General features: G+C 44.4%; 2 protein-coding genes across 2 annotated transcripts; one reads left to right on the top strand and one right to left on the bottom strand.

The window, feature by feature from the left end:
- The first annotated feature begins 123,004 nt into the window (after window positions 1-123,004).
- On the top strand, window positions 123,005-252,176 carry LOC141089486 (uncharacterized). Its single transcript, XM_073575935.1, has 8 exons — window positions 123,005-123,310; window positions 152,165-152,438; window positions 153,473-153,610; window positions 201,536-201,793; window positions 202,260-202,351; window positions 202,463-202,644; window positions 214,674-214,843; window positions 251,417-252,176. The coding sequence occupies exons 1-8, from the start codon at window positions 123,032-123,034 to the stop codon at window positions 251,590-251,592; spliced, it is 1,569 nt and encodes a 522-aa protein (XP_073432036.1). The 5' UTR covers window positions 123,005-123,031; the 3' UTR covers window positions 251,593-252,176.
- On the bottom strand, window positions 133,535-144,824 carry LOC141089594 (uncharacterized). Its single transcript, XM_073576108.1, has 6 exons — window positions 144,304-144,824; window positions 144,154-144,231; window positions 143,200-143,395; window positions 142,882-143,041; window positions 142,059-142,781; window positions 133,535-133,622 (listed from the first exon to the last, which is right to left on the bottom strand). Exons 1-6 carry the CDS (start codon window positions 144,382-144,384, stop codon window positions 133,535-133,537), a joined length of 1,326 nt encoding a protein of 441 aa, XP_073432209.1. The 5' UTR covers window positions 144,385-144,824.
- Window positions 252,177-288,358: the final 36,182 nt, after the last annotated feature.

The raw sequence follows: 288,358 nt of genomic DNA, 5'->3' as shown, positions 1-288,358 counted from the left end.
TATAAGCCATAATAGAATGATGTGATCTCCTCTTTTGAGGATACTGACCTTCCTGATTTTGTCTGTTGTTTCCCGTTTATTTGGGATTCCCATGTATTGTCATGGATCATTATATATATATAAATGTTCCCCCTTTTTATTGCCCTACGCTAACTCACTCCCCATTGGACTTTGAGCAATCTATAATACCAGTTGATGTATACAATAAAATGATTATATGTATCTGATAAGAAAGACGCATGTGGACGCTTGTTCACATTAGTTAGCGTCAGTTGCGGTTTATTATCATGTGTATTTTTTATTTATTAATGCACGGTGTATATAGAAGACACAGCGGTTAAGCTAGTGAAGAATGCAACTTGGTCATTTAAATTGTATACACATATACACATAATGATGAACTGTGGTATTATTTGTGGCGCATCCGTTTAAGATGGGGGAGTTTAACATTCTCTGTGAATCACATGTGCGTGCGCTGCACGTCAGACCTGGCAGGATGTATCGTCCGCAGCGATTGGAGAGAGATGTGAGACTGCCTATTGGTTCTCTAGAAGTGACACTGCGCACGTCAGACCATGTATTTTGTCTCGGCTCCAGTGATTGGATAGTACCGGGATGCATGAAGAGACCCGATTGGTTGTCTCTGAGCGACGCTGCATGTGGGTCCGAACAGCCAATCGGAACACCTAGGTCGGTCTAGTGTTGTTTGATAATAAAGTAGGGAAACCGCAATAGGCGCTTAGCGCTGTTATGTCACGCGAGTGGGCGGAGCATATGCGGTCTTAGCGGCGGGCTTAAAAGGAGGAACTGTGATGAGTATCGGTTGGCTTCTGCACCGTTATGGGACACAAGACATTGTATTATCGGGCCTCCTGATGAGCCTACTCAGGCGAAACGCGTTGAGGCGTTAACCATTTGATGGCTGGTGGTGATGAACACAGATGAGTATCGCTGTGGCAGCTCTGTGTTTATTTTTCTATTGGGCTATTTTTCTATTGGGATGTCAATTGATTTCATAAGGGGACACTATCCTTATTCTGCGCTACACTGGTCAAAATGCCAGCATCATATATATCTTTTCTCTTTATGCGAAGAGACTGTGCAGTTGTGAGATTGTGGCAATAAGGAGTGCATCTAAAGTGTCCTGTCTATGACTCCCATTAGTGTATATATGATGCCCCATTGCTAATATTGGTGACATCATTATGCAATTGAGTATTTGATCACACCACCTGATGCCATATGTGTTCTTTATTTTTTAACTTCTTCTCTTTGGGACACAGGGCCCTCTTTAGAGCAGATTGGTCTCTGTCTAGCAGTAGAGGTCCCCTTTTATCAATGGGTAGAGGTGACCACTAGTGGCTGTAGGGTATACCAGGGTCCCTAGGGACAGCCATCGTTGAGCGGGGGCGCCACAACGTTCCCCCCTAGGGTGCCAACCTCCGCGGACAGGTAGACTTCAGCTCAGAATTATATCAGGAACCCTTAGGTGTCACTTTAGAGTGGTTTCATGTTTGAACACTTTTCTTTTTCTTTATTTTTGTCACTTCGTTGGTGTTTACCACATTTGTGGTTTTTAATGAATAAAGTATCTTTTTTAAGGGATATATATACATGAGATTACATTTGACCCTTTCTAATATTATATGAGAGACCCAGGTTACGCCCATTGTCACAGACAACCATACCGGGTTGGAGTTGCAGTGCGGAGAGCCACTGATCAGTCTGTTGTTTTAGTCCTTGCCACAGCTCTGCTGCAGTGTGTGGTGTTTCACCTAAGCAGATCAGCTTCAGCAGAGCATGTTGCCGCTTTGCCGATGCGCTGCTGCACAGCTCCCAACTTGGGCGTGATGTAGAGGGTAATTCAGCATAGGATGACAAGGCAGAGGAGGAGGAGGAAGGGACAGTAACTGCTCTTGTTCTTCTGGCTTCTAGACCCGTTTACGTTCCAGACCGGGAAATTTCGCCAGAAACCTAGATGCATCAACCTTCTTCAGTCTCCCACACTCTGTGCCTTGTTGGGCACCAATGACAACCCCACGTCCACGTCCCTGTCCGTTCACAACAGCCTTTTTAGGAATTTTGGATTTTTCTGCCATAGTTGCAGATGTTCAGATGCAGATATTCGGGAACAAGGAGCAGTTAGTGCTTTGTGTTTTACAAATAGCACCACAACAGCACAAAAATATTGCCCTGAGGTTTAAGGTGAGATTATTACGCACCCCAGTAACCACACAAGACAGTGGTGCTGCCACTAAAAAATTGCCCTTCAGGTTTAAGGCGAGATTACGCACCCCAGTAACCACACAAGACAGCGGTGCTGCCACTAAAACATTTCCCAGAGGTTTAAGGTGAGATAACGCACCCCAGTAACCACATAAGACAGCAGTGCTGCCACTAAAAAATTGCCCTGAGGTTTAAGGTGAGATTATGCTCCCCAGTAACCACACAAGAGCGGTGCTGCCACTAAAAAATTGCCCTGAGGTTTAAGGCGAGATTACGCACCCCAGTAACCACACAAGACAGCGGTGCTGCCACTAAAACATTTCCCAGAGGTTTAAGGCGAGATTACGCACCCCAGTAACCACATAAGACAGCAGTGCTGCCACTAAAAAATTGCCCTGAGGTTTAAGGTGAGATTATGCTCCCCAGTAACCACACAAAACAGCGGTGCTGCCACAAAAAAATTGCCCTGAGGTTTAAGGCAAGACTACGCACCCCAGTAACCACACAAGAGCGGTGCTGCCACTAAAAAATTGCCCTGAGGTTTAAGGCGAGATTACGCACCCCAGTAACCACACAAGACAGCGGTGTTAGCTGCGTGTCAGTTGTGCAGTACCCTGCGTCCTATTCACTGTGAACACAGCAGCACCGTAACAGCAGAAAAAAAGTGCCCTGCAGGGGTAAATGAGACCTCAAAAATAGCTGGCCCTGACCTTATACTGTCATCTCTGAAAAGAGCTTTTGGGTTTTACAGAGGATTTCTGGACGATTTGCACAAACAAACACAACTCTCCTTTGTAGCAGCTGCTCACACTCTCCCTACACTATCTGTGTTCTGCATGCAATGTGCAGAAAATGGCGGCGGCAGGGCTTAATAAAGCCAGGCTATGACTCATATGAATGAGTTATAGCCTATGAATCATGTATGACGCTGGGCGGCAAGAAAATCATAGTAATGCCGCCCACAACCAAGAAGGCTGCGGCTTTACTGTGATTGGCAAATGCTGGGCGGGAGATCCGAATAGTGGGAGGCGAGTAGTGAAATACTCGCTATGTTCCAAGTACCGCGCGTACTTCATTACTCGCCGAGTATCGAATACCCACAATTATGCTCGCTCATCCCTAGTGATTGCCTATGCGAGTCGTTCCCTCCATGACTCCAAACGGAATCCAAACAACTACAGCTCGTTCAAACTAGAATTATTGGCACTGGTATGGGCCGTGACAGAAAAGTTTGCGGAATACCTATCTGGGTCTGAGGTACTGGTGCGCACAGATAACAACCCACTGGCCCACTTGGAGAACGCCAAGTTAGGGGCTCTGGAGCAATGCTGGGTCGCTAGAATGGCCAAATACCGGTACAAAATAGCCTACAAACAGGGGGCTGAAAACACCCATGCATGCCAAAAGTAAAGTAAAATGTTTTTAAAAATATATATACAATATACCAACGGCGCTAGTGTGCAGGGTTGATTTAGCAGCGAGTAAGGAACCCCCACACCACCAGGGGTGAAAATAAACAATTTAAACAAAATGATACTCGCGCTATGAATCAATGGAGAATAAAAATATATATATATAGTTACCTGTAGGATCAAGGCAACAAACTCATAAGCATTAGATGTTAGAGGACAATGAGTATTGATGGATCAAACTACAAAAAGACAAAACAAAGCATAAGTTTTAAATCTAAAAATGTAAAGTCATAACAAAAAAAAAAAAAAGTGTGAAGTGTCCGGGTTAGACTCTAGTGAGAGCATGGTCGGTATTGCGTTCTAATAGTTAATTAAAAACACCTACCATAATAACTATACAAAAATAAATAAAAACAGAAACAAACACACTGGGGGAACCATAAAGTGCTATATATGTACCTTGCACATACCCCCACTGTGACTATTACCTCTGAATAGGAGTGCAGTGGGAAACGCCCGGTGGTTCACTAATGTGAACAAACTTTTAAGCAGTAGATTCACCGCTGTGAGCGGACTTTTAAGCAATAGAAGCGAGTGGCATATACTTGCTAATCATTTAGGAAGTCTCTCAATTAGTAGATAAAAACTAATTATGCAGACATAAATAAAAACAGAAACAAACACACTGGGGGAACCATAAAGTGCTATAAATGTACCTTGCACATACCCCCACTGTGACTATTGCCTCTGAATAGGAGTACAGTGGGAAATGCCCGTTGATGATGTCTTTTTCATCTGGGAGGGAGGTGTTTCTTCTCTTCAACAGTTTTTAAATAACATTAATAAAAATGAGTTTAATTTACATTTCACTGCTACTACTAGTAAGGTCGGTGTACATTTTTTGGACCTCAATATTTTTGTTGACTGTGGCAAAATTCAAACTTGCACTTATAATAAACCCACTGATTCAAATAGTTATATCTCAATGACTAGTTGCCATCTCCCATGATGGCTGCTTAATGTTCCACGCAGCCAATTTATGAGAGCACATCGTAATTGCTCCAGCCCCACACAGTATGACCGTGAGGCAAATACTCTTACCAAAAATTTTTTGGACAAAGGGTATGATTACCGCCATTACAAGATACCCAAGTCAAGGTGAAAGAGATTCCTCGGGGTCAACTACTGTGTACTAACCAATTAATAGAGGAAGAGGACCCTAAAAATACCGAGCAGATAACTATACCAATCATTACACAATATAATTCAAATATTCACTTATTCAAAAGAATTGTTAATAAACATTGGGATCTTCTAAAAGAAGATAAGATAATTGGAGAAAAATTATCCCAACATCCGCGATTTGTGTTTAAAAAGGCTAGAAATGTAGCCAATATTATTGCCCCTACAGTGCGGAACTCTATTTTTCCAAGTGTTACTTTGGGTCCTTTTAAGGAATCATTAAAAGGCTTTTTTCCTTGTAAAAAGTGCAAGGTGTGTAAAACACTCAATCCTACTAAACAGCAGAGTGTAATTTCAAATGATAATATACAATTTCCAATGACAGATTTCATTACATGCACTACTCAAGGCGTTATTTATGTTATTGAATGTCCGTGCAGAAAAATGTATGTGGGACGCACTAAGCGGCCACTTATCAAGCGCATAGGGGAACATCTTCGCAATATAAGATCTAAGTCTGACAATCATCCTCTATCTAGACATTTTTCCTCTGTTCACAAGGGGTCTTTGTGGGGTATTAAAATAATGGGTATCAAAATGGTCCATAAACACTGGCGTAATGGGGATTTTATTAAATTAATGTCAAAACAAGAAACCAGGTGGATTTTTGAATTGGACACTTTAAAACCGAGGGGACTTAATAATGAGGTGGAACTGTTTGCTTTTGATTAACATCATCTGTTTCTACTAGCTATTCATTGCTGAGCCAAGGGTATTTAACCCCACTGAGTGCATGATGAGCCATCCCTGAGGAAGGAATCCGTGCTATTCCGAAACTAGTTGGAATTTTGGCTCAAGCAGCACTCTTGTTATCAGACATCACGTGATTGCGCGCCTCTCGTGATCTGGATTATCATCGCAGGTCCTGCCAGATTCACACCACGCTGACCGCGGGTGTCTACAATCTATAATGCGGCTGGTATGCTGACCGCCGTTGGACTGTGTCTACTTTAGTGAGCGATCATTTATGCTCTTTTCCCTGCTCTCACGCCATTCACGCGGGATCTATCACCATTGGAGAATTATCGGACGTTTGCCAGCACCTGGAGCCCGTTACCGGCCGGAACAGAGCTCGGTGTTTTATTTGTTTTTTTTCTACTGATTGAGAGACTTCCTAAACGATTAGCAAGTGTATTGCGCTGGCTTCTACCGCTCAAAAGCAAAAGTCCGCTCACAGCGGTGAATCTACTGTTTAAAAGTCTGTTCACATTAGTGAACCATCGGGCGTTTCCCACTGCACTCCTATTCAGAGGTAATAGTCACAGTGGGGGTATGTGCAAGGTACATTTATACCACTTTATGGTTCCCCCAGTGTGTTTGTTTCTGTTTTTATTTATGTCTGCATAGTTAGCTTTTATCTACTAATTGAGAGACTTCCTAAATGATTAGCAAGTATATGCCACTGGCTTCTATTGCTTAAAAGTCCGCTCACAGCGGTGAATCTACTGCTTAAAAGTTTGTTCACATTAGTGAACCACCGGGCGTTTCCCACTGCACTCCTATTCAGAGGTAATAGTCACAGTGGTGGTATGTGCAAGGTACATTTACAGCACTTTATGGTTCCCCCAGTGTGTTTGTTTCTGTTTTTATTTATGTTTGTATAGTTATATGATAGGTGTTTTTGATTAACTATTAGAACGCAATACCGACCATGCTCTTAGTCACTAGAGTCTAACCCGGACACTTCACACTTTTTTTTTTTTTTTTGGTATGACTTTGCATTTTTAGATTTAAAACTTATGCTTTGTTTTGTTTTTTTGTAGTTTGATCCATCAATACTCAGTGTCCTCTAACATCTAATGCTTATGAGTTTGTTGCCTTGATCCTACAGGTAACTGTATATATATATATTTTTATTCTCCATTGATTCATAGCGCGAGCATCATTTTGTTTAAATTGTTTTTAAAAATATTTAAAAAATTAAAAAATATAAAAGTTTAAATCACCCCCTCTCGCCACATTCAAAATAAAATAAAAAAAAAAACAAACATACACATATTTGGTATTGCTTAGTTCAGAATCGCCCTATCTATCAATAAAAAAAAGAATTAACTTGAACGCTAAACGGTGTAATGGGAAAAAAAGTAAAAATGCCAGAATTACATTTTTTTGGTCACCACAACACTGCAATAAAATGCAATAACGGGCGGTCAAAAGATCGTATCTGTACCGGCATGCAAAAAATAAGCCCTCACACAACACGAGATCACGAAAAACGGAGAGGCTATGGGTCTCGGAAAGTGGTGCAATTTTTTTTTTTTTAACAAACTTTGGATTTTTTTCACCACTTAGATAAAAATGAACGCAGACATGTTTGGTGTCTATGAACTCATAATGAACTGGAGAATCATAGTGGCTGATCAGTTTTAGCATTTGGTGAACATGGTAAAAAAAAAATTCACCACACTTGGATCTTTTTTCGCATTTTTAAGTACATAATATAGTAAAACAAATGGTGTTGTTCAAAAGTACAACTCGTCCCACAAAAAACAAGCCCTCACATGGCCATATTGACAGAAAAGTAAAAAAGTTATGGCTCTGGGAAGAAGGTGAGCAAAAAACAGAAGCGCAAAGACGAAAATGGGCTCTGTCATGGAGTGGTTAAGTAGGCTGTGGTGCTGTATCATTGGCCACAGCAAAGAGATAATTACTCCTCGTGAGCTGCAGGACAATATACATACCCATTTTTCCTGACTGAGTGGCTAATATATCCCAACTACACTATTATAGCTGGCTTGACAGAGCATGCACTGCAAAAAGGTATTGGCCATGACATCTCCTACAAAATCAATGACTATGGTGGCACATGGTAACAGAAGAAGACATTGGGTAAGGCCAGCTAAAGATGTGACAATTTACCACGCAATGATATAATCTTTTTTTCTGTGGCATAAATTGTACTACCGTCAAAAGGATCGCTTTTCCTTCAGTCATCAGGAGCTACAAACAATAAAGATATTGTACAGGATACCTACATACTTAGGTAATGTTCAGCAATGTGGTAATCAGGAAGTATTACCAAGTGAGCTATGTGCTATCACTGCAACAGTGCCATAAATGACCAGCCAGAAAATATTAAAAAAATTACATATAGGACAGTGGCATTCTAGTGCACAGGACTACATTTACAGTAATTTACACATATTAATCAATGCATTATCATAATGTGATCAATTTGATATATTTCAAATTCTATGATTACTATTGGATATTTAGAGTTATCTTACAGTCATTGTAACCAAAGCTCAGCCATACTGAGAGCTGTATACCGTAAAGTTATTTATGGCAGTAATAAAAAAATAATACCAAATTATGCATAAAACAAATCTTAATCCTGTAGCCTTTCCTATGGCCCACAGTGATAAGTGATGTGGCGTTAGAAGACACTCATTCAAATGAATGATCATTCATATAATAAATGGCAATGCTGAGTCTTCAAAAGGTTATTCCCACAAATGCATTATTTCTCACATTGCACAGTAAATGTGTACTTAAAAATACCGTATTTTTTGGACTATAAGACGCCCCGGACCATAAGAAGAACCCAGTGGCGTAACTACAAAGTTATGGGCCCCGGTGCGAACTTTCAAATGGGGCTCCCCCATGCCAAAATACACACACATCTCCACTTCGTACACCTCGTACACACACGGCTCCACTCCGCACACCTCGTACACATGCGGCTCTACTCCCTACACCTCATACACGTGCGGCTCCTCTCCATACATCTCGTACACACGCGGCTCCGCTCCGTACACATCGTACACATGCGGCTCCTCTCCGTACACATTGTACACATGCGGCTCCGCTCCGTACACCTCGTACACACACACGGCTCCGCTCTGTACACCTCGTACACACACAGCTCTGCTCTCGTACACATGGCTCCGCTCCGCACACATCGTACACACGTGGCTCCGCTCCGTACACCTCGTTGTAATGTACTGTAAGATATGTATGTTAAGTAACCTTTGATCTTGTTGGAACCTTCCAGAATCCTCCATTCTATGAGAAATCTCCCATTTCACTCTACTGAGGACATTGTAGTCTGTCACAAGCTTGCAGCATCCTCCCTTCCCCCCTCCTTAACAGCTCTGTGCCTGCATTTGGTAACAGGACACCGTCCATTTCCTGTTGCAAGCATTTGGCCCCTCTCCACAGAAAGGAATGTTGATTAGTTAAGGGAAAGCATTTCTATGTTGAGACATGCGGCTGAAATAAAACAATGAGAGATATTAAAGAAGCTCTAGCGTGCACCTCCCTCGCGGCAGAGATATAATAATTACATTTCTGCGAAGGGCACGAAACCAGCTTTCTAACCCCTAATTTTCATGGCTCTAATCCCTCCAGAAACTGAGATATGTATTGCTCCCAAATGGAGTGTCTTAATTATGGCATGTTTGATGTTGTTTTGTTGGATTCGATACTACAACCAATGAGACCCTAGGCGTGTCTATACGAGCTTCCCTAGTTAAGATATGGTTATTATAAGTTTTTTAGTTAAATGGCAACTTGGAGAAAGGGGGGATGAACTTCTCCAGACTGCCCCTTTCGTGATGTAACCGACCCTAGGCTATAAGATACCCCTCCCTTACAATGCTTCAGTGGAAGCTGCAGATTCCATGCTAGGAAGACCTGAAGATGTCCAGGGACATCTGGCTATGTGGCCCATCCACCTTGCCACATGGCTTGCCTAAAGAACCATAAGCAACTGTAAGTGTAATTTCTGTTTTCATCCCTGTTATGTTGATATTTGTATTGTATATATTTACTGTCTCAACTTTGTAACAACTTTTATCTGTGTAATCACTGCTCACCTTTTTGGGAATAAATGGTAAAATTATCAGTTTGTCTCCATGCTCTAAGAAACGAACTATGCGCTTTTTTTTAAGATAATCGCTACTAATTTGGGGGTTTGTCAAGGACCCTCTTAATTAACTCTTTGATTAAGTGAATCGTGGCTGGTGGCAGCATGGTGTGTTCGGTAGGTTGGGCTAGTTGGCAGTACGGAAGGGTCTTAGATGCTGAATGAGTGGCTGCGGCCAAAGCATCGATAATTCCCTTACTGCAGTAGTCTAATTGCCTGTGCAGAACAAGCAGCCCATCCAGCGACTAATTATCCTAGGTGCAGTTCCCTGACTGACCTGAGGGTAAGGGGGGCGCCGGAGAGCTGCGAGTTCCAAAGTGGAACTGAGAAGGTGGGATATCCATATATCCCCGCAGTTCTTGGAAGGTTGTTAGCAGTGGTGGGGCATCCAAAATAACCCCCCTGAGATAAATTGTTAGAGCAGGATTAGCTTGCAATATATTTGTGTCACATGGTACCAGTGGCGGGATAACTAAGATAAGCCCCCACTGTACCTGTGATAGCCATGTGTCGGCAGTGCGTTGCATCCCTCCGTCCACTGACATACCCGTGTCAGTGGTGGGATCATGACGTATTGGTGGCACAGGGTGTGCTTTCATCATCACAGTTTGGTGGCAGAGTGGTGGGATTATCATAGAGCATTAGTGATTTGGTTTGAGCAATCATTCCTCTCACTAAAGACCTGCATGGCTCCAGTGGGAATCCTGCATCATAGGTTTTGGAGAACAGACTCAGTGGTTATTAGTCCTGAGACATTTTTTGTGTATGTGCGAGTATTCCCTCCCTTTTCTCCATTTTTCTATTCTATCTTTTATTTGGCAACCATGGTGGCAAAAGGAGAACACTGGTATACACAGCAGAAAAAGGAAACTTTTGTTGGAGTATGCACGTACCGAGGCATTGACGCCACAAACAAAACCAGAGACCAATTGATCACGGCTCTTGTGCAGCTGGACAACGCCCAGAGCCCAGCGGGCGCAGAAGCTGGCACAAGTGACAATGGTGCTGCAGCAGAGGCTCCACTCCTGAGCGCTGGGCCTACATACAATCCGGACAGTTTGGACCCCTACCTGCAAGCGGCCTTGGATGAACTCGTGATGGAAAAGGACGGGGACTTGGACACGTTTCTGCGAACCTTTGAGAAAGCCTGCAGACAGTACCAGCTGGATAAGTCCAATGGGCCCGGTACTTGACCCCAGGGCTAAAAGGCAAAGCTCTGGAGGAGTTTGCTTCTCTTCCGTCAGAAGACGATGATGACTATGACACCATAAAGCAGGCTCTGATCCACAAACACCGGCTGACACCTGAGGTGTACCGAAAGAAGTTCCGTAACCTCCAACGTGGCCCACACGATAGCTATAGCGATGTGGTGCAAGGACTCAGGACCCACTTTGACCAGTGGATCCATGGACTGTCCGTTGACTCCTTTGAGCTGCTATGGGACCTGATGATCAAAGACCAGTTCCTGCATCTCTGCCCAGCTGAGGTCCGACAGTTCATCCTGGACCGTAAACCAACGAATGGGGACAAAGTGGCGCAGATCGCCGACAACTATGAGGCCAACTGGAAGCCAGAGATGCGGAGGCCAGTCACCACCAGCTGGAGAGGGGGTAAGCCTGCAACCAACCCCAGTGCCCCACCTAGCCGTCACTCCGGACGCCCAGTCCCTGTTGCCAATGCCAGGCCTACTACTCACAGTCGCAAGTGTTACAACTGCGATCGGACTGGTCACCTCCGTTTCACCTGTCCGGAAAAGCCGAAGAACCCCCAGCCAAGGCCACTGGGCCCAACGCCTCTGTTCTGTTGGTGGGAGGTGTGGTTGGGAGGATTGATGACAACGTTCAACCCGTCCAGGTGGGGGCCTGACTTGCTACAGGCCTCAAGGACACCAGGGCTGAACGAACCCTCATCCATCCTGGACTGGCGGCCCCTGAAGAGTTTGTTGAGGGGAAAACCCTGACTGTCACCGGGATCGGAGGTACCCGCTGTCCCTTGCCAGTGGCCCAGGTATTCCTTTATTGGGGTGCTGGGAGCGGGGTGAGGGAAGTGGGTGTGTCTGAAAACCTGCCCACTGATGTATTATTGGGGACTGACTTGGGGAGGATGGTTGCATACTACGTCCCTGACACCCAACCCCAATCTGATAATAAGGGTAACATTGACCCTGATGATGATGATGGGAAACTGAATGTGTTACCTGCTAATGACTTGATGAGTAATGATGCAACTAACAACCATTCTTTCCCCAGGAATGATGCTGATGGTGATGTAAATGTACCAAAGAAACCTGATAACTAGAGATGAGCGGCTTTGCCTTTTTTCGAGTCGAGTCGAGTTTCATGAAACCCGACTTTTGCAAAAGTCGGGTCAAACGCAATCGGCCGATTATTGTGAAAAGTCGAAGGCCGACTGAAATACGAAACCCAATGCAAGTCAATGGGGAAAAAAAGTCGGCAGTGAGTGGAGGACAGGAAACACACCTACAGTGCCCATTTTAATGCCAAAAACATCAATTCTTATTACTTAAGCTTGTCAACCTTAATTTACTTTATAATAATAGTTAGGCATTGAAAACTGGGGGTTATTTGGCTAAAGTTGGGGGGGTAGGGCTGGCTCCAGATTTTCGTGGGCCCAGGGCCAAAGAGTGTCAATGGGTCCTTCAACAAATGCCACAATTCATGATACTCTGATACGGCAGAGAAATAGCGGTATAGTATAATGAAAAATACTTCACTTCTTATATCTCATGATATAATTTGACCGTGTGGACAAGCTGTCCTGCACCTCTTTTGTTTTTTGTTCCATGTTTTTGGACAGCTACGGGCCTGCCAGATAACCGCTGCTGCGATGTTGATGCCTGCTGTGGATCCTTCTCCTCATCTGAGCTATTGCCAGCGGCACCCTCTTCCCCCAATGGATGCCAATCCGGGTCAACAACTGGGTCATCCATCACCTCCTCTTCAATTTCATCTGCACCTTCCTCTGTGTCACCATGTAAGGTGGTATAGTATGCGGGAAGGGACACCTGAGTTTCATCAGGGTCAGATTCTGACTCAGTAGACTGCGAGGACAATGTAGTGCTGTGGGTCAATGTACCAGCAGAATCATCTAGCAGTGGCTGTACATCAGTGCACTCCATGTCAGATTCATCTTGGACTGGGGAATTCAGGATTTGACTGGATAACCCAGGCATGGTATGTGAAAAGAGCTCCATGGAGTAATCTGAAGTGTGGGCTGCCGCATCCTTCAATTTTGGTGGGGGTGAAGGACACAAGGAAAGGTGTTTTTCCTGACCAGAACCCTGCACTGAGGATTCAGTGCTTGCAGGTTTTGAAAGTTCAGAAGAGGAGGCAATAGACCTGTTTGCTGTTTCGGCAATGTACGCCAAAACCTGTTCCCGATGCTCCGGCTTTAAAAGCGGTTTTCCTACTACCAGAAAAGGGAGCCTTACAGGCTTTCTTGTGCCAGACGATGACGCAGGCTCAACACCTCCTGCCTTAGCTGCTATTGTGCTTTTGGCATAACCAGCAGATGCACCACCACCACCATCAGTACCAGCTGCCCCCCTTGCCCACGTTTGCGGCCTCTTCCACCATACTTCCTCATGTTTGTGAAAATGTAACAAAAATACCAGCAGATATATGGTACTGTATGAGGAGTGTACAGCTGTATAAGGTGTAGGTAAAAATTTAAATCTCCGTATATATTTCCTTTGTCACAGACGCTCTCCCAGTATGTATTTGACCGTAATCCAACCAGCAGATATACGGTACTGTATCAGAAGAGGACAGCTCTATACGGTGTATGTATGGAAAAATGAAAATTTCCGTCAATTTTTTTACGGAGTCACACCCAGATAGCATGTATTTGTCCGTGATACCAGCCGGTAGTCTGTGAGGAGCGTACACCTCTATACGGTGTATGTATGGAAAATTTTAAATCTCCATCTATTTTTTTACGGAGTCACACACACGCTGTCTCTGTATAGATTTGACCGTAAGACAAACGCCAGATATACGATACTGTTTGAGAAGCGGACAGCTCTATACGATGTATGCACAGAAAATTTTAAATCTCTGTCTATTTTTGGGCGGAGTCAACAGCAGATATGTGATACTGTTAGAGAAGCGGACAGCTCTATACGGTGTATGGAAAAATGGAAATGTCCGTCTATGTATTTATGGACTTACACACACACGTGCTGTCTCTGTATAGATTGGACCGTAATCCAAACAGCAGATATACGATACTGTTTGAGAAGCGGACAGCTGTATATGGTGTATGTATGGAAAATTTTAAATCTCCGTCTGATTTTTACTGAGTCAAACAGAGATAGCATTTATTTGTCCGTGATACCAGTCGGTACACAGTAGTGTGTGAGGAGCGTACAGCTCTATACGGTGTATGTATGGAAAAATGAAAATCTACGTCTATTTTTTTCCGTAGTCACACACAGACGCTGTCTCAGTATGGATTTTACCGTAATCTAAACAGCAGATATACGGTACTGTATCAGAAGCGGACAGCTCTATACAGTGCATGTATGGAAAAATGAAAATCTATCTTTTTACGGAGTCACACACAGATAGCATGTATTTTTCCGTGATACTAGCCGGTACACGGTAGTGTGTGAGGAGCGTACAGCTCTATGCGGTGTATTTATGGAAATTTTTAAATCTCTGTCTATTTTTCTACGGAGTCACACAAACGCTGTCTCTGTATAGATTTGAACATAATCAAACAGCAGATATATGATACTGTTTGACAAGCGGACAGCTCTATACGATGTATGCACAGAAAATTTTAAATCTCTGTCTATTTTTGGACAGAGTCACACATGTTGTGAATTCGCATTCTGGCCTATCTCTGATTACTGCTGAAGGTGGTGGAGCTGGTCAGGTTGATGGAGGGGTTGCGAGTAGAGTTGAGCAAAAGGGGTCAAAAAAATTCAAAAGTCGCCGACTTTTGCCAAAGTCGGGTTTCATGAAACGAAACCCGACCTTAGCGTGAGGTCGGCCACGAGGTCGGCGACTTTAGCGCCAAAGTCGCGTTTCAAAAGATGCTTTAGCGCCCTTTTTCAGCCAATCAGGAAGAACGGACACTGTGGGCAACGTGATGACATAGGCAGTGGTCACCACCATCTTGGAGAAGGGCATGCAAATGATTGGCTTGCTTTGTGTGGCGTCACAGGGGGTATAAAAGGGCGGGGACACTGACCGCCATGTTACTCATGCTGATCTCAGAATAGGGAAAGCTGCTGCAGCTGCTGATTCTGCAGGGAGAGCATTAGGAAGGCAAAAAGAAAAAAAAACTGCTGCTGCTAGTGCTTTTCACTGTAGTTACTGTGCAGTGAAAGGTGAAGATTTTTGCTTTTGTGCAGCAGCGCTGGTGGTGATTAGCCTGCCTTTTAAGGCTAGCTGCATTGCTGTGTGCACACTGGTGTTCAAACTGCTTTTTTAAAAGCAATCCAAATTGTATTGTGTTGTCCTGGTGAGGTAGTGAGCGTTCATTTTTTCACACACTGTACAGCGGTGTACGCTCCTCACACAGTACCGTGTAACGGCTGTTATCACGGCCAAATTGAAGCTATCTACGTGTGTGACTGTAAGGAAAAGTCGAGGAGTTTGTCCGTTCTTACAGACCTACACCTGATAGTTTTGTCCGTTTTTCAAACAGTTTAGTATATTTGCTGTTTGATTACATTCAAAACTAGAGAGAGACAGCGTGTGTCAGTCCGTATACAAAAACACGGAGCTTGACAATTTTAAATACACCGTACAGTGGTGTACGTGCACGCTCCTCTCTCAGTACCATGTAACGGCTGTTATCACAGCCAAATTGAAGCTATCTAAGTGTGCGACTCTGTAAGGAAAAGCCGAGGAGTTTTCCATTCTTACAGACCTACACTCTAGGGAGATTCCAATTCTGCCCAATTCTATATACACCTTGTAGTTTGTCATACACTAGGCAATTTCTGCCTGTCACATTGCGGTGTAATATAAACAGGGCCTGACAGAATCCAACTGTGTCCCGAAGTCTAGAGAGATTCCAATTCTCCACAGTCCTCTATACACCTTTCTTACACCATCCAGAATCTGTCTGTCACATTGCGGTGTAATATAAACAGGGCCTGACAGAATCCAACTTTGTCCTGAAGTCTAGAGAGATTCAAATTCTCCACAGTCCTCTATACACCTTTCTTACACCATCCAGAATCTGCCTGTCACATTGCGGTGTAATATAAACAGGGCCTGACAGAATCCAACTGTGTCCTGAAGTCTAGAGATATTCAAATTCTCGACAGTCCTCTATACACCTTTCTTACACCATCCAGAATCTGCCTGTCACATTGCGGTGTAATATAAACAGGGCCTGACAGAATCCAACTGTGTCTTGAAGTCTAGAGATATTCCAATTCTCCCCAGTCCTCTATACACCTTTCTTACACCATCCAGAATCTGCCTGTCACACTGCGGTGTAATATAAACAGGGCCTGACAGAATCCAACTGTGTCCTGAAGTCTAGAGAGATTCAAATTCTCCACAGTCCTCTATACACCTTTCTTACACATCCAGAATCTGCCTGTCACATTGCGGTGTAATATAAACAGGGCCTGACAGAATCCAACTGTGTCCTGAAGTCTAGAGAGATTACAATTCTCCACAGTCCTCTATACACCTTTCTTACACCATCCAGAATCTGCCTGTTACATTGCGGTGTAATATAAACAGGGCCTGACAGAATCCAACTGTGTCCTGAAGTCTAGAGAGATTACAATTCTCCACAGTCATCTATACACCTTTCTTACACCATCCAGAATCTGCCTGTCACATTGCAGTGTAATATAAACAGGGCCTGGCATTGTGTATTGTAATGCTTTCTTGATCATGCTTTAACTCTTGATGCTGTTGATACTGGAGTGTTTCTTACAAGATATATTCTTGCAGTAAACACACCAGTGTCATCAGGATCAACAGTGAATGCATTGTGCATTGTATTGCTTTCTTGATCATGCTTTAGCTCTTGATGCTGTTGCTACTGGTGTGTTTCTTGCAAGATATATTATTGCAGTAAGCACACCAGTGACATCAGGATCATCAGTGACTGCATTGTGTATTGAATTCTTTTGTGATGCTGCATTGAATGTTTGCCAAGTTCACTCAGGTTTGTGTGATGATACAGATGTTGCCATCAGTGCATTGTGCAACATTTTTTCTTTGTTTTTTCTACAGTGAACAAAGTCCGCACACGTTGGCGCTCAATGAAGGACCGCTGCAACACTGATGTTTGTGCTGAGGGACAGGTTCGCAGTGGTTCAGCGGCAAGGACCAGAACAAAGTACCGCTATCATCGCGAGTTGGCATTCCTAAGTCCTTGCCACCAGAGCGTAAGTAATAAATTTTTTTTGTTTTTTTTAATAACCTGTGCTTTTCTATTCCACAGCTGATGCTTCTAGTAAATGCTTGATAGTAATGTTTTACTTTTCTTTCCACAGCACCTGGAGCAGCACCCTGCAACCTGTCCCTGGAGCGGTCCTTCATTGATTGACCTCGGACCCGTCCCAGCCATCCGACAGCCGGGAAGCAACTTGCAGGTCAGCAACACGTACAGCTGGTGACCAGGAAGCTGGTCCATCAGGTGTTCCCCTGTCCCAGGTCTCTGCCACTGGTTATGCGGGCACTACCCGCCAGCGGCAGAGGGCTTCGGACAGACCTGTCTTGCCCGAGTTCATGCACTTGAGCGAGGCCTTTCATGCCAGCCTCAAGTCGCTGTCCGGCAGAGTGGAAAGCGGTTTTTCACTCATGGAACGTGGTTTTATCCACATGGAACACCGCTTCCACTCTGTTGACCAGCGTCTTGACCGGCTGGAGGCCGACCTCAACAGACCAGCGCACCATTTCTTTAGTAAAATTGAACAGGGCATGGCGGAACACCTTAGTCCTGAGCAACAGCTGAATGTGTTACAGGCCTGCAGCACTGCTTTCTTACAGGCTATGCAGCAGAATCAGTACGTGCAGCACTCAGTGGGGTCATTCCCACCTGTGCCAGCACTGACTCGCTTGACCACAGTACCGACTTCTGCTGCATACCACCGCACGGCCACCTGCATTCCTAGCCAAGCCGCACAATACACCACACCAATGCCGAGTGCTGCTGGACACTCCACCCCTGCCACCACCATGGCAAGCACTGCTCCTGTCTGGAGCACCACTACCACCACCGTTCCACCATCTTGGCGCACCGCCACCGCACAACCAGCTTGGGCCACCACCACCTATTCTCCTGGTCGGAGCACCGACACAACATCTCCATCTAGGAGCGCTGCCACCACTCAGCATCAGTATGGGAGCACCGCCACCACTCCTCATCATTCCAGGAGCACCGCTACCACTCCTCATCATAGGAGCACCGCCACCACTTCGCCTCATAGGAGCACCGCCACCACTCATCACAGGAACACCGCCACCACTTTGCCTCCTTGAAGCACAGCCACAAATCCTCATCATCAGAGCACCGCCACCACTTCACCTCCTAGGAGCACCGCCACCACTCCTCATCATAGGAGCACTGCCATCACTTCGCCTCCTAGGAGCACCGTCACAACTTCTCCTACTAGGAGCACCACCACCACTTCTCGTAGGAGCACCGCCACCACTTCTCCAACAAGAAGCACCGAGAATTCTTCTTCTAGGAGCACTGTCACCACATATTCTCCTTCAAGGAGCACCGCCACCACCGAGCAGCAGAGGGGTGACCCCCATTCCCTCTTTTTCTCATCACGGACACGGTCCACCATCTCCAGGCGGTCAAGCAATGTAAGGTGGTCACGCGGTGCTTTTCGGTCCAGGCAGGTGACTCCTGCCCCAAAGACGAACAAGAAACAAAAGACTTTGTCAGTCCCCCCTCTCCTTCTAATGTTTCTCAGCCTGCCTCCATACACACACTGCGCCGTACACTTTGCATTTTTGCCACCATATAGCTCCATTACTGACACATGTTTCCTGTGTCAGTCTTGGAGATATGTGTAGTCAAAAACACAAATCTATATGACTTGTATTTTCCCCACTTGTCTCTTGAGTCAGCTAATATTACACAGACTGAATAGAGGATGTTGTTGAATGCAAGGCATATCTATTGTTACCTTGCCAGGTATCATCAAAAGTTAATTGACTATGGTGTGTTTTTACCATCATCATTTAACTTTTTGTGATACAAGGCCAGGTGATTCTAGATATACCTTGTAATTAACCACATCCTCTATTCAGTGTGTTTTGAGAAACTGAGGAGATGACGGGGAAAATACACACCATATGTACTATGTCCTGCTCTTGTATCATAACTATCACACCTGGGCAGGTGAATACACATGAGTTTTAACCTGCAGCATCGCTTCAGTCTGCATATATTTCTATCAGACTGCAGCGATGCTGAAGTTTACCTCTTATGTGTATTCTCCTGCCCATGTGTGATAACCTTCTGAAGTCTGGATACGTTACTTTTGGCATCCTCACTTCAGCATGACACCAGGCCTGGGTATTGTATTAGTTGTATAAACTTTATTATGTCTACTGTCTGCCTTCAAACTGAAGCCACAGTGATTATACTACAAATAATATTTATAGTCACAGCGTTAGGTGTCATAAAAAATGAGGGATGCAACTGCAGTCCCAAATCACTATTGTTAACATCAGGCCAGGTGACACAAAAATTATTTGTATTATCTCCACCGTCGCAGCAAATTGAACTCAAAGTGTAGAGATGATAAAGATCATACAACTTGTGGTATGTAAAGTCACCTGGTCAGGAGTACTACTAAATTCATAATGCACAAGCATCATGAATTCACTGGTACACTGGGCCAGATGATTATTGTATTGAAGTGTAAGAAGACAGAGTGCACTCGGTACAGGTATCAACACAGGTTTTTTATTACCATACACACAAAAGAAAACTTTGTTACACCATTTGATCTTGCTATTCCACCTATCCCACATCTGAGTTGAAGTAGGCCGCAAATTGTTCCCTCATTTGGCCAACTTCAACGGATGACCTGAGAGAGTGCTGAGTAAATTCAGGCAATGGGTTAGGTGCTGCATCATCGAGTTCAAAGTTCGGGTGCTCTCTAACCATGACAAAATTATGTAGAACCACACAGGCCTTCACCACCTCATCCACTGTTTCCAGTTTCAGATTAATGGCTGTGCTGAGAATGCGCCATCTGGAGACAAGTATACCAAAGGCACACTCAACAGTTCTTCTGGCCCTGGTCAGCCTGTAATTAAAAATTCTTTTGGTGTGGTCCAAGTCGCGGCTGGAGTAGGGCTTGAGCAGGTTTTGGCACATCTGGAATGCCTGATCCCCAACCATTACAAAGGGCTGTGGTGGACCTTCGGTGTTGGGAAGAGGCCATAGCATGGGGAAATTGAACTGGTTGCCATACAACCTCCTGCCCATGTCAGAGTTCTTAAAAGCCTGAGAGTCATTCCCACGGCCAAATGCACCAATGTCAACTGCAACAAACATACAGTCTATATCCGAAATGGCCATGAGTACTGTAGAAAAGTACTTTTTATAGTTATAGTACTCAGAGCCTGTTCTTTTTGGTTTTATAATACGGATGCGTTTCCCATCAACGGCACCCAAACAGTTTGGGAAATTGCAGACTGTCCAGAATCTTTCAGCAATTTCAAACCACTTTTCCATGGTAGGCAGGGGCATAAATTCGGGACAGAGAACGTCCCACAAAGCCCAGCAGGTGTCCACAACTATTCTAGACAAGGTTGATATTCCAATATGGTACTGAAAGTGCAGTGAAGAGAGGCTCTCGCCAGTAGCCAGGAATCTGTGAAACCGAGAAACAACAAAAATTAATATTTGTGTATATGGATTGTTACAACAGCAAAAAATACAATTTAACGCAAGAAAAAAAAATGGTATACAAATATATATGCAGCCTTTTTTTTACTACATGGCATAAAAGAAATACTGCAGCCTTTGGTTAACTACATGGCAGAACAATAATTCTGCCAGCTTTGGAATAGTACATGTGAGAACAAAGAAAATTATGCAGGCATTGTTTTTGCAATACTACGTACCGTAATGTGACCAGGAGCCGTTCCTCAGGAGGAATCGCACGACGGAGCTGTGTGTCCTGTCTCCGGATGGCATCTTAGACACGACCAAGCAAATTACTAAAGCTTTGTTGGGACATCCATGCGTAATCAGTAAATTTATCTGGGTTTGCCTGGAGCTCGCTGTAGAGGGTGTGGTACGCTCCACGGGTCTCCCGGAGTTCAATAATTGGATGTATCCACAAACGCCGCTGCTGCCGTCTTCGCTGTCTCTCTCCCTTTGTTGATGGCAAGCACCTGCATAAGTTTGAGCCATCCTGATGTCCAGATCCAAGTTGAAGTGAAAACTCTTCCAGCGCAGATCCATGTCGTCAAGAGAAAATCTAGGCAAATGTGAAGAATTCAGCTGTAAAAACTGGGTCTATATAAAGAATTTCCATAACACAAGCCCACTGCTGTCCCATTGGTGGAGTCTGTTGCAAGAATTTTTCAAGGATTTTCCTCCTGTGATTGTGACACCATGTGCATAAAAAATGCAAACGCATGGAAAAACGCATGAAAACGCATACAAACGCAGCATTTTTTGTCGTAATGAACACAATGATGCGACAATAAATCGCAGCGTTTACAAGCGTTTTGGATGCGTTTCATGTGCGCTCAAAATGCTGCGCAAAAAGGCGCAAGTGTGAAACTAGCCTTAGAAAACCATTTGGCACCAGTAAGCTGATTATATAGGTCGGGGAGGAGAGGAAGTGGGTAATTCTAACTGTAGTCTTGTTTAGTTCATAGAAATCAAGGCAAGCGCGGAGCCCCCAATCTTTCTTTTTCATAAAGAAGTATCCAGCCTCTACTGGTGAGAAGGAGGGACGGATATGACCCTTCCGTAAACTTTCCTTGACATATTCTTTCATAGAGGACCGTTCCGGTCCTGACAAGTTGTACAGGCAAGCTTTAGGCAATTTGGCTTTAGGAATAAGATCAATAATGCACTCATAATGACAATAGGGAGGGAGTATCTCTGCCTCTTTTTCTGAGAACACATCTCCAAAGTCCTTCAGGTATGCCGGCAGACCCTCCAGACTAGTGAAGCAAATTTGCACAGAATGAAAACACTTTTTATAACAGTTGGGGCCCCACTTAACAATATCATTTTGCCACCAATCAATTACAGGATTATGAATATGCAGCCAAGGAAACCCAACACAAACCCAGCAGATAAATTATCCAAGGCATAACAGGAGATGGACTCAGAGTGGAGTGCTCCCACTTTTATTGTGAATTCTACCGTTACCAGCTGGACAACAATGGCAACAATCTGAATAGGTATTTCCAAACTAACTGTCCCTAATCCTAAATTAAGAACCAGTCCAGAATCAATAAAGTTTGTAGCAGACCCACAGTCAATGAAGGCAAGTGCAGATAACCACAGGTTTTGAAAACATAGTTCCATGTTCAACAGTACTTTATCTGAGGAGTAAAAGGGTACCTGGAAGTCAGGGTGACCTCCTCGAATATTACCCAGACTTAGGCGTTTTCCCGACGGCTTGTTTGATTAAGGGCGAACCGAAAAATCCTTGAGAAAATGTCCAGCGCGACCACAGTAGAAGCAGGATCCCAGATCACACCGACATCTCCTCTCCACTGCCTGAGAGCTGGCAGTTCCAACCTCTATAGGCTCCATCTCAGGTAAGGAAACTGACTCGGGAAGGATGACCGAAACCCCTTGTCGCTCATCACTTCTCCCGAATTCTGCGATCCAGACGAATGACCTGAGTCATGGCCTCCCCCAAAGAACAGGGTGGAAAATGCAAATCCATAGCGTCCTTAAGGGCATCCGTAAGGCCATGGTGAAACTCACACCTGAGAGCAGCATCGTTCCATAGACCCTCAGATGACAATTGCCGGAACTCTGAACTGTAATCTTCAGCGGTGCGGCCCCTTTGTGTCAAAGTTCATGATCTTAGATTCTGCGACCTGGACCCTATCAGGTGTGTCATAAATCATCCCTAAAGCGTCAAAAAAGGCATCAACAGAAGAGCGTTCTGGGCTAGTGAGGAAAAAGAAAATGCCTAAGTCTGAGGACCCCCCCGCAATAGGGACATAATTATACCCACCCGCTGGGACTCATCCCGAGATGACCGGGGTCGTAGCGAAAAGAATAATTTACAGCTCTCCTTAAATACCCTAAATTGATCCTTCCCCCTGAAAATCTGTCAGGAAGTGCCACAACTGGTTTGGGAAAGGTCAAATGTACGTCAGAAAGTCCAGGAGACATAACTACTGACAATAGCAGAGCGCTTTGGGATCCACCCAGAGTACTAAACTGCCTCTGTAGCTGGGACTGGGCTGATTCTAGCCTCTGGTGATCTCTAGCAAGATCCAGAACCAACTGGGCCAGATTCGTCACCTGATCACAGAGTGCATGAACTGGGTCCATTGTTCAGGAAAAAAAAGGTATAAGCCAGACGTAATGTGACACTAGTCACTACTCACGGACAAGCTGTGAGGCAGAAGAGTCAAACGTTTCGGGGTCAATACTGAGAGAGTACATAGATAACCAAGGGAAAAGACAAATGCGTAAGTCAGGTAGAAGACCAGGATCAATAACAAGAGATAGCAGAGCAAAATTTGAAGGACAAGACAAAAGGGTAGTCAGAACACACTCCAAAGGGTCAGGCAGCAGAAGATCAGAACTCAGAACAACAGAATCAGGCTAACACTCACCAGTAAGCACAAACTACGTCTGGCAGGGATCAGGGGCAGACAGCTCAGTTACTGTAAATAGGTATGCGATTACCAGAACACTGAACACCTGCAGAAAGCCCCACACGCCCCAGTCACAGATTGGACAGCAGAGCTGTCAATCAAAGCACCAAAAAGCCCAGCAAGCCCCCCTCAGAATTGGACAACCAAACAGTCAATCAAGACACAGACAGCTCAGCAAGGCAGTTTCCATAGAACAGCATAGCAAACATTCACTGAGCGGAGGAGTCGTGACAGCATCCATACTGAATCTGGTTTCCAACTATACATTAGATCCTTGGCAGAGAGGGTTTTATATCCACTTTCATCTCCAAGTGTGCTTATACAGCATGAAGAACAGAAAGAATATAAGAGAACTGACTGAGGACTTGAGAACTAAAATTGTTGAAAAATAGCAAAGATCTCAAGGTTACTAGTCCATCTCCAGAGATCTTGATGTTCCTTTGTCCTCGGTGCACAACATAATCAAGAAGTTTACAACCCATGGCACTTTAGCTAATCTCCCTGGATGTGGACAGCAGAGAAAAATTGAAGAAATCTTGCCATGTAGAATAGTCTGGATGGTGGATAAGCAGCCCTAATCAAGTTGCAAAGAAATTCAAACTGTAATGCAGACTCAGGGGGCATCTGGGTCAGTGCAAACAACCCTTGGACATTTGAATTAAATAAAATGCTATGGCAGGGGACCCACGAGGACGCCACTGCTGTCAGATGGACATAAAAAAGCTAGACTGCAGTTTGCCAAATGCGTAAGCCAAAATCCTTCTGAGAAAGTGTCTTCTGGACAGATGAGACCAAGAAAGAGCTTTTTGGTAAAGCACACTATTCTGTTTGCCGAAAACAGAATGAGGCCTACAAAGAAAAGAACACAGTACTTACAGTCAAATATGGTGGAGGTTCAAAGATGTTTTGGGGTTGTTTAGCCTCTGGCACTGGGTGTCTTGACTGTATGTAAGGCATCATAAAATCTGAAGATTACCAAAAGATTTTGGGTCACAATATAGTGCCCAGTGTCAGAAAGCTGGGTTTGGGACTAGGTGATAGGTCTTCCAGCAGGACAATGACCCAAAACATACTTCAAGAAGCATACAGAAATGGATGGAAACAAAGTGCTGAAGAGTTCAGAAGTGACCAGCAATGAGTCTGGATCTAAATCCCATTAAAGACCTGTAGAGAGATCTTAAATTACTGTTGGGAGAAAGCAACCTTCAAATATAGAGACCGGCAGCAGTTTGGAAAAGAAGAGTGGTCCAAAATTCCAGTTGAGAGGTGTAAGTAGATTGTTGATGGTTCTAGGAAGCAATTGATTGCAGTTATTTATTCCAAAGGGTGTGCAACCAAATATTAAGTTGAGGGGACCAACAATTTTATCCGACTCATTTTTGTTAGTGTGAAATTATGTCCAATTTGGGTTTCCATTTTTTTGTGTTGTTCTAATACACACAAAGGAAAAAAACATGCGTATAAGAAATAATTTTTGGGGAGAAATAATTCATTTTCTGGAATAAGGGCACCATCACTTTCAGCTAAGACTGTACATTATTTTAAGACCATATTGTGATTTTGGAAATCATCCTTTAACCCCTTCACCCCGAAGCCTGTTTTCACCTTCCTGACCAGGCCAATTTTTACAATTCTGACCACTGTCACTTTATGAGGTCATAACTCTAGACGCTTCAACGGATCCTGTGGATTCTGAGATTGTTTTCTTGTGACATATTTTACTTTATGACAGTGGTAACATTTCTTTGATATGACTTGCGTTTATTTGTTAAAAAAACAGAAGTTTGGCAAAAATTTTGAAAATTTTGCAATTTTCAAATTTTTTAATTTTTATGCCCTTAAATCAGAGAGTCATATCGCACAAAATAGTTAATAACTAACATCTCCCACATGTCTACTTTACCACAGCACAATCTTGGAAGCATAATTTTTTTTTTGTTAGGAGGTTATAAGGGTTAAAAGTTGACCATTGATTTCTCATTTTTACAACAAAATTTGCAAAACTATATTTTTAAGGGGCCGACTCACATTTGAAGTGACTTTGAGGGCCTTTGTGACAGAAAATATCCCCAAATGACACCATTCTAAAAACTGCACCCCTCAAGCTACTCAAAACCACATCCAAGAAGTTTATTAACCCTTCAAGTGCTTCACAGGAATTTTTGGACTGTGGAAGAAAAAAATAGACATTTACTTTTCTTTCACAAAAATGTTCCTTTAGACCTATTTTTTTTCACAAGGGTAACAGGAGAAAATGGACCATACATTTTGTTGTGCAATTTCTCCTGAGCATGCCAATGCCCCACATGTGGGGTAAATCTACTGTTTGGGCTCACGGCATGGGCTTGGAAGGGAAGGAACGCCATTTCACTTTTTGAATGTAAAATTTGCTGGCATAACTAGCAGTCACCATGCTGCGTTTGGAGAGCCCCTGATGTGCCTAAACAGTGTAAACCCCCCTCAAGTGATACCATTTTGGAAACAGGACCCCTTATGGAACTTATCTAGATATGTGGTGAGCACCTTGAACCCCTAGGTGCTTCACAGAAGTTTATAACATTAAACCATTAAACCGTGAAAAAAAAATCAAATTTTTCCCAGATAAATCTTTTTTTTAGCTCTAAATTTTGCATTTTCATAAGGGTAACAAGAGAAATTGCTCCATATAATTTGTTATGCAATTTCTCCTGAGTGCGCAGATACCCAATATGTGGAGGAAAACAACTGTTTGGGCACACGGCAGGGCTTGGAAGGAAAGGAGCGCCATTTGACTTTTGAATGCATAATATGCTGGAATAATTAGTGGTGGCCATGTCGCGTTTGGTGAGCCCCTGATGTGCTTAAACAGGGGAAGCCCCCCACAAGTGACACCATTTTGGAAAATAAACCCCTTAGGGAACCTATGTAGATGTGTATTGAGCACCTTGAACCAACAGGTGCTTCACAGAAGTTTATAACATAGAGCCGTGGAAATAAATAAAATCACATTTTTCCAAAATAAATCTTTTTTTAGCTCCATATTTTGCATTTTCCTAAGGGTAACAAGAGAAATTGCTCCATACTATTTGTTGTGCAATTTCGCCTGAATACACCGATACCTCATATGTGGTGGAATACTAATGTTTGGGCACATGGCACGGCTTGGAAGGGAAGGAGTGTCATTTGTCATTTTGAATGTAAAATTTTCTGGAATAATTAGTGGATGCCATGTAGTGTTTTTTGATAGCCCCTGATGTGCCTAAACAGTGGAAACCTCCCTGAAGTGACCACATTTTCGAAATTATACCCCTTTGGGAATTTATCTACAGATGGAGAGATGATTTTGACTCCATGGGTGTTTTCCAAAAACAGGCAGCAGTGGATGTTGCTGAGTGAAAATTGCAAATTGCCATTGTAGTGCCCAGTACATTATGCCCAGCTCATGCTTCTGGAGACAAGCACCTGTAAATTAGGTGGGCTCTCATCACTACAGAAATGCCAAACTCGTGGGTGCTAAATGTTGTTTAGGCACACTGGGACTCAGAAGGGAGGGGGGCATTAGGATTTAGTAGTGCAGAATTTGCTGAATTTCTTTTGGGAAGCGTGCAGCCATTTAGCTTTTCCAGAGCCTTTGTGCTACCAGTAAGGTGGAAGCCCCCTATATTTCCGTTAACAGATGATGCACCTGAGTGGGGAATTGCTTTTTTTGTTGATTGAGTTGAAGCTTTTATTGGGAACATTTTGCATAACGTTAGGGATCACATTTCTCTATCACTCTACGCTGAGCACTTTGGAGTTTCCATCTAAATTTCTGCGTGACGTGACAGACGATACCCCCGAGGGATCCATTCACTATAATGAGGCAGCAGATTTACTATGGACTCCGTCTGGCCTCTGTTCAGCGGTGTCCTTTTCAGAAGTGCACAAAACTGTGGCCGACGGCACTTTTATGCAATCCTAAAGAGATGGACACCACTGGATCACAGGTCCTAGGGAGCCCACAGTGCCTCCATCTGTCTCAATATAGGATTTCTTCCTCCGGGGTTTCCGTCTGAATCACGTATTTCAGAGATTTACACAGAAACGCTGGAGTAAGCGCTCAGCGCAGAGCACAGGATAGATGTGCGCTGAGTCTTACTGCGATCTTTGGGAGGCAGAATGAAAAAAAATCAACAGCATGTGAAGAATTGGTTTTATTTAATTTTCACACCATTCCTTGTGCGGTATAAGTGATTAGGCGACTTTATTCAGGTCGGTGCAATTACAGCGATACCAGCGAGATCGCTGCTGAGTCACAACTTTTGTGACACAACTGCGATCTCTCCAGCGAGATCGCTGTGTGTGACAGTGATCAGCGACCGCCCCCCCTTCCGGTATCGCTGATCGCTGCAAGAAACCTCTGGACATTTTTTTCGTCGCTGATCTCCCGCTGGCCAGCATGCATCGCTGCGTGTGACAGGCGGGAGACCAGCGATCAGCTGTAAAGTAATAAAAAAAATAAAAAATATTGCTATTCTCACCTTCCGGCGTCCCGCGCAGTCTTCCCACCTCTCTCCATGCTCCTGGTCCCAGTAATCCTTTGCAAGAATGACCGCGAGACTTCGCGATCCCGCGAGAACGGACGTCATCGCGGTAATTCTCGCAAAGGATTACTGGGACCGGAGCATGGAGAGAGGCGGGAATGCTGCGCGGGACGTCGGAAGGTGAGAATAACAATATTTTTTATTTTAATTCTATTTTTGACATGAATATGGCATCAGCGCTAATGAACACAGCGATGCCGCGCGCTCGGCATCGCTGTGCTAATCGCTGGTGAAGCTGTCTGTTTGACAGCTCATCAGCGATCACATAGCGACTTACCAGCGATCCTGACAAGTTGACATCGTTGTCGGGATCGCTGGTAAGTTGCTATGTGTGACTCCAGCTTTATATAGTGTTTTTATGTTTGACAGCTGTCTGTAAGGATTCCAGATGTTCTGTGGCGCCCCTGAGGCTCAGTCGCCAAAGAGGTACTGCACCTTCTCCTAAGGTGTAGTGCCCCACCATCCGGGTAAGGTGGGAACTCCTTTCCACACTCCAACGCTCGCACCCCACACAACATGGTAGTTCTGCATAACCACATTACAGCTCCTTGCTCAGAGGGTAGCAGAGCACCTTTGGTGGTTCCCTGCTTGGAACACTGGACGTGCTGGGAGGTGGGTGGAGTTGATACATAAAAGAGTGGGAAAGTGTAGGAGGACAGGTCAGTCTGACAGAAGGTCAGTCGGGTAGGAAGTCACTCAGACAAGAGTGGGGATCCCTGGAAGAAGGGATGGAGGAAGGAGTGCTGCAGCTACCTCAGTGATCTGAGCCAGCTGGCACGGGAAAGGAAAAGGAGAAAGACGTAGAACTGAAATCTAAGCTTCCATAAGAAAGAAAGACAAGTACGGAACGAAGGAGTAGCGAGAACAGAGGGACGTGGGTTAGAGGAGGAACCCTGCCAATAGGTTCTCAGCGCAAGGCCGGGGCCCAGTCCCCGAGGTTGTATGGACACTTATCCCCCACTCATCTGTGGGGAGCTACACCATCTAGGCTGCAACACACCACCAGCCCCAGAGGATCTGCATGCAGCATTGGCCTAACATCCTACTTGCCGAACACCACAGGTGGCGTCACGAGCTATTCCATTAACTACATTCCCCCATTGATTTTGGCGCCCAGGGCCACGGACCGGGTCACCGCTGCTGTGACACATCCCGCTGACACCGGCCTGGTACCGAGTACCCAACAGCCCTGGGAGGGCGACCCAACTTGGCGTCACGAACAGGATGATGAGACCCGATGCCATTGGGTTCTGTGTGCCTGAGATTTGTTGGACTCTGAACTTTTGAAAATGTGCAGAAGACCCAATTTAATAGACTGTGACATGAATATTAAAAATGGCCGCTGGCGCGGAGAAGGGCGTGAAGAGATGGGAGGTCCTAGGAAAATACCGCGAAGAGTCTTGGGCCTCCCCTGCCTGAATTACTATGTGACAGCAACATGGCCCACCCCGAGGGGTTCGTATACTGGCTTGGTATGGAGGCGCTGGAAGAAGACGCTGCCCCCGGAAGGAGGGCAGAAGCCAGTGGCGGGAAAGGGGCCGAGGCGGGGAGAAGAACGCCAGAATGCCACCTTGGAGAGAGAGGGAAGGAGGCCTGCGGAGCGTGGGGAAGCGGATCTCCCCGGCGCCATGGCTGAAGGCTCCGACCCTGTAGCAGAAATGAACCGTCAGCAGCTGGAGGACGAAATTGCCCAGCTGATGCGCCGCCTGCAACTGCGGCAGGAAACGCTATGGACCTTGAATCTGCAGTTCGCCCAGGAGGGGCCTACGCCTGCGGTACCCACGACACCTGTACCCGTCGCTGCTGCATCAGACCTCTTCCCGGCAGACCCTGTGGAGCCAGGAGCCGCTGCCATGCCACCGGAAGCATACTTTGTTCCCTCCCTGCCGCTACTACCGGAGTAGTATTCATCACAGGGAGCTGAAGCAGAGGAAAAGGAGCTCCCGCCTGGACCTGACGCGGCTGCGCAGGTCCCTACAGAGACCTCTGCGGATTCAGAGCCGCAGGTGGCTCTACCGCCGTCCCCGGTGTTCCACCAAGCAGCGTTCACCGCAGCTATGCCTGCATCAGAGCAGGGACCAGCACTAGTGATTTGCAGTAACTCTCGTGACCCAGGAGGGTTTATTTGCACAGTTGTGCCTTCTTTTGTTCATGTTTTCCCTGTTTGCACTTTTGTTGCCTGGTTTTTGATTGGCAGCGTTTTCTAATTTGAACTTCCGTGATCATGAACTTGGAGTGCATCACAAACTTTATTGTAAATAGTTTGCGCCTCTTTAGGTGCCCTCTCTTGGTTTTACATAAGGACACTTTTCGAAGAAAGAGTCTACCTCAGCGGACACTGCAAGAGATCCCGGCTGGGAGCGGTGTCCAGCACTTACAAGAATTTTTGAAAAGTTTCACTGTGAAATATTTGATAATGTGTCTCATGATAGTCAATGGCTTTTATATTGAAGTTAGAATGTTTTGATACGTAAAGATGAGAAATTTGAATAAAGAATTAAAAATTTTAGGTGACGAACCAGGTATTTACGGTTGTCGTCCAAAGTCTAGAAGAGACAGTGAAAAGAAAGAAATGTATTGATGAAGAATACTGAAGTGATAGTGAGTAACAGATGACATCACTTTGAAATTAAGTAAAGATTTGCACTTTTGACTTAGAATTTTAGATAGGTAATTAGGAATTGTTTGCAACGTTTAAGAAACAGTGCCTCTCATATCGGGAAGTTATAGTATAAGAGATGTTGTTCAGCATTGCAAAATTTTGTGTGTTCCTGTACTGTCAACTTTGTTTATCTTGCAGCCCGCGGACATGCTGTGTTTAACAGGGGGGTATGTGGCGCCCCTGTGGCTCAGTCGCCAGAGCTATACTGCACCTTCTCCTAAGGTGTAGTGCCCCACCATCCGGGTAAGGCGGGAACTCCTTTCCACACTCCAACGCTCGCACCCCACACAACAGGGTAGTTCTGCATAACCACATTACAGCTCCTTGCTCAGAGGGTAGCAGAGCACCTTTGGTGGTTCCCTGCTTGGAACACTGGACATGCTGGGAGGTGGGTGGAGTTAAGATACATAAAAGAGTGGGAAAGTGTAGGAGGACAGGTCAGTCTGACAGAAGGTCAGTCGGGTAGGAAGTCACTCGGACAAGAGTGGGGATTCCTGGAAGAAGGGATGGAGGAAGGAGTGCTGCAACTGCCTCAGTGATCTGAGCCAGCTGGCACGGGAAAGGAAAAGAAGGAGAAAGATGTAGAACTGAAATCTAAGCTTACATAAGAAAGAAAGACAAGTACGGAACAAAGGAGTAGAGAGAACAGGGAGGACGTGGGTTAGAGGAGGAACCCTGCCTATAGGTTCTCAGCGCAAGGCCGGGGTCCAGTCCCCGAGGTTGTATGGACACTTATGGTTCTGCAGCAGACACCGGTGGAGTAGTTGGCTGTAAATGCACTACTCCCATCTAAGACTTGGGGCACAACAGCAATTGGATAGAGAGCCGGGACTCAGGAGAAGGGAGTCCCCGAAGCAGGCTACAGCTGTCTGCCGTACAAGTAGAGTTCTTGGGAACATCTGACAGGAGGAACTCCAGTGTAACTCAATATTAGGAGATCTTCACACTTTAATGTGCTATAGAGGAGTCATTCAGTAAGGTACATGTTGGCAGAGTGTTGGAGGGGAGAATCCTAACTTGCCCGGAGGTTGATTGAGTCTCTGACCCGGAGGACACAGCCCGGAGGCAGGCACCTGTGTGTACAACGGACTGTGAGTAAAGCTTTGGAACTACAAGCCCCGGTGTCCTCCATTCATTTGTGTGCTAACACATTCAGCACCGCTATAGCTGGGTCCCATCCTCCACACCGCCTGCACCTCTCCTCTTCCATTGCATCCACGCTTCACCTGTGGGGAGCTACAGCTTCACCTGTGGGGAGCTACACCATCTAGGCTGCAACACACCACCAGCCCCAGAGAATCTGCATGCAGCGTCGGCCTAACATCCTACTTGCAGAACACCACAGGTGGCATCACGAACTATTCCATTAACTACATTCCCCCATTGATTTTGGCGCCCAGGGCCACGGACCGGGTCACCGCTGCTGTGACACATCCCGCTGACACCGGCCCGGTACCGAGTACCCCACAGCCCTGGGAGGGCGACCCAGTTCCATGGAGCCTGTTTTGCTCTTGTCCAAGATGGAGTCTGGGACTTCGTCCTGCCCTTGAACTTCCTGTCTGTCCTGTTATTTAAGTCCGGGTTGGCAAACACTGCTTGCCTGAGTATTTTGTGTGCTGCTGGCTCCTGAGCTTCCTCCTGGCTTGCTTCTGTAATTCCTACTGCTGGTTGTTACTAGGTGCTCTGCCTCATCACTTCCAGCAACCTTCAGTCATCTGTGACATTCATCCACTCAATGCCGACTTTTATTCCCCATTGACTTGCTTTGGGGTCGGGTTTCGGACGAAACTCCGACTTTTTTTTGCCCTAGTCGGACCAGTTTCATCTGAAACAAATTTTGTTTCATGAAACCCGATCCGACCAAAGTCGCTCAACTCTAGTGAGGAGTTATATTTTTCTGCTGTGTCCGTAAGAACCTTTGACATTATTATCAGTGTACTAATTCTTGAACGGTGTCTGTTCGGGCTGTGGTGCTGGACTCTGCAGGACTTTTTCAGCCCTAAAGTAGTACATTGGAAATCCTCCTCATTGATGAACATCACCTGCATATTTCTGGACTGCCATGAAAGTTGCTGGACATTTTCATTACGTACAAGTGGCGGTCGCACTCTGCTTCATATAACATACGACATAAGGGACATAATTAAATGTTAAGTGGGCACTTAAACATTATTGTTATAGGGGCACTCAGTATTATGACCATCAAAGTTGCACATGGAGAATTATTACTTTCTAGGGACAAAATGTGGAGGGCACATGCACAGGAAATTAATATTTTCTTGGAGGCAATTTTACCATCTAGAGAGCACAAAGGAGGCATTATTACGATGTAAGGGGCACAGTGGTGGCATTACTATATGGGGCAGTAAGAGGTGCTCTGTTTTTGTACCACACAGAAGGTGCAGTAATAGGGACACATATGGCAGCAGCGTCTCAGTTTTGCAGTATTGGAGTATCAGCAGGATGAGGAGTTTGTGCAGTTTGGGAATACATTTGCACATGGAAACACAAGAAGCAATGGGATGAAACCAAAAGGGAGAAGATACAGATTAGATAATAGAAAAAACTTTTGACAGATAGGGTGATCAATGAGTGGAACAGCCTGCCATGAGAGGTGGTGAGTTCTCCTTCAATGGAGGTCTTCAAACAGAGGCTGGACAGACATCTGTCTGGGATGGTTTAGTGAATCCTGCATTGAGCAGTGGGTTGGACACAAGGATTATGATTCTACATGTGAACGGTGCTGGAAATGTGAGAAGACAGATGTGTCTTTGTTGTAGTCTCTGCAGATGAGTCCTGGCTGGAGAAGTCGACATTAGAGTTGATCGAAACGGGTCGAAAAATGTCAAAAGTCGCCGACTTTTGGCAAAGTCGGGTTTCATGAAACGAAACCCGACCCTAGGATGAGGTCGGCCACGAGGTCGGCGACTTACGAGCCAAAGTCGCGTTTCAAAAGTTTGTTTTGCGCTCTTTTTCAGCCAATCAGGATCCACGGACACTGTGGGCAACGTGATGACATAGGCAGGGGTCACCACCATCTTTCAGAAGGGCATGCAAGTGATTGGCTTGCTTTGGTGGGCGTCACAGGGGTTATAAAAGGGCGTGCACGCCGACCGCCATCTTACTTCTGCCGATCTTAGCATAGGGAGAGGTTGCTGATTCTGTAGGGAGAGCGTTAGGCAGGGAAGAAGAAAAAAAAACTGCTTCTGCTGCTAGCGATTTTGCCTGTACAACACACCAGTCACTGTGTGTGTAGTGCAAGGGGAGGCTATATTGTGGTGGATCAGCGGTGTTGGTTGTTAGGCTGCCTTCTAAGGCTTCCTGACAGCTGCATTGCTGTTTACCCACTGCTCTGCAAACTGCTTTTTTAAAAGCAATCCCAATTTTTTTTTTGTCCTGCTGAGGTACTGAGCATGCATTTTTTCACACCATACAGCGGTGTACGCTCCTCACACAGTACCGTGTAACGGCTGTTATCACAGCCACAGTGAAGCTATCTGTGTGTCACTGTGGAAGGATAAGTGGAGGACTTGTTCCGTTCTTACATACCTACACTCTAGGGAGATTCCTATTCTGCCCAATTCTACATACACCTTGTAGTTTGTGATACACTAGCCAATTTCTGCCTGTGACATAGCGCTCTGATATTCAGTGGGCCTCACACAATCCAAAAGTGTCCAGTGTCCACTAGTGTGTGCAGAAATTCAAAATCTCCCTTATCCTGTAGTCACTTTTTTCACACCAGTGCCATCGAGCCTGTGACATAGCGCTCTGATATTCAGTGGGTCTCACACAATCCAAAAGTGTCCAGTGTCCACTAGTGTGTGCAGAAATTCAAAATCTCCCTTATCCTCTAGTGACATTTTTCACACCTGTGCCATGGAGCCTGTGACATAGCGCTCTGATATTCAGTGGGCCTCACACAATCCAAAAGTGTCCAGTGTCCACTAGTGTGTGCAGAAATTCAAAATCTCCGTTATCCTCTAGTGACATTTTTCACACCTGCGACATCGAGCCTGTGACATAGCGCTGTGATATTCAGTGGGCCTCACACAATCCAAAAGTGTCCAGTGTCCACTAGTGTGTGCAGAAATTCAAAATCTCCGTTATCCTCTAATGACATTTTTCACACCTGTGCCATGGAGCCTGTGACATAGCGCTCTGATATTCAGTGGGCCTCACACAATCCAAAAGTGTCCAGTGTCCACTAGTGTGTGCAGAAATTCAAAATCTCCCTTATCCTGTAGTCACTTTTTTCACACCTCTGCCATCGAGCCTGTGACATAGCGCTCTGATATTCAGTGGGCCTCAGACAATCCAAAAGTGTCCAGTGTCCACTAGTGTGTGCAGAAATTCAAAATCTCCGTTATCCTCTAGTGACATTTTTCACACCTGTGCCATCGAGCCTGTGACATAGCGCTCTGATATTCAGTGGGCCTCACACAATCCAAAAATGTCCAGTGTCCACTAGTGTGTGCAGAAATTCAAAATCTCCCTTATCCTCTAGTGACATTTTTCACACCTGTGCCATCGAGCCTGTGACATAGCGCTCTGATATTCAGTGGGCCTCACACAATCCAAAAGTGTCCAGTGTCCACTAGTGTGTGCAGAAATTCAAAATCTCCCTTATCCTGTACTCACTTTTTTCACACCTGTGCCATCGAGCCTGTGACATAGCGCTCTGATATTCAGTGGGCCTCACACAATCCAAAAGTGTCCAGTGTCCACAAGTGTCTGCAGAAATTCAAAATCTCCCCTGTTCTATAGACACCTTGTACCTTGTTTTACATTACTATATAGTTTGTTGGATTTTCTCTACATTTCTACCAAAAATGAGGAAGGCTGGTGGAAGAGGCCGTGGAATTGGGCGGGGGTTGGCAGCTGGTAATGATGGTGTTGTTGGTGGATCTGATGGTAGTGGCAAAAGCAAAATAGGACCGAATGCAGGAGGTGTTGAGCCTGCGTCATCGTCTGGCTCCACAAGGCCTTGAAGGCTTAGTTTTCTAGGAGTTGGCAAACCGCTTTTAAAGCCAGAGCTTCAGGGAAAAGTTTTGTCTTACATTGCTGACTCAGCCTCCAGCTCTATCGCCTCCTCTTCTGAAGTTGTAAAAAATAAAAGCACTGAGTCGTCATTGGAGGCTCATGTTCATGAACCACACCTTTCCTTGTGTCCTTCACCCCAACCAAGATTGAAGGATGACGCAGGCCATACTACTGATTACTCCATGGAGCTGTTTTCACATACCATGCCTGGATTATCAAGTGAAATGGTGAATTACCCAGGCCAAGATGAATCTGACATGGAGTGCACTGATGCACAGCCGCTGATAGATGATTCTGCTGGTACATTCACTCAGAGCACTACATTGTCCTTGCAGTGTACAGAGCCAGATTCTGACCCTGATGAGACTCAGGTGCCCCTTCCCGCACACTATACCACCATACACGGTGACACAGAGGAAGGTGCACATGACATTGAAGAGGAGGTGATGGATGACCCAGTTGTTGACCCAGATTGGCATCCATTGGGGGAAGAGGGTGCTGCTTCCAATAGCTCAGATGAGGAGCATCCACAGCAGACATCGACATTGCAACAGCTGTTATCTGGCAGGCCCGGAGCACTCCAAAGACAGGTTCCAAAAATCAAAAGAGTTGCTGGACAGCTTGTCCAGAGGGTCAAAAGATCACAGCGTGCTAGGCCGCAAAATGTCTGCCAAAGTAGGAAGAGTGCAGTGTGGCACTTTTTTGAACAAAATCCTCATGATCAGGCCAAGGTTATCTGTAAGAAGTGCGCAAAGACCTTTAGCCGAGGGAAAAATCTGAAAAATGTGAATACCAGTTGAATGCTTAGACATTTAACCAGCATGCACTTGCAAGCGTGGACACAACACCAAACCTCAAATGCCACATGTGCAACTGATCACAAAGAAGGTAGTCAGCAACGCTACATTGTTTCCCCCACTGTAAGCCCACCGGTTAGCACAGCAGCAAATGTTGAGGTGTCGTTGCAAGGCCACAGCAGTCAGGGAATCCCACTGTTATATCAACAAAATACTGAATCTAGGCCATCAGAAAGAACACCAACTCCATCACCATCATCAACCCTCTCTCAGTCCGCCCTGTCCAGCGCTACTTCCACCATATGCAGCTCTCAAGTCCAGCTCACCCTCCCAGACACTATGAGTAGGTCAAGAAAGTACTCAGTCTCTCATCCGCTTACACTGGGTTTGAACGCCCACATTGCCAAACTAATCTCGTTTGAGATGATGCCCTATCGGTTGGTGGAAAGCGCAGCTTTCCGCGAACTCATGGCCTATGCAGTACCACGCTATGACCTACCCAGTCGCCACTTCTTCTCTCGCAAAGCCATCCCAGCCCTCCACCATCATGTAAAAGACCGCATTGTCCATGCACTCAAGCAGTCAGTGAGTGGAAAGGTGCACCTCACAACTGATGCATGGTCCAGTCGGCATGGCCAGGGCCGTTACGTGTCCATCACTGCGCACTGGGTTAATGTGGTGGATGCAGGGTCCACAGGGGACAGCGGTGGTGGGACAGTGCTGCCTAGCCCACGGTATAGGAAACAGTTGGCTGTAGGCGTTCGACCCTCCTCCTCCTCCTCCAGAAGCGAAAGCTCGTCCACAGAGCGCAGTCGTACGAGCACTCCATCTGCAGCTGCCACTGTTGCACACGAGGTGTCCCCCTATCGAGCAGCTAGTGGAAAGCGTCAGCAGGCTGTGTTGCAGATGATGTGTTTGGGCGACAGACACACCGCCGAGGTGCTGGCCGAGTACTTGAAGTGACAAACTGAGTCATGGCTGGGCAGTGTACATCTTGAGGCAGGCAAGGTAGTTAGTGATAACGGCCGTAATTTTGTGGCAGCCATAGCCCTTTCAAAACTCAGCCACATACCTTGCTTGGCTCACACCTTGAACCTGGTGGTGCAGTGCTTCCTCAAAAATTATCCGGAGTTAACAGCCCTGCTCCAGAAGGTGCGAAGACTGTGCGCGCACATCCGCCGGTCGCCTGTACACTCCGTTCGTATGCAGAAGCTGCAGCGATTGCTCCACCTTCCCAACCACCGCCTCATTATCGACATTGCAACAAGGTGGAACTCCACCCTGCACATGGTGGAGCGGCTGTGCGAGCAGAGGCAGGCCATAATGCATTTGTGGGAGGATACACGGCCAGGCACTTTGAGAGCAGACATGGAGTTGACAGGTGTGCAGTGGTCGAAGCTGAAAGACCTCTGTAAAGTCCTTCAGTGTTTTGAGGAATGCACACGGCTGGAAAGCACAGACGACGCCATCCTAAGCATGAGCATCCCACTTATGCGTCTGCTCATGCAAACTTTGACGCACCTTAAGGAGCAGGCGTCTGCAGCCAATGTTGATAAGGAGGAAGAGGAGGAGGGAATCCTTGATGACATTCAGCCATTGTCTGCTCAGGGACCTCTCCTGGACGAGGTGGAGGAAGAAGAGGAGGAGGAGGATGATGATGGGGATGATTACTTAGGGGAGGAGGATGCATCTCGTGGGGCAAGTGAAAATGTTGGCGTGGCAAGGTCTGGTACAGGGTTTGTGCGTGACTGGAGGGATGTGGATTTGCCAGAAAGTGCTCCTCCAACCAGCACTCGCAGTGCATCATTGACACTGGGAACATTGGCCCACATGTCAGATTATGCCTTGCAGATCCTAAAAAGGGACCCCCGCATTGCCAAAATGATGAACGATGACAACTACTGGTTGGCCAGCATCCTGGATCCACGCTATAAAGGCAAATTACAAAACATCATGCCACAGGAGAACCTTGACCTAATATTGGCTAATAAACAAGCAACTCTGGTAAATCGGTTGCTTGAGGCATTCCCAGCACACAGCAGCGGTGATGGTTCTCACACGAGCCGTACGGGCCGGGGGCAGCTTGGCAGAGGTGTTCATGGTGCACACAGCAGAAGTGGCGTTGGAGACAGGGGTTTCATGACAATGTTGTGGACTGATTTTTCAAGTACCGCTCACACAACTGGTAATACTGCATCGATGGAAAGTGACAGGAGACAGCAGTTGTCAACTATGGTTACAAACTACTTTTCCTCCCATATCGATGTTCTCCCACACAGGTCATTCCCCTTTGACTATTGGGCCGCTAAACTGGACACCTGGCCTGAATTGGCACAATATGCCTTACAGGAGCTCGCTTGCCCAGCTGCAAGTGTGCTATTGGAAAGAGTCTTCAGTGCAGCTGGATCAATCCTGACAGAAAAAAGGACCCGTCTGTCAACCCAAAATGTGGATGATCTAACTTTCATTAAAATGAACCATGCATGGGTTTCCAAGGATTTTGTCCCACCTTCCCCTGATGACACATAGGGTGACAGAAAAATGGCTTGCTTTGGTCCACCTCTTCCTGGGACTTAACCTATTTCGCCTTTTGCATCAGCTGAATGTCCAACATCAACATATGCCACTTTCTAAAACTCCCTGTGCTGCCTCCCCCCCCCATGGCCGGGGTCACCACCTAGCGCACGACACCGTGCAAGTGCCGTTGCCCTGGACAGGTGGGTAGGCCGACTCTTGGGCGCGGGCACTGGCACAGGGTCCCTCATAGTGCAATCAAGTGTCTCTGACGGTGGTGGTGCACACCCGCCGTCAGACACACCGCCGTACTATGAGGGGCCCAGTGCCAGTACCGACGCCCACGAGTGGGCCCCCCTTGCTTGGGCAGGGCCCCGGCATTTGCAATCTTTACCTCTCCCTGCTCCTCCGCTGTGTAGTCTGGGCCGTCAAATCCATACTGTGCCTGACACCGTCTGAGCCTGCCTCCTGATGTATAGACATATTTTGAATGTGTACGCTATCCATACATGTTATCCGGGGATACGGTACCCTTTCTCACCTTTGTGCAATCACGTGCAAGCCATACTGGGCCTAACACCGTCTGAGCCTGCCTCCTGATGTATAGACATATATTTTGAATGTGTACGCTATCCATACATGTTATCCGGGGATACGGTACCCTTTCTCACCTTTGTGCAATCACGTGCAAGCCATACTGGGCCTAACACCATCTGAGCCTGCCTCCTGATGTATAGACATATATTTTGAATGTGTACGCTATCCATACATGTTATCCGGGGATACGGTACCCTTTCTCACCTTTGTGCAATCACGTGTAATCCATACTGGGCTTGAGAACGGCTGGCGAGCTGTTAAGCAAGCTACAGCACCTGTAGTTTGCACACGTAAGTTTTTCATTTTTTCAGGAATGACGGTTAGGCCTAATTCCGGAACTGCGGTTGACCTGCACTTACTGGGAAATCATCGTTCGCGGGTAATAATTGTAATCAGTGATCCCCATCACTAACGTTGTTCAGCGGGTTATCTGCACCTGTAAGCGACAAACGCTGGCCTTTTCAGTGTAGCGCACATGCAGCCACGGACATGTAAGGGCATGACACACCAGTTATTGGCCAATCTCATGTGCCAGAGCCTCACGTGTCCCTCTAGTAAGCCGGACTCAGACCGCGGGACATGACGGAGTCTCGTTCGTTAACGGAATTAAGCTTGCAATGTGTGCATCTGTTCTGTAGCTGGCATGGTTGAGGTTTCCCAGGTGGAGTCGAATTTAACCGTAGGCTCCACTCCTGGTGGTGCCCTTCTGGACATTCCTTTAAGGTTCAGCTTTGCAACCATACTGCCCACGTAAAACAAACACTTTGCCTTCATGAACGCTGTTTGGAGGGTCATGACTCATGGGAATAACGCTGCCCAATCAGTTAACCTGCTAGAGAGATCCTTTGTTGCTCCCAAGCATGACATCACACTCCCTAGGAGGAAGGTAATGCCACTGTGGCGACCGTACTCCTGGGGGCGACACAAGTGCACTGATGCCCAGCCACTGCTCGATGAATCTGCTGGTACATTGACCCAGACCACTACATTCCCCTCGCACGCTACACGGCCTGAATCTGACCCTGATGAAACTCAGGTTACCCTTCCCATATACAGTTCCATCTTACACGGTGACAAAGAGGAAGCTGCAGATGAAAGTGTAGGTTCGGCACACCCGCCATCAGACACACCACCGTACTATCAGGGGCCCTGTGCCAGTGCCGTCGCCAACGAGTGGGCCCCCCCGCTTGCTCAGGATCACAGCACTTGCAAGGTTGAAATACTGTGCAGTGAGATGGAAGATGGGGACGACGAGGAGTCCAGACTAGTACAGGGATTCCCTAGCGAGGAGACTTATTTGATTGTTTTCAATGCTGGGACAGCAATTTTTGGGGAGCACTATACTCTGGAGAATGATAGATGGGGCCCACCATACACTGGAACATTCCAAAGGTGGACATCAGACACTGGAGCAGCATCTACAGGGCCCATTATACACTAGAGCATTAGAAATTGGGCCCATTAAGTTTGGAGCATTATTTGGGCCCATAAGACAGTGGAGCTTCATCCATGGGGACCAACATATACTGTAGCATTATGTGGAGCTCATCATATACTGTTTCAAACATTATATGGGACCAATGATTTTGTATGGAGAAATAGATGGGCCTCGTCATGAGATGTAAAAAGTTAAGTATTTTTCATTGTACTATACCGCTATTTCTCTGCCGTATCGGAGCATGATGAGTTGTGGTATGTGTTAAAGGGACGCTCTTTCACCCAGGGCACATGAAAACCTGGAGCCAGCCCTACCCCCCCCACAACTTTAGCCAAATAACCCCCATTTTTCAGTGCGTAACTTGTATTATGAAGTTAATTAAGGTTGACAAGCTTAAGTAAGAAGAATTGATGCTTTTGGCATTCAAATGAGCACTGTAGGTGTGTTTGCTGTCCTCTCACTGCCGACTTTTATTCCCCATTGACTTACATTGGGTTTCGTGTTTCGGGACGACCCCGACTTTTCCCTATAATCGGCCGATCTTGCTCGACCCGACTTTTGGAAAAGTCGGGTTTCACGAAACTCGACCCTAAAAAAACAAAAGTTGCTCAACTCTAGTCGACATGTCTGTCTGGGCCAGATGGAAAAGACAGGAAAATTGAATGACTCCACCTGAAAGGACGTTATCTGTAAATCACCATCTAAAACTGTACTGTAATCTCTTATATCTTCTGCAGGACTGGTATCTACCACTATATGTCACCATAAGGCGGAAATATCAGTGCTGGTCTTTGTATGGAGATTTATTTTCAATAACAAGGCGGTCATCTCCTGAGGTTCCCCTTTACCACCATAGCTATAATCATGATTACCTAGTTAGGGGCCACAAGGAGACACAGACAGAAAGGGACCCTGTGCAAGAACAATATATGGGCCCTTTGCAGCCCAAGAGCTTCTAAAAAATGCAAAATTGCACCTTCTTTGGAGGTAGACATGGGCCCCCTTACCTCTTGCACCCATGTGCGGTTGCGCAGGTTGCACCAATGATATCTCCTACTGTTAGGGGCCCACTCAGATGTTTCGCCCCCCCACGAGCTGAACCCCTAGCTACGATTCTAAACCATTCAATTGTAGCTCTCGCAGCATGTTTAAGGTAATTGGTCTGTGTAAAGTGAACTTATACTCCAGTCTTAAGTCTTTTATAGCCTCTAACGGCTTTTCCTCGATGATTGCCCTGTATTTTGATCCATCCATCCTTCCATCAACTCTGACCAGCTTTTCTTTCCCAGCTGAAAAGCATCCCCACCGCATGATGCTGCCTCCACCATGTCACGGTGGGAAATGTATTTTCAGGGTGACATGCAGTGTTAGTTTTACGCCACACATAGCATTTTGCATATGGTCCAAAAAAAACAGTTTTGATCTCAGCTAACCAGGGCAAATTCTTCCACATGCTAGCTGTGTGCCCTACATGGCTATTTGCAAACTGCAAACAAGACTACTTATGGCTTGCTTTCAAAAATGTCTTTCTACTTGACACTCTTCCATAAATAGACCTGGGAGCAGTAGCCACAATAAATGATTCGTGGTGAGAGCATAAAAGGCAAAGGGATTACCAGATTCCCCTGACAAAGCCGTACCTGCTACGGCGATATGCGTGGGGCCACCGTTCGGGTCCACAGGACGGGTCCTGCCGTTCCTTGTGCATGTATGATTTTGATCTGGTAATCCCTTTGCCTTTTATGCTCTCACCATGAATCATTTATTGTGGCTACTGCTCCCAGGTCTATTGTGACCTCTGCTCAGTGGCTATACTTGGTATTTGTTATAATCTATGTGATTATGGTTATGCTGTAATGTCTATTGTCTGTACAAATCCCCTCTGAAATGTAAAGTGCTGCGGAATATGTCAGCGCTATAGAAATAAAATTTATTATTATATTATACTTAGCCCATATGCTATGGTCTGGAATGCATTCATCTCTATATGCTCATTTGTGGGATTGATCATATCTACACTATTATTGTGAACCTTTTTTTATAGCGGTCTTTATTATTATATATATGACTTGCAATCTTCTGGTTCCTATTCCTAAAAAAATAAAAAAAATAAAAAAATTAAAAAAAAAAATAAAAAACAAATCTGAACTGTCCCACAAGGGTTGCCGTGACGTGGCGGGATGGCTTGTGCATTATTTTGATCATAATTATGTTTACTAAATACCCTTATTATTATTATTATTACCTTTATGCATTATTTGCAGTATATTTTTTACTTTTAGTTCAGGATATTTGTGTTTTTTGCTTTCTGTTTTCTCTGGTTAATGGTCATGTGTTAAAATGCACTTACATTGTGCATACACATTAACTTACTTGTCTCAGTTCAGATTTGTTTTTTATTCATTTCATTGTGCATTCAGTGCATATAGGGGTGTGACCGCCCTTTTTCTGAGCTGGGAAAGCCATCCAGTCTGGCCTAAGCTGTTACAAGTGGTTCAGCCGCTCGACCCTTATTCACATTCACGCCACTTGGCAAGTGATAAGGTTTTAAATACTAGAGTAGGGACTGTCCCACAAGGGTTGCCGTGACGTGGCGGGATGGCTTGTACATTATTTTGATCAAAATTATGTTTACTAAATACCCTTATTATTATTATTATTACCTTTATGCATTATTTGCAGTATATTTTTTACTTTTAGTTCAGGATATTTGTGTTTTTTGCTTTCTGTTTTCTCTGGTTAATGGTCATGTGTTAAAATGCACTTACATTGTGCATACACATTAACTTACTTGTCTCAGTTCAGATTTGTTTTTTATTCATTTCATTGTGCATTCAGTGCATATAGGGGTGTGACCGCCCTTTTTCTGAGCTGGGAAAGCCATCCAGTCTGGCCTAAGCTGTTACAAGTGGTTCAGCCGCTCGACCCTTATTCACATTCACGCCACTTGGCAAGTGATAAGGTTTTAAATACTAGAGTAGGGACTGTCCCACAAGGGTTGCCGTGACGTGGCGGGATGGCTTGTACATTATTTTGATCAAAATTATGTTTACTAAATACCCTTATTATTATTATTATTATTACCTTTATGCATTATTTGCAGTATATTTTTTACTTTTAGTTCAGGATATTTGTGTTTTTTGCTTTCTGTTTTCTCTGGTTCCTACTCCTGAAGCAGCCTGGCAGTTCAGCAGTTAGTACCATTATATATTATGTTACTCTGATGGATTTTTCGCATTAGCCTTAGCCTAAGCAAGCATTGTTCTTTGCATTGCATATTTGTTCATTGGGTCTCTAGCATGATTTTTTGTATTGTATTATATTATGCGACATGCAGGGCCGGACTGGGACTAAAATTCAGCCCTGTCATTTGTAGTTACACAAGTCCACTAGTCACATGGAGACTATATATCTTTGTACACTTGTAGTTTACAAGAAGTGAGAGGAGATTAACACGACTATATAGCATGTAGTCACAGCTGTGCCCAGTATTTCAGCTCAGTCCTATTTATTGTTTTTAGGTACAGTACTCCTCCCGCTGTCAGAGGAGGACATGGTGATGGAACTGAAGCATTCCTAGTTCCGTCAAAATCTCCTCATGAAATTACCTAATTTCCAGTCAGCTTCCAGCATATCACTTCCGGTGGAACGTCATGTGTGAGTTTTAAAATGCTCCTCGGGGCTACACCGTGTACTCCTGTGTCCGTGGGAAAAGTCCGCTTTGTATGCTTCGTACACACTTGGCTCCACTCCGTACATCCTGTACACATATGGCTCCACTCCGTACACACATGGCTTTGCTCCGTATACCCCATACAAACGCGGCTCCGCTCCGCACTCCAAGTACACACATGGCTCTGGTCCGTACACCTCGTACACACGCGGCTCCTCTCCGTACACCCCGTACACACACGGCTCCGCACCGTACACCTCGTACACACGGCTCCTCTCCACACACCTCGTACACACGCGGCTCCGCTCCGTACACCTCGTACACGCGCAGCCCCGCTCCGTACACCTCGTACACGCGCGGCTCCTCTCCGTACACCTCGTACACGCGCGGCTCCGCTCCGTACACCTCGCACACGCGCGGCTCCGCTCCGTACACCTCGCACACACGCGACTCCGCTCCGTAGACCTCGTACACGCGCGGCTCCACTCCGTACACCTCGTACACACACGGCTCCGGTCCGTACACGCGCGACTCCTCTCCGCACACCTCGTACACACGCGGCTCCTCTCTGTACACCTCGTACACACGCGGCTCCTCTCTGTACACCTTGTACACGCGCGGCTCCTCTCTGTACACCTTGTACACGCGCGGCTCCGCTCCGTACACCTCTTACACGCGTGGCTCCACTCCGTACACCTCGTACACATGCGGCTCCGCTCCGTAGACCTCGTACACGCGCGGCTCCACTCCGTACACCTCGTACACACACGGCTCAGGTCCGTACACGCGCGGCTCCTCTCCGCACACCCCGTACACACACGGCTCCGCTCTGTACACCTCATACACATGCGGCTCCTCTCTGTACACCTTGTACACGCGCGGCTCTGCTCCGTACACCTCGTACACGCGTGGCTCCACTCCGTACACCTCGTACACATGCGGCTCTGCTCCGTACACCTCGTACACACACGGCTCCGGTCCGTACACGCACGGCTCCTCTCCATACACCCCGTACACACACGGCTCCGCTCCGTACACCTCGTACACACGCGGCTCCGCTCCGTACACCTCGTACACACGCGGCTCCGCTCCGTACACTTCGTACACGCGCGGCTCCTCTCCGTACACCTCGTACACGCGGCTCCGTTCTGTACACCTCATACACACACGGCTCCTCTCCGTACACCTCGTACACATCCAGCTCCACTCCGTACACCTCGTACACACGCGGCTCCACTCTGTACACCTCGTACACACATAGCTCTGCTCCGTACACCTCATACACACACAGCTCTGCTACATCTACCCTGTAAACCCCTCATGACCCCACACATACTTACCTCATCCAGCACCATAACAACCAGCACAGCAGAGTCGGCAGACACCAAGAGGCAGGGCTGTGCGCACAGGACCTGTGATGAGGTCACAGGAGGGGCGGAGACAGGGGTCACATGATCAGTGGTCTGGACAAAGGCTCCTGATCATGTGACCCCGACTCCTCCCCTCCTGTGACCTCATCGATGAGGTCACAGGAGGGGCGGAGTCAGGGGGTCACATGATCAGTGGTCTGGACAAAGGCTCCTGATCATGTGACCCCTGACTCCTCCCCTTCTGTGACCTCATCACAGGTCCTGTGTACAGAGAAGAGAGCAGGCAAGCGACGCTGTGAGTGGGGGGGTCTCAAGCTAGGGCGAGGATGAGATGCGTGGCGGCTTATCTCACTGCAGTGCGCGCAGAGGGCCGGCGGCAGGAACAACAGCCAGGCCAGTGGCCGCATCAGCTGGCAAACGGCCAGATGAGCGGGCGCTGCCGCCCACGGCCCACATGACAGCGGCCCAGCGGGAAAATGCCCGGTTGGACATATTAACAATCCGGGCCTGGCGACATGTCTGCACATTGGCAGGTACCCGGTTCTGGGTCCTTGTTTTTAATTATGTTTTATTATGCGCTTTTCTATTGTGTGTACCAATAAAGCTTTGTTTTCACTACTTTGTTTAATAATTGGTGTAGTGTGCATGTACTGTAGTGCTTTCTTTTCTCTTTTTAGCATTGGCGTTTTGCATGCACAGCGCATTTTCCAGGTGTGCGCACAGACACACGAGACGGTACATGTTGCTTTTTTTGTTAAGCCCAACCTCGTAAAAAAAGCGCATGCGCATGTGTGCACACGTAATGTGCAAAAAAATAACATTACAGTCTATGGGTGCACTGGTGAGCGCATGGCTCAGCGCACGTCAGCACTTATCAGCGCATGGAAAGTTTGAGTAAACAATGTCTAGACACTGGTTCGAACCACCCCCTACACAAGTAACATTGTTTGAGATGAGTCTAGATAAAAGAAGGTGTTTTCTTGCACTGTACCACAACTCAACAGACAGCCTGGAGAGCAGACAGCTTGCAAAACAACAGAGCATTTTGGATTAAAGCTTCAGCAGCAAGAATGTGAGTATTCTTACATCTAAAATGTATGCCTGTCTTGTCAAATGTATTATGTACTAATGCTTTGGGTTTTTTACATGCAGTATGTCTTCTGGATCAAATTATTCACCATCCCGGGAGGAACTGTCCCAAGCAGAGCGTGAGGTGATTATTTTTGTGCCTTTGGGTAAATATAGCTGCTGCATCTACAAATGTCTAATATTTTTTGTTCTTTTTTTCAGAAATCATCATCAGCGGACACGGCTAGTGAGGCCGAACAGGGGGAGCAGCAAAGCCAAGGCCCGGTGGTGAGACGTAATGTAAGTATAAAATGATTTTGAATGTCCCTTTTTTTTTTACCTTCTATCTTTCAAATTTTCTGTTTCTTTTTAAAACTTTTTACTTCACACAACTTTCTAATGAATGTTTTTTTATAGGTTCCACAACGGGATGAAGACGTCTACCTGGATAATGAACACCTTATCCGCCTGGTCCAAGAGAGTGTCCCGTTGTGGGACAGCCGTGACAAACTTCACAAGGACAATGTGGTGTCCCGGCGGCTATGGAATGAGGTGGCCGCAGTGTTGATGGATGGCTGGGACAGCGCCCCTGCAACCTCCAAAAAGGCATTTCGTAAGTATTTCCCTGCTCTGTGATGCTGCAGTGACTATTGTCCTGTTGTGTTTACTGATAGAATATATCTATCAGTAAACAACAGTAATATCAGGATCAACAGTGACTGCTTTGGGTATTGTATTGCTGACTTGTGCTGCCTTTACTGTTTTTCCTGATGACACTGTTGTGTTTACTGATTTATTCTGTCAGTAAACACAACAGTAATATCAGGATCAACAGTGACTGATTTGGGTATTGTATTGCTGAATTGTGCTGCCTTCACTGTTTTTCCTGATGGCACTGTTGTGTTTACTGATAGAATATATCTTGCATCATACACATAAATGTCTTTTCTTTGTTTTTCCAACAGTGAACAAAGTCCGAACACGTTGGCGCTCGATGAAGGACCGCTTCAACACTGATGTTCGTGCTGAGGGACAGGTTCGCAGTGGGTCAGCGGCAAGGACCAGAACCAAATACCGGTACCATCGCAATTTGGAGTTCCTAAGACCAGTCCTTGCCACCAGAGAGTAAGTATTTTATTTATATATTTATTTTATTAAATCTATGCTTTTCTATTCCACAGCTGATGCTTCTTGTAAATGCATGATAGTAATGTTTTTCTTTTCTTTCCACAGCACCTGGAGCAGCACCCTGCAACCTGTCCCGGGAGCGGTCCTTCATCGGACGACCTCGGACCTGTTACAGCCATCCAACAGCCAAGAAGCACTTGCAGGTCAGCAACACAGACAGCTGGTGACCAGGAAGCTGGTCTATCAGGTGTTCCCCTGTCCCAGGTCTCTGGATATGCGGGCACTACCCGCCAGCAGCAGAGGGCCTGTCTTGCCCGAGTTCATGCACTTGAGCGAGGCCTTTCATGCCAGCCTCAAGTCGCTGTCAGACAGAGTGGAAAGCAGTTTTTCACTCATGGAACGAGGTTTTAACCACATGGAACACCGCTTCCAGTCTGTCGAACAGTGTCTTGACTGTCTGGAGGCCGACCTCAACAGACCAGCACACCATTTTTTCAGTAAAATTGAACGGGGCATGGTGGAACACCTTAGTCCTGATCAACAGCTGAGTGTGTTGCAGGCCTGCAACACTGCTTACTTGCAGGCTATGCAGCAGAATCAGTACGTGCAGCAGTCAGTGGTGTCATTTCCAACTGTGCCACCATTGACTCGCCACACCGAACTACCGACTTCTACTGCATATCACTGCATAGCCACCTCTATTCAAAGCCTTGACAGCCAACATTACACCACCACAAGTCGGAGTGCAGCTTGTCACTTCACCGCCACCACCATGGCAAGCACTGCTCCAGTCTGGAACACCACCGCCACCCCCACGCCTGCTTGGAGCACAGCCACCGTGATGTGGAACAGCCCTGCCGCCACCACTCCTACATGTAGTAGCCCTGCCGCCACCACTCCGTAAACATGGACCAGCACTGCCGCCACCAGTCCATGTGCAAGGACGAGAACTGCCATCGCCACCACTGAGCAGCAGCAGCCGCAGCAGCCACAGCATCAGCAGCAAACGGGGGACCTCCAATCCTTATTTGCACCAAGTTCCAGCCGGAGCCAAGAATCATTGGGCACAAGGAGGTCCAGGCAGGACAGTCTCAGGAGAAACAAAAAACGTCGCAAAACTTTAACTGTACCTCCCCCCTCTCCTACTAGTGAGTCTATCTCCATTTCCATCACTGACCTCCCTTTCCCCACAACTTTTGTGGCCCCTTCCCCTAGAACACCTTCATCCACTGTAAGCCGTTCATCGTCACTGCACACCCCAAACTTGCTCTCATCTTCCTCCAAACACGGTATAAAATAAAGTTATTTTTTCTTTTTTTTTTGTAAAAATAAATTTTCATTTCTACTTTACCACAATAAAGTTTGATCAATGTGTTTTTTGCCGCCTACACACACTGCGCCGTACACTTTGTGTATTTGCCAACTCATAACTCCACTACTGTCACGTTTCTTGTGTCTGTCAAGGAGATATGTGTTGTCAAAAACACAAATATATGACTTGTATTTTCACCACCAGTCTATTCAGTTTGCTAAAATTGCACAGACTGAATAGAGGATGGTGTTGAGAGCAAGGCTTATCTATTGTCACCTTGGCAGGTATCATAAAAATTGAATTGAGGATGGTCTGTTTTCTACCATCCTCAATTCAGTTATTGTGAGACCAGCCCGGGGGATTCTAGATATACCTTGTAATTAACGACATCCTCTATTCAGTGAGTGTTGAATAAACTGAGGAAATGATGGGTAAAATACACATCATATGTACAATACCCAGGCCTAGTATCATAACTATATATCAAAACTGGGCTGGTGAATACACATGATTTTTCACCTGCAGCGTCGCTTCAGTCTGAATATATTTCACGCAGACTGTAGCGATGCTGTAGTTTAAGGCCGGGGTCAGACTGGCGAGGAATACGGCCGAGTGAGAGGCGCAAAAAGCACGCATTAGACACGGACAAATGATTCTCTATGGGGTCCCTCGCACCAGCCGTATATTTCTCATCCGTATTCTAGGCTCCGTGCCAATCGCAGCATGCTGCGATTGTTAGCGTACTACGGCCGTAGGTCGCCAATGCAAGTCTATGGGTGCGCATAAAATACGGATTACACACGGACCACACGTGTGACTTGCGAGAAATACGCACCAGGTGTCTTTTAGCTAAGCCGGCAATTCAGTGCCTATACAGTAAACTCACACTGACAGGTTTAATAAAGAAAGAAAGAATAGATATAGACACATAGAATACATATATATATATATATATATATATATATAAATATATATATATGCATTCTATGAGTCTATATCTATTCTTTGCTTTCTGTTATAAAACCTGTCATAGGGCTCCATTATATGTCCATTTTGCAAGGTGACGAGAAAATCTCGCCATACGGATGCTCACATGCGCAAAATACGCGACCACACCTTGATTACGGATGACATACGGAGCACTGTTTAGGGGCCATTCATCCGTATTACGCATGTAAAATACTGACCGTATTTTGCGTCGGTTAGTGTGACCCCGGCCTTACTCATATGTGTATTTACCTGCCCAGGTGTGATAACATTCTGAAGTCAGGATGCGTTATTTTTGGCATCCTCACTTCAGCATGACACTAGGCCTGGGGATTGTAGAGGTTTTATTAACTTTATTATCTCTACAGTATCAGTTCAAACTTAAGCCACAGTGTTGATCCTACAAATAATATTTAGAGTCACATGGTCCGGTGTCATAATGAATGACGGATGCTAGTGCATAACCAACTCACAAATTTTAAATTCAGGTCATGTGGCATAAATATTATTTGTATTATCCACCGTCGCTTTGTATTATCCACCGTCGCTGCAAACTGTAAAGTTGATAAAGGTCATACAAATTGGGTGTATGTATAGTCACCTATTCAGGAGTGCTAGTAAATTCATGATGCACAAAACACAGCATCATGAATTCACAGGTATACCTGGGCAGTTGATTATTATATTGGAGTGTAAAAAGACATAGTGCACTCGGTACGGTATCAAAACAGGTTTTTTTATTAACTTTTTTTTTAACATACACACAAGAAAATATTTTTACACCATTTGATCTTGCCATTCCACCCGTCCTACATCTGAGATGAAGTAGGCCGCAAATTGGTCCCTCATTTGGCCAACTTCAACGGATGACCTGAGAGGGTGCTGAGTGAATTCAGGCAATGGGTTAGGAGCAGCATCATCGAGTTCAAAGGTCAGGTGCTCTTTAGATATTACAAAATTATGTAGAACCACACACACCTTCACCACCTCATCCACTGTTTCCAGTTTAAGATTAATGACTGTGCCGAGCATGCGCCATCTGGAAACAAGAATCCCAAAAGCACACTCTACAGTTCTTCTGGCCCTGGTCAGCCTGTAATTAAAGATTTTTTTGTGTGGTTCAAGTCACGGCTGGAGTAGGGTTTCAGTAGGTTTGCGCACATTTGAAAAGCCTCATCCCCAACCATTACAAAGGGCTGTGGTGGAGCTTCGGTGTGGGGAAGAGGCCGTGGCATAGGGAAATTAAATTGGTTGCCATACAACCTCCGGCCCACGTCTGAGTTTTTAAAAGCCTGGGAGTCATTAGCATGGCCAAATGCTCCAATGTCCACTGCTACAAACATACATCCGGCATCTGCAATGGCCATGAGTACTGTTGAAAAGTACTTTTTGTAGTTATAGTACTCAGATCCAGTTCTTTTGGGTTTGATGATCCGTATGTGTTTACCATCAACAGCTCCAAAACAGTTGCAGAAAGTCCAGAATTTGTCAGCAATTTCCATCCACTTTTCTGCGGTGGGCAGGGGCATAAATTCTGGACACAGAACGTTCCACAAAACCCGCCAGGTGTCCGCAACAATTCCAGACAAGGTGGAGATTCCAATCCGGTATTGGAAGTGTAGTGAAGATAGGGTCTCTCCAGTCGCCAGGAATCTGCGAAACAGAGAAAGAAGTAAAATTAATATTTCTGTATATGGTTTTTTAAAACAATAAAAGAAAAAAACAACTTAGTACATTGCATAAAAATAATTCTGCCATGTTTGGAAAAGTACATGTCACATCAAAGAAAATTATGCAGGCATTGGTTTGTAAATATAACGTACCGTAATGTGACCAGGAGCCGTTTCTCAGGAGGAATCGCACGACGGAGCTGTGTTTCCTGTCTCCGGATGGATTGTTCAACATGAGCAAGTAAATCCCTGAAGCTTTGTTGGGACATCTGTGTGTAATCAGTAAATTTCTCCGGCTTTTCCTGGAGATCGCTGTAGAGGGTGTGGTACGCTCCCCGGCTCTCCCGGAGTTCAACAATTAGATGTATCCACAAACGCCGCTGCTGCCGTCTTCGCTGTCTCTCTCTCTCCCTTTGTTCATGGCAAGCAACTGCATAAGCCTGAGCCATCCTGATGTCGAGATCCAAGTTAAAGTGAAAACTCTTCCAGCGCATATCCATGTTGACACGAGAAAAAGAAAGAAAATGTGCAGAAAGGGTCTATATAAAGAATTAACATAACACACGCCCACTGATGTCCCATTGGTGGTGTCTGTTGCAAGAATTTTTCTAGAATTTTCCTCCTGTGATTGTGACACCATGCACATAAAAAACGCAAACGCATAGAAAACGCATACAAACGCTGCGTTTTTTTGTCGCAATGCACACGATAATGCAGCGAAAAGTCGCAGCACTTACAAGCGTTTGCACACATTTTTTACATGCGTTTGATGTGCGCTTGAAACGCTGTGCTAAAAGGCGCAAGTGTGAAACTAGCCTTATGGAGGGAATTTGTCACTTGGAATTTTATTTAGTTGTATCAGACTATAAGGGGCTGAAAACAAATGCATGTAACATTTTTCATGTACCAATTTTCAGTTTTATATTTTTTTACAATAATTAGAAAACCATGTATCATTTTCTTTACTATTCACAAATACTTATTACTGTTAGGCGTCAGGTTTCTGCTCTGCAGAAATCCAGAGCCTCACATTCTGCGGTCTCCTGCTGTCTTTCTACTGCAGAGATTACTTTGCAGCAGACCGCTCCAGAGACTAAGTCCCTCTGTGCTCCTACTGGGCATGCTCATGAGACGATCTCCCATTGGAGATCGGGAGTCATGTGCCCAGGTCCTGTTCCAGATCTCATTGGTCCATCTCGGGGATCTGGAAGGTCCCGAACGGCTATAAAAAGCGCGCATGGCCGTTCCGCCATGTGCTAGTATAGACTGCAGTCATGGCCAAAAGTTTTGAGAATGACACAAATATTATATTTTCACATGATCTGCTGGCCTCTGGTTTTTATGTGTGTTTGTCAGATGTTTTTATCACATACAGAAATATAATTGCAATCATATTATGAGTAACAAAAGGTTATATTGACAGTTAGAATGAGTTAATGCAGCAAGTCAATATTTGCAGTGTTGACCCTTCTTCTTCAGGACCTCAGCAATTCTCCCTGGCATGCTCTCAATCAACTTCTGGATCAAATCCTGACTGATAGCAGTCCATTCTTGCAAAATCAATGCTTTTATTTTGTCTGAATTTGAAGGTTTTTGTTTGTCCACCCGTCTCTTGATGATTGACCACAAGTTCTCAATGGGATTAAGATCTGGGGAGTTTCCAGGCCATGGTCCCAAAATCTCTATGTTTTGTTCCCTGAGCCATTTAGTTATCACCTTTGCTTTATGGCAAGGTGCTCCATCATGTTGAAAAAGGCATTGTTGATCGCCAAACTGCTCTTGGACGGTTGGGAGAAGTTGCTCTTGGAGGACATTCTGGTACCATTCTTTATTCATGGCTGTGTTTTTAGGCAAGACTGAGAGAGAGCCCATTCCCTTGGCTGAGAAGCAACCCCACACATGAATGGTTTCAGGAAGCCGTTTTCCAGATGTCCCAAACAATCGAAAAGGGGATTCATCAGAGAAAATGACTTTACCCCAGTCCTCAGCAGTCCACTCCCTGTACCTCTTGCAGAATATGTCTGTCCATGATGTTTTTCCTGGAGAAGTGGCTTCTTTGCTGCCCTCCTTGAGACCAGGCCTTGCTCCAAGAGTCTCCACCTCACAGTGCGTGCAGATGCACTCACACCTGCCTGCTGCTATTCCTGAGCAAGCTCTGCACTGCTGGTAGCCCGATCCCGCAGCTGAAACACTTTTAAGAGACGGTCCTGGCGCTTGCTGGTCTTTCTTGGGCGCCCTGGGGCCTTTTTGGCAACAAGGGAACCTCTCTCCTTGAAGTTCTTGATGATGCGATAGATTGTTGACTGAGGTGCAATCTTTCTAGCTGCGATACTCTTCCCTGTTAGGCCATTTTTGTGCAGTGCAATGATGACTGCACGTGTTTCTTTAGAGATAACCATGGTTAACAGAAGAGAAACAATGATGCCAAGCACCAGCCTCCTTTTAAAATGTCCAGTGGTGTCATTCTTACTTAATCATGACAGATTGATCTCCAGCCCTGTCCTCATCAACACCCACACCTGTGTTAATGGAGCAATCACTGAAATGATGTTAGCTGGTCCTTTTAAGGCAGGGCTGCAATGATGTTGAAATGTGTTTTGGGGGATAAAGTTCATTTTCTAGGCAAATATTGACTTTGCAAGTAATTGCTGTTAAGCTGATCACTCTTTATAACATTCTGGAGTATATGCAAATTGCCATTAGAAAAAATGAAGCCGTAGACTTTGTAAAAATTAATATTTGTGTCATTCTCAAAACTTTTGGCCATGACTGTATATGTGTGAATGTTGACGGATGTATGATTCTGGTGACTGACTTATTATGAAACCCCTTCCCTCTGATATTACGCATGTGGATAAGGAATTAGTTCAGCAGTCAGCGCCAGTCTGTGGCAAGCCTTAGGCCACTGTGCACACTGCACCTCTGCGCTAGAGTCCGACATAACGCCTGCTTTGTAGCTGTGTCGTCCAGCGGCAGTGTACTGCGCCGTGCTGAAGTTGCAGCCCTTCTTGGCGTTCGCAGTAGCGACGCCGCACACATGGTAGGTCTAGACGGACGCAGCCCCTCTGTCTTAGTTCCTGCTCCTGTGACCATATACCATGTGTGCATTTACCTGAGGCCTGTGACTCTAACAGGCTCAGCCTTTTTGTATGTTTTTGTTGCGGCGCCTCTGTGTGTGAACAGAGCCCGCTCTGCGCACTTCGGGTGAAGCTGAACCCGTGCGCATTATATCGCCATATTGCTCGTCTGCCATTACTCAGCAGCGGTTGTAACACCTACTGCACGGTGGACCCCGAGCGGCGAACACTTTATTATTTTTATTTAACAATATGAAAAAGAAGCATTCAGGCAACTTAGGGATACAACCTGTTATAAAAAAATGACGTACAATCTGACCTTAACATTTCAAGATGAATTACAGACCATGTTGGATCAGGCGTTCCATGAGGGAACAATTACAAGAGATCTTAAGGACAATTTGATACCTAAGTATCCAAAAACATCATGTGTGTATTTCATTCCCAAAATCCACAAGAATGTCTCTAACCCCCCAGGACGGCCAATAGTTTCGGGCAAAGATAGTTTATGTGAACAAATTTGTAAATATCTTGATTTCTATTTGAAAAAATTGGCTCAAAATCTACCTTCCTATATTAGAGATACAGGTGATGTTTTATCTAAAATAGAGGGTATACCTATGGACAAGGACATGTGGCTGGTCTCATTTGATGTGGAATCATTGTACACGTCCATCAGGCACAATGACGGCATCAAAGCAACCAGAAAATTCCTCAACATGTCGGACCTCAACCCAGAACTTATTGAATTTCTCATTTCCCTTTTACAATTCACGTTGGAACACAATTATTTCTTATTTAAGAATATAGTATATTTGCAACAATGTGGAACTGCAATGGGGCGGCATTTGCCCCCTCATATGCAAATTTGTTTTTAGGTCTCTGGGAGAGAGAATTGTTCTTTTCAAAACCAATTGCATTCATTGAGAAGGTCCTGGTCTGGGCCAGATATATTGATGATATTCTCATGATCTGGCAAGGCACAGAACAGGACCTTCTGTCCTTTCTTGAAATCCTTAATGATAACTCATTGAACATCAAATTGTCATGTAAATAAGATAGAGAGAGGATTGAATTCTTGGATATTCTAATTTTCAGGGGACCTGATGATCTCCTGCAAACTGATGTGTACAGGAAGGACACGGCCGTTAACGCCTTCCTACATGCATCGTTGTCACATCCTCAACCATTGATGAATGGCATCCCGACGAGCCAATTTTTACGGATCAGAAGGATTTGCTCTAATGATTATCTCTTCGAAAAGCAGGCCTATGCATTAACAGAAAGATTTGAGGATAGGGGATACTCAAAAAGAAGTATAAAACGTGGGTACAACAGAGCAGTAGTGGAAAAAAGGAATAATCTCCTACAATCGAGAATGAAGGCACAGGAAGAACCAAAGGTGATTCATTTCCACCTACAGTGAAAAGTGGTCGGATATGAAAAAAGCACTGAATAAATTCTGGCCTATCTTGAAAGCAGATCAGGTTGTCCAAAAGCACATCATGGATATTCTTTCCATTACATACCGAAGATCTCGCAATTTGAAAGATATGCTGGTACATAGTTACCATGCAGGAGAAGAAGTGGATGTCTGTAGGGGATCTAAGGGTCTGAAAAAAGGCTTTTTTCCATGTATGGACTGTATAGCATGTCCAAATATGCAAAGAGCGCTAACATTTAAGACAAGTGATGGGAAAAAATCCTTTAAAATTGATAAACATATAACGTGCAATTCGGTAGGTGTAGTGTACTATGCAATGTGTCCCTGTGAGAAGATCTACATAGGCCTGACATCAAGACCTTTAAAAGTGAGAATTAGAGAACATGTGAGAGACATTCAGAATGCAAAAGAGAATACTGTGGATGTGGAGTTGAAACCCATACCGAGACATTTTAAACAAGTCCATGACAGAAATGCCAAACTCCTTAAGGTGATTGGGATAGATCAGGTTTATATCAATCAAAGGGGTGGGAACTGGAGGAAAAATTTGGCTCAATTAGAAGCCAAATGGATATTCAGGATAGGCTCTGTTCAACCTGACGGGTTAAATGAAATTTTGAGTTTCGCCCCTTTCTTGTAATTGTGTTTTAGGTTGTTTTGTCCTTTTTTCTGTGGTTTTAATTTTTATTTTTCAGGACTCTTGTATTTATCTAACATGGATCAAGTTGTATCAGTCTTGTTTGGAGAAATTAGAGATCTTATCTTAAGGCATCTCAGCCTTATCGGAGGAAAGAATGTGAAGTGGAGACAGGAGAACATGGACTTTCAAATTGTGTACTTGTTTACTTTCTCCATGTTTTATCTTTTTTTGTAAATCTCTGGTTCCCTTTTGGGGACTTCATCTATATGTAAAAAATCTATTACTCTTCATATAGTGTGGTCTAGCTTTTCTCCACAATTTTGTGGATTTATTGTCACTTTATCACGGGGGGGGGGAAATTGTTTTTAGTTTTTTAGCTCCATCCCTTCTGGCCACCTTTGCATGCATGTTATTTTTAGGGGTCAGAGTTCTGTAGATATGTATTGCTATATACACATACAACCAGAGAAATGGGGTTGTTTATTTGTGGGTATTTTCACCTCAGATGTAAAATTCATCTGTGACACGGTTTAAATATTTTAATCCTTTGTGTATCATAACACTAGCACAGAACAAATGAGGATTTCTTTACATACAATCCATTTTTTTCTTTTATCATATTCTTCACTTATATTTCTTTAATATGGTTCGTTCACTTATTATTTCACCATTCACATTTATAGATTCATCTTCACTTATAAGCTGCTGATATTAGAGGCACTTGTGGCATAAAGTGTTCTTAATAACTCCTGTCTTCCTTCTTATATGATCTCTCCCGTTTGGCATTATGCGCTTTGAATTATTGCTGGATGTGATCATGGCAACACACCCCAAACGTGGCTTACCTTTCTCCCTCTCTTTTACATCCTGGCGGTGTGCGCTTGTAATCATCCCCGGTCAGTGCGTCACCATGGTGACGCGTCCCTGGCGTGGCCCTCCCTCCTCCTTGCCCTGACGCGTCGGGCCGGGGAATCATGGGATGATCACGTGGGACGCCGAACCGTCTGACGTCATCTTGCTGGTGATGTGAAGCAAGTGCCATTACAGACCGCCCAGGTAATGAGAGATATGACTATAAATAGATCTTTAGACAACGCTTATACACACTTACCCCCTATTGAAGAAGCTCACGCGAAACGCGCGTCGGGGAACGGTTGCCACCTACAGGTTAGGTATTCACATTGAGCTGCTATGCATATTTAACTATTTCAGCTGTGCATTTGCACTTTTCCACATAGCGATATGTTTTTCCCATGGCAGGAGGCTTTCTGACTTTGTGATTCGTCTTCTATGCATTGCCACCAGGCTATATAATATCTTTATCTTATTGCAGTTTGCACTTAGCACTTTTTTGATGAAGATGGACATACAATTTTCTTACATATTGTCAGCCTTCTTTAGTTTTGCCATGCACTAGCTAGTTTGGGAAGATTTAGCTGGTGGCTTATTATCTGCATATGCTACCTGACAGCTCATCCTTTTATAACTATCTCATATCACATGATAAATTATGTTATTGTGGATTTTGTTCAGTATTTACATATTTAAGAGGGGTGCATTGATGTAACTATACATTATATACTGTCAGTATTGTTTTTCAGATAATCATTCAGTGCACCAAAATAAGATCATATGATAGTAACACTTTCCCTGCACTTTTGTCTATGTGATACCTCTGCTGGTGGTTCCATTGTGCACATTGTATCTTTGTATACCTTTTGTGATCCATACAATGAGTATGTATTTTATATGACTTAATAAACGCTGTTTTTAGCTTACTGCATGTTTTTCTACAGTGTTATTCATACTTCCTCTTTTTCCTGGATTGCAGTATATATTATAGGAAGCTTTATATAGGCCTTGTTATTTGAGAAACTTATTTTTATTTAGCGCGTTCCGCCGTTCCTAACAATTACTTTGTGATGGTATATGTCACGGCAGTGGGAGTTGCCCATTGGCCAGGCTTACCCTCCGCCACTGACCAAACTTATCCTGGTGGGAGTGACTAAGTCACTACCTGGTCTTCACTAGAGTCTCTGATGGTGAGGATAGGGTTGGGCCATTGATTTAGCCAGGTGGAGACTTTCAAGCAACAGGGGAATGTAGCAGAGCTGGGAGTGCTGCAAGAGAGTTCAGCACGATGGCCTGACATTGGGTGGAGCTGAGCGGTTAACGCAATGAGTAGGACAGCACTTAGAAAGCATGTGAGTTACCAGAGTTAGTTTATCACATAAAATCCCAATAAAATTTAGTTTGTGGAAAAAAGGCACTGTATGTTGAATTTACAATATCCCCTGTATCAACAGCACTGTATTTGAGATTAAATATTACTCAAGGTTCATCCTAACTAAACCACACTGTAATTCATGAATAAAGGTCTCAATGACCCTAAGGGCTTTTGCAAATGTCTGTGTGTCACGTATAAGTGCTATCCATGTTTTTCACAGCTAACACTTGTTCCTATTTTAGTTTATGAGTTCTCAGTGGCGTTTTTTCCTTAGTTCGAGTGACAGAATAATAATAGGGAGATATATATTAATATCCATTATTGATCTGAGTGTCAGATCAAACTCACTGATAAATTATGAAAAAATTACCAGAAAATGTAATTGGATAGGTTGAAGATAGTATACCATAATAATTGCATAATGAATCTATCTATATACACTGCTCAAAAAAAAGGGAACACTCAAATAACACATCCTAGATCTGAATGAAATATTCTCATTGAATACTTTGTTCTGTACAAAGTTCAATGTGCTGACAACAAAATCACACAAAAATCATCAATGGAAATCAAATTTATTAACCAATGGAGGCCTGGATTTGGAGTCACACACAAAATTAAAGTGGAATGTAATGTCTTTAAAACAAGTCAAAATGAGATTCAGTATTGTGTGTGGCCTCCACGTTCCTGTATGACCTCCCTAATGTACAACGCCTGGACATGCTCCTGATGAGGCGGCGGATGGTCTCCTGAGGGATCTCCTCCCAGACCTGGACTAAAGCATCCGCCAACTCCTGGACAGTCTGTGGTGCAACGTGACTGTGGATGGAGCAAGACATGATGTCCTAGATGTGCTCAATCGGATTCAGGTCTGGGGAATGGGCGGGCCAGTCCATAGCTTCAATGCCTTCATCTTGCAGGAGCTGCTGACACACTCCAGCCACATGAGGTCTGGCATTGTCCTGCATTAGGAGGAATCCAGGGCCAAACGCACCAGCATATGGTCTCACAAGGGGTTTGAGGATCTCATCTCGGTACCTAATGGCAGTCAGACTACCTCTGGCGAGCACATGGAGGGCTGTGCAGCCCTCCAAAGAAATGCCACCCCACACCATTACTGACCCACCGCCAAATCGGTCATGGTGAAGGATGTTGCAAGCAGCAGATCGCTCTCCACGGCGTCTCCAGACTCTTTCACATCTGTCACATGTGCTCAGTGTGAACCTGCTTTCATCTGTGAAGAGCACAGGGTGCCAGTGACGAATTTGCTTCTCCTGTTCCTCCATGCACAAAGGTGGAGGTAGCGGTCCTGCTGCTGGGTTGTTGTCTTCCTACGGCCCCCTCCACATCTCCTGTTGTACAGGCCTGTCTCCTGGTAGCACCTCCAGCCTCTGGACACTACGCTAACAGACACAGCAAACCTTCTTGCCACAGCTCGCATTGATGTGCCTTCCTGGATGAGCTGCACTACCTCAGCCACTTGTGTGGGTTTTAGAGTCCGTCTCATGCTACCACGAGTGTGAAAGCACAACCAACATTTAAGTGACTGAAACATCAGCCAGAAAATATTGGTACTGAGATGTGGTCAGTGGTATCCACCTGCAGAACCACTCCTTTATTGAGTGTCTTGATAATTGCCAATAATTTCCATCTGTTGTCTATTCCATTTGCACAACAGCATGTGAAATTGATTGTCAATCAGTGTTTGTTCCTAAGTGGACAGTTTGATGTCACAGAAGTTTGATTTACTTGGAGTTATATTCTGTTGTTTAAGTGTTCCCTTTATTTTTTGAGCAGTGTAATATTAATGGATCATGTTAGAAGAAACTGCTGTATAATGATGTTAAATGGAAAATGGAGTGCTGACTTCATACAGTGGGTACGGAAAGTATTTCTTTTTTTTAATAAATTTGCAAAAATTTCAAAATTTCTGTTTTTTTCAGTCAAGATGGGGTGCAGAGTGTACAGTAATGAGAAAAAAATGAACTTTTTTTGAATTTACTAAATGGCTACAATGAAACAAAGAGTGAAAAATTTAAAGAGGTCTGAATACTTTCCATATCCACTGTATGTATAATGAATTAAACATAATTTACTAATCACAAAAAATAATTTACAACAATTATATAGATAAAAATAAAAAAGAGGACATAATGAAGGAATAAGCTTTAGGAAGAGGAAAGGGTGGCACTCTGACTCATGTAAGTATCTTGTATAAGCTTTTATTCTTACAGCACCCTGTTGAGGGCAGAGTAAAGTACTGCAGTGCGCAGGCGCTGGGCCTTTCTGACCTTTCGCAGCACCTGCGCACTGCAGTACTTTAGTCTGCCCTCAACAGGGCAGATAAATACGCCTGCTCAGGAGCGCATCGCGATGAAGCAACAGGAGGGCGGCATCGGGAGATGAGAGGCGCTGGACCCAGACCTGCGACACCCATCGGACCAGGGAGAACCCCAGGGTGAGTATAATACAACTTATTTTTCTTATCTTTCTGGTCGGACCAGGGGCTTATCTACAGCATTATAGAATGCTGTAGATAAGCCGTAAAAGGCGGTGGCTGTATCTTATATCGGCCAAAACTGCTGACAGGTTCACTTTAACATTGTTCCTGTCAGAAGGCGCATGACGTTATCGGCGCATGCGCAGACTGGATACACGACTTATCTCTTTACAAATGGCAATACACTTAGTAGTACACTACGGTGCATACTTGGAAGTTCTTCTTTTGATTGGTCAATACGTGTCATGCATGATAGGTGCTAGTGAACGCCAAATTCGGCGTGGTATTAAACCTTATGATGGTGTGAGACATTAATCTGCATAAGATACATATGTGCACTGAGGAATAACTGCCTTTGATGTACTGTACACATTGTATGCACTTTTAATTGCATTGTATGCATTTTATCTCCAGTAAAAAAATGAAAATAAAAAAACAACAATATTCCTTACCTCTCTAACATTCTGTCAAAATCCATAGCCCCTTACCAGCCTGAGAATACCAGCCCCCCAGTTGTCTGCTTTAGCAAGGCTGGTTGTCAAAAATGGGGGCATAATAGTCCCATCAGCCACCGCCTGCTCTCACGGTTATCACTTCAATACAACTCTGGTGAATACTTTCGCAAGCTACTCGACACATATACTCACTCTTTTCTTCACCATAGAGGACGGGTAAGGAGGGAGTTATGTAACTAGGGTTCAGCAGCCTAAGTGCTGCACTGTCACTGCATACCTCCCCCATCCCAAATGCCCAGACCATTACAGGAGGGAGTAGGCTCCGGTGTGTGAACGGCAGCCACAGAGGGGAAAGTGCAGTTTCTCCTCAGTAATGTGTTACTCCACTCCTTTAGTCATGGCTGACATATTTCTCTCCTCTCACCAGTACTGTTTAACACCTTTCCTCCGTAGTTTTCCCCATCTCCCTGGGTTGCCAACCCTCCAAAAATTCCAGGATAGTCTGTAAAAATAGGGCACTTGTTTGCCTTGTCCCCCCAAAAAAATTAAATTAAGGCATCTGTGATTTTTCAGGCAGAAAAACTTACACAGATTATTTTGAGTGTAATTATCATCAGTTTTCAGTGAATGGAGCCGATGTCTCCATATCAGAATCATGGGCTGTAGAATGTATCAATTACCAGTGTGATTTATTATGGTGTTACAATGTGTCTGCAAAAAATATTATCTGTCCCCGATTTTTTGATAAACTATCCAGGAATAAAAAGTCAAATTGGCAACCTTTACTTCCTCTCCTCAGTGGTTTCTCTCCTCTCCTTAGTGGTTTTGCCCCACTCCTCAGTGGTTTCTCCCCTTTCCTCAGTGGTTTCCCTCCTCTCAGTGTTTTCTCCCCTCTCCTCAGTGGTTTCTCACCTCTCCTAAGTGGTTTCTCCCCTTTCCTCAGTGGTTTTGTAGGGAAGTTGGACAGACGGACAGACTTGCCTGTAGTGAGAGGCAGAGGTGTAGCGCAGTGTAGGTGTGAAACCGCTGAGATAAAGAGAAAGGGTGCAGTATTATAGTTTGACCATTGGAAGACAGTGGAGAGTGTAAGAGTGGGACTGACTAACTGCCATTTGTCAGAGAAACTGTCAGGTGATGGTGGGCAGAGTTGCCAGAACTGGAAGTATAAGGCTGTGTGTATACGATGCAGATTTGCAGCGGTTCCGCAGCGGATTTTACCGCACAGAAACGTTGCATATCCACATTGTGATGTACAGTAGCCTTAAAATCAATGTAAAAAAAAAACCGCTGTGCAGACGCTGCAGATTTTTCCGAACTGTTTTCCCGCGGTGCAAAATCCGCAGCATGTTACTTCTTTTGTGCGGTTTTCCATCTCCCCTGTCACCAAATCCGCAGGGGGAAAACCGCGATGGAAAACCGCACAAAAACCGCATGAAAAATGGAAGAAATCCGCAGGAAAAATGCAGGTCATTTGACCTGCGGATTTCTTCCATTCTGCAAGGAAAAATCCGCAGGGCCAAAAAGTACGTCTGCACTCAGCCTAAAGGGCTGAGGGAAGGTTCAGGAAAGTTCAGTCAGTGAGGGGAGCACAGTAGAGAGAAAGTTCTGCTGAGGAGAAAAAGACAGTAGAAAGGCTCCGTAGGGAACTGACAGTTGAGACGGTCACGGGGGGGTGGCCCAGAGGACAGAAGCCGCAGACGAAGACGGCCTGGGGGTATCAAACGGACGGCGTGCTCAGACTGGTGAAGCGCTGTGGTGGATGGGCCTAGGGCAGCCACAGTGAAAAGAGCCACGAAAGACGCCACGACTACAGTGTCAAAGAAGTGAAGGTACCCGGGCCTGTATATGGAGAAATGTGAAGCTGCTGTGGTGTATTCCTGTGCTTGACAGAAGGGCGGCCAATAAAAACGGACCTGTTGAATACAAATTTTGTCTCTGTCTCATGTCTGTCTGCGGCAAGAAGTGGGTCACCCCGCCAGTCGGTTACCCTACCTACAGTTTCTCTCCTCTCCTCAGTGGTTTCTCCTCTCTCCTCAGCGGTTTCTCCCCTCTCCTCAGCACAGGCTGTCTTTCTCCCCACATACCTGGCCCTGCGCACCTCTTCCCTTTCTCCCTTGTTGACACGGACACTGCAGTTGCTCTGGACATAGACGGAGAACCTCTGCTGTAACTGGCGAACAATAAACAACAAAGATGAGGAGCTACACCGCTAACCACATGCACGTTCCTGAGATTCGGGAGTGAACTTCTGATCTAGGGCCCAGGCCCAAACGTAAGCACCCAGCGACACCCCAGGTAACAAGTCTGACAAAGCACTCAATAAACATTAAAAAGAATGAACATGTGGATCCCATTTGTATAAATGACTTGATGTTGAGTCTATGGATCACCTTTTAAACACTACACATCTGTAAAAATGTAAAGCAGTTGAAATAAGTGACCGGTACATTCTTCAGGCATCTTTCGCTCAAAAGTTGTTACCGTATATAGAAATAAGACAGGGAGCCATGAAAAATGACCACAAAGGCGGCAAAGAAGACACTTTAGGAAAAACAACTTCCAGTAGTAAAACTGAGTATCTAAAAGCCTCATATGTGTCATTGAGGAAGCAAGTTCAGGTGTAGATGACCTGTGGTCTGTCCGGGCATTGTACGGACAGTGAGATACGCTGGTGTGAGCCCCGTGTATCTTGTCTATGACTATGACTTGCTGTGACACTACTTTTGTGCTGAAATTTGGTTGTAAAACATCAGTAAAGGTATGTTTCCATGGTCAGTAAACGCTGCGGGTTGAACGCTGCGTAGAGCAGCAGCGTCCAACCTGCAGCGGCCAGATATTACAGCATAGTGGAGGGGATTTTATGAAAGTCCATCTCCACTATGTGCGCAGGGCCGCCTCTGGCATCCCTGCGTACCCGGACATGCGACGCCTCTTTCCAGACCACAGCATCTCTATTTATCTTGCGGAGACGCTCAGTCTCCGCAAGATACAGTCACCCATACAATGTATAGGACGCGGTGACTCCGCACGGTTCAATGAACACATGCGGACTCACCGGCGTTCAAAAGCTGGCAGCTCTTTGGATGGAGCAGACGTGCTACGTCCAAAGCGTTGCTGTTTTCTGCCCGTGGGAACATACCTTTATGAGGACAAGTCACATGCAAATCAGTGACTCACATGAAGTCTATGGCAAGTGAGTCACATGCGACTGGCAACCAGCAACATAAAAACTAGCACAAAGGGGAAAACCTTGTGACCCTGTGACTGAACGTCAAAATGTGCCACCATAAAAAATCATCAGATGTGACGTCACAATGTGTCACCAATAAGAAATCATCAGATGTGGCGTCACAATGAGTCACCATAAGAAATCATCAGGTGTGACGTCACAATGCGTTACCATAAGAAACCATCAGATGTGACGTCACAATGCAGCACCATAAGAAATCATCAGATGTGACGTCACAATGTTTCACCATAAGAAATCATCAGATGTGACGTCACAATGTCACCAGAAGAAATCATCAGATGTGAGGTCACAATGTGTCACCAACAAGAAATCATCAGATGTGACGTCACAATGTGTCACCAACAAGAAATCATCAGATGTGGCGTCACAATGAGTCACCATAAAAAATCATCAGATGTGACGTCACAGTGTGTCACCAATAAGAAATCATCAGATGTGACATCACAATGTGTCACCATAAGAAATTATCAGATGTGAGGTCACAATGTGTCACCAACAAGAAATCATCAGATGTGACGTCACAATGTTTCACCATAAGAAATCATCAGATGTGACGTCACAATGTCACCAAAAGAAATCATCAGATGTGATGTCACAAAGTGTTGCCATAAGAAATCAGATGTGACGTCACAATGTGTCACCAATAAGAAATCATCAGATGTGACGTCACAATGTGTCACCATAAGAAATCATCAGATGTGACATCACAATGTGTCACCATTATTATTATTATTTACAGTGCCTTGCGAAAGTATTCGGCCAACCTTTTCCCACATATCATGCTTCAAACATAAAGATACCAAATGTAAATTTTTGGTGAAGAATCAACAAGTGGGACACAATTGTGAAGTTGAACGAAATTTATTGGTTATTTTAAATTTTTGTGGAAATTCAAAAACTGAAAAGTGGGACCTGCTATATTATTCAGCCCCTTTAACTTAATACTTTGTTGCGCCACCTTTTGCTGTAATTACAGCTGCAAGTCGCTTGGAGTATGTCTCTATCAGTTTTGTACATCGAGAGACTGAAATTCTTGCCCATTCTTCCTTGACAAACAGCTCGAGCTCAGTGAGGTTTGATGGATTTCGTTTGTGAATAGCGGCTTTCAACTTTTTCCACAGATTCTCGATTGGATTTAGGTCTGGACTTTGACTTGGCCATTCTAACACCTGGATACGTTTATTTGTGAACCATTCCATTGTAGATTTTGCTTAATGTTTGGGATCATTATCTTGTTGGAAGACAAATCTCCGTCCCAGTCTCAGGTCTTTTGCAGACTCCAAAAGGTTTTCTTCAAGAATGGTCCTGTATTTGGCTCCATCCATCTTCCCATCAATTTTAACCATCTTCCCTGTCCCTGCAGAAGCAGGCCCAAACCATGATGCTGCCACCACCATGTTTGACAGTGGGGATGGTGTGTTCAGGGTGATGAGCTGTGTTGCCTTTACACCAAACATATCGTTTGGCATTGTTGCCAAAAAGTTTGATTTTGGTTTCATCTGACCAGAGCACCTTCTTCCGCATGTTTGGTGTGTCTCCCAGGAGACTTGTTGCAAACTTTAAACAACACTTTTTATGGATATCTTTGAGAAAAGGCTTTCTTCTTGCCACTCTTCCATAAAGGCTAGATTTGTGCAGTGTATGACTGATTGTTGTCCTATGTAGAGACTGTCCCACCTCAGCTGTAGATCTCTGCAGTTCATCCAGAGTGATCATGGGCCTCTTGGCTGCATCTCTGATCAGTCTTCTCCTTGTTTGAGATGAAAGTTTAGAGGGACGGCCGGGCCTTGGTAGATTTGCAGTGGTATGATACTCCTTCCATTTCAATATGATCGCTTGCACAGTACTCCTTGGGATGTTTAACGTTTTTGGAAATCATTTTGTATCCAAATCCAGCTTTAAACTTCTCCACAACTGTATCACAGACCTGCCTGTTGTGTTCCTTGGTCTTCATGATGCTCTCTGTGCTTCAAACAGAACCCTGAGACAATCACAGAGCAGGTGCATTTATACGGAGACTTGATTACACACAGGTGGATTATATTTATCATCATTAGTCATTTAGGACAACATTGGATCATTCAGAGATCCACAATGAACTTATGGAGTGAGTTTGCTGCACTGAAAGTAAAGGGGCCGAATAATATTGCACGCCCTACTTTTCAGTTTTTGAATTTCCACAAAAATTTAAAATAACCAATAAATTTCGTTCAGCTTCACAATTGAGTCCCACTTGTTGATTCTTCACCAAAAATGTACATTTGGTATCTTTAGGTTTAAAGCATGATATGTGGGAAAAGGTTGAAAAGTTCCAGGGGGCCGAATACTTTCGCAAGGCACTGTATTTATATAGCACCATTGATTCCATGGTGCTGTACATGAGAAGGGGTTCCATACAAATTACAGATATCACTTACAGTAAACAAACAATCACAAACTGATACAGGGAGGAGATGACCCTGCCGTTGCGGGTTTACATTCTACAGGATGGTGGGGAAGGAGACAGTAGGTTGGGGGGTTGCAGCAGCTCCGGTGTTGGTGAGGCGGTAGCTCTGGTAGTGGTGAGGAGGCAGCCGGGTCATTGCAGGCTGTAAGCTTTCTTGAAGAGGTGAGTTTTCAGGTTCTGTCTGAAGGATCCGAATGTGGTTGATAGTCAGATGTGTTGGGGCAAAGAATTCCAGAGGATGGGGGATATTCGGGAGAAGGCTTGGAGGCGGTTGGGTGAGAAGCGAACAAGTGTGGAGGAGTGAAGGAGGTCTTGGTAGGAGCAGAGATTATGTGAGGGCAGATATATGGAGATTAGTTCAGAGATATATGGAGGAGACAAGATATAGATGGCCTTGTAGTTCAGTATTAGTAATTTGAACTGGATACGCTGAGGGAATGGGAGCAAGTGAAGAGATTTGCAGAGGAGTAGTGAGGAGAGAGATGAGTTAGTTGGGCAGCAGAGTTAAGGATGGACTGGAAAGGTGCGAGGGTGTTAGCAGGGAAGCCACAGAAAAGGATGTTGCAGTAGTCGAGGCGGGAGATGATGAGGGCATGCACAAGCATTTTAGTAGATTGGGGGTTGAGGAAAAGACGGATTCTGGAAATATTTTTGAGCTGGAGGGGACAGGAGGTGGAAAGAGCTTGGATGTGCGGTTTGAAGGACAGGGCAGAGTCAAGGGTTACTCCGAGGCAGTGGACTTCCGGTACGGGGGAAAGTGTGATGTTGTTAATTGTGATAGATAGGTCGTGTAAGGGAGATCTGTGAGATGGAGGAAAGATGATGAGTTCAGATTTTTCCACAATGAGTGAGTTTGAGTAAGCAAGAGGAGAAGGAGAATATGGCTGATAGACACTCCAGGATTCTGGACAGCAAACATCTGGGCCAGAGAGGTAGATCTGAGTATCATCAGCATACAGGTGGTACTGGAATCCATAGGACTTGTCCCAGGCCAAGTGTTTAGATTGAGAAGAGTAGGGGTCCTAGAACAGAGCCTTGGGGGAGTCCAACAGAGAGAGGGTGGGATGAGGAGGTAGTGTGGGAATGGGGAACACTGAATGTGCAATTGGAAAGGTATGAGATCCAGGATAGGGTAAGGTCTGATGCCAAAGGAGGAAAGGATCTGTAGTAGGAGGAAGTGGTGAAATGTATCGAAAGCAGAGGACAGGTCTAGAAGGAGGAGTATAGATTATAGTCCGTTAGCTTTGGCTGTAAGTAGGTCATTAGCAATTTCGGTTAGGGCAGTCTCAGTGTAGTGATGTGGCGGAAACCAGATTGTAGATTGTCAAAGAGCAAGTTAGATGAGAGATGGGAGGAAAGTTCAGCGTTGACGTGCTTCTCCAGCAGTTTGGAAGCGAATGGGAGCAACGATATTGGGCAATTGCTGGACTTAGCGGTTGGGTCGAGGGTTGGCTTTTTAAGGCTAGGTGTGATTGTGGCATGTTTGAAAGCAAAAGGGAAAGTACCAGAAGTTAGTGATAGGTTGAAGAGGTGGGTTAGGGATGGGATAAGAGTGGTGGTGAGGTTGGGGAGGAGGTGGGATGGGGTCGAGTGCACAGGTGGTGAGGTGCGAATTGGAGAGGAGACAACTAAGCTCCCCTTCAGTGATGTTGGAGAGTGAGGTTATGGGACTTGGGCATTGGTCTGGTATACAAAGGGGTTGTGGTGGTTAAAGAATGAAGACTTGCCTTGTTTGGTTGATCTTATTTTTGAAGTGTGTGGAAAAGTCCTCAGCAGAGATGAGGAAGGTTGGAGGAGGCAGTGGTGGGCGGAGGAGGGAGTCAAAAGTTTGGGGTTGTAGGATAGGGAAGATACAAGAGTTGTGAAGCAGGCTTGTTTAGCAGAGGTGAGGACAGATTTGAAAGCAAGTGTTGCCTGTTTGAAAGCAGTGAAGTCGTCTTGCGAATTTGTTATCTTCCAACGCCGCTCTGCAGACCTGGACACTTGCCGGAGCTTTTTAATAGTGTTATTTTGTGCTAGGGTTGTCTGTTGATAGCTGATGTTAGAGTGGCATTGTAGAAAGCAGTGGCACTGTGTCGTGGAGTGAGGATATGGATGCCAGTAGTAGAATAGAATCAGAGAGCGTGTGGGTGTCTAGGTGTTAAAGGTTTCTGCGGGGGTGCGCATGTTGCTGGACATGGGTGACAGGAGAGGAGGACAGGGATGAGAAAGTGAGTAGATAGTGGTTGGATAGAGGGAGTGGGGAGTGGAGACGTTAGATAGAGAGCAGAGATGGGTGAAGACCAGGTCTAATGTATGTCCGTATGTGTAGGTGGCTGAGGAGGACCACTGAGCAAGTTCAAATGAAGTAACAGACAGGAGTTTGGAGGCTGTTCACTGAAGGGTATCAGTGGGGATGTTGAAGTCACCCATGATGATAGTGGGTAAGTCAGTTGAAAGAAAGTGAGGAAGCCAGGTAGAGAATTGATCAATAAAGACAAGGGTTGGGCCCGGAGGTCGGTATATGACGGCCACTTGGAGGTTGAAAGGAGAGTAGATGCGGACAGAGTGGACTTCAAAAGAGGGGAGGAATAGGGAGGGAATAGGTGGGATTGGGTTAAAGGTGCAGTTAGAAGAAAGGAGAAGACCCACTCTCCACAGAGTCTGTTGCTGGGGCGAGGAGTGTGGATGAAATGGAGGCCGCTGTAACACAGTGCAGCAGGGGAGGTGGTGTCAGAAGGTGTCAGCCATCTTTCTGTGAGGCTGAGGAAGACAAGATTGCGAGAGAGAAAGAGGTCATGAATCACAAGAAGCTTATCGCAGATGGAGTGGGCATGCCAGAGTGCTCCAGAGAGAGAGGGAGCAGGGGGGTGGGCATCAAGCTCACGGGTTTTACGTTGGAAAGATTGTGGTAGGGAGCGTTAGGAGGGGGTAGTAATGGGAGGTATGAGCTGTGGGGGTCCAGTATTGGGAGATATGTTGCCAGCAGTAAAGGAAGCAGAGAGAGTGAGAGCAGGTGGGAGAAGAATGGCCAGCTTGTTTTATTAGGAGAGATGTGAGGTTGATGAGGAGGTTGTTAGAGGTCAGGTGGGGAGGAAAGAGGGAAGGGGAGATGATTATTTGGTTAGGAGGTGCTGGGGTTTGGGGATAGCGAAAGAGAGTGGATTATTGGAGTAAACACTGTGAGTGCATATGTAAACATGGTGAAGGAGTAAGATGGGTTAAATGAAAAGCTAGGTCCAAGTAATAAGAAGTACTTATTCAGCAGACATTCCCAACAGAGGCAGGTACATAGTGTGGGGTACTGACTCCTGCCGTAACTAACTGCCGTTGAAATAACTGCAGCTTCTCAATACTTTATCTGCATTGATACTTTGCTGCAGGGACACGTTTGTTAGACTCCACACGCGTGCCCCCTTTAGGTTGATACTAAATTTATAGAACTAAGTAGAGGATCAGGTGAAAGGGATTGTGGGAACTGGTTAGGGATAAATTACCAATTAGCTAACACACCAGGGGAGGTTAGATGATCTAAAGGTACTGTCACACTTAGCAATATCGCTAGCAATATCGCTATAACTTGTGACGTTATAGCGATATTGCTGTGTCTGACCCGCTCCCCCGCTGGTTATCGCTGATCACGCGAGAACGTCCAGGACTGTTTCTCGTCGTCAGCTTCCAGCGGCGCTTCCTGTGGAAAGACGAGCAACGAGCGTGGAGCCGGGCGGGAGGACGTCAGGATCGCCTAGTGTGACAGGTAAGTAGCGACCCCCGACCGCTACGATGTCGCTGGTGAGATCTGCCTGTGTGGCAGCTCACTAGCGACCACTTAAGAGATGTACCAGCGATCCTGACCGCGTCATATCGCCGGTCGGGATCGCTGGTGCATCGCTAAGTGTGACAGTACCTTAAGGCACTGGGCTTGACCACATGCATATGCTGTAACACCTTGCACCACATAACATCTCTAGTGGCCTCAGCATGGATATACAGCGGTGAGTATTGAGTACAATACAACAAATGAATTTAGGAAAGATTCAGCAGGCACAGTTAAATACCATTAAAGGGAATGTTGCAGGATGACAAACAGCAGAGGAGCTTGTACCAGGATCATCAGATGCGACGTCACAATGTGTCACCATAAGAAATCATCAGATGCGACATCACAAAGTGTCACCATAAGAAATCATCAGATGCGACGTCGCAATGTGTCACCATAAGAAATCATCAGATGCGACGTCACATGTGTCACCATAAGAAATCATCAGATGTGACGTCACAAAGTGTCACCATAAGAAATCATCAGATGTGCCGTCACAATGAGTCACCATAAGAAATCATCAGATGCGACATTACAATGTGTCACCATAAGAAATCATCAGATGTGACGTCACAATGTGTCACCATAAGAAATCATCAGATGTGACGTCACAATGTGTCACCATAAGAAATCATCAGATGCGACATTACAATGTGTCACCATAAGAAATCATCAGATGCGACATTACAATGTGTCACCATAAGAAATCATCAGATGCGACGTCACAATGTGTCACCATAAGAAATCATCAGATGCGACATTACAATGTGTCACCATAAGAAATCATCAGATGCGACATTACAATGTGTCACCATAAGAAATCATCAGATGCGACATCACAATGTGTCACCATAAGAAATCATCAGATGCGACATTACAATGTGTCACCATAAGAAATCATCAGATGCGACATCACAATGTGTCACCATAAGAAATCATCAGATGTGACGTCACATGTGTCACCATAAGAAATCATCGGATGTGACGTCACAATGTGTCACCATTAGAAATCATCAGATGTGACGTCACAATGTGTCACCATAAGAAATCATCAGATGCGACATTACAATGTGTCACCATAAGAAATCATCAGATGCAACATCACAATGTGTCACCATAAGAAATCATCAGATGCGACATCACAATGTGTCACCATAAGAAATCATCAGATGCGACATCACAATGTGTCAACATAAGAAATCATCAGATGCGACGTCACAATGTGTCACCATAAGAAATCATCAGATGCGACGTCACAATGTGTCACCATAAGAAATCATCAGATGCGACATCACAATGTGCCACCACAAGAAATCATCAGATGTGACGTCACAATGTGTCACCATAAGAAATCATCAGATGCGACATCACAATGTGTCACCATAAGAAATCATCAGATGCGACATCACAATGTGTCACCATAAGAAATCATCAGATGTGAGGTCACAATGTGTCACCATAAGAAATCATCAGATGTGACGTCGGAATGTGTCACCATAAGAAATCAACAAATGGGATGTCACAATGTGTCACCATAAGAAATCATCAGATGGGACGTCACAATGTGTCACCATAAGAAATCATCAGCTGCGACATCACAATGTGTCACCATAAGAAATCATCAGCTGCGACATCACAATGTGTCACCATAAGAAATCATCAGATGTGACGTCACAATGTGTCACCATAAGAAATTATCAGATGCGACATCACAATGTGTCACCATAAGAAATCATCAGATGTGACGTCAGAATGTGTCACCATAAGATATCATCAGATGTGACGTCACCATAAGAAATCATCAGATGTGACGTCATGTGTCACCATAAGAAATCATCAGATGCGACATCACAATGTGTCACCATAAGAAATCATCAGATGCGACATCACAATGTGTCACCATAAGAAATCATCAGATGCGACATCACAATGTGTCACCATAAGAAATCATCAGATGTGACGTCACAATGTGTCAAGATAAGAAATCATCAGATGCGACATCACAATGTGTCACCATAAGAAATCATCAGATGTGACGTCAGAATGTGTCACCATAAGAAATCATCAGATGGGATGTCACAATGTGTCACCATAAGAAATCATCAGATGGGACGTCACAATGTGTCACCATAAGAAATCATCAGATGCGACATCACAATGTGTCACTAGAAGAAATCATCAGATGCGACGTCACAATGTGTCACCATAAGAAATCATCAGATGCGACATCACAATGTGTCACCATAAGAAATCATCAGATGTGACGTCAGAATGTGTCACCATAAGAAATCATCAGATGGGACGTCACAATGTGTCACCATAAGAAATCAGATGTGACGTCACCATAAGAAATCATCAGATGTGAAGTCACATGTGTCACCATAAGAAATCATCAGATGCGACATCACAATGTGTCACCATAAGAAATCATCAGATGCGACATCACAATGTGTCACTATAAGAAATCATCAGATGCGACATCACAATGTGTCACCATAAGAAATCATCAGATGCGACGTCACAATGTGTCACCATAAGAAATCATCAGATGCGACGTCACAATGTGTCACCATAAGAAATCATCAGATGTGACATCACAATGTGTCACCATAAGAAATCATCAGATGTGACGTCACAATGTGTCAAGATAAGAAATCATCAGATGCGACGTCACAATGTGTCACCATAAGAAATCATCAGATGCGACGTCACAATGTGTCACCATAAGAAATCATCAGATGCGACATCACAATGTGCCACCATAAGAAATCATCAGATGTGACGTCACAATGTGTCACCATAAGAAATCATCAGATGCGACATCACAATGTGTCACCATAAGAAATCATCAGATGCGACATCACAATGTGTCACCATAAGAAATCATCAGATGTGAGGTCACAATGTGTCACCATAAGAAATCATCAGATGTGACGTCGGAATGTGTCACCATAAGAAATCAACAAATGGGATGTCACAATGTGTCACCATAAGAAATCATCAGATGGGACGTCACAATGTGTCACCATAAGAAATCATCAGCTGCGACATCACAATGTGTCACCATAAGAAATCATCAGCTGCGACATCACAATGTGTCACCATAAGAAATCATCAGATGTGACGTCACAATGTGTCACCATAAGAAATTATCAGATGCGACATCACAATGTGTCACCATAAGAAATCATCAGATGTGACGTCAGAATGTGTCACCATAAGATATCATCAGATGTGACGTCACCATAAGAAATCATCAGATGTGACGTCATGTGTCACCATAAGAAATCATCAGATGCGACATCACAATGTGTCACCATAAGAAATCATCAGATGCGACATCACAATGTGTCACCATAAGAAATCATCAGATGCGACATCACAATGTGTCACCATAAGAAATCATCAGATGTGACGTCACAATGTGTCAAGATAAGAAATCATCAGATGCGACATCACAATGTGTCACCATAAGAAATCATCAGATGTGACGTCAGAATGTGTCACCATAAGAAATCATCAGATGGGATGTCACAATGTGTCACCATAAGAAATCATCAGATGGGACGTCACAATGTGTCACCATAAGAAATCATCAGATGCGACATCACAATGTGTCACTAGAAGAAATCATCAGATGCGACGTCACAATGTGTCACCATAAGAAATCATCAGATGCGACATCACAATGTGTCACCATAAGAAATCATCAGATGTGACGTCAGAATGTGTCACCATAAGAAATCATCAGATGGGACGTCACAATGTGTCACCATAAGAAATCAGATGTGACGTCACCATAAGAAATCATCAGATGTGAAGTCACATGTGTCACCATAAGAAATCATCAGATGCGACATCACAATGTGTCACCATAAGAAATCATCAGATGCGACATCACAATGTGTCACTATAAGAAATCATCAGATGCGACATCACAATGTGTCACCATAAGAAATCATCAGATGCGACGTCACAATGTGTCACCATAAGAAATCATCAGATGCGACGTCACAATGTGTCACCATAAGAAATCATCAGATGTGACATCACAATGTGTCACCATAAGAAATCATCAGATGTGACGTCACAATGTGTCAAGATAAGAAATCATCAGATGCGACATCACAATGTGTCAAAATAAGAAATCAACAGATGCGACATCACAATGTGTCACCATAAGAAATCATCAGATGTGACGTCAGAATGTGTCACCATAAGAAATCATCAGATGGGATGTCACAATGTGTCACCATAAGAAATCATCAGATGGGACGTCACAATGTGTCACCATAAGAAATCATCAGATGCGACATCACAATGTGTCACCAGAAGAAATCATCAGATGCGACGTCACAATGTGTCACCATAAGAAATCATCAGATGCGACATCACAATGTGTCACCATAAGAAATCATCAGATGTGACGTCAGAATGTGTCACCATAAGAAATCATCAGATGGGACGTCACAATGAGTCACCATAAGAAATCATCAGATGTGACGTCACCATAAGAAATCATCAGATGTGACGTCACATGTGTCACCATAAGAAATCATCAGATGCGACATCACAATGTGTCACCATAAGAAATCATCAGATGCGACATCACAACGTGTCACCATAAGAAATCATCAGATGCGACATCACAATGTGTCACCATAAGAAATCATCAGATGGGATGTCACAATGTGTCACCATAAGAAATCATCAGATGGGACGTCACAATGTGTCACCATAAGAAATCATCAGATGCGACATCACAATGTGTCACCATAAGAAATCATCAGATGCGACATCACAATGTGTCACCATAAGAAATCATCAGATGTGACGTCACAATGTGCCACCATAAGAAATCATCAGATGGGATGTCACAATGTGTCACCATAAGAAATCATCAGATGGGACGTCACAATGCGTCACCATAAGAAATCATCAGATGCGACATCACAATGTGTCACCATAAGAAATCATCAGATGCGACATCACAATGTGTCACCATAAGAAATCATCAGATGTGACGTCACAATGTGTCACCATAAGAAATCATCAGATGCGACATCACAATGTGTCACCATAAGAAATCATCAGATGTGACGTCAGAATGTGTCACCATAAGAAATCATCAGATGGGACGTCACAATGTGTCACCATAAGAAATCATCAGATGTGACGTCACCACAAGAAATCATCAGATGTGACGTCACATGTGTCACCATAAGAAATCATCAGATGCGACATCACAATGTGTCACCATAAGAAATCATCAGATGCGACATCACAATGTGTCACCATAAGAAATCATCAGATGCGACATCACAATGTGTCACCATAAGAAATCATCAGATGCGACGTCACAATGTGTCACCATAAGAAATCATCAGATGCGCCGTCACAATGTGTCACCATAAGAAATCATCAGATGGGACGTCACAATGTGTCACCATAAGAAATCATCAGATATGACGTCACCACAAGAAATCATCAGATGTGACGTCACATGTGTCACCATAAGAAATCATCAGACGCGACATCACAATGTGTCACCATAAGAAATCATCAGATGCGACATCACAATGTGTCACCATGAGAAATCATCAGATGCGACATCACAATGTGTAACCATAAGAAATCATCAGATGCGACGTCACAATGTGTCACCATAAGAAATCATCAGATGCGACGTCACAATGTGTCACCATAAGAAATCATCAGATGTGACATCACAATGTGTCACAATAAGAAATCATCAGATGCGACATCACAATGTGTCACCATAAGAAATCATCAGATGCGACGTCACAATGTGTCACCATAAGAAATCATCAGATGCGACATCAAAATGTGTCACCATAAGAAATCATCAGATGTGACGTCAGAATGTGTCACCATAAGAAATCATCAGATGTGACGTCACCATAAAAAATCATCAGATGTGACGTCACATGTGTCACCATAAGAAATCATCAGATGCGACATCACAATGTGTCACCATAAGAAATCATCAGATGCGACGTCACAATGTGTCACCATAAGAAATCATCAGATGCGACATCAAAATGTGTCACCATAAGAAATCATCAGATGTGACGTCACAATGTGTCACCATAAGAAATCATCAGATGCGACATCAAAATGTGTCACCATAAGAAATCATCAGATGTGACGTCAGAATGTGTCACCATAAGAAATCATCAGATGTGACGTCACCATAAAAAATCATCAGATGTGACGTCACATGTGTCACCATAAGAAATCATCAGATGCGACATCACAATGTGTCACCATAAGAAATCATCAGATGCGACGTCACAATGTGTCACCATAAGAAATCATCAGATGCGACGTCACAATGTGTCACCATAAGAAATCATCAGATGTGACATCACAATGTGTCACAATAAGAAATCATCAGATGCGACATCACAATGTGTCACCATAAGAAATCATCAGATGCGACGTCACAATGTGTCACCATAAGAAATCATCAGATGCGACATCACAATGTGTCACCATAAGAAATCATCAGATGTGACGTCAGAATGTGTCACCATAAGAAATCATCAGATGTGACGTCCCCATAAGAAATCATCACATGTGACGTCACATGTGTCACCATAAGAAATCATCAGATGCGACATCACAATGTGTCACCATAAGAAATCATCAGATGCGACATCACAATGTGTCACCATAAGAAATCATCAGATGCGACATCACAATGTGTCACCATAAGAAATCATCAGATGTGACGTCACAATGTGTCACCATAAGAAATCATCAGATGTGACGTCAGAATGTGTCACCATAAGAAATCATCAGATGTGACGTCACATGTGTCACCATAAGAAATCATCAGATGGGACGTCACAATGTGTCACCATAAGAAATCATCAGATGTGACGTCAGAATGTGTCAACATAAGAAATCATCAGATGGGATGTCACAATGTGTCACCATAAGAAATCATCAGATGGGACGTCACAATGTGTCACCATAAGAAATCATCAGATGCGACATCACAATGTGTCACCATAAGAAATCATCAGATGTGACATCACAATGTGTCACCATAAGAAATCATCAGATGTGACGTCACAATGTGTCACCATTAGAAATCATCAGATGGGATGTCACAATGTGTCACCATAAGAAATCATCAGATGGGACGTCACAATGTGTCACCATAAGAAATCATCAGATGCGACATCACAATGTGTCACCATAAGAAATCATCAGATGCGACATCACAATGTGTCACCATAAGAAATCATCAGATGTGACGTCACAATGTGTCACCATAAGAAATCATCAGATGCGACATCACAATGTGTCACCATAAGAAATCATCAGATGTGACGTCAGAATGTGTCACCATAAGAAATCAGCAGATGGGACGTCACAATGTGTCACCATAAGAAATCATCAGATGTGACGTCACCACAAGAAATCATCAGATGTGACGTCACATGTGTCACCATAAGAAATCATCAGATGCGACATCACAATTTGTCACCATAAGAAATCATAAGATGCGACATCACAATGTGTCACCATAAGAAATCATCAAATGCGACATCACAATGTGTCACCATAAGAAATCATCAGATGGGATGTCACAATGTGCCACCATAAGAAATCATCACATGGGACGTCATAATGTGTCCCCATAAGAAATCATCGGATGCGACATCACAATGTGTCACCAGAAGAAATCATCAGATGCGACGTCACAATGTGTCACCATAAGAAATTATCAGATGCGACATCACAATGTGTCACCATAAGAAATCATCAGATGTGACGTCAGAATGTGTCACCATAAGATATCATCAGATGTGACGTCACCATAAGAAATCATCAGATGTGACGTCATGTGTCACCATAAGAAATCATCAGATGCGACATCACAATGTGTCACCATAAGAAATCATCAGATGCGACATCACAATGTGTCACCATAAGAAATCATCAGATGCGACATCACAATGTGTCACCATAAGAAATCATCAGATTTGACGTCACAATGTGTCAAGATAAGAAATCATCAGATGCGACATCACAATGTGTCACCATAAGAAATCATCAGATGTGACGTCAGAATGTGTCACCATAAGAAATCATCAGATGCGACATCACAATGTGTCACCATAAGAAATCATAAGATGCGACATCACAATGTGTCACCATAAGAAATCATCAGATGCGACATCACAATGTGTCACCATAAGAAATCATCAGATGGGATGTCACAATGTGCCACCATAAGAAATCATCACATGGGACGTCATAATGTGTCCCCATAAGAAATCATCAGATGCGACATCACAATGTGTCACCAGAAGAAATCATCAGACGCGACGTCACAATGTGTCACCATAAGAAATCATCAGATGCGACATCACAATGTGTCACCATAAGAAATCATCAGATGTGACGTCAGAATGTGTCACCATAAGATATCATCAGATGTGACGTCACCATAAGAAATCATCAGATGTGACGTCACGTGTCACCATAAGAGATCATCAGATGCGACATCACAATGTGTCACCATAAGAAATCATCAGATGCGACATCACAATGTGTCACCATAAGAAATCATCAGATGCGACATCACAATGTGTCACCATAAGAAATCATGAGATTTGACGTCACAATGTGTCAAGATAAAAAATCATCCGATGCGACATCACAATGTGTCACCATAAGAAATCATCAGATGCGACATCACAATGTGTCAACATAAGAAATCATCAGATGTGACGTCAGAATGTGTCACCATAAGAAATCATCAGATGCGACGTCACAATGTGTCACCATAAGAAATCATCAGATGGGACGTCACAATGTGTCACCATAGGAAATCATCAGATGCGACAACACAATGTGTCACCATAAGAAATCATCAGATGCGACGTCACAATGTGTCACCATAAGAAATCATCAGATGCGATATCACAATGTGTCACCATAAGAAATCATCAGATGTGACGTCAGAATGTGTCACCATAAGAAATCATCAGATGTGACGTCACCATAAGAAATCATCAGATGTGACGTCACATGTGTCACCATAAGAAATCATCAGATGCGACATCACAATGTGTCACCATAAGAAATCATCAGATGCGACAACACAAAGTGTCACCATAAGAAATCATAAGATGCGACATCACAATGTGTCACCATAAGAAATCATCAGATGGGATGTCACAATGTGTCACCATAAGAAATCATCAGCTGGTACGTGACAATGTGTCACCATAAGAAATCATCAGATGCGACATCACAATGTGTCACCATAAGAAATCATCAGATGCGACATCACAATGTGTCACCATAAGAAATCATCAGATGTGACGTCACAATGTGTCACCATAAGAAATCATCAGATGTGACGTCAGAATGTGTCAACATAAGAAATCATCAGATGGGATGTCACAATGTGTCACCATAAGAAATCATCAGAGGGGACGTCACAATGTGTCACCATAAGAAATCATCAGATGCGACATCACAATGTGTCACCATAAGAAATCATCAGATGCGACATCACAATGTGTCACCATAAGAAATCATCAGATGTGACGTCACAATGTGTCACCATAAGAAATCATCAGATGGGATGTCACAATGTGTCACCATAAGAAATCATCAGATGGGACGTCACAATGTGTCACCATAAGAAATCATCAGATGCGACATCACAATGTGTCACCATAAGAAATCATCAGATGCGACATCACAATGTGTCACCATAAGAAATCATCAGATGTGACGTCACAATGTGTCACCATAAGAAATCATCAGATGCAACATCACAATGTGTCACCATAAGAAATCATCAGATGTGAGGTCACAATGTGTCACCATAAGAAATCATCAGATGTGACGTCGGAATGTGTCACCATAAGAAATCAACAGATGGGATGTCACAATGTGTCACCATAAGAAATCATCAGATGGGACGTCACAATGTGTCACCATAAGAAATCATCAGCTGCGACATCACAATGTGTCACCATAAGAAATCATCAGATGCGACGTCACAATGTGTCACCATAAGAAATCATCAGATGCGACATCACAATATGTCACCATAAGAAATCATCAGATGTGACGTCAGAATGTGTCACCATAAGAAATCATCAGATGGGACGTCACAATGTGTCACCATAAGAAATCATCAGATGTGACGTCACCATAAGAAATCATCAGATGTGACGTCACATGTGTCACCATAAGAAATCATCAGCTGCGACATCACAATGTGTCACCATAAGAAATCATCAGATGCGACATCACAATGTGTCACCATAAGAAATCATCAGATGTGACGTCACAATGTGTCACCATAAGAAATCATCAGATGTGACGTCAGAATGTGTCACCATAAGAAATCATCAGATGTGACGTCACAATGTGTCACCATAAGAAATCATCAGATGTGACGTCAGAATGTGTCAACATAAGAAATCATCAGACGGGATGTCACAATGTGTCACCATAAGAAATCATCAGATGGGACGTCACAATGTGTCACCATAAGAAATCATCAGATGCGACATCACAATGTGTCACCATAAGAAATCATCAGATGCGACATCACAATGTGTCACCATAAGAAATCATCAGATGTGACGTCACAATGTGTCACCATAAGAAATCATCAGATGGGATGTCACAATGTGTCACCATAAGAAATCATCAGAGGGGACGTCACAATGTGTCACCATAAGAAATCATCAGATGCGACATCACAATGTGTCACCATAAGAAATCATCAGATGCGACATCACAATGTGTCACCATAAGAAATCATCAGATGTGACGTCACAATGTGTCACCATAAGAAATCATCAGATGGGATGTCACAATGTGTCACCATAAGAAATCATCAGATGGGACGTCACAATGTGTCACCATAAGAAATCATCAGATGCGACATCACAATGTGTCACCATAAGAAATCATCAGATGCGACATCACAATGTGTCACCATAAGAAATCATCAGATGTGACGTCACAATGTGTCACCATAAGAAATCATCAGATGCAACATCACAATGTGTCACCATAAGAAATCATCAGATGTGAGGTCACAATGTGTCACCATAAGAAATCATCAGATGTGACGTCGGAATGTGTCACCATAAGAAATCAACAGATGGGATGTCACAATGTGTCACCATAAGAAATCATCAGATGGGACGTCACAATGTGTCACCATAAGAAATCATCAGCTGCGACATCACAATGTGTCACCATAAGAAATCATCAGATGCGACGTCACAATGTGTCACCATAAGAAATCATCAGATGCGACATCACAATATGTCACCATAAGAAATCATCAGATGTGACGTCAGAATGTGTCACCATAAGAAATCATCAGATGGGACGTCACAATGTGTCACCATAAGAAATCATCAGATGTGACGTCACCATAAGAAATCATCAGATGTGACGTCACATGTGTCACCATAAGAAATCATCAGCTGCGACATCACAATGTGTCACCATAAGAAATCATCAGATGCGACATCACAATGTGTCACCATAAGAAATCATCAGATGTGACGTCACAATGTGTCACCATAAGAAATCATCAGATGTGACGTCAGAATGTGTCACCATAAGAAATCATCAGATGTGACGTCACAATGTGTCACCATAAGAAATCATCAGATGTGACGTCAGAATGTGTCAACATAAGAAATCATCAGACGGGATGTCACAATGTGTCACCATAAGAAATCATCAGATGGGACGTCACAATGTGTCACCATAAGAAATCATCAGATGCGACATCACAATGTGTCACCATAAGAAATCATCAGATGCGACATCACAATGTGTCACCATAAGAAATCATCAGATGTGACGTCACAATGTGTCACCATAAGAAATCATCAGATGGGATGTCACAATGTGTCACCATAAGAAATCATCAGATGGGACGTCACAATGTGTCACCATAAGAAATCATCAGATGCGACATCACAATGTGTCACCATAAGAAATCATCAGATGTGACGTCAGAATGTGTCACCATAAGAAATCATCAGATGGGACGTCACAATGTGTCACCATAAGAAATCATCAGATGTGACGTCACCATAAGAAATCATCAGATGTGACATCACATGTGTCACCATAAGAAATCATCAGATGCGACATCACAATGTGTCACCATAAGAAATCATCAGATGCGACATCACAATGTGTCACCATAAGAAATCATCAGATGCGACATCACAATGTGTCACCATAAGAAATCATCAGATGCGACGTCACAATGTGTCACCATAAGAAATCATCAGATGCGACGTCACAATGTGTCACCATAAGAAATCATCAGATGTGACATCACAATGTGTCACCATAAGAAATCATCAGATGTGACGTCACAATGTGTCAAGAAATCATCAGATGCGACATCACAATGTGTCACCATAAGAAATCATCAGATGCGACATCACAATGTGTCACCATAAGAAATCATCAGATGCGACATCACAATGTGTCACCATAAGAAATCATCAGATGCGACGTCACAATGTGTCACCATAAGAAATCATCAGATGCGACGTCACAATGTGTCACCATAAGAAATCATCAGATGTGACATCACAATGTGTCACCATAAGAAATCATCAGATGTGACGTCACAATGTGTCAAGATAAGAAATCATCAGATGCGACATCACAATGTGTCACCATAAGAAATCATCAGATGCGACATCACAATGTGTCACCATAAGAAATCATCAGATGTGACGTCAGAATGTATCACCATAAGAAATCATCAGATGGGATGTCACAATGTGTCACCATAAGAAATCATCAGATGGGACGTCACAATGTGTCACCACAAGAAATCATCAGATGCGACATCACAATGTGTCACCAGAAGAAATCATCAGATGCGACGTCACAATGTGTCACCATAAGAAATCATCAGATGCGACATCACAATGTGTCACCATAAGAAATCATCAGATGTGACGTCAGAATGTGTCACCATAAGAAATCATCAGATGGGACGTCACAATGAGTCACCATAAGAAATCATCAGATGTGACGTCACCATAAGAAATCATCAGATGTGACGTCACATGTGTCACCATAAGAAATCATCAGATGCGACATCACAATGTGTCACCATAAGAAATCATCAGATGCGACATCACAACATGTCACCATAAGAAATCATCAGATGCGACATCACAATGTGTCACCATAAGAAATCATCAGATGGGATGTCACAATGTGTCACCATAAGAAATCATCAGATGGGACGTCACAATGTGTCACCATAAGAAATCATCAGATGCGACATCACAATGTGTCACCATAAGAAATCATCAGATGCGACATCACAATGTGTCACCATAAGAAATCATCAGATGGGACGTCACAATGTGTCACCATAAGAAATCATCAGATGCGACATCACAATGTGTCACCATAAGAAATCATCAGATGCGACATCACAATGTGTCACCATAAGAAATCATCAGATGCGACATCACAATGTGTCACCATAAGAAATCATCAGATGTGACGTCAGAATGTGTCACCATAAGAAATCATCAGATGGGACGTCACAATGTGTCACCATAAGAAATCATCAGATGTGACGTCACCATAAGAAATCATCAGATGTGAAGTCACATGTGTCACCATAACAAATAATCAGATGTGACATCACAATGTGTCACCATAAGAAATCATCAGATGCGACATCACAATGTGTCACTATAAGAAATCATCAGGTGCGACATCACAATGTGTCACCATAAGAAATCATCAGATGCGACGTCACAATGTGTCACCATAAGAAATCATCAGATGCGACGTCACAATGTGTCACCATAAGAAATCATCAGATGTGACATCACAATGTGTCACCATAAGAAATCATCTGATGTGACGTCACAATGTGTCAAGATAAGAAATCATCAGATGCGACATCACAATGTGTCACCATAAGAAATCATCAGATGTGACGTCAGAATGTGTCACCATAAGAAATCATCAGATGGGATGTCACAATGTGTCACCATAAGAAATAATCAGATGGGACGTCACAATGTGTCACCATAAGAAATCATCAGATGCGACATCACAATGTGTCACCAGAAGAAATCATCAGATGCGACGTCACAATGTGTCACCATAAGAAATCATCAGATGCGACATCACAATGTGTCACCATAAGAAATCATCAGATGTGACGTCAGAATGTGTCACCATAAGAAATCATCAGATGGGACGTCACAATGAGTCACCATAAGAAATCATCAGATGTGACGTCACCATAAGAAATCATCAGATGTGACGTCACATGTTTCACCATAAGAAATCATCAGATGCGACATCACAATGTGTCACCATAAGAAATCATCAGATGCGACATCACAACGTGTCACCATAAGAAATCATCAGATGCGACATCACAATGTGTCACCATAAGAAATCATCAAATGGGATGTCACAATGTGTCACCATAAGAAATCATCAGATGGGACGTCACAATGTGTCACCATAAGAAATCATCAGATGCGACATCACAATGTGTCACCATAAGAAATCATCAGATGCGACATCACAATGTGTCACCATAAGAAATCATCAGATGTGACGTCACAATGTGCCACCATAAGAAATCATCAGATGGGATGTCACAATGTGTCACCATAAGAAATCATCAGATGGGAAGTCACAATGCGTCACCATAAGAAATCATCAGATGCGACATCACAATGTGTCACCATAAGAAATCATCAGATGCGACATCGCAATGTGTCACCATAAGAAATCATCAGATGTGACGTCACAATGTGTCACCATAAGAAATCATCAGATGCGACATCACAATGTGTCACCATAAGAAATCATCAGATGTGACGTCAGAATGTGTCACCATAAGAAATCATCAGATGGGACGTCACAATGTGTCACCATAAGAAATCATCAGATGTGACGTCACCACAAGAAATCATCAGATGTGACGTCACATGTGTCACCATAAGAAATCATCAGATGCGACATCACAATGTGTCACCATAAGAAATCATCAGATGCGACATCACAATGTGTCACCATAAGAAATCATCAGATGCGACATCACAATGTGTCACCATAAGAAATCATCAGATGCGACGTCACAATGTGTCACCATAAGAAATCATCAGATGCGACGTCACAATGTGTCACCATAAGAAATCATCAGATGGGACGTCACAATGTGTCACCATAAGAAATCATCAGATGTGACGTCACCACAAGAAATCATCAGATGTGACGTCACATGTGTCACCATAAGAAATCATCAGACGCGACATCACAATGTGTCACCATAAGAAATCAACAGATGCGACATCACAATGTGTCACCATAAGAAATCATCAGATGCGACATCACAATGTGTAACCATAAGAAATCATCAGATGCGACGTCACAATGTGTCACCATAAGAAATCATCAGATGCGACGTCACAATGTGTCACCATAAGAAATCATCAGATGTGACATCACAATGTGTCACAATAAGAAATCATCAGATGCGACATCACAATGTGTCACCATAAGAAATCATCAGAGGCGACGTCACAATGTGTCACCATAAGAAATCATCAGATGCAACATCACAATGTGTCACCATAAGAAATCATCAGATGTGACGTCAGAATGTGTCACCATAAGAAATCATCAGATGTGACGTCACCATAAGAAATCATCAGATGTGACGTCACATGTGTCACCATAAGAAATCATCAGATGCGACATCACAATGTGTCACCATAAGAAATCATCAGATGCGACATCAAAATGTGTCACCATAAGAAATCATCAGATGCGACATCACAATGTGTCACCATAAGAAATCATCAGATGCGACGTCACAATGTGTCACCATAAGAAATCAGATGTGACGTCAGAATGTGTCACAATAAGAAAACATCAGATGTGACGTCACATGTGTCACCATAAGAAATCATCAGATGTGACGTCACAATGTGTCACCATAAGAAATCATCAGATGTGACGTCAGAATGTGTCAACATAAGAAATCATCAGATGGGATGTCACAATGTGTCACCATAAGAAATCATCAGATGGGACGTCACAATGTGTCACCATAAGAAATCATCAGATGCGACATCACAATGTGTCACCATAAGAAATCATCAGATGTGACATCACAATGTGTCACCATAAGAAATCATCAGCTGTGACGTCACAATGTGTCACCATAAGAAATCATCAGATGGGATGTCACAATGTGTCACCATAAGAAATCATCAGATGGGACGTCACAATGTGTCACCATAAGAAATCATCAGATGCGACATCACAATGTGTCACCATAAGAAATCATCAGATGCGACATCACAATGTGTCACCATAAGAAATCATCAGATGTGACGTCACAATGTGTCACCATAAGAAATCATCAGATGCGACATCACAATGTGTCACCATAAGAAATCATCAGATGTGACGTCAGAATGTGACACCATAAGAAATCATCAGATGGGACGTCACAATGTGTCACCATAAGAAATCATCAGATGTGACGTCACCACAAGAAATCAACAGATGTGACGTCACATGTGCCACCATAAGAAATCATCAGATGCGATATCACAATTTGTCACCATAAGAAATCATAAGATGCGACATCACAATGTGTCACCATAAGAAATCATCAGATGCGACATCACAATGTGTCACCATAAGAAATCATCAGATGGGATGTCACAATGTGCCACCATAAGAAATCATCACATGGGACGTCATAATGTGTCCCCATAAGAAATCATCAGATGCGACATCACAATGTGTCACCAGAAGAAATCATCAGATGCGACGTCACAATGTGTCACCATAAGAAATCATCAGATGCGACATCACAATGTGTCACCATAAGAAATCATCAGATGTGACGTCAGAATGTGTCACCATAAGATATCATCAGATGTGACGTCACCATAAGAAATCATCAGATGTGACGTCACGTGTCACCATAAGAAATCATCAGATGCGACATCACAATGTGTCACCAGAAGAAATCATCAGATGCGACATCACAATGTGTCACCACAAGAAATCATCAGATGCGACATCACAATGTGTCACCATAAGAAATCATCAGATGTGACGTCAGAATGTGTCACCATAAGATATCATCAGATGTGACGTCACCATAAGAAATCATCAGATGTGACGTCACGTGTCACCATAAGAGATCATCAGATGCGACATCACAATGTGTCACCATAAGAAATCATCAGATGCGACATCACAATGTGTCACCATAAGAAATCATCAGATGCGACATCACAATGTGTCACCATAAGAAATCATCAGATGTGACGTCACAATGTGTCACCATAAGAAATCATCAGATGGGATGTCACAATGTGTCACCATAAGAAATCATCAGATGGGACGTCACAATGTGTCACCATAAGAAATCATCAGATGCGACATCACAATGTGTCACCATAAGAAATCATCAGATGCGACATCACAATGTGTCACCATAAGAAATCATCAGATGTGACGTCACAATGTGTCACCATAAGAAATCATCAGATGCAACATCACAATGTGTCACCATAAGAAATCATCAGATGTGAGGTCACAATGTGTCACCATAAGAAATCATCAGATGTGACGTCGGAATGTGTCACCATAAGAAATCAACAGATGGGATGTCACAATGTGTCACCATAAGAAATCATCAGATGGGACGTCACAATGTGTCACCATAAGAAATCATCAGCTGCGACATCACAATGTGTCACCATAAGAAATCATCAGATGCGACGTCACAATGTGTCACCATAAGAAATCATCAGATGCGACATCACAATGTGTCACCATAAGAAATCATCAGATGTGACGTCAGAATGTGTCACCATAAGAAATCATCAGATGGGACGTCACAATGTGTCACCATAAGAAATCATCAGATGTGACGTCACCATAAGAAATCATCAGATGTGACGTCACATGTGTCACCATAAGAAATCATCAGCTGCGACATCACAATGTGTCACCATAAGAAATCATCAGATGCGACATCACAATGTGTCACCATAAGAAATCATCAGATGTGACGTCACAATGTGTCACCATAAGAAATCATCAGATGTGACGTCAGAATGTGTCACCATAAGAAATCATCAGATGTGACGTCACAATGTGTCACCATAAGAAATCATCAGATGTGACGTCAGAATGTGTCAACATAAGAAATCATCAGACGGGATGTCACAATGTGTCACCATAAGAAATCATCAGATGGGACGTCACAATGTGTCACCATAAGAAATCATCAGATGCGACATCACAATGTGTCACCATAAGAAATCATCAGATGCGACATCACAATGTGTCACCATAAGAAATCATCAGATGTGACGTCACAATGTGTCACCATAAGAAATCATCAGATGGGATGTCACAATGTGTCACCATAAGAAATCATCAGATGGGACGTCACAATGTGTCACCATAAGAAATCATCAGATGCGACATCACAATGTGTCACCATAAGAAATCATCAGATGTGACGTCAGAATGTGTCACCATAAGAAATCATCAGATGGGACGTCACAATGTGTCACCATAAGAAATCATCAGATGCGACATCACAATGTGTCACCATAAGAAATCATCAGATGTGACGTCAGAATGTGTCACCATAAGAAATCATCAGATGGGACGTCACAATGTGTCACCATAAGAAATCATCAGATGTGACGTCACCATAAGAAATCATCAGATGTGACGTCACATGTGTCACCATAAGAAATCATCAGCTGCGACATCACAATGTGTCACCATAAGAAATCATCAGATGCGACATCACAATGTGTCACCATAAGAAATCATCAGATGTGACGTCACAATGTGTCACCATAAGAAATCATCAGATGTGACGTCAGAATGTGTCACCATAAGAAATCATCAGATGTGACGTCACAATGTGTCACCATAAGAAATCATCAGATGTGACGTCAGAATGTGTCAACATAAGAAATCATCAGACGGGATGTCACAATGTGTCACCATAAGAAATCATCAGATGGGACGTCACAATGTGTCACCATAAGAAATCATCAGATGCGACATCACAATGTGTCACCATAAGAAATCATCAGATGCGACATCACAATGTGTCACCATAAGAAATCATCAGATGTGACGTCACAATGTGTCACCATAAGAAATCATCAGATGGGATGTCACAATGTGTCACCATAAGAAATCATCAGATGGGACGTCACAATGTGTCACCATAAGAAATCATCAGATGCGACATCACAATGTGTCACCATAAGAAATCATCAGATGTGACGTCAGAATGTGTCACCATAAGAAATCATCAGATGGGACGTCACAATGTGTCACCATAAGAAATCATCAGATGTGACGTCACCATAAGAAATCATCAGATGTGACATCACATGTGTCACCATAAGAAATCATCAGATGCGACATCACAATGTGTCACCATAAGAAATCATCAGATGCGACATCACAATGTGTCACCATAAGAAATCATCAGATGCGACATCACAATGTGTCACCATAAGAAATCATCAGATGCGACGTCACAATGTGTCACCATAAGAAATCATCAGATGCGACGTCACAATGTGTCACCATAAGAAATCATCAGATGTGACATCACAATGTGTCACCATAAGAAATCATCAGATGTGACGTCACAATGTGTCAAGAAATCATCAGATGCGACATCACAATGTGTCACCATAAGAAATCATCAGATGCGACATCACAATGTGTCACCATAAGAAATCATCAGATGCGACATCACAATGTGTCACCATAAGAAATCATCAGATGCGACGTCACAATGTGTCACCATAAGAAATCATCAGATGCGACGTCACAATGTGTCACCATAAGAAATCATCAGATGTGACATCACAATGTGTCACCATAAGAAATCATCAGATGTGACGTCACAATGTGTCAAGATAAGAAATCATCAGATGCGACATCACAATGTGTCACCATAAGAAATCATCAGATGCGACATCACAATGTGTCACCATAAGAAATCATCAGATGTGACGTCAGAATGTGTCACCATAAGAAATCATCAGATGGGATGTCACAATGTGTCACCATAAGAAATCATCAGATGGGACGTCACAATGTGTCACCACAAGAAATCATCAGATGCGACATCACAATGTGTCACCAGAAGAAATCATCAGATGCGACGTCACAATGTGTCACCATAAGAAATCATCAGATGCGACATCACAATGTGTCACCATAAGAAATCATCAGATGTGACGTCAGAATGTGTCACCATAAGAAATCATCAGATGGGACGTCACAATGAGTCACCATAAGAAATCATCAGATGTGACGTCACCATAAGAAATCATTAGATGTGACGTCACATGTGTCACCATAAGAAATCATCAGATGCGACATCACAATGTGTCACCATAAGAAATCATCAGATGCGACATCACAACATGTCACCATAAGAAATCATCAGATGCGACATCACAATGTGTCACCATAAGAAATCATCAGATGGGATGTCACAATGTGTCACCATAAGAAATCATCAGATGGGACGTCACAATGTGTCACCATAAGAAATCATCAGATGCGACATCACAATGTGTCACCATAAGAAATCATCAGATGCGACATCACAATGTGTCACCATAAGAAATCATCAGATGTGACGTCACAATGTGCCACCATAAGAAATCATCAGATGTGATGTCACAATGTGTCACCATAAGAAATCATCAGATGGGACGTCACAATGTGTCACCATAAGAAATCATCAGATGCGACATCACAATGTGTCACCATAAGAAATCATCAGATGCGACATCACAATGTGTCACCATAAGAAATCATCAGATGTGACGTCACAATGTGTCACCATAAGAAATCATCAAATGCGACATCACAATGTGTCACCATAAGAAATCATCAGATGTGACGTCAGAATGTGTCACCATAAGAAATCATCAGATGGGACGTCACAATGTGTCACCATAAGAAATCATCAGATGTGACGTCACCATAAGAAATCATCAGATGTGAAGTCACATGTGTCACCATAACAAATAATCAGATGTGACATCACAATGTGTCACCATAAGAAATCATCAGATGCGACATCACAATGTGTCACTATAAGAAATCATCAGGTGCGACATCACAATGTGTCACCATAAGAAATCATCAGATGCGACGTCACAATGTGTCACCATAAGAAATCATCAGATGGGACGTCACAATGTGTCACCATAAGAAATCATCAGATGCGACATCACAATGTGTCACCATAAGAAATCATCAGATGCGACATCACAATGTGTCACCATAAGAAATCATCAGATGTGACGTCACAATGTGCCACCATAAGAAATCATCAGATGGGATGTCACAATGTGTCACCATAAGAAATCATCAGATGGGACGTCACAATGCGTCACCATAAGAAATCATCAGATGCGACATCACAATGTGTCACCATAAGAAATCATCAGATGCGACATCGCAATGTGTCACCATAAGAAATCATCAGATGTGACGTCACAATGTGTCACCATAAGAAATCATCAGATGCGACATCACAATGTGTCACCATAAGAAATCATCAGATGTGACGTCAGAATGTGTCACCATAAGAAATCATCAGATGGGACGTCACAATGTGTCACCATAAGAAATCATCAGATGTGACGTCACCACAAGAAATCATCAGATGTGACGTCACATGTGTCACCATAAGAAATCATCAGATGCGACATCACAATGTGTCACCATAAGAAATCATCAGATGCGACATCACAATGTGTCACCATAAGAAATCATCAGATGCGACATCACAATGTGTCACCATAAGAAATCATCAGATGCGACGTCACAATGTGTCACCATAAGAAATCATCAGATGCGACGTCACAATGTGTCACCATAAGAAATCATCAGATGGGACGTCACAATGTGTCACCATAAGAAATCATCAGATGTGACGTCACCACAAGAAATCATCAGATGTGACGTCACATGTGTCACCATAAGAAATCATCAGACGCGACATCACAATGTGTCACCATAAGAAATCAACAGATGCGACATCACAATGTGTCACCATAAGAAATCATCAGATGCGACATCACAATGTGTAACCATAAGAAATCATCAGATGCGACGTCACAATGTGTCACCATAAGAAATCATCAGATGCGACGTCACAATGTGTCACCATAAGAAATCATCAGATGTGACATCACAATGTGTCACAATAAGAAATCATCAGATGCGACATCACAATGTGTCACCATAAGAAATCATCAGAGGCGACGTCACAATGTGTCACCATAAGAAATCATCAGATGCAACATCACAATGTGTCACCATAAGAAATCATCAGATGTGACGTCAGAATGTGTCACCATAAGAAATCATCAGATGTGACGTCACCATAAGAAATCATCAGATGTAACGTCACATGTGTCACCATAAGAAATCATCAGATGCGACATCACAATGTGTCACCATAAGAAATCATCAGATGCGACATCAAAATGTGTCACCATAAGAAATCATCAGATGCGACATCACAATGTGTCACCATAAGAAATCATCAGATGCGACGTCACAATGTGTCACCATAAGAAATCATCAGATGTGACGTCAGAATGTGTCACAATAAGAAAACATCAGATGTGACGTCACATGTGTCACCATAAGAAATCATCAGATGTGACGTCACAATGTGTCACCATAAGAAATCATCAGATGTGACGTCAGAATGTGTCAACATAAGAAATCATCAGATGGGATGTCACAATGTGTCACCATAAGAAATCATCAGATGGGATGTCACAATGTGTCACCATAAGAAATCATCAGATGCGACATCACAATGTGTCACCATAAGAAATCATCAGATGTGACATCACAATGTGTCACCATAAGAAATCATCAGATGTGACGTCACAATGTGTCACCATAAGAAATCATCAGATGGGATGTCACAATGTGTCACCATAAGAAATCATCAGATGGGACGTCACAATGTGTCACCATAAGAAATCATCAGATGCGACATCACAATGTGTCACCATAAGAAATCATCAGATGCGACATCACAATGTGTCACCATAAGAAATCATCAGATGTGACGTCACAATGTGTCACCATAAGAAATCATCAGATGCGACATCACAATGTGTCACCATAAGAAATCATCAGATGTGACGTCAGAATGTGTCACCATAAGAAATCATCAGATGGGACGTCACAATGTGTCACCATAAGAAATCATCAGATGTGACGTCACCACAAGAAATCATCAGATGTGACGTCACATGTGTCACCATAAGAAATCATCAGATGCGATATCACAATTTGTCACCATAAGAAATCATAAGATGCGACATCACAATGTGTCACCATAAGAAATCATCAGATGCGACATCACAATGTGTCACCATAAGAAATCATCAGATGGGATGTCACAATGTGCCACCATAAGAAATCATCACATGGGACGTCATAATGTGTCCCCATAAGAAATCATCAGATGCGACATCACAATGTGTCACCAGAAGAAATCATCAGATGCGACGTCACAATGTGTCACCATAAGAAATCATCAGATGCGACATCACAATGTGTCACCATAAGAAATCATCAGATGCGACATCACAATGTGTCACCATAAGAAATCATCAGATGTGACGTCAGAATGTGTCACCATAAGATATCATCAGATGTGACGTCACCATAAGAAATCATCAGATGTGACGTCACGTGTCACCATAAGAAATCATCAGATGCGACATCACAATGTGTCACCAGAAGAAATCATCAGATGCGACATCACAATGTGTCACCACAAGAAATCATCAGATGCGACATCACAATGTGTCACCATAAGAAATCATCAGATGTGACGTCAGAATGTGTCACCATAAGATATCATCAGATGTGACGTCACCATAAGAAATCATCAGATGTGACGTCACGTGTCACCATAAGAGATCATCAGATGCGACATCACAATGTGTCACCATAAGAAATCAACAGATGCGACATCACAATGTGTCACCATAAGAAATCATCAGATGCGACATCACAATGTGTCATCATAAGAAATCATCAGATTTGACGTCACAATGTGTCAAGATAAAAAATCATCCGATGCGACATCACAATGTGTCACCATAAGAAATCATCAGATGCGACATCACAATGTGTCACCATAAGAAATCATCAGATGTGACGTCAGAATGTGTCACCATAAGAAATCATCAGATGCGACGTCACAATGTGTCACCATAAGAAATCATCAGATGGGACGTCACAATGTGTCACCATAAGAAATCATCAGATGCGACATCACAATGTGTCACCATAAGAAATCATCAGATGCGACGTCACAATGTGTCACCATAAGAAATCATCAGATGCGACATCACAATGTGTCACCATAAGAAATCATCAGATGTGACGTCAGAATGTGTCACCATAAGAAATCATCAGATGTGACGTCACCATAAGAAATCATCAGATGTGACGTCACATGTGTCACCATAAGAAATCATCAGATGCGACATCACAATGTTTAACCTAAGAAATCATCAGATGCGACATCACAAAGTGTCACCATAAGAAATCATCAGATGCGATATCACAATGTGTCACCATAAGAAATCATCAGATGGGATGTCACAATGTGTCAAAATAAGAAATCATCAGATGGGACGTGACAATGTGTCACCATAAGAAATCATCAGATGCGACATCACAATGTGTCACCATAAGAAATCATCAGATGCGACATCACAATGTGTCACCATAAGAAATCATCAGATGTGACGTCACAATGTGTCACCATAAGAAATCATCAGATGTGACGTCAGAATGTGTCAACATAAGAAATCATCAGATGGGATGTCACAATGTGTCACCATAAGAAATCATCAGATGGGACGTCACAATGTGTCACCATAAGAAATCATCAGATGCGACATCACAATGTGTCACCATAAGAAATCATCAGATGCGACATCACAATGTGTCACCATAAGAAATCATCAGATGTGACGTCACAATGTGTCACCATAAGAAATCATCAGATGGGATGTCACAATGTGTCACCATAAGAAATCATCAGATGGGACGTCACAATGTGTCACCATAAGAAATCATCAGATGCGACATCACAATGTGTCACCATAAGAAATCATCAGATGCGACATCACAATGTGTCACCATAAGAAATCATCAGATGTGACGTCACAATGTGTCACCATAAGAAATCATCAGATGCGACATCACAATGTGTCACCATAAGAAATCATCAGATGTGAGGTCACAATGTGTCACCATAAGAAATCATCAGATGTGACGTCGGAATGTGTCACCATAAGAAATCAACAAATGGGATGTCACAATGTGTCACCATAAGAAATCATCAGATGGGACGTCACAATGTGTCACCATAAGAAATCATCAGCTGCGACATCACAATGTGTCACCATAAGAAATCATCAGATGCGACGTCACAATGTGTCACCATAAGAAATCATCAGATGCGACATCACAATGTGTCACCATAAGAAATCATCAGATGTGACGTCAGAATGTGTCACCATAAGAAATCATCAGATGGGACGTCACAATGTGTCACCATAAGAAATCATCAGATGTGACGTCACCATAAGAAATCATCAGATGTGACGTCACATGTGTCACCATAAGAAATCATCAGCTGCGACATCACAATGTGTCACCATAAGAAATCATCAGATGCGACATCACAATGTGTCACCATAAGAAATCATCAGATGTGACGTCACAATGTGTCACCATAAGAAATCATCAGATGTGACGTCAGAATGTGTCACCATAAGAAATCATCAGATGTGACGTCACAATGTGTCACCATAAGAAATCATCAGATGTGACGTCAGAATGTGTCAACATAAGAAATCATCAGATGGAATGTCACAATGTGTCACCATAAGAAATCATCAGATGGGACGTCACAATGTGTCACCATAAGAAATCATCAGATGCGACATCACAATGTGTCACCATAAGAAATCATCAGATGCGACATCACAATGTGTCACCATAAGAAATCATCAGATGTGATGTCACAATGTGTCACCATAAGAAATCATCAGATGGGATGTCACAATGTGTCACCATAAGAAATCATCAGATGGGACGTCACAATGTGTCACCATAAGAAATCATCAGATGCGACATCACAATGTGTCACCATAAGAAATCATCAGATGCGACATCACAATGTGTCACCATAAGAAATCATCAGATGTGACGTCACAATGTGTCACCATAAGAAATCATCAGATGCGACATCACAATGTGTCACCATAAGAAATCATCAGATGTGAGGTCACAATGTGTCACCATAAGAAATCATCAGATGGGACGTCACAATGAGTCACCATAAGAAATCATCAGATGTGACGTCACCATAAGAAATCATCAGATGTGACGTCACATGTGTCACCATAAGAAATCATCAGATGCGACATCACAATGTGTCACCATAAGAAATCATCAGATGCGACATCACAATGTGTCACCATAAGAAATCATCAGATGCGACATCACAATGTGTCACCATAAGAAATCATCAGATGCGAAGTCACAATGTGTCACCATAAGAAATCATCAGATGCGACGTCACAATGTGTCACCATAAGAAATCATCAGATGTGACATCACAATGTGTCACCATAAGAAATCATCAGATTCGACGTCAGAATGTGTCACCATAAGAAATCATCAGATGGGACGTCACAATGAGTCACCATAAGAAATCATCAGATGTGACGTCACCATAAGAAATCATCAGATGTGACGTCACATGTGTCACCATAAGAAATCATCAGATGCGACATCACAATGTGTCACCATAAGAAATCATCTGATGCGACATCACAATGTGTCACCATAAGAAATCATCAGATGGGATGTCACAATGTGTCACCATAAGAAATCATCAGATGGGACGTCACAATGTGTCACCATAAGAAATCATCAGATGCGACATCACAATGTGTCACCATAAGAAATCATCAGATGCGACATCACAATGTGTCACCATAAGAAATCATCAGATGTGACGTCACAATGTGCCACCATAAGAAATCATCAGATGGGATGTCACAATGTGTCACCAGAAGAAATCATCAGATGGGACGTCACAATGTGTCACCATAAGAAATCATCAGATGCGACATCACAATGTATCACCATAAGAAATCATCAGATGCGACATCACAATGTGTCACCATAAGAAATCATCAGATGCGACGTCACAATGTGTCACCATAAGAAATCATCAGATGTGACATCACAATGTGTCACCATAAGAAATCATCAGATGTGACGTCACAATGTGTCACCATAAGAAATCATCAGATGTGACGTCACCATAAGAAATCATCAGATGTGAAGTCACATGTGTCACCATAAGAAATCATCAGATGCGACATCACAATGTGTCACCATAAGAAATCATCAGATGCGACATCACAATGTGTCACCATAAGAAATCATCAGATGCGACATCAAAATGTGTCACCATAAGAAATCATCAGATGCGACGTCACAATGTGTCACCATAAGAAATCATCAGATGCGACGTCACAATGTGTCACCATAAGAAATCATCAGATGTGACATCACAATGTGTCACCATAAGAAATCATCAGATGTGACGTCACAATGTGTCAAGATAAGAAATCATCAGATGCGACATCACAATGTGTCACCATAAGAAATCATCAGATGCGACATCACAATGTGTCACCATAAGAAATCATCAGATGTGACGTCACTATGTGTCACCATAAGAAATCATCAGATGGGATGTCACAATGTGTCACCATAAGAAATCATCAGATGGGACGTCACAATGTGTCACCATAAGAAATCATCAGATGCGACATCACAATGTGTCACCAGAAGAAATCATCATATGCGACGTCACAATGTGTCACCATAAGAAATCATCAGATGCGACATCACAATGTGTCAACATAAGAAATCATCAGATGTGACGTCAGAATGTGTCACCATAAGAAATCATCAGATGGGACGTCACAATGAGTCACCATAAGAAATCATCAGATGTGACGTCACCATAAGAAATCATCAGATGTGACGTCACATGTGTCACCATAAGAAATCATCAGATGCGACATCACAATGTGTCACCATAAGAAATCATCAGATGCGACATCACAACGTGTCACCATAAGAAATCATCAGATGCGACATCACAATGTGTCACCATAAGAAATCATCAGATGAGATGTCACAATGTGTCACCATAAGAAATCATCAGATGGGACGTCACAATGTGTCACCATAAGAAATCATCAGATGCGACATCACAATGTGTCACCATAAGAAATCATCAGATGCGACATCACAATGTGTCACCATAAGAAATCATCAGATGTGACGTCAGAATGTGTCACCATAAGAAATCATCAGATGGGACGTCACAATGTGTCACCATAAGAAATCATCAGATGTGACGTCACCACAAGAAATCATCAGATGTGACGTCACATGTGTCACCATAAGAAATCATCAGATGCGACATCACAATTTGTCACCATAAGAAATCATAAGATGCGACATCACAATGTGTCACCATAAGAAATCATCAGATGCGACATCACAATGTGTCACCATAAGAAATCATCAGATGGGATGTCACAATGTGCCACCATAAGAAATCATCACATGGGACGTCATAATGTGTCCCCATAAGAAATCATCAGATGCGACATCACAATGTGTCACCAGAAGAAATCATCAGATGCGACGTCACAATGTGTCACCATAAGAAATCATCAGATGCGACATCACAATGTGTCACCATAAGAAATCATCAGATGCGACATCACAATGTGTCACCATAAGAAATCATCAGATGCGACATCACAATGTGTCACCATAAGAAATCATCAGATGTGACGTCACAATGTGCCACCATAAGAAATCATCAGATGTGATGTCACAATGTGTCACCATAAGAAATCATCAGATGGGACGTCACAATGTGTCACCATAAGAAATCATCAGATGCGACATCACAATGTGTCACCATAAGAAATCATCAGATGCGACATCACAATGTGTCACCATAAGAAATCATCAGATGTGACATCACAATGTGTCACCATAAGAAATCATCAGATGCGACATCACAATGTGTCACCATAAGAAATCATCAGATGTGACGTCAGAATGTGTCACCATAAGAAATCATCAGATGGGACGTCACAATGTGTCACCATAAGAAATCATCAGATGTGACGTCACCATAAGAAATCATCAGATGTGAAGTCACATGTGTCACCATAACAAATAATCAGATGTGACATCACAATGTGTCACCATAAGAAATCATCAGATGCGACATCACAATGTGTCACTATAAGAAATCATCAGGTGCGACATCACAATGTGTCACCATAAGAAATCATCAGATGCGACGTCACAATGTGTCACCATAAGAAATCATCAGATGCGACGTCACAATGTGTCACCATAAGAAATCATCAGATGTGACATCACAATGTGTCACCATAAGAAATCATCTGATGTGACGTCACAATGTGTCAAGATAAGAAATCATCAGATGCGACATCACAATGTGTCACCATAAGAAATCATCAGATGTGACGTCAGAATGTGTCACCATAAGAAATCATCAGATGGGATGTCACAATGTGTCACCATAAGAAATAATCAGATGGGACGTCACAATGTGTCACCATAAGAAATCATCAGATGCGACATCACAATGTGTCACCAGAAGAAATCATCAGATGCGACGTCACAATGTGTCACCATAAGAAATCATCAGATGCGACATCACAATGTGTCACCATAAGAAATCATCAGATGTGACGTCAGAATGTGTCACCATAAGAAATCATCAGATGGGACGTCACAATGAGTCACCATAAGAAATCATCAGATGTGACGTCACCATAAGAAATCATCAGATGTGACGTCACATGTGTCACCATAAGAAATCATCAGATGCGACATCACAATGTGTCACCATAAGAAATCATCAGATGCGACATCACAACGTGTCACCATAAGAAATCATCAGATGCGACATCACAATGTGTCACCATAAGAAATCATCAAATGGGATGTCACAATGTGTCACCATAAGAAATCATCAGATGGGACGTCACAATGTGTCACCATAAGAAATCATCAGATGCGACATCACAATGTGTCACCATAAGAAATCATCAGATGCGACATCACAATGTGTCACCATAAGAAATCATCAGATGTGACGTCACAATGTGCCACCATAAGAAATCATCAGATGGGATGTCACAATGTGTCACCATAAGAAATCATCAGATGGGACGTCACAATGCGTCACCATAAGAAATCATCAGATGCGACATCACAATGTGTCACCATAAGAAATCATCAGATGCGACATCGCAATGTGTCACCATAAGAAATCATCAGATGTGACGTCACAATGTGTCACCATAAGAAATCATCAGATGCGACATCACAATGTGTCACCATAAGAAATCATCAGATGTGACGTCAGAATGTGTCACCATAAGAAATCATCAGATGGGACGTCACAATGTGTCACCATAAGAAATCATCAGATGTGACGTCACCACAAGAAATCATCAGATGTGACGTCACATGTGTCACCATAAGAAATCATCAGATGCGACATCACAATGTGTCACCATAAGAAATCATCAGATGCGACATCACAATGTGTCACCATAAGAAATCATCAGATGCGACATCACAATGTGTCACCATAAGAAATCATCAGATGCGACGTCACAATGTGTCACCATAAGAAATCATCAGATGCGACGTCACAATGTGTCACCCTAAGAAATCATCAGATGGGACGTCACAATGTGTCACCATAAGAAATCATCAGATGTGACGTCACCACAAGAAATCATCAGATGTGACGTCACATGTGTCACCATAAGAAATCATCAGACGCGACATCACAATGTGTCACCATAAGAAATCATCAGATGCGACATCAAAATGTGTCACCATAAGAAATCATCAGATGCGACATCACAATGTGTCACCATAAGAAATCATCAGATGCGACGTCACAATGTGTCACCATAAGAAATCATCAGATGTGACGTCAGAATGTGTCACAATAAGAAAACATCAGATGTGACGTCACATGTGTCACCATAAGAAATCATCAGATGTGACGTCACAATGTGTCACCATAAGAAATCATCAGATGTGACGTCAGAATGTGTCAACATAAGAAATCATCAGATGGGATGTCACAATGTGTCACCATAAGAAATCATCAGATGGGACGTCACAATGTGTCACCATAAGAAATCATCAGATGCGACATCACAATGTGTCACCATAAGAAATCATCAGATGTGACATCACAATGTGTCACCATAAGAAATCATCAGATGTGACGTCACAATGTGTCACCATAAGAAATCATCAGATAGGATGTCACAATGTGTCACCATAAGAAATCATCAGATGGGACGTCACAATGTGTCACCATAAGAAATCATCAGATGCGACATCACAATGTGTCACCATAAGAAATCATCAGATGCGACATCACAATGTGTCACCATAAGAAATCATCAGATGTGACGTCACAATGTGTCACCATAAGAAATCATCAGATGCGACATCACAATGTGTCACCATAAGAAATCATCAGATGTGACATCAGAATGTGTCACCATAAGAAATCATCAGATGGGACGTCACAATGTGTCACCATAAGAAATCATCAGATGTGACGTCACCACAAGAAATCATCAGATGTGACGTCACATGTGTCACCATAAGAAATCATCAGATGCGATATCACAATTTGTCACCATAAGAAATCATAAGATGCGACATCACAATGTGTCACCATAAGAAATCATCAGATGCGACATCACAATGTGTCACCATAAGAAATCATCAGATGGGATGTCACAATGTGCCACCATAAGAAATCATCACATGGGACGTCATAATGTGTCCCCATAAGAAATCATCAGATGCGACATCACAATGTGTCACCAGAAGAAATCATCAGATGCGACGTCACAATGTGTCACCATAAGAAATCATCAGATGCGACATCACAATGTGTCACCATAAGAAATCATCAGATGTGACGTCAGAATGTGTCACCATAAGATATCATCAGATGTGACGTCACCATAAGAAATCATCAGATGTGACGTCACGTGTCACCATAAGAAATCATCAGATGCGACATCACAATGTGTCACCAGAAGAAATCATCAGATGCGACATCACAATGTGTCACCACAAGAAATCATCAGATGCGACATCACAATGTGTCACCATAAGAAATCATCAGATGTGACGTCAGAATGTGTCACCATAAGATATCATCAGATGTGACGTCACCATAAGAAATCATCAGATGTGACGTCACGTGTCACCATAAGAGATCATCAGATGCGACATCACAATGTGTCACCATAAGAAATCATCAGATGCGACATCACAATGTGTCACCATAAGAAATCATCAGATGCGACATCACAATGTGTCACCATAAGAAATCATCAGATGTGACGTCACAATGTGTCACCATAAGAAATCATCAGATGGGATGTCACAATGTGTCACCATAAGAAATCATCAGATGGGACGTCACAATGTGTCACCATAAGAAATCATCAGATGCGACATCACAATGTGTCACCATAAGAAATCATCAGATGCGACATCACAATGTGTCACCATAAGAAATCATCAGATGTGACGTCACAATGTGTCACCATAAGAAATCATCAGATGCAACATCACAATGTGTCACCATAAGAAATCATCAGATGTGAGGTCACAATGTGTCACCATAAGAAATCATCAGATGTGACGTCGGAATGTGTCACCATAAGAAATCAACAGATGGGATGTCACAATGTGTCACCATAAGAAATCATCAGATGGGACGTCACAATGTGTCACCATAAGAAATCATCAGCTGCGACATCACAATGTGTCACCATAAGAAATCATCAGATGCGACGTCACAATGTGTCACCATAAGAAATCATCAGATGCGACATCACAATATGTCACCATAAGAAATCATCAGATGTGACGTCAGAATGTGTCACCATAAGAAATCATCAGATGGGACGTCACAATGTGTCACCATAAGAAATCATCAGATGTGACGTCACCATAAGAAATCATCAGATGTGACGTCACATGTGTCACCATAAGAAATCATCAGCTGCGACATCACAATGTGTCACCATAAGAAATCATCAGATGCGACATCACAATGTGTCACCATAAGAAATCATCAGATGTGACGTCACAATGTGTCACCATAAGAAATCATCAGATGTGACGTCAGAATGTGTCACCATAAGAAATCATCAGATGTGACGTCACAATGTGTCACCATAAGAAATCATCAGATGTGACGTCAGAATGTGTCAACATAAGAAATCATCAGACGGGATGTCACAATGTGTCACCATAAGAAATCATCAGATGGGACGTCACAATGTGTCACCATAAGAAATCATCAGATGCGACATCACAATGTGTCACCATAAGAAATCATCAGATGCGACATCACAATGTGTCACCATAAGAAATCATCAGATGTGACGTCACAATGTGTCACCATAAGAAATCATCAGATGGGATGTCACAATGTGTCACCATAAGAAATCATCAGATGGGACGTCACAATGTGTCACCATAAGAAATCATCAGATGCGACATCACAATGTGTCACCATAAGAAATCATCAGATGTGACGTCAGAATGTGTCACCATAAGAAATCATCAGATGGGACGTCACAATGTGTCACCATAAGAAATCATCAGATGTGACGTCACCATAAGAAATCATCAGATGTGACATCACATGTGTCACCATAAGAAATCATCAGATGCGACATCACAATGTGTCACCATAAGAAATCATCAGATGCGACATCACAATGTGTCACCATAAGAAATCATCAGATGCGACATCACAATGTGTCACCATAAGAAATCATCAGATGCGACGTCACAATGTGTCACCATAAGAAATCATCAGATGCGACGTCACAATGTGTCACCATAAGAAATCATCAGATGTGACATCACAATGTGTCACCATAAGAAATCATCAGATGTGACGTCACAATGTGTCAAGAAATCATCAGATGCGACATCACAATGTGTCACCATAAGAAATCATCAGATGCGACATCACAATGTGTCACCATAAGAAATCATCAGATGCGACATCACAATGTGTCACCATAAGAAATCATCAGATGCGACGTCACAATGTGTCACCATAAGAAATCATCAGATGCGACGTCACAATGTGTCACCATAAGAAATCATCAGATGTGACATCACAATGTGTCACCATAAGAAATCATCAGATGTGACGTCACAATGTGTCAAGATAAGAAATCATCAGATGCGACATCACAATGTGTCACCATAAGAAATCATCAGATGCGACATCACAATGTGTCACCATAAGAAATCATCAGATGTGACGTCAGAATGTGTCACCATAAGAAATCATCAGATGGGATGTCACAATGTGTCACCATAAGAAATCATCAGATGGGACGTCACAATGTGTCACCACAAGAAATCATCAGATGCGACATCACAATGTGTCACCAGAAGAAATCATCAGATGCGACGTCACAATGTGTCACCATAAGAAATCATCAGATGCGACATCACAATGTGTCACCATAAGAAATCATCAGATGTGACGTCAGAATGTGTCACCATAAGAAATCATCAGATGGGACGTCACAATGAGTCACCATAAGAAATCATCAGATGTGACGTCACCATAAGAAATCATCAGATGTGACGTCACATGTGTCACCATAAGAAATCATCAGATGCGACATCACAATGTGTCACCATAAGAAATCATCAGATGCGACATCACAACATGTCACCATAAGAAATCATCAGATGCGACATCACAATGTGTCACCATAAGAAATCATCAGATGGGATGTCACAATGTGTCACCATAAGAAATCATCAGATGGGACGTCACAATGTGTCACCATAAGAAATCATCAGATGCGACATCACAATGTGTCACCATAAGAAATCATCAGATGCGACATCACAATGTGTCACCATAAGAAATCATCAGATGTGACGTCACAATGTGCCACCATAAGAAATCATCAGATGTGATGTCACAATGTGTCACCATAAGAAATCATCAGATGGGACGTCACAATGTGTCACCATAAGAAATCATCAGATGCGACATCACAATGTGTCACCATAAGAAATCATCAGATGCGACATCACAATGTGTCACCATAAGAAATCATCAGATGTGACGTCACAATGTGTCACCATAAGAAATCATCAGATGCAACATCACAATGTGTCACCATAAGAAATCATCAGATGTGACGTCAGAATGTGTCACCATAAGAAATCATCAGATGGGACGTCACAATGTGTCACCATAAGAAATCATCAGATGTGACGTCACCATAAGAAATCATCAGATGTGAAGTCACATGTGTCACCATAACAAATAATCAGATGTGACATCACAATGTGTCACCATAAGAAATCATCAGATGCGACATCACAATGTGTCACTATAAGAAATCATCAGGTGCGACATCACAATGTGTCACCATAAGAAATCATCAGATGCGACGTCACAATGTGTCACCATAAGAAATCATCAGATGCGACGTCACAATGTGTCACCATAAGAAATCATCAGATGTGACATCACAATGTGTCACCATAAGAAATCATCTGATGTGACGTCACAATGTGTCAAGATAAGAAATCATCAGATGCGACATCACAATGTGTCACCATAAGAAATCATCAGATGTGACGTCAGAATGTGTCACCATAAGAAATCATCAGATGGGATGTCACAATGTGTCACCATAAGAAAAAATCAGATGGGACGTCACAATGTGTCACCATAAGAAATCATCAGATGCGACATCACAATGTGTCACCAGAAGAAATCATCAGATGCGACGTCACAATGTGTCACCATAAGAAATCATCAGATGCGACATCACAATGTGTCACCATAAGAAATCATCAGATGTGACGTCAGAATGTGTCACCATAAGAAATCATCAGATGGGACGTCACAATGAGTCACCATAAGAAATCATCAGATATGACGTCACCATAAGAAATCATCAGATGTGACGTCACATGTGTCACCATAAGAAATCATCAGATGCGACATCACAATGTGTCACCATAAGAAATCATCAGATGCGACATCACAACGTGTCACCATAAGAAATCATCAGATGCGACATCACAATGTGTCACCATAAGAAATCATCAAATGGGATGTCACAATGTGTCACCATAAGAAATCATCAGATGGGACGTCACAATGTGTCACCATAAGAAATCATCAGATGCGACATCACAATGTGTCACCATAAGAAATCATCAGATGCGACATCACAATGTGTCACCATAAGAAATCATCAGATGTGACGTCACAATGTGCCACCATAAGAAATCATCAGATGGGATGTCACAATGTGTCACCATAAGAAATCATCAGATGGGACGTCACAATGCGTCACCATAAGAAATCATCAGATGCGACATCACAATGTGTCACCATAAGAAATCATCAGATGCGACATCGCAATGTGTCACCATAAGAAATCATCAGATGTGACGTCACAATGTGTCACCATAAGAAATCATCAGATGCGACATCACAATGTGTCACCATAAGAAATCATCAGATGTGACGTCAGAATGTGTCACCATAAGAAATCATCAGATGGGACGTCACAATGTGTCACCATAAGAAATCATCAGATGTGACGTCACCACAAGAAATCATCAGATGTGACGTCACATGTGTCACCATAAGAAATCATCAGATGCGACATCACAATGTGTCACCATAAGAAATCATCAGATGCGACATCACAATGTGTCACCATAAGAAATCATCAGATGCGACATCACAATGTGTCACCATAAGAAATCATCAGATGCGACGTCACAATGTGTCACCATAAGAAATCATCAGATGCGACGTCACAATGTGTCACCATAAGAAATCATCAGATGGGACGTCACAATGTGTCACCATAAGAAATCATCAGATGTGACGTCACCACAAGAAATCATCAGATGTGACGTCACATGTGTCACCATAAGAAATCATCAGACGCGACATCACAATGTGTCACCATAAGAAATCAACAGATGCGACATCACAATGTGTCACCATAAGAAATCATCAGATGCGACATCACAATGTGTAACCATAAGAAATCATCAGATGCGACGTCACAATGTGTCACCATAAGAAATCATCAGATGCGACGTCACAATGTGTCACCATAAGAAATCATCAGATGTGACATCACAATGTGTCACAATAAGAAATCATCAGATGCGACATCACAATGTGTCACCATAAGAAATCATCAGAGGCGACGTCACAATGTGTCACCATAAGAAATCATCAGATGCAACATCACAATGTGTCACCATAAGAAATCATCAGATGTGACGTCAGAATGTGTCACCATAAGAAATCATCAGATGTGACGTCACCATAAGAAATCATCAGATGTGACGTCACATGTGTCACCATAAGAAATCATCAGATGCGACATCACAATGTGTCACCATAAGAAATCATCAGATGCGACATCAAAATGTGTCACCATAAGAAATCATCAGATGCGACATCACAATGTGTCACCATAAGAAATCATCAGATGCGACGTCACAATGTGTCACCATAAGAAATCATCAGATGTGACGTCAGAATGTGTCACAATAAGAAAACATCAGATGTGATGTCACATGTGTCACCATAAGAAATCATCAGATGTGACGTCACAATGTGTCACCATAAGAAATCATCAGATGTGACGTCAGAATGTGTCAACATAAGAAATCATCAGATGGGATGTCACAATGTGTCACCATAAGAAATCATCAGATGGGACGTCACAATGTGTCACCATAAGAAATCATCAGATGCGACTTCACAATGTGTCACCATAAGAAATCATCAGATGTGACATCACAATGTGTCACCATAAGAAATCATCAGATGTGACGTCACAATGTGTCACCATAAGAAATCATCAGATGGGATGTCACAATGTGTCACCATAAGAAATCATCAGATGGGACGTCACAATGTGTCACCATAAGAAATCATCAGATGCGACATCACAATGTGTCACCATAAGAAATCATCAGATGCGACATCACAATGTGTCACCATAAGAAATCATCAGATGTGACGTCACAATGTGTCACCATAAGAAATCATCAGATGCGACATCACAATGTGTCACCATAAGAAATCATCAGATGTGACGTCAGAATGTGTCACCATAAGAAATCATCAGATGGGACGTCACAATGTGTCACCATAAGAAATCATCAGATGTGACGTCACCACAAGAAATCATCAGATGTGACGTCACATGTGTCACCATATGAAATCATCAGATGCGATATCACAATTTGTCACCATAAGAAATCATAAGATGCGACATCACAATGTGTCACCATAAGAAATCATCAGATGCGACATCACAATGTGTCACCATAAGAAATCATCAGATGGGATGTCACAATGTGCCACCATAAGAAATCATCACATGGGACGTCATAATGTGTCCCCATAAGAAATCATCAGATGCGACATCACAATGTGTCACCAGAAGAAATCATCAGATGCGACGTCACAATGTGTCACCATAAGAAATCATCAGATGCGACATCACAATGTGTCACCATAAGAAATCATCAGATGTGACGTCAGAATGTGTCACCATAAGATATCATCAGATGTGACGTCACCATAAGAAATCATCAGATGTGACGTCACGTGTCACCATAAGAAATCATCAGATGCGACATCACAATGTGTCACCAGAAGAAATCATCAGATGCGACATCACAATGTGTCACCACAAGAAATCATCAGATGCGACATCACAATGTGTCACCATAAGAAATCATCAGATGTGACGTCAGAATGTGTCACCATAAGATATCATCAGATGTGACGTCACCATAAGAAATCATCAGATGTGACGTCACGTGTCACCATAAGAGATCATCAGATGCGACATCACAATGTGTCACCATAAGAAATCATCAGATGCGACATCACAATGTGTCACCATAAGAAATCATCAGATGCGACATCACAATGTGTCACCATAAGAAATCATCAGATTTGACGTCACAATGTGTCAAGATAAAAAATCATCCGATGCGACATCACAATGTGTCACCATAAGAAATCATCAGATGCGACATCACAATGTGTCACCATAAGAAATCATCAGATGTGACGTCAGAATGTGTCACCATAAGAAATCATCAGATGCGACGTCACAATGTGTCACCATAAGAAATCATCAGATGGGACGTCACAATGTGTCACCATAAGAAATCATCAGATGCGACATCACAATGTGTCACCATAAGAAATCATCAGATGCGACGTCACAATGTGTCACCATAAGAAATCATCAGATGCGACATCACAATGTGTCACCATAAGAAATCATCAGATGTGACGTCAGAATGTGTCACCATAAGAAATCATCAGATGTGACGTCACCATAAGAAATCATCAGATGTGACGTCACATGTGTCACCATAAGAAATCATCAGATGCGACATCACAATGTTTAACCTAAGAAATCATCAGATGCGACATCACAAAGTGTCACCATAAGAAATCATCAGATGCGATATCACAATGTGTCACCATAAGAAATCATCAGATGGGATGTCACAATGTGTCAAAATAAGAAATCATCAGATGGGACGTGACAATGTGTCTCCATAAGAAATCATCAGATGCGACATCACAATGTGTCACCATAAGAAATCATCAGATGCGACATCACAATGTGTCACCATAAGAAATCATCAGATGTGACGTCACAATGTGTCACCATAAGAAATCATCAGATGTGACGTCAGAATGTGTCAACATAAGAAATCATCAGATGGGATGTCACAATGTGTCACCATAAGAAATCATCAGATGGGACGTCACAATGTATCACCATAAGAAATCATCAGATGCGACATCACAATGTGTCACCATAAGAAATCATCAGATGCGACATCACAATGTGTCACCATAAGAAATCATCAGATGTGACGTCACAATGTGTCACCATAAGAAATCATCAGATGTGACGTCACAATGTGTCACCATAAGAAATCATCAGATGCGACATCACAATGTGTCACCATAAGAAATCATCAGATGTGACATCACAATGTGTCAAGATAAGAAATCATCCGATGCGACATCACAATGTGTCACCATAAGAAATCATCAGATGCGACATCACAATGTGTCACCATAAGAAATCATCAGATGAAACGTCACAATGTGTCACCATAAGAAATCATCAGATGCGACATCACAATGTGTCACCATAAGAAATCATCAGATGCGACATCACAATGTGTCACCATAAGAAATCATCAGATGCGACGTCACAATGTGTCACCATAAGAAATCATCAGATGTGACATCACAATGTGTCACCATAAGAAATCATCAGATGTGACGTCACAATGTTTCACCATAAGAAATCATCAGATGGGACGTCACAATGTGTCACCATAAGAAATCATCAGATGCGACATCACAATGTGTCACCATAAGAAATCATCAGATGCGACGTCACAATGTGTCACCATAAGAAATGATCAGATGCGACATCATAATGTGTCACCATAAGAAATGATCAGATGTGACGTCAGAATGTGTCACCATAAGAAATCATCAGATGGGACGTCACAATGTGTCACCATAAGAAATGATCAGATGTGACGTCAGAATGTGTCACCATAAGAAATCATCAGATGCGACATCACAATGTGTCACCATAAGAAATCATCAGATGTGACGTCACAATGTGTCATCATAAGAAATCATCAGATGTGACGTCACAATGTGTCACCATAAGAAATCATCAGATGTGACGTCACAGTGTGTCACCATAAGAAATCATCAGATGTGACATCACAATGTGTCAAGATAAGAAATCATCCGAAGCGACATCACAATGTGTCACCATAAGAAATCATCAGATGCGACGTCACAATGTGTCACCATAAGAAATCATCAGATGGGACGTCACAATGTGTCACCATAAGAAATCATCAGATGCGACATCACAATGTGTCACCATAAGAAATCATCAGATGCGACGTCACAATGTGTCACCATAAGAAATCATCAGATGCGACATCACAATGTGTCACCATAAGAAATCATCAGATGCGACATCACAATGTGTCACCATAAGAAATCATCAGATGCGACATCACAATGTGTCACCATAAGAAATCATCAGATGTGACGTCACAATGTGTCACCATAAGAAATCATCAGATGTGACGTCACAATGTGTCACCATAAGAAATCATCAGATGCGACATCACAATGTGTCACCATAAGAAATCATCAGATGTGACATCACAATGTGTCAAGATAAGAAATCATCCGATGCGACATCACAATGTGTCACCATAAGAAATCATCAGATGCGACATCACAATGTGTCACCATAAGAAATCATCAGATGCAACGTCACAATGTGTCACCATAAGAAATCATCAGATGCGACATCACAATGTGTCACCATAAGAAATCATCAGATGCGACATCACAATGTGTCACCATAAGAAATCATCAGATGCGACGTCACAATGTGTCACCATAAGAAATCATCAGATGTGACATCACAATGTGTCACCATAAGAAATCATCAGATGTGACGTCACAATGTGTCACCATAAGAAATCATCAGATGGGACGTCACAATGTGTCACCATAAGAAATCATCAGATGCGACATCACAATGTGTCACCATAAGAAATCATCAGATGCGACGTCACAATGTGTCACCATAAGAAATGATCAGATGCGACATCATAATGTGTCACCATAAGAAATGATCAGATGTGACGTCAGAATGTGTCACCATAAGAAATCATCAGATGGGACGTCACAATGTGTCACCATAAGAAATGATCAGATGTGACGTCAGAATGTGTCACCATAAGAAATCATCAGATGCGACATCACAATGTGTCACCATAAGAAATCTTCAGATGTGACGTCACAATGTGTCACCATAAGAAATCATCAGATGTGACGTCACAATGTGTTACCATAAGAAATCATCAGATGTGACGTCACAGTGTGTCACCATAAGAAATCATCAGATGTGACATCACAATGTGTCAAGATAAGAAATCATCCGATGCGACATCACAATGTGTCACCATAAGAAATCATCAGATGCGACGTCACAATGTGTCACCATAAGAAATCATCAGATGGGACGTCACAATGTGTCACCATAAGAAATCATCAGATGCGACATCACAATGTGTCACCATAAGAAATCATCAGATGCGACGTCACAATGTGTCACCATAAGAAATCATCAGATGCGACATCACAATGTGTCACCATAAGAAATCATCAGATGCGACATCACAATGTGTCACCATAAGAAATCATCAGATGCGACATCACAATGTGTCACCATAAGAAATCATCAGATGCGACGTCACAATGTGTCACCATAAGAAATCATCAGATGCGACATCACAATGTGTCACCATAAGAAATCATCAGATGTGACATCACAATGTGTCACCATAAGAAATCATCAGATGTGACGTCACAATGTGTCACCATAAGAAATCATCAGATGTGACGTCACAGTGTGTCACCATAAGAAATCATCAGATGTGACATCACAATGTGTCAAGATAAGAAATCATCCGATGCGACATCACAATGTGTCACCATAAGAAATCATCAGATGTGACGTCAGTGTGTCACCATAAGAAATCATCAGATGTGACATCACAATGTGTCAAGATAAGAAATCATCCGATGCGACATCACAATGTGTCACCATAAGAAATCATCAGATGTGACGTCAGAATGTGTCACCATAAGAAATCATCAGATGCGACGTCACAATGTGTCACCATAAGAAATCATCAGATGCGACGTCACAATGTGTCACCATAAGAAATCATCAGATGCGACATCACAATGTGTCACCATAAGAAATCATCAGATGTGACGTCACAATGTGTCACCATAAGAAATCATCAGATGCGACATCACAATGTGTCACCATAAGAAATCATCAGATGTGACGTCAGAATGAGTCACCATAAGAAATCATCAGATGGGACGTCACAATGTGTCACCATAAGAAATCATCAGATGTGAAGTCACAATGTGTCACCATAAGAAATCATCAGATGGGACGTCACAATGTGTCACCATAAGAAATCATCAGATGCGACATCACAATGTGTCACCATAAGAAATCATCAGATGTGACGTCACAATGTGTCACCATAAGAAATTATCAGATGCGACATCATAATGTGTCACCATAAGAAATGATCAGATGTGACGTCAGAATGTGTCACCATAAGAAATGATCAGATGTGACGTCAGAATGTGTCACCATAAGAAATCATCAGATGGGACGTCACAATGTGTCACCAATGCATAACAAATCATCAGATGCGACATCACAATGTGTCACCATAAGAAATCATCAGATGTTACGTCACAATGTGTCACCATAAGAAATCATCAGATGTGACGTCACAATGTGTCACCATAAGAAATCATCAGATGTGACGTCACAATGTGTCACCATAAGAAATCATCAGATGTGACGTCACAATGTGTCACCATAAGAAATCATCAGATGCGACATCACAATGTGTCACCATAAGAAATCATCAGATGCGACATCACAATGTGTCACCATAAGAAATCATCAGATGTGACATCACAATGTGTCACCATAAGAAATCATGAGATGCGACATCACAATGTGTCACCATAAGAAATCATCAGATGCGACATCACAATGTGTCACCATAAGAAATCATCAGATGCGACGTCACAATGTGTCACCATAAGAAATCATCAGATGCGACATCACAATGTGTCGCCATAAGAAATCATCAGATGCGACATCACAATGTGTCACCATAAGAAATCATCTGATGTGACGTCACAATGTGTCACCATAAGAAATCATCAGATGCGACATCACAATGTGTCACCATAAGAAATCATCAGATGTGACGTCACAATGTGTCATCATAAGAAATCATCAGATGGGATGTCACAATGTGTCACCATAAGAAATCCTCAGATGCGACATCACAATGTGTCTCCATAAGAAATCATCAGATGCGACATCACAATGTGTCACCATAAGAAATCATCAGATGTGACGTCACAATGTGTCACCATAAGTTATCATCAGATGCGACATCACAATGTGTCACCATAAGAAATCATCAGATGTGACGTCAGAATGTGTCACCATAAGAAATTATCAGATGGGAGGTCACAATGTGTCACCATAAGAAATCATCAGATGTGACGTCACCACAAGAAATCATCAGATGTGACGTCACATGTGTCACCATAAGAAATCATCAGATGCGACATCACAATGTGTCACCATAAGAAATCATCAGATGCGACATCACAATGTGTCACCATAAGAAATCATCAGATGTGACGTCACAATGTGTCACCATAAGAAATCATCAGATGCGACGTCACAATGTGTCACCATAAGAAATCATCAGATGCGACATCACAATGTATCACCATAAGAAATCATCAGATGCGACGTCACAATGTGTCACCATAAGAAATCATCAGATGCGACATCATAATGTGTCACCATAAGAAATGATCAGATGTGATGTCAGAATGTGTCACCATAAGAAATCATCAGATGGGACGTCACAATGTGTCACCATAAGAAATCATCAGATGTGACGTCACCATAAGAAATCATCAGATGTGACGTCACATGTGTCACCATAAGAAATCATCAGATGCGACATCACAATGTGTCACCATAAGAAATCATCAGATGTGACGTCACCATAAGAAATCATCAGATGTGACGTCACATGTGTCACCATAAGAAATCATCAGATGCGACATCACAATGTGTCACCATAAGAAATCATCAGATGTGACGTCACAATGTGTCACCATAAGAAATTATCAGATGCGACATCACAATGTGTCACCATAAGAAATCATCAGATGCGACATCACAATGTGTCACCATAAGAAATCATCAGATGTGACATCACAATGTGTCAAGATAAGAAATCATCCGATGCGACATCACAATGTGTCACCATAAGAAATCATCAGATGCGACATCACAATGTGTCACCATAAGAAATCATCAGATGCGACGTCACAATGTGTCACCATAAGAAATCATCAGATGCGACATCACAATGTGTCACCATAAGAAATCATCAGATGCGACGTCACAATGTGTCACCATAAGAAATCATCAGAAGCGACATCACAATGTGTCACAATAAGAAATCATCAGATGTGACATCACAATGTGTCACCATAAGAAATCATCAGATGCGACGTCACAATGTGTCACCATAAGAAATCATCAGATGCGACATCACAATGTGTCACCATAAGAAATCATCAGATGCGACATCACAATGTGTCACCATAAGAAATCATCAGATGCGACATCACAGTGTGTCACCATAAGAAATCATCAGATGTGACGTCACCATAAGAAATCATCAGATGTGACGTCACATGTGTCACCATAAGAAATCATCAGATGCGACATCACAATGTGTCACCATAAGAAATCATCAGATGTGACGTCACAATGTGTCACCATAAGAAATTATCAGATGGGACGTCACAATGTGTCACCATAAGAAATCATCAGATGCGACATCACAATGTGTCACAATAAGAAATCATCAGATGCGACATCACAATGTGTCAAGATAAGAAATCATCCGATGCGACATCACAATGTGTCACCATAAGAAATCATCAGATGCGACATCACAATGTGTCACCATAAGAAATCATCAGATGCAACGTCACAATGTGTCACCATAAGAAATCATCAGATGCGACATCACAATGTGTCACCATAAGAAATCATCAGATGCGACATCACAATGTGTCACCATAAGAAATCATCAGATGCGACGTCACAATGTGTCACCATAAGAAATCATCAGATGTGACATCACAATGTGTCACCATAAGAAATCATCAGATGTGACGTCACAATGTTTCACCATAAGAAATCATCAGATGGGACGTCACAATGTGTCACCATAAGAAATCATCAGATGCGACATCACAATGTGTCACCATAAGAAATCATCAGATGCGACGTCACAATGTGTCACCATAAGAAATGATCAGATGCGACATCATAATGTGTCACCATAAGAAATCATCAGATGCGACATCACAATGTGTCACCATAAGAAATCATCAGATGCGACGTCACAATGTGTCACCATAAGAAATCATCAGATGGGACGTCACAATGTGTCACCATAAGAAATCATCAGATGCGACATCACAATGTGTCACCATAAGAAATCATCAGATGCGACGTCACAATGTGTCACCATAAGAAATCATCAGATGCGACATCACAATGTGTCACCATAAGAAATCATCAGATGCGACATCACAATGTGTCACCATAAGAAATCATCAGATGCGACATCACAATGTGTCACCATAAGAAATCATCAGATGCGACGTCACAATGTGTCACCATAAGAAATCATCAGATGCGACATCACAATGTGTCACCATAAGAAATCATCAGATGCGACATCACAATGTGTCACCATAAGAAATCATCAGATGTGACATCACAATGTGTCACCATAAGAAATCATCAGATGTGACGTCACAATGTGTCACCATAAGAAATCATCAGTTGTGACGTCACAGTGTGTCACCATAAGAAATCATCAGATGTGACATCACAATGTGTCAAGATAAGAAATCATCCGATGCGACATCACAATGTGTCACCATAAGAAATCATCAGATGTGACGTCACAGTGTGTCACCATAAGAAATCATCAGATGTGACATCACAATGTGTCAAGATAAGAAATCATCCGATGCGACATCACAATGTGTCACCATAAGAAATCATCAGATGTGACGTCAGAATGTGTCACCATAAGAAATCATCAGATGCGACGTCACAATGTGTCACCATAAGAAATCATCAGATGCGACGTCACAATGTGTCACCATAAGAAATCATCAGATGCGACATCACAATGTGTCACCATAAGAAATCATCAGATGCGACATCACAATGTGTCGCCATAAGAAATCATCAGATGCGACATCACAATGTGTCACCATAAGAAATCATCAGATGCGACATCACAATGTGTCACCATAAGAAATCATCAGATGCGACATCACAATGTCTCACCATAAGAAATCATCAAATGTGACATCACAATGTGTCACCATAAGAAATCATCAGATGTGAAGTCACAATGTGTCACCATAAGAAATCATCAGATGCGACATCACAATGTGTCACCATAAGAAATCATCAGAAGCGACATCACAATGTGTCACAATAAGAAATCATCAGATGTGACATCACAATGTGTCACCATAAGAAATCAGATGCGACGTCACAATGTGTCACCATAAGAAATCATCAGATGCGACATCACAATGTGTCACCATAAGAAATCATCAGATGCGACATCACAATGTGTCACCATAAGAAATCATCAGATGCGACATCACAGTGTGTCACCATAAGAAATCATCAGATGTGACGTCACCATAAGAAATCATCAGATGTGACGTCACATGTGTCACCATAAGAAATCATCAGATGCAACATCACAATGTGTCACCATAAGAAATCATCAGATGTGACGTCACAATGTGTCACCATAAGAAATCATCAGATGTGACGTCACAATGTGTCACCATAAGAAATCATCAGATGCGACATCACAATGTGTCACCATAAGAAATCATCAGATGTGACATCACAATGTGTCAAGATAAGAAATCATCCGATGCGACATCACAATGTGTCACCATAAGAAATCATCAGATGCGACATCACAATGTGTCACCATAAGAAATCATCAGATGCAACGTCACAATGTGTCACCATAAGAAATCATCAGATGCGACATCACAATGTGTCACCATAAGAAATCATCAGATGTGACGTCACAATGTGTCACCATAAGAAATCATCAGATGTGACGTCACAATGTGTCACCATAAGAAATCATCAGATGCGACATCACAATGTGTCACCATAAGAAATCATCAGATGTGACATCACAATGTGTCAAGATAAGAAATCATCCGATGCGACATCACAATGTGTCACCATAAGAAATCATCAGATGCGACATCACAATGTGTCACCATAAGAAATCATCAGATGCAACGTCACAATGTGTCACCATAAGAAATCATCAGATGCGACATCACAATGTGTCACCATAAGAAATCATCAGATGCGACATCACAATGTGTCACCATAAGAAATCATCAGATGCGACGTCACAATGTGTCACCATAAGAAATCATCAGATGTGACATCACAATGTGTCACCATAAGAAATCATCAGATGTGACGTCACAATGTGTCACCATAAGAAATCATCAGATGGGACGTCAATGTGTCACCATAAGAAATCATCAGATGCGACATCACAATGTGTCACCATAAGAAATCATCAGATGCGACGTCACAATGTGTCACCATAAGAAATGATCAGATGCGACATCATAATGTGTCACCATAAGAAATGATCAGATGTGACGTCAGAATGTGTCACCATAAGAAATCATCAGATGGGACGTCACAATGTGTCACCATAAGAAATGATCAGATGTGACGTCAGAATGTGTCACCATAAGAAATCATCAGATGCGACATCACAATGTGTCACCATAAGAAATCTTCAGATGTGACGTCACAATGTGTCACCATAAGAAATCATCAGATGTGACGTCACAATGTGTTACCATAAGAAATCATCAGATGTGACGTCACAGTGTGTCACCATAAGAAATCATCAGATGTGACATCACAATGTGTCAAGATAAGAAATCATCCTATGCGACATCACAATGTGTCACCATAAGAAATCATCAGATGCGACGTCACAATGTGTCACCATAAGAAATCATCAGATGGGACGTCACAATGTGTCACCATAAGAAATCATCAGATGCGACATCACAATGTGTCACCATAAGAAATCATCAGATGCGACGTCACAATGTGTCACCATAAGAAATCATCAGATGCGACATCACAATGTGTCACCATAAGAAATCATCAGATGCGACATCACAATGTGTCACCATAAGAAATCATCAGATGCGACATCACAATGTGTCACCATAAGAAATCATCAGATGCGACGTCACAATGTGTCACCATAAGAAATCATCAGATGCGACATCACAATGTGTCACCATAAGAAATCATCAGATGTGACATCACAATGTGTCACCATAAGAAATCATCAGATGTGACGTCACAATGTGTCACCATAAGAAATCATCAGATGTGACGTCACAGTGTGTCACCATAAGAAATCATCAGATGTGACATCACAATGTGTCAAGATAAGAAATCATCCGATGCGACATCACAATGTGTCACCATAAGAAATCATCAGATGTGACGTCAGTGTGTCACCATAAGAAATCATCAGATGTGACATCACAATGTGTCAAGATAAGAAATCATCCGATGCGACATCACAATGTGTCACCATAAGAAATCATCAGATGTGACGTCAGAATGTGTCACCATAAGAAATCATCAGATGCGACGTCACAATGTGTCACCATAAGAAATCATCAGATGCGACGTCACAATGTGTCACCATAAGAAATCATCAGATGCGACATCACAATGTGTCACCATAAGAAATCATCAGATGCGACATCACAATGTGTCGCCATAAGAAATCATCAGATGCGACATCACAATGTGTCACCATAAGAAATCATCAGATGCGACATCACAATGTGTCACCATAAGAAATCATCAGATGCGACATCACAATGTGTCACCATAAGAAATCATCAGATGCGACATCACAATGTGTCAGCATAAGAAATCATCAGATGTGACGTCACAATGTGTCACCATAAGAAATTATCAGATGTGACATCACAATGTGTCACCATAAGAAATCATCAGATGCGACATCACAATGTGTCACCATAAGAAATCATCAGATGTGACGTCACAATGTGTCAAGATAAGAAATCATCCGATGCGACATCACAATGTGTCACCATAAGAAATCATCAGATGCGACATCACAATGTGTCACCATAAGAAATCATCAGATGTGACGTCACAATGTGTCACCAACATCTCAGTGCGGTAAAACACACAAAGCCCTGACCTTATACCGGGGTTATTGCCCACTCCCATGCACCTGACCAATGTCACATCGCCGCAGATTCAGCCCTGTATGCACTCGGTCCTCCCCTTCTCACAGCCCCCCTGGGAGCCCCAGCACCAGCCAGTGTTTCCATCAGCACAGTACGATCGTCTCTAGTACTGGTGAGCTAACTGTGCACTGACCCCACTGCTGACCCCAGCACCGGCCGGCTTGGTGCAGGGCTAGGCTATAAAAGCGTCCAGGGCGCAGGCAGCGGCAGTTAGAGGCTGCTCAGCAGCAGGCATGATGCAGGAGGAGAGCAGGGTGCCGCGGTCAAACATGCGGCCGGCCCGCCACACGGCGCCGCACCGGGGTAATGATTGGTGGAGAGACGCGCCAGAGCCATACTGGGAGGAAGCAGCCGGGGAGACGGGCGCCCCCTGCCTGCTGGACATGTGTGACGAAATCTTGCTGCTCATCCTGGGCTTCCTAGACCCCTTCTCCCTGTTCAGCGTTAGTAGTGTGTGCAGCACATTGTACCGGGTCAGCAGCACCGACAGCCTGTGGGCCAAGTGCTCCTTGGTGGGTATAGTGCCAAGAGGCGTGTATGTGTGGCCTCTGCTGTGTACCCTCACGTCCATGCCAGCCTCTGTCACTCTTGTATTCCTTGGTGCTGTCTCCTGGTCGCTGCTGGCCATTTCCCATAGTTTCCCATAGGCCGCTTTCTCAGGTGAGGCCTCTGGCTTCCTCATGTGGTGCAGGTGTGTGCGGACAGGTCAGGAAGGCGCCATTCACACCAGTACGTCAGCAGTCTCTTGGGACAGTGACACAAGTGGCTGTAAAGTGTTTATTGTGGCTCTTTATTTTCGATATGTTAATGGCTGAAAAATCCAGATGAATGTGAATTCAACCACTGTTTTAGGCCCTGTCAGATTTCATGGTGGGGCCATGGTCGCACGTTCAGTATTCAGTATTTTACCTCAGTATCTGTAAGCCAAAACCAGGAGAGGAACAATCAGAGGAAATGTATAATAGAAACCCGTCACCACTTCTGGATTTATCACCCACTCCTGGTTTTGGCTTACACATACTGAGGTAAAAGTCACCAAATACTGAAGGTGTGCACATGTCTGAATCCTGACAGTGCAGTGTGTTATCCGGCTTTGCCGACACTGCCTGTGATGGCACGCTCATGTGATCACACGTATACAGTTTAAATAGTCACATGCTGACTAAAAAGGTTCTCTAATTCACTCGCCGGGCACGTCTAGTCAGAATGCAGCCAGAAGTATGCAAGTCAAACTTGTCATGTGACTGCTCGCTCCCTTAGAAGACTCCTTTAAGCTGGACATTGACTTTAAATCACTTTCCATTGGCGGATGGCGAGCTCTCGCCTCCACCTTCAGACCCCCACATACGCAAGGATGCATGGCTTGACCGAGTGGTGGGGTGTGTGCACATGCTGCAGATTCTGCTGCGGATTGATCCGTGTGGATTTTGCAAAATCCGCAGGTCAAAAGACCTGTGGTTTATATGCGGATTGACCTGCGGTTTTGCCCTGCGGTTTATCACCTCCACAATGGAGGAGATGGTAAACCGCAGCGGAATCCGCAGAAAGAATGACATGCCATTATATCCTACCATTTCCCATAGGATATAATGGTACTGTACACCGCAGCAGAAACTGCTCCGGATCCGCAGGACCAAAACCACTGCAGATCCGCATCGTGTGCACACACCCTTAAGGATCGGTTTGTGGAACTCCAACTAGATACTTCTCTCATTATAATTTAGGGGGGGGGGTGACCACCAATACACCTTAATTGGTCGGTCAGACATTCATCTATTGTGCATCTTGACAGTGCTGCGCTTCCTGCCTAGGAAACTGCCCACCTCTGAAATACAGCAGCAGTGGCCTGTTAACCTAGGACATGGGCCATTAACTACTTGTTACTTAGCCCAGTGATAGCTGCTATTTGTGATTGATAAGGTGATATGCCCTGATATTGAGACCACTGTGGCCATGTTCCCACATAGCTTAAAGGGATTGTCCTCTAATAGGACAACCCCTTGTTGAACTAAGTGTTTGGGCCTCAGTAAACCCCTTCATGACCGGAGCTTTTTTCAGTTTGACTTTTCGTTTTTTGCGCCCCCTTCTTTCCAGAGCCATAACTTTTTTATCTTTCCATCAATATGGCCATGTGAGGGCTTATTTTTTGCGGGACGAGTTGTACTTTTGATTGACACCATTGGCTTTACCATGTCGTATAACAGAAAGCGGGAAAAAATTCAAGTGTGGTGAAATTGCAAAAAAAGTGCAACCCCACACTTTTTTTTTTTTTTTTTTTTTTTTTACTTTTTTGCTAGGTTCACTAAATCCTAAAACTGACCTGCCATTATTATTCTCTAGATCATTACGAGTTCATAGACGCCAAACATGTCTAGGTTCCTTGGTGAAAAAAAATTCCAGTTTGCTAAAATAAAAAATTTGTGCCATGTTCTGATACCTGTAGCGTCTCCATTTATCGTGATCTCAAGTTGGGTGAGGGCTTATTCTTTTGCACTCCGAGCTGGCGTTTTTAATGTTACCATTTTGGTGCAGATACGATCTTTTTATCGCCTGTTATTGCATTTTAATGCAATGTTGCCGTGACCAAAAAACGTAATTCTGGCGTTTTGTTTTTTTTTCTCGCTACGCCACTTGGGGATCAGGTTAATCCTTTTTTTTTTTTTTTTTTTTTTTTTTTATTGATCGGGCAATTCTGAACGCAGCAATACCAAATATGTATGTTTGATTTTATTTTTACTGTTTTATTTTGAATGGGGTGATTTGAACTTTTTATATCTTTTTTATAGTTTTCATATTTGTAAACTTTTTTTTACTTTTGGCATGCTTCAATAGCCTCCATAGGAGGCTAGAAGCTGCCACAACTTGATCGTCTCTGCTACTTAAAGGCGATCCTCATATCACCTCTATGTAGCAGAATTACTGCATTGCCACAGGGTGGTGCTCACAGCAGTCCGGCATCAACAACCATAGAGGTCTCAAGGAGACGACTGGTTGTCATGCCGACACTGGTGACGCGGGTCACCGGTGAGCGCATTTCTGGCCGGATGTCCGGAAATGCTTGTTGAATACCGCTGTCAAAGTTTGACAGCGGCATTTAACTAGTTAATAGGCGCAGGTGGATCGCGATTCCGCTTGCGGCTATTGTGGGCACAGGTCAGCTGTTCAAAACAGCTGACATGTTCCGGCTTTGAGGTGGGCTCACCGCCAGAGTCCACATCAAAGCAGGGGATACTGCCATCAGGCGTACTACTCCGTCGAGGTTAAAATAAAGAACCTGTACCCGCATACCATGCTAGCGCCATTCCTACAGTGTCAGCTCTCATGTGGTGTATGAGATTCAAAGGCTAGCACACGATCGGTACGGGGGTATGGTGCTAGTGAAGGAGGCTCATGAGTCCCACATAAATGTCTATTAGAATCACTGCACACATACACTTAAGGAGTATTTGCTTATTAGTGAAATTTATTGAAAACAAGTGCTCTTATAGTGATTGCGACAGAATGACGTTTCGGTCATTCAAGACCTTGATCACATAAGTCGCCGTAGTAGTTCTGAACTAAGGGCTGTCCTGAATTAGGTAATGGTCACTTATGCCTTTAGGTTAGCCAGGGTTAGAGCGGTTGCTCTATGTGGGGTGGTGGCGAGACTGTGGAGTGTGTTAACACTCAGTTGTAGCAAGGAGGAGTCCCTCTGCCCTAAAGGCCAGGAGCAGGACGGTGCTCCTGGAGTGAGCCGCTCCTCCTGGTGGGGGGCTCTCGGCTCCAAGCATTGCCGCCTGGGTGGTGAAGGCCAGTCCCTCGCAGGCAGCTGGTCGGGGGGGTGCCGGCATCAGGAGGCGTGGCGCGTAGGAGGAAGTGGCCGGAGAGATTCCCTGACTATCGCAGAGAACGCGCATCACTTCCGGTGACGTCACGCGCCGGGTTTGAATGTCGGCGCCCGCTCCAGGAGCCTGGCATCTCTCTGGAAGCGCAAGGAGGATGGACACAGAACAGACGAATGGAGGGGTAAGTGCCTCCCCATGCCATCTACTGCGGCCCAGGGCAATAGCCTGATTACCCTATCCTCTGTTAATAGGATAAGGGAACCCCAGCAGCCCCCTCGACAGTGGCCAAGCACCCGGCCAAGGCTGCATCCAAATCTGTCAGATGCCCTGTATGCAGGGTAAAAAAGCTGCCAGACACCTATACCAAAACCCTCTGTGGGCCCTGCACGTCAAGGGTAATAGGAGAAGAGCAGCCGTCCCTCCTAGCCGAGATGAGATCCCTGATTCGGGAGGAGGTCCAGGCCTCCAGAGGCAGTCTTACACAGCAGCGATCCCTCAGCCCCGGGCCAAGCCGAAGGCGTCCTAGGTGGGAGGCGGAGGTGTCTGAGCCAAGTTCCGAGGAGAGGTCTGACTTCCGGGGCTCAGATCCAGAGGAGGAAGGAGAGATCCCGGTGGACAAGCAGGACAGGGCAGGAAATACCTGTTCAGACTTGAGGACACGGACAACTTGGTCCAGGCGGTGAGGAACACCATGCAAATGGAGGAGGTTCCTAAACCACAATCCAGACAGGACCTAATGTTTGGAGGTCTCGTGTCTTGAACCCAGATAGTGTTCCCCGTAAGCGAATACATCAAGACAATGATTCCCGAGAAGTGGAAGGAGGCGGAAAGACGTCTGGTGCTATCCCGGGACTTTAAAGGTCGACTGCCGTTTGATCCTGAGGAAACACTGTTATGGGAGGAGGTTCTGAAGATCCATGTTCCGGTAGCCAAGGTCACCAAGAAAACCACAATCCCGTTTGAGGATTCATCAAGTCTCCGGGACCCGATGGACAGGAAGGCGGACATTCTATTAAAAAGAACTTGGGAGACCTCGGGGGCCCTTATCAGCGCTAACATAGCAGCCACCTCGGTGGCCAGATCTACATTTCTGTGGTTGGGGCAGTTGGAGGATCACCTTACCAACAAGACCCCTAGGTCAGAGATCCTAGCTTCCCTTCCCCTCATGAAGTCTGCCACAGCGTTCCTATCAGATGCATCAGTAAGATTTGCAGCCAGAAATGGCTCCCTCTCCAATGCCGCCCGAAGAGCGGTCTGGCTTAAATCTTGGTCAGGAGATAACGCTTCTAAAGCAAAGCTCTGCTTTCTTCCCTTCTCATGTCTAAGAGTATTCAGACCAGCCCTGGATAGTATCTTGGAGCTGGTGTCTGACAAAAATAAAGGTTTCCCAGAAGAAAAGCCTAAGCGGCCCCAGCCCTTTCAGAGAGTGCCCTTCTATAGGAGACAAATCGACTCTAGGACCCAGGTTAGGTCTAATAGAGGCTCGTACAGAAGTCCCCACGGTCAAGGTGGGAAAAGCAAGGGCCCCCTTTTTCCGTCAACCTCCAGGGCTAGGAGGCAATGACGCCATAGGTATCGGGGGAAGATTTCGCCACTTTGCGACAAATTGGTCCCGATTTACCCAAAATCAGTGGGTCCTCAGAACCATTACAGAGGGCTACAGTGTAGAGCTCTACTCCACCCCCCCACCCCCCCCGACAGATATATTACCCCTACTGTAGTCCAGGTGGACTCTCCAATGTGGGCAGACATACAGGACATGATCAGGTCAGAGGTTATAGTGCCAGTTCCTCTGACAGAAAGGGGAAAGGGACACTACTCCCTGTTCTCCATTGCAAAGCCATCTGGCGAGGCCTGGACTATTATAAATCTAAAGCCTCTAAATACCTGGGTCAGGTGCAAGAGATTCTGGATGGAATCTATTCGGTCCGCAATACAGTTAATAGACAGGGAAGTGGTCATGTGCACTCTTAACCTGAAGAGTGCGTACTATCGGGTCCCTATCCACCCCTCATCCCAGAATTTACTAAGATTCGCAGTCAAATTTCCAACCTGGACCTGCCACTTCCAGTGGCTTCCATTCGGCCTGGCCTTGGCCCCACGAATCTTCACAAAGTTGGTAGTGGCCTTCCTGAGGAGCCAGGGTATCGTCATGATCCCGTACTTATACGACTTCCTCCTGGTGGCAGTATCCGAAGAAGCGCTCATCCGAAACAGGGACCGAGCAACATCTCTAATGGAGTTCCTCAGCTGGAAGATCAACTGGCAAAAATCAGACCTTATACCAGAGTGCAGGAAGGTCTTCCTTGGGGTGCTCTCAAGACAGGATATCCATGCTACCCAGGTGCAGGCAGAAGACTGTTCAGGACAGAGCCAGGGACCTCCTGAAACATCGCTCCTCCATAAGAGACGCAATGGAGGTTCTGGGCCTAATGACAGCCTGCATCCCGTGTGTCAGGTGGGCCCAGTCCCATTCGAGACTGTTACAGAAGCAGATCCTCGCAGTATGGAACAGGAGTCAGACTTTGCTCGACGGACCCATAATGCTGTCAGGGCCTGTGAGGGAGTCACTTCAGTGGTGGACACGGGCCAGAAATCTTCAGTTGGTCGTATTATGGACAACCTCTCCATACGTGGTTCTCACCACAGATGCCAGTATGTGGGGATGGGGAGCCCACATAGAAGGGAAGATTTTCCAAGGGAGATGGCTGGCAGAAATCGGAAACAGATCCTCCAACTACAGGGAGCTCTACGCGGACTGGGAAGCTCTGCAGTGGATCAGTCCAATCCTAAGAAACCGACACGTCCAGGTACTGTCCGACAACATAACAGCAGTGTCATTCCTGAAACATCAGGGAGGACCCAGGCACCAACCGCTCCAGGCCTTAGCAGGAAGAATAGTCTCTTGGGCAGAGAGAACAGTGCTCTCGGTAACGGTAGTCCACCTAGAGGGTTCCCAGAACGTGGTGGCAGACAACAGGTCTACCCCACAGAATGGGAGCTGAACGAAGAAATCTTTCGTCAACGTTGAGGAACCCCCAGTATAGACCTGTTTGCAAATCGAAGAAACTCAAAGGTCTCCAGATTTTATTCCCTGAACCTGGCAGACCACCCGGAAGGCGTGGACGCCCTGCGCCAGACCTGGGAAGAACCCCTCTCGTACGCATTCTCAACACTGGCACTCATACCGGCAGTTTTAAGGAAGATCCGTGAGGACCGTGCAAAAGTAGTGGTTCCATACTGGCCAAAGAGAAGCTGGTTTTCCCTACTGGGAACTATGGCAGTGGGGAAATCCGGTCGAGCTACCTCCGTGGAAAGACCTCATCCACCAAGGCCCGATCTGCCACCACAATCCAGAAAGACTTCACCTCTCGGCTTGGATCCTGAAAGGAACATCTTAAAGGCAAAGGGCTTATCAGATCATGTCATATCTACCCTACAGGCCAGCAGGAAGTCGGTTACATCTGCAATATACCGGAAGATCTGGAAGAGGTTTTGTGTGGACGGTGGCAGGTCTGACCTCGTGGGGGGTACCCCTGACCTCCCTAGTATTTTAAATTTCCTACAGTCAGGGTTTAATAAAGGTCTTAAGCCCAACACTTTAAAGGTTCATATTTCGGCCTTAAGCTCCTACTTTGATTACCCGTTAGCATCTCATCCATGGGTAGTAAGATTTGTAAAGGCCACGCAGCGGCAGCGGCTTCGCCCCATGATTAGGCAGCTCACCCCACCTTGGGACCTTGGCCTGGTACTCGGATTCCTATGTAGGAATCCCTACATTTCCAGTATGGAGATTCCTAGCTCAACTCTCACCCGCAGAACGGCCTTCCTTGTAGCCATTACCACGGCCAAGAGAATTGAAGAAATCCAGGCCCTATCCATTAGAGACCCATATCTACAGATCAGAGAGGACTGTATAATCTTGAGATTAGACCTGGCATTTACCCCAAAAGTAGCCTGCCGTCAAAATATAAACCAGGAGATAGTGTTACCATCATTCTGTGACAATCCCCGTAATGAGAAGGAGCAGCGTCTTCACTCACTGGACGTGAGACGTGCAGTTATTAACTATTTAGAAGTCACAAGTAGCTGGCGTATTGACCCAATCTGTTCATCCTCTTTTGGGGTAAAAATAATGCAGGGAAAAAAGCCTCTAAGGCAACTATCGCCAGATGGATTACCTCAGTAATCTCAGACGCCTACCAGGCGGAAGGCTCGAACCCGCCGGATAGATTAACGGCCCACTCTACCAGGGCAGTTTCAGCCTCATGGGCCGAACGGGCGGGCGCGTCGGTTGATCAGATCTGTACAGCAGCAACCTGGGCCACACTTAATACTTTCTGCAAGCACTACAAGCTTGATGTGATGGCTAGTCAGCAAACCGCATTTGGGAGAGAGGTTCTCCAGGCGGTAGGCCCACCCTAGGGGAGGTGCTTTGGTACTCTCCATGGTGCTGTCAGGGGGACATCCTGGAAAATTGGTATTAGACCTACCGGCAATGATATTTCCAGGAGTCCATCCTGACAGCCCGGGTAGTTCCCTCCCTGTTATGTTGTGCTATATGTCATATGCTGTAATATGATTGTATCATTAACATTTTACGTGCATTATCCACACTGTGGTACTTGTCAGATCACTGAGGGAGATGGGGTGGGACGGAACCTTTTAACCTCTCATGTGCTTTTCCTGTCCCTGTAAGGAGGAAGATGTCCTCCATGGTGCTGTCAGGATGGACTCCTGGAAACATCATTACCGGTAGGTCTAATACCCATTTTTTCCATCATACATAACTGCACCCCGTGAGAGGGGATCAGCCTTTCAAGGACAGGAAACCTTCAAGATAAAAGGGGTGGCTCCTGTCATTGATAGGGAACCTCTTGAAGAAAGAAGAGGATGCCTGGGTCAGATGGGTTTTGGCAGGCACTGGTTTGCTGCATCTGTCACCAGGTACTGGTAGTCGCCTCGGGGGGCCATGTATTCCAATGCCCGGGTAAAAACAGGAGCCTCGGAGGCCACATTTGTGTACCCTCCCTGATGCCGGAAAACCCCACATGTTACTCTAAGGTCCTCAGAGGCCACTTTTTATTGTGCCCTCTGTCGACAGTGGCCATGCAGCCCGTGTGGCACATCGGTGCCTGGGTGAATTAAACTCCTCTGAGACCAAATTTATTTGCCCTCTCTGAGCCCAAGATGCCAGTCACCATTTGGGATGCCCAAAAAGGAGAAAAAAGTAAGAATACCTGCAGCAGTGGTAGCCAGGGCGAATCGATACTCCCTCCAGGTGAGACAGAGTCCAGGAGGCACAAGTATGGAGGGGGCAGTGGTGCCAGGTGTCATGGCGCTGGAACGCCGAGAGTAGGCCGGGCGCGCACCAGTAGTGAGGACCAGGTGCGCGCAGGGCACTCGAATTGCAGCGGAATTACTGATTCCCTTGACTTGTGATGTGTGCTCCAGCAGCTGTCAGTAGAGAGCACGCTCCGGATACAGTAAGGGCGTGCACCGGAAATGATGCTCGGGCACGCACTGGAAGTGACGCGGGGACCTGCACAAGAAGCTGGGTATGTGCGGGGAGCGTGTACACTGGGGAACAGGGGATGCACCAGCAACTGGTCAGGGCACCCGGAGCACTGAAAGTGTGCACACACCAGGAGGAGATCAGTGAGCACTGGAAATGATTGTCGGGTGCACGCACAGGCCATGATACAGCGCGCATGCGTCGGGGCGCTAAGCGGCTGGCAGGTGCAGGATCAACCAGGTGATCAACTAATGAATTAAAAAAAAAAAAAGGGAATGCTGGTATTTAAAGGCAGTCAGAAGTGCTGGTATGCGTCACCAGCCATTCTAGGTTGAATGTGACGGCTCTCGTCAGGTGGCAGCCGCTAAGAAGCTTGTGAGATGGAGAGCCTTGTCAGAGTACTTACAGCCTCACCAGGAGGTGCAGAAGAGGCGGTCTCGCTCAAATGAGAAGAGTCAGAAGCGCTGCAGCAGCAGTGGAAGCCGCTCGGGCAGCGTATGGGCGGATCGTCATGGTTCTAAAAAGAAGGGGTCCATAGTCTTGTTAGGAGATAGTGAAAGGACCAGTCAGCCTCCAGATCCGGTAGCCGTCCCTTGAAGCATCCGAGTGGTGAGTGAGCCTTGAAAAAGTCAAGCACGCTAATGTCTGTTCTTTCTCCTCTCATGTCTCCATCTCTCCCCTCTTTTTACATACATTGGTAGGGTGGAGTATAGGAGGTCCCTAAGAAGAGTAAATCAAAAACTAGGAATAAGGAATGTCCCTTAAGGTACTGTCACACTTAGCGATGCACCAGTGATCCCGACCAGCGATATGACGCGGTCAGGATCGCTGGTGCATCACTAAGTGGTCGCTAGTGAGCTGCCACACAGGCAGATCTCACCAGCGACATCGCAGGGGTTGGGGGTCGCTACTTACCTGTCAGACAAGGTGATCCTGATGTCCGCCCGCCCGCATCCACGCGTCGCTCGTCTCCACAGCAGGAAGCTGACAACGAGAAACGGTCCAGGACGTTCTCGCGCGATCAGCGATAACCAGCGGTGGAGCGGTCGTAGGTAAGTATCAGACATAGCGATATCGCTAGCAATATCGCTATAACGTCACAAAAACCAGTGACGTTATAGCGATATTGCTAGCGATATCGCTTAGTGTGACAGGCCCTTTATGCAAAAGTCCCTTAGGAGCATCCTGGAATAAGATTGTGACAGGACTATATTGATAAAACAGTAGTGGAGGAGACACCCTCTTTCGCTGAAAACCTGAGATCCTGGATTCAGTCAGAGGTCTGTAAGTCAGTGAGGGCTTTACAGATAACAGATAACAAAGCAAGGGATTGGTCCAGCCCCTCGTTGGTCTCTCAGGAGGACTCCACAGGATCAGAAGAAGACTCATAGATCTCGCTACTCAGAAAGTAGCTCAGATGAGGAAGATGCGTTCCCAGTAGAAGCTACAGACAGGCTTACAAAAGCAGTCCGGTCTACCATGGAGCTGGTAGATGAGAAAGCAAAAAAGACGGGCCAGGAACTCATGTTCGGCGGCTTGCAAAAGAAAAAACGTAGAGCCTTCCCTATTAACGAACAGCTGTAAGGACTCCTTAAAAGGGAATGGGAAAAACCAGAGAAGAAATCTAAGATAATCAGTTCCCTGAAGAGGAGGTACCCCTTTGATGAAGAGGCATCCTCATCCTGGGATAGGGCTCCAAAGATTGACGTAGCAATCTCAAGTCGCCAGAAAGTCCTGCCTACCCTTTGAGGATTTGGGTTCCCTGAAAGAACCTCTGGACAGAAAGAAAGATGGTTGTCTTAAAACAGCATGGGAGGCCTCAGCTGGGGCTCTAAGTCTGGCCATCGTGTCCACTTGTGTGGCTAGATCCCTAAAAATATGGGTTGATAACCTGGAGGATCAGCTAGAGCAAAGATTCCCCAGGGAGACTATCCTAGAAGCAATACCAGCCATAAGAGCAGCAGCAGTATTTCTAGCTGAGGCTTCAGCAGAATCAGCAGCTTTGGCTAATGTGGGATGCTGTGCGGTATCGCTCAAATGCTGGCTGGGGGACACTGGCAAAGATGAAACTCTGCTCTCTGCTGTGTGAGGGAAATTTCTTGTTTGGACTGGCATTTGATACGTGCGACAAGAAGAAAAATTTCACAAAACAGCCATTTCAGGCCTTTCAGCTCTCCTTTCAGAAGGGCCAAAGTTCAGAAGACCGCAGTACAAGGATCGAGACAGAAACAACTCCGACAAGCGATCCAGGGGAGGGAGTTTTCTACTTAGGCAAGCCCTCCAAAGACACCAAAAACCCCTCCCAGTGATGGTCCTTCTCAGGTGGGAGGGAGGCTCTCACTTCCTCCCAGCCTGGGAGAGCATCTCATCCAGCACCTGGATCTGGCAAATTGTGGGAAGTTTCTCCCCACTATCAATGGTGGACTCGGTGGTGCAGGAGAGTTGCCTCCCAGAGGAGAAAGAGGAAAAAATCAAACAGTTGTAACAACAATAAAAAAAGCTGGCAATGACTCTGACAAGGGCAATGTCGGTGTCTCTAACCTCCTGCATAACAGCGGTGAAAATGAGCCCAGTTCCATACAAGGGAACTGCAATGGTGTGTGCTGCAGAACAACCTGGAACTTCAGGGACAGTTAGAGCTGCAGCTCACCCTCCCGGTCTCTGTACTTCAGTCACTCAGGTGGTGGTTACAGATGGTCATCTCTGAGAGGAGTACCCTGGACATACACAGCCTCCAAGGTAGTCACAATGAACGCCAGTCCTTGGGGGTTGGGAGCTCACCTAGACACGTTATGGCTCCAGGATCCCTGGGCCCAGGAGGAAAGAAATCTATCCTCAAACTATTGGGAACTTCTGGCAATCGAAAAGGCGCTAAAGGGGTTGTTACCACACTTAGGACTCTCACACGGTATCCTCTTATCGGACAACCGAACAGCAGTCGCATATGTAAACCACCAGGGGGTACCTGTACTCGGTCACTGATGCAGATAACAAAGAGGATCGTGACTCTAGCAGAACACCATTTCCTCTCATTGACTGCCCTGCATATCCAAGGTGTAGACAACCTGAAGGCAGATTTTCTCAGCAGGAACCACTTGAGGCAAGGAGAATGACTCTTTTAGGGACCAATTTTTCAACAGATAGTGCACATGTGGGGAAAACCCAGTCAGGGTGATTGTGATAGCCCCCTTTTGGCCGAAAAGACCATGGTTCTACTGGCTGAGTGATGTCAGTGACGGCTCCATGGGTGCTCCCAGAGGACAATGACCTTCTAACACAGGGTCCCTTCAATCGCCCTCAGAAGTCTGGGCTGCATTTGACAGCCTGGAATGTGAAAGGTCGCTAGTAGCGAAAAAGGTATTCTCAGCTGGGTTAATATCCACCTTACTCGCAGAAATCTAGTAACTACCAACCTTTATGGGAAGATATGGCGAAAATTCTTATGTCTTTGGACCAATACGGGAAGGGGATGTCCCGATAGTGGCCATACTGGAATTTTTGCAGAAAGGATGAGTTGAGGTTAGCTGTCAGTACCCTCAAAGTACATGTCTCAGCCTTGGCAGCATTATTTAACGGTGATCTGGCAAATAGGTGGGTGGCCAGGTTTATCCGAGCCTGTAGTAGGGATGACTATCCCATCTCCCACTCCTCCACCGTGGGATCTAAATCTAGTTTTGTCAGCCTTGACAGAAAGCCCCTTTGAGCCATTAAACACATCAGATAAGATACTAACATTAAAAACAGCCTTGTTAGTAGCGCTTACGTTGGCCCGTAGGATTGGGGATTTACACGCATTATCAGCTGACCCTCCCGACTCAGGTCATGGACGATAGTTGTGTTTAAAATTAGATCCAGCATACCTTCCCAAGGTGGTATCAAAATACCATAGGGCTAAGGAGATAGTCTTACCATCCTTTTGTCCTAACCCTAGCACCCAGAAGGAGGAGAGGCTTCACTGCCTAGATGCAAGAAGATGTCTCCTGCACTATTTAGGTGACAAGACCTTGGCGAAAGCAGAGGGCTTTATTTCTTTCATTCCAGGGGTCAAGAAAAGGCCTTAAAGCCTCTAAACAGACTATAGCTCGATGGGTGAGAGAGGCCATTATGCTAGCGTATAGTAGTGCAGGCAGAGCTGTTCCAGAGGGTCTAAAAGCACACTCCACGAGGGCTATGGTGACATCCTGGGCGGAGAGAGCGGATGCTTCCATCGACCAAATCTGTAAGGCCGCCACTTGGTCTTCTCGTCTACCCTTTTCAAACATTATAGGTTAGACCTATCTGCTACCTCTGATCTCACATTCGGGAGAAGTGTTACAAGCAGTGATTCCTCCCTAAGAGAATACAAATCTCTAACTCTCTCGTGGTGTCATGTATGATGGAAAAACATGAGTATTACATACCTGGTGATGTGTTTTGTTACCTGAGATATGACTGCACCCTTATATTCCCTCCCTATTTGATCACATTATTAGTTGGGTGCATTATTAGCATCACCCTCCCTTGGGTGTTGGTAATTAGATGTATAAAAGATGTATTATATGTACACTAATCTGCAGAGTTCTCTCGTGCTCTGTAAAACTGATGCGGAGAGGAGCTGCCCCTTTTATCTTGAAGATTTCCTGTCCTTGAAGGGTGGATCCCCTCTCGTGGTGCCGTCATGTCTCATGAAAAAACACTTTACCAGGTATGTAATACCCGTGTTTCATCTACTCACCAATGCCTGTCTCACACTGGAAGAACAGCCAGAGCGCATGTATGCTGGCCTTCAGGTGGTGGAAGCGCTGTCCGTGGTCCTTTGGGGCCTCGATATACAGTACATGCGGGCGTGGGGCAGCACAGTCACGGGCCAGGCTCTCCTGCATCAGTTTCTCCGCTCTCCCTCTGCCTTCTGACCACCGCTCCGTAGTGAGCACAGCTTCCAGGGGCGCGTGCCGCTGACGTCTTGCGCAAGTCACGCCGGGAATAGACGTACTCGCGTGACATGGTGGATGTGTGCCAGGTCCTAGATGGCGGCGGATGCTTGACGGGGGGAGGGGCTTCGATTGGGCACAAGAAGAGGTGGGAAGCGCACTGGATTCCTATAAGGACTGATGACCACAGAAGAAGCACTTGTGTCCGAAGCTCCCCATCATGGAAGATCACAGTGGACAGCAGCAGCCTTTACAGCAAGAGCAATTGCCACTGTCTATGCCTGGTCACCAGCTTGGGTGCACTAAGAGGAGCAGCCACTTGAGTGACAGGAATGGCAGCCATCCTGACCAGAGATCATGGGCTCCTTGGCATCCAGGAGGGACGTTGAGTGTACCCCTGATCAGCCTCCGAATCCAGTACCCTTGATTTGACAGCGGGTGGTGAGTGATCTACGAGAATGTCACCTTTGTGGTTAATAGGGGTCATTTATTCGGACTCCCATGACAGCACCACGAGAGAGGGCATCCGCCCTTCAGGAACAGGAAACCTACAGATACAAAAGGGCGGCACCTCTCCAACGCATCAATTGGTTTCCTGTTCCTGAGGGGACGGGATACTACAGAAGACTGGATCCCAGGCCGGCCGATGCAGCGAGGGGGTCTCCTACCTCGGCCTGGTGCAGAGCTCCTGGAGGACGCCACGGTGGCCTAGGGTGGGTGGCACGGCGGTGGTGTGTGCAGCAGGGAGCGGCATCCAGAGGGGGTCGTCTCCATAGAAAAAGCTGCCGCCGGTATGTATGCCACCTGGGGGCTCCCAGCTCCGGCGGCGCGATGGCGGTGGTCAGGGGGGCGGTGTGGCTACAGGGTGCTGAGGCCGGGCGTCCTAGGGGAAGAAAGCTACGTGTAAAATAAAACACAGGGAATGCGCACTCTGTGCATGCCCGTTACCAGACTCATGCCCCAAAAGGTTGTGTCCCCCCTGTATCCAGCAGACAGTGGCGGAGGAGTCACCCGTGGTAGCTGCGAGTTTAAGGGACATAGTCAGGGCAGAGATGAAGGAAACCCTAAAATCCCTGTCCCAACCAGAAAGCTTAAGGGGTGGAGACCCGGTGGAGTCCAATTCCTCGGCAGAATGGAGGAGAAGTAAGGGCTCCCATGTTTCAAGTCCCTCGTCCTCCTCAGAAGAGGACTCTGGTCGGTTTTGTCTGCCGCTTAACCGAGTAGACAAGCTAGTAAAAGCAGTCAGAGGGACAATGGAAGTGGTGAGAAAGCCGGAGACGATAAGAAAAAATTCCCAAATCTTTGGTCCGCATCATACCGTCATCCGTTTAATAGGAGATTCGGTCAGGGGAGAAGGCATAATCCTTCACCTAATAGAGACCGTCCCAGACGGGAGGATAGAAGAAGAGGTACGGGCTTCATGTTCTGGTGCTCGTCGAGAGAACGGTAGAGACTGAACCAATGACTAGCAATTCCCGTGGGGGGTAGACTGTCATCCTTCCTCCCAGCATGGTTACAGATCACCAATAGTGACTGGGTGCAGAATGTAATATCCACCGGGCTCAGGTTGGAGTTCAGTCAGGTTCCACGGGATACCTTTAAACCAGCTCCCTTAAGATCTTCACCCCTCGAACAAGCTGCTTTAGAAGTGGAGGTCTTGAGCCTGTGTCTGAAAAATGTCCTGGTTGAGGTTCCGGAACCTGAGAGAGGAAGAGGTTTCTACTCTCCCTTATTCCTAATCCAAAAACCGGATAAAACCTTTAGAACGATTATTAATTTACGTTTCCTTAATGAGTTTTTGGTTAATTGCACCTTTTAAAATGGAATCCATCAATTCAACAATAAAAATGCTGTTTGAAGGGTGTCTTATGGCAGTCGTGGACTTGAAAGACGCGTACTATCATGTACCTATCTACGCAGATTTCCAGCAGTTCCTGAGAGTGGCGGTTTCAATAGACGGTATAATCCATCATTATTAGTATAGAGCCCTTCCCTTTGGTCTCTCAGCAGCACCCCGGGTATTTACAAAGTTAGTGGCCGAAGTTATGGCTCATTTACGGGAAGTTGATATCTTAGGCTAGTTTCACATTAGCGTTTTTTTGCGCAGCGCATCGTGCGCATAAAAAACGCAAAGAAAAACGTAAAACAAATGTGCGTTTTTTTTTCTTCATGCGCACGCTGATGCGTCAAAATAACGCAGTGTTACTTGCGTTTTACATGCGTTTTTGCATGCGGTTGCGTTTTTTATGCGCATGCGTTTTTAGGTGTGACATTTCACAATAGAAAAATCCTTGACCACCAATGGGTCACCAGTGGGCGTGTGTCATTGGAATGTTTTATAGACCCTGTACTGCTGAATTCATCAGATTTTGCTGCTGTTTCCGGTGTCAAGATGGACCTGCGTCTGGATAATTTCCGCTTCAAGCTGGATCTTGACATTGCGCTGTCTCAGGCGTATGCCTTTTGTTGCCAGCAAGAAAGGGAGAGGGAGAGACGGCAGCGGCGTCGGTTTTGGAGGCATCCAATCATCGAACTCCGGGCAAGCCGTGAAGCATATCACACGCTGTACAGCGAGCTACAGGAAAACCCGGAGAAATTTGCTGACTATACACGGATGTCCCAGGAAAGCTTCCTTGACTTGCTGGGTATGGTTGAAGGAAACATCCGGAGAAGGGACACTCAGCTCCGGCGTGCCATTCCTCCCGAAGAAAGGCTCCTTGTCACCTTACGGTATGTATGTTATGTTTGCATAATTTTTTTGGCTTTTTCCCTTTTTTTTTTTTTTTTGGTCCAAAAAATTAGGTTTTTTTTTTGGCTATTGAATTTTAACATTATTTTTGGGAAATTGCTTTTTTGCATAATGGTTTTTCTTCTGGCATGTACTAATCCCAAGCCTTTATAAAATGTTTTTTTGCTATGTTGTATTAAAAAAACATGCAAAATAGTTAGGCCATGTACTTTTTTATTTTCAGTGTTTTTATTAATACCCAAGACAGAAATATAATTATTTTTTCTTTTTATGTTTGGCAGGTTCCTGGCAACTGGAGAGAGTCTTTCATCCCTGCATTTCCAGTACCGGCTGGGAATCTCTACTTTATCCGGGATTGTTGCCGACACCTGCAGGGCTCTGTGGGATGTTCTGTGTCCGGAGTTTCTGCCATTGCCCACTGCCGAAAAGTGGCTTCAAATATCGGAGAAATTCTGGGCAGTCTGCAATTTCCCGAACTGCCTAGGAGCGGTGGACGGGAAGCACATCCGCATCACAAAACCCGCAAGAAGTGGCTCCGAGTACTACAACTACAAGAAGTACTTTTCCACAGTCCTAATGGCCATTGCGGATGCAGACTGCCGGTTTGTGGCGGTGGACATAGGGGCATTCGGACGGGGCAACGATTCACAGACTTTTAAGAACTCTGATATGGGCTGGAGGTTGTACGGCAACCATTTCAATTTTCCACTGGCACGGCCTCTTCCCCAAACCCAAACTCCACCACTGCCATTTGTAGTGGTTGGGGATGAGGCATTTCAGATGTGCCCAAACCTGCTGAAGCCGTACTCCAGCCGTGACTTGGACCACCGCAAGAAAATTTTCAACTACAGGCTTACGAGGGCTCGCAGGACTGTAGAGTGCGCCTTTGGCATTCTAGTGGCCAGATGGCGAATTCTCAGCACCGCCATCAATCTCAAAATGGAAACAGTGGATGAGGTGGTGAAGGCATGCGTGGTTCTGCACAATTTTGTTATGGCAAAGGAGCGGCCGAACTTTGACATGGATGAGCCTGCTGCCAACCCTTTGCCAGATTTTACTCAGCACCCTCTTCGGTCCTCAGTCGAAGTTGCCCAAATGAGGGACCAATTTGCGGACTACTTTTTATCCGATGTTGGTCGTGTAGCATGGCAGGATCAAATGGTTTAATAGTTTTGTTGTTTGTTAAAAATAAAATACATGTTTTTTTATACCTAGTGTACTGTGTCTTAATAAACTCCACTACTCACCTGCCCAGGTTAAAGTGAAGAAAGGGAAACCACCATAAAAAAAAAAAATAGATATATATAGATATATATAGATATATATAGATATATATAGATATATATAGATATAATATAATATAATATAATATAATATAATATATTATTTATATATATATAATTTATTTATTTTTTTTTTGGTGGTTTCCCTTTCTTTACTTTATACCGGATGGTCAGCCATCCAACTCTGAAAGGGATACTATATTTCATTTTTTTTTTTATTTTTCATTTTTTTATTATATATAGATAGATAGATAGATAGATAGATATATAAAAAAAAAAAAAAATGAAAAATAGTATCCCTTTCAGAGTTGGATGGCTGACCATCCGGTATAAAGTAAAGAAAAACAAACCATAGTGTACGGCGCAGTGTGTGCAGGCGGGGAAAGACACAATAACCAAACATTATTTTGAAATATAAATTTAACATTTATTTTACTTATTAGTTGTTGGAAACTGGGGGGTGTGGAGGGATGAGGAACGGCTTTGGGTGGAGTAAGGGGTTCTAGGGGAAGGAGGAACCAAAGAAGTGGGGGAAGGGAGCCGAGGCAAGGAAAGTTGTGAAGTGGGAGGTGAGGGAGGAGGGAGGGTAAGAGTCCTCCTCTTTGTTTTTTTATGACGGTGGCCCGTCGTCTTGCTGCTGTCCTCGCTTGAGCCTGAGGACTGGCTAGACCCCGGGGACCGCCTTGAGCCTCTGGACCGCCTTGAGCCTCTGGACTGGCTGGAGCTGGGGGACCGCCTGGCGCTTGTGGACCGCCTGCCAGGATCTTGTACCTGCTGTGGCATGCTGGTGGTGGTGGATGTCCTGGCAGGGGCCGTAAATATTGAATGCGGGTCCCCCAGCTGATGCTGCTCCGAGGTGGTGGTGCTGGTGGTGGTGGCGGTCCATGCAGGCGTGGTGGCTGTGGCGGTCCATACCGGGGTGGTCCTCCCGCTGGTGGTGGTGGTGGCGGCGCTACAGGCAGGGGTGGTGACGACGGGCCATCCAGTGGTGGTGGCGGCAGCAGTGGTGGGCCAGGCAGGAGCAGCGCTTGGCATGGTGTTGGCGGGTAAGTGTCCAGCTGCACTCGGACTTGGGGCGGTATATTGGTGTCCGGCGAGGCTTGGAAGTGTGGTGGCTGTGCAGTGATATGCAGCAGAAGTAGGTAATGCTGTAAAACGAGTCAGGGGTGGCACCGGTGGAAATGCCACCGCTGACTGCTGCATAATCCTACTCTGCTGCATAGCCTGCATAAAAGCATTGTTGCAGGCCTGCATGACAGTCAACTGGAGGTCAGGGGTAAGGTGTTCCGCCGTGTCCCGAGCTATTTGGGTGTAAAAATGATGCGCTGGTCTGGCGAGGTCAACTTCCAGGCGCTCAAGGCGACCCTCAATAGACTTGTACCGTTGGTCCAAAAGGAGGAAACCACTCTCAAGTCTATCGGAGAGTGCCTTGAGGCTACTCTGAAAGACCGAGCTCAATTCAACGAACTCGGGCATGAGAGGCCTGTCCAAGGTCCTCTGCCGCTGCTGGCGGGAAGTGCCCGCAAAACCAGTGGCAGAGACCTGGGACAGGGGAACACCTGAGCGACCAGCTTCCTGGTCTCCAGATGACTGTGGTGCAGACCTGCAAGGTGCTTCCTCGCTGATGGATGGCTGGGAGGGGTCCGGGGCAGCTTGATGAAGGACCGCTTCGGGCCCAGGTTGCAGGGTGCTGCTCCAGGTGCTGTGAAAAGAAAGAAATTACTACCATAAATTAACAATCGCCAACTCCTGTGGAATAGAAAAGCACAGAATAAAACACAATACAACTAGAAAATACTTACGTTCGGGAGGCAAGGACCGGTCTTAAAAATGCCAAGGCACGATGGTATCTGTACTTCGTGCCGGTCCTTGCCGCAGCACCACTGCGAACCTTATTCTCCTGACGGATATCCCTGTTGAAGCGGTCCTTCATCGAGCGCCAACGGGTTCTGACTTTGTTCACTGTGGTGAAAAAAGAAAAAATGTAAGACTATGCACTGGAGGCTGTGATCATCCAACTGTGTGTGATGATAGAAACTCCATGGAGTTAATAGCATCACACACAGTTGGGTGATCCCGGCCAAGATCACTGCTGCATCACACTGCATTTAAATACTTACGAAAATCCTTGCGGACCCGGGGAGAGGCGTTGTCCCAGCCATCCATCAGCGATGCGGCCACCTCGTTCCAGAGCCGCCGGATCACCACGTTGTCCGAGTGCAGTTGGTGACGGGTGTCCCACAACGGGACTCGCTCCTGGACTAGACGGATGAGCTCGTCGTTGTCCAGGGCGAGGTCCTCCTCCCGCTGTGGAGCCTAGAAAAGAAAGACAAACATTAATCTTAGAAAGATTTTAAAATAAAAAATCTTGAAAACTAGCTGAAGAGCCCGGCGCTGCCTGGGCATAGTAACTAACTGTGGTTAGTTATAGAAAATTATAATTATCCTCCATCCCATAGTCCCGTGCCCATATTCCATCATACATATCCTCCATCCCATAGTCCTGTGCCCATATACCCATCATACATATTCGCCATCCCATAGTCCTGTGCCCATATACCCATCATACATATTCGCCATCCCATAGTCCTGTGCCCATATACCCGTCATACATATCCTCCATCCCATAGTCCCGTGCCCATATACCATCATACATATCCTCCATCCCATGCCCATATACCCATCATATATATCCTCCATCCCATAGTCCCGTGCCCATATACCATCATACATATCCTCCATCCCATGCCCATATACCTATCATATATATCCTCCATCCCATAGTCCCGTGACCATATACCATCATACATATCCGCCATCCCATAGTCCCGTTCCCATATACCCAAACAAACATATACACACACACACACACACACACTTTGAGCTTTAGATATTGATAAACAAGCCATGAAAAAATTATTTGTTTTAAATGAAAATTAATGCAAAAAAAGCAACAAACATCGAAAAAAAACAACCATGAAAATTTTAAAAAAATAAAAATAAAAAAAAAAAAATAAATAAACCAGACTAGAAAAGAAGTAAAAAAAAAAAAATAACAGTCCGTCTGTACTTGCATCACGTCTTCCCGCCCGCACTTGGCCTTGCTGCTCCTGCCGTTCCTCCGGTGGTGGTGGCGTGATGGAGGATGAGGTCTGAAAATTAAACCAAAAAAATTAATCACATGTGTTTATTTTTTCCAATCCATACGGAAGCATAGTACTCACTTCTTCTGCCTCTTGCCCTGTCCCGGGGACATATTCCTCACCAGATGAAGACATGCTGCAATAAAAAAAAAAAAGAGACATAAGTACATAGAAATGTATTGAAATTTCAGCCAGACATTAGGTTTTTCATACTTACATTGGTGCAGCTTGTGTCCACTCGTGAGCAATCCTTAAAGTATTGTGGAATCCCAGTGCCCACACCATTTTATCACCTTGGTTTAATTTTTTTTTTTACTGTCTAGACCGCATTTCAGTCATGTTTATTGTAAAAACGCATGCGCATAAAAACGCAAGCGTGCGCAATACCATGCGCAAGTATTGCGCTCCCATAGGCTCCAATGTGGTGTTTTTGCGCATTCCGTGCGCATGCGTTGTTTTAACGAGACAGGGCGGAACCAAAAATGCAACATGTTGCGTCTGACGCGCCTGGCACGAAAGACAAAAAAACGCATGCGCACGAAAGCGCAAGTATGCGCAAGACCATGCGCACATCATGTTAAATATAGGTGCGCAGTGCGCATGCGCACTGGTGCGCACGATGCGCTGCGCACAAAAGCGCAAATGTGAAACCAGCCTTAATTGTCCCATACTTAGATGATTTTTTGATTGTTGGAAATTCGGTGGGCCATTGTCTATCCCAGATAGAGAAAGCTAAGTCCAGATTAGAGAACCTCTGATGGATAATAAATTACGAGAAATCCCAATTTCAGCCCTTAAGGGTCCAGAAGTTTCTAGGCTTGCTGTTGAATTCAGAAACTCAGCAGTGTCTGTTACCATTAGATAAATTACAGCAGCAGGTTCTTCGGGCAATTGATAAACCCTCCATGACCCTCAGGCAGGCCATGTCACTGTTAGCTCTCTAACCTCATGTATCCCAGCAGTCAAGTGGGCACAATTCCATACTAGGGCCCTTCAGAAAGACTTCCTAGTTAATAGCAGGGCCTTAGAGGGCTCCCTACAGGGTCAGATATTACTAAGCCCCTCGACTCTTGCATCTCTTAGGTGGTGGCTCGATGACGGAAACTTAGCCTCGGGGGTGCCCTGGGTGACGCAGATAACCCGCATAATAACCACAGACGCTAGTCCTTTGGGTTGGGGGGCCCATATGGGGGACATAGTGGTACAGGGACATTGGGACTCCGATGCTGAGACCTCATCTAACCAGAGGGTGCTGTTGGCGATTGAGTTGGCAGTTAAAGAACTCATTATGTACCTACAGGGCCATAATGTGAGGATACTCTTGGACATCCAGGTAGCAGTAGCCTGTCAACCACCAAGGTGGAACTCGCTCTGACACCCTGATGCGGATAAAGGAACGTCTCCTTCAGATAGCCGAGAAAAATTTTCAGTCTTTAACTGCGCTCCACATCAGGGGAAAAGACAACATAAAGGCAGACTTTCTAAGCCGCAGGGCCCTAAAGCAAGGAGAATGGGCTTTAAACACAGATATTTACAACCAGATTGTCTGCAAGTGGGGGTCACCCGGAGGTAGACCTCTTTGCCACCAGAGAAAATAGGAAAGAAGAATCGTTCTGCTCTCTGAATCCCAGGGAAAATCCACTGGCAGTGGATGCCCTCCTGATAAGATGGGACTTCTCTCTAGCATATGCCTTTCCGCCATTAAACCTCCTACCTCTGGTAGTAAGGAAGATCAGGCAAGGGTCATATTAATTGTCCCCTTCTGGCCCAGGAGGACCTGGTTCGCATGGTTGAGGACCATGTCTGTATGCGATCCCTGGGTACTGCCAAACCTTCCGGTTCTCCTCTACCAGGGGCCAGTCAGCCACCCACAGGTAGCGGGACTCCATTTGACGGCGTGGTGTTTGAGAGGACACTATTAAAGGATAGAGGGTTCTCCAAAAATTTAATTGATACCCTCCTGAAAAGCAGAAAGCAAACTACCACAAATATCTATGCTAGAACCTGGAGGCGATTCTTGTCCACCTTTCAGTTTGATGTCAGGGACGGAATTCCCACGAAACAAATTCTGGAATTCCTCCAGAGGGGTCTCGAATTGGGTCTCTCCACAAGTACATTAAAAGTACAGGTTTCAGCCTTAGGGGCCCTGTTTGCATGTGATATTGCCAATAACTATTGGGTAGCAAGGTTCATCAAAGCAGCGGCTAGATCGAGACCCATACACAAAGACAGATGTGTACCTTGGGACTTAAATTTAGTCCTTACAGCCATGACAGAAGGACCATTTGAACCTCTAGATTCGGCCTCATTAAAGGTTATATCACTTAAGGCAGCCTTTCTGGTAGCGATAACATCTGCATGTAGAATAAGCGACATACAGGCACATTGCAGATTGCCCCCTAACAGAGTTCTTACAGGATAGAGTAATCCTAAGGCCGGACCCGGCATACCTTCCCAAAGTAGCATCACACTTTCACAGGACACAAGAGATAGTTCTGCCTTCTTTCCTCCCTAATCCGACCAATCCGAAGGAACAAAAACTTCAGGCATTAGATGTTAAGAGATGCTTACTTAAATATTTATCAGCCACGGATCCTTGGAATAAGGAGAATGCACTATTCCTATCCTTCCAAGGTCCCAGGAAAGGATGTAGAGTATCAAAACGCACATTAGCAAGGTGGATTAGGGAGGCTATCTCTCTTGCCTACACAGCAGGTGGCGGTCTGGCTCCACAGAATTTGAGGGCGCATTCCATGTGTGACATGGCATCTTCGTGGGCAGAGAGATCTGGAGTGTCAATTGACCAGATATGTAAGGCGGCCACCTGGTCATCTCCTTCCACCTTTTTTAACCACTATCGATTAGACATGGGTGCCTCCTCAGATCTCACCTTTGGGCTAAGGGTGCTGCAGGCTGTAGTCCCTCCCTAAGTTAGTTTACATCTCTGTAATTCTCTCGTGGTGCTGTCATGGCAGTCCGAATAAAGTATTAAGTTACGTAACGGTATTTTTCGGAAGCCCATGACAGCACCCTTAGTTCCCTCCCTTGTTCACATATAGGGGTGCACTCCTTTAGAAGATTGTTCACGAATTTACCTTATGTGGGAGATGGTATAAAATTTTTTTGGTAAATAGGATAGATAGGTTGTATATATTATATGCTGTGTACTAACCATGGTAGCATCTCAAGCTCTGTAATCCAACTGATGCGTGGGAGAGGTGCTGCCCTTTTGTATCTGTAGGTTTCCTGTTCCTGAAGGGCGGATCCCCTCTCTCGTGGTGCTGTCATGGGCTTCCGAAAAATACCGTTACCGGTACCTAACTTAATACTTTTCTGCTTGACTTACTAGGGGCATAGGAAGGCTAGCGCCAAGAGAATATTGTGCCCTTTGTAAAACCCTGCTGGCAGTTAAGTGGCAGACATCTCTGCGATGACTGCATACAAAAAGCAATATGGGAAGAGACCCTCGACTTCGCCACGAGCCTTAGGTCCATAATCGGGGTGGAGGTGAAAGGTTCCCTAAAGACAGCATTAGAAAATGGAAGCAAGAGTGCTCGGGGGCTTGTCACTGATTCAGAGGCCTTGCAATCCAGTGGGGAATATCATGTAGAATCCCCATTTCCCCCCCCCTCCTCAGACAGAAATGTAGGCAGCCGACCCTTCCTTCTTTCCTGCCGATTACACGGATAGATTGGTTAGGGCAGTCGGGTCAACAATGGCCTAAAGGGAGGAAAGGGCACCTAAATCCCTAGAAGACCTTGTTTGGGAGCTTGGAGGATAAAAGGATGCTCACCTTTCTGGCTAATTCCAGGATAAAAGCCCTCATAGATAAGGAGTGGAAGAAGCCAGAGAGGTCTGGTAGCATGCCCTCACCTTCTAAAAGGAGATACCTCTTTGAAAAGGACTTGGACAGTTGGGATAAAATCATTAAGATCGGAGCAATAGCGGAGTCTTCTGAAAAGTCGTTCCTGCTCTTGGAGGATTTTGGCATGGTTAGACCCATTGGATAAGAAAGCTGATGGGTTCCTGAGGCACCCCTGGGAAGCAGCCACAGGGGTCTGAAGCTAGCGATAGCTGGGACATGTACTGCCTGTTCCCTGATGGTCTGGCTGCAACAGATGGAGGAAGAACTTGGGAGTAAGTTTCCAAGAGATGAAATCTTGGCCAATGACTGTTGCAGGGAGCAGTGGCTTTTCTTGCAGACTATGAGGTTTTCAGGTAGGTCGGCGAGCCTATCCAACGCGGTTAGGCAGGCCTTATGCCTGAAGAGGTGTCCGGGTGGCCTGCCTTCAAAAAATAAACTCTGCTCCATCCTGTGTGATGGCCAGTTTCTCTGTGGGCAGAAACTAGAGGACATCTTTGAGAAGGCAGGTGACAAGAAGGGGTTCCCCATTTCTCAGAAGCTAGGAGGCTTTCTTTTCGAAGACGGAAATTTAATAGGGGATGTCCTGGGAGAAAGAGCTGGAACTTCAAGGATAGGAGGGGGTCTGGATATATGTTCAGAAGACTCTGCATCTTCAAAAAAGCCCCCCCAATAATGTAAGGTCAGAGGTAGGGGGAGGCTCTCTCCCTTTCTCCCTGCCTGGGTGAACATCTCCCACAGTTGTTGGATCTTGAGTGTCATCAGGGACGGTCTGAAGAAAGATGGACTTTGTCCATCCACCCCACCAGACATTTATATCAACACACCGCAGTAAATCACCAGGTGAACAGCTGGCCCTGGAGGCAGATTTTGGGACTGGTACAAAAATGAGTTCTGCTCAAAGTCCCAGTGGAAGAGATGAGAAGGGGATTTTATTCTCCCCTCTTTGATACAGAACCAGATGGTTCTCGAAGGACTATCATCGACCTGAAGCTCAACCGATGGACTGTGAATTATTCCTTCAAAATGTAGTGAGTGAACATGACTATAAAGCTATTTTTCCAGGATTGCTTCATGGCAGTCATAGACTTAAAAGATGCCTATTGCCATATCCCAATCTATCAGGACAATCAAAAATTCCTGAGGGTGGCTCTGTCCAAGGGCAGGTCAGGCATTACCAGTATGCAGCCCTTCCATTCAGTCTGTCAGTGGCTCCGAGAGTATTTACCAAAGTAATATTGGAGGTGATGGCCTACGTTCGTTCTCAGGACATCGTTATCCCGTACCTGGACTACTTCCTTAGTTGGGAGGTCGGAAAATCACTGTAGGTGACGGTGGTCCTATAGGAGCTAGGCTGGATGGAAAATACCCTAAAATTAAGGCTAAGACTGGAAAAGATACAATCCTTCCTGGGGTTTGGTCTGGACTCCAAGCGCCAGGTCTGTCTCCTACCAGAGAACAAGATGGCCAAAATAATGGCTCTGACACTGTCTGCAATACATCAGTCAATAATGATATTAAGAAGGTGATGTCCTTGCTAGGATCTCAAACATTTTGTATACTGGCAGTAATTGGCCAATTTCGTCTGAGGCAACTACAGTGGGAGTTTCTGTCGGCACAGAGGTTGTTAAAAGGGCATTGAGAGGGAAAGTTACATCTTTCCTGAGCAGTAAGAGGCTCCCTATCCTAGTGGACAGTAAGAGCATTTAGTCATTGGTCCAGTGGTTAAGGCCGGTGGACGACATTATCATGACAGATGCGAGCAGTAACGGATGAGGGAGGCACATCTGAGATCCTACTCAGTGCAGGGAATCTGGTCTCTGGAAAGATCAGGGTTCAAACTTAAAAGCTATGGAAAGAGCCTTAAGACACCTTCTCTTCCTTCGGGGTCTCCATGCCCGGATCGTGTTGGACAATTGTGCAGTCGTGGCTTACATCAACCACCAGGGGTAAACATCATACTCGAGCTAGCAGAGCAACACCTGCTGTTCCTTACAGCACTTCACATAAGGGGAATAGAAAACCCAAAAGTAGTCTTTGAGTCACAAGAAATTGAGACAGGGAGAATGGTCTCTAAATCCTCAAATCTTCCAGCAAATTATGCAGGCATGAGGCAAGCCAGAGATAGATCTGTTTGCCTGTTTACACAACAGAAAAGTGAGGCACTTCTGCTCATTAAACCCAAGCGAGAATCCATTCTCAGTAGATGCCCTTCAGATACCTTGGAAGTTCAGTATGGCCTATGTATTTCCCCCGATAGCGATGATTCTAGCGGTTGTGAAGATCAGGGAGGATTGAGCGAGAGTGCATCTCATTGCTCCATTTTGGCCAAGGAGGTCGTGGTTCTCCCTTCTAAGGTTGATGTCTGTTACCGATCCATAGATTCTACCAGTGATTGCAGACCTTCTTACCCAGGGACCAGTGTGCCACTTCCAGCATGGAATTTGAGGGCATTACAGAGTCGGCAGGGATTCTCACCAGGGCTAGTCTCCACCCTGTTGAAAAGTAGGAAGCCAGTTACTTCAAGGATATATGGTAGAATATGGAAGAAATTCCTGGAGTTTTTGTCAGCCCTTTGGGGATGAAGCTCCGGTAGGAGCTATTCTAGAATTTCTGCAGTTGGGGTTAGCAACTAATAGGTGTTAGCCTGGGGTGCCTTGTATAATTACAACCTAGCATCCAATAGATGGGTGTCCCGAGTTATTAAATCTGTAGTAGATCTAGACCAGTTATAGTTCCAAAAATTCATCCATGGGACCTGAACCTAGTTATAGAGGTGCTAACTAGGGAACCATTTGAGCCCTTACCGGAGTTATCTGCGAAATTACTCTCGCTTAAAACGGTTTTGCTAGTGGCACTAATATCAGCCCATAGGGTAAATGACATACAAGCTCTTTCTAAGTCCTGCCTACATACAGGTGTATGAGGACAAGATTGTTCTAAGTCCGGATCCTGCATATCTCCCCAAGGTAGGTAGTTTTTTGAGTTCCTTAGGAACTAGGGCATTATGTTGCCCTCCTTCTGTAATAACCCTAAAAATCCAGGGGAGGAAAAATTCCATACCTTTAAACATGAGAAGGTCCATGTTAGAATATATATCCATGACCAGTCAGTGGAGAAAGGACGAGTCCCTATTGATGGCCTTCCAGGATGGCAGAAAGGGTTACGGGGTATCTAAAAGAGTACTATTGTCAGATGGATCAGGGAAGCTATTAGTTTATTTTACTCTGCAAGTGACACTCTGGTTCCTGAAGGCATCAAGGCTCACTCCACTAGAGCCATGGCTACCTCCAGGGCAGAAAAGGCGGAAGTATTAGTTGATCAGATCTGTAAGGCCACTACCTGGTCCTCACCATCTACCTTCTTTAAGCACTACAGACTGAATCTGTCCTCTGCTGATTTAACCTTTGGTAGAAGGGTGCTGCAAGTGGTGGTCCCTCCCTAAGGTGTTTTATTTCTCCAAAAATCTCAGGTGTGCGGTCATGGATGAACGGAAAACACAAAGGTTACTTACGGTAGCCATTTTTTCCAGAACCCATGGCAGCCCCTGTATATACTCCCGCCTTATCCTTTGGGTATGCGCTATAGTTTAGGTGTCTTTTGTTAACATAATATGGTTTGGGTTAGGTGTGTAAATTAATCGGAGGTCCTCTCTTGCTCTGTAACCCAACTGAAGTGGGGGAGAGGTACCACCCGTCTAGTTCAGTAGGTTTCCTGTCCTGGCTGGACGGATCACTCTTAGGTGTGCTGTCATCGGTTCCAGATAAAAACTTCTACCAGTAAGTAACCTTGGTGTTTTGTTACTCCTGTCATAGTAATGAGTTAGAATGCAATGTAGTTTGAACCATATACTCGTAATTCATGATCGTACAGTTCAGGAAAGTAGCAGCTAATGAATTGACGTTCTGCTTGGGGATCATGGAGAAGTTGAGGCAATATGTTTTAATCATATGTATCTTTAAACAAAATGTTCTAGAGGCAAGTCAGGATGCCATGAAGCATACGAGATGCATTGGCTTTTTAAATGTTGTAACATGGAATTATCCTGTGTTTAGGTGACAAATGTTTCATTTTCTTTAGGTTACCTTCCGCTGTGATTTTAGGGCTGGTTGTGCTGACTGTACCCCAAAAGAAGCGTTTAAGCTTATGTACATGTGGAAAGATCTGTACAGGACTCTGCCTTATAACAGACCGTTACAGGACTTGTTGTTTTCTGGATTTGCTCCAGAAAAATATTGGACACAGTGGCTCACACTAGAAAAAATGGTTCCGCTCCCTCCTGTCTGTCTCTCTAAGCGTGTAATTGAAGACATCTGGGGAATAACTGAAGGACTCCTAGATGAAAAGCATAAAGGTTAGTCTCCTAAAGTCTCTGCCAGATTTTTCCACCCCCCCCCACCACTCTATATTAACATTGACAACAACCTCTCCTGTCTCCTGCTAAAAACAGAAGGACTGTGCATTTCAGTCTAATCTACCCGATCAGTTGTCTTCACCATCTGTGTAGTTTATACTCCGCCATACACATAGATGAGTAGCCTTCCCTTAGGGAACTCTACCTTAAGGTACATGGCATGCTATAATGGTGCAGCATATTTCCTTATAACGGCCTTGTATGAAAGAATCTTGGCTTTTACCTGTCTACAATATTTACTTGTTAACTCTAGGACTATAGGTTCACATCTAATTCAGAAGCAATTTGGGAGCCTTCATCGCTGATCTTGGCTTAGACGAAATCTGCCACCTCATCAGAGAGCAACATAATTTGGAGACAGATCTTGATTCCAGTGATGGATCATTTACTGGGTTGCTTGCTTTGATTTTGATAAACTGCTGCTAACTGATTTTATCACTAGTAAACTAGTGCTATATAATCTACCGTATTCATGAATTGTTTATAGGGCTGCGATCACACATGCGAGAAACTGACAAGTCTCGCATCTTAATACCCAGCACTGCCGCTGGCACTTGGGAGCAGAGCGTGCGGCTGCCAAGCGGCAGTGTCTGGTATTAAGATGTGAGACTCGTCCAAGTTTCTCGCATGTGATCCCGGCCTAACCATTCCCATACCACTGATCGGCAGCTTTTGGTGTATACTGTGCAATGGCAAAAAGCTGCCTATGGTGTGAGCTGGGTTATACAGAGCTCTGCATTTAAAGAACTGGTAAATCTACAATAGATGGAACAGATTTTTAGCAAAATGACAGCTAGCAGCCCAGTGAATTGGATTTCTGCAATCTGGGTCTCTGCCCTACATTACAGTACTCAGATGGGCTAGCAAAAACCTAGTTACAGATCTCGTTTAAAGATTGGGGGGGGGGGGGGGGGGGGAGTTTCATGCACATGCCATAGCGCTGGTAGATTAAATATATGCCCTTTTTTGTTTAGTTACTGAGGATCCCATGGAGGAGGTTCAGGACTCTGTGTACAAATATGACTGGAAGGATCTATATAATTTGGCCCTCTCGCACCATATGGCATACTCAAACATGCAATTACATGTAATTAAAAAAATGGCTTCTGAATGTAAGTATTAAAGTACAGCACAGGTATGGAAAAGTCTACTGGTGTTGGAGCTCATGCACAATTGAACTTGAAGGCTTCCATACAGGTGCATGAGTGTCCTAATTTACATCATATAATCTGACTTTCATATGCAGACAGAAAACATGGTTTGCTTAGATTGTGTCTGGTGAGATTTCTCCTGTTCACAATGAGGGAATGTCTTAAAAGCTGCAATGCACACCAATTTTTTGGACAAGTTGCAAGTTATGATGCATCAATTGCTTTCGCACCCTACATTCGACTGAAACTGCACTCCTCAAAGTGACCAATGACCTTCTGACAGCAAAACGTAATGGTCACCACTCTCTGCTCATTCTTCTCGACCTATCAGCAGCTTTTGACACTGTGCTCTCCTGGTTCTTTCTATCTTTCTGACCACTCCTTCCGTGTTTTGTTCTCTGGCTCCACGTCATCTCCTCTTCCTCTTGCTGTCGGGGTACTTAGGGCTCAGTCCTTGGCCCCCTTCTCTTCTCTCTACACAGCCCCAATTGGACAGACCATCAGCAGATTTGGCTTTCATTATCATCTTTATGCTGATGACACACAACTATATACGTCATTCCCCAACCTTACCCCCCGCTGTACTACACCGCTGTACTACAGAACGCCAGTGACTGTCTGTTCGCAGTCTCCAACATCATGTCCGCTCTCTATCTGAAACTCAACCTCTCCAAAACTGAACTTCTTCTGCTCCCGCCGTCTACTAACCTCCCTAAATCTGACATTTCCCTCTCCGTGGGTGGCACCACAATAACACACTGGCAGCAGGCGCGCTGTCTGGGTGTTTGACACCAATCTCTCCTTCACATCCCATATACAAGCTCTTGCCACTGAAGATACTGTCACACTTAGCGATGCACCAGCGATCCTTACAACGATATGGATCGCTGGTGCATCGCTAAGTGGTCGCTAGTGAGCTGCCACACAGGCAGATCTCACCAGCGACATAGCAGCGGTCGGGGGTCGCTGCTTACCTGTCAGACGAGGCGATCCTGACGTCCTCCCGCCCGCGTCCACGCGTCGGTGCCACAGGAAGCTGACGACAAACGGCCAAGGGCGTTCTCGCGCGATCAGCGATAAACAGCGGGGGAGCCGGTCGGAGGTAAGTATCACACATAACGATATCGCTGCTACGTCACAAAACCAGTGACGTTACAGCGATATTGCTAGCGATATCGCTTAGTGTGACGGGCCCTTAACTAAAGAACATCTCTAAAATCCGCCCTTTCTCTCTCACCCATGACAGCACCACGGAGAGAGGGGGTCCGCCCATCAAGGACAGGAACCTACAGATAAAAAGGCGGCACCTCTCCTCCGCCCCCAGTTGGGTTCCTGTCCTTGACGGGTGACCCGTGGAACCAGCAGCGGCAGCAGCTTACCGGGTAGAAGAGGAATCCAGGGTGTCCCGTTCGCAGGTCTGACAGCGGGGAGGCCCCTGTCGCGGCGGGGTTGCTGCCTGAAACCGCTACCGCTGTAGCCGAGGGGCTGTACAGGGTGAGCGGGCGGGGGAGGACCGAGCCGCAGCTCTGGATAGGAGAATGGGGCTGCAGGACGCCGGTACACGCGCGGGCAGCGCCGGGGTACAGAGGTGTACCAAGATGGCACTGCCCCGGAAATGATGCGACAACTTCCGGGTCCCTGTGGTCGGAGCATGCGCAATGCGTGCTCCCCGGGGGCACAGCGGTGCAGGCTGGGAGGAGGAGGTGACGTCACGGCCGGGAATTTCAAAAGAGGGACGCTGGAGCTGCTCTATGCTGGAAGCGTCCTGTGAGCATGGAGGACAGCGACCAGCACGAGGAGCAGCCAATGCAGCAGCACAGGCAACACCACCGCCGACAAAAAGAAAAGGATGGATGCAAGGGCCGGTCCAGCGGCCCTCTCCACGCAGAGCAGCAAGTCGACTGCGAGGAGCAAGTCACCTTCCGTGGATCAACCCGTGAGGGATCTGAATCCACCTCCCGAACCGGTACCTGCAACCACGCATACGGGATAAGTGAGCTACGTGAATGTTCCCCATTGTAATAGACTTCTTTCCCTTATTAGGGAAAGAACAGGGAAAGAACAGGGAATGCCCCACTTGTAAAAACCCACTTCCAGCCTCCTCAGATAAAATTCTCTGCGACTCCTACATAGAGGAGGTTCTTTGTTTCTTTGTGAGGAAACCCTGGATTACGCCTCAGATCTAAGAGCGGTAATCCGTTCGGAGTTTCAGAGCGCCCTTTCATCCCTAAACAAAAAGGGAGGAGGAGAAAAAGGGGCACAGTAGTGGGATCTCAGTCAGAGGCCTCAACGTCAGGGGAAGTGACCTCCTATACTTCAGGCACCGACTCGTCATCCTCGGATGAAGAGACAGAGGGTCGTCATTGTTTCCCCCTAGATGAGGTAGACACGTTAGTAAAGGCAGTAAGATCTACCATGGGGGTGGCAGACCCTCAGCCTGATAGATCAGTCCAGGACATAATGTTTGGGGGACTGGGCCAGAAGAGACTGAGAGTATTTCCATTAAAGGAGAACGTACAGGGCCTGATAAAAAAATGAATGGGAGAGACCAGATAGGAAGAAGTCCACGGTTCCTTCTCTGAAAAGAAAATACCCATTTGACGAGGAAGCATCCACGTCCTGGGACAAAGCCCCCAAGCTAGACGTGGCGGTTGCCAAGGCCTTAAAGAAATTTGCACTCCCCTTTGAGGATATGGGTACTCTAAAGGACCCATTAGACAAAAAGCTGACACCTTCCTCAAAGGCACTTGGGAATCAGCAGGAGGATACCTTAGGCCAGCAATAGTGGCAACTTGTACCTCCAGAGCCCTCATGGTATGGGTCGACCGATTAGAGAGGCAAATAAGGGAAGGTACACCCAGGGAGAAAATCCTGGAATCCATCCCAGTCATAAGAGGAGCGGCGGCTTTCTTAGCCGACTCATCAGCTGACTCAGTAAGGTTGTCTTCCAAAGCGGCAGCCTATCAAACGCAGCTCGTAGACCGCTGTGGCTTATATGCTGGCCAGGGGACTTACAGACTAAGATGAAGTTATACGCCATCCCTTGTGAAGGGAAATTCCTTTTTGGAGAAACGTTGGATGACATCTTCCAAAAGGCAGGAGACAAAAAGAAGATTCTCAAATTTAGGCCCTACGGGCCCCACAGGCTTTGAAAGGTCCTTTCGAAACAAAAGGTTTTTTCAGAGGCGACCCCCGAGAGAACAAAAATGGGATGACCGGAGAAGGGACAGGGGGTTCTTCGGTAACTTGTCCGGAGACCAAAAAAACCCCAAGTGACCGTTTGCCCAGGGTGGGAGGGAGACTAAGTTTTTTTTCGTTTGTTTTTTCCCAGCCTGGAGAAAAATATCGAACAACCCCTGGTTATTAAATCTGATAGGATCAGGGTTAAGGATAGACTTTTTCTCTCTCCCCCCTCAAAAATGTGGTAACACCACTAAGATCATCGATAAAGGAACAAGAATCCCTCGAAAAAGAGGTCTTAACTCTATTGAACAAGAGTCCTCCAGGAGGTTCCCCTGCGGGAGAGAGGCAGAGGGTTCTACTCTCCTCTTTCTGGTAACCAAACCGGACGGTACCTTCCGGACAATAATAAATCTAAAGAGATTGAATGATTACGTCAAAAACAAAAAATTCAAAATGGAGTCGATCAAGTCGACCATCAAAATTCTCTCTCCACATTGCTTCATGATAGTATTAGACCTCAGCGATGCGTATTATCACGTCCCCATCCACAAAGACTCCCGGAAATACCTCAGACTGGCGGTCTCCATAGGAGGCTAAGTAAGAGTTTCAGTGCAGGGCCCTGCCATTTGGAATCTCTGTAGCCCTGCGAGTTTTCATGAAGCTAGTGGCAGAGATGATGGATGGCGCACCTGAGAGAGCACGATATCCTAATAGTCCCATATCTGGACGACTTTTTAGTTGCGAGCAACTCTGCCCAAAGATGCCGGGAACAAAGAGACAGAGTGATAGACACTCTACAAAACCTGGGCTGGCTCCTAAACCTAAAAAAATCAAGGCTGGAGCACAAACAAGTTCAGGAGTTCCTAGGCCTGACACTGGACTCAAACACCCAGGAGTGTTACCTCCCAGACCACAAAAAAGAGAAGATTGCTCAGATGGTAGCAAGAGCAATACAGAACCCTTCCATGACACGAAGGAAAGCAATGTCCGTGTTGGGGTCCTCCCTCCGCCTGCCTGCCAGCGGTCCAGTGGGCACAGATACATATGAGAGATCTCCAATGGGATGTATTGGCCAACCAGTTGGCATTAGGAGGTCACGTCATACTAGACTCCAAAACTATTCATTCCCTAGCTTGGTGGGGAACAGAGACAACCTATCCAAAGGGGTTCCCTGGGTGATAAAAAATCACACACGTAATCTCCACGGATGCCAGTCCCAATGGATGGGGAGCACATATAAGCAACAGGGTGGCTCAGGGAGAATGGGGAGCTCAGGAACTAGAAGCCTCCTCGAACCAAAAAGAACTATTAGCAGTAGACTATGCCCTAACACACTTTCTGCCGGTACTATGGGGCCATCATGTCCGGATATTTTCAGACAATCAGGGGGGAACCAGGTCTCGAAAACTAATGAACACATCCTCCGAAATATTTTACATTAGCCGAGGAAAACCTACTATCCCTCTCTGCACTACACATACGGGGAGCAGAAAACCAGAGAGCAGACTTCCTGAGTCGCACCCAGCTACATCAAGGGGAGTGGGTTCTAAAACAGTCCATTTTTCTACAGATCGTAAAAATGTGGGGAACCCCGGACATGGATCTGTTTGCAGACTACAGAAACAAGAAAGTAAAAGCTTTCTGTTCCCTAAACCCCAGGGGAACCCCACGGACCCTGGATGCATTTATACTTCCGTGGACGCAGGGCCTGATGTGTGCCTTTCCGCCCCCCATTCTCATCCCGGCAGTCATAAGGAAAGTCAGAGAGGATGGAGCAAGAATGATACTAATAGCTCCGTTCTGGCTAAAAAGAACCTGGTTCTCCTGGTTGAGAATACTTTCAATAACCGACCCCTGGGTTCTACCAGATCTCCCCGACCTTCTGTCCCAAGGTCCCGTGTTACACCCTTGAGCAGTGAGCCTCCATTTAACAGCATGGAATTTGAAAGGACACTGCTAAGGGGAAGGGGGTTCTCAGAAAATCTGATCTCCACTTTACAAAAAAGTAGGAAGCCAATAACAACCAGGGCCTATGGGAGAACTTGAAGGAAATTTCTGTCCAGCTCTGGGGCAAGGGTTCAGGATGGAGTTCAGGTTGAAAAAATTCTTGAGTTACTGCACAAGGGGCTAGAACAGGGGTTGGCGACCAGTACGTTGAAGGTACAGATAGCGGCTCTAGGTGCCCTTTATAACCAAGACGTGGAAGGCAACCCTTGGGTAGCACGGTTCATGAGAGCCGCAGCCATATCTAGACCAATAATCACCAATAAATTACCATCATGGGATCTAAACCTAGTGTTATCTGCAATAACGGGGCCCCCATTCGAACCCATCCAGTCCGCACCCTTAAAAACACTATCATTAAAGACTACTTTTAGTGGCCCTAACATCCGCTCGCGGAGTGAGCGATATTCAGGCTCTCTCAGCAATACCAGCATTCACTAAAATCCTAGATGATAGTCATATTGAAACCTGACCCGGCATATCTTCCAAAGGTAGCGTCACACTTCCATAGGTCCCAAGAAGTAGTCCGTCCTTCTGCCCAAATCCCAGGAATAGGGGAGGAGAGAGGAGAGATTCCACACCCTAGACGTTAAGAGGTGCCTAGTTCAGTACTTGGAGGCCACCAAGGGATGTAGGAAGGAAGGGTCTCTGTGTGTTTCCAGGGACCTCGGAAGGGACTCAAGGCATCCAAGAGTACCCTAGCAAGGTGGATAAAGGATGCGATTGCCCTGGCATATTCATCCAGCGGGAATACCGTCCCGGAGGGTTTAAAGGCTTACTCTTAAAGGGCAATGGCGACCTCGTGGGCAAAAAGATCAGAGGTATCGATAGAACAGATCTGTAAGGTGGCCACCTGGTCAACACCTTCCACCTTTTTCAGACACTATCGTTTAGATCTAGCCTCTACGTCTGACCTGACCTTTGGGAGAAGGGTCCTTCAGGCAGTGGTCCCTCCCTAAGCTACCAATCTCTGAAATTCTCTCCATGGTGCTGTCATGGGTGAGAGAGAATGGCTTAGTCACTCACCGGTAACTGTTTCTCGGAACCCATGACAGCACCCGCTTATTCCCCCCCCCCCCCCCCCCCCTTTTTCACATGTGCGGTGAGCACGAGTAATGTATGCCAAATGTTTTTGTTAGACACTGTGCTTGTCCGTAATATGCAATATTGTTATGTATATATTTTTTTTAACTAACCGGGAGACCCTCTGATGCTCTGTAACCAACTGGGGGTGGAGGAGAGGTGCCGCCTTTTTCTGTAGGTTCCTGTACTTGATGGGCGGACCCCCTCTCTCCGTGGTGCTGTCATGGGTTCCGAGAAACACCGTTATCGGTGAGTAACTAAGCTATTTCTCACCATGGAAACAACAAAAACCCTCATTGTAGCATTGATCCACTCCCGCCTGGATTACTGTAACGCTCTATTAATTGGCCTCCCCGTTACGCGACTATCCCCTCTCCAGTCCATACTTAATGCAGCAACCAGGGTCATCTATCTGGCTAATCGGTACTCGGACACGTCCTCTCTTCGCCAGTCCTTACACTGGCTGCCCATTCATTATAGGATCCAATTCAAAGTACTTGTTCTCACCCAGAAAGCTCTCCATAGTGCAGCACCCCCCTACATCTCCTCCTTCATTTCTGTCTATCGGCCTAACCGACCGCTGCGCTCTGCAAACAACTTTCGACTAACCTCTGCACTAATCTGTACCTCCCACTCCCGACTCCAAGACTTCTCCAGCGCTGCGCCAACCCCAAGAAATTAGGACTATCCAGAATTTGCATAGTTTCAGGCGCTCCCTCAAAACACATTTGTTCAGAGCAGCCTATCATGTTCACTAATCAGTCATTCTATGTATAAGTGTGCATGTGTAGCCCATTCACTATCTCCATCCATCCCTCACTCCCTCAAGATGGCTGGACCTTCATTGTAAACACACCATTGTAAATACACACCTGTACTTTGTATCTCCCCCACCTCATTGTAGATTGTAAGCTCTCACGAGCAGGGTCGTCTTATTTTGCTTTAATTATTGTATTGCTAACGTTGTTACTTATGACGTGTTTTGAAACTGTTAAACTGTAAAGCTCTGCGGAATATGTTGGCTCTATATAAATGTATTATTTACAATGTTTTTGCTACACTCAATCATTAGATGACATGACTTGGCAAGAGGGGTGAAGAAGCTTACTTTGATTTTCACTAGAAATTGATGCAAGTCAAAGCACAAATCTGCTTTAACTTATATGGAAGGCCAGAGTGTTGTGCCAGATTATTCAGTCTTCATTTTTTTTCCCCATAAAAGCTTTGTGGAAATGTATTCAGTTGCAAGCTGTAAAGCTTGTGCATAAAGGCTATACAGTTCTACTAAAGGAGCCACACAGGCTGCTTTTTGCATGAGTCATTAGTCACATCTGGATCCTGCTGCCTAAACTCTTCTGTCATAAATGGCATGTGATGGGTGAGTCTTTACCAGTAATACATTTTTAATCCAGGCCCAGGAAAGGAGTTTTAAGGCTGTGTGCCCACGTTGCGTTTTTTTATGCGTTTCTGAAAATGCTTAAACTCATTCCCCTGCAATCCTATGGGATTCCGCAGTTGCTGTGCCCATGCTGCGTATTTTCCCGCTGTGGAGTCGCATAGCGGTAAAATCCACAGCATATCCATTATTTCTGCGGAATCGCGGCGATTCCGCCATCATAGGATTTCATTGATAGGCTCACTTTATTCATGTGGCTATGGCCGCCATGCGTAAAGTGAGCGTTTCATGTGCAGATGGTACCCAGGGTCTGGAGGAGAGGAGACTCTCCTCCATGCCCTCAGGTACCATATTCCTGTAAAAAATGGCATTAAAGTAAAAAAAATAGATATACTCGCCCTCTGTTGGCCCCCAGAGTCGTCCCGGCCCTCATTGCCACTGTCAGCAACTTCCGTTCCCAGGGATGCATTGCGCGAATGACCTCTGACTCTAGCGGTCTTGTGAGACCATACGTCAACAGAGGTCATTCATGCAATGCATCCCTGGGAGCGGAAGTTGCCACCAGCACCAATTAGGACTGGGACAACTCCGGGGCCTGACAGAGGGGGAGTATATCTATTAGAATATTTAAAATAAAATAGATATACTCGCTCTGTCGGGCCCCAGAGTTGTCCTGGTCCTAATTGGCGCTGGCGGCAACTTCCGTTCCCAGGGATGCATTGCACGAATTACCTCAGACGTATGGTCTCGCGAGACTGCTACATCAGAGGTCATTCGTGCAATGCATCCCTGGGAACGGAAGTTGCTGACACCGCCAATGAGGGCTGGGCCGACTCCGGGGGCCGACAGAGTGTGAGTATATCTATTTTATTTTATTTTAAACATTCTATCTTTTACTGTTGATGCTGCATAGCCAGCATCAATGGTAAAAAGTTGATCACACTTTTCAAGCACTATGCTTGATAAGTGTGACCAACCTGTCAATCACTTTTTTCCAAGCAATGCTTCAAATCACTTGGAAAGGCGCAAGCATTCTGCAAGCTAAAAACGCTTGCAAAACGCTTGTGTTTTGCGGGAAAACAAATGTGAATTCCGCATGTGTTTTACCCGCGGCAGGGAGTTGCAGACAATTCCGCAGCATTTCTGCAACAGGGGCACATAGCCTAAAGGTTTTCTAAAATGTCAAAATTAATTTTGTCTTTATTTTGGGATGTGCACACTTTGCTTTAATAACACCCACTATGCCTGTTCTTGGGTTTCTGCCACGTGTGCCACAGTGAGTCTCCCCAGACAGCCTGAGCTCATCCTACCGTGGCTGCCTAGGTTCGCAGTGGGCGATACAGGTAGTGTACAGGTGGGCAAGTTTCTAAAATGTCAGCCTTGAATATTGGTTGTTTGGCATTGTGATTGGCATTTAGCTGCAATTACATTAACAACCCATAGGCAGGTGTGGTGATGATTCTGAAAGAGTTGCCATATTTTCCTTTCCTCATGACGGCACCACATGAGGGAGTATCTGACCATCAAGGATGGGAACCTACTGAATAAAAAGTCAAACCTCTCCCCATAGCAGTTGGCTTTCTGTCCTTGGGGAACCTATATCTGAAGATTAGGACAAAAAAATGCTTACCTAGGCCTGTTCTGGTTTCCTTGAAGAACAGCTCTGTGCCTGTTGGGCCTTGTCGGGTCCTGGAGGCGCTTCAGTAGGTCCAGTGTGGACACGATTGAGCAGTGGAGACACTTCAGGTCTACCAATGCGTTGGATGCACTGAGTGGCACGCACTGAGTGTGCTGGTGTCTGCTGACCTTGAAGTGGCAACTTCACTTCCAGAGGGTCTGGAAGAGGCATTCATGTGGAGGGAGAAGCTGTTGGCTCATCCCTGACTTAATTGTGGTTCTGACCGCAAGCATGTTTTGCTCTAGTTCTTTCTACTGGTTATGAATGAGCAGCAGCAACAGTGGCAGCATCAGGGTAGGTTCAGAAGTGGCAGTTGCACAAGTGACAGGAGAAACATTAGATGTGACAGTAAGGCCAGACAGAGAAGCCGAGTGGTTTGAGATGGATCAACTGCCTCCAAGGAAGACAAGCCATGTGAATTTTTATCATGCCTCCAAATCCAGTACCCGTACTAGGCAACAATGGTGAGTGATCTTCGTGAAAGTTCACCATGGTAATGAGGGGCCATTTTTCTTGCTTAATTAGGAAAGACCTAAGAAATCTAGTGTAAACTTGAAAATAACGAGAGTGCGCTTTACAGAAATATGTTACACAGCTCATGGCAGAAGACTCTGCTAAGCCTGTATCTGAAATAAAAAAACAGGAATCCACAAATTTTACTGGACTTGGTTATTAAATCAGAAGTTCCCTCAAGACCCTAATCCATAAACTAGGAAACTAGGTGATAGAAAAAAAGGGGGAAGAGAACCAGGAAATTAGGAAATTTATCTAATTCAAATGATTCTGTAAAGTCAGAAGGTGAATGTAGGTATGATTCTACTTCATCTTCATCCTCTGGTGGTCCTCTGGCCATGCTTCCCTGTAGAAGACATAGATTGGTCAAAGGTGTAAGGGCTACCATGGGCATCATGGAAGCTAAAACCCACAAATCTGCGCAGAATATTATGTTCAGGGGGTTAGAATAGAAGTGAACTTTTACAATAAAATTAAAGCCTCTCATTAAAAAGGAATGGAAGAAACCTAAGAGGTTTGCTGCCCTTGAGTCTTCCTAAAAGGATTTACCACTTTGAGGAGGAGACAGACCCATGGTATAAAGTTCCAAAGATGGCTGTAGCAGTGGCCAAATCATCCATAAAATCTTACTTTGAAGACCTGGGTATCCTAAAAGATTCTTTAGATAGGAAGGCTGATTGATACATAGGAATCCTCTGCAGGAGCCCGGAAACCAGGTCAGAGACTGCTGTACACCCAGATCAATGATAATATAGAGGGGCAACCAAAGGATAATGATCTATGACAAAACATCTTGGCCAATCTACCACTAATGCTGGGGGCAGCAACCTTTCTTGCAGATGCCCCAGCAGACTCAGGTTGTCAGTCAGATCAGTGGGCCTTTCTAAAGGTGCTTGTTGGGTGCTATGGCTCAAATGCTGGCTGTGGGATGTCCCATTTAAAACCAGACTGTTCTATCCCATGTGATGGACAGTATTTGTTTGTCCAGATTGTGGACAACATCCTGGACAAATCTGGTAATGTGGGGGACTTGGGGGAGCATGTTGTTTTTCCCCCCCCAGAGTATAAAAGGTCCTGTCAGAGAAAACAGCTGGAAAAGACTTCCCAGTTATAAAGAGAAATGGGAAGACTAGAGGGGGGGAAAAACAGAGGATTCATGTTTGGGGGTTCCTCTTTAGTGAAGAAAGTCAAGAGTGATGCCACACTTCAGGTATGGGGAGGGCTTTCACTCTTCCTCGCCTGGGCAAGAATTGCATCCAATGGCTGTATTCTGGCTATAGTGGAATCAGGCCTGAGACTGGAATTTCAGGCTGTTCCGCCGCAGACGTTCGCAGTTGCATTCCCCTGGAAATCTTGGGAGCAACAGTTAACTTCTGTTTCCATGGCTATGCATCTGTTGATCTAGTTCATAAACAAGGTCTTATTGAAGTACCAGTAGAGGAAGGAAAAAAGGGGATAATATCCTCTCAACCCCTTCCCTCCTTGATTAAGAAGCCAGATGCCACCTTCAGAACTATCAATTTGAAGGAGCTGAACAAACTCCTGATATATCAACCTTTTCAAAATGGAGTCAATAAAATTTGCTATGTAACATTAGTTTTGAGCATGCTGGACCTGAAAGATGCGTACTATCATGTTGCAATCCATGCAAGAGACCAGAATGCCGAAGGGTGGCCCTAGCCATAAGCAGGTCAGGCATTTTTACTTCAGGGAATTGTCCTTTGGTCTGTAGATGGTCCTGAGGGTTTACTTGAAAATTGTAGTGGAAATGACAGCACATCTCTGTGAGCAGCATACCCTAGTCATACATGTAAGATTCTCAATTGTCAGCATATTGGTAGAACACAGTTCCAGCTAGCAAGAGCCACCCTGAAGGAAATGGGATGTCTCCTGAACGTATAAAAAGAAACAAGGCTAATTCCATGAAAAGTTCAGTAGTCTTCCTTTTTATTTTTTTTTTTTTGCCATTTAACCTTGTTAGTTATGATAGCTTTTATCTTGTTTTTTCCTTTCGCTACAACAGCACCCCAGAGAGGGGATCTGCCCACCAGGACAGGGAACTTACAGATTAAAAGGGCCGGTCCCATTCGCCTCCTCAGTTGGTTTCTTGTCCTGCTGGGAACCTGCGGAGAAGAATCTTACCTGGGTCCAATCAGCCTCTGTGCGGTGTCTGAGGGAATGGCCCAAGCCTGGGATTCCAGATGCTAGAAGCAGCATTGGGGGTGTTCTGCCTATTCAGGCCCCTCCTCGTCTGATATGGATGGTGCAATCCCAGGGTCTGGGTGGTGCCTCCCTCGGTTGCGTGGGCACAGCACAGGTGAAGGTGAGGTTCCCTGTGTTCATCCGAAGGTGCAGGCGTCGGCCTGTGCTGCGTGCAGGCCATTTCCGGGAGGCCTCCACTCTTGTACGCTACTCAAGTGACTTGGCCGTAACTTCCAGGGGGACCAGAGAGGTGCATCATGGATGGGGTAGTGAGGGGGCGTGACCAGGCCTTCTTGGTCCACCAGCAGGACGCTGTGCCGAAAAATGTCCCTTTGATGACTTGTTAGCAGAATGGGTTAAAGTCCCCAAAGTTGATGCTGCGGTAGCCTCTTCATCAAAACAGTCAGCTTTGCCCCTAGAGGATGGAGGTCTCCTAAAAGGATCCATCATATAGGAACGCAGAAATGTTTCTGAAGTTGTCCTGGAAGTCGTCAGCCGGGGCATTCAAGCCAGGTATTGTGAGCACCTGTACTGCCAGATCAATGATGGTCTGGATGAACTAACTGGTAGACCAGATACAACCTGCAACACCTAGGTACAAGTTGTTGGACTCCATTTCACAAATCCGTGTGGGGCAGCCTATCTGGCAGACTCTTCTGTCTATTCATTGTGGTTGGTTGCCAGATCTGCTGGTCTGTCCAATGTTCCAATGTTTCCCGCTGTGCCTTCTGGTTAGATCTGGAAGGAGGAGACACGTGCTAAGACCAAATTGTGTGCCATTCCATGCTAGGGTGAGTACTTATTTGGCTCTGTGCTGGATGAAATCCTCTCAAAGGCAGGTGACAGGAAAAAAGTGTTTCCTAAACGATTTACCCCTACTTTCAGGAATACCTTTAGGAAGCTGTCATCTTTCCAGAGGAAGTATAGAAACAGACTGGGACCTAGCAGAGTCGAAACAAAGGTGCCTAATTCGGTGGGTCTGAGTCGTCCAAACATAGGTGCAAGTATCGCTAGCCCTGATCTTCCGGTAGGAGGTAGATTAAAATATTTATTTAAACAATGGATCTGTATAATGTCTAGCACCTGGATCCTCGGTATAGTGTCATCTGGGCTAAAATTGGAATTCTGGAGGATTCCTCCGGACTCTTTCATATTGACAACCTTAAGAGACTCCCCCTATCAGCAACGGGCCCTGGAATTGGAAATTCTGCAGTTAATGGAATAACTGGTCCTAATTGAGGTTCCGAAGGACCAAGAAGGGAGGGGGTTTTATTCTCCTCTGTTCTTGGTCTTCAAGCCTGATGGTTCCTGCTGAACCATTATTCATTTGAGGAAGCTGAATTCATTCTCATAACTAAAATAGCCCATAAAGTCTGCAACCAAGCTTCTGTTTCCCAGGTGCTTCATGACGGTCCTAGACCTAAAGGATGCATATTATCACCTCCCTATATACCAGGACCACCAACAATACCTCAGTGTGGCTGTGCGGCTAGGTGATCAGGTTGGACACTTTCAGTTTGCTGCTCTGCCAGTTGGTTTATTCATGGCACCACATGTGTTCATAAGGTGATGCCCCATTTGAGGAAACAAGATACCCTGGTTATACCATATTTGGATGATTTCCTTATAGTAGGGAGGTCAGCCAGCCATTGCAGTACCCGGCTGAGCCATATAATATCGTCCCTACAGGGTCTGGGTTGAATAATCAATCTGGAAAAATCAAGACTGGTTCCCTTAGCCCTTCAAAGTTTCCTCGGCCTCCTCTTGGATTCGGTGAACATTAGCTTTTTGTTCTCTAAGATAGCAGGCATCATCCACAAGGTTGGGAAGATAATGGATAATCCAGATATATCTGAGACGCAATGTCCTTGTTGGGGTCTCTAACGTCTTGTGTACCGGCCTTGCAGTGGCCCTTTTTTCACACCAGGGCTCTACAGAACGAGGTGCTTGAAGCAGAAAAGAGGTTGCGAATATACCATTGTCAGTCGCCACTGAGCAATCTATCCTGGTGGCTAAACCTGCTACATATTTCCAAAGGGGTGCCATGGGGAAATAAAACCCGACAGTACAGTCACGACAGATGCCAGTCCTTCAGTGTGGGGAGTTCACGTAGGAGTCTGTCTAGCCCAGGGGAAGGCTCAGTTGACACTCCTTATGCCAGGGGAAATGGTCCCTAGACCGACGGGATTTTCATACGGATTATACAGTTATAGGGCCTTCCGGACATAGACCTTTTTGCCACAAGGAGCAACAGGCAGGTCAGGAGGTTTGCCTCGCTAAAAGCATCAGACCAGCCAGAGTTAGTAGACTCCCTTAAGATTGGTGGGATTTTCCTCCAACGTGTCTGATCCTGCCTAGTGCTCAGAAAAATCAGGGATGAGTGAGCAAGAGTAATTGTGATTGGCCCCTTCTGGCCCAGGAGGCCTTCTTTTTCTTGGCTGAGGACAATGTCTGTGACTGACCCTTGGGTGCTACCAATGAGCCTGATGCTTCTCTCTCATGGGCCTTTCTGTCATCTGCAGAGGGGGGTGGGGTCTCCACCTGACTGTGTGGTAGTTGAGAGGGAGCTACTGAGACGTAGAGGGTTTTCAGAAGCCCTAGTCACCACCTTGCTGATAAGTAGAAAGCTGTGTCGGTGCACAAAAAAGGTTCCCACACCAGGATAGATATCAAAAAAATTTTGGCACTCAACTTTTTGCAATAGATGAAGAAATTTATTTGCAGTCGCACATAACCAGGTAAATGTTTCGGCTAAGACAATTAGCCTTCATCAGTACACCAGACTGCTCTTGTTTTGTCTGTCTGTGCATGCAAAATATGCCACGAATGCACTCTAGGTAATGTAAGGGCAGTGTGCCATCCAAATTAGGTATAACGCCCACGTAACCTGGAATATAGTGGGATAAATGGACCGGTGTCCTAGTTATGCAGAACGTAGTGGAATATATCCAGTATATTGAGGTCCACAATTATCATAAGATTAGAATTATGTAGGAAAAAATATGCAGCAAGCTATCTTCAGAATAAAGTAGTATGGGATAAGCCACAGGATTGTGGCTGACCGTCAGTGGTGGGTGGTGGCACCGTGTGCCCCAGAGAAAAACGTGGTATCCACCGCTAGTGTATTCCAGGTTACGTGGGCGTTATACCTAATTTGGATGGCATACTGCCCTTACATTACCGAGTGCATTCGTCACATATTATTTTGCATGCATATACGGACAAAACAAGAGCAGTCTTGTGTACTGATGAAGGCTAATTGTCTTAGTCGAAATGTTTACCTGCTTATGTGCGACTGCAAATTTCTTCATCTATTGCAAAAAGTTGAGTGCCAAAAATTGTTTTGATAACTAGAATTGTAAAGGCCTGTGAACACAGTAACTCAGTGCATATTGCTAGATTATAGATGCATTAACAGGTCCCCCCTTCGAACCCTTAGATTCTGTCTCTATTAAGGTTCTAATCCTCAACAGCTTTGTTAGTAGCCTTATCTTCTGCAACACGAGTCAGTGACATTCAGTAGATACTCCTTTTTTGATTTATCAGGATAAGATGGTTGAGACTGGACCTGGCTTATTTGCCAAGTCGCTTCTAGGTTTTATAGGAGCCCAAAGATTTATTTATCATCCTCCTTTGATAGTCCTGCTACAGTGGAAGAACGAAGGTTCCATACTCTAGATGTCAGAGTTGTGCTAGAGCACTTGGAGAAGACTCGGTCTTGGTGGCAGAGTAGGGCTCTTTGTCTCCTTTCAGGGCCATAAGAGGGGATCGGGCATCAAAAAAGCACCGTCGCCCAGTGGATAAGAGATGCGATCTTCCTAGTGTATTCAGCCAAAGGTGAAACCCCACCGGAGGAAGTGAGCCCATTCAGCACGGGCCATGGTGTCCTCCTGTGCTGAAAAGACAGACGTCTCCGTTGATTTGATTTGTAAGGCGGCAATGCAGTCATCACCTTCCACCTTTTTTAGACACTACCATCTTGGTCTATCATCCATCGCTGATCTAGACTTTGGGCTATCAGTTCTTAATGCTGTGGTTCCTCCCAGGTGACAGTCTCTGAAAGTCTCTCAGTGGGGTGCTATCGTGGCGAAAGGAAAACTGGATATTACTTACCGGTAATAGGTTTTTACGGCGTCCACGACAGCACCTGCAAACTACCCCCCCCCCATATTTATTCACTTGGTTTCCTATGCTCTGAGGGATAGTGTGTTGTAAAATTTTCACTTTAGAGATGCTACTTTGTGATGTAAATATGATTGTGTACTAATCCGGTTGGCGGTTCCTATCTTACTGTGAAACACAAATGAAGAGGTGAGGGGACTGCCCCCTTTTTAACCTGTAGGTTACCTGTCTGGTGGGTGAATCCCCTCTCAGTGGGGTGCTTTTGTGGACTCCGGAAAATCCTATTACCGGTAAGTAATGTCTGGTTTCCCACTAAGAGGTATTACTGATTGGGGGCGTGTCCAGATGCCAGCGTGAGCGGTCGTGTGGCTGCAGAACTCCCGCTGGCCACATCAGCGTTAAGGCAGAAGCATCCTGCATCGGCGCTTCAATTCAGTTGCTTTCCAGATGGGCCCCAGGAGATCCAGGAACCTGGAGTGGCATCTGCGAACCTCATGATGGCCCTGGACACCTTTCTATTCTGGGATCAAGGTGCCGCTGGAGTCCGGGCGCCATCTTGCCTCATGGAAGAGGTGGCTCAGGAGCGGGCGGAGGATGCTGTTGCTGATACCTGGGGGGGGATTGGTGAGAGGCCTTTGGGCCATGCTGACGCTGGGCCCCCTGGGGATATAGGGGTAGTTCCATGTCTAAATGACTCCCCAGGGTTGCGCTCTCCTGCTGGATTAATAAGAGCCTGCTTTTCCTGGCCACCACTCTGCTGATCTGGGTGCTTTGTAGCAAGCAGTAGGGAAAAGCCATTTTCCTCCCTCACCTGATCAGGCTCAAGTTAAGAGTCCTAACTGCAGATTACCCACAGTGTCCCTTATGGAGGGGACTGGCACTGGGGGGGCAGGGGTCTCATAAAGAGCGTCCTAAATTAACCCCTAGTAACACCTGTACTGATTGATTATTTAGATGGGTCCTCTGAAGAGGGTGACCTCCTGGATGATCATCTCCCCCCACAGTGGCTGAAGGTTTTTCTTTTGTTTCCCTTCAAAAGAGGATTTTAAAGCATTAATAACGGAGGTCAGACACATGCAGGTCAGAAATCGCATGTTTGCAGCAGGACCTGCAGCTTTTGGTGGGCAGAATTGACTCTCTGGAAGGAAAGCATGATGAAACCAGATCCCATGTGGCTGATTTGCACCAGCCATCTATTATGCAGCAGAAAGTAGTCAGATCTGCAGGTTCAATTAGGAGACTTGGATAACAGGGGCAGGAGATAGAATATCTGAGTGAGAGGAATCTTTGGATGGCCAGGAAAACATTAAACTAATTCTGCAGGAAATTTTCACCTCCATCTTGGGTGATCCAGTCTCCATCCCCCTTAAATATGACTGGGCACATTGGGCCTTACAGCCCAGAGGAGCCTCACCTTTCCCAAGAAACATTATTTGTCTTCACAACTTTGAAATTAAGGAGAGGATTGATGGCCAGGTTCCTGAAGGAGATTTTGTACCAGGACACTGCCATTCAATTTTCCTGGACCATCTCTCAACTTTACAAAAGAGGAGACTCCTCCAGCCTTCACTGTCCATTCTGAAGGATCTCAAAATCCCCTATAGGTGGGGGTTCCCCTTGGCTTTAACTACCTGAAGAGAAGGTGTTTCAGCAACTTTGCACTCCCTGGAAGATCTGCCATCCTTTGTGAGAAATTGGAACTCCAGGTCCCCAAGATTTCAGATCGGGACATCCCTGTCTCTGCGGGTCTGCCTCCACCTCAGGCTTGGACCCAGAAAAGAGAGATCATCTGAGTAGCAGAGAGAGAAGAGTGGAACAACGTGCCTCTGCTGATATATTGGACAGAACTTTTTTTTTTTTTTTTTCACATTTTCTCTTATAAAGAGCGCAAAACTCTGTTTCGACAACTGTTTCTCTTTAACAGTATTAGCTGGTGCAGGCTCATTTCTATAGTAAAGTAAAATAAATTAATTTGTGCTGATTTACTTCAAGTAAACACCTTGTGTGCTCCACTCCTGTGTTTTATGGTGTTTATGAAGATTTGAAAACTGATACCATATCATTTGAACAATGTACGTTTATGGTAACCTAACCATTTTTTTTTTTTTTTTTTTATTCCTGATCTTTTAATTCAGCACATGTAATCAGCGCAAATTATTCGCACAATTTTTGGTCTATTTGGTTTTAGACCCTAATTTGCAGCAGTTTACTAAGTGCATATACGAGCGCCACTATAGATCTATAATCATGTCTATAGTATTATAAAAATTTAATAGCCGTTTTTCTTTTCACTCTATAAGAGGGTGACCTGCAAATTATGGTTGGCCCTTTGACAAGGGATTGTTTTTTGTTTTCCCCTTTCGTGGTTTAGGCGTTGGGCTATGTCTCCCTAAGAATTTTTTTTTGTGGCTGCTGTTTTTTCTTTTATTAACTTTATGGGTTTGTCACTTTCCACAAGGTCAGCCACAGACCAGGCTTCCTACATCTGGTAAATATGGCGCTTTATTTACTTATATTGTCTGTTTTTTCTTTCTATGTTCATTGTTGTTCTTGTCTCCCCCACTACCTATTGTTTCTTCCCTTTCCAGTCACCCATTTGCAACTTCTGGATCTCCACTTGCAAAATATTCTGGAGGAGAGGGTCTGGTATTGTTTCTTAAGGGAGGTGGGAATGGTGTTAGCTCCTGGTCATCATATGCATGTGAGCACTCTATACAATCCCAAATGACATGTGTAATATCTTTAAACATCAAGGGACTTAACTCCCCTAGAAAGGAGGCTTGCCCTATGGGAGTTGATGTTCCAAAAGGCCGATATTGCCTTCCTTCAAGAGACACACTTTGATAAAACAGGCTCCTTTAGGTTCGCCTCATGCTCCTTTCCTGTGTCTCATTCTACATTCTCAGATAAGAGGAGTGGCCATTTTGATTTCCTCAGCTTGTCCCCTACAAGTGAACAAATCACACATTGACCTTGAGGGCAGATATGTCATACTGGAGGCTTCTTTGAGAGGTAGGCCTATCATTCTATGTAATTTATATGCTTCATATTCGGGTCAGATCTAATTTCTAAGAAGGGTTTTGTCCTTGATTCAAAAACTACTGCCGGCAGCCTTGCTGGTGGGTGGAGACTTTAATATCACTTTCTCTGAACAACTTGATAGATTCTCTATAAGTAGTAAACCCCATCGCAAAACCTGATCAATCTGGCGAGAGACTTAAGAAAATTAGGACTAACTCCTTGTTTGACTTTTGGAGAATAGACCACCCTAGAGACAGGACCTCTGCCTTCTACTCGACCCATTCTAGAATTATTTTTTGCAAATATTTCAACCCTTAGAATGATGGTGAAGGCAGAGATGGATCACTTCACCTGGTCTGATCATGCCCCAGTGGTTTTAAACCTTAAATCCACTCAACCGATTTCCAGGGTGTGTCACTGGCAGTTGAATGAGTTTCTAATAAAGGATCCCATAATTTGGAAGACTTTATTGAACCATCTCTCTGATTTTCCATGTGAATGAGGGCTTAGTTTCTTCCCCTTCGGTTCTATGGGAGGCTCATTAGGCTGTCATGAGGGTGTTCTGTATTAAGGAGGGTTCAAGATGAAAAACGCTAAAGCTGAATTTGGTTAACGTCTCAATTATTGAGAGAGGAGCGCAAGTTGGTGGCCTCTCCTTCAATGAGGACCTTAAATAAACTTGTGACGCTTAGAAACAAAGGACCTAGCATTACAGAAGGTTGAAAAACTTCTTTATACTAAACAAAAGTACTACAAAAAAGGAATCAAAGCTCACACTTGTAGCCAGATTATTGAAGAGTAGAACCTTGAATTCTCACCCCCAGGCTCTGAGAGGTACTGAAGTCAGTCCATTATAATCCAACTGCAATCTTGAAATTATTGTATAATTTTTATAGTAAATTATATCACTTACAAGACACTTCCTTTACAAATAAGTAAGAATTAAGTAATAAGTAGAATTAAGGAATTGCATCAATTTTTATCAAACTTTAACCTTCCAATTCTCCCCACTGAGGCCTTGTCTCTGTGACACAGGAGGAGGTTCTGGACATCTTGAAGGACCTCCCCTGTTGGTATATCGGGTCCAGATGGGCTGACATATCTGTACTATAAAACTTTTGCAGAGGAGCTCTCTCCTCATATGGTCAAGCTCCTTAACTCTTTTCTTGGCTCTCCCATGCCAAATACACTAGTACATTCTTATTTGGTTGTTATCCCAAAACCTGTGAAGGATCCTTTGGATTGCTCAAACTATTGTCCAATAGCGTTGTTAAGATCTGATATAAAGATATTCACCTGCTTACTGGCCTATTGAACTGCTGACTTCCCCAACTTATCAATAAGGATCAAGTGGATTTTGTTCCTAAACGGCCGGGGGGGGAGGGGGACAACACTAGAAGGGCTATATACCTAATTTATGTTGCTAATAAAATAGTCTGAGGCCGGTTTCACACATCCTGATATTTCTGGTACCGGAAAAAACTGTACTAGAGATGTCAGTGTAAATTTGTCACATTCGTGTGGCATCCGTGTGCTGTCCATGTAACATCCACGTGTGATCCGTGTGCTGCCCGTGTATTGAAGCAATTTGTTTCAACCCTATGACTCTTAAAAAGCACACGGGACGCAATCTGTGTGCGGTACGTGTTTACACAGACCCATTGACTTGTATGGGTCCGTGTGATCCGTGCTGTCGCTCAAAAACGGATGTCAACGTGTTTTGCATACAGACACACGGTCCATGAAAACATGCTGACATGTACATAGACCCATTCCTTTGAATGGGTTTACATGTGTCAGTGTCTCCGGTACGTGAGAACTGTCACCACACGTACTGGAGACACTGACTTGTGAAACCAGACTTATATTAAGTTTAAATGCAGAAAAGACATTTGATTGCCTTAATTGGTCCTTTTTATTCAAGACCCTGAAGGCTTTTGGCTTTTCGAGCCCTTTTGTCAGCTCTTGGAGGATTGTGTAGCACCCCTTCAGCCTCTATTAAGCTTTTAACACTTCTCCCTCATTTAACATCAAATGCCAAGGCTGCCCGTTATTGCCTTTTTTATGTTTTGTGTATAGAGCCCCTAGCAGCTATGATCGGGCAAAATCCAAATACATCAGGTGTAGAGGTACGCGATAACATGTTTTAAGATTTATTTATTTGCAGATGATGTCCTTTTGACCCTGCCAAATCTATATATTACGCTGCCTAACCTAATGGAGGATCTTAAGTATGGGGAATTATTGGGGTATAAGCTGAACACTTCAAAAACAGAGTCCCTCCCACTAAATATCCCCCCTGATGTACTGGATCTCTTAAAATTAAATTTTAAATTCCGATGGAAAGCTGAGACTATTAAATATCTGGGTGTTTAACCTTTCTTCCTCTTATGGTAATATATATATAACTCCAATTTTCCACCACTTCTGAACAACTTGGAGGTTAATGGACAAATGGAAACTGCCCTTGCTTTCACCAATTGGCCGGATTTACTCTCAAGATGTCCCTCCTTCCTAACCTGCTTTAATTCTTTGAGACCTTGCAGGTCAAGATTCCCATGAGTGAGCTTGGGTCTCTTCAGGCAGCTATGATGAGGTTCATTTGGAGTGATACACGTCATTGGATCTCTGAGCATAGCTTCATCTCCCCTAAATCACAGGGATCTGTCTGTCCCTCATAAGTACTGTTGGGCTGCTCACCTTCGTAGACTCCCTTCGTGGGCGTCGGTTTGGGCACACAATAAGTGGACAGAAATGGAGAAACTATGGTTGGCGCCAATTCATCCAAATTCTCTACTATGGTTAAATGTAACCAATGGAACTCCGGAGCCTCTATTGGGTCCCATTCGAATCATGAGGGAGAGCTGGCTGTTTTGTATGAGGAAGTGTAGTTTAGCCTCTCCTAATTTGCCTATGATCTCATTCATATTTCAACCCCTTCTGCCGTAAAAAAGGGGGAGACAGAAGCGCACAATAGGGTCTTATCCAATGATATAAACGTTTCACAGATATGGATCCACTCACCTGGTTCAGTTGTGTGGAACACAACAACCATAAGCACAAATCCGATGAACTGCAGCAATCAGCCGGTCACTAGAATTGCATATATAGGAAGGAGAGAAGTCCGGCTTTCAGGATCGCGCTGTTCCAGTCCAAAGTTCACAAGGAGTTAATCCAAGGACCAAGCAGTGATTGGATCCGCATAGGAGTACATACATTAATTAGTATATGATCATCTGCCTGAAATATAAGGAAAGTAAAAGTATAATATGTTGAATGAAGGGTTAATACTGAAAGGAAAATATAAGTGCGGTTATATAAGAGATTTGTGAATGTTGTTCTGCTAATTGATATGATGTACCAAGAAATTTAGATTTTTATTGCGTATAATCATAATTTTATTATGTTTTACATTTTTTCTAGTGTGAAGTTTTATATATGTGTGTTTTTATAGAAGTGTGTTTTATAGATGAATTTTAGTGATTTTACATTATGTTGATAGTTATGTGTGAATTTTTTTTAAGTGCAATGAGCTTCTACCTCACTTCCTGGGGAAGCTAGTATATAAGGAGAATGGAATGTGATGCCAGTGTAACTTTGCTCCTGAGGAAGTGTACAGTGTGTACACGAAACGCGTAGAGTTTATGGAATAAAAAGAAAGTTATAATCACTGCTTGGTCCTTGGATTAACTCCTTGTGAACTTTGGACTGGAACAGCGCGATCCTGAAAGCCGGACTTCTCTCCTTCCTATATATGCAACCCCTTCTGCCGAGCAGTCTTGAAGATGCAATGGTCCTCTGCGGGCTTGCTTAGATTTGCGGATATGGTACACAGGGACATGCTGGAGCTTCTTACAGTCGATGACGTCAAGTCTTAGAATTCTTTTATTAGTAATAGAATACTTATCAGTACTCGCAGAGTTAACATTTTGCCTTTTTCCATTTTTGGCTCTTCGGGAGTCTCCCTACCAGCAGACTGAGAGGATTTGCAGGAGAGGGTCGTCGACCAAAGGTTTAATATCAGAAATATATAAAATTCTGTGTTCTGGGGAAAATGTGGTTAAGTCATCTATTTGCACCCTTTACAAGGAAAACCAGTATAAGATATTAATGTCTTGGTATCACTCCTGACCTCCTTCACAGACTGAACCCCTCAATACCAAATGTGTGTTGGCGTTGCAGCTCTGATTTGGGCACGCTGTATCATATCTTCTGGTTGTGTCCGGGGATTGAGCGTTTTTGGAGGGAGGCGAGTTTGATTTCTAAGGTTCTCTTTGCTGAAGTGGGGCTGGATCAGACCATATACCTGTTAAATCTTACACCTAAAGGGATGGGGGGAAAAAGTTTGCTAAATTGCTATTACACAGTCTGTGGCTAGATGCCTAATCACCCTCATCTGGAAGCAGGTTTCCCTGCCGTCACACCTACACTTACTATATAGAGTTAATGACATCCGAAGGATGGAATATGACTGCAATTCTAAATGCGAGTGTGGAGAATTTTGACTCCGTTTGGGCTCAGAGAATGAAGTCAGTACTCAAATACTTGATCCTCCCTCCTTCTGGAACTTGTGCTTTCCCCTTCCCTCCCTTTACTTATTGTATGTCCTGTCTTTTTGTTCATATAATTTAAGGTTACATGTAAGATAACTTGTTTATGCTTATTTAGTATTTTGGTTGAAGAATCATTGTTCTTTTTTCCTTTTTTTTGTATTGTAAGTTTGTCCTGATCTGTTTATTTCGTCAAAAATTGATTAATTTAAATTTTATAAAAAGTACTAACCAAACACCAGGAAGACCAAGCGGATCTCTGCTTTGTCCCTTGTTTGGAGAAGTACAAGTCAGGGTTGGGTTATGTAATAAAAAAAAAAAATTAAATAAACTCCAATCTCTGATCCCCCGTAGCACCATCAAGAGAGGGCTTCCCACCAAAACGCTCAGCCAGGGCAAGGAGGGCATTAACCAGCGGCAGCACAAAGAACAAAGGTAACCCTGAAGTAGCTGCAGAGATTGGAGTATCTGTCCATACGACTACAATAAGCTGTACACTCCATAGAGGTGACCTTTATGAAAAAATGGGCAGAGAAAAGCCTTAAACACAAATTGAAGGCTCATTTTGAGTTTGCCAATAGATGCAGAAGACTGTCCAAATGTATGGGGAAGGTGATATCAGGTGAGGCCAATATTGAACTTTTTGTCCACCAAGTTAAATGTCTGGTGCCAAACATCACTAATCACCACAAGAATACAATCCCCACAGTGAAATGTTGCGGCAGTATCCTGCTGTGGGGATGTTTTTCGGCAGCAAGGACAGGGAAAATGATTCAAGTCAAGGGGAATCATGGAATGGTAGAGTTGGAAGGGACCTTCTGGGCCATCTGGTCCAAGCCCCTGCTCAAAGCAGGATTCACTAAATCATCCCAGACAGATGTCTGTCCAGCCTCTGTTTGAAGACTTCTATTGACGAACTCGCCACCTCTTGGCAGCCTGTCCACTCATTGATCATCCTAACTGTCAAAACGTTTTTACTAATATCTAATCTGTGTCTCCTCCCATTCAGTTTCATCCCATTGCTTCTAGTCTTTCCTTGTTCAAATGAGAATAAAGATGGTCCTTCTACAATGTGACAGCCCTTGAGATATTTGTAGACAGCTATTAATTCTCCTCTCAATATTCTCTTTTGCAAGCTAAACATTCCCAAAACCTGCAACCGTTCCTCATAGGACATGGTTTGCCGACCGGTCACCATTCTGGTAGGTCTTGTCTGAACTTTTTTTTTTTTTTTATGTGGTGCCCAAAATTGGACATGGTATTCCAGATGAGGTCTGTCTGAAGAGTAGATGCAAATAATGACTTCACGTGATCTAGACTGTATACTTCTCAATATATCCTAGAATTGGATTTGCCTTTTTTACCCTTCGCCATGACAGCACCCACTGGAGAGAGGGATCTGCCCATAGGAACCGGAAACCTACAGAAATAAAAGGGGCAGTCCGCCTCTCCTCAATGGGTTTCCTGTTCCTATGGGAGCCGCAGGAAGAATTCCTACCAGGAAGAGTGTATCTGGGCCCGTGCATGCCACCTGCGCAGTGTCTGTGAGAATGGCAGGGGCTGTGGTCCGGAAGCGGCGTCGGGGTAGTTCTGTATACCGGCTCACCCCTTGTCTGGTGGATGGGTGAACACCGGGTCCGGGGAAAGCTGCCCGGGGTTCACACAGGAGATGCGCTGTCGGGGTCCGGGTAAGGCCGTCTTGGGAGCAGTCCAGACCACTGCCCCTCCTGGAACGCTGGTGTCAGCAACGCGGTCCTGGAAGCATGGAGCCGGGCCTCTCGGGCACAGAACATCACGACCGCTCTTGCCCCTGAAGTGACTGGGGACTTCCGGGGCAAACCGGAAGAAGCGGTACAGGCGGCAGGGGTGCGAATTTTGAATCGGAAATTACCAATAAGACCCCAGCGGTGCTGGAGAAAATTGGTGCCATAATGTTTTCCCCAGGACAGAGTACGCATCCTCCAGCAGTGGATTCTGCAGGTGCAGGCACATCCAGGGACCACTCCAACAGGGGCTCCACAGACAGAAGTCGCAAGAGTGACACCGCCCGGTCCAGAACTGTACCATGGCCTCTTGATCTGGTACTGTATAGCTTCACTGGGTGAGTGTATGGACTCTGCCTATTAAGCTGACCTTTCTCTCGCTATGTTTCCCTTTCCTCAGACCTAGAAAAAGTAAAAATCCAAGCATAAGGAATGTGCCCTATGCAGACTGCCTCTCCCTGACTCCTACACCCCTGACAACCTTTTAGTGTATCAGTGAGACCATGCAGGAGGCAGGTGTCAGCTATGGACATGCGCACAATGATCAAGGAAGAACTACAAGCCTTGAGTCAGACCAGTACACCTACAGTGAGTAGGAGTAAAAGATTGATGATTTCCAGCTCAGCCTGATAATGACCAGGGAGTAGCCTCCAATTCCTCACTGACTTCCTCATTGGACATAGGATGCTCATGCTTCCCCCCCCCCCCCCCCCCCCCCAGATAGTGTGGATAATCTGGTTAAATCCATTAGGAACACTTTATCGGGTGAACAGAGACAAAGGAAGCTCCGATAAAGCAGGACATAATGTTTGCAGGATTGTAAGGGAGAAGGAGAGCCTTCCCTGTAATCCCAGCAGTTAAAGCCTTGATTAAAAGAGTGGGAAAAGCAAGATGAGAGGGGCTTCCTCCCTTCAGTCTCAAAAAGGAGGTATCCATTTAGCAACAAGGAATTGCTAACATGGACCAAAGTCCCTAAGGTGGATGCAGCAGTTGCCTCTACTTCTAAACTGTCAGCACTACCAGTAGAAGTCGCAGGCGTGTTATTGGACCCACTTGACCGCAAAGCAGATGCCTCACAAAACAGATCATGGGAGGCAGCTACAGGTGTATTCAAACCAGCCGTAGCCAGTACATGTACTGCCAGGTCCATACTTGTATGGATTGATCAGCTAGACCAACAAATTGAACAGAGGGTCTCTAGAGACAAATTGTGAGCTGCTATTCCCTTAATCAGAGGGGCAGCAGCATTTATGGCTGACGCATTGGCAGACTCTATGCCTAGCAGCCAGGTCAGCGGGCTTGGTTAACAATGCCACGAGTGCCCTATGGCTAAAAAATTGGAAGATACTCACTAAGGCAAAGGAAGAAAGGTTTCCCTAACCCATCTTTTCCATCCTATAGGAGGGCATTCAAGAGACTGCCATTCCGCAAAAGACGGACAGCAGAAAGACAAACATGTTGGTCTATAAAGGAAGATAACACCTTTTAGCTTATGTTTAAAGGGTCTTCCTTCCAATAGGATAGTAGATACTGATAAACCAGACCCTCCAGTAGGAGGTAGACTATGTCTAGAGTCCAAGCGCTAGCTGTTATTTTTTTCCCATTCTTGGAAGAACAATTTCAAAGAGGGGTTAAAATTAGAATTCTACCATATTCCCCACGAGTCACTTATTGTTACATCTCAAGTCGCCAATACAACAGGAGGCTCTTGAGGCAGAGATTTGAAGCTTATTAGCCAAAAAGGTCTTAATTGAGGTTCCAAAAGGACAGGAAGGAAGAGGATTCTACTCTCCTTTTATTCCTGGTTCCCAAGCCTGATTGCTCGTTCAGAACGGTCATGAATTTAAAAAAAAAAATACATTCATAACCGTATGTCTTTAAAATTGAGTCAATTTAGATCCACCATTAAGCTTCTCTTTCCTAGATGTATGATGGCCGGCTTGAATCTAAAGGATGCAGATTACCATCTTCCCATCCATGGCAGATATCAGAGATGCCTCAGAGTGGCAGTGTCTCACCATCGAGATCCATCACTTCCAGTTTACGGCAATTACTTTCGGCCTCTTTATGGCACAGTCTTCACAAAGGTGATGGTCTTCCTCCATCAGAAGGACACTTTAATCATACCATACCTTGATGACTTTTTAATAGGGAGCTCAACTATCCAATGTAGTAATCGTCTAGCTGACAGTCTCATCCTTACCGGCTCTAGGGTGGATCATCAATTTCAAGAAGTCCAGGCTGGTTCCACAATCTCTCCAGTCCTTCTTGGGTCTCCATCTAGACTCTACAAGTCAGAGGTGTCTGATTCCACAGGTAAAGATATCGTTGATAAAAGTGAAGGTTAGGGCAGCAATGGACAGACCATGCATGTCTGAGGGAAGCCATGTCCCCATTAGGATCCCTTACTACTTGTATCCCAGTGGGCCCAGTACCATACCCAGAGATTGCAACATCAGATTCTCCTAGAGGAGACACTGCTGCAGAGGCATCTTGAAAAGATGCCCTTAAGACAACAGGAGATAAGGTTATGTCACACTAAGAGATATCGCTATAACTAGTGACGTTATAGCGATATTGCTAGCGATATCTCTGTGTGTGATACTTGCCTACGACCGGCTCCCCCGCTGGTTATCGCTGATCGCGCGAGAACAGGCTGGACTGTTTCTCGTCGTCAGCTTCCCGCAGCGCTTCCTGCTGTGAAGACTAGCGACGCGTGGAGCCGGGCGGGAGGACGCAGGATCGCCTGGTGTGACAGGTAAGTAGCGACCCCCGTCCCCAGCAATGTCGCTAGTGAGATCTGCCTGTGTGGCAGCTCACTAGCGACCACTTTGCGATGTACCAGCAATCCTGACCGCATCATATCGCTGGTCGGGATCGCTGGTGCATCGCTAAGTGTGACAGTACCTTTTAACCTCTATAGCGTGATGGCTAGATGACAATCACCTATTGGGAGGTGTTCCATGGGTGATAAAACCATCCCATATAGTGACTACCGATGCTAGCCCTAGTGGATGGGGTGCTCATAAGGGGGATACCTTCTCCCAAGGTTGGTGGAATAGAGAAGAACTGCAGGATTCATCAAACTTAAAACAGTTGAATGCAGTCAGTTATGCATTATACCATTTTCTTCCACAGCGTCGAGGAAAACGTGAGAGTATCTTGTCAGACAACACCACAGGGGTGGTATATCTGAACAAACAAGGCAAACTCAATCGAAAGGTCTAATGCCTTCCGCAAGAAAAATTTTCGGTCTGGCCGAGAAACATCTATTCTCCCTTTCTGCTCTTCACACCAGAGGGAAGAACAATTTAGAAGCGGATTTCCTGAACCGGCATATGTTACGGCAAGGTGAGTGGTGTCTGATTCGCCAAATATTCAGAAAGATCGTGTCATTATGGGGTCTTCCTCAAATAGACCTTTTTGCCACAAGGGAAAACAGATGGGTGCAAAGGTTTGCCTCCCTAAGCATGGCAGACCACCCTGAGAAAGTGGATGCCCTTCAAGTTTCATGGCAGTTTGAGCTGGCATATGCCTTTCCTCCAATAACACTGTTGCCACAGGTCCTCTGGAAAATCAGGGAAGAGAAGGCGAGAATAATATTAATCGCACCATTTTGGCCCAAGAGGCCATGGTTCTCGTGGCTAAAGACCATGTCAATATCAGACCCTTGGGTCCTCCCTTCAGCCCCCAATCTGCTCTCTCAAGGCCCATTCTTCCATCCTCATGTGGACAGCCTCCACTTGACTGCTTGGAACTTGAGGCGGTTACAGAGATCAAGGGGATTTTCGGAGGGGTTAGTTAATACACTGCTTTCTACTCTGTAAGAATCTACCACAAATATCTACACCAAGATATGGAAGAAATTCCTCGAGTTCCATATGAACCCTGACTCTAGGGAAGTTCCAATTGCACCCATCCTGGAATTCCTACAAAACAAAAGGGAATTGGGCCTGACAATACTCTAAAGGTCCAGGTATCTGCTCTAGAGGACCTTTATGGCTATAATGTAGTAGGAGACAGATGGATATCCCGATTCATCAAGGCCTGTGAACGAATTAACCCTCTTCACAAATCTAGGGTTCCCCCTGGGACTTAAACCTGGTCCTGGATGCCCTAACAGGACCTCCCTTTGAACCATTAGATTCAGTGTCGCCAAGATACCGGTCACTAAAAATGACCCTTTTAGTGGCACTGATGTCTGCAAGGAGAGTTGGTGACATTCAAGCGCTGTCCATAGATACACCCTTCCTATTGACATTCCAGGATAGGTTGATATTGAAGCCAGATCCATCATATCTTCCAAAAGTAGCAGGAAGATTTCACAGATCACAAATCATCCTCCCCTCCTTTAGTGACCCCTCCAATCCAGAAGAGGAGAAATTCCACACCCTAGATGTGAGAAGAGTAGTGTTAAAATCGAAAGGTCTAGGAGTTGGAGGCAGTGTATGTCTGTTTATATCCTTTCAGGGCCGCAAGAAGGGGTACGGAGTCACGAGGGGCACCTTGTCCGGATGGATCAGTGACGCGATCTATCTGGCATACTCCGAGAAATGAAAATCCTCCGGAGGGCATTAGGGAGCATTCCGCTAGAGCTATGGCATCCTCCTGGGCAGAAAGGGGAGATGTCCTAATTGAATCCACATGTAAGGCTGCAACTTGGTCGACTGTCTACCTTCTATAATCACTACAGACTTTCATTTTCATCTGACCTTGCCTTTGGCAGAGCTGTCCTCACCACTGTGGTCCCTCCCAGGTGATGTTTCTGAAAGTCTCTCCAGTGGGTGCTGTCATGGCAAAGAGTAAAAAGCCGGGTTACTTACCGATAATGCTCTTTTAGGGAGTCCACAAAAGCACTCACTCACTTCCCTCCCTAAGCTATTAGATCATGTACTAAAAGATTATGTATACTTAGACATAGATTAAGTTTGAACATAAAAGGATAGTGTTTGCCTAATATTTGGCGGTCCTCCTGGTACTCTGAAATCTAACGGAGAGGCGGACCGCCCCTTTTATTTCTGTAGGTTTCCTATTCCTATGGGCGGTTCCCTCTCTCCAGTGGGTGCTGTCGTGGACTCACTAAAAGAGCATTACCAGTAAGTAATCCGGCTTTTTTTCTGATGCATCACACTGTTGACTCATATTCAGTCTGTGATTTATTAGTATACCCAAGTCTTTTTCACATGTGCTGTTGCTTAGCCCTATTCTTCCCATTCTGTATATGCTTTTTTTCATTTTTTTTGCCCAGATGTAGTACTTTTGCATTTTTCCCTGTTATAAACCATTCTGTTAGTTGCTGCCCACTGCTCCAGTTTATATCTTTTTGAATCCTCTCTTCTCTAGTATTAGCTATCCCTCCTAGCTTTGTGTCATCAGCAAATTTAATCAGTTTACCCTCAATTCCTTCATCTAAATCATTGATAAAGATGTTGAACAATACAGGGCCCAGGACGGAGCCCGGTGGTACCCCACTTGACATTCTCCCAACTGGTTGTGCAGCCATTTACAACCACTCTTTGGGTCCGATAATTAAGCCAGTTATGAATTCACCTAACAGTTGCCTTGTCCATTCCATACGTAGTCATTTCTTTAATAAGGATTGTGTGAGATACTTTGTCAATGCTTTGCTAAAGTCAAGATATACTAGATCTACAGAATTTCCCTGATCCACCCAGTGATTTGGTCATAGAAGGAAATTAAGTTAGTCTGACATGACTTTAGTTACAAACTTATGCTGACTGTTTAATCTCTTCATTACTATCCAGGTACTTGCATACATGTTTAATAATTCTGTTCAAAGATCTTTCCTGGTATAGAAGTCACTCGCCAGCCTATAGTTCCCTGGGTCCACCTTCTTGCCCTTTTTTTGAAGATAGGAACATTTGCTCTTCTCCAGTGTTCTGGGACGTCTCCTGTTCTCAAAGACTCTTCAAGGATTATGGAGAGTGGTTCAAAAATTTCTTCTACTATCTCCTTCAGTACTCTGGGATGTAATTCATCTGGACCTGGAGACTTGAATTAACTTAGTGAGGAAACACTTAGCTAACCTATCTTTCTATTTAGATATCCTGGATTCTTCTATTCCCAGGACAGTGAAGATCAGTTGAAGTTGCATTTCCTTTCTGAGAGAAAACAGATGCAAAATAGGGATTTAAAAGTTCGGCCTTCTCAACATCCTGTCTTACCACTTCATTTTCATCCTGTAAAAATCCTATAGCATCTTTTGACTTTTCTTTTACTTTTGACATATCCCCATAATCCTTTTTTATTGCTTTTGACATCTCTTGCAAGCCTTATTTCATTGTCAGCTTTAGATGATCTGGTTCGTGCCTTGCAGGTTCTGCAGACAGCATTATATTCCTCTTTAGATATGCCTCCCTCTTTCCTTTTGATAAATACATGCTAAAAAGAAAGAAAAATGTTTTAAGTTCTGCGCTCATCCATCCTGGTTTCCTTAAATGCTTCCTATTCTTCCCTCTTTTTGGAATTGCTAATGATTGTGCTTTGTGAATCTCATTTTTGAAGATTTCACATCCTTACTGGACATTTTTGTCCTTAAGGATATCCAGCCATTGGATTCCTCCAATTCTTTGAGTCCCTTAAAATCTGCCTTTCTGAAATCTAACCTTGACGTCTGAGTCACAGGTCTTCCTTCTCTAGTTATCCAAAATTCTAAAGTAGCATGGTTGCTACCTTCTAGGGGTCCCAGCCACTCTTGCCTCCTCAACAGTTTACTCCCTATTTATAAGGATTAGATCCAAGGTAGCAGTTCTCCTTGTTTTCTCCCCTACCTTTTGGAAGATAAAGTTGTCAGCAAGAGAGGATAAGAATTTCCTTGACCTGTTAGTTTTGCCTGAGAGAGATTCCCAACAAATGTCTGGATAGTTGAAATCTCCCATGACTACAATATCATTTTAAGAACTTGGCCATTTGATGCATAGAGTTCATCCATATCTTCAACTTGCACAGGTGGCCTGTAGTAAATGCCTACAATGGTGTCCTTTCAATTGTTCTGTCCTTGTAATCTTACCCAAACAGTTTCTACAGAACTCAGTCTGAAGCTTCAGTCTCTGTGCAGATATACGCGTTTCTAACATACAATGCGACACCTCCTCCTCGTTTATAAAGTCTGTTTCTTGCAAATAAGTTGTATCCTTCTAGCCTTGTATTCCAATCGTGTATAGTCCCACCAAGTTTCATTGATTCCAATGACATATTTCTTTTCCTGCATTAGTAGTTCCAATTCTCCTTGTTGTTGCCCATGCTTTGTGCATTTGTATAGAAACATTTTAGTTTGTGATTGGTTTCTTTCTCCAATATTTTTTAGATTTTTCTTAGTTCTTCCCTTCCACTTCTAATGGCAGAATTCTCAATAGTAGTCAGGTGTATGGCTTTCTGGCCTTTTGCATCCCTTCTCACATAGTTCTAGTTTAAAACTTTCCTTATGAGTCTAGCAAGACTACTTCCAAATGCATGTTTTCCAGTCTTTGTAAGGTGCACCCCATCTCTAGCAAGAGGTTCATCATATGGATAATTCACTCCATGATCCAGAAATCTAAATCCTTGCTGACGGCACCACTGACGTAGCCAGTTGTTCACCTGCAGAATCTTATTCCACCTCCTTGTTCCATGGCCATCCACTGGAAGGATGGAAGAGAAGACCACCTACACTCCCAGTTCTTTCACTTTCTTACCTAAATTTTCAAAGTCTCTGCAGATGGTTTCCAGGTCATTTCTTGTGGTGTCATTTGTCCCCACATGTATTGGCAGGGATGGGTAGTCATCTGTAGGTCTGAAGAGTCCTCAGATCCTGTCACACATCTTTAATTTTTGCACCTGGAAGACAGCACGTTTCTCTTGAGGTTATATCCAGTCTGCAGATAACGGCCTCTGTTCCCCTCAACTTCACATTTTTCTTTCTCCATTCAGGAGGACTCTGAGGGTGTACAAGGTTGGTCTTTGTAGGAGAAGTCTTATTTTGATGTATTTATTCATTGTTCTCCGGCGTGAGAGCCTGGTACTGGTTCTTGAGCAGTATGGACGCTGACTGCCTCTTGATCCTCCTGCTTCTCCAGGTCACATGCTTCCATTCCTCTGTTTCTTCGGTTGCGCTTCGAATTTCTTCTTCCTGTAACATGAAGAGAGAATTCTGCTCTAAGAACTATTCATTTTCCTTAATAATCTTCAATGTAGCTAACCTCTCCTAGATTTTGCAACTTTTCCTCCAACAGGGACACAAGCTTGCATTTGTGGCATGTAAAGTTTGGCTTTTCCACTGTTAAGTCTGTGAACATGTAGCAAGAAATGCAGCTCACCAAATGGCTCCTGGCCTCTTCCATGTTTTTATTGTTAGAGATATCAAAGCGGTGAAAAATTGTGCCAAAATTCTGTTTACCGATTTTTCTCCTTTCAGCTGCAACAGCCAAAATCCAGTGTTCTTTGAGCTTACGGAGACTCTTCACTTATTCCAGAAGGCACTGGAAATATGCAAATTCTCTCCGCAGGACTCTTCCCCTGGTTTATTGATTTACCAGGAAGATGGTGTGAAATGCAGGGATATTCTTGAGCAAAACCTGTTTCTTAGACTGGGACAGAGGTTCACCTTCAAACAAGGCAATGACCTAAAGCATACTGCTAAAGCAACACTCAAGCAGTTTAAGGGGAAACGTGTAAATGTTTTGGCATGCTCTTGTCAAACCTCAGACCTTAATCCAATTAAGAATATGTGGTCTAACTTGAAGATTGCTGTTCACCAGAGAAAACCATCTAACTCTGAGATGAAGTAGTGTTACCTTGAGAAATGGGCAAAAATCCCAGTGGCAAGATGTGGAAAGCTCATACTTATCCAATGTGACTTTAGGGGCGTGAATAGTTATGCATACTAAAGTTTTCAGTTGCGTTTTCCTATTATGCTTCACAATAAAAAGAACCAAATGTTCAGTTGTAGGCAGGTTCTTTACTTGAACTGATGCAAACCATCAAATTCTAGGCTGTGAAGTAGCAAAATACAAATGCCAAGGGGGTGCATACTTTTGCAAGCCACTGTACATTTCTGTTTATCCTCCTAGTTTGAGGTACAAGATGCAATTGTCTGTGCTAAGATGAGTAACACTACAAAGTCCAGTTAAGGCTTCTAGTTGGTCACGCGCTGACCTTGTAGATGCTAAGTGATTAAACTCGATGCTCCAACCTATCCTCCTGGTATGGAGAGGTAAGATAAATTTGATTGTACCAAGTGTATCAGCACTATACTAATTTGTCTTCATAATGGCGGTGTGAGTTGGACTTGCCGGTATGGGGCTGATAAACCATCAATATCAGTCTATCCTCCTAATTGGAGTTGCACAACAGACATGGTTATACCTGATCTGGTGAAAATATTCCAAGACCAGTGCTTCATCTTGGTTGAAGCTGGAAAATGGCCGCTCTGGAAATGGTCAGTAGAGCCATTATACCCAATAAGTATTTTTATCTCCATTTATTCCATGGCGCTTTACATGTGAGGGGTATAAATAATAAAAAAAAGTACAGTAATGTTAAACAAGTCACTATTGGTACAGAAGGAGAGAGGACCCTGCCTGCTAGGGCTCACAATTTACAAATTAAAGTCCTAAAACTGACTGAATATTTAACCAACTCGCCACTCAGTTCAGTGTGCTTTTGGAGTGACAAAACTGCAATGAACCTGTAAGGGGATCAATTGATGGATGAGTTGGTCCTCTTACCGGACAGACTCCTGTGGAGAAGGAGGAACATCTTTGCTAGTCAAGTCAAATGCCTTCTCACTGAGGTAATACATCTGATTATTTAAACAAGAACAGAATGATGTGTCCATAGGGTACATAGTTGAGGGAAAGGGGTTCTAAAACCTTGGTTTAAGACGCCTGGGTCTTGACAATATAATGAGTCTAGAACTCTCAGACTGAGTCGCTTCCTTACGTGAGAATGGTGTATCATAGGTTTGATGGTTATCAATTTGTTTTGGAGCAAAGACTAAGAACCAAATCTGTTTTTTCATTTGTTAGTTGAAAATTGCTAATCTTTATGGTTGGATCAGAATTTTTAAGTTGTATAGTTGATGCCATTATAAAGAGGATAGTCTATCATCCTCAAATGAATAATTTTATTTTGAATAGCACCGAGCACTTGACAAGTATTTTAAGCAGGTGCAGTATTTGGACCCATCAGGCACTAGACGCCATATTCAAGGCCTTGTTAGGATTACCAGGTTCTTTGAATCACTTGACTTCTACTTCCATTAACCTGCTAAGTCTTTGTACCAGTTTTTATATACTTCAGTTGTTGGAGGTATAAACAAGTACAGAATATCAAATTAAATCCAAGGAAGATCACCAACCATACATTTAAGTGAAGTTTTAACCAGAGTAAATTGCCTTTTTTCCCTTGTTGGTGCTTTTTTGTTGGATCTCCAAATCAAGACACTATCTTGATTCTTGATTGTGAACTTTTAGATATCCTTTTCAATCTACATTTCTTAAGAACGATCCAGCTAGGATATTGTTGGAGATATTTCTTCAGGTATAAGATCTTACAGGCATGCTCCCTCCCTATCAGAGTACTGCCTGGTCATCATCTCTTGTGCTGTCATGTGTGAGGGGTAAAATGTTTACTTGCCAGTAATTTGATTTTCTTGAAACCTATGTCAAAGCCATTAGATGGCACCTCTATTTATTCCCACCCACTGGCTTATGGTATGTGGTGGTTCTCAAGCTTATACTAACAATGAATGGGCTTGCGTGAATATAAAAATAACACTGCAACAAATTTCAGGGAAGTCCTTGTCCCCTGAGAATTTTATTGTATCTTATAGATTTTGATATGCTGAACATGAATGTGCTCCAAAAGTCTGTATCATGTAAGGTTTTTAACCATTTCATCACCAGAGCTTTTATTCATTTTTTCGCTCCCCTTCTTTCCAGAGCCATAACTTTTTTTTTTTTTTTTTTTCCGTCAATATGGTAGTGAGGGCTTATTTTTTGCGGGACGAGTTGTACTTTTTTGAATGACACCATTGGTTTTACCATGTCGTGTACTCAAAAACTGGAAAAAAATTCCAAGTGCAGTGAAATTGCAAAAAAAGTGCAATTCCACACTTGTGTTTTGTGTTAACTTTTTTGCTAGATTCACTAAATGCTAAAACTGACATGCCATTATGATTCTTTATAATCTGTGTCAGATGCCTCTCGAATAACATTCCAGCAATAGTCAGCCAGCATTGATGTACTCCACTTTCCCTGGTACCTTTTCTCCATCAGAGCAATATCTTGGTGAAATTTTTCACCATGTTCATCGCTAACGGCACCAAGATTGGCTGGAAAAAAGTCCAAGTGAGAATGTAGAAAATGCAGTTTTAGTGACTATTGCATTTCACCAAATGATATGCTGTGAGCTTGTTGTCTGCGATTTGTTCAAAGTTTGGTGCCATGCTGTTGCCAAGGAAGTTGAAGGTCACATCTTTAAAGGCTCTCCATGCCACTTGTTCAGCACCTTGCAAAAGACCATCAAAGCTACTGTCATTCATTATCTCTGATCTGTGGGCCAATAAAAATACCCTTAATCTTTGCATCACTTACTTGCGACAGAAATTTCCAAGAATAAGAAAAGGCTTCCGATTCTTTGTTCATTGCTCTGACAAAATTCTTCATAAGCCCAAGTTTAATTTGCGAAGGAGGGAGAAATATCTTTGCTGGATTAACGAGAGGATTACGGTATGTTTAACATTCTTCTTTCCAACCAGGTTTTCATGGTGTGGCCAGTCCTTTCTGAAGTAGCGCATTTCTCATGCACGACTGTCCCACTCACAAATAAAATAATACTTGGTATATCCAAGCTGCAGTCCAAGAAGTGCAACAACTTTTAGATCACCACATGTGTTCCAGTTATAATCTCTATAATTAATGTGGGTCAACAGTAACTCCATATTATCATAGGTTTCTTTCATGTGTGTGGCATGTCCAAAAGGTATAGAAGGATGGATATTTGCGTTGTGTAGTAAACAGCTTTCAGACTTAAAACTGATGAGTCAATGAACAGTCACCATTCCTTCTGGTCATGTTCACATCCAAGAGCACCGAACAACCCCAAGATGTTGTTGCAAAAGGTTAAACTGTCAACATGGTTGAAAAATTAAGGTCTTCTTGACTGCGAAAAGCAGAAACTCTTGTTCTTGGTAATAAGAGTCTGTTCTTGTAGCCTTGATCCCAATAATTCTGCCTGCCTCTTTGACAATTTCAAATCTCTGACAGTCACTCAGATCAGCTTGACTGAACAGATGTGGATTAGATGTAGAAGGCTCAAAGTCTGGGTCTGCAACAGTTTCATTTTCCACTGACGTTAGTTCATCTTCGTCGTCCTCCATTGTCCATACTTTGGGCAGCTTTGGAACATGAAGACTTTGTGTGGCACTGGTCTTATGGCTGAAGGAAGATTAGGATATTCTATTAATTTCTTGTTCTTTGCTGAATATCCTGTTACATTTTTAAGGCAGAAGTAGCAATCTGTTACACGATCTCTCTGCTCTCTCCATATCATTGGGAGAGCGAACGGCATTAAAGGTCGTGATCCATTCAGCCATGCTTTAAGTATGTCAGTATTGTCTTTTATTTCTCCCCTGCCCAGGAGATGTGGTATACTCTGTACACGGTCAGCCGAATGATTCACTGCGCGGAATTCGCATAAGTGCTTGCATATACTTTGATTAGTGATTTTTGTTTCAGTGGAAAACTCAGAATATACTGTTTCAGAAAGTTCTTATGAGTTTTTAGAATTATAACAGGATATTGTAATGTATTGTATCATTCCTCAAAAACCTTACAGGAAAAATCTGAAGTCCTTTCTGAAATCAGCATGAAAAAATCTCAGGAACACTCAATTGTCCAAGGGACAAAACCTTGGTAACAGTATAATTTGAGTGACTTCTACATGACTGCATCGAAGCCACGTTGAAGGAAGTTGTAGTTGCCTTCTATTTTGTGCTTTAGTCTTCCTATCCAGTGATAGGGGTGGATCCCACTCTTGGGTGCTGTTATGGGTTTCAGAAAATCAAATTACCTGTAAGTAATGGTTTTTCCATCTGCAGGACATCAAGGAGGACTCGGCTCCTCAAGGACAGGAAACCTACAAATTTAAAAGGCTGAGCAGCTTCTCCTACTTCAGTGGTTTCCCCAGCAATTTTACCAATATTCTCACTGATATTGGTCATTAGACCACACCCAGCTTCTCTCCCTAAGGTGTCCTCAATCTGTCATAGGTCTTAAGAGATAATACCCTCATTGTATTGAACAAAAGAATGAGGAGGATAGATTCCATTTTTTTAAATGTCAAGAGGTGTTTAATTCAGTACTTAGAAAATGCATCTGGGTGGGGAAAAAATGCAGTTTTTAGTTGATCATTCAAGTTGAGAGTACATAGTATCAGCCATAAAATGTCTATATGCAGATTACTCTATGGCATTCCTGGATTTCAAGTATGCATATTATGTTCCAATTCATGTAGAAAACCAAAGATTCTAGAGGTTAGTTTTCAGCATATTGGCTTGTCAATGACACCTCAAGCCTTCTATAAAGAGATGCACTGGTGCTACCTTAACTTTAATGATTGTGGGCATATGTCAACCACTTCAGGACTCTAATTGCAGATATCAACCTACCTTGAAACATTTGGGATGGCTATTCATTTTAAAGAAATCAAGGTTAGCACCCAAGAGTACAAGTTTTAATCCAGTAACTGGGGAAAGCAATGTTGGGAATCCTAATCTCCTATGTTCCGGCAGTAGGGTGGACTCTGGTACAAACTTGTTGCAATGGGATTCCCTGTTGGATGTAAAACAACTTTCTTCAATGATTCAGCCTCTGAGACAGAACCTGTCCAGAGAGGTTTCATCGAGCAGTCAGATATCCCAGGTATTACAACAGATGCAAGCCCTCAAGGATGGGGTAATGAACAAGGGGAGAAAAATCCAACCTAACAGATCTCTTGGCAGTAAGGCAGTTACTTCTGTCCACACAAGGTCACCATGTAACAGTCTGGTCTGGAAAGGGGTAACTGTTGCCTACATAGATCAAGGGGGCACAAAGTCAAGATCCCTAATGAGTGTTCCAATCAAGTTTTTCAAATGGCACGCTCTCCTCGTATCCTTCACATACAGGTGCTTTTCACAAAATTAGACAACCATCGAAAAGTTTTTTTTCAGTTCAATACAAAAAGTGAAACTCTTATATAGTCATTAAAAACAAATCTTTCAGTGTTTGTTTCTGCTAATGTTTATGGCTTACAGCCAATGAAAAACCGAAAGCCATTATCTCAGTAAATTAGAATTAAACGCCTGCAAAGGCTTCTTAAGCATTTAAAAAGGTCCCTTAGTCTGTTTCGGTAAGCTCCACCATCATGGTGAAGACTGCTTACTTGACAGATGTCCAGAAGGCAGTAATTGACACACTCCACAAGGAGGGTAAGCCACATAAGGTCATTGCTAAAGAAGCTGGCTGTTCAGAGTGCTGTATCCAAGCATATTAATGGAAAGTTGAGTGGAAGGAAAGTGTGTGGTAGAAAAAGGTGCACGAGCATCCAGGATAACCGCAGCCTTGAAAGGAATGTTGCGAAAAGGCCATTCAAAAATGTTGGGGAGAGTCACAAGAGTTAACTGCTGCTGGAGTCATTGCTTCAAGAGCTACCACACACTTATCCAGGACATAGGCTACAAGTGTCGCATTCCTTGTGTCAAGCCACTCATGACCAACAGACAGTGCCAGAAGTGTCTTACCTGCGCCAAGGAGAAAAAGAACTGGACTGGTGCTCTGTGGTCCAAGGTGTTTTCAGATGAAAGCTAATTTTGCATTTAATTTGGAAATCAAGGTCCTGCAGTCTGGAGGAAGAGTGGAGGCACACAATCCAAGCTGCTTGAGGTCTAGTGTGAAGTTTCCACAGTCGGTGATGGTTTGGGGCGCTATGTCATCTTCTGGTTTAGGTCCACTGTGTTTTGTCAGGACTAAAGTCGGTGCAGCCATCTACCAGGAAATTTTACAGCACTTCATTCTTCCTTCTGGTGACAAGCTTTTTGGAGATGGAAATTTTATTCTCCAGCAGGACTTGGCACTTGTCCACACTGACAAAAGTACCAATATCTGGTTTAAAAAAACAAGATCTCTGTTATTGCCACACCACATTGATGCAAAAGGAGCCCCGTCCAAGTATTAAGTGCAATTACAGAATATAAACGTCAGTAGGCCAACATTTCAGATTTTAAAATCATTTTTCAAACTAGTGTTATGAAGTATTCTAATTTACTGAGCTAATGACTTCTGGGTTTTCATTGGCTGTAAGCCATAATCAATATTTCAAGAAATAAACACTTGAAATGGATCCCTCTGTAAGGACTGAGTTTCACTTTTTTGTATTGAACTGAAATAAACTACGGTAACTTTTTGATATTCTACCTTTGTGAGAAGCACCTGTAAATGGGGAACATGTATGGGGGCTTCCAGAGATCATCTTGCAGACATGCAGTACAGAATAGTAAGGCTCTGTTCACTGAATTCCAGGAGATACCCACAACCTGTGGATGCATTCCCGCTCAGATAGGACTTCAGTCTGGCCTATTTTTTATTTTTTTTTTTTCCCCCTTACAGTATTGATTGCAGGAGTCCTGAAGATCAGGGAATAGTGCAGTTGAAGGGTAATCTTGATGGCCTCATTTTGGCCAAATACCTTGTTTTTTCATGGGTGAAAATGTGAGTTGTTGTTCTTGCCAGAGATTTCAGATCAAATGAATCAAGGTGCAATTCTACATCTTCCAGTATCCAACCTGCATTTGACAGCATGGAATTTTGAAAGAAAGCTATTAGATGGAGGGTTCTTGCTGAATTTGATCTTTAACATTACTGCCAAGTAGGAAAGCAGTAATAACAATCTATGGCAGAAATTTCTGGTTACCTCAGGAGCAGGTAGAGAGGGTGGCATACCAGTAAAGGCCATCTTGGAGTTCCTCCAGACTGAATAGAACAAGGAATGTCCACAAGTGCTCTTAAGGTCTAGCTATTGACTTTGGGTGCCCTGTACAACTCTGGCCAATACTGTCTTCATCTGAATGAATTCTTGTCCCCGTTTTAACACACGGATTCTATATCTATTAAGGTTCTTTGGCTTAAAACCATAATTCTAGTGGCTCTAGCTTCAGTGCATATTTGGTGACATTCAAACCTTATCTGTTAATCCTCTGTTTACTCAGATCCTAAAGAATATTTTTACAACTGAATCCATTCTAACCCTCCCATAGTGGCATCAAGGTACCATAGGGTCAGAAAATCTGGCTCCCTTTCTGTGCTAATCCTGGAACCTTGAAGTGTGAATAATACCATAATTTGGATGTTGTGCAAAGTTTTGGTAAAATATAGTTGTGTTCAAGTCTACATACCCCAGTAGAATTTTTGCTTTCTTTTGCCTTTTTCTGAGAATATGAATAACACAAAACCTTTTTCTCCACCCGTAGTTAGTGGTTGGGTGAAGCCATTTGTCAAACTACTGTGTTTTCTCTTGAATAATGATAACCCAAAACATCCAAATGACCCTGATCAAAAGTTCACATACCCCATTTCTTAATACCATGTATTGCCCCCCCTTACATCAATGACAGCTTGAAGTCTTGTGTGGTAGCTGTGGATGAGGTTCTTTATTTTCTCAGATGGTAAAGCTGCCCACTCCGCTTTTCCAAAAAGCCTCCAGTTCCTGTGAATTCCTGGGCTGTCTAGTATGAACTGCGTGCTTAAGATCTCCCCAGAGTAGCTCAATGATATTGAGGTCAGGAGACTGAGATGGCCACTCCAAAACCTTTACTTTGTTCTGCTGTAGCCAATGACAGGTCGGCTTGGCCTTGTGTTTTGGATCATTATGTTGGAACGTCCAAGTATGTCCCATCCGCAGCTTCCGGGCTGATTATTGCAAATTTGCATCCAGTATTTGCTAATGTGCTGCATTGAGCTTTCCTTCAACTTTGACCAAGTTTCCTGTGCCTTTTGTAGCTCCCACATCCCAAAAAAATCAGCAGTCCACATCTATGCTTTACAGTAGGAATAGTGTTCCTTTCATTGTAGGCCTTGACGACCTCTCTCCAAATGTAATGTTTATGGTCTTGGCCAAAAAGTTCCAATTTTGGTCTCATCACTCCAAATTGCCTTGTTCCAGAAGTCAGGGCTGGCGTCGGCACCGGGCGCACCCGGGCAAGTGCCGGGGCCCTGGCGAGACAGGGGGGCCCACTCACACTGTCTGGGATACCTACAGCGCGCCGCAGCCCTGTATTTTCCCCTGCATCCTGGGGGTGGGCCCACCACGTCCTTGTATTCAATCCATTACCAACGGAGCACACACACAGCGCAGCATGGTGATGGTGGTGAGGTAGTCAGACCCTGGCTGCTGACGTATGCATAGTGAAGCTGCCTCTGCTTGCCCTGTCCTGTCTGTGTGCAGCAGCTGCAGAACTCCTCTGATCTCTGCTGCTGTTCCTATGGTAACCGCTGTGTGCAAGCAATCACTGTACTGCTGAGTGAGGGCAAAACTACTGGTCCAGGGGCAGCTGCCGTGCCTCTTAAGAGCTTCTCTGAGGTTCTCACCTGATTCTGGATGTGACCTCTGCAGCTGGAGCCGCAACTTCTCATTAACCCTGCCGCCGCTGGAGAAACCATGGGCTGTTCGAGCAGCCCCTCAGTCACTCACCCCCAGGGGAGCAACCGACCACCTGCGAAGGCAGTGGAGACTTGACCAATGGTCCCAAGGAAAGTGGTGAGTGATGGGATAGACGGGAGCTGACACTACTGCATGGGAGTGATTTATATATGTATGAGTAACACTCATATTCCCTGTGTTTGGTGTGGAGACACTGATGGGATGTTGGCATGTATTTATAGATATAGAGATAGAAATAGTCGTAATTAATGCAAAGTATAAACCAAGGTGAGGCGCCATATATTATATACACAGGACAGACGGTGTACTGGTGTGCGGACGGCGTATTGTCATGTGAGGGTTTTACAAAAATTGCTCATAGTCTGACAGTGACCCCAGATTGAGAAACAGAGCAAAAGTTTTAGTCAGGCCAATCGCTGGACTGCAAGCTGATGTCGCTGCTGTGCTCGTAGCCCTCCGATACCCATATCCCCCTGTGGTGTCCATAGCATTGTGATGCCTGGAACCCTGCAATGCCCGTAGCCTTGCGGTGCCCGTAGCCTTGCGGCGCCCGTAGCCTTGCGGTGCCTGTAGCCTGATGATTCCCGTAGCCCTGCGGTGCCCGCAGCCATAGCCTTACGGTGCCATAGCCCTGCGGTGCCCGTAGCCCTGTGATGTCTGTAGCTCTGCGGCGCTTGTAGCTCTGTGGTGCCCGTAGCCCTGTGATGTCTGTAGCCCTGCAGTTCCTGTAGCCCTGCGGTGCCTGTGGTGCCCATAGCCCTGTAATGTCCATAGCCCTGCGGTTCCTGTAGCCCTGCGGTGCCTGTGGCCCTATAGTGCCCATAGCCCTGTAATGTCCATAGCCCTGCGGATCCTGGAGCCCTGCGGTGCCTGTGGCCCTATGGTGTCCATAGCCCTGTGGTTCCTGGAGCCCTGCAGTGCACGTAGCCCTGTGATGCCTGTCGAATCCGCAACAGTGTGATGCCCAGAGCACCGTGATGGTGCCCCTTCTCTATACACCTCAAATCTGAATGTAGGGAAAAAAAATGTAGGAAAATCCACAGATCTCATGCAGGTTTTGGTTTAGATTTGGCTACAAAATAAAAAATGTGTGGGGAATGAGGCTGCCCCTTGTCAACTTTACTGGAACAACCATGAAAAGAGAACCCCTTGGATTTCCAGAAAACTTGTCAAATTTTCTGTGTGCCATAGAAGCCTCCTGTCAATAAGCGCTACCTTGACTGGGGTTACAAAGTCACATCTTCTGCTAAAATATCACATTTGTGTAAAAAATGAAGATGTAATAAAATCCCCCCCCCCCCCCAAGGCGAACTTGGGAAAATTAGTGCAAAACATTTTTCAATCTAATATATAAAGCTCGTGTGTGTGTGTGATTGGCATCCGCACCGTCGCAGCTACGTGTGTGTGTGATTGGCATCCGCACCGTCGCAGCTACAGCCACAAAATTTGGCACAGTCACACGTCTGGACCCCAAGAGCGTCCTAGGCTATGCTGTGAGGCGACATTTTAACCCTGCGCGTTCCAATTCACCAAACAATTTTGCCCCTATCTACATAATGATACACATATATCCCTGATCACAGCAACATGGATATGAAATTACTGGTATTGAAAGGTAACTTCACATCTCAGAGAGAGAGACTTGTTTGGGAGTATAAATTTATGACGACATTTGACACTTTCAGTGCTGGAATGAATGTGTCGCATGGATTTATGTCTTTACATCAATTAAGGAATTTGCTTTCAAGACCTGGTGGGGGCATCACAACACATTAGGAGACCCCAATCAGAGGACTATAAAACATCCGGACTCCTTATCTATGTACTGGTCCAATATTTGTTTCTCCCTCTCCCATATTGATAGTTCTGCTTCACGTCACTTGTCTTATCCATTGCATTTTTTCTGTTTTGTATTGTGCATAAATATGTGACTCTTCAGATTTTGTATTAGTCTAGCCTGAAGAAGAGACCTGAGTAGTCTCGAAAGCTTGCAATGTGTTACCATCTTTTCAGTTAGCCATTAAAAGGTATCAACCACTGAGGATTCTCAATTCTGAATATTTTTCTATCTACTGGCTAACACGGTACAAAGATATACATCTTTCCTCTGAGCTATTGTAGAATTTACAATAGATATCACTCATGTAAGAAGTGAAATCTTTGGCGTTGTACTATACCTATTTTTCTCTGCCGTATCTGTGCATCATGAATTGTGGTATATGTTAATGGGGGCCCACTGAGACTTTCGCCCGGGGCCCATGAAAACCTGGAGCTGGCCCTGCCAGAAGCTGAGGCTTGTCTGTACTGTTTTGTGTATTGTAGGCTAGATACTTTTTGGCATTCGCACAGTAAAGCTTTCTTCTGGAGACTCGACTATGCAGCCCATTTTTCAAGTGCCTCCTTATTGTGTATCTTGAAACAGCCACACCGCTAGTTTTCCGAGTCCAGTATTTTAGCTGATGTTTGTTGGTTTTTCTTTGCATCCCAAACAATTTTCCTGGCATTTGTAGGTGAATTTTTGTTGGTCTACCTGACCGTGGTTTTGTTTGTAGAGACCCTGATTTTCCATTTGTTTAATTAGTTTGAATGTTGCTAACTGGCATTATCAATTTGATATATTTTTGTATCCCTTTCTTGCTTTATACAGTTCAAATACCTTTTCCCATAGATCCGTTGACCATTCTTTTGCTTTCCCCATGACTCGCAATCCAGAAATGTCAGTGGCTGGATGAAAGATGCAAGAGTCTGTCTGGATCCCAGAGACTCACTCAGCTTTTATGCGCACACACTGATTACAAACAGGTCACAGGTGAGGATGTTACCTTTAGTAGCCATTCAAACCCATTTGTGTCAACTTCTGTGCTTGGAATCAGGCTAAAATCACCAGGGTATGTAAACCTTTTTGATCAGGGCCAATTGGATGGTTTAGGATGTCATTATGATTTAAAGAGAAAATACAGTAGTTTGACAATAAATGGCTTCACTGAACCATTAACCATGAGTGGAAGAAAAGTTTTGGTATCATTCATTTTCTCTGAAAAAAGGCCGAGAAAGCAAACATTCTGCAAGGGTATGTGGAACTTTGAGCACAACTGTATTTTGCCTACAGAAAATCTTGCAGATGTCACTTTTTTCAATGCTTTCTGGGCCCTAGAAAGGGACCTCTGGTCTCGAAGCATGCTAGATTAATTAACGGGACTATTGAGTTGATTACTCCACAATTAACATGGCAGTTACAGGAGACTTGAAGGTTCATTCTACTAGGACTACTTCAACCTCCTGGGCAGAGGAGGCAAATTTCTTCTCTTCAAGTAAATATGTAAGGCAGTGACATGGTTCTCACCTTGTACATTCTAGAAGTACTATAGGTTGGACTTGAGATCTTCTGATCTTTTCTTTTGAGGGAAGCGTTTTACAAGCTGTGGAACCACCTTGGGTTTAAGGTTCTTTTACTCTGTGGTGCTGCCATAGTGGAGGGGGAAAAAGGCAGAATTAGTTGCCGGTAATGGCATTTGTCTGAACCCATGACTGCACCCTTATATTCTCTTCCCTCACTGGTAACTGAATCACTTTGCGAATTCACTCCAGGAAGGAGACATGGTGTTGGTATAAAGTGGTCATTGATGTTTAACAAATGCGTGGTGTTCGCTCATGCTTTGTGAACCAACTAATGCGTTAGAGGGGCTCCTCCCTTTTTTATTTTGTATATTTCCTGTCCTTGAAGGGTGGATCATCTGAGTGCTGTCATGAGTTCTGGAAAATCCCATTAGCGGTAGGTTGTCTCTTGCATGTTATCTTGATAACTACCATACTTTGTATTGAGCAAACATGCTCTGACAATCTTAAGTGTCAATACACCAATCATAGCAGCTGCAATTTTTCCGCCAGAAAGATTCTAGCTAAAAATCACTCATTTATCGATAATACACATGTAAGAAACAAAAAACAAAATGGGAGAACACAACAGACCCCTCTGGGGTCTAGGGAGGTGCAGCTGTCCATTTGGTTGTCTTGTGTTTTCCTGGCTATTTCTACTATCTAAGGTTATGTACCATTCTGAAAAAGCTCTGTTACTATCATGATACACGTTCTGTTTTGCTGATGTTATATTAGCTGTAACTACAGGTATTGACTTTGTTTGGTAGTCTGAGATCTATATTCAAAATAATGTATCCAACTACTTATTTCTGGTGGCTTTTTTTCTATGGTTTTACATAGGCGGTGATAGTGACCTTAGTCCAGCCCTTTATTTGCATTTTGTAGGCTACTATACTGAAGGGTGGTTTGTATTTAATCAAATTGGCCACCGTCCTATTATACTGATGTAGATTTGTCTATTCCACTTGTAAGTGAATAGCATCTCTGATGAAATTATATCCAGGAATTGTAAGGCAACTCTGCTTTTTTCATATGCACTTCCTCCAATGGAGGCCTCTGATTTTTCCCATTTCTTGTTTTCTCAAACTCCCCCCCCCCCCCCCCCCCCCCACATTCCAGCTATATGATTGGTGTATTTTCAATGGTTGTGCGTGTGAAGTGTCTAGCATATTCTGTTTCGGGGGCATTTGTGACTTATCTAACGTGTCAGTAAAAAATAATCCACGCTTTAATTTTATTTTTATAGACCAGATGTATATTGCGTGCCTTAATTTCTAATTTTGTCTTTTCAATCAGGTCATGAAGAACTGGAGTGGTTTTATTACCAATACTACACAAATCGTTTCCAGTGGCTTTTTTCCTATTGGCTCTTTGGCCTTTCCAAGTCTTTTGCAAAACATCTGCAGAGAATTTACTTGAAGTGGCAAAGGTTTGATAAGCAAAAAGTATCTTATTGGGGTTCTTCAGACTGTGATGTCCAGTACTTTGCTTCACTCCACTACATAACAAGTGACTTCTGGAATGGAAAACTGGCCAATGGTGATGAAACCTTAGGTGAAAAGCACAATATCGCTGATATTTTTTCCTTTTTAAATTAGCCGAATGTCTATACAGTATATGGCATTTTTGTTTTGAAGTGGTAAAACTTTACATAAGGAACTTTAGAAGTGGAAGTGCTATACCCACCTCGAACTCTTGTAGCAGCAGCCCCAGAATATTCCATAAATGTCTGACTACGGAGTATTCCACCCCCACATTAATTGTTTTCGTTTTTATCAAGAACATCTATGGATGTTATAGAACAACGAATAGTCTCAAATTGGAATTTGCGGTGCTGTCTGCATTTCTGTTAGCATAAAGGATGGGAGATTACATGATGATTTAACATGTATACAAAATGTTAACTCAGATGAGCTGTTGTAAAATTTGTGAGGGATAGACTTTTGAAGTAGCATAATTCCTGTAACGTGTAGTTCAAACCATTTCTTGTACAGAAACAAAACTTGTCCTGTTTGTTTAGGCATTCAATCGGTGGAAAACTACTTTTCCATGTGCCGGTCTCTCTTGGCTTGGATTCTTGGCTGTAGATGGGGAAAATTCAAACAAAAAAAGGTATAGCCTATTCATGTCTAACTATATGGAGATTTTCTCAAATAGTTCTTCACTGCAATGTCTATTATATACATGCCCCGTAACTGGAAATGTGTTCTACTTGTTTTCAAGGTCTACAAAGATACACTAGAAGGAGTGTACCACATGCTAAAGCATGAACTAAAAGTTTCCATGGTTGATCACGATACATTTTGGTTGGTAGCTAAAGTTCAAATGTCTAGAATTTGCAGTATTGAAAAAGTTGCTGGCAACTATGTGAACTGGAAGCTGATTGACGTGCTGCCATGTTACAGGTACAAAATCAATCTAATTGATCTGATCTAATTGAATCTGAGATTGACAAGTGTAGGCAGGGTGCACTCTGTTTTATGTTGGATGGTTATGGGGAATGGAAGAGATTTGGGCAAGAGTTTCAGACATTGCTTTCAGCATGTTTTTCATGGTGATTTGGCTTATAACACTAGGCAACATTAGAATCCAGTAATCTGAAACGCCCTAAAGAGGACAAAAGGCAACTCTTGGGATGCGGCAAAAAAATTCTCTTGCCCCTATATATCATACAGCAACTGATGCCAGATCCATATTTTGTATGTTATGTACATTGTATATAATAAAATACAATGTGTGTAATAGATGATGCTGAATATAAGGGAGGATTGTTATGAACGAGTCACCGTAGGAGGCAAAAACAGAAATGCTAGCTAAGTCCAGAAAACCAGAGAAGTTGGCAGCTATCGGATTGCAGACCCCTGAACCTATCAAGCAGCAACTAGCAGTAGCCGTGGGGGGTTCCTACGGTGCCCTAGACCCCTCGATCACAGCCGGAGAACTACATAGCCTAAAGACAGAATGGGAAATCTAAACTGCCCCAGAGCAGACCCCAAAGCAATAGGCAGCCCACAACATATAATGACGGTGAAGCAAGAAGAAAAAACACTAACACAGATAGAAAGATAGACTGAGCAAATGATGGGGCCCAAGCTAACTAGATAGGACAGGATAGAAAAGCTGCTGTCTGCAATCCGCCAAAAACCCTATCAAAACAAGAGCCAACAGACTGAAAGGGAAAAAGGCCCTGAAGACGCTAGGCTTCAAAAAGTCTGTGAGTACTCAGGTATTTTCTGAAGACAGAGCAAAAAGACACAAAGGAATTCAGCTCACCCCAGCAGGGAATGGCAGAATCCAGAAAAGCAAGGCAAAATAAAACCAAAACACAAATGCAAAAAGCAAGGCAGAAAACTTAGCTTTTGAGGAGCAGGAATCAGACTGGTCTCCTAGAATCCCTCAGAGAAATCACCAGCGAGGCAGAAGGGCGTCGGCTGCCTTATATCCAGTCAGCAATTCCCGTCACCCAGTCATCCTCTACCAGCTCAGATGTTTGGTAATCAGCCTCACTACCTTCCTTCACCAGAAGAGGGAGTTCATCAGATCTCAATGGTGAAGGGGAAAATGAACTCATAACAGAGGATCCTGTATTTAATATCATATACTATACATGATACTGCCAATATTTGGAGGTGTAGCTAGGAGTTAAGCAAATAAGTGGTGACACAATTGAGTGGACCCCCAACTTGGGTCTTACATAAACTTTGTACTTGTTGTCCTTATATACTTTATGAACCTACACCTCCCAGTATAGCCTTAACAATGATATGCAAGTAGTTGTATTTGAAATACCGTACAAATTAATGCAAATTCTAAAAACAAACTGCGTAAACTGTAATCTTTTAAGCTTTATCCAAACCAGTGTACCCCCATGCTATTACACTTGTATTATACTTGTGTGAGCGTTCTGTACCATATACACTTATTGTGCATGATTTTAAAGTGAAGAGATTTGTGTAGTGTGCAGAGCACACAGGACACCCATATTTCTGCCCTTCAATAATAACATTTAAGCTGCAACTTGAGAATATATTGATCCTTAACTTGTTAATGATGCATTACTAATATACCCATGTAGTATGTCATCTGATAAATTCCTACATCTGTACAGTATCTGAACAAATATTACTAGCTCCACCGAAGTCGAAGATACTTCTCTGGAGTTCTTTATTTTCCTCCTGTTGCTACTCTAGGGTGAATTCTGAACCTAAATATCAATGCATAAAGCGGCACAACAAAAGTCTATACAGGTGTACAGCACCAACCTTAGTTCAGCAGTTAAGCTACATGGTCAGGTCGTTCTTGCATTAAACTGAGTAGATGTTAAAGGTTGAACCCTCATAATAAAGTTGACACCAAAAGTTTTGAGGCTGATGAATTTTGGCTCTCAAAGTTGGCTTCTTCAGTTTTTATAATGACGACAATTTGCATTAACTTTAGATTGCAATTAATCTCATCACTCTTCATTCCTTGCTATAAAAGTTAATTTAATCGCAATCCCATTTCTACTGCGTTTCAGCCCTGTCACAAAATTTATTTGCTTGCATCATATTGTTGATCTTCTCCTTGGCCCAGAAGAAACCAAAGAGAAGGCAGTTGATATCGCTACTAGAATTAAAAAAAAAAAAAAAAAAAAAAATCAAAAGAATTTAAAAAAGTAACAAACTTTATTGATAAAATATATTAAAACATAGTATTAAAGGATGAAAAAGGTGTGGAAATGCTTGTGCAATAACAATCACCACATATGTAAATTAAATGACATCTAGTGGTCAATCAGACCTGTAATAATAAAGTTAACTGGATTAATAGGGGAGCTGAATAAACAGTATAAACTATAATCTATAAAAGTGCTAGTGCAGTTAAATATGTTGGTGCAACCAAAAAGGTGAGGCATATAATTTGCAAAAATCCAATATATAAACTTGCCTTATTGTGACTTGTCTGTTTTGGTTACTCCAACATACTTAACTGCACTAGCACTCTTATAGTTTCTACTGTTCAGTTCTCCTATTTAATCCAGTTCAATTTTATTACAATTCTGATTGACCACTAGAGGTAATTTACATTTGTGGTGATTGTTATTGCACAGGCATTCCTGCACCAGTTTTCATCTTTTAGCACTGTTAGTATATTTTTCAGTAAAGATTGTTCCATTTTATTTGGGCTTTTTTGCTTCTACTTTTTGTATTCTCATATATTTTTGGAAGTGACCATTTGGGTTATGGATCTTGTATAGGTTTTGTATGCTGATTAAAAATAGTAAAATTAGGATGGTTACTTTAAAAGGGATTGGTGTTTGAAATCACTTTCTCCTGTTAACGAGATTTATCTCCATCCAAGGGAGTTGTCAATGTTTTGCATCAAAAGTTCTTTAAAGATGACAACATTGCTGCTCATAAGATTGCCTCTAAAATAATCAATTATTGGATCATCAATAACCTTTTGGAGGTTCAATTGCTTTGAAAAGGGCTTCAGAATACCCAAGAAAATCCAAGTGCCAGGTTTGTCTCCTAAAAAGGATGTGGCTATGAGATGTTCAACACCAGTGCAGAGCTTGCTCAGTAATGGGGCAGGCAGGTGTCAGTGGATCTACACAGTGTGGAGAAGACTCTTGCAGACTGACCTGTTGTCAATGACACCAGAGAAGGCACATCTCCAGAAAAAAAATCTGGATGTATACAGTGCTGAGGATCTGTCATATAGCAGGGGTGAGCTGGCTCCTATTCTTTTTTTTTTTTTTTTTTTTTTTTTTTTTTTTTCTTCAAAATCCCCAACCAGTGATGCTGATAATACATACAGCATGTACATGAAAGGGATGAGGTTCTCAGAGTAGAGCTTGTATTGTACAAATACCTACTTAAATGGAATCTGTCACCAGGTTTTTGCTAATGCAGGGACAGAGACCATGATTCCAACAGGGCATGGAGCGGCATTCAGAAAGCTAATCCTGCCCACACCAAGGAGTCAGTTTTCTATGTACATTGTCTATTGTCAGTGAGCTGCTTACCAGAGAAAAGGACGCATTTGGATAACTGCTCCTGAGAGCACCAGTCATGGTTGTGATGTCCTGGTGATAAAACCTTTATTGTAAGTAAATGGAACACAGCCAAAGTGACACATCATTGAAATATGCTTCTGCCCCATCTCCTGCAGTCTTCAGATTTGTGTAAAAATCTTCTGACAGATTCACTTCTAATCATGGAATAGGAGAATTTACACTCAAAAGTCAACAGAACACCATGATGCCAACTAAGGTCAAGACAAATTCATCCATATAACAAAAGCAAGTGCCTGTGTTGGAACACATCCTGGGTGGAGAAAAACTGCTGTGTGGATATATAATATATATTGTATAAAAATATTCCCAATATGTTCTCTTGCTACAATTGTGCTCAAAACTTTACATACCCTTGCAGAATTTTTGCTTTCTTGGCCTTTTTTCAGAGAATGTGTCACGAAGTGACCCAACAACCGGTTGGTCACTAAACGGTAAAACAAACAAGGGAAAACCGGGTAACAATTACAATGGTGGGCCCTGCAATAGGGAATGGGGGAAATGGACACCTCCTGCACTCTCCTGAGGAGAGTCCCTATACAGGTTCTTTCAAGCTGTTGCCGAGCAGGATACCTTAGCCCTCACTTGCCCTGCACCTATCCCCAAGTAGGGAATTGGCAAATTGAAGACACTGGTCCCACCGCTGCACTAATACTACACATGGTAAGTATAGACAGACAGTAAAAGGAACAAAAACCACACTTGGCTTTCTCTGCTGCAGTGCTCTGCACATCAGAGTAAGGCACCAGATAACAGCATTCAGCTGAAGCATCACTGCACCAGAAACCACCTGTCTTCAGCATGGTTGGTATCCAAAAGTACCTGTATAACCAACAGTAAGCTGATGCATCAGGTGACCTTTTAAAGGAAGGTGGGAGTGGTCACCACCTGCATCAGCAAACTCACCAGCAATGTAATTACACCAGCGGCCACCGGGGAGGAAAACTGATATTAACCCCTGATGACTTGAAAGGAAGAAAATTTTATTGTGAGAATCCAGATCTGCCACAGATCCAAAAATGGATCGTGACAATATGAATGAGGACACCAAAACTTTTTTTTCTCCACTCATGGTTAGTGGTTGGGTGAAGCCATTTATTGTCAAACTACTGTGATTTTCTCTTTTTAAATCATAATGACAACCCAAAACATCCAAATTACCCTGATCAAAAGTTCATATAACCTGGTGATTTTGGCCTGATAACATGCACAGAAGTTGACACAAATGGGTTTGAATGGCTGCTAAAGGTAACAAGTGTGTGTGTGTGTGTGTGTGTGTGTGTGTGTGTGTGTGTGTGTGTGTGTGTGTGTAAAAGCAGAGTGAGTTTCTGGGATCCAAACACTCTTGCATCTTTCATCCAGTCACTGATGTTTCTGGATAATGAGTCATGGGGGAAGCAAAAAATTGTCAACAGATCTACGGGAAAAGGTAGTTGAACTGTGTAGAAAGGGATACAAAGATATCCAAGGAATTGATGATGCCAGTCAGCACCATTCAAACTGTGATTTAACAAATGGAAAGTCAGAGGCTCTGTAAAAACAAAACCACGGTCAGGTAGACCAACAAAAATTTAATTCACAACTGCCAGGAAAATTGTTTGGGATGTAAAGAAAAACCCAAAAATTAAATCTGCAAAATACTGAACTCTCTGTAAACTAGCGGTGTGGCTGTTTCCAGATGCACAATAAGGAGGCACTTGAAGAAAAATGGGCTATATGGTTGAGTCGCCAGAAGAAAGCCATTACTGCACAAATGCCACAAAGTATCTAGCCTACAATACGCAAAACAGCACAGAGACAAGCCTCAAAACTTCTGGAACAAGGTAATTTGGAGTGATAAGACCAAAATTGAACTTTTTGGCCACAACCATAAACGTTACATTTGGAGAGGTCAACAAGGCCTATGATGAAAGGAACACCATTCCTACTGTAAAGCACAGAGGTGGATCGCTGATCTTTTGGTGATGTGTGAGCTACAAAAGCACAGGAAACTTGGTCATAGTTGAAGAAAGATGGATGCAGCAAGTTATCAGCAAATACTGTAGGCAAATTTGCAATCCTAAGCCCGGAAGGTGCGCATGGGACGTACTGGGCCATTCCAACATGACAACGATCCAAAACGCAAGGCCAAGTCGACCTGTCATTTGCTACAGCAGAACAAAGTGGAGGTATGTAGTGGCCATCTGTCTCCTGACCTCAATATCATTGAGCCAGTCTGGGGAGATCTCGAGCATGCAGTTCATGCTAGACATCCCAGGAATTTACAGGAACTGGAGGTTTTTGCCAAGTGAGCAGCTTTAACATCTGAGAAAATAAGTACCTCATTCACAACTACCACAAAAGACTTCAAGCTGTCATTGATGTTAGAGGGGGCAATACATGGTATTAAGAAATGGGGTATGTGAACTTTTGATCAGGGTCACTTGGATGTTTTTGGTTGTCATAATTTAAAAAGAAGAAACACAGTAGTTTGACAGTAAATGGCTTCACCCAACCACTATCCATGAGTGGAGAAAGGTTTTGGGGTTATCATTCATATTTTCTGGAGAAAAAGGCTAAGAAAGCAAAAATTCTGCCGGGGTATGAAAACTATTGAGCACAACTATATCTACGCCTACAACACCTACAGTTGTGTGAAAGTGTTTGCCCCTTCCTGATTTCCTATCCTTTTGCATGTTTTTCACACTTGAATGTTTCAGATCACCAAATAAACTTAAATTGGTCAAAGAACACAAACACAAAATGCAACTTATACAGTCATATGTAAAAGTTTGGGCACCCCTATTAATGTTAACCTTTTTTCTTTATAACAATTTTGTTTTTTGCAACAGCTATTTCCGTTTCATATATCTAATAACTGATGGACTCGGTTATATTTCTGGATTCAAATGAGGTTTATTGTACTAACAGAAAATGTGCAATCTGCATTTAAACAAAATTTGACCGGTGCAAAAGTATGGGCACCCTTATCATTTTCTTGATTTGAACACTCCTAACTACTTTTTACTGACTTCCTGAAGCACTAAATTGGTTTTGTAACCTCATTGAGCTTTGAACTTCATAGCCAGGTGTATCAAATCATGAGAAAAGGTATTTAAAGTGGCCACTTGCAAGTAGTTCTCCTATTTGATTCTCCTATGAAGAGTGGCATCATGAGCTCCTCAAAACAACTCTCAAATGATCTGAAAACAAAGATTATTCAACATAGCTTTTCAGGGGAAGGATACAAAAAGTTGTCTCAGAGATTTAACCTGTCAGTTTCCACTGTGAGGAACATAGTAAGGAAATGGAAGAACACAGGTACAGTTCTTGTTAAGCCCAGAAGTGGCAGCCAAGAAAAATATCAGAAAGGCAGAGAAGAAGAATGGTGAGAACAGTCAAGGACAATCCACAGACCACCTCCAAAGACCGGCAGCATCATCTTGCTGCAGATGGTGTCACTGTGCATCGGTCAACAATACAGCGCATGCATAACGCCTTTTTGTATGACCAAACAACTCAATCTTTGTTTCATCAGTCCACAGGACCTTCTTCCAAAATGTAACTGGCTTGTCCAAATGTGCTTTTGCATACCTCAGGCGACTCTGTTTGTGGCGTGCTTGCAGAAACTGCTTCTTTCGCATCACTCTCCCATACAGCTTCTCCTTGTGCAATGTGCGTAGTATTGTTGACCGATGCACAGTGACACCATCTGCAGCAAGTTGATGCTGCCGGTCTTTGGAGGTGGTCTGTGGATTGTCCTTGACTGTTCTCACCATTCTTCTTCTCTGCCTTTCTGATATTTTTCTTGGCCTGCCACTTCTGGGCTTAACAAGAACTGTACCTGTGTTCTTCCATTTCCTTACTATGTTCCTCACAGTGGAAACTGACAGGTTAAATCTCTGAGACAACTTTTTGTATCCTTCCCCTGAAAAGCTATGTTGAATAATCTTTGTTTTCAGATCATTTGAGAGTTGTTTTGAGGAGCCCATGATGCCACTCTTCATAGGAGAATCAAATAAGAGAACTACTTGCAAGTGGCCACCTTAAATACCTTTTCTCATGATTTGATACACCTGGCTATGAAGTTCAAAGCTCAATGAGGTTACAAAACCAATTTAGTGCTTCAGGAAGTCAGTAAAAAGTAGTTAGGAGTGTTCAAATCAAGAAAATAAGGGTGCCCATACTTTTGCACCGGTCAAATTTTGTTTAAATGCAGATTGCACATTTTCTGTTAGTACAATAAACCTCATTTGAATCCAGAAATATAACCGAGTCCATCAGTTATTAGATATATGAAACGGAAATAGCTGTTGCAAAAAACAAAATTGTTATAAAGAAAAAAGGTTAACATTAATAGGGGTGCCCAAACTTTTACATATGACTGTAAATGGAAGGTCTTTGGGGAAAAATATATCCAAACCTACAGGGCCCTGTGTGGAAAAAGTGATTGCCAAAACCTAATGACTGGCTGGGCCACCCTTAGCAGCAACACAAATTCTTGATTGCAGTTAACAGGCAATGAGTCTTTCATGAGGCTCTGGAGGAATTTTGGCTTATATTTTCAGAGTTGTAATTCAGCCACATTGCAGTGTTTCTGAGCATGAGCTGCCTCTTTGCCACAGCATCTCAATCTGATGATCAAGATTTTGACTAGGACACTCCAAGTCTTAACTTTTTTTTTTTCCATAAGCCATTCAGAGGTGGACTTGCTGATGTTTTGGAAATATAATTGTTCTTCTGCAGTCTCCTTCGGGATATTTTGATGGACAGCAGAATTCATGGTTCCATTTACCACTGCAAGTCTCCAAGGCAGGTCTTAAAGTGGCAACACAGTCCCAGACCACCACACTACCACCACAATATTTTACTGTTGGTATGATCCTTTTCTGAAATGCTGTTACTTTAACGCCAGATGTAATGGGACAAGCGCCTTCCAAAAAGTTTGACTTTGTCTCTTCAGTCCAGTTTTCTCCCAAAAGTCTTGGATCATAAAGATATTTTCTGGCATAACTGAGATGAGCCTCTGTTCTTATTGCTCAGCACTGTTTTGTCTTGGAACGCTGCCTTGCAGGCTGTTTTTGCTCAGTGTTTCTTACGGTGGAGTCATGAACGATGTCCTTAAGTAGCGCCTGCAGTTCTTTGTGGTGGGGTCTTTTGTGACCTCTTGGATGAGTAATCACTGTGCTCTTGTCGTAATTTTGGTCAGTTGCCTACTCGTTGAAAGGTTCAACACTGTTCCATGGTTTTGCCATATGTGGATAATGGCTCACTGTGGTTCGCTGGAGTCTCAAATATTGGAATATGGCTTTATAGCCTTTTCAAGACTGACAGATCTCAATTACATTTTTCTCATTTGTTCCAGAATTTTATTTGGATCGCTGCATGTCTAGCTTTTGAGGAGCTTTAGGTCTACTTCACCTTGTCAGGCAGGTCCTATTTAAGAGATTTCTTGATTGAGAGCAGGTGTGGCAGTAATGAGGCATGTGTGTATCTATAGAATTTGAACACTGCTTCCCAAAGATGTGATGAACCACAGTTGATTTTGTCTTGAGAGGAAGGTGCAATCGCTTTCACACAGTGCACTGTAGGTTTGGATTTCTTTATCCCTTAACAAAGATCTTGATTTAACACAAAACACAATGCAGTTTTTAGCTGTCTAATATTTAAATTTGTTTGGTGATCTGAAACATTTTAAGTGTGGAAAGCATGCAAAAGAATAGGAAATCAGGAAGGAGCCAACACTTTCATACACCACTCTTTCACACAACCGTAGTATAACTTAATAAAAGTGCTAGGAATTTTCAATGTCCTGCCAAGCAGTGCTCTGACTACTCAGCGCTGTAATCCCTGGTCTGCAGTTAGTAACACCATCAAACATTTAAATCAAGTTGCCTAATTAGTAGAGTTGAGCAAATATCTTCAGTTCCCTGCTTATTCAGCAAGCTATAGCGCTTGCTGAATGAGCTACAGCGGGAACCCGGCTTCCTAGATTGAGCCAGCTGAAAAGCTGAGCGCAGCTGCATGTGTCGCAGCTGTGTCAGTCACAGCACATGCATGGAGAGCCTGTGTTGGGCTTTCCATGCATGTGCGGTGACTGACATAGCTGTGGCGATCAGCTGATCGGTCGGTACGATTCAGGAAGCCAGGTTTCCTCTGTAGCTTATTCGGCAATTGTGATACCTTGCTGAATAAGCGGGGAACCAAAGATATTCACTCAACTCTACTTGTAATGTATTTTCTGATTTACATCATATTGCTTAATTTATCTGTTATGGGGACTGATTGCTAACCTCAGTTGCCATCCATCCTGGTATACAGATATAACACCTATCCTGGTAGGCCTCCCATTCTGCTGGTGTTTAATGTATAGAAAAAAATAACTATTATACTCACTAGGGGTGTCCTTAGAAATTATGGGGCCCCATAACAGAAGTATTTTGCATCCCATAGTTCTCCATATAACGCAGAGTTCATAGTCCTCCATGTTGTAGAATTCGCAGCCCATAGTCCTCCATTTAGTAGTACTATGATAATTGATTTAAAAAAAAAATGATGCACTGCATTCTCTTTTGAAGCCAGCAGCTGACTTCAGCGTGCAACGAGAGCACATAACGTCACTGACATGCACCCCCAGTCATGTGCATGCCGACATCAGATACCGGCTGCAAATATTGCTTCGCACGGACCCATCAGGTCCGTGCAGTGCAATACACTTCAGCTGAATGTGTGTCTGAGGGGACACATCCAGTTGCCTTCTTCTGGTGTCAGCCGGCACCTGCTTAAACCGTGGTGAAGCGGAGAACCAGTGAAAGCTACATGCCTGAGGGCCACTCCTGAGGCCAGGGTCGAGGAGGTCACTGGCGACCGTTTTGTAATCCGATTACGTTACTGGCTATCTCTAAATTGTTCCATGCTGAACCCCCTGAAGAGATTGCCCTTTATTGTTCTCCCAGTACAATGTTACATCACTATCTTAAGAATTATTGCAGCCACTGCACACTGTATAATGTCCTTCCCATAGTTCATGGTAAAAATTACCCTTCAGTGTTCAGCTCCAGCAAGGCGCATGCACCTCATCCCACATTCATTCTGCTGCCTGTGTGCTCCAATACAGAACTAGAGATGACACTGCCTCACCTGGGTACAGTGTCTGAGAAAACATGAGCGGATTAGTGCTCCTCTACACCCAGCAACCAAGTAGTCACATCTGCAATTGCATTTACTTATAGATGTGGATACAGTTGAGTGATGAATCAACCTAGTATTTTCCAACTTCGCTGGTTTAGCCACTTATTAACTTTCGGTAAACAAATCCAGGAAGTGTCAGGTGTAGGGGGGTCTTTCCTGCCTCTTTCCCCAACCTAAGGGTGCGCTTTAGTTGTCGTAAAAAATTTAGTTTGATGGAACTTGTCCTTCAGTGCAATCCATAGGCACGAGACTTAAGTCATTAGATGTCTAAACGTCTAGTAGCGTAAATTTGCTCTATTAATCTGCAAATTGTCTCTTCAGAGAGGAAGAGGACTAGAACTTTAGTGCCACCTATTGTAAGTAGCAATCCTAAAAGTCAGTCGACCCTTTAATGAGCCTTGTCACATGACTTGGGATAAAAGCCAAACCAGAATCTCAATTTGCAGACACTGTTTCGGGGTACTGCCCCTCGTCAGTGCAAAGTGTGAGATCTGGTTTGGCTGTGTGAGAGGCGTCTGATCGATATCGAAGTATCGTTTCTCCTTGCGGAGATTGACTTGCTAAACATGCTGAGATGAGGAGACTTAAAGCCGCAATGCTCTTTTGGGAAATATGCAAATTCTCTTCAGAGAGGAAGAGGACTAGAACTGTGGTGCCACCTATACTCACACTTTGCCCTGACGACAGGCAGTACCTGGAAATAGTGTCTGCAAACTGAGATTCTGGTTTGGCTTTTATCCCAAGTCATGTGACAAGGCTCATTAAAGGGTCGACTGACTTTTAGGATTGCTACTTACAATAGGTGGCACTAAAGCTCTAGTCCTCTTCCTCTCTGAAGAGACAACTTGCATATTTCCCAGAGGAGCACTGCGGCTTTAAGACTATTAATCTGAGAACATTGCTGTCGGCAATGTGGGATGATTACTGCTACCTGAGGCTTGTTCTTTATATAGGTCACTTCTGCTCTATATTGTAGGTAGGCCATATAGATCTGGAGTACTTCACTAATGTACTAAATGTCTCGCTATAGCACAGTCACTGCATTACAGCTGTAGAAGTCATTTTGAGTGTTCAACCACATGGTACAGAAACACTTGATCTTAAAGGCTGCTTCTCCAGGAAAGGCTAGGGGTCTCAAATTTTCAGTGGTGATGTGACAATGAGGACTTCAGATCATGTGCTTATATCATCTAAACTCTGTTCCTCTAGGATGTACACGGCCACTGGAGATGTTTTCTATCTAGAGCAAATCAAAAACATCTTGTCTAGAAAGCAACTTATACACAACTGGCTCTTTCAAGAAGAGAATTTTTGGGTGGTCCATCTTCTCCCACAGAGCCTTCTCCTGCTGTTGGAATATGACACCAAAATATATGAAGGTAACTTGTCAGTCTTTTAAACTTGGCAGGAATTTTAATGAAGGCATTTATTAGCTAAATCCTGTTAGAGTAAGTTCACACTAGGCTTTTTTTCTGCAGCAAAACCTGATCTCTTGGCAGGAAAGAAGCTGCAGAAAGCAGGTTTTGCTTGTTTTTTTTTCTTGCTGCAGTTTTGGAATGCTAGATTTCTCTTGTGCATGTGGACCGCCCGCCAGGGCAGTGGGGTACTCTGTACCGGGCCGGTATCTCAGAGGGAAGTGTCACGGTAGCGGTGATCCGGTCCGTGGCCCTGGGCGTCCATGTAAAAGGGGTTAAGAGTGGCTGGTTAAAGTTTATAAGTGGATGATATGTGACGCCACCTGTGGTGCTCAGCAATGAAGGGGTTAAGCCGAGCTTAAGGTAAAGCTGTAGTCCCAGGGCAGTGTTAATAGGTGTTGAGGAATAGGGTGTAGTGTCTGGCACAGAGATGTAGCTGTGCTGGAGGGTTTGCAGGAAGAATGCAATGACACAACAGGGTGCAGTTTCCGTTACCTTTACTGTGCTTTGTAAGTGCAGTCCAGGGTCCAGATAACAGATGGAACAGAGGCTGGCCAGCTTGGAAGCAACTTGGGAATCTCTCTATGCAGATGGGTTGTGTAGTCTCCTTTCTAGCGCTTTCTGAGGTACTTGCTGTACTGCTACACTGAAGTTCCACTTGCTTGATCTCTTTTAGAACTCCCTCGTATGGCAGACAGCTGTAGCCTCCTTCTCGCTCACACGTTGCTGTTATGCCTCAGAGTCTTATGTGGGAACAGAGCATTTACAGGTTCCTATTCCTCTGGTTTCTGTTGCGGGAACATCAGTAGCCGTACACCCTTGGAGACCGGACTCCAGACCATGCGCTACAGCTAGAAGTGAGCCTGAACTCTGCTCAATCCTCCAGCTCGTCTCCTCACGTCCACACGTTTCCCTCCTCACACAAACTCACTACTTTCCCCTCCCTGGCCCCCAGAGAGCAGCTCCTCCCTCAGTTTTGGTTCGGAGCTCACTCTGCTGGCCTGGAGTGGGAACTGTCCTGTGTTGATTTTAACTGATAGTGACCCTTCATTGCTTCCGAGCATGACATCACTCTCCCTAGGAGGAAGGTAATGCCACTGTGGCGACCATACTCCTGGGGGCACCAAACATGCTGATAGTTTAGTGAAAAAAAAGTCCTATTATACAGAATCAGGTTTTGGCAGAAAAACCTGATACCTGTGTTTTAGCTGTGAATTTTCAGTTTTTTTCACCACCCATGAAAAACAATGAAAAAGGAGTGACATGGTCTATTGTGCAAAAAAAAAATGAAAAACTGATGACAAAAAACAAGCTGTGTGCATGAGATTTCTGTAATCTCATAGACTTAGCTGGTACTGTAAAACACAGCTGAAAAAACGCCTAGTGTGAACTTACCCTTAAGGAGGTAAAAACCTGCATGTGGCATAGTGGTAATACTGCAGCGTTGGTGCTATTCTCTATTTTTGTAGATGGGTGTATAAGAACAAGATGCTGCCCAAAAAGCACACGAATTAGACAGCCTGTGGCTATCACTACCCAATCCAAAAGCACAATTCCCTCTGCAGCCATAGAAAGAGCATTTTGTTGGTACCACAACAAGATTCAAACACTAACAGTTTAGGTTAGTGTCCATCAAGAAGCACTTAAACATTGTTGTAATTATTGAAAGGGAACCTCATGTGAGAAAAAAAATCTAATCTTTTTATAAAATATAATTGGTTTTTAATTTAAGTAAATATGTAAAGCACTGCGGAGTATGTTGGCGCTATATAAAATATTAAAACGTTACAAAGGTTTGGTATTTCCACTTTTAAACACTAGAGGACCGGATCTGCTCCACGTGACCTTGCTCCTCTTCACTTCTGCGTTTTTGTAGAAGGATAAAGTTTAGGATAGCCGTGCCGAGCCATCTTGTTGGTGACTTCCTGTGATCCTGACAAGTAGTGACACTGAGGATTACTGCAGCGCAGATTAGCTGCTGTTATGATAAATAAAATAAACGTCCTGTAGATGTAATAAACGTAAACTCTGTAGTGCCTTTCATGTGGCGCAAAAGAGTGTTAACCAAAAAAATTTGTTTTTTTTTTTTCCATTTAACCTTTAGTTACAACACTCCCCCCTCCCCCCAGTAATGACCACTGTCCCTGTATGAGGTTATAACTCTGGAACGCTTCAATGGATCCCAGTGATTGAGATTATTTTCTTGTGGTGTATAATACTTCATGATGGCAGTAAAATTTATTTGATATGACTTGGATGCATTTGTGAAAAACAGAAATTTAGCAAAAATTTCGCGATTTTCCAACTTTAATTTTCATGCCGTTGAATTACAGATGTTCCACAAAATACTTAATATGTAACATTTCCCACATGTCTACTTTACATTAGCACAATTTTGGAACCAACATTTTTTTTTGTTAGTGAGTTAAAGGAAACCTGTCAGCACTTTTCTGTCCTACCTGCTAAAAATATAATTTTATTCAGTGTTGCTATGCATTCCCTAAATGTGTAACCCCCTGACTCGCCATTTATTACCCATAGGAACCTTTTATATTTCTCCCGCGTTGTATGCTAATAGAATCTGTCCAGTGGGAGTGCCTCTGGTTCAGTCACTCCACCCCTCTCCTCAGCTGCTGCACGCAGTCCTTGGCATGGATGACGCAGATCGCTGTCAGATATTGTGCCTGCGCAGTCAAATAGTTTCTTGCGTGTGCGAAGTATGCTTTGCCCAAGTGCAGGCAAAGCTGAAAAACAGAAGTGCTAATGTGTGAGAAACCATTTGACTGCACAGGCTCGATACCTCACAGCGATCCTAGTCATCCACGGCAGCAGCCAAGGAGGGGGTGGAGTGACCGAACCGGAGCCACGCCCATCGGACAGGACATACTCTTGGCATACATCACGGGAGAAATATAAAAGGTTTTTATGGGTGATGCATGGGGGGTTACATAAGTATTTAGGGAATGCATAGCTGACATTGAATAAAATATTTTTAGCTGGTAGGACAAAAGTGGTGACGGGTTCCCTTTTAAAAGATGACCACCGTTTTCTCATTTTTACACCATGTATTTTTAGGGACCCCATGGCCTTTGAAGTCACTGAGGGGTCTATACGATAGAAACCCAAAGGTGACACCATTCTAAACTCCACCCCTCAAGGGGCTCAAAACCACATTCAATAAGTTTATTAACCCTTCAGGTGCTTCACAGGAATTTTTGGAATGGGGGGAGGGGAATGAACATTTAACTTTTTTCACAAACAACTTACCCTTGACAAACAAAAAATTTGGATCTGAAGTAACAGGAAAAATGGACCCCAAAATGTGTTGTGTAAATTTTCTCCTGAGCATTCCAATACTCCATATGAGGGAGAAAACCACTGTTTGGACACACGGCAGGGCTCGGCAGAGAGCGCCATTTAACTTATTAAATGCAAAATTTGCTAGAACAATTGGCGGACGCCATGTCTCGTTTGGAGAGCCTGAAAATCCCCCAGAAGTGACACCATTTAGAAACTAGACCCATCAGGGAACTGATCTAGATGTGTGGTGAGCACACTGAACCTTCAGGTGTTTCATAAAACCTTATAACGTCAAGCCGTAAAAGTCAAAAAGCAAATTTTCTCCATGTTTTTAGCACAAAATATTGCATTTTCATAAGGATAACAGGAGAAATTGCACAATGCAATTTCTCCTGAGAACAACTATACCCAATATGAGGAAGAAAACCACTGTTTGTGAGCACGGCAGGGTTCGGAAGGGAAGGAGCGTCATTTGACTTTTTACATTTAGAAAAAAAAAAAAAATTTTCCTGGAATCATTAGCGGACGTCAGGTCCCATTTGGAGAACCCCTGATGTACCGAAATAGTGGAAAACTGCCACAAGTGACTCCATTTTGGGAACTAGACCCCTCAAGGAATGTATTAGATGCATGGTGAGCACCTTGAACCCCCAGGTGCTTCACAGAAGTTAATAACGTTGAGCTGTGCAAATAAAATCATCTTCCACAAAGTTTATTTTGGCCCCAAATTTTGCATTTTCATAAGGGTAACGAGAAATCGCACCATACGGTTTGTTGTGCAATTTCTCCCGAGTATGCCGATACCCTGTATGTGGGGGAGTACTACTTTTGAGACACAGTGCAAAGCTAAGAAGGGAAGAGGTGCCATATTGGAGTTCATATTTTCCTCTTCGCCACGACAGCACCCACTGAGAGAGGGGATCCGCCCCTAGGAACAGGAAACCTACAGAGAGATAAATGGGGCGGTCCCTCTCACACGTTCAGTTTGGTTTCCTGTTCCTAGCAGGAACCCGCAGAAGAGGATGCCTGGTCTGGTAGTCGCCCGCGTGCATGATATGAGCAGCGGGGGCCCCAGGACTGGAAGCAGTGTCGGGCGGAGAAGGCCCCCCCTGGCTGGTAATGCAGGTGAGGCCGTGGTGAGGAGTGCCGAGGCTCACTATTATGGGGCAGGGTCCCCCCCATCCCCTCAGAAGGGTACAGGAGTGCGGCACCAGGGATGGTAACCCCCCCCCGATACGGCGAGGCCGGGTTAACCAGGAAATCCTGAGCTCGCAGAATGTGAAGGTGCCAGCAGCGCTAAAAAGGAGAGCAGAATACCTTGTTATAGGATATGTTGGGCGGTCTAAGGGGCAGCAATCGAGCGGCAAGTCGGGCAGGTAGCTGGCGCTCCCAGGCTGAGGCAACCCGGAAGTTCAGCAACAGCTTCCCGGGTCAGAGGAGGCAAGTAAGAGCGGTATCGCAGGAGCCGCGCATGCGCAATGGGGGGGGGAGGAAAGAAAAAAAAAATGGCCGAAGAGAAAGAGGCGCAACTGGAAAGCTGCATAAGACACCGGTAATACTACAGCGGTGTGCAGCTATGTCGTCCACAAACGACCCGGTTTCACTCCAGTTGAGCCAGTCAGGCGAGTCCCCACAGGGCAGCAGAAAGAGTGGTACAAGGAGCAGCAGTACCAGGAGAAGTGGCAGCTCCAGAAGAGAGTTCAGCGGGCATTCCAGGCAAAATGAGCCCACGGGGAAAAAAAGCGGAAGGAGAAAAAGCTGTCTCACGCCTCGCCTCAGCCTGAGTCGCGAACCCTGCAGCCGGTAATTTGCTGACTAGATTCACGGGTGAGTGTTTTTAGTCAGACTTATAGCTGATGACGTTTCTCTGATCCACACCTTTTAGGCAAAGAACGGAGAAGGCGAAAAATAGTGTGCCTTATGTTCTCAGCCCCTCCCAGATGGCCACCCCAAGAGATTATGCCAGGCTTGTATTGAAAAGACTTTACAGGAGGAATCCTCAGGGAAGAAAGAGGATATCTGAGCAATAATTAGAGAGGAGCTACGGGCCTTGGGCAGCTCCAGTAGTCTGGGGGGTCACTCCTCTGTCAGAGGAATAGTTTCACCGAGAGGAGTAGCTTCAATGGTGTCGGGATCGCCGTCAGAAACTGGGGAACTAGACTCGAATAGATCCCAGGAATACTTTTCCTCAGATGAGGAGGAACAGACTTGTTTCCCTACGGACAGTGTAAATAACTTGGTTAAGTCTGTCCGAAATACCATGGGGCTACCCGAGACTAAGGACCCCAAAACTCCGCAAGACATGATGTTCGCAGGCATTTCCTGGAGAAAGATCTGGGCTTTCCCAGTAGTCCCAGCTATAAAGGAGCTGGTGAGGAGGGAGTGAGAGAAACCGGGTCCGAGAACCTTCCTCCCCTTAACTTCAAAACGCAAATATCCATTTGACGACGGAGTTAACATCTTGGTCGAGAGCCCCCAAAGTAGATGCGGCAGTGGCCTCTACCTTTCGTAGATCCTCCCTGCCAGTGGAAGATTCAGGGACGTTGGCTGACTCATTAGATCGTAAGACAGATACCTTTCTTAAACGATCCTGGGAGGTGTGCACGGCAGCTTTTAAGCCAGCAATAGCAGCCATGTGCACAGCAAGGTCAATGTTGGTATGGCTGGATGACCTAGAGGGAAAAATTAAAAGCGGAGTATCTAGAAACAAGCTCCTTTCCTCCCTGATTAAAGGAGCAGCTGCTTTCCTGTCTGACTCCTCAGCGGACTCTCTCTGATTATCTGCTAGAGCAGCAGGGCTAACCAATTCAGGCCGGTGGGCCTTATGGTTGAAAGGATGTAGAGGAGATACACCAAGACTAAACTTTGTGCTATACCCTGCCTGGGTAAGTACCTATCTGGCACGGGGCTGAGCGAGATGCTAACGAAAGCGGGTGAGAGGAAGAAAGGTTTCCCTAACCTGTATATTCCCTTTAACAGTAGAGCCTTCAGGAAGCCTTCGTTTGGGAAAAAGGATTTCAAACCTCAGGACCGATGGGGCATTAAGGATCCAAACACAGGGGCAGCCTATTTGGAAAACGCCCCTTCAGAGGGGACAGATTCCGCTAGCATCAGTACACCGGTAGGTGGCAGGCTACTAAAATTCAGCCACCAATGGGGAAAAATTACATCCAACCCCTGGGCCATTAATATCATTTCATCAGGCCTAAAAAAACTAGAATTTGTTCGGCACCCACCGAACTCCTTACTATTGACTTCTATGAAGTCCCAAACACAGCAGGAAGCACTGGAGATTGCAGCACTATTAACTAAGCGTATTCTGATAGAGGTCCCGGGGGACGAAAAAGGAAAGGGCTTTTATTCTCCCCTATTTTTAGTCCCTAAACCAGATGGCTCTTTTAGGACTATAATAAAATTAAAAAAGTGTAATACATTCTTGAGGCTGAGGCCGTTTAAGATGGAGTCAATACGTTCAGCAATAAAACTCTTGTTCCCCAGGTGCTATATGGCTGTCTTGGACCTAAAGGATGCCTATTACCATCTCCCCATACACCAAGGGCACCAGAAGTTCCTGCGGGTAGCAGTCTGGTTCAAAGGTCGGATTCCACATTTCCAATTTACGGCAATTGTGTTCGGACTATCTATGGCTCCTCGAGTGTTTACCAAACTGATGCTAGAGGTGATGTCATATATAAGGCTGAATGACACCATAATGGTCCCCTTACTTGGACGACCTGCTCATAGTAGGAAATTGTTTCCCAGTGTGAAAAAAGAATAGCTGATATTGTCTCATCCCTACAGACATTAGGCTGGCTAATCAACTGGGAAAAGTCCAGGCTGAAACCGGTAACCTGTCAGATGTTCCTAGGCCTTCAAGTAGACTCTGGAAGTCAGAAATGCTTTCTACCAGATGCTAAGGAGCAGGCCATAGTTAGTAAAATACGGAGAATTACTGAAAAACCCATGATATCATTGAGACAGGGTATGTCCTTGCTAGGGTCCCTAATATCATGCATTCCGGCAGTGCAATGGGCCCAATTCCACTCCAGAAAATTGCAGTGGGCTATTTTACAGGAGACAGACAGACTGCGGGGACGGTTGGAAGGGAAGATGTCCCTATCGCCCGAAGTTAACTCCCTAGGTTGGTGGCTGGATCCTACCAATTTGTCAAAAGGAGATCAATGGTGGGTTACTCCTTCTACGGTACTCACCACGGACGCTAACCCCTTAGGGTGGGGGGCCCACCTGGAGGAGGAGATGGTGCAGGGCCAGTGGCTGGAGTATGAAGCAGAAAGCTCCTCTAATATAAAAGAACTAACAGCAATTTATTATGCTATATCTCCCACAGCTAAAAGGAACCCACGTAAGGATCCAATCAGACAATCCACCGCAGTGGCGTACATAAACCGGTAAGGGGGAATGCGATCAGGACCGTTGATGTCTATTGCAGAAAAAATCTTAGATGGCCGAAGCGCATCTCCACTCCTTATCCGCACTCCACATAAGAGGAGTAGACAATTCTCGGGCAGACTACCTCAGCCGCCAAACCTTGTATCAGGGCGAATGGGTCCTCAGCCGGCACATCTTCAAGATGATAGCGGCGAGATGGGGCAAACTGGAAATAGACCTGTTCGCGACCAGAGCCAACAGGTGCGTAGAAAGGTTCGCTTCTCTCTACAGAGCAGACAACCCAGACGTGTTAGATGTCCTCCAAGCACCCTGGACGTTCCGACAAGCCTATGCCTTCCCTCCAATGGTTCTGTTACCAACAGTGGTCAGGAAGATAAGACAGGAGAAGGCGAGGGTCATCTTGATAGCCCCGTTTTGGCCCAAGAGGCCGTGGTTCTCATGGCTGAGAGCCATGTCAATAACCGACCCATGGATTCTGCCACTACACCAGGACCTTCTCTCGCAGGGACCCTGTTACCATCCACAGGTCAAAGCCCTGCTCCTAGCGGCCTGGAATTTGAAAGGGAACTATTGAAGCAGAGAGGCTTCTCAAAAAACCTGATTAATACCCTTCTACAAAGTAGGAAGGAATCCACAACAAGAATCTACGCTAATGTGTGGAGGAAATTCCTGGCCTTTCACCCAGTAAGATTGTCCGGTGAAGTACCCATTACGGCCATTCTAGAATTCCTTCAGAAGGGCCGAGAATTGAGGCTCTCAGTAAATACTCTAAAGGTCCATGTATAGGCCGTAGGAGCCTTGTTTAACCACAACGTGGCAGGTAATAAGTGGGTGACTTGTTTTTTTTCAGCTTGTCAGCAGTCAGAGCCAGTTCATATTCCTCAGCTACCTGCATGGAACCTTAGCCTTGTTTTGGATGCCTTCACTCCCGTTTGAACCCATAAATTCAGCATCAATGAGATGCCTTTCATTAAACTGCTACGCTAGTAGCCTTAGTATTGGCTAGAAGAGTAAGTGATCTTCACGCCCTGTCAGTAGATCCCCCGTTCCTGTCAGTAACACGGGACAGACTAGTATTGAAAACGGACCCGTTCTACCTTCCCAAACGGGCTACTAAGTTTCATAGGTCTCAGGAGATCTGCGTTCCTTCCTTGTATGAGAACCCAACAACACAGGAGGAGGTTAAATATCACACCTTAGACGTAAAAAGAGCTGTGCTAGCCTACTTAGATAGGACCAGTCCCTGGAGGCAGAGTAGGTCTCTTTGTCTCCTTCCAGGGTAACAAGAAAGGGGCTAGAATTACGACAGGCACGTTGTCCAGGTGGATCAGAGATGCGATCACAATGGCATATTCGGAAAAAGGAGAGGACCCTCCACAGGGTATTAAGGCGCACTCTACTAGAGCCATATCATCCTCCTGGGCCAAGAGGGCGAACGTCCCAATTGAACAAATATGTAAGGCTGCAACCTGGTCTTCTCCATCTAACTTCTATAGTCACTATAGACTAGATTTATCCTCTACCGAGGATTTGTCTTTTGGTAGATCAGTCCTTAACATGGTGTGCCCTCCCAGGTGATTATCTCTGAAAATCTCTCAGTGGGTGCTGTCGTGGCAAAGAGGAAAAACCGGATTACTTACCGGTAATACTCTTTTGTAGAGTCCACGACAGCACCCGCTCACTTCCCGCCCATAAAATTTTCACAAGTGGTTCTCCTTGGTGGTGGAGATTAGAATTAGGACTTAAGATGTGGATAACTATAGCAAGCATAAGAAGGATAGATGAATTGTCTAAACAAATTGACTAAAACATGTATGGCGGTTCCTCCGTTGTTCTCTAATACAAACTGAGGGAGTGAGGGGGGACCGCCCCATTTATCTCTCTGTAGGTTTCTTGTTCCTAGGGGCGGATCCCCTCTCTGTGGGTGCTGTCGTGGACTCTACAAAAGAGTATTACCAGTAAGTAATCCGGTTTTTGCTGGAATGGTTTGAGGGTGCCAGAATAGAAACCCCCTAAATGTGACCTTATTTTACATACTACACTCCCCAATGAATTCATCTAGTGGTGCAGTGATCATATTGACATCACGCGCCTCACAAAGTTTTATACCACTGAGCAGTGAAAGAATAAATTACATTTTTACCACTAAAATGTTTTAGCCCTGAGTTATAAATTTTTCTAAGGGCTATTAGGAATTTTTTATTTTTTTACAACAAACTGAGGTCCATTTTTTCCTGAGTGCGCCAATACCCTACATGTAATCTGGGAAATATTTTTCAGGCACAGTGCAAAGCTCAGAAGGCAAGGAGTGTCAGATTTTACATCTATGGTTTGCAGGTGCCATGACCCACTGGGAGAGCCCATGAGATGCCAGAACAGCAGAACTGCCTAGAAGTAACCCCATTTTACAAACTATACTTCTCAATGAATTTATCTAGGGGTGTCACAATTTTATACCATTGGGCAGTGAAGAAAAAAACTACTTTTACCACCAAAATTTTGTTGTGGCCCCAGATAATTTTCACACAAGTGGGTAAAAATGACACCAAAATTTGTCCCACAATTTCTAATGAATGTGGCAATTCCCTATATGTGGCTGTACAGTACTACTTGGCCATACTGAAAGACTCGGGAGGAATGGAGCCCCATTTGCCTCCTGGAGCGTGGATTTTCCTACAACAGTTTGCAGACTCCATATACAGAGCTCCAAATTGCTAGAAGAGAAGTGATCCAATTTGGGAAACTATACCCCTTGGTGGAATTTATCTACAGGTGTAGTAACCATTTTGACTCCCATGAGTATTTTCCAGAAACAAGCAGCAATGAATGTTGCCGAGTGAAAATTGCAAACTGCCGTTTTAGTGACCAGTACATTATGTACCAGCTTATGCTACTGGAGGCATGCACCTGTAAGTTAGGCGGGCTCTCATTGCTTCAGAAATGCCAAAAGTGGAGGCAATATGTGGTTTAGGTACACTGTGGGGCTCAGAAGGGAGGGGGGCATTTGGATTTGGGAGCACAATTTACTGAGTTTCTTTTGGCGGGCGAGGAGCTGTTTTGCTTTTCCAGAACCTTTTGTGCTACCAGTAATGTGGAAGCTCCCTATATTTCTGTTAACAGATGATGGACATGTGTGAGGACTTGCTTTTTTTGTGGATTGAGTGGAAGAACATATTGCATAATGTTGGGGATCACATTTGCTCTATGCTGAGCACTTACTTTGGGGTTTCCATCTAAATCTGAGTGACATGATTCAGATGAAACCCCTGAGGGATCCATTCACTATGAGGCAGCAGAATTACTCTGGACTCCGTCTGGCCTCTGTTCAGCTGTGCCGTTTTCAGAAGTGCACAAAACTCTGGTCAACAGCACTTTTATGCAATCGTAAAAAGATGGACGCCGCCGGATCACAGGTCAGTCGGCATCCACAGTGCCGCAATCTGCCTCATTATAGGGAATCTTCTGCGGGGGGTGCAGTCTTATTCACTTATATTAGAGAACTAGCTGAAGAGTCTGGCGTTGCCTGGGCATAGTAACCAACTGTCGTTAGTTATAACAAATTATAATTATATTGCATATAAAAACCGTGCATCTAATCCTATCCTGTGTGATACTGACTGCTGAGCTGTGTATCTAATCCTATCCTGTGTGATGCTGCCTGCTGAGCCATGTGTCTAATCCTCTCCTGTGTGATACTGACTGCTGAGCCGTGTATCTAATCCTATCCTGTGATACTGGGCTCCCCCTGCAGTCTGTGTCAGAGGGTGGTCTGTGTTGGCACGGTAATAAATTGTTATTTCCAGCTTTACAGAAGGATGATAACACCATAGAAATAAGAATAATAGGCCTCAGTTACCACAACTGTCTACAAAGAAAACTGTTGCTGATTGCAACCAATCACAGCTCATTTTTCATCTTTTAAATAGCTCTGGGACAGCATGGTGAGTTTTGAGTGGCGATTTTTGTGTTTCGACGTGTGGCGAGGTTGGTGTATGTGTGGTGAAATGTGTGCTGAGGGTTGTTTGTGTTGAAGCACATGGTAGTGTGTGGCACATTTTGTGTTCATATCCCCGTGTGTGGTGAGTATCCCATGTCAGGGCCCCACCTTAGCAACTGTACGGTATATACTGTTTGGCGCCATTGCTCTCATTCTTTAAGTCCCCCTTGTTCACATCTGGCAGCTGTCAATTTGCCTCCAACACTTTTCCTTTCACTTTTTCCCCATTATGTAGATAGGGGCAAAATTGTTTGGTGAAATGGAACACGCGGAGTTAAAATTTTGCCTCACAACATAGCCTATGACGCTCTCGGGGTCCTGACGTGTCTGTGCCAAATTTTGTGGCTGTAGCTGTGACGGTGCGGATGCCAATCCCGGACACACACACCCCCACATTGAGCTTTATATATTAGATTACAAGGAAACCCTGGTATAAGTGCTCAGTGCAGAATAAATGTGCAATCTTTGAGAAGCAGAATGAAAAAAATCAACATGTGAATTTTTTACCTTTTTTTACGTGTGGTTAAGTGATTAGGTGACTTTTTTCTTCAGGTCTGAGCGATTTATAGCGATACCAGATTTATATAGGGTTTTGTTTGTCAGCTGTCACACACGAAGATGCTTTTTATTGCAAAAAAGTTTTTGCATCCCCTTGTTTTGAGCTGTGATTTTTTTTTTTTTTTTTTTTCCATATTTTGGCCCAGTGTCATGTGAGTTTTTTTTGCAGGACGAGTTGATGTTTTTATTGGTACCATTTTTGGGCACATGACTTTATCGCTTTCTATTCTGATTTTTGGAGGCAGAATTAACAAAAGCCAGAAATTCAGGAATTTCTTTTGGGGGTGTTATGCTGTTCCGTGTGTTAAAATTGTTACGCAAGTTTTATTCTTTGGGTTAGTACGATTACAGCATCGTTTATATGGTTTTATTTTTTGGGGGTTTTGGCGCTTTTACACCATAAAAACTTTTGTAGAAGAAAATAATTTTTGCATCGTTTTATTCTGAGAGCTATTACATTTTTTTTCCCACTGATTGAGCTGTGTTCTGCCTTTCTCCACGTATGATGCTGTGTGGATTCCACTTCCCAGTAAACAGACTGTATGGATTCCTAAGTCTATTTATTGAGATGAACGGTGAACAATAATGGTTGATATTGTGATGGACGATATAGTAGATAACTGGTAAACTTCAAAAGAATAAACAGTGTATCAGTACTGGCAGATAACAGACAACAGCATGATACAGGGTGCAATTACATCCATAACTAACATTAGAGGCTGCACAGTATATCTAAACTCTAACCAATACAATATTAAATTTACGCATGAACATAATATGGAACATATATCTTTTTTGGATTTAGATTTATTTGGTGTTGAGGGGGAAATAATCTCTACGAAAACACACCATAAACCCTATAGTGGGAATACCATCTTACATGCGACTAGCAGTCACAATAAACATACCCTTAAAGCAATACCAGTAGGAGAACTCACAAGGGTTAAACGTAATTGTAGTGAAGAGAGTAATCTAGATAGTGAACTGGAACATGTAAAGAAAAAATTAAAAAAAATCGCATGTATCCGGATTGGTCTTTAAATCGAGCACAACAAATAGTAAAAAATAAAAAACGTAATAAAATGATTTTTTCTGGTGGCAACGCAAATGAGACCGTTATTGGAAAGAAACCGTATATTTGTTTTCAGTTTAGTCGCCAATTTCCACAAATCAAGGGAATCATTAATAGATATTTGCCCATTTTATATGAAGATAGTAAATTGGCAGATATATTAAAGCCAGGTATTAATATAGTATCGAGAAGAGCTCCTACATTGGGAGACACATTATCACCTAATCTATTTTCTCTCAACAATAAAACTAATAAAACCTGGTTAACCTGCAATGGTTTCTTCAGATGTGGAGCTACAAAATGCAAAACATGTAGATATGCAAATGTCACAAAAAAATTTTCTGATGCGGCAAATAAAGTGCAATATACCATAAAACAATATATCAATTGTAATTCAACTAATGTAATATATAAGATTGCACCATTTGCAAATTATCATATATAGGGTGCACATCTAGAAAAATGAAGATGCGCATTAGGGAACATCTACATGATATTGAGAATACGAATAACATGAATCGTAATATATCAGCTGTGTCGCAGCATTTCATTAGGCACCATGCTAGAGATACCTTGAGTTTTAAATTGCAAGGAATAGAACAGGTTAAAATTCCTTTCCGCGGCGGAGATTCAAAGCGACGCCTGTTAACAAGAGAGGCTTTTTGGATTTATCACCTAAATGTCCGATCCCCGAATGGTTTAAATAAACGAAATGATCTAATGCTTCATTATTGTTGAAAAGATAAATATCTCTTTTGCAACATGTGTTTTAATTTATTTTGTACATTGCTATGTAATTTTAATGAGTTAATTGTCATGTGACTGTATTTGTGCATGTCATTGGATCAAATGTAGTATATATGCAGCTGAGATCAGTGTATCTCTATGGCTCTGACAAAGATCTTACAGATCGAAACGCGTTGCCGTGTCCGTGTGTATGGCATATACTATGAAGATGACATATTTTTAATGTTGAAATAAAGAAGAAATTTTTTACACGCAGCTGGAACTAATTGCTTTTTCCTAACATTACAACGCAGCTATGGCAAAGTACATGCTGCAACACTATCCTGCTCTGTACAGAAATGTAACCTATCTGTAAGCCGTATAAAAGCATTAACTAAACTAAGATACAGAATACAAAGAGGCTGTTTAACACATAAATGCATTAGTCTCACTGGATTCCGCTTTTCAGGAGAGATTGAAGTGAATAGAAAGCCAGGACACTAGTGTATCACTAATAAAGGCCCGGGGAAAATATGTACATATCTCTTCCTGCCTGGGAAAACTAAGGGGGCGGTTCTATGCATAAGACTATTCCTTAAAGGAGACATTCTCCCTCACCCATGACAGCACCACGGAGAGAGGGGGTCCGCCCATCAAGGACAGGAACCTACAGACAAAAGAGCGGCACCTCTCCTCCGCCCCCAGTTGGGTTCCTGTCCTTGACGGGTGAACCACGGCAGCAAGAGCGCAGCGCTTACCGGGAGGTGAAGATCCGGGACCGCCCCGTCCGCGGTCAGACAGCGGGAAGGCCCCTGTCGCGGCGGGGTCGGTTGCCGAAGCCGCCACCGCTGCAGCTGAGTTGCTGTCCAGGGTGAGCGGGCGGGGAGGACCGGGCCGCCGCTCCGGGAGGAGTAGGGGCCGAGGGACGCCGGATAGGGGCAGCGCTGGGTACACAGGTGTACCAAGATGGCGCTGCCCCGGAAGTAGAATGAGGAACTTCCGGGTCCCCGCGGTCGGCACATGCGCAGTACGCACTCCCCGGGGGAAGAGCGGTGCAGGCCGGGAAGACAGGTGACGCCAGGGCGGCTTATTCAAATTGGGAACGCTAAAGCAGCCTCAGAGCTGGAAGCGTTCAGGCGCGATGGATAGCGACCAGCATGAGGAGCTACAGCAGCCTAAGCAGCAGCAGCAGCAGCAACAAAGGCAGCATCACCAGCGCCGCCAAAAGGATAAAGACGGACGGGGGAGCAGGTCCAGCAGCCACTCCACGCAGCAGTCTACTGCAAGGAGCAAGTCACCTGCCGTGGATCGCCCAGTGAGGGATTTGGATCCACTTCCAGAACTGGTACCTGCAACCGCGCATGAGGGGTAAGTGGATCTTCGTGAATGTTCCCCATTGTAATAGACTTCTTTCCCTTATCAGGGAAAGAAGAAAGAAAAGACCAAGAACAGGGAATGCCCCACCTGTGGGAAACCATTACCAACGCCCTGGGAGAAAAAATTGTGTGACTCCTGTATACAGGAGGTCCTCGGCGGTGAAACCCCGGATCATGCCGCAGACCTAAGGGCGGTAATCCGCGCAGAAATTCAGAGTGCCCTTTCATCCAGAAAACGGGAAAGGAAGGGAAGGAAGGGGGACGTGGTGATAGAGTCCCAATCAGACAGCTTATCGTCAGGGGAAGTCACCTCCCATACTGTAAATACCGACTCGTCATCCTCCGATGAGGAGACGGAAGGTCGTCATTGTTTCCCCCTGGACGAAGTGGATGCCTTAGTAAAGGCGGTAAGATCCACTATGGGGGTGGAAGAACCCCGGACTGATAGATCAGTCCAGGACATTATGTTCGGGGGACTGAGTCAAAAAAAACGGAAGGTATTTCCGTTAAATAAGAACGTCCAAGGCCTCATAGATAAAGAATGGGAAAAACCGGATAGGAAAAGCTCCACAGTTCCTTCCATCAAAAGGAAGTACCCATTTGAGGAGGAAGCATCCACATCATGGGATAAGGCCCCCAAACTAGATGTGGCGATAGCCAAAGCTTCAAGAAAGTTTGCACTCCCCTTTGAAGATATGGGTACCCTGAAAGACCCGTTAGATAAAAAAGCGGATACCCTACTTAAGGGCACCTGGGAATCAGCAGGGGGAAACATCAGGCCGGCGGTAGCGGCAACCTGTACCTCCAGAGCTCTTATGGTATGGATAAACCAATTGGAGAGACAGATAAGGGAAGGGGTTCCCAGAGATAAAATCCTGGAATCCATGCCAATGATAAGAGGGGCGGCAGCCTACCTGGCCGACTCTTCGGCTGATTCGATAAGATTGTCATCTAAAACAGCAGCCTTGTCGAATGCAGCTAGACGAGCTTTATGGTTAAAATGTTGGCCTGGGGATCTCCAGACAAAAATAAAATTATGCGCCATTCCCTGTGAAGGAAAATTCCTCTTCGGGGAAACCTTGGATGACATCCTCGAAAAGGCAGGCGACAAAAAGAAAGGCTTCCCAAACCTAGGACCTGTGACCGCCACAGGCTTTAAACGGTCCTTTCGGAACAAAAAGTTCTTCCAGAGGAGACCCCCGAGAGACCAAAAATGGGAAGACAGAAGAAGGGACAGGGGGTTCATCTTCGGTAACTCGTCCCGGGATAAAAAACCCGCCAAGTGACTGTGGGCCCAGGGTGGGAGGGAGACTAAGGTTTTTCCTCCCAGCCTGGGAGAAAATATCCAACAATCCCTGGCTGATAAATCTTGTAAGATTGGGATTAAGGATAAACTTTTATTCTCTCCCGCCGCAAAAATACATAATTACCCCGATAAGGTCGTCAAAAAACGAACAGGACGCCCTCAAAGGAGGTTCTGAGTATGTTGGACAAAAAAGTCCTACAGGAGGTTCCCCCACAGGAGAGAGGCAGGGGGTTCTACTCGCCTCTCTTCCTGGTAACCAAACCAGACGGCACCTTCCGCACCATCATAAATTTAAAAAGGCTGAATTGCTATATCAAGAACGAAAAATTCAAGATGGAATCGATCAAATCGACCATCAAAATTCTCTTTCCGCAATGCTTTATGGTGGTCCTAGACCTCAGCGATGCCTACTACCATGTCCCCATTCACAAAGAATCCAGGCAATACCTCAGGCTAGCAGTCTCGATAGCAGGAGAAATAAGAGAATTCCAATACAAGGCCCTGCCATTTGGGATCTCAGTGGCTCCACGGGTCTTTACGAAATTGGTGGCAGAGATGATGGCTCACATAAGAGAACAGGATGTTCTGATAGTGCCTTATTTGGACGACTTTTTAATAGCGAGCAACTCAGGCCAGAAATGCACAGAACAGAGGGACCGAGTGATGAGCACTCTAAAAAACCTCGGGTGGCTTCTGAACCTGAAAAAGTCAAGGCTGGAACCAAAGAGAGTCCAGGAGTTCCTAGGCCTGACACTGGATTCAAACATCCAAGTGTGTTACTTGCCAGATCACAAAAGGGACAGAATTATTCATATAGTACAAAAAGCGAGGCAAAACCCCTCTATGACACTAAGACGAGCAATGTCCCTGTTAGGGTCCCTCTCTGCATGCTTGCCGGCGGTCCAGTGGGCACAAATACATATGAGGGATCTGCAATGGGATATCCTGACCAACCAGCGGACCTTAGGAGACCACTTGGAACATCATATTACGCTAGGTTCAAAAACTATTCTTTCCCTAGCCTGGTGGGAGGACAAAAACAACTTGTCCAAAGGGATCCCCTGGGAGGCCAAAATCACACATGTAATTACCACCGACGCCAGTCCTGTGGGTTGGGGAGCACACATGGGCATCAGCGTGGCTCAAGGGGGATGGAGAAGTCAAGAACTAAAAGCCTCCTCGAATCAAAAAGAACTGCTAGCAGTAAATTATGCCTTGAGTCACTTTTTGCCAGCATTAAAAGGCCATCATGTCCGGATATTCTCGGACAACCGAGTAACAGTGGCCTATATAAACCACCAGGGGGGAACCAGGTCCAGAACGCTAATGGAGGCATCCTTCGAGATATTCGGGTTGGCAGAGAAAAACTTACTGTCCCTATCGGCGCTACATATACGGGGAGTAGAGAACCAAACGGCAGACTTTCTGAGCCGTACCCAACTACATCAGGGGGAGTGGGCTCTAAATCAGTCCGTTTTTCAGAAGATTGTGGAAATGTGGGGAACCCCAGACATAGACTTATTTGCAGACCACAAAAACAAAAAAGTGGAAACATTCTGTTCTCTAAATCCCAAAGGGAATCCTCACACCCTGGACGCATTTATGCTCCCATGGACACGGGGTTTACTGTATGCCTTCCCACCGACCATTCTCCTTCCGGCGGTGATAAGGAAAGTCAGGGAAGAGGGGGCTCGGGTAATACTTATAGCCCCTTTCTGGCCAAAAAGAACATGGTTTTCATGGCTCAGAATAATGTCAGTAACCGACCCCTGGGTTCTACCAGATCTCCCCGACCTTCTATCGCAGGGCCCTGTGCTACACCCCCAAGCAGTGAACCTCCATTTAACAGCATGGAATTTGAAAGGTCACTGCTGAGGGGGAAAGGATTTTCAGAAAATCTAATTTCCACGTTACAAAAAAGTAGAAAACCAGTTACAATCAAAGCCTATGGTAGAACCTGGAGAAAATTCCTATCCAGTTCGGGGGCAAAGGTTCAGGATGGAATACAAATGGATAAAATCCTGGAATTCCTCCAAAGGGGGTTAGAACAGGGACTAGCGACTAACACACTGAGGGTACAGGTAGCGGCCCTGGGCGCCCTCTATAATCAGGAGGTAGCGAGCGACCCTTGGGTGGCACGGTTTATGAGGGCCGCAGCCAGGTCTAGACCAATAGCTACCCAGAAAGTACCATCATGGGATCTGAACTTAGTGTTGTCAGCCCTAACAGGACCCCCATTCGAGCCTATTCAGTCAGCTCCACTAAAGACCCTATCATTAAAAACGATACTGCTAGTGGCCCTAACATCGGCCCGCAGAGTAAGTGACATTCAAGCCTTATCGTCAATACCCCCATTCATTAAAATTATGGAGGATAGAATTATATTGAAACCTGACCCTGCATATTTGCCCAAGGTAGCAACACACTTCCATAGATCACAGGAGGTAGTCCTTCCTTCCTTCTGCCCAAACCCTACGAATAGAGGAGAGGAGAAATTTCACACATTAGATGTGAAGAGGTGCTTAGTGCATTACCTAGAGGCCACCAAGGGATGTAGGAAGGAAGGATCTCTCTTTGTGTGTTTCCAGGGACCTCGTAAGGGGCTCGGGGCGTCCAAAAGTACCCTGGCAAGATGGATAAGAGACGCGATTGCCCTGGCATACTCATGCAGCGGGAATACCATCCCGGAGGGTCTAAAAGCCCACTCTACAAGAGCAATGGCGACCTCATGGGCAGAAAGATCAGAGGTATCGATAGAACAGATCTGTAAGGCGGCCACCTGGTCAACACCTTCTACCTTTTTCAAACACTATCGCCTAGATCTAGCCTCTGCGTCTGACCTGACCTTCGGGAGAAGGGTCCTTCAGGCGGTGGTCCCTCCCTAAGCTACCAATCTCTGAAATTCTCTCCGTGGTGCTGTCATGGGTGAGGGAGAATAGCTTAGTTACTCACCGATAACGGTGTTTCTCGGAACCCATGACAGCACCCGCTTAATTCCCCCCCTTTTTTCACGTGTGCGGTGAGCACGATTTAATGTGTGTAGAGTGTGTTCTTAGTCACGAGGTTTCTCTATAAGTATGCAAATTATAATGTTATGTATATACTTTTGTTATTAACTAACCGGGAGACCCTCTGATGCTCTGTAACCAACTGGGGGCGGAGGAGAGGTGCCGCTCTTTTGTCTGTAGGTTCCTGTCCTTGATGGGCGGACCCCCTCTCTCCGTGGTGCTGTCATGGGTTCCGAGAAACACCGTTATCGGTGAGTAACTAAGCTATTCTCTCTTGTACACAGAAACAAGATAAATGAGTAACTAATGACCTCTAAAGGCTGTAACTGGTACTACACCATGAACTCTAGCCTGCTGCTCAAGAATGGGCTCAACACTCCCCGCATGGCATCAACGGATGTCGCTATTTGGTTCTTTTTTACAACATGAAGTATTGTAACCTTGGCTTTTTCCAAGTTGAGTGGTAAATGCATGCTTGTAGTAATGCCAACCTTTACAAGGTATCTGTCTTGAAGGTAGTGCTGGCTTGAAGAACTGGGCCATATGAAGTAGACAAGCGATGGCTTGAACAAGTGACTTCCAGGTTGAGAACATGCTGAACCAATAAGATTTGAGGTCACGACTTGAAACCACTATGTAGAGCTGACATCCGAGGACGGATCCACTAATTCAAATGCATCAGGCCTGTTGACGTGGGTCATCAAATGGTACCAAGAGGCAGGGCCTGTGAACCATGTAGTGTCCTTAAGATGACTTGGTGCAGTGGGTCTAGTCACATGGTCTGCAGGATTGTGGTGAGTAGATACATAGTGCCACTTATTAGGGCAGGTGAATCTTCTTATCCTCAATATCCGGCTGCTAACGTAGACATAGAAGCGTCGCATCTCACTGCAGATGTATCCCAATACCAACTTGCTATCTGTGTAGAACTCTGCATCTTTAGTCTCCAGTTTCATTGCATCTGAGAAGCTCAGACAACTCCTCTTTGAGGACAGCAACACAGAGTACCAATCTGGCTATCGTGTGTTCAGAGTGGCACCAGTTTGGTCCAGCTCATCACAAACCTGATGTGGTTCTGTTCATTTACATCTATGGTTTTGAGGTATGCTACTGCTGCGATCGCTTTGACTGATGCGTCACAGAACATGCAAATTCTTTGTCTTTTGACTTCTGTGGATGGCACAGGAGCATACGGTCGTTTCACACGAAGGTCAGTCAAGGCTTCGAGAGACCTCCCACTCTGCCCACAGGTCCGCTTTCTGTGCCAGAAGTGGATCGTCCCAATCAGATGTGTCTTGGGTGAAGTCCTTAGCATCATTTTTTCCTTGGATGGTTACTGGAGCTACGAACCCCAGTGGGTCGTATAGACTATTCACAAAAAAGAACTCTGTGCGTGAAGGTTTCTCGTCTTTGATCTGAAAGGTGAAGGCATCCGTCTTCAGATCCCAAAACAATCCGAGTCTATGCTTAAGTCTAAGTCTTTTAGATCGCTGGAATAGTCTTGAGAGGGAAAGGCTTCCATCAACTCTCGGCTGTTGGAGGAAATCTTGTGTAACCTCAGGTTAGACCGAGCGAGCATTTCTTGAGCACTTTTTAGTAGACTGATTGCAGCCTCATTTGTCAGTGTGGACTTCAAACAGTCGTTTACGTAGAAGTACTTTTCTACAAAGGATCTGACGTCTGAACCATATTTTTCTTCGCCCTCTTTGGCGGCATTTCGGAGGCTGTAGATAGCAACTGCCGGAGAAGGACTGTTCCTGAAGATGTGTACCCTCATCCAGTACTCTGCAATGTCCTTGTCTGGGTCGTTGTCGCATTACCAGAAGAATGTCAAGTAGTTTGTGTTCCTCTTTGACAAGAAAATGGTATAACATCTGTTGCATGTCAGCCATAAATGCCACCAAATCTCTGCGGAAACAGAGTAGTACTTCCAGAAGTCTGTTGAAGTCTGGGCCCAACAGTAGGACATCATTCAATAAGACATCTCATTGAATGATGACATCAAGAAAAACAGTTGCACTCAAAAAATCATATCTTGGTGAAAGATTTATTTCAATCACAAAAAAGTGCAATAAATTCACCGCAGTCAGGTCAAATGTCTTCTTCATTTGACCTGACTGCAGTGAATTTATTGCACTTTTTTTGTGATTGAAATCTCTTTATTTACAAATATGATTTTTTGAGTGTGACTGTTTTTCTTAGTCGTTTGAGGATTAAATCCACATACAGTCTGCACCTCCATTATAGCAAATGTGCGTCTTTCTCATCCTATGATTGAATGATGAGACATCTCATCATTCAATGAGATGTCTTTGCATTTGGCGCTTGAGTCGAATACCACTCTTACTTGACCTGGCTTCTTAGGATGGTGCACTCCAAAGATGGGCAAGTACCAACACTCCTCTGCGTGCCAAAGTGTAGGTGCAATCTCTGCGTGGTTGTTCTGGAATATCTTCACCATGAAGGTAAAGAAATGTTCCTTCATCTCAGGTGACTTCTGAAGCTTGTCTGAGGTAGACGAATCGGTTGTAGACCAGTTCCCTGTTGGGTAGGCGTCTTCTGAGGTTGAAATGGTAGAGGTGCGACCCAACTGTTCGACTTGTCTTTAACTATCGGTCTATCCATTATGTCCAAGAACAATGTCTTCTGTAGACATCACTACCTTGTCGTCTTCCTTTGTCCTCTGGAAGACTGAACGTCCTATGTGGTCTTGTTCAACTTCACAGGCATGGTCTTTGGTAGGAACTGAGAATGGTCCAGGTAGGGGAGTGCTGTTTGGTAATTCCTTTACCAGCAGACTATTGTGACATGACTGGAAGAGAGATGGATGTCCATTTTCTAGTGCACTGATAAGCATACTGTTGACTGAGGCCAGCTTGTGTGTCCCTCCTAGACAGACTTCTCCTACAATGACCCATCCAAGGTCGAGCCTCTGTGCGTATGGAGCGTTCCGAGAGCCGTTGATAGATTCCCTAGTCTTGTGGGCTCGCAGTATATCTCTTCCTAGGAGTAAAGCTATTGGCACCTCTGGATCCAATTCTGGTATCAGGTGGGCTATACGCTTCAGGTGGAGGTGATGTATCGCAACCTCTGGTGAAGGTATCTCTGACCTGTTGTTGGGAATCTGGTTGCACTCCAGGATGGTCAGTAGCAATAGGCTGGTCTGGACATCTATGGACGCCACCTTGTATCTGGTTGCTTTCCTCCCCGCCATCTCAACGGTACCTGAACACGTCCTCAAGGAGTAGGGAGAACCGGGGCCTGCAATGCTGAAATTGAAAAAGATGGACTTGGCTAGAGACCTGTTACTTTGGTCATTCAGGATTGCATATATCTTGAAGGCTTTGTCCCTGTGGCCTACCGGGTAGTCTCGGACAAGGCAGATTTTTGAACAGGATCTTCCTCCTGTGAGTCCCTTACAGATCTCCATACATTGAGAGGTGACATCAGGGGTGTCTTTGCCAGTGTTCTTCTGCTTCCCATCGTGCGTCTCTGCTTGTGACAACACTTGTGGAGGCGATCGAGGGTACAAGGCTGTCATGTGATCCGCTAGCTTCACAGTTCCTGGCAAGATGAGGTTGTGGCACCGCATTTGAAGCAGATGTTTTCCTTGAGGAAACCTTTGCGTTCCTCCAAAGACTTCTCCCTGATGGCTCTGCAGTTTAGTAGAGGATGTGGTTTCCTGTGTAGAGGACACTGCTTACTGACATCTTGAGGTTTGCCTTCTTCTGGAGGGGCCTTACTCGTATTATGAGGAGGACCTGTTGAAGTAATGTTAGTTTTGTGGACTGACCCAGGTTTCCTACTGGGTTTGACACCGGGGGCAGTGGAACATGAGTGAAGTCAAAACTAGGATCATTTCTGATCTTAGCTTGTTGGGTGACAAAATCTACAATTACAGTGAAAGGAGGGAGTGGTACGTTACAAGTTTTCTTATACCATGAACCATATGTAACTTTTCTTGTAAGTTGTAAGGAAGTTTCTGTACTATCAGACAATGCTAGGGGTGTCAAAGAATGCCAATCCAGGCAAGTGACCTTCCTTCTGGGCAACGTGTAACTCTATCAATAAATCGCTCAATTCTATAAGCTTCTGATAACCTTTAAGCCCTATCTTAGGTAAATCATCAATTCTTTTCTATAAAGCATTCTCTGACTTCTATGGACCCATAGCATTCATGTCTTTCCCACACTTTACGTAGACCTAATGTGAGGATACTCTATATTGTAATAGTCTTTTGGCATGCTCGACTGACTCATTTGCAAGCCACTTTACCAGGAGATACAACTCCACTACTAGAAAGGTCCAGACCCTGAATGGCATTCTGGAATGAGCCTCGCCATGACCTATAGTTTTCGGCTTTATCAGTGAATTTTGCAAGTCCTTTTGTAACCAGTTCTCGGTGGGCAAAGAACTTTGCAAACTCCATGTGGCTTGGTCAGTGCTGGTACGAGCCGGTGTGTTAGACATGTCTAGTGTGTGGCGTATCACCATACCGGTAAGACGCTTTGGATAGTCTGTGCAGTACCTTTCCAGTGAAGGTATCTCTAAGGCTGGACGGGAGCTGTAACTTCTGCTCAGTGAAACAGTAGCTGTGGTCGATGTCTCTTCGTTTGTAGTAGCAAAGTTTGGGGTTAGATCGTTGATCGGCACAGGCTGGCCAATGTGGTGCGTTAGGGCTGTCATCCATGCTGGAATGTTGACGGATGTACACTGCTGCGCTGGATTTTGCTGCTCTGGATCTGTTCCGAGAATGTTGCTGCATCTCTCATAATCGGGATCCTTCATAGCTTCCAAATACTCTGCCTTCCCTATTGCAGCTGCTGTCTTTGTCTGCCACAAGTCTTTCAAGAGATGCTCACAGGCATGCACTCTCCACCTCTCACTCTGTCTGCAAACGTGCAGTTTCAGCTTACAGGCGTGCAGTTTCCGCCTTTCGCTCTGCCTGCAAACATGCAGTTTCTGCATCTTTCTCTGCCTGCAGATGTACCTTCACTGCTTTGTCCTCTGCTGCTCCGCTTTAGATGCATCTCTCGTTCGACGGAGGACCTTGCTTTGGCCGCTTCGGCACGTGTGAAAGCAGCGAGCTCTATTGATGACCAGCTAGAGCTTTCTCGTGACCTCGTTTTAAGTGAGGATGTATCCCGTCAAGACATTGTGCGCTTAGCTGTGTACTGAGTATTTTGGTGGGAAACTGAGTCTATGTATCAACGGACTTCAGTGTGGTGGGAATGGTGTTGCGCTTGCTGGAGGGCTGCACTCTCGTTACTTGTGACTGTATGGCGGGTGCAGAAACATCTGTCAACCATCAATTTGGCCTCCTCTGATCTCCAGAAGGGTAAGACCCTTACACCCATAGCCAATTACTTACCGGAGCCGTGTGTATGGGGTTTGCAAAGCGGAGCTGTGTGTACGAGGTGTACGGAGCGAAGCAGAGTGGGTATGAGGTGTGTGGAGCCTTGTGGGTACAAGGTGTACAGAGCAGAGCCATGTGTACGAGATTTGCTGATCACTTTTTTGGGGCCGCCCACTAATAGCGCTGTTAATCAGCCAGCCTGCTATATATATTTGTCCTTGTTACATATTATCCTTAGGGATGTTATTTTTGAATATTGCATCTTGCTGACCTCCTTTATTATGTTTACAGGGCACCTCATGTGTTGACGTTATGATCTGCACCATCATGACATTGCACTTGAGGGCTGTATACACATGGACATTGTTTGTAATGGGGGTGTTATTGAAACTGGTTTTAAATGGTTTTTAACCTGTTTTTGCTTTGACAGTAAACAGTCTTTTTGTACCTATGTATACGCAGTGGTCTTTTGCTTGTTCATAGTCTCTAGTTTTCCATGCATGTTGTAGCACCCTATTACATGTCAGTTATATTTTATGGTACACCCTGCATCTACACATTATTGCATTAGTGTATGGCAGCTGCTGTGATACCCGTATGCGATGTAGTGTGGGTGGTAGCGGTCCCATACAGTTCAATCCACTATCGCTTGACTAGCATCCGTTTTACTGAAGGTGGCTAATCCATTCTTACTGGAGCCTGGACTCTTGTTCCCTGTGGCTGTATGGCGGCTGCTGTAATACCAGTATGCGGTGCAGTCTCGGTGGTAGCAGTCCCGTACAGCCTGTACAACCACTGCCTGCGACCAGCAGTTCAGTTTTTACTGGGCCCTGGGCTTTTATTCCCTGCAGCTGTATGGTGACTGCTGTAATACCTTTATGCGGTGCAGTCTGAGTGGTAGTGGTCCCGTACAGCCTGTACAACCACCGCCTGCGACCAACGGTTCTGTTTTTACTGTTCTGCCTTCCTCCACGTATGATGCTGTGTGGATTCCAGCATATGGCTAAACTCTTCATCTCAATAAATATAGACTTAAGTGTTTACTGGGAAGTGGATGAACGGTGAACAATAATGGTGGATGATATTGTGACGGACGATATAGTAGATAACGTGTAAAAACTACAAAAGAATAAACAGTGTCAGTACTGGGAGATAACAGACAACAGCATGATAGAGTGCATTTACATCAGTAACATTAGAGGCTGAACAATAACATTACAACACAGCTATGGCAAAGTACATGCTGCAACACTATCCTGCTCTGTACAGAAATGTAACCTATCTGTGTAGTCTCTGTAACTTAGTGTAGTTAATGCTTTTATACTGCTTACAGAGTCTAACAGACACCTAAATGCATTAGTCTCACCGGAATCCGCTGGTCAGGAGGAGAGACTGAAGAGAAAGCCAGGACAGTAGTGTCACGAAGAAAGGCCCGGGAAAACAAAGAGGGTGGTTCTATGCATAACACACTATTCCTTAAAGGAGACATTCTCTCTCATACACAGAAACAAGATAAATGAGTAACTAGTGACCTATAAAGGCTGTAACTGGTACTACGCCGTGAACTCTAGCTTGCTGCTCATGAATGGGCAGAACAAGCTGTATGGTGGCTTGTTTTTTGTGGGACAAGATGAATTTTCCAGTTTCCTAGCAGTAGCATGTATATCCGTCTTTTATTTTTATTTTTTTTTTTTAATCGCACTTTAGTCCACTTTTTGTTCAGCAGTGTAAAGCATTTTTTTTTTTTTTTTTCCATCACCCATGACAGCACCACAAGAGGGGGGGATCCGCCATTCAAGGACAGAAAACCGTCAAGATAAAAAGGGCGGCTTCTCTCTCCGCATCGGTTGGTTTCCTGTCTTTGATGGGTAACCCTCAAGATGAAGATTCTAGAAGAAAGAAGAGGATGCCAATGCCTGGGTCAGATGGGTTTTGGCAGCCATGCTGCTGCATCCGTCGCCAGGTATCGGTAGTCGCCTCTGAGACCACGCTTGCTCTGCCCTCCTTGAGTGAAGCATGGCCACAGCCCGTGAGGCAAATGCCCAGTTGAAGATCGAAGGCCACGTTTTGGTGTACCATCCCTGATGCATACAGCCCATGAGACACACTAGTGCCCGGGTGGAGAAAGCCTCGGAGGCCACATTTATGGTGCCCTCCCTGTTGCACATGGGGTGGCCCATGAGGCACATCGGTGCCCGGGTGATATAGCAAGCCTCAGAGGCCACATTTACTGTGCCCTCCCTGATGCCTGCAGACCGTGAGGCGATGCCTGTGTGAAGAAGGAAGGGAAAAAAAGTGCCCCCGTCAGCCATTCTAAATGGAATTTACAAAGAAGCTCCCTGAGGTGGAATAGCCTGCAGCCCGTATGGAGCGGTTGGAAGCGGGATCACATCCCGCTGTGCCTGGTGTACTTGAGTCGGGTAAGGCCCTCTCCCTCCTGCAGTGCTCCGGTCCTGGGTCCAGGTAGGAGGCGGCTGTGGGGTGTTATGGCGGCAGCATATGGGGCGTGGTGTCTGTTGGCAGCCGAAGAAGCTGGGAGCGTGCACCGGAAGTTACCCCGGCACACACCGGAAGGCGCGTGGGGTTAGAAGCCGGGAGCATGCGCCAGAGGTTACCCAGCGCATGCTGAAAGTGGAGTGCCGGGTGCGCGTGGGGTTAGAAGGGGGTGCGCAAGAGCGGCCGGAGGTGCCAGAAGTGAGAGAAGTTGCCCTGGCGTGCATTGGAGGTGGGATGCCGAGTGCAGGGTGAAATGCGCACGCGTACCCCTAGGGAACGAGCAGCCGTCTATATACATATGTGGTATGGCTCAAATGCTGGCCGGGAGACATGTAGGCAAAAGTTATCTCTGCTCCCTGCCTTGTGAAGGTAACTTGTTTGGGGCCAGCACTAGACAGCAAAGTACTGGAAAAGGCTGGAGACAAGAAGGGCTTTCCCAAACAGCCATTTCCATTCTTTCGGCGCTACATTTAGCGGCCAGTGTCAGGCAGCTGCTGCAAAGGCAAATAAAATAATGGGATGCATTAAAAGAGGCATAGATGCTCACGAGGAGAACATCATTTTACCTCTATATAAGTCACTAGTGCGACCACACTTAGAATACTGTGTACAGTTCTGGTCTCCGGTGTATAAGAAAGACATAGCTGAACTGGAGCGGGTGCATGGAAGAGCGACCAAGGTTATAAGGGAACTAGGGGGTCTACAATACCAAGACAGGTTATTGCACTTGGGGTTATTTAGTTTGGAGAATCGAAGGCTTAGGGGTGATCTTATTACAATGTATAAATATATGCGGGGACAATACCAAGACCTTTCTAATGATCTTTTTACTCTTAGACCTGTGACGGGGACAAGGGGGCATCCTCTACGTCTGGAGGAAAGAAGGTTTAAGCATACTCAGACGCGGATTCTTTACTGTAAGAGCAGTGAGACTATGGAACTCTCTGCCATATAATGTTGTAATGAGTGATTCCCTACTAAAATTTAAGAAGGGACTGGATGCCTTTCTTGAAAAGTATAATGTTACAGGGTATATACACTAGTTTCCTTAATATTGCGTTGATCCAGAGAGCTAGTCTGATTGCCGTATGTGGAGTCGGGAAGGAATTTTTTTCCCCAATGTGAAGCTTACTGTTGCCACATGGGGTTTTTTTTTGCCTTTATCTGGATCAACATGTTAGGGCCAGTTAGGATAGGATATGGGTTGAACTAGTTGGACTTAAAGTCTCCCTTCAACCTTAATAACTATGTTACTATCTCAAGAATCGTGGAGCCAGGAGACAGCAATTTGGAGACCATAACAGACAAGTCTGACAAGCGGTCCAGAGGGGGGAGAGGATTCTACTTCAGCAAGCCCTCCTGAGATGCCAAGAAGTCCGCCCAGTGACTTTTCCCATGTTGGAGGGAGGCTCTCTCATCTCCTCCTAGTCTGGGAAAGTATTTCATCCAGCACCTGGATTCGGCAGATTATAAGGTCAGGTCTAAAATTAACTTTCCACACTCAGGTGCCACAAAGATGTATACAAACCCCGGTAAAGCCATCTCAAGAGAAACTATGGGGTCTGGAGGAGGAGACGTACTGGAAGAAGTTCCAGTAGAGGAAAGGAGGGGGATTCTATTCCCCCCATTTCTTGATAAAAAAAAAAAGGGGGCAACTCTTGGAGGACTATCATAAACCTAAAAGAGCTCAACAGTTATCTGATTGTTCCCTCGTTCAAGATGGAGACTGATGTCAGCGGTAAAACTCCTCTTCCCACAGTGTTACATGGTGGTCTTAGACCTCGAAGGCGCATACTACCACGTCCCTATCCGGGAACAGGATCGCAAGTTCCTCAGAGTGGCGGTACAGATAAATTTGCAAATAACCCATCTGCAGTACAGGGCTCTACATTTTGGTTTAGCAATGGCCCCTCGAGTTTTCACCAAGTTGATTTCAGAAGTCACTGCCCATCTCAGAGAGAAGAAGGTTCTCATAATACCATATCTAGATGACTTTCTGATTGTCAGCAAAAGTTTCCTTCATGGTCAGGAACACACCAGGATAGTCATGGAGACCTTAAAAACTCTGGGGTGGCAGTTAAACGTAAAAAAAAATCCAGGTTGGAACCAGCAACAGTACAGATTTTCTTGGGGCTAGTGTTAGACTTGGTGGCACAGGAGTGCCAGCTTCCTGAAGAAAAGGAAGAAAAAAATCAAACAATTTAGTCTTTGCGTCAATAAAAAACATGACGCTCAGGAAAGCGATGTCACTATTGTGATCGCTAACCGCCAGCATACCGGCGGTAAAGTGGGCTCAAATCCACTCAAGAGAACTACAGTGGTGTTTACTGCAGAATGATCTAGCACTACAGGGTCGCTTAGAAGGGAAACTCGCACTCTCAGACACAGTAGTCCAGTCACTCAGATGGTGGCTACAGATCGAGTCGCCACCAAGAGGGGTTCCCTGGGTATGCAGGGCATCCAGGATAGTCACAACAGATGCCAGTCCCTGGTGGTGGGGAGCTCACCTAGACACCCTGTGGCTCCAGAATCCCTGGTCAAGAGGAAAGGGCCTTATCTTCAAATGAATGGGAGCTTCTGGCTGTCGAAGGGACTGCTACCGCATCTGCGGAGACGACATGTGAAAATCCTGTCAATCCGGCAGCAGTAGCGTACATCAGGGAGGCACTCGCTCCTGACTGTTAATTCTATAATAATAATAATAATAATGCGGATAACACAGGATCCTAAGCCTAGCATAACATAATTTCCTCTCATTGTCGGCCCTGCATATCTGAGGAATAGACAACCTGAAGGCAGACTTCTTAAGTTGCAATCGATTAAGGCAAGGAGAGTGGTCTCTCAAGAAATCAGTGTTCAGTCAGATCGTTCACATGTGGGGTCAGCCCCCAATAGATCTTTTTGCTTCAAGGAACAGGAAAGTCTAGAGGTTTTGTTCATTAAGTCCAGTGGACAATCCATACGCAGTAGATGCCTTCAGGGTAGAAGGGACATCAGGACTCCTGTGTGCCTTCCCTCCAATATGCCTAATTCCAGCGGTCTTAAGAAAGATCAGAGAAGACGAAGCCAGGATAATTGTGATGGCTCCATTTTGGCCAAAAAGGCCATGGTTCTATTGGTTAAGGACACTGTCAGTGATCGACCCATGGATCCTCCAAGAGGATCAAGACCTTTTGACTCAGGAACCTGTCCTTCATCCTTAAATGTCTGGGCTGCATTTAACAGCCTGGAATTTGAAAGGTCACTTTTAGAGGGGAAGGGCTTTTCTGCAGGGGTAATTTCTACACTGCTCAGTAGTAGAAAGCCAATAACCACTAAGATCTATGGGAGAGTCTGGAGAAAATTCTTGTCCTTTTCTGGGCCGGTACAAGAAGGGGAGGTTCTGGTAGTGACTATATTAGTTTCTACAAAAGGGGCTAGAATTGGGTTTGGCAGTCGGTATCTTCAAGGTGCAGGTCTTAGCTCTAGCCACGTTATACAACTATGACCTGGCTAATGATAGATGGGTGGCCAGGTTCGTCAGAGCCTGTAGCAGAGCAAATTCTATCCCGTTGCTTATACCTCCTCCTTGGATCTAAATTTCGTTTTGTCAGCCTTAGTAGAAAGTCCCTTTGAACCATTACACTTGGTTTCAGAGATTTAATTACACTAAAAACAGCCCTACTGGTGGCACTCACTTCAGCCCGTAGAATAGGTGACCTTACACGCACTGTCGGCAGACCCGCCTTACACTATGGTCATGGACGATAGAGTAGTGTTGAGGTTGGACCCAGCCTACCTCCCCAAAGTGGTATCAAGGTTCCATAGAGCCCAGGAAATAGTCCTGCCATCATTCTGTCCTAACCCGGGTAACCAGAAAGAGGAAAGGCTTCATTGCCTGGATGTTATGAGATGTCTCCTGTGCTACTTAGAGGTAACAGTTTGGAGGAAGCAGAGAGCCCTTTTTGTGGCTTTTCAGGGGTCAAAGAAGGGCCTTAGGGTGTCAAAACAGACAATAGCTAGATGGGTTAAAGTGGCCATAAAGCTAGCTTTGTCAGTGCAGGCAGGGCCATTCCTGACGGTCTGAAGGCCCATTCCACGAGAGCCATGGCGACATCCTGGGTGAAGAGAGCAGACTCTTCCATCGACCAGACTTGTATGGCCGGGGTTACACTGGCAAGGAATACGGCCGAGTGAGAGGCGCTTAGGCTGGTTTCACATTCGCGCTTTTTAAGCGCACGCACGGCCGGGGGTAGCTCCGCCCCCGAGCCGGCTCTCTGCCCGGCGTGCCCGCCCCTTCCTTGTAGCGCCACCTCCTAGCGCACAGCGGCGCCTGCGATCGGCGCACCCTATCTTTAGCATAGGGTGCGCAGATCGTGCGCAGGCCGTGCGCTAGTTGCGCTTTGACCTGCGCTGCGCACCTTTGACGGTGCGCCGTGCGCGCCAAAATCCAAAAAGTTTGATTTTGGCGCGCACGGCGCACCGTCAAAAGTGCGCAGCGCAGGTCAAAGCGCAACTAGCGCACGGCCTGCGCACGATCTGCGCACCCTATGCTAAAGATAGGGTGCGCCGATCGCAGGCGCCGCTGTGAGCAAGGAGGCGGCGCTACAAGGAAGGGGCGGGCACGCCGGGCAGAGAGCCGGCTCGGGGGCGTAGCTACCCCCGGCCGTGCGTGCGCTTAAAAAGCGCGAATGTGAAACCAGCCTAAAAGCACGCATTAGACACGGACGAATGATTCTCTATGGGGTCCCTCGCACCAGCCGTATATTTCTCATCCGTATTCTAGGCTCCGTGCCAATCGCAGCATGCTGCGATTGTCAGCGTACTACGGCCGTAGTACGCCAATGCAAGTCTATGGGTGCGCAAAAAATACGGATTACACACGGACCACACAAGTGACTTGCGAGAAATACGCACCAGGTGTCTTTTAGCAAAGCCGGCAATTCAGTGCACGATACAGTAAACTCACACTGACAGGTTTAATAAAGAAACGAAACAATAGATATATACACATAGAATACATATATGCATTCTATGAGTATATCTATTCTTTGGTTTCTGTTATAAAACCTGTCATAGCGCTCCATTATATATCCATTTTGCAAGGTGACGAGAAAATCTCGCCATACGGATGCTCACATGCGAAAAATACGCAACCACACCTTGATTACGGATGACATACGGAGCACTATTTAGGGGTCATTCATCCTTATTACGCCTGTAAAATACTGACCGTATTTTGCATCGGTTAGTGTGACCCCGGCCTAAGGCGGCCACCTGGTCCTCTCCTTCTACCTTCTTCAGACATTATAGATTAGATCTCTGCTTCCTCTGACCTCACGTTCAGAAGGGTGTTACAAGCCGTGATCCCTCCCTAAGTAACTACAAGTCTCTGTAACTCTCTCATGGTGCTGTCACGTGTGATGAAAAAACAGGGGTATTACTTACCCGGTAAGGTCTGTGTTTTTTTTTTTTTTTTTTTTTTCTTCCCATGACGGCACCCTTATATTCCCTCCCTATTTTATCACGCTTGTGTGTTCGGTGAATTTTAGTCATTAGACACGCCCCTCGGTGTGGATAAGAGTTTAAATACAGTATTGAATGTATTATTTGAGTGTATACTAATCGGCGGAGTTCCTCTCATGCTCTGGAAAACACCTGATGCGGAGAGAGCGGCTGCCCTTTTTATCTCGAAGGTTTCCTGTTCTAGAAGGGCGAATCCCCTCTTGTGGTGCCGTCATGGGTCATGAAAAAAACACATTACCGGGTAAGTAATACCCCTGTTTGTTTATTTATGGTGTTCACTAAAGGGGTTAACTAGAGGGACAGTATTGTAGGTCGGGTCATTGCGGACGCAACAATACCAAATGTCTTTTGTTTAGATTTTTTTTCATTCAAATATTTATTTAAAGATACAATATCTCTTATTTTTTTTATTTTATAAAAAAATTCAAATTAAGTTGTTTTTTTAACTTTTTTTTTACTTTGTCCCACTTTGGGACAATGCATTTTTTGTAAGGTGATCGCTTCTACAATATGGGGATGCAGCAGCTTCCCCATGCTGTAGAAACTGTCAGCTCTGCACTGACAGACAAACTTGCTCATTATGCACTGGGCATGATCAGCACATTTCCTAGGTCTGGTAACACGGATGTTGTCATGACATCGGGTCACCATGGCAACGATCGGACCCCACGTCACACCGTGGGGTCTCCGATCCAAAGGCAGAGGGGCTGTCAGCCTTCTGCTGGCTCTTTGAATGGTGCGATCTCGTTCGATCACACAATTTTGGGGGTTAAATTGTGACCGCTCTTGGCACTTAGTGTCAGGTGTCAGCTGTCAGAATCAGCTGACACCCAGCAGAAACCTCCTGCACTCGTCCTGTGTGTGCAGGTGATCATGCCTATGTAATAATCCGTTCCTGGTCAAATAGGCCCAGGGCATATGGACGGATTATTACGTGTAATGTCAGAAATGGGTTAAGGTAACCAGCCAAGGTAAAGCACATTTGTTAGCTGATATTATCAGGTTGGGAAGGTCCCTAATTAGGCCCTTCCCAGCCTCAAAATACCAGCCCACATCCATCCCAGGTTTGGCACATCCCAGTAGATGTGCCAGTTCTGGCATTTTGCCAGACTCTTCCCAATTGCCCTGGTGCTTTGGATATCTGGATAATGGTAGTTGGGGTTGATGTCAACTGTGAAGTGTCAAAAATTACAGCTGGCATCAAACCCTGGTTTTAGTAATTGAGGTCTTTCAGACATACCCCATTACTAACCCAGTAATGAAAGAAAAAATTTTGGAAAAACACTTTCCCTGGTTGACCTATTTAAAAAAAAAAAAAAAAAAAAAAAAAAAAACAGAACAGTTTATTTTGTTTTATCGTAGTCAATAAATAAAATCCTGAGGGAACGAAAGACCAGACACTGACAGCTGTGATTAGTGATGCCTGTAACTAGACTGCTCATCAGTCGCTGAGTCACGCTTCTCTCTGTATAGTGGTCCCATATAGTGCCCCACCGTATAATGGCCTTATATAGCTCCGCACAGTATGACACCATATAGTGCATCCTGGTATATATGCCCCATCCTGGTATATATTTCTAATATTACATGGCTCGTCCCTATGCTCCATGCTTCCTCATTCACTGTCGCTGCCCTGAAAGCTGCTACATGCTTTACTACCGATGGGTGAAGTCGCCACCATGGACCCTGCTGTTGTCAGTGCTCCTGTCCACTCCGCTCTTCTGGTCCACACCACTCTTCACTGGTGTCTGCTTCTCTTCTGTCCACCTTCTCTGGCATCTGCAGCTTGTCCTCCTCATGACACAGGACCTGTCATGCCAGAAGTTAACAGTACAGCTTCCGACATAACCGGTCCTGTGAAAGAGGATAAGTGGAGCTCATTGGATAACACTGGGCTAGACTATAATGGCACCCAGCCACACCTACAGCTGTGAATTGGGAACCCAGAGGCGTACCCAGTTCACAGCTGATGCTGCTGCAATGTTGGCGATAGACTGGTTGGATGCCAACCCTATGGCCAACATATTTGCAGACTATGTTGTGCAGTGACTAGGGTTGACCAAATAGCTCCCGATAATCAGCTGTTTGGTGCCGCAGCTGCATGTTGTAGCATGTTGTAACAGTCACACAGCCGCAACTATGGAGCCGAACAGCTGATTATCGGGAGTGCTCCAGGTATCCAGGTTACCGATGCAGCTATTGAGAAAGCGCTATAGCTGTTCGGATTAGCTTCAGATAAGAGCTTTTCAAAATCAACCGTAGCAGCGACCCTTACAGACTTGCAAAGAACGCCAGTGGCTGCATTAAATGATAAAAACAAAAATACATAAAGCCTATTTAGTACAACATTTGCTGAAATGTTTTGCAACATGCTTTTATTTCTTAAATATAAAAACGCAGCACATCACTTTTAAGGGGTGGGCATAATGTCGTCAGCATCAGAGGTAATCTCTCCTCTGTAACCTTGTGCCTGTAACCTTGCGCCTCCTGAGGAATCTGCAGCATAACGCGCGTAGGGGCGGCAGGCTTGGCAGCGGCATCCACATTACATGTAAGTGTTACACTATATTGTAGCCCTTGTATTCCATTTTAGGACTTTTTGCATAGGCAGTCTTTTCACTATGTTTACATTTAACGCCTATTAGGCTCATTAGCGCATAGCACTAAGGCACTTTGTATCCAGCATTCTACCCTGAGTATTGATTGTATGTAACACCCTATTTGGGTAAACACATCATTTAAATAGGGTGTTTGCTGTTCATTTTGCACTTTTTTGTGAAAAATCTGCTTATTGTGAAAATTTCTTTTTTATTGTATTTTCAAGGCGCTATTTGAGATTATACTGTTAGTGTCAGCTGCAACCTGCATTAGCTTTTATGCTCTGTTCATGATTTACTTTAATAAATTATATTCAGCTTGGAAAAACTCTATTTTGATCTCTTGTGTTTAATAGCTCATTTTTGAGATTTTGTTGTTATCTCCAAACACTAGTGTGAAACTAGCCTAATAACTTGCTAATTGGGGGTTTGACATCTGGTAAATGCAGCAATTGGTAGAAGGGGAAAACTCCTTAACCACATAAAAATAAAGCAGCAGTGCCCATGCTTGGCCACTGTTCCATTAATTTCAAATAGGACTGAATGCTGTGCCTGGCTTCTTCCAGCAGACTCTGAATGAACTCCATCATTTTGTAAAGAGGATGAAAGTTCCCCAATCTGCCAATTGGTGGGGTCCTGGCATAGGTGATAACTTATCTTGTGGACTAAGCAAAACTAACAACCAATTGTAATCCACCAAGCTTCACTTACTTCAGAATGTCCTAATTACATGTCTAACTGCAAAACATATTTATATGCTACTACTTTGCATACCATGTCAGTGTTTTAAGTGCTCCCTGTTAACAGTGCTTTGTTTTTCTTTTTTCCAGAGACCCTACATGGAGATACCCTAGTAGCCCACTTAAGCAGATTAATCTGGCTCTATTTGCATACTGGTCAGCAGCTCTACATTGATGCCATGAAGGGTTTTGTCTATGAATGTGCTTATTCAAGCTATGTATCTCAAATTTATGAAAGCGCCAGTCTAGCCTCTGTGTGGACTTAAACCATTTTATAGATATTTTTATTATGTACCTTTTTTTTTATACATTTTTTATATATTTTTTTAATTTTCAGTCCTTTGATCCCACATTTTTGCAATATATTTAAGTGCTGAACTCTAACAATGTAACTATTTTAGCTTATTTTTTTTTTATCTAAAACATTAATTTAGTATGTTTTTAAGCCTTTAAAATCTAGAATCATGAAATCTGTGGCACTTGCCATCTTTTAATACAGGGCAAGTTGGTGGTCAACTTTGTAAAACTTTTAAAGCTGTTATACATTTACAACTTGAAGCGGAGATGCTTTGTCTGGGGCTGATATTTGCATGAAGTACCATATATAAATTGTTTTCCAAAATTACCTTTGCTGCACCTGATGACTTACCACTTGCTAGAGAGATGGTCAAAACATGAATGATTTTTTTTTTATCATGGTCATTTGATGTAATTTTAGATGTAGCCATATCACCTCTTATAACTAAACATTGTTGTTTTTGTAATGTTTTTTAAATCTGTATATATATATAGAAGATAAATGTTGTAAACCTACAATCTGATGGCAATAAATGCCTAAAGTAGTTCTAAACTGCATTGTTTCTTTTCTTAATGAATCATATTAACCCTATTTCAAATTCAGTGATTCAAGATTATTTTTGAACTCTCGCTTTATAGCTAGGTTTGTCCTTCCTATTGAATGTGCTCCAAGGCCCAAATCTCCACCCATCCAACCAAGAGAAGTGAGTCAATCCATGTATTAATGAGGGTGCTGCTGTGAAACACATTGAACTGCACAAATGAACATTTTTATTTTTTGGGGACTGGAGTGAAAGTCCTTAATCCATATAAAAAGTGAAACATTCTTTGGTAAGATTGTTAATCCACCACACACAAAACTGATCAAACCTGTAAATATATACAATAGTGACGCCATGATACAACATAGAGTGGTTTTTTGTTGGTTTTTTTTTGGGGGGGGGGGTTCCACAAGACTATGTAAAGAGCATGGCTACAACTGTGAGCATCTGGTTTTCTATTTATTGTGAAGCAAACAAATAAAACAATATAACTCCAAGTCAGCGTGGATAACTATTCCTTCCACCCTCCCAACTCCCCGCTAAAGTCAGTACTTTGTAGAACTTCTTCAAGTAGCTTTTGAGGAGTCTGAGTTTCCACATCTTGCCACAGGGATTTTTGCCTATTGCTTAAGGCAAAACTGCTCCAGCTCCTTCAAGTTGATGTTTTCCTCTGGTTAACAGCATAATATAACTCTTCTTAATACTTGTTTTTTTATTACCATAGTTATTATATTGTCTATTTGATTTACACATTTCAATGTTACTCCCTTTGTAACTTTACTATGTTACAAATTTAGTTATCACTGTTCTCCTTTCCCCTTCCCCTCTTCCTCTATTGATGATGAATGCTTCGTAACCAATTCCCCCTCTATCCTCCTCCCCTCTTTACCCATGTTAAATTTAAAAAAAAAAAGTCTCCAATAAAAACTTTGGAAAAACAGCAATCTTCAAGTCTGACCACAGACTCTCTCAATTGGATTAAGGTCTGGGCCCTGACTAGGCCACTCCAAAAACATTTACACATTTTAATCCCCCTCCCTATTTGGGACAGACAACAGAGGTCAAATAGCACCCCAACCCCCCCCTTCCCTTCTCCAGTGGTTTTGTTTTTGTTTTGTTTGTTTTTTCCCTGGAGACATGGATCCTGCTCCAAAATGTAAAGACAAGATCTCGGCACTCATGTGTGCCATCTGTTATCTTCCCATAAATGTTTCAGAGTTGCACAGACAAAATTGTAAAGGAACAGCCCTCATTGATGGAACAATTTGAGAGAAGGTTCGCCAGGAGGTTTCTCAGTGAGCCCATGTGGGGCCAAGAAGAGAAATGTGTATGTAGGAACAGTCAGATTCAGAACTCTCAAGAAGGTCAGATTCTCCTCCTCTGGCGACTGGAGGTAAGAACGCTAGTTACCTGTAGGCACAGACCCAACCCATGGAAATGAAAACTATTCTTTCTCCTTGGAAGACATGGAAGAGCTCCCCACATCTGAGAACCACTATGGATGTGGAGGAGAAAACCACAGTCCAGGATGAGCTGTTTGGGGATCTTAAAACAAGAGAGCATGGTCTTCCAATACATGAATGGCAGCTTCCTGAGAAGTGCTTGGGGATGTCAATGGAATGAAGATTCCCACTAGAGGAAGAAATATATCCAAATGTTGGTCAAATACTGAAAGTGGATATCCAGGTGTTTAAAGTGGCAAAAAAGATAACATTGCTGTTTGAAGATTAATTGCAACTGAGGGACCCAGTGGATCAGAAAATAAACAGTCTGCTAAAGGAATCCTGGGAGACTTCAGCAGCTCTGAACACAAATGTTGTGTCTACATGTATAGCAAGGTCCATGTCCCAGTGGTTGAACCAGCTGAAAGAGCATCTCAGAATGGGACCTTCAAGAGAACAGCTGCTAGAATCCATGCCTCTTCAGAAAGACACAGGATTCTTGGCTGACGCCTCTGCAGTGTCGGTAAGAATAGCTGCATGCTCTTCATTCTTGTCAAATTTGACAATGTGTGTTATGGCTAAAATTGTGGAGCGGTGACATAGCCTTGAATGTCAAGCTCTGCTCTATTCCCTTCAGAGGATATGTTACCACCAGCACTGGATGAGTTACTGGAAATGTCATCTGATAAAAAGAAAATGTTACCAGAATCCAAAATTGGAATGGACGCAAGGGCCACTTTCTGACAGTTAGCCCCCTCTGTATATGGAAAAAGTGAACAGTGCTGGAGCTATCCTAAGGGCAAGAGAGCCAGAAACCTCTTACTCTCCCAGAATCAATGTCAGGAGAGACAATGAGACAAAGATCATAAGTTGGATTTCCAGATCCCCCCCCCCCCACCCCACCAGCAGATGATCACTTCGAAGCGATGGTTTCTAGAATCTGTCAGAAGGAATAAATATCGATTTTTCTCATCCAGAGTATGAGATTAACTTTATTTTCCTCATCAGAGTTACAAAACACTAACATCATGACTCTAGAAATTACTACTTATAGGGTTAGTTTCCCCCCTACCAGAAGCAGAATATGGAAGGGGACATTATTATTGCATGTTCCTTGTAAGAAAACCCAAATGAAACTTAAAGCATAATCTTAAAACCCTTATATGTATACACAAAGGTGACTCAAGACGGAATCATTAAAATCGACCATTCCTCTAATTGCAGATTTAATCATGGCAACCATTGAATTGCAGGATGCCTATCACATTCCCATTCACCCAGCCTACTGGAAATATCTGAGGTTTCCAGTTACCCAGGTACGTCAAATGCTTAACTTTCAGTTCACCATCCTCCCATTCGGGATTTCATTGATACCTCGAGTATCTGTGAAGATTATGCGGGAGGTAGTAGTCAATCAGAACCCAAAACATCTGCACTATCCCCTACCACAACAACTTTCTGGTTATGGAACAGATGGGGCTAATAATCAAACATGTATGTGGAACCCTTCAGATTATGACATCTCTGGTGTGGCTGGTGCACCAAAAATCAGATAAAGTCCCTTCCACCAGGAAGATCTTCCTAGGGATTCTGTTGGATTCTCAAGATTAGACATACCGGTTACCAAGACAAAAAATCTATTTACGATCCAAAGTATCCCTGAGATTTGCAATGTAAGTCCTGTGCTCTGACCTCATCTATTCAATCGGCAGTTGGACTCAGACCCATACAAGAATCATGGCCTCAACTTGAGAAAGCAAGGATGCCAAATACATGAAACGTGCATTGTGGATTGTTATCCATTTCAATACAGCCCTAGCCTTTCTCTCTGCCACGCAAGGGTTAGCTATGTTAGCAGTAGTGCCTCTAGTTTTAGCCACATTGCAGCTGGGGTTTGTCTAATCTATTTGCACCTTCTCTTATTGATCGTCAAACCCACTAACTTCCTATGCATTTGGCTTAATACCCCCTGCTAAAATATTACTGTTTTTACTATTATATATTTGGTAAATTCACTTAAATGCATGGAATATATAATTGTTTAAGACTATCGTCTGTAATGTCATTTGTCTTGTCTCTTTTTATGCACTTTAATACAATATTCACTGAATTAAAATAATAAATATACTATTTTTTGATCTTAACCATTTGACTCCTTTTTCTACTTGTTTTATATGCTTGTTTGGAGTGGGTTTTTGTGGTATGTGGCACCTAAACTTGTGCCATATCTCACCACTAACATGCTATTGTTTTTTTTTTTTTTTTTTTATTGGTTTTACTCCTGAAGACTCACGTCCTATCCTCCTGGGATGGATCCCACAGATCCTTAAACAGAACAATCCGTTTACCTGGTCAAGTAAAGGCTTTACTTTAGTGGCTCAACCCCAAAAATATAAACAGAGTTGTATCGTGGAACCAGAATCCTCTATCGATCAAAGAGGATGGGGAGCCACAGTCTCCCAGGCTTTGTTCCAGGGAATATGGAGTGAAGACATCAGTCTTTGGTTGTCCATTTTCAGAGAATTAAAGAGAGTGGAAGTCCTAAAGGCTGTAGTGAGCATGGTACAGGGAATTCATGTGAAAATACTGTATATTCAGACATATTCTCGGTCAGAATTTTTGTTTGGGCAGAGTGACATTTCAGCTTGTCAGCGCTCCACCAAGTAAAGTTCCACCAACATCCAAATGCTTTTCTTGCAAGAACAATTTTTCTCTTTCCCCCATGATGGCACCACAGAGAGGGATCCGCCCTCAGGGACAGGAAACCTACAGATGAAAAAGGCGGTACCTCTCTCCTACATCAGTTGGTTTCCTGTCCCTAACTGGAAACCCACAGCACGTACCTGCAGTCGACGCGGGATGCCAGGGACCGAACCAGTCCGGTAATAGGCAGCGGGGCTTCCTGCCTTGGCTGGGTTGAGGCCTCGCGCAGGCTTCCCCCGTAGCACCACCTCCGGGGTCGGCGGACCCTGAGAGTGAGTGGGGAGAGGCAGTGAAGATCCGAGGACGAAGCCTGCCGATCCCAAGAAAGAAGAAGAAGAAAAAAAAAAAAAAAAAAAGGGGTTTGCGGCCTTTAAGTGAGTAGCGGCGGTCACTCAGGGAGAGCCGAGCGCCAGACAGAGCGTGCGGAGGATGGCGGCGGCCACCGGAACCTCAAAAGGTACAGGGGTCGGGGCGGGACCTCGGAGCGGCCTGGAGGGGGTGGCGGCGGCCACCGGGAGCCGCGAGGTATAATCCCGCAGGGCTTGCAGCGATGGGGTGGCGGTGGTCACCAGGTGTTGCTGGAGAGAACGGAGGGTGCGGGATGCCGGTACCGGGGCACGCGCACAGCAGCTTCCTTAAAGGAGGTGCAATGCACTGCTGGGAAATCTCGCAGTGCACATACGCCGGTGGTCACTTCCAGCGGGGCCTCGGACAGCGGGGAGGAGGCGCCAAATTCAAATTAAAAAAAATAAATAAATAATTATTTAAAGCCCCACTAAAAGAGGAAGAAGGCGATCACTGAGTGGAAAGCCTCAAAGAGGAGACGCGGCGGCGGTCCCCGAAGCAGGGGCGGCGGCAGTCACAAGAGCAGCGCCAGCGTGACTCCTCCCAGCAGCGCGGCAGCAGTGGTCATACAGGATCACGGCGCAGCCAAAGCTCCTCCATGGCGGCCAGCCAGAAGTGGATCCAGTGGTGTAAATAATCCCTACGCCCAAGACGGTATCTCTAGTTCCACAAGGGGGTGAGTGATCTCCGTGAGCGCCTGCTCGCTAATATGCGATTATTAATTTTTTCTTTTCAGGGGCGCAAGTGCACAGCAAAATCCAAGCACACGGTATGTGCTATATGCACGGAGGAGCTGCCCCTACATGGCAGAAAAAGCTCTGTGCGGCATGCATAGAGCAGACGATACAGGAGGAATCCCCGAGGTTTGCTTCAGACCTCAAAACACTGATAAGGACCCAGGTAGAGGATGCCCTCAAGGGCATTAGAACCACTAAGAAAAAACGTAGATCCTTGCATAGATCTCCAGAGTCTAGTATTAGTGAGTCAGGGAGTGAATCATCTAACTTGAGTTATTCATCATCCTCCCAGTCACCATCATCATCCTCAGAAGGGGGACGCAGCTGCTTCCCTATTGAGGAGACGGACGCACTGGTAAAAGCCGTGATGACAACTATGGGGCTGGTAGATGAACGCCCTAAAAAACCGGTGGAAGAGTTAATGTTCAGTGGACTGGAACAAAAAAAAGAGTTTTCCCGGTGAATGAGAAAATCCACTCTATAATCAAACGAGAATGGAAAAAGCCAGACAAGAAAGCCCTCCTAACACCCAAGAGGAAATACCCTTTTGATGATCCGGCCTGCTCCCTATGGAGTAAAGCACCTAAACTGGATGTGGCGGTTGCAAAGGCTTCTAAAAAATTTGCCCTGCCCTTCGAAGATATGGGTACCCTGAAGGACCCAATGGATAAAAAGGCAGAAAACTTTTTGAAAAATGCTTGAAGCGGCAGGAGGGGGACTAAAGCCAGCCATAGCAGCCACATGCACGGCATGTGCCTTAATGGTTTGGTTAGACCACTTAGATTCCCAAATAAAAGAAAAAGTCCCAAGGGAAACAATACAAAGGTCAGTTTCTGTAATGAAGGGAGCAGCAGCCTTCCTGGCGGATGCGTCAGTAGACTCAAATAGGTTGGCGGCCAGAGCAGCCTCCTTCTCAAATGCCGCGAGACGCGCCTTATGGCTAAAATGCTGGCCGGGGGATCTGCAGACTAAAACCAAATTGTGCACAATCCCATGTGAGGGAGAGATCTTATTTGGCCCAACGTTAGACGACATCTTGGAGAAGGTGGGGGACAAGAAAAAATCCTTTCCCGGTTCCCTAATCAGGCATACAAACGGCCTTTTTGGACCAGAAGATTTATGCGGTGAAGACCCCCAAAAGGGAACAGAGAAGGTTGGGAGGATAAAAGAAATAAGAACAAAGGCTTTATGTTCAACAAGCCCCCCGATAACAAAAAGCCACAATGAAGGTGCTCCCCGGGTCGGGGGAAGATTGTCCTACTTCTTCCAGGCCTGGGAAAAAATATCCGTGAGCCTGTGGATTCTGAACATAATAAAAGGACTGAGACTAAAATTCAATACCCCCCAACCATTTTTTTGTGATAACGCCCCAAAGGACATCATACGAGCAGCTGGCTCTGCAACAAGAGGTTGCGAACCTAAGGGAAAAGGGGGTACTACAAGAAGTCCCCTACCAGGACAGAGGCAAAGGCTTCTACTCCCCTCTTTCTCAGCAGAAAGCCAGACGGAACATACAGGGCCATAATAAATCTAAACAGACTGAACAAGTTCCTGGAAATTCAGCGTTTCAAGATGGAAACAATAAAATCTTGTGTAAAATTGCTTCCCCCATCATGCTTCATGGCTGTATTAGACCTGAGACGCATACTACCATGTACCTATTCACAGAGACCACAGGAAATACCTCAGGGTGGCGGTGACAATCCAGGGGGAGATAAAACATTATCAGTTCAGAGCTCTCCCTTTCGGGCTAGCTATTGCCCCAAGAGTATTTACAAAGATAATGTCGGAAGTAATGGCCCACATAAGAGAGCAAAACATCCTGATAGTCCCATACCTGGACGATCTCTTAGTAGTAGGCGTCACCTTTCACCACTGCAAACAGTTGGACATGGTCATGGGATCTCTAGTGAATCTAGATGGATGCTGAATTTACCCAAATCCAGACTGGTACCAAGTCAGGTACAGGAATACTTGGGAATAATACTGGACTCAACCGAACAAAAATGTTATCTTCCACAGGCGAAGATTCAAAAGATGACACAGATGGTGTCACAAATGATAGCTTCCCCAGTAACTACCCTGAGAAAGGCAATGTCTCTATTGGGGTCAATGACAGCCTGCATGCCAGCAGTACAGTGGGCACAAAGCTACACGCGAGTCTTACAGTGGGAAATATTAGACGCAGACGTTTCACTACACGGGAATTTAGACAGGCGGTTAAACATCTCACCAAACACAATACACTCCTTAGCGTGGTGGACAGACCCAGCCAATCTAACCAAGGGGGTCCCTTGGGCGTTACCAACGACAAAAATCTTAACCACAGATGCAAGCCCCTGGGGGTGGGGTGCACATCTAGACAGCCAGGTAGCGCAAGGGCCCTGGGCTCAAAAAAGTCAGTTTCCTCAAACATGAAGGAGCTGCTGGCAGTGAAACTAGCTCTCGTTCAATTTCTAGACTCGCTTCGCTCCCACGCACAAGGGTCTTCTCATACAACCGGGTAGTGGTAGCATATCTAAACCACCAGGGGGCACCAGGTCTCGAGCACTGATGGAAGTAACAAAATCCATCTTTCACCTAGCAGAACACAATCTGGAATTCCTGACAGCCCTCCACATAAAAGGGTTGGAAAACCGAACAGCAGACTTCTTGAGCAGAACACTCCTAAAGCAGGGGGAGTGGGAACTAAGCCAGTCAGTCTTCAACCAGATTGTGAACCTCTGGGGCCGGCCAGAAATAGACTTATTTGCAAACAGTCAGAACCGGAAATTGGAAACCTTCTGCTCAATAGATCCCTGGGGGGGCCCAGTAGCTCTAGATGCCTTCACGGTTCCCTGGGATTATCATCTGGCTTATGCTTTCCCTCCAATATCTCTCATCCCCTTAGTACTGAGGAAAATAAGGGGGGGACAAAGCGACGGTAGTAGTAATAGCGCCCTTCTGGCCCCGGAGGATATGGTTCCCATGGCTGAGAAAAATGCCCATCACAGACCCTTGGGTTCTACCAGAAACCCCGGACCTTCTATCCCAGGGACCAGTGTATCACCCACATATAAAAAAGCTACACATGACAGCTTGGCTTTTGAGAGGGAACTCCTAAACAATAGGGGCCTCTCGTCAAACTTGATAACCATGTTACTACAAAGTAGAAAGCCAGTAACCACTATGGCATATGGGAAGGTGTGGAAAAAATTCCTATCCATTTCGGATTCTGACCCAACGGGAGAGATCCCAATAGGGGAAATTCTGGAATTCCTACAGAAAGGGTTGGTAAAGGGACTAGCTACAAGCACCCTGAAAGTACAGGTGGCGGCCTTAGGGGCTTTGTATAATCATGACTTAGCCGGAAATCGGTGGGTTAGGAGATTCATGAGGGCCGCAAGTAGATCTAGGCCGATCCCCCTACGTACTACCCCCCCCCCCTTGGGATCTAAACCTGGTGTTGAACGCACTAACCAAATCTCCCTTCGAACCCTTGGCGGAGGCTCCCTTAAAAATATTGTGATATACAAGCCTTGTCTGCCCACTCACCCTTCACGCAACTTCTGGATGATAGGATAATTCTTAGAACCGACCCAGCATATCTCCCCAAGGTGTCTTCACAGTTTCATAGGACCCAAGAAATCTCCCTACCCTCCTTCTGTCCCAATCCCAAAAACAAAACAGAAGAGGTATGGCACACTTTAGATGTAAAAAGATGCCTGGTCCAGTATATAACAACCACGAGGGAGTTTAGGAAGGATAGGGCTCTGTTTATCTGTTTTCAGGGTCCTCGGAAGGGTCAAAAAGCATCGAAGGCCACGCTGGCGAAGTGGATAAGAGAAGCCATCACCCTATCCTACTCCTCCTGTGGGGCAGCCATCCCAGAGAACATAAGGGCCCATTCAACCAGGGCAGTGGCATCATCCTGGGAGGAGAAAGCCGGCGCTTCAATAGACCAGATATGTAGAGCCCCCACTTGGTCTTCCCCCTCTACATTTTTCAAACATTACCGTCTAGACTTGACCTCCTCTTCAGATCTCACCTTTGGGAAAAGGGTTCTGGAGGCGGTGGTCCCTCCCTAGATGTACAATCTTTGTAATTCTCTCCGTGGTGCCGTCATGGGGGAAAGAGAAAATCGTAGTTACTTACCGATTAACGGTATTTCTCTGATCCCATGACAGCACCTGTACATCCCCTCCCTTTCACACACACAGGTGTGCACATTAGAGTGAGTTAGTTAGCTTTGATACTTAGCCACACGGTGTCTCTATTAAGCTTAACTTGAGTAATTTGGTTAATTGTGGATTTTTTTATAACCATTTGAGTTTCAGCTGAAAGTTCTGTGTAATGCTCTGTAAACCAACTGATGTGGGAGAGAGGTACCGCCTTTTTCATCTGTAGGTTTCCTGTCCCTGAGGGCGGATCCCTCTCCGTGGTGCCGTCATGGGATCAGAGAAATACCATTATCGGTAAGTAACTACGATTTTTTTGCATCTCCATATTTTGAGCTACAATTTTTCTATATGGAGAGTCATGTAAGGGCTTCTCTTTTGCCTGACAAGTTATTTTTATTAGTGCGATTTTCAGGCACATAACATTTTTTTGTCGCTTTCTATTCTGTTTATTGGGAGGCAGAATAAACGAAAACCAGTAAATCAGGAATTGTGTGGGGTATTTTTTTTCTGCCATGTGGTAAGTGATAAAACAGCTTTATTCTTTGGGTCAGTACGAGTACAATAACACCATATTTCTATCACTTGTTTTGCTGCTTTCATACAATAACAAATTTTACAGAAAAAAAGTTTTTGCATCACTTTATTCTGATAGCTATAGCTATTTTTAGCTTTTCTCTAATGGAGCTGTATAGTGGCTTGTTTTTTCTTGTTTTGTTTTTTGTGGCACAAGATGGCTTTTTTTAACCATGGTTTTTTTTTTCTTTGACCTTTTATTATACTTTTCTCTAGTCACCTTCCACGACAGCCATATCTGAGGATGTCTCCCCGCCCTAATGGGGGACAGGAAATGCACAAGAGGTTAAATAACCCTCCTCCGTATAGTGCTGCTGTGGCCAGCGACCAGAGGCACTATAATCTTTACCTGTATTCCGGATGTCCGGGGTTCGGCTGGCCTCTGTGTAAAGGCTGCTCCCGTCTCCTCTCTGGATGGACTCGGGACCCCCTGGCTGCCCCTCCTGCGCCCCCTCAGTGGGGAAAAGCGGGGTGGTGGTGTGCAGCTGGGGTCCTCCTCCCCCATGCTGTAGGGGGATGGATTGACCTATGGACCTGTCTGATAAAGAGGGAACATGTAAAAGGTGATGTATGCAATGCTTTATTCTGACTTGAATGTATGTATGGGACGATAGCTAAAATTGGTGAAAGATGGTGTAGTACTGGGTTTTGGCCACAAGATGGGGACATAGAGTAGTGAGAAAAGGACTTAACAGCAAGCTTTAGGCTAGGGAAACTGTAGTCATGGTGGACGGAGCTATAGGACTTGGAAGTGGATTTCCAGAATAAGGAGATAAAAGGGAAGAGAGTCCCAGGGGAAGGGCAGACACACAAGAGGAGACAGAAGAGAGCTCAGGAGAGGACTGCGGAAGGAAGAGCTCAGGAGAGAGACGGATACTCAGAGAGGGGGGTGGCCCTGAGAGGACAGCTGCAGGTCAGAAGTATGCTGACTAAAGGGGTACCGGACGGCTGAACACTAAAGGAGCAGTAAGTGTCGCAGCGGGCAGACTCGGTCGGGGAAGCGCTGTGGCCGTGGGCCTAACGGCAGCCACAGTGAAGGAACCTTGGGGTCTTTGCCGAACAGGAGCAGAAGGGAGGTGACAGTTACCAAGGCCAGGGAGCAGAAGCTGTCGTGTTTGCTGTGGATGTCAAGAGGGCACCCAATAAAGTTGGACCTGATTGAACGGATTTCTGCGTGTCTGTCTCCAGTCTGTTCGGTAGCCAAAAGGGACCACCCCCCAGTCGGCACATGTACTACAATGCGACAGTGCCAGGGCGTGCACCGGAAGTGATGTCGGGAATGGCGCCGAACTTCCGGCTTGCCTCCCACCTGTGTTACAGGCTGGAATGCAGGTGCGGCCTACAGTTACCGGACTGCTGACTGTGGTTCCGGGCGGCCCCATCAGAGCAGCTGGAGCATCGCCAACCCTCAGGAGTGAGGGAGTCACCTGGTGAACGCCAGCAACCCCAGGGGGGTGATAGGGCAGTTGCTGAGCAACTGGGGATTCAGCTGGAAGAGGTGTGATTAAGATGACCTCCACCTGGGAGGAGGAGCACAGAACACGCTGGCTGGACCCCGGTTATTTAAACCCTGGTCTGGGTGTGTACAGGTAAGGCCAATATCTGTACAGGTGACTGTGACAGACCCTTACTGCCTGCTTCTGCGGAGCCCAGCGTTCACCCTCATACTGTAAGTAGCAGGGTGGGTCCCCCCTCTTCTCTCTGGGTAGTCTGAGGTGACTTAGTATGCCTTCTCTCTCTCTTGTAGGGAGACAAGGCCTCTGACCCTGAAAAGAATAAGCCAAGCCGCAAGTGTGTGTGTGTGTGTGTGGTTCCAGACTTCCCGAGAAGAGACTTGGTATCCCCTCAGAATTGAGAAATCTGTTTCCCTTGGACGGAGATTGCTCCTTATGGGAAGTCCCTATAGTGGACGTGCTGGTATCCAGGGTAACCAAAAGAACGGCTCTTCCATTTGAGGATTTGTCTCAGCTCAAGGATCCCATGGATCAGAAGACAGAGCTTGCTTAGGAAATCCTGGGGCGCCTCCACAACTCTGCTTAAGGCCAATATAGCCTCTACGTGTGTAGCCAGGTCCCTGTTCCACTGGTAGCATATGCTTCTAATAGTGGCTCCATCCATAACTCACCTGAACCATGATGTAGAGAGGTCCCTGGAGATTTTACAGTCCTTGGGTTGGATCCCAAACTTAGAAAAATCAGACCTTCACCCTTCACCAAGGATGGAGTTCTTAGGGATATTCCTGGACTCAGAGGAGCGAACATCTTTCTTACTCAGGCAATGACAGCTCAACCTTGTTCAGAGGATCTCCAGGTTCAGGGATCAGAGAGCACCAACCCTGAGGGACTCAATGTCCATCCGAGGTTCACTTACAGCGTGCATCCAAGCTGTCTCCTGGGCTCAAGCCCATACTCTGATTCGTCAGTCCTATGTACTCCGGTGTTCAAAGAAGTGTCGGAATACACTGACCAAGAGAACCCCCCTTCTTGGTCATGTTAAAGCTTCTCTCCTATGGTGGCTGGACTACCAGAATCTCCAGCGGGGCGTCAGCTGGGATCAACTCCCCCTAAAAATCGTCACCATAGATGCCAGTCAGAGAGGCTGGGGTGCTATAGTGGAGAAATCACACTTCCAGGGGGTATGGACCCCAGACGTCAGAGCCAGCTCCTCAAATGTGAGAGAACTGAAAGCAGTAGAGGAGGCGTTGAAAGCAGCATCAATCCTTGTCCAAAATCATCATGTACGCATCTGCTCAGACAATGTGACTACAGTGGCCTACCTGTGACACGAAATACTTCAACCTAAAATTAGTGGCTGCAAGAATTTTTTCCTGGGCAGAGAAACATCCGTTGTCCATATCAGCACTACATCTAAGGGCATCGGACAATGCAGAGGCGGACTTCCACAGCAGGAAGGATGTTCATCCCGGGGAATGGTGCCTAGACCAAACAGTATTTTTGTCTCTGGTGTCAAGGTGGGGAAATCACGATGTGGACCTTTTTGCCAGCAGCCAAATGCAAAGGTGGAAACTTTTTTTTTTCCCTCAGTCCCACCGACGGAGCATGGGGAGTGGATGCCCTCTCCCATCTTTGGCAGTTCAGTCTGGCTTACGCCTTCCCACCGATTCCTATGATGGCGAGAACGCTGCAGAAGATACGAGCAGAGCCAGTCACTACAATCCTAGTGATTCCCATGTGGCCAGGGAGAAGCTCGTACGGAGCTCTACGGAACAGTGCTCAGGAAGGCCCAATACTTCTGCCCCAGAGGATCGGCCTCCTTCACCAGTGCCCTCTACCGCACCCAGACCCACACAAGATGAACCTTGCGGCCTGGCTACTGAAGCTGGAATGCTAAAGGCCTTTCCGAGAAAGTGATTCAAACTCTACAGAAGAGTAGAAAACCAGTGACTAACGCCATTTATGGGAAGGTTTGGAGAAAATTTTCATCTGTGTTCCCTAGATACTCCAGACCCCTTCCATCCTAATATCGCACAGATCTTAGAGTTTCTTCAAGATGGCTTAGATCTAGGGCTCACACCTAGTACACTGAAGGTTAAGGTGTCAGCTCTTAGTTCATTTTACCATCAAGATCTGGCGAGCCATTGATGGGTCAAACGATTCAGGACCTCAGCAACTAGAATCCGTCCTACACTCCATAGTCCGGTACACCCCTGGGCCTTGAACCTAGTTCTTAAAGGCTTGACCAAGGAGCCGTTTGAGCCTCTGTCATCCATGACACTAAAGAGCTTAACACTGAAAACTGTTTTTGGTAGCAATTACTACCGCAAGGTGCATAGGCGAATCACAAGCCCTGTCCATACAAGAGCCATACTTGACCATCACGGAGGACAGCATCATCCTAAGATTAGATCCCTCCTTTGTTCCTAAGGTAGTCTCGAACTTTCATAGGTTCCAGGACATTGTATTGCCTTCCTTCTGTCCAAACCCCTCCAATGCGAAAGAAGAAGTCTTCCACACCCTCACCGTCTGTAGGGTAGTTATCTTGTACCTCCAGCAGACGGAGAGTTGGAGGATGGACTAGAATTTATTCATTCAATTTTCCGGTCGGAATAAAGGCAAAAAGGCGGCAAAAAATACAATTGCAAATTGGATCAGGCAAGCTATCAGCCTCACAGAATGTTCCTCCTCCTACATCTCTTTCTGCCCATGATGCTGATACTGAACGAGTAGAGTGGGTTTTCAGAGGGGACGCATCTTCTGAGCAGATATGCAGAGCCGCCACCCGGTCGTCTGTCCATACATTCACCAGACACTATAGACTAAATTTCAACAGGGATTTAACGTTTGGCAGATGAGTTCTGCAGGCTGTTGTCCCTCCCTAAGAAATTAGTTGTTGGTATTCCTCCAATATGGCTGTCGTGGAAGGTGACTAGAGAAAATAGATACCGAATTAGCGGTAAGACTAATTCTAGGAACCTTCCACTACAGCACTAATTTCCCTGCCTATCTGATACTCTTATTGGATGATTCCTGCACTTTGGTGGTAACTATACATGCTAGTGTGTCTAGAAAAAACACTGGAGGTAGCAGGAAGGGGAGGGTTATTTAACCTCTTGTTAAGAGGTAAGACTAATTCTATTTTTGTTCAGCGGTATGATGAAAAATGGAAAAAATAAACTGAGAACCATCTCAGAACAATAGGAGCAAAAAATCTTTCCCAAAAATGTTAATATAATCAAACATATTAAAGATGCAAAGAATGTACAAAATAAATACACTGCAAGATAAATCCAAATATATAAAATATGTGACAAATCTAATACTGAACATGGGCCTACAAATGAATGTCCTTCAAGTATTAACACCTAATGGTGCTATAAAATACTAAGTTTAATATCAAAATAATTTTCCAAAGTATGTTTAAGGTCACATGTGGACATATAAGTATCAAATAATTTTGTATTTGTAGTGTATATTAAACTAAGGAGAAATTTCTGAGCAGAACATACCACCGATCTGAATAGTTTTAAGCCATTTACTATGATGTGCCAACTGACATACTTAGCTCAATGTGGACCTGTCATGCAAGCGTTCCAACATTTGTTTCTCCCATATTCTTAAGGAGGCATGGTGATCGTATGGGAGATTTATATATAATTTATTTCCTTCCAATTTAAATAGGGGTGTATAATGAGTAAATTCATACATGGTACATACGATATGCTGATGGTGCATGTGGTTCGGATTGCAATAGCCAAATTTGCAATATTTGACAATTTATTAGTCGAATATTCGCAGAACACAACTGAATGCCATTCAAGGCAATGAGAGGCAAAAACAGACACATGCACAACACCTTATAACCGGCCCCAAAAGCTGCCAAAACACATCCAATGAGTGACAGACACCAGGAAAATGGCCTCATTTCACCCACAGTACAAATTGTAGCATGACAATGCAGCAGTCAGCCAGGCAAGAGGTATTGGGGTCTGGGCCACCATTTACAGCTTTCAATTGAATGTCACAGCAAGACGAGGTGGGTGAGGGATCCCTGATACCACATGCAACAGTTCAACCTGCTTTCATGCTCAACCACACTCAGGCGGCACAAATACCATTATAAATTTCTTAGATTACTATTGTCAGAAAAATTTACAAAAAGTAGTGGCAGACACCAACAAAGTGGCATGATTTGCAATAGAGTAGAACTAGTATAGCGGGGACGGACACCTCTTCCATTACAGCCAACCCAGCAGATGGACTGTAATGGGAAAGGTGGTGGAACCACTGTGCTGTATACCTTGGAAAGCCTGGAGGGCCGTAACTAGGTGGCCTACCAAAGCCCAACTCGGATAAGTGCCAGCAAGCGAAAACTGCAACCCAAGCAGGGACAAGAATGTGGCAATAGGTGCACCATAGCTGACCTACAGAAGGTGGCAGCTGACCCCCTACAGCGGGTAAGCTGCTACGGCCCGAAGGAGGGATGAAGAATGCAGGCAGGTACTGTCAGGTCTCTGAAACTATGGGTGCAGATGGGTCTGGCTGAGGAACTGAAAAGCACTGGCAGGTGCGGGCTGGACTGGGTGCTAAATGGGAATGGCAGGTGCGATCTGGACCAGCTGATAGAAGAGCGTGGATGGGCATACACGGGTAAGAGCACGCAGGCGGACCTGGGGAACCTGACAACAAGCAAGCATGCAAGGTAAACTATCAATGTAGCTCAGGCACCTCCATATTGGAGGAGAAGCCTTAAATAGGTGTCGCCAAGCTATAGGGTGGGAATACCTTAGGTTGATGCGGGCAGTCCTTTTAAGAGGGAGCATGCACGCGCCCTAAGCATAGTGCCGCCCGGTCCTTCAACTGAACCTTGATGGACACCAACACATAGGGGGGTGAAATAAGGTGGAGTGTAAGTGGGAGGCACTGAATGCCCTGTCTATTAGGTACGAGAAGATCCAACAAAGGGCCAAGTCTGTAAAGTCAACAGATCAGAAAGTCTGTAGTAAGAGTGAATGGTCCACTGTGTCAAAGGCAGATGCCAGGAGGACAAACTTGCGCCGCTTTCATTTGGTGGTTAGTAGCTCATTGGTGACGTTTGTAAGGGCAGTTTCAGTAGAATGGTGCGGTCTGAAGCCAGATTGTAAGCGGTCAAAAAAAGCGCAAGAGGAGAGGTGTGAGGACCGTTCAAAATGCACATGTTGTTCCAGTAGTTTGGAGGCATAGGGGAGAAATGATATGGGGCGATAGCTAGACACAGAGGATAGGTTTTTTGAGGATGGGTGTCATCGAGGTATGTTTCAGTCAGGAGGGAAGACGCCAGTTATTAATGACAGGTCGAAGAGGTGGGTTAGGCTTGTGATGAAGACTGTGCTAAAGTTTGTAATGAGGTGGGATGTTATTGTGTTGAGGTGGTGAGGTAAAGTCTTTAGCTGAGATGAGAGGAGAGGGGGAGCTGGTGGAGAGAATTGAAAGTGCTGAAGAGCTGTTTAGGGTTGTGAGACAGGTATGATATGAGGGATGAGAAGTCGGTTTGTTTTGCTGCAATGAGTAATTGCGCAGTATTTTTACAACTTCTGTTACTGGATGGGCTAGTCCACTCCCTTTCTTTGGCAGCCATATACAGCAGTATACTTTGTAGATGAGGGCCAGAAAGAACAGGTGCTCCAGTAGATGGCAAGCGATGCATCAAGTTGCCTCTGCTCCTCTTCCTCCACCTTAACACCACACACAGTACAGTCCTCAGTGATGGCACCCCAGTTTCCCGTTTCTTCTCCCACATCACAACTCTCCAACACCCAACTGACGGTTGGGAACCACACGTGGCTGAGTCTGCAGATTTCTTCACACATTGTATGACATGGGCATCTGAAATGTACTCTAAAGATTCAAAGAATCAAGAGGAGGAATGCATCTGCACCGATTGACATATTTTTTTTCTCAGTTTGAGCCATGGCCGGACAAAGTTGGATCTAAGCATAATCCAAACCCTTGTCAACAGACACTAACCCCATTGAGTGAAGGTGATCGATTTGTGACGAGAATCAGATACTTGTCACGAATCAGATACTTGAGGTGTCTGCGGACTGTACTGTGCTGTCATGGCAAGAAGAGGAGGAGGGTGACTCGGCGAGGAGTGGGAGAACAGAGAGGATGATGATGAGGTAGTAGATCACACTTGGTGTAAACCCAGAGGCATGCAGCTGAGTAGCTCAGTAGAGGAGGAGGAGGAGGTTACGAAAACAGAGTTATGCAACCACAACAACCAATGCATCCTGAGCCCCAAGTCTGGCAGTGGACAACAGCGTTGGAAGTTCTGCAGTTGCCTATCTTGAGTCTTATTTTTAGACTGGCAAAAATCTAAAAAAAAAATCACGTTATCTGTCAACTTTTTTAAAAGCGACCTAGTAGAGTAAAAGAAATGAAATAGCTTTGCCATGTGTTGGAGGAAAAAATTAACAGCTTGCACTTCCCCATCTTCAATCTACTAATAATAACCTTTATTTATATATCACAAGCACATTACATATAGCTTTACAAGTCAGCAGATCATATAAAGATAATCAAACAAAGCAAAAATAATGACGACCCTGCTCTTCAGAGCTTACAATCTACAATCAGGTGAGGGTGACACAAATTATAGGTGGTTATTTACAAAGATGGTACAACCGAGGAAATGGGGGCTAGATAAAGCCTGCATAAGCCTTTTGGGTATGGTTGAGTTTGATGGCGAATTATGTTCAGAGAAGTAGAGAATAAGCTATATGTATAAAAAGGAGTTTGATTTAGGGAACGTGATAGGCCACCCTTTACAGATGTGTTTTTAGGGAGCACCTAAAAATGTCTAAGTTGTGGTTATACTCCTAATTGCATGGGGGACAAAGGGTAAGAGGTGAGTTATTGAGGTAGGAGATTGAACTGAGCCGGACAAAGTTCAAATCAGGGGTGTTACCGTCTTTGTGTGTCTCAGAGTCTGAAAGTTGTATTCGGCCACGAGAATTGGCTACAGATAGAAGCTGGGATGCAATTGGGGAGGTGGGACTGTTGAAGTCTCCCAGGATAAGGGTTGTCAATTCTGAGGACATGAAGTGTGGCAGCAATGCATAAAAGTAGTCAAGTTAGGAAGGGGGGTGGGCCTGCTATGCCGGTATATGACTGCTACTCTGAGGGACAGGGGATGGAACACCCTGATGGTGTGAACCTCAAAATAAGAATGGCGTCCAATCAGCCTGTATTTATTTATTGGGCAAAAAACAGGAATGTTGTTGGCAGCGAGAAGTGTAAGGTTATCATGGAGTGAGCAGTGATTATACGGCGGGATATACACATATTTCATGTGTTCTGATCTGGATGTGGACAAGTTGAACGCTTACTATTACTTTTCTGAGAACTAATAATTGTGAACAGCCTGCACCCAATCGTGTCATTGTAGGAATGATAGGGGCCAGCTGAGAGCTATTCTCTACAAAGATCACAGCACTTGTTTCTGTTTGACTCATGACCTGTGAACTCTGTGATTATTGCATGGCCACTTCAATGTGTTGGCCATGGAAATGCAGCCTATTGCATTGTGGATACAGACAGTTTGCGAAAGCTGATTCTGTCGCAGTTCCACAGTACCAATTGCCCAGTCACCATTACTTCTCTAAGAAAGATGTGTCTGCGCTACAGCAAAAAGTTTCAGACAACATCACCCATGCCTTGAAAAATTATATGTCTGCCAGGGTGCATTTCAACAATGACACCTGGACAAGCAAGCATGGGCAGGGGAGTTACATCTCGATGACTGGGCACTGGTGACTCTGGTGTCTGTGGGGGCAGTCGTGGAAGGGGCTGCTCCACAAGTCTTGCAATCCTCAAGGCTTGCAGGGTGCTTGGGGATGGAGAAATAAACCACTACACACCATAAGAAGGTTAACTAAACTATTCTACAACAGGGGTTGGAGAACTAAACTACTAAACATATAGGGTTGGAGAACTAAACCACTACACACCATAAGATGGATAACTAAACTAATAGACAATGGGGGTTGGAGAACCAAAATTGCTAAACAGCTATGATTGCAGAAAGAGAAGAAATTCGAAGTGCACCTGAAGAAACAGAGAAATGGAGACATGTGACCCAGAGAAGCAGGAGGATCAGGAGGCAGTCAGCACCCATACTGCTTAGAAACCAGTACCAGGCTCTCACGCAGGAAAACAATGAAGAAATACATCAGGATAAGACTTTGCTAACAAGCAGCAACCTTGTACGCCTTCAGAGTCCTCCTGGATGGAGAAAGAAAAATGTTGTGAAGAAGAAACGGAGAGTGGTGGTCATGGGGGATTCCCTGTTGAGAGGAACTGAGGCCGCTATCTGCAGACCGGATATAACTTCAAGAGAAATGTGTTGTCTTCCAGGTGCAAAAATTAAAGATGTGTCTGACCGGATATCAGGACTCTTCAGACCTACAGATGACTACCCATTCCTGCTACTACATGTGGGGACAAATGACACTGCAAGAAACGACCTGGAAACCATCTGCAGAGACTTTGAAGACTTAGGCAAGAAAGTGAAAGAACTGGGAGCGCAGGTGGTCTTCTCTTCCATCCTCCCAGTGGATGGCCATGGAACAAGGAGGTGGAATAAGATTCTGCAGGTGAACAACTGGCTACGTCGATGGTGCCGTCAGCAACGATTTGGATTTCTGGATCACGGAGTGAACTACTTATACGATGGACTACTTGCTAGAGATGGGGTGCACCTTACGAAGACTGGTAAGCATGTATTTGGAAGTCGCCTTGCTACACTTGTAAGGAGAGCTTTAAACTAGAACAACATGGGAAGGGAAGCAAAAGACCAGAAAAAGCCATACACCTGACAAATGATATTGAGAACTCTGCTATTAGAAGTGGAAAGGAAGAACAAAGACGAAAGAATCTAATTAATACAAATTTTGGAGAAAGAGAAACCAATCACAAACTAAAATGTTTCTATACTAATGCACAAAGCATGGGCAACAAACAAGGAGAATTGGAACTACTAACACAGGAAAAGAAATATGATGTCATTGGAATCACTGAAACTTGGTGGGACAATACACATGATTGGAATACAAGACTAGAAGGATACAACTTATTTGCAAGAAACAGACTTGATAAACGAGGAGGGGGTGTCGCATTGTATGTTAGAAACGCGTATATCTGCACAGAGATTGAAGCTTCAGAGACTGGGAGTTCTGTGGAAACTGTTTGGGTAAGAATACAAGGACAGAACAACGGAAAGGACACCATTGTAGGCATTTACTACAGGCCGCCTGTGCAAGCTGAAGCTATGGATGAACTCTTTATGCATCAAATGGCCAAGTTCTCCAAAAAATATGACATAGTTATCATGGGAGATTTCAACTATCCAGACATTTGTTGGGAATCTCTCTCAGGCAAAACTAACAGGTCAAGGAAATTCTTATCCTCTCTTGCTGACAACTTTATCTTCCAAAAGGTAAGGGAGAAAACAAGGGGAACTGCTACCTTGGATCTAATCCTTATAAACAGGGAGGAAATGGTTGAGGAGGTAAAAGTGGCTGGGACCCTAGGAGGTAGCGACCATGCTATTTTAGAATTTTGGATAACTAGAGGCGGAAGACCTGTGAAGACTCAGACGTCAAGGTTAGATTTCAGAAAGGCAGATTTTAAGGGAATCAGAAAGAGAATTGGAGGGATCCAATGGCTGGATATCCTTAAAGACAAAAATGTCCAGGAAGGATGGGAAATCTTGAAAAATGAAATTCTCAAAGCACAGTTGTTAATTCCGAAAAGAGGGAAGAATAGGAAGCAGTTAAGGAAACCAGGATGGATGAACACAGAACTTAAGCACATGCTAAAAAGGAAGAAAAAAATGTTTATAAAATGGAAAGAGGGAGGCATATCTAAAGAAGAATATAATGCTGTCTGCAGAACCTGCAGGACACAAATCAGATTATCTAAAGCTGAAAATGAATTGAGGCTTGCAAGAGATGTCAAAAGCAATAATAAAGGATTTTGGGGATATGTCAAAAGTAAAAGAAAAGTCAAAGATGCTATAGGATTTTTACAGGATGAAAATGATGAAATGGTAAGACAGGATGTTGAGAAGGCTGAACTTTTAAATTCCTATTTTGCATCTGTTTTCTCTCAGAAAGGAAATGTAACATCAACTGTTATTCACTGTCCTATTAAGGGAATAGAAGAATCCAGGATATCTATAAACAGAAAGATAGTGAGGAAACACTTAGCTAACCTAAATGAATTCAAGTCTCCAGGTCCAGATGAATTACACCCCAGAGTACTGAAGGAGATAGCAGAAGAAATTTTTGAACCCCTCTCTATAATCTTTGAAAATTCTTGGAGAACAGGAGAAGTGCCAGAAGACTGGAGAAGAGCAAATGTTGTTCCTATCTTCAAAAAGGGGAAGAAGGTGGACCCAGGCAACTATAGGCCGGTGAGTCTGACTTCTATACCAGGAAAGATCTTTGAACAAATTATTAAACAACATATATGTCAATACCTGGATAAGAATGAAGTGATTAAACAGAGTCAGCATGGGTTTGTAACTAATAAGTCATGTCAGACTAACTTAATTTCCTTCTATGACGGTATCACTGATTGGGTAGATCAAGGAAATGCTGTAGATATAGTATATCTTGACTTCAGCAAAGCATTTGACAAAGTCTCTCATACAATCCTTATTGAAAAAATGATTAAGTATGGAATGGACAAGGCAACTGTTAGGTGGATTCATAACTGGCTTAGTGATCGGACCCAAAGAGTGGTCGTAAATGGCTGCACATCCAGTTGGAAGAATGTCTCAAGTGGGGTACCACAGGGCTCTGTCCTGGGCCCTGTATTGTTCAACATCTTTATCAACGATTTAGATGAAGGAATTGAGGGTAAACTGATTAAATTTGCTGATGACACAAAGCTAGGAGGGATAGCTAATACTAGAGAAGAGAGAGAGAGGATTCAAAAAGATTTAAATAAACTGGAGAAGTGGGCAGCAACTAACAGAATGGTTTTTAACAGGGAGAAATGCAAAGTACTACATCTGGGCAATAAAAATGGAAAAAGCATATATAGAATGGGAGGAATAGGGCTAAGTGACAGCACATGTGAAAAAGACTTGGGTATACTAATAGATCACAGACTGAATATGAGTCAACAGTGTGATGCAGCAGCAAAAAAGGCAAATGCAATTCTAGGATGTATTAACAGAAGCATACAGTCTAGATCACGTGAAGTCATTATTTCCCTCTACTCCTCTTTGGTCCGACCTCATCTGGAATATTGTGTCCAGTTTTGGGCACCACATTTTAAAAAAGACATCAACAAACTGGAGCAAGTTCAGAAAAGAGCGACCAGAATGGTGACCGGTCTGCAAACCCTGTCTTATGAGGAAAGGTTGCAGGATTTGGGAATGTTTAGTTTGCAAAAGAGAAGACTGAGAGGAGACTTAATAGCTGTCTACAAATATCTAAAGGGCTGTCACATTGTAGAAGGATCAACTTTATTCTCATTTGCACAAGGAAAGACTAGAAGCAATGGGATGAAACTGAATGGGAGGAAACACAGATTAGATATTAGAAAAAACTTTTTGACAGTTAGAGTGATCAATGAGTGGAACAGGCTGCCACGAGAAGTGGTGAGTTCTCCTTCAATGGAAGTCTTCAAACAGAGGCTGGACAGACATCTGACTGGGATGATTTAGCGAATCCTGCTTTGAGCAGGGGGTTGGACCAGATGGCCCAGGAGGTCCCTTCCAACTCTACGATTCTATGATTCTATGATTCTATGATTCTATGATTCTATGATTCAGAAGGAAAGAAATACACATCAAAACATGGAGAACTAAACTAGTAGACAACAGGGGTTGGAGAACTAAACAGCTTGGGTTGGAGAACTAAACTAGTACACACCAGGGGATGGAGAATTAAAGCAGTAGACACCAAGGTGTCACTAGACACCAAGTCTTGGAATCACCAGGGCTTGAGGAACAAACCTCTATATGTAACTGTTCCTCCAGCGCTTCTGCCTCCTCACTTCCTCTAGGGCCTCCACTTGCACCCTCAACCTCTGCATTAATTAAACACATATTCCAACACTGCAGAGAAAATCCACCCGACCTCCATACTGTGCAGCCAGGGCTCACCGTAATCAGGTAATGTTTACATTAATATGCCTTGGAGATTGCAGTCATACAGATCAACAGTTGTGGACAGCTATCCATGCCAAGTTTGAGCAATGGCTGTCTACACTCAACCTGGAGCCAGGGGAGGCCGTGTGCCAACCTTGCATATGTGCCTTGCATGGCTCGCAGCCTCAGCCTGATACATTGGTACAGCAATTCCTACGCGACTGTCCCAGCCTGGATGCACTGCTGAAGAAACCGCTGTTGTGTGCTGCCTTCCACCATTCCACTTTAGTTGGTACAGAGATCTTTTGGACTACCGGTTAACCGAATGATATGCGATATGACCACACCATGGAATTAAACTCTGCATATGTTGCAGCAACTCTGGCAGCAGTCATCAGCATCACTATTACTGTCATCTAAATGCTGGAGCACAGTTAAATAGTCTAGGTGAGGAGGTGGTGATGGTAGTCCCGGGGGAAGAGGAGGAAGCAGAGGAGAATTTCTTTAGGATTAGCAATATCTATAAGTTCAGGTCTGTTGTCTCACAGGCGGTTGCCATGGGAGGAAAAAATGGAGAAGGACTATGAGGGTATGTGCACACGGTGCGGATTCTGCTGTGGATCCGCAGCGGATTTGCCTCTGCGGATCCGCAAGCAGAGTACAGTACAATGTTATCCAATGGCTTTTAAAAACCGCAGTGCACATGCTGCAGATTTTTCCGCTCGGATTTGCTGTGGTTTTAAAGCCGCAGCATGTCAATTCTTTCTGCGGATTCCGCTGCGGTTTGACACCTGTTCCATTGTCCAGGTGTCAAAAAGCAGGGGGAATCCACAGGTAAACCGCAGGTCATTTTACCTGCGGATTTACCTGCAAATCCGCATGGAAAAATCCGCAGCTGAATCCGCACTCACCCTGAAAAGCACGAGAAGGAAGAGATGATGGATGCGCAACAGTTAGGAGATGAAGACGACAATGATTCTATGTTGTCCATGGTGGACAGGAGGGGATCGAGGAAGAAAGCTTGAATATTATTGTGACGGATCGCATAGGACTATGGGTGTGTCGCCTTCACTCACCTCTGGGAAGGTGAGAGAATGACCCAGCAGGGATCGGTTCTCTGGCACCACCACTTGTCCCAGGTCAGTCAGGGAATTACACCGAGGGCAACTAGTCGCCGGAAAGGCTTCCCTTATAGGTACGAGTTATTGAGGCGCTCCCAGTGAAGTGAGATATATATCACCAGTCAAGACTGGCGATATATACACTGCTCAAAAAAATAAAGTGAACACTCAAATAACACATCCTAAATCTGAATGAATGAAATATTCTCATTGACTACTTTGTTCTATACAAAGTTGAATGTGCTGACAACAAAATCACACAAAAATCATCAACGGAATTCAAATTTGTTAACCAATGGCGGCCTGGATTTGGTCAAAATGATGCTCAGTAGTGTGTGTGGCCTCCACGTCCCTACAATGCCTTGGCATGCTCCTGATGAGGCGGTGGATGTTCTCCTGAGGGATCTCCTCACAGACCTGGACTAAAGCATCTGCCAACTCCTAGACAGTCTATGGTGCAACGTGACTTTGGTGGATGGAGCGAGACCTGATGTCCCAGATGTGCTCAAATGGATTCAGGTCTGGGGAATGGGCGGGCCAAGTCCATAGCTTCAATGCCTTCATCTTGCAGGAACTGCTGACACACTCCAACCACATGAGGTCTGGCATTGTCCTGCATTAGGAGGAACCCAGGGCCAACCGTACCAGTATATGGTCTCACAAGGGGTCTGAAGATCTCATCTCGGTACCTAATGGCAGTCAGGCTACCTCTGGCGAGAACATGGAGGGCTGTGCGGCCCTCCAAAGAAATGCCACCCCACACCATTACTGACCCACTGCCAAACCGGTCATGCTGAAGGATGTTGCAGGTAGCAGATTTCTCTCCACGGCGTCTCCAGACTCTGTCATGTCTGTCACATCTGCTTTCATCTGTGAAGACCACAGGGCACCAGTGGTGAATTTGACAATCCTGGTGCTCTGTGGCAAATGCCAAGCATCCTGGACGGTGTTGGGCTGTGAGCACAACCCCCATCTGTGGACGTCGGGCACTCAGACCATCCTCATGAAGTCAGTTTCTAACCGTTTGTGCAGACACATGCACATTTGTGGCCTGCTGGAGGTCATTTTGCAGGGCTCTGATAGTGCTCCTCCTGTTCCTCCTTGCACAAAGGCAGAGGTAGCTGTCCTGCTGCTGGGTTGTTGCCCTCCACAGCCCCCTTCACATCTCCTGGTGTACTGTCATGTCTCCTGGTAGCACCTCCAGCCTCTGGACACTACGCTGACAGACACAGCAAACAATCTTGCCACAGCTTGCATTGATGTGTCATCATGGATGAGCTGCACTACCTGAGTCACTTGTGTGGGCTATGTGGCACCCCTGAGGGTTCAGTTGCCACAGAGGTACTGCACCTCCTCCTGAGGTGTGGTCCCCCACCATCCAGGTAAGGTGGAGACACTTGACCACGCTCCAACACCTGCATCCCACACAACATAGTAGTGTAGCAAAGCACCCTTTGATGGCTCCCTGCTTGGAACACGAAGAGTGCTGGGAGGTGGGTGGAGCTTAGTCTGCACAAAAGAGCGGGAGATTAATAGGACGAGGTCAGCCAGTCTGACGAGGAGTCAGAGAGAGGATCCCCTGAGTGGGATAGATGAAGGAAGTGCTGCAGCAGACCTCAGTGACCTGGGTCTGCTGGCACAGGAAAGAGACATTCAGAAAGCCTAATTCTCCATAAGAAAGTTTTGTACGGAACGTAAGGAGAAGAAGTGAACTATGGAATAGGGTTAGAGCAGAGCCCTTCCTCAAGTTCTCAGCGCATGGCCGGGGTCCGGTCCCCGGGGTTGTATGGATACTAATGGTCCTGCGACAGACATCGGAGGAATAGAAGTTGTCACCACTTTATTCCCACACAAGACTTGGGGGCACAACAGCAACGAGAGTGAGCCGGGACATAGAAGCAAGGAGTCCCCAAAGCAGGCTACAGCTGACTGCCATACAAGTAGAGTTCTAAGAACATCTGAAAGGAGGAACTCCAGTGTAACTCAGTACTGTGAGTACTTCACTACGAGCGCTAAGGAGGGAGACGTTCAGAAAAGGCACATATGTTGGCCGAGTGGTGGAACAGAGTTCTTCATCTTGCCTGGAGGTTGACTGAGCTCCTGACCTGGAGGACACGGCACGGATGCGGGCACCTGTATGCACAACAGACTGTGAGTAAAGCTTTGGAACTACATGCCCTGGTGTCCTCCGCTTATTCCTGCGCCAACCCACTCAGCACTGCTACATCTCTGTGCTTAACACTACACCGTTCTCTCCTCACCACCTCTCCATCTACACTGCCCTGGGACTACAGCCCTACCTGTGGAGGGCCACAACATCAGTGCTGCACCACACCGTCTGTCCCAGAGGATCGGTCTGCAGCGTCAGCTTAACATCTTCATTGCTGAACACCACAGGTGGTATCACAAATCATCCACTTATAAACTTTAATCATCATGCACACACTCAACATTCCCTTTTTACAATGGACGCCCAGGACCACGGACCGGGTCACAGCTATGGTGACATCTCCCACTGAAATGAACGGGCCTGGCTCCGAGTACCCCGTGTCAGAGACAACGCGCTACACTCGCTCACAGAGCCAGTGCGCGTGTCCTGAGTACAGAAACAGTGCTAAAAGATACCTGTGGAGCAGGGCAGCAGAGGTGACAATGCGTGCTTCAAACTAATAGTGTCAGGGTCCAGTCAGCGCCGGAAAGTAAAGAGGCACAGGACCTGCGGACACTGAAATTAGCAAGCTGGCACAGGACCTATGGTCAGGTGACTGCAAGGGGCGGGGCTTAGCGTCCTGCTTTCAGATATGACAGGACACCATACAACAACTGAGTCAGGCAAGACGGAGGTCACAGTACGGGCAAACGAGGCACAGGAGGGACAAACAGACAGGTAGTCAGACAAAGCCAAAGATCATACACAAGAGGGCAACGTGGTACCAAGGGGACGAGCAGAGAGAAGTCGGGTCACAAGCAGAGAGTCATACACGAGAGGTAGCGCAGTACAAGAGGGACAGGCAGAACTCGTAACAGGGACAGAACCGGATCAAAACCAAACAGGCAAGTAAGATATCAGGCACAAGGCACACGTCCGCACAAGGTCAACTAACTCAGCCGAGGGCAGGAGTATAACTGACACCGGACCTAGGTCCAGTGAGCATTAAATAGCCACCCTCTGCCAAGGAGAGGTGGAACAATTAACCCCCAGTCTGATCAGGACGGGCCCAAGCGAAACCCCGTCCTGGATCATGACACCCCGCTGCCCTGGGTGAGGGCGAGACCGATCCAGCTACCATGAGTGTGAAAGCATAACCAACATTCAAAAGTGACCAAAACATCAGCCAGAAAGCATTGGTACTGAGACGTGGTCTGTGGTCCCCACCTGCAGAACCACGCCTTTATAGAGTGTGTCTTGATAATTGCCAACAATTTTCATCTGTTGTCTATTCCATTGTCTATCAGTGTTGCTTCCTAAGTGGAGCAGTGTATGTGTGTGTGTGTGTGTATGTGTATATGTATGTGTGTATATATATATAATATATATATATATATATATATATATATATATATATATATATATATATATATATATATAAACATTCCGGCTTCCTGGATTTTAATTACAGAAAAGCTTTGCATTGCTTTTTATGGCCTTGGGGAATGCATGCCAAGGGAGGGAGCACATTCCAGGAGTGGACGGAGATGTCCTGAACCTATAATCCAAAATGGATTCTCCCTCGTCCCTCACACCTTGCCTTCAATGCATAGGCAAACAGTATGGGAGTGACAACTTCCTAATAACAGGAACATTGGTTTCAGGTGGCCCTCCTGTACATCTGTTCAAAGGGTTATTGGGGTGCATCCAAATTTGGGGCAGGCCTTGCATTCACTGCATAGGCAAACAGTATGGAAGTACCAACTTCCTAATAATGGGAACATTGCTTTCAGGAGGCCCTCATGTACATCTGTTCAAAGGGTTATTGAGGTGCATCTGTAAGAAGGTGCGGGAATGCAGTAATGCAGGGATTGCAGAAAAAAGGAGTATAACAATGCTATTTAATTTTTAACAAGAAGGATGGCAATGGTTTCCTCGCAGGGAGCTAATAAACAATAAACAAAGGAAGTAAAAGGGTTAACGCAACAGTCTGGTATTGAAACGACACTTATCGTCGTCTTCTCTGTGCCTCATCCACATACAGTCTGATGACAGCTGGAGCACAGGCAATGGCCGTCATGGTGTGCTCAGATGAATTACAACAAATCATGGTCCAGCTTCTTTCGGCAAGGGGCGGCCACCGGTTTTGTCTGCTGAGCCCCTAGTCCATAAATCTGCAGCCAAAGTGGGGAGCGCTGCAGGAGTCTGTCTGACACATGTGCTGCTGTGCATCTATCAGCAATAGGGAACGCACCTCAGGGTCCTGCTACTGGCACCCGCTCCTCCGTGCGAGCACTGCACTCTGCTTGGCCTGGCGCGCGGCGCTCTGAACACTCACTGGCTCATTGGAACGTTCGCCTAAGCTCTGCCGGGGCACATCTCCGCGCTGCCTCTGTCACTGCATAGCGCGCCGCACACCTCTCTCTGCGCTCACTGCCAGTGGTAAAGAGACTTTTTTCCCACGCTTCCTGCTCACTGCCTGGCTTAGCCACACCACCTATCCCCGGGTCATGGGACCTGTCCGGTTCCCCATTCTTTCCCCCTGGCAACACTGGACGCAGCCTCGACAGTTCCGGACCCAGCATGACGCACGTACCCGCAGCTTGGTCTTCCTTCTTACACGTCCAAATTTGGGTCAGGCCTTGTATTCACTGCATAGGCAAGCAGTATGAGAGTACCAACTTTCTAATAATGGGAACATTGCTTTCAGGTGGCCCTCCTGTATGTCTCATCAAAGGGGTATTGGGGTGCGTCCAAATTTTGGGCAGCCCTGCCACTCATTGCATATGCAACAACAGTATACGAGACCCACTGTTTAATAATGGGAACAACAAAGCATAGCTAGCTGATGGCTCTCTAAGAATAGTGAGGACCGACAGCTGGCCCTTTAAAAATAGTAAAGGCTGCCTGATGGCCCTATAAAAATAGGCTTTGTGACTTTCAGAGTCCCTCCTTCATAAATGAAACAGGATGTGTCTGATGATGTGTCACACACCACATGGCCAGATGAGGTTGTAAAATGTTAAAATGACATTTCCCAGTGAATAAATTTGTCTTAGTTGAAAGCAATGCTAAAAGTTGAAAAAAGCATAAAAAACGCTACATGTGAATATAGCCCAAATGGTGATGGAGCATTTTGTTTTTGGTTATTTATTTTGCCTTATATACAAGTCATTACCCTGGAAAGGATGCTCCTTAACATATTTCCCAGGAAAATCCATTTAGGCTTCATTTTTGTATGTTTTATTGTGAGTCGGTAAAAGTGGCGTAAGACTCTGACAACATTGTTCACAGCAGTGACCTGGGAGTCAGAAATGCTTCCAGGGGTCTTCCCTATGCTGTTCCCATGTCATTTGAGCACTGTTCCCATCGATTTCCATAATTTTTAGTCCATCTGCAGACCGCCGGCGGGGGCCGCAGCAAAAATGCTCAAGTTTCCCATAGACTTACATTGGGCTCGTTGTTCGAGTCGAGCACCCGAGCATTCCAATTTGCTTGAACCGAGCAACGAGCACCCGAGAATTTTAGTGCTCGCCCATCACTAGTAGTCAGAGCTTCCAGAAAGTAGTCTGGAGAGGCTAAGATGTTTTGCAGATCAACCCCCTGCTGAGTCTGTCAAGGATAGAATATGCTGTATCCAGTGAGAGCTGCATAAAGAGACCCTCCCCTATGACACAATAGAGCAGGAGGACTGTGAGAAGCATCTGGTTGTCACCTATCCCTTCAGGCAGGACTGGCGTAAGCACTTGGCACACCCAGGCAAGTGCTGGGGCCCTGAGCAGGCAGGGGGGCCCACTCACTGTTGGAGACACCGGCGCACTATGGGGGCTCTTACCTCCCCTGTTCCAGTACTGCGGTGTCTTCTGCATCAGAGGGCACAATGATGTCATGTCTGTGCACCCGCTGTCTGAGTAGACAGTGCAGAGAGCTGGAAGACGCCAGTGCTGAGGAGTACGGAGCAGAGCAGTGGCCAGCGACGAGAGATGCGTATTTCATTTTTTTTAATGTTTATATGGGGACCAACAGAAGGGGCCAATTCTATATGGAGCACCTTATGGGGCCAATTCTATAAGGTGAAACCTTATGGGGTCAATTACATATGGAGTATCTTATGGGGCCAGTTATATAAGTAGCATCTTATGGTGCCCAATCTTTTTGGAACAATATATGGGGCCCATCATATATTGGAGGGAGCATTATATAGGGCCCATCATATACTGTATGGAGCATTATGTGGGGCCTATTCTATATGGAGCATTATATGGGGCTCATTCGGTATGGGGCCGATCATTAAACTGTATAGAGCATTATATGAGGCCCATAATACTGTATGGAGCAATATATGGAGCTCGTTATATTGTTTGGGGCTCATCATATACTGTATGGGGCATTATATGGGGCCGATTATATATGGAGCAATATATGTGGCCCATCATATACTGAAGCATTATATGGGGCTCATTCTGTATTGAGCATTATATGGGGCCCATCATATACTGTATGGGGAATTGGAGGGAGGCTTGAGAGCTGCCACGAGATACATCCAAATTGGTTGAGCCAAATCACATGTGAGAATAGGGTGCCTCTCCCAGCTAGTTAGCATAGCGAACTGGAGAAAAAAAAAGTTTTGACGGCACTCCATGGAGATAAAAGAACAATATTTTATTGTGGCAAATTAAGCCATGTTAAAATCAATGATGATTTTAACATGACTTAATTTGCCACAATTCGTGTTGAGCGTTACCATCTGATACCCTAAAATATCGGATCGGATGGTATCGGCCCGATACGAAAAAAGTATCGGGTATCGCCGATTCCGATACCGGAAGTCCCATTCAAGTCTATAGGACTTCCGGTATCGGAATAAGAAAAACCCTTTTCTGTCCTTGTACAGCCTCTCGGGGGGGTGTACGGACTGCCGGGGGGCTGTACCGGCCTGCCGGGGGGCTGTGCCGACTGTCCGGGGGGCTGTGCCAACTGTCCGGGGGGCTGTACCGGCCTGCCGGTGGTCTGTGCCAACTGTCCGGGGGTCTGTGCAGGCTGCGGGGGTCTGTGCAGGCTGTGGGGGTCTGTGCCGACTGCCCGGGGGTCTGTGCCGACTGCCCGGGAGTCTGTACCGGCCTGCCGGGGGGCTGTGCCGGCCTGCCGGTGGTCTGTACCGACTGTCCGGGGGTCTGTGCAGGCTGCGGGGGTCTGTGCAGGCATCATCCGATGGGACTACAAAAAATACATACCAAGCTGCTTCACCACTTCACAGTAACCCTTCACGAAGCAGTCCCTATCTAATGTATTCAAAACCTGAACATGTGAACAGTGTCTGAATGAACAGGATACAGACAGGCGCTTCCCAGTATATGGGCTTGTTGGTGAAAGACAGCTCATTTATGTGCATGTCACAAAGGAGGAGGGTGGGGTCTCCCAAACCGTGCTGAGCACGGAAAAAAAAGGATTAAAAACATATATGTGACATGCACAAGTGTGAACAAGTCGGTAAGACAATGCCCACACCACCCAATGGCTGAACCACAACAAGAGAGCACAAAATGACAAATTTGAAAAAATACTCTGCAGTAAAAAACATATCGGTATCGGAATAAGAAAAACGCTTTTCTGTCCTTGTACAGCCTCTCGGGGGGGGGGGGGGGGTGTACAGACTGCCGGGGGGCTGTACCGGCCTGCCGGTGGTCTGTGCCAACTGTCCTGGGGTCTGTGCAGGCTGCGGGGGTCTGTGCCGACTGCCCGGGGGTCTGTGCAGGCTGCGGGGGTCTGTGCTGACTGCCCGGGGGGCTGTGCCGGCCTGCCGGTGGTCTGCACCGACTGTCCGGGGGTCTGTGCAGGCTGCGGGGGTCTGTGCAGGCATCGTCCGATGGGACTACAAGTCCCATCGAGCGATGCCTGCTACCATGACGGTGATTGACACATTAGCCAATGATGGGACAGTAGTAGTCCCATCATCCGGCTAATGTGTTGAATGTAAAAAAAAAAAAAAACATACATGCTACATATATACTACATACATGCAACATACATGCAACATACATACTACATGCATGCAACATACATACAACATATATACTACATGCATGCAACATGCATACTGCATATATACCACATATATACTACATATACCACATGCATGCAACATACATATATACTACATGCATGCAACATACATATACTACATATATACTACATGCTACATACATTCTACATACATACTACATACATGCTACATACATGCAACATACTTACTACATACATGCTACATACATGCAACACACATACTACATACATGCAACATACATACTACATGCTACATACATACATACATACTACATACATGCTACATACATACTACATACATGCAACATACATGCTACATACATACCACATATATACTACATGCATACTACATATATACCACATGCATGCAACATGCATATATACTACATATATACTACATGCATGCAACATACATATATACTACATGCAACATACATACTACATATATACTACATGCATGCAACATACATACTACATATATACCACAGATATACTACATATATACCACATGCATGCAACATACATATATACAACATATATACTACATGCACGCAACATGCATACTACATATATACCACATATATACTACATGCATGCAACATACATATATACTACATGCAACATACATACTACATATATACTACATGCATGCAACATGCATACTACATATATACTACATGCATGCAACATACATACTACATGCATGCAACATGCATACTACATATATACTACATATACTACATGCATGCAACATACATATATACAACATATATACTACATGCATGCAACATGCATACTACATATATACTACATATACTACATGCATGCAACATACATATATACAACATATATACTACATGCATGCAACATGCATACTACATATATACTACATATATACCACATGCATGCAACATACATATATACTACATGCAACATGCATACTACATATATACCACATATATACTACATGCATGCAACATACATATATACAACATATATACTACATGCATGCAACATACATACTACATATATACCACATATATACTACATGCATGCTACATATATACCACATGCATGCAACATACATATATACAACATATATACTACATGCATGCAACATACATACTACATATACCACATATATACTACATGCATACTACATATATACCACATATATACTACATGCATGCAACATACATATATACTACGTGCATGCAACATACATACTACATATATACCACATATATACTACATGCATTGCATACTACATATATACCACATGCATGCAACATACATATATACCACATGCATGCAACATACATATATACTACATATATACTACATGCATACTACATATACTACATGCATACTACATATATACCACATGCATACTACATATATACCACATGCATGCAACATACATATATACTACATGCATACTACATATATACTACATGCATGCAACATACATATATACTACATATATACCACATGCATGCAACATGCAACATACATATATACTACATGCATGCAACATACATATATACAACATATATACCACATGCATGCAACATACATATATACTACATGCATGCAACATACATACTACATAAATACAACATGCATACTACATATATACTACATGCATGCAGCATACATATATACTACATATATACCACATGCATGCAACATGCATACTACATATATACTACATGCATGCAACATACATATATACCACATGCATGCAACATGCATACTACATATATACTACATGCAACATGCATACTACATATATACTACATGCATGCAACATACTACATGCATACTACATGCATGCAACATACTACATACATACTACATGCATGCAACATACATATATACTACATATATACTACATGCATGCAATATACATATATACAACATATATACTACATGCATGCAACATACATATATACAACATATATACTACATGCATGCAACATACATACTACATATATACCACATATATACTACATGCATACTACATATATACCACATGCATGCAACATACATATATACAACATATATACTACATGCATGCAACATACATATATACTACGTGCATGCAACATACATACTACATATATACCACATATATACAACATGCATTGCATACTACATATATACCACATGCATGCAACATACATATATGCCACATGCATGCAACATACATATATACTACATATATACTACATGCATACTACATATATACTACATGCATGCAACATACATACTACATATATACCACATGCATACTACATATATACCACATGCATGCAACATACATATATACTACATGCATGCAACATACATATATACTACATATATACTACATGCATGCAACATACATATATACTACATATATACTACATGCATGCAACATACATATATACAACATATATACTACATGCATGCAACATACATACTACATATATACTACATACATGCAACATACATACTACATATATACCACATGCATGCAACATGCATACTACATATACTACATGCATGCAACATACATACGACATATATACCACATGCATGCAACATGCATACTACATATATACTACATGCAACATGCATACTACATGCATGCAACATACTACATACATACTACATGCATGCAACATACATATATACTACATACAATACATTCATACAATACATACATATAGACATACAGTACATATAACATAGAGTACATACTCACCATCACTTGTCACTTTGTTCCCCGAAGCCATTGTCATCTATGGAATAAATATTAAAATAACAAACCACCAATATACTTACCTCTGATCCGCAGAAGTCCACGAGTGTCCCACGACGATCTTGCGTGGAGAACAGCATCATCAGCTGATGCTACCGTTCTCTATGGCCTCCAGGAATCCAATGAAGGGAGGTAGGTATCCTTCCGCACTGTATTCCTCCACCACTGTAAAAAAAAAGTCCCTAGTCTCACTTTATGGCATTGCTGTGTGAGAAATTTCCCACGCAGCTTTTGCCATAAAGTGAGACTAGGGACTTTTTTTTTTTTTTACTGTGGCGGAGGAAAACAGTGCGGACGGATACCTACCTCCCTTCATTGGATTCCTGGAGCCCGTAGAGAACGGTAGCATCAGCTGATGCTGCTGTTCTCCACGCAAGATCGTCGTGGGACACTCGTGGACGTCTGCGGATCAGGGGTAAGTATATTGGTGGTTTGTTATTTTAATATTTATTCCATAGATGACAATGGCTTTGGGGAACAAAGTGACAAGTG

This window comes from Dendrobates tinctorius, unplaced genomic scaffold, assembly GCF_039654945.1.
Source record: "Dendrobates tinctorius isolate UK_male_01 unplaced genomic scaffold, ASM3965494v1 ptg000046l, whole genome shotgun sequence".
NCBI lineage: Eukaryota > Metazoa > Chordata > Amphibia > Anura > Dendrobatidae > Dendrobates > Dendrobates tinctorius.
This window is presented reverse-complemented; position numbering and strand designations above follow the sequence as displayed.

What these genes read in the sequence shown, in the direction of transcription:
- LOC141089594 (XM_073576108.1), bottom strand. Translation starts at nt 144,384, where the DNA reads ATGTCTCTTTTTTTTTTTTATTGCAGCATGTCTTCATCTGGTGAGGAA. An exon ending in TGCGGGCGGGAAGACGTGAT is followed by an intron (nt 143,396 to 144,153) that starts GCAAGTACAGAC and finishes TTTCTTTTCTAG; the next exon opens with GCTCCACAGCGGGAGGAGGA. An exon ending in GCCGCCACCACCACTGGATG is followed by an intron (nt 133,623 to 142,058) that starts GCCCGTCGTCAC and finishes CTCATCTACCAG; the next exon opens with CTCCATGGTAGACCGGACTG.
- LOC141089486 (XM_073575935.1), top strand. Translation starts at nt 123,032, where the DNA reads ATGATGCAGGAGGAGAGCAGGGTGCCGCGGTCAAACATGCGGCCGGCC. An exon ending in CCTAGATGAAAAGCATAAAG is followed by an intron (nt 152,439 to 153,472) that starts GTTAGTCTCCTA and finishes TTTTTTGTTTAG; the next exon opens with TTACTGAGGATCCCATGGAG. An exon ending in GACGTGCTGCCATGTTACAG is followed by an intron (nt 202,645 to 214,673) that starts GTACAAAATCAA and finishes CTGTTCCTCTAG; the next exon opens with GATGTACACGGCCACTGGAG.